Source organism: Falco peregrinus, chromosome 9 (assembly GCF_023634155.1).
Source record: "Falco peregrinus isolate bFalPer1 chromosome 9, bFalPer1.pri, whole genome shotgun sequence".
Classification (NCBI taxonomy): domain Eukaryota; kingdom Metazoa; phylum Chordata; class Aves; order Falconiformes; family Falconidae; genus Falco; species Falco peregrinus.
In genome coordinates, this window is record NC_073729.1 from 31,462,144 (window position 1) to 31,750,501 (window position 288,358).

The 288,358-nt window shown below is 44.6% G+C and overlaps 5 protein-coding genes, 2 long non-coding RNA genes and 3 other non-coding genes across 22 annotated transcripts in view; 1 reads left to right on the forward strand and 9 right to left on the reverse strand.

Annotated features, from left to right (window-relative positions):
- Window positions 1–3,019: 3,019 nt before the first annotated feature.
- KCNB1 (potassium voltage-gated channel subfamily B member 1) lies at window positions 3,020–136,108 on the forward strand. 2 transcript variants are annotated; one of them, XM_005235922.3, is made up of 3 exons: window positions 3,020–3,210; window positions 5,271–5,923; window positions 128,411–136,108. In XM_005235922.3, the coding sequence occupies exons 2-3, from the start codon at window positions 5,357–5,359 to the stop codon at window positions 130,430–130,432; spliced, it is 2,589 nt and encodes an 862-aa protein (XP_005235979.1). In that variant the 5' UTR covers window positions 3,020–3,210; window positions 5,271–5,356; the 3' UTR covers window positions 130,433–136,108. The 2 variants fall into 2 exon arrangements, with proteins under 2 accessions (XP_005235979.1, XP_055670453.1); XM_055814478.1 differs by lacking the exon at window positions 3,020–3,210 and adding an exon at window positions 3,754–4,154.
- Window positions 132,267–139,526, reverse strand: LOC129785182 (uncharacterized). Its single transcript, XR_008748821.1, has 2 exons — window positions 138,072–139,526; window positions 132,267–132,319 (listed from the first exon to the last, which is right to left on the reverse strand). It is a non-coding gene; the product is annotated as an uncharacterized LOC129785182 (long non-coding RNA).
- Window positions 139,527–161,064: 21,538 nt separating this feature from the next.
- On the reverse strand, window positions 161,065–174,728 carry LOC114011701 (somatomedin-B and thrombospondin type-1 domain-containing protein-like). 2 transcript variants are annotated; one of them, XM_055814432.1, is made up of 5 exons: window positions 173,855–174,728; window positions 169,721–169,915; window positions 168,702–168,780; window positions 166,719–166,895; window positions 161,065–162,011 (listed from the first exon to the last, which is right to left on the reverse strand). In XM_055814432.1, the coding sequence occupies exons 1-5, from the start codon at window positions 173,928–173,930 to the stop codon at window positions 161,894–161,896; spliced, it is 645 nt and encodes a 214-aa protein (XP_055670407.1). In that variant the 5' UTR covers window positions 173,931–174,728; the 3' UTR covers window positions 161,065–161,893. The 2 variants fall into 2 exon arrangements, with proteins under 2 accessions (XP_055670407.1, XP_055670406.1); XM_055814431.1 differs by lacking the exon at window positions 173,855–174,728 and adding an exon at window positions 173,225–173,729.
- Window positions 174,729–191,916: 17,188 nt separating this feature from the next.
- On the reverse strand, window positions 191,917–197,265 carry LOC106112420 (uncharacterized). 2 transcript variants are annotated; one of them, XR_008748817.1, is made up of 5 exons: window positions 197,247–197,265; window positions 195,705–195,840; window positions 194,703–194,838; window positions 193,866–193,992; window positions 191,917–192,511 (listed from the first exon to the last, which is right to left on the reverse strand). It is a non-coding gene; the product is annotated as an uncharacterized LOC106112420 (long non-coding RNA). The 2 variants fall into 2 exon arrangements; XR_008748816.1 differs by lacking the exon at window positions 197,247–197,265 and having other exon boundaries at window positions 195,705–197,194.
- On the reverse strand, window positions 194,068–194,160 carry LOC129785217 (small nucleolar SNORD12/SNORD106). Its single transcript, XR_008748899.1, has one exon. It is a non-coding gene; the product is annotated as a small nucleolar SNORD12/SNORD106 (small nucleolar RNA).
- Window positions 194,913–195,005, reverse strand: LOC114011737 (small nucleolar SNORD12/SNORD106). Its single transcript, XR_003553802.1, has one exon. It is a non-coding gene; the product is annotated as a small nucleolar SNORD12/SNORD106 (small nucleolar RNA).
- LOC114011736 (small nucleolar SNORD12/SNORD106) lies at window positions 195,915–196,006 on the reverse strand. The gene has a single exon (XR_003553801.2). It is a non-coding gene; the product is annotated as a small nucleolar SNORD12/SNORD106 (small nucleolar RNA).
- Window positions 197,266–207,864: 10,599 nt separating the features above from the next.
- STAU1 (staufen double-stranded RNA binding protein 1) lies at window positions 207,865–240,681 on the reverse strand. Of its 10 annotated transcripts, none has more exons than XM_055813793.1 (17): window positions 240,518–240,681; window positions 234,693–234,759; window positions 229,833–230,109; window positions 228,882–229,006; window positions 226,724–226,880; window positions 225,074–225,212; window positions 224,183–224,348; window positions 218,534–218,632; window positions 216,953–217,183; window positions 216,288–216,431; window positions 215,281–215,427; window positions 214,404–214,476; window positions 211,990–212,309; window positions 211,175–211,297; window positions 209,510–209,595; window positions 209,368–209,410; window positions 207,865–208,861 (listed from the first exon to the last, which is right to left on the reverse strand). In XM_055813793.1, exons 3-17 carry the CDS (start codon window positions 230,023–230,025, stop codon window positions 208,835–208,837), a joined length of 2,073 nt encoding a protein of 690 aa, XP_055669768.1. In that variant the 5' UTR covers window positions 230,026–230,109; window positions 234,693–234,759; window positions 240,518–240,681; the 3' UTR covers window positions 207,865–208,834. The 10 variants fall into 10 exon arrangements, with proteins under 10 accessions (XP_055669768.1, XP_055669765.1, XP_055669766.1 ...); XM_055813790.1 differs by lacking the exon at window positions 209,368–209,410 and adding an exon at window positions 235,646–235,746; XM_055813791.1 differs by lacking the exon at window positions 209,368–209,410 and having other exon boundaries at window positions 216,953–217,165.
- Window positions 240,682–247,470: 6,789 nt separating this feature from the next.
- CSE1L (chromosome segregation 1 like) lies at window positions 247,471–272,499 on the reverse strand. The gene is made up of 25 exons (XM_055813273.1): window positions 272,346–272,499; window positions 269,538–269,633; window positions 268,841–268,983; window positions 265,192–265,293; window positions 264,608–264,753; window positions 264,198–264,288; window positions 263,823–263,930; window positions 262,838–262,930; window positions 261,425–261,592; window positions 261,199–261,328; window positions 260,404–260,469; window positions 258,298–258,500; window positions 256,921–257,005; window positions 256,094–256,155; window positions 255,208–255,344; window positions 254,943–255,046; window positions 254,282–254,379; window positions 253,232–253,382; window positions 252,492–252,700; window positions 251,747–251,844; window positions 251,470–251,555; window positions 250,286–250,367; window positions 249,695–249,841; window positions 248,694–248,925; window positions 247,471–248,004 (listed from the first exon to the last, which is right to left on the reverse strand). The coding sequence occupies exons 2-25, from the start codon at window positions 269,620–269,622 to the stop codon at window positions 247,915–247,917; spliced, it is 2,916 nt and encodes a 971-aa protein (XP_055669248.1). The 5' UTR covers window positions 269,623–269,633; window positions 272,346–272,499; the 3' UTR covers window positions 247,471–247,914.
- Window positions 272,500–272,838: 339 nt separating this feature from the next.
- The window catches only part of ARFGEF2 (ADP ribosylation factor guanine nucleotide exchange factor 2), a 39,587-nt gene continuing 24,067 nt past the window's right edge, over window positions 272,839–288,358 (reverse strand). Inside the window, exons 24-39 of the mRNA XM_055813272.1 lie at window positions 287,123–287,163; window positions 286,867–287,036; window positions 285,233–285,384; window positions 284,882–285,054; window positions 284,578–284,738; window positions 283,620–283,750; window positions 283,386–283,515; window positions 282,813–282,948; window positions 281,906–282,044; window positions 281,762–281,816; window positions 281,378–281,492; window positions 280,987–281,117; window positions 279,765–279,933; window positions 279,230–279,368; window positions 278,037–278,154; window positions 272,839–276,490 (exon numbers count right to left, since the gene is read on the reverse strand). Of these exons, the coding sequence (XP_055669247.1) occupies window positions 276,314–276,490; window positions 278,037–278,154; window positions 279,230–279,368; window positions 279,765–279,933; window positions 280,987–281,117; window positions 281,378–281,492; window positions 281,762–281,816; window positions 281,906–282,044; window positions 282,813–282,948; window positions 283,386–283,515; window positions 283,620–283,750; window positions 284,578–284,738; window positions 284,882–285,054; window positions 285,233–285,384; window positions 286,867–287,036; window positions 287,123–287,163 (2,137 nt within the window). The 3' untranslated portion in view covers window positions 272,839–276,313. The remainder of the gene's footprint in view (window positions 276,491–278,036; window positions 278,155–279,229; window positions 279,369–279,764; window positions 279,934–280,986; window positions 281,118–281,377; window positions 281,493–281,761; window positions 281,817–281,905; window positions 282,045–282,812; window positions 282,949–283,385; window positions 283,516–283,619; window positions 283,751–284,577; window positions 284,739–284,881; window positions 285,055–285,232; window positions 285,385–286,866; window positions 287,037–287,122; window positions 287,164–288,358) is intronic.

Below are 288,358 nucleotides of genomic sequence, written 5' to 3' on the forward strand. Positions count from 1 at the left end.
CTTCAAAATGCATCTGAAAAGTTTACATAAGCTGGAAATTTCAACTCCTTACAGGACAGGGTCCCCCTGTGGCTTATTGTCCCCCCGAACATGAGAGAGGGCTGCCCTCACCTGTCTTTTCCATAGCTGAGACTGTTTTCAGAGACTGCCCTCTGCCAAGGGGCATTTGCTGTCTGGTCCTTGGTCCCTGCTGAGACCTCTCCACTCTTCCTCCGTCCATCTCCCACTTTTGCAGATATCCAGCCATGCAGCTCAGCCCTCTCCGATCCTTTGGTACTTCTCTGAGGACCCAGAGAGCCTGGCAGAGGTCAGACCCTGCTTTCTGCACCAAGAAGCTATTATGGACTTAAACAGTTGGGGAAAGGCTTTTACCGTGGTGAGAGGAGGAGCTGGTACAAGGCAAGAGTGGACGGTGGAGCATGCTGGGGGGCCAGGAAAGCCGTGGCTACCATGGCTTCCCCCCTGCATGCAGAGCCTGCTTTCCCACAGTAGTGCAGCTCAACTCCTCCAAAAGGGGCTTTCAGCAAGGGACAATGTGGTGGTGGAGCCCAGCTGCTGCTGCTGTTGTCATCCAAGCTCTGCCTAAGTTTTTCAAGGAGGACCTTGTCTCTTTAAGGTTCATTTTTGGATTGTATTTTGCTGTCTGCTTCCAGTATTCTTCCCTGGTATTCCAGTATTTCCATGCTCCTGGGCTCTCAGTAGCGCAAGTCACTCTGCATTATGTATCTCAGTTCTTTTTGCCCTTTTCAACACTTGCTACAGTTCTCTGCCAAGAAACCTGGTAATTTTTTTCCCGTTTAAGGGGAAGGATTTTGGACTACAAAAGAAAATCTCCATTGTACTTAAAGTGTTTCTATGCTGGAAAGAAAATCCCTGGAAACTAAGGGAATCCTTAAAGGGACATAACAGGAAACACTGTAACGGAGACAGCTTATTGTGTATAACTGTCCTTCCCACTCACCAGGATGAGTACAAGGCCCTTGGGCTGCAAGAACAATAGGTGTAATTGTTACATCTTATAGCTCATTTTAGAATGTGAAATCCAGTATCCTCCAGCATCAGGAACCAGCCAAAAATCATGGGCCACCAAAGCTGCTGTGCCCATCTCTGCTGGAAACCCATTGTTCCAAATACCATTGCTGTGTCGGGGCTGAGCGCTTGTTTACTGGTGAGGAGTATTTCTTTTCTCACAGCCTTTTGTTCTTCTTTGACCAGTAACATGACGTAAATTGCCCTCCCCTCTTGCTTCGCAGGATGGACAGGAAGATGCCAGACTGTTGTATAGGCGTGGGTGTTTGCGAAGATGTGACACTTTTCCTGATGCAGGCAGAGGAGTCACTGCAGATCAGCAGAGGGATATTTCCACATTTAGGCTGAGCCTATTTCCCTGTCACGTTGTAGCTCAACAAACACTGTCTTAAGGACCTTTCCTGCCTGGCAGGTGTAATCCAGATATGTGTATATTACTGACTGTGAGCCCAGGAGAACATGCATTTGTTGGGCTCTGCCTATTTCCTCTAAAGTACTTGAGGTTTAAGGTGTTTCCTTGTGAAGAACTGCTGTAGTACCTGGAAAGGAACAGGGGTTGCCACGGACTGCATTCAAGCATTTGGCTGGCTCCATAGGCTGTGGAAATAACAAACCATAAATTAAGTTTGCAGAAGCTCAGAGTACAAAAATCTCAATTGAAATGTATATCCAAACCAGGGGGTTAGATAACCTTGGAGAAGAGTGAGCAGGCTGCACAGCTCTGCATCCTCAGGCCTGCACTGCCCCTTGTTGACAAACTCTCCATCTTGGGACAAGAAATGCTGTAGGGAACAGATGTCCTGGGGGTGGAAACACCCTTTCCTCTCCCCAGACTCCTGGATCACCCCAGGCACAGCCAGTTGGAGGGTCTGTCCTGAGCAGGGCTCCCTCTCACAGCTTCTACCTGAGACTCTAGTATGGTTTTTCAGTACTGGCAAGAAGATGCGTGGAAGGGTGAGGAACAGCAGTGGAGGAGTCTGTGCTTCCATGCTACCCCTTCACGTGCCCCCCTTCACAGCTGGTTCACTGGCCTCTTGGCAGAACATGTGAATGACATTGGCATGGTAGCAAGAGTGATGCAAGAAGATACAAATGCCTTGCTAATAAACCCAAGTTGCCTCTCTCCCAGTGATTTAACTGCATTGAATCTGATGCATCTCCCTGCATTTGGCTACTTGTCATTTTCCCTCCCAGCACCCTCTTCCCACAGAAGAGCAGACTGCATTTTCACAAGGGGAGATGATGTGCCCTGGATGCCAGTGCTAACAAAAACCTAACTTGCTCTCCTATAGCATCTGCCAGCTGGAATTTTCAAAGCATTTTGTAATCATTAACAGGTTTGGTTTCCTAGCCCTGAGGAATGGTCGTCTTCTCTGCTATAAGAGGAGTAAAGCAGGGTCTGGAGGTGAAATGACGAGAAAGTCAGGGGAGATCTGTTCACCTCTGGATACTGCTTATAGGTTTTCATGGGGTAGGAGGAGCTACTTCAGTGGATGGGTATTGGTCTGGGATTACACTGGTCAACAGATTTTATTGCCAGTTCTTCCTTCCACTCCCTCTGGGTGATCTTGCTTTTCTATATCTTATTTTCCCCATCTGCAAAAGGAAGGTAGTGACCCACTTCTAAGAAATTCTGAAATTTACAGTTGATATACAGTTGTGGGAGGTACTGGAGAAAAACAAACACTGCCTGGGATTTCAGAAAGCTATCTCTAAGGAAGATGTGGACATTCAAAACCAAATATAAAAGCATAACATCAACATTGTGTATGCTGAGCAATGGGAGACTGGTGGGGGCTAGGGAGAGAAGCATAGAAAGAAGGGAAAAGCAGCACTGAGACTCTTTTTCCCCTAGTTAATCACATAAAATCAGACACTGGGCTCCTATTTTAGAAACCTGGTAGCAGGAATTGTCACTAGAGTCCAAAAGCCATGGTCAATCAATACAAGAGGACAAAGGGCTAACGAGCATTGCATTGCCGGATACCTCTGGTACACCAGCCTAAGCAGGTGAACTGCATTAAGTGCTAATGTACCCATTAAATGGTACTAATGGAGCTCCAGGCAAGGTCCATTTCCCTTGTTGGGGGTGAAGGCAGAAGGCAAGGACAGAGGGATACTTTAAATGCTGTGCTGTTGCCTGGAAAGTCGCCCTTTTTTCCACTTCTGCTGTATTTTCAGGTTAGTGAATGCTCCTTTTTATTATACTTACAATCCTAAGCAGCAGCACAGACCTGTATCCCCAATACATGTAACCACCCTGAGAAGAGGGTCTTTCCCCTGCCGAGGGGCTGCCGAGGGCCCGGGTTGCTCCCTGCTCAGTGATGTGCAGCCTGGCTGGGCTCAGCTGCTCCTGGCTCAGCCAGCAGGGCCTGGGAGCCGGGGGGGGGGGTGGCCCTGCTGGGCTCCCAGGCGCTCTCGGCTCAGCATTCATCTGCTGGCACCAATCCCTGCTCCTATTTGCACGGGTGATACCACCGGGAGCTGGAGGATGGTGGGAAGAGCCCCATCCCCCTAAGGAGGGATGCTGCGGCTCTTCCCTCCCCCCCCCCGGTGCTGGGTCTGCTCCAGGCGCCTCCCCCGCTGTAAATCAGCCCCGGGGCGGCGGGGCCCGGCCAGGAAAGCGTTAACCTTCCCTGCAATGCTGCATCCCAGCTCACGGTGGAGCTGCCTTCCTCTCTTCCACCCCCAACTTCCAATTCACTCCAAACAACTCCGGGACAGAATTGCAGGGAAAAGCCGGCGGTTCAGCCTAGACTTGTTGATCTCCGTTCCGAGGCAGCAGGAGGAAGTGCTGGAGCTTTCCTTTGTGTCCGCGCCGGCAGCGGGCTGGGGGGGGCGGGGGCAGATGCGGCTTCGGCGCTGACTGTAGGCAGGAGCGAGGAGCCGCAGCCGAGGGAAGGCCTGGGAAAGCTTCCTGCCGAGGGATCCGATTTACCTCGTTTCCCTTCCCCTCCCCCCGGGCTCCGTGGACAGCCGGGAGCGCCACCGCCATCCCTCCGCCTTGAGGCTGCCCGCGGGGGGATGCGAGCGGGGCCGCCCCTGCTGCCCGCCCCGCCGCACGATGTAGCCGCCCTCGGCCCCGCACAGCCCCGCACCGCCTCGCTGGGAGCCCGCAGGAGGAGGTAGGTGCGGGCCGGGCTCGGGCGAGGCGAGGGAGCCTTTCCCCGTGCGCGGCGGCGGCGGCGGGGAGCAGCCCCGGAGGCGGCCTGGGGGCAGCGGCGGTGTCTCGGTTTTGGGGCTGGGGGGGGACCTGGATCGGCGGGGAGGGGAGCAGAACCCCCGGGGCTGTGCCGGCTGGGCGCGGGGGAGCCGTTCCTTTCCGCGCCGGGGTTTCTCTTCGTGCCATCTTGTGTAAGCAACAGTGCTCAGGGCTGTCATAAGCCACCCGGCTTTGCAGGGAAGGCTCGGGGTTTTTCCTTGTTCCGATTTTCGTTGATTTCTTTGTTATGCGGAGGTTGGCGTGGGGGTGTGGGGGGGCATCCCTGGGTAGCCCGGAGAGGTAGAGTGCGTCGTTAGAGTGGCTGGAGATAGCCCCCCTCCCCCTTTTCCCTTCCCCAGCTCTTTCCTCGGGGAAATTTGCAAGCCTGGAGTTATAGAAAGCTTCCGCGCCTCCCTGTCGCCTGCAGGGCCGGGGGCATCGCCGGCTCCGAGGGCGGGGGGTGCCCCGGTGGGGTCGTAGGGGCACCCGGGGTCCGGCAGGGCCGCTCTGCGGGAGGGAGCGGCGGCGGGGCCGGGCGCTCGGGAGACGGCGGTGGCGGGGCCGGTGCGCTCCCAGCCGGTCGCTCCGGGATGGGTGACAACGCGCCAGCGCACCCCTGGCCAGCGGCCCGGCGCCTTCTGGGGCGCGTTGCTGAGCTCTGCTCTCCCCTCTCGCTCGGCAGCTCCCAGACCTTTGCTAGCAGAGGCTCCCGGGGCCGTGTCCAGCCTCCGCGCCTCTCCCGGACGGGGTGTGCGAGCGACCCTCCCGGGGCGCCGCGGGGAGGGGGGGGGACCGGGACCGGGCCGCCGCCCGGGGGAGCTCGGCGGCAGCGCCCGGGCCGACACGTGGGAGCGGGCGGCCGCCGGCACCGCGGGCGCGGACAGCGGCCGGCCGCCGGAGCGCGGTTCAGCACCGCCAGTGCGGACAGCGCCGCCGCCCCCCCGGCAGATTAGCGGCGCCCGGCGCTCCCCCGCGCGGGGATCAGGCGGCGGCGGCGGGGGGCGGCGGGCGGGGACCCACGGCTTGGCCTCTCTTGCAGCTCCGGGCATGGAGGGGAAGGAGAGGTGAGGAGAGCGTCCTGCCCCACGCCGCACCTTGGAGCGTCCAGCCTGAGGGGGACCAGCGATGCCTCTGGGGATGAATAAGCATGGATCTCGCTCTACTACCTCTTTGCCTCCGGACCCCACCGAGATCGTCAGGAGCAAGGCCTGCTCCCGAAGGGTCAAGCTCAACGTGGGGGGGCTGGCCCACGAGGTTCTCTGGCGGACCTTGGACAGGTTGCCACGGACCAGGCTGGGTAAGCTCAGAGACTGCAACACACATGACTCCCTCATGGAGATCTGTGATGACTACAACCTGGAGGAGAACGAGTACTTCTTCGACAGGCATCCCGGGGCATTCACCTCAATCTTGAACTTCTACCGTACTGGCAAGCTGCACATGATGGAGGAGATGTGCGCCTTGTCCTTCAGCCAGGAGCTGGACTACTGGGGGGTGGATGAGATCTACCTGGAGTCCTGCTGCCAGGCCCGCTACCACCAGAAGAAGGAGCAGATGAATGAGGAGCTGAAGAGAGAAGCTGAGACACTGAGGGAAAGGGAAGGGGAGGAATTTGATAACACTTGCTGTGCTGACAAAAGGAAAAAGCTCTGGGACCTCCTGGAGAAGCCCAACTCCTCCGTAGCGGCCAAGGTAAGAGCTTCACGTTTCTTCTCAAGCCTTGTCTATATTGGCTCATGACTGGTGATTCTTACAAGGTGTTGTCCTGCTAACGTTGCTTTCATGTCTGGAGGCTTGTGGATGCTCAGAGTGAAGGGGAGAAAGGCCTCTCGGATGCAAACAAGTTTTAATTTTTTTTTTTTTTGGGGGGGGGTGTGTGGCGGGTAGTTTGGAAGGGATCTGGTTTGAGGCAGCCCAGGCCGCTCAGTGTGGGAGCAGCTCCACTGCCCTGTGGGTCAGTGTACATGGATTGCTGTGGCTAGAGGTTGTAGGCTTGTTATCCAGTGGCCGCCTTGGTGCGTTTTGTAACAGAGATTTCTTTGGGCCTAAAATGTGTGTCTCCTACTGCTTAATCAAACTGGCCTTTAAGAAGAGGAAATGTATTTGAACTTTAAGACCCAGTTCTATTCAGGAAATAACGCCTCCCCTTCTAAGGCTTAACTTAAAATTTTGCAGCGAAACACATCTCCTAGTTGTTTGCATCATGTGCTCCAAGGCGGTGGATCTGCTAAAGCCAGTGTTTGAATTTCATCCTTTACCTGAATCCAGCCTATTTTAAGTCGCCCTGTGCAATACTGCTGCAGCTCTGTCTCTGTCAATAGTTGAAGTGTTGCTTACTCTGAAGTTGGTACCGGTGCAACAGATCTATTTGAAGGCGCTTGGAAGATAAGATCCATGTTAGGAGAAACCAATGTCAGAGTTGGTTCTGATAATTTAGCTGTCTCATGTTAGTCACGTTCTTTAGTGAGGAAAATCTCTCTGAACGCAGTGATTCAGTAACCATGGGGACAAAAGTGAAGGGGGAGAGGTTGAAAACTGTGTGATGAATAACTGAAAAGCACGACAGACAGAGCAGTAGGGACCAAAACTTGAATTTTTTATGGACCAGTGTCCTCACAGTCTGGCAAAGTAGTAGAAAGAGGCCCCAGCTATCTCTTTAACGTCACCTCCCTGTTGTATGTACATTTGCAAATGCAAACCTTGGCTCCATCTCATAGGGAGCCTGGCTTTGGTGGGCCACTTATGAAAACAGACTTCTTCTTTCCCTCTTTTCTCTTATCAAAATGTTGCGCATCATGAACCAAGAGCATGTGTGGAAGTTTGGGGAAGGGATTTTATGAAGTGTGGAGCTAAATGGCTCATTCTGGCAGGGGAAGGGAGAGGCATGGTCGGCTGCTGAACCGATTATCACTTCTTTAATGACAAACGGAGGCCCAGAATGTCTCTTTTTCTCCAATGGCACAGATGACACTGTGCTGAATGCATTAATCATTTATAAGTCTCCTTTGGCACAGTCCTGGAATCCTGAAACACAGGCCCCGGGCTTTGCTGTCTGTGGCACTGACTCAAAATCCATTAGAGACTGTTGATGTTCATGATTTATTGTATATGAGCAGGGGTCATTCTTGCCAAATAAGTGTCTTTTGTGATTTATAAATGAAATACTGTAGTATCATTTTCCGAGAAAATTCTCGGAGTAAGTGCATTCGGCATTGCAGGCTTTGGATTAATTGAGAGGGAATGGTAATGCATTATTACCCTTGATGTTTAAAGCGACCATTCTGTGACTTCATTACTGTAATGAAAATGGTGCTGTACGTTCTCAGACCTCAGATATTCCAGCAGTTCCCAAACACCAATTTCTACTCAATTCAAATGTAGCAAGGAAAATGTGCATGATGAACAATTAGCTTACCAGGCAGGGACAGAAGAGCTGCTAAGCCTATTCTTTATCCGATTTTCTCCCTGCTGCTGGATAGCTTTTCTCTCATGCCAGAGTATGCCCTTTGCTTTGATCACCTTCATGAGAATTCATTCCACACATTGAATAGGCTGGACCAAATCTCCTACTCCTGATGGAAGGATGTGGGGAGAGGGACTTGGCAGCCTGACCTGTTATCTGACCTAGCTAGCTGTGCCTAGGCTCTGTTTTCAGGCTGAATTTTTCTAAATCTGACAGCTCCTGGCCAGCTTTCCTCAGCTGTCTGCTCAGTGGAGCACTTTCGCTAAGGCCACGGGCCTCCAGGAACTTCTGTCACCTTTCCTAAAGCCAGGCTCCATCTGCTTGGCCAGGTCTGGGAGCTCAGACTGTTCCTATGGAAAGGGAACAAAGTAAACTATTCTGAGGTTTAATGACTGTCACTGAAAGACCTAAAATCACCATTGGGAAAATCTGTACTAATCTCACCTATTCTTTTTCTTCAGAGTGCCACTCAATGCAAAGTTTTTTTTTCCATTTAAATGTAACAAATCGAGGCTACCTTCATGTTTCCTTTAAGAAGTCTAGAAAATGGCTACAAATGCAGGTTCTCCCTGAAACCTAACACAAACCCCTCTGTAAGCCATGTCCCACCACCTAACTCCCGCTCCAGCATGGTGAGCTTTCTTGCCAGCTGTCAACGTTGTTTGTATTTTCACGTTTTCTGCACAACACTTGACCTGACTCCTCCATAACAGCTTGCTGCAGAGCTTCTTATGGTTATACTGGGACTGGTTGAATACTGAAAGTGTGAGTTGTGTTTTACTTTTTTTTTTTTTTTTTTCCCCAAGGAATTATGTGATAAACCTCAGGATGCAAAACAGCATTCAAATAGGAGAAGAATCCCCCAGACCTTAAATTTTGTTGCTTTTTTTACCCAGTGGGGATTTATCCATATCTTTTGGCTAATCTGTCTGGCTTTTAAACTAACCACCTCATGGCAAGCAGTGTCTTATTTATGTGCAATGCTTCACCCTGTACGTGACTGGAGAGAACACTGTTAGACTTTACAATACCCACTCTATGAGAGCCTCCCGATTTCTGCAATGAGGAATTGGACAGCTGGTGAAGCCCCGGGCTTGCCTTGTTACCCCCCAGCACTAGCAGAGCTGGGGTGTTTGCTCCTTTCCTATAACACTGCAGTCCCTTGCGGTTGTCACTGAAGCTGTGCTGTCCTTGTGTGAGATGCTCTAAAGCCATGGGGACAGCATTCCCAGCCCTTCCCCAGGCTCAGGCTGGGCAACCGGGGCCCAAACTATTTCACCCACCAGTCCATTTAACTGGGAGGCACTTGCTGTGCTGCACTCCCCTGAGCTAGTCTTGCCCAGTGGGAAAACCCCTATGCACAAAATCGACCAAATGAAAAAATACTTAACCAGAAGTTATTTAAAATACATTGTAAGACTAGAGGGAGAAATTAAAAGTTTTATTAAAGGACCAGTTTCTCCTGTTTCCAGTGACTTTGTCTGTGTACTTCTCAGAAATATTCATTGCAGTCTTCATTGGATGCTTCCTCCTCTTCCTGCAATTGCTGTTTTTGCATGTTCCTGCTTATTTTTATCATTCTCTCAGTCTGTGTGAATAGTCTGGTGGCTGATTTTTGTTTTTTAAACAGTGTTCTTCCTGTACTTTTGTGTACTCATAACATCCATTTTAAACCATAGAGGACACTCTGGTGTTTTCATCTGTCCAGATTTACCCTAGATGAAGATGAGGTGGAGATATTTTCTGGAGTAGCTGTTACATTTTTTGGTATGGTAGATTTCCTTTCCACAGGAAAGAAAAGCAGCTCTCCAGAAGCCAAGCAGAACTGCTGCTTTTTCTTGGGACTTAGTGTCCATGTCAGGGCAGTAGTGACTAGCAGTTCTCCAGCACTCTGGTTTGGGCTTTTAATCTTAATTACTCTTTCCCTTGCCAAGGCTAAGCCTGGGCAGCTTGTTTCTGGTACCCACAATGCAGCTAGCAGCCCTGGGTTTCCAAAGCAGAGGTCCCTCCTGTAGCTGTTGTTTTTACTAACCAAGCTAGTTAGGATCTGTGGGTGTCTTGCCTGCCTGGTGAGACATTCATGCCCCTTGAGAGAGCCAGCCTAGCTGTTATTTCAACTAGTCTTCATGGCATCCTGAAAAATCACAGGCTGCTGTTGTTCTGTGCCTTCCAGTATAAACGAGTAACAAATTAGAACAACTCAACATCTTAACTAACTTATATGGTCTTGGAAATCCTCTGGTCACCTGGACCTTTCCAGCAACTCTGCAAAAATATTGCCCTTTTTGCCCCTTAAGAGGAAAAGAAATCCTTTCTTCTTTTAGTCCTTAGAAATTATTTTCCCGATCAATATTTGAGCAATTAGTGTTGCACAGAGCGGAGGGGGGGAAGTCTGCTCGTCTTACAGACTCCTCTGCATGTGCTGGTTTCATCTATTTTTCTCTTGCTGTCCTGAAGGCTGAGAAAAACACGATGACATCACCCACTTTGCAAAAAGCTTCTCTGCATATCTGCATGTCAAGTAGGATGTGCACTTCCTCTCCTCCTCGCTGCCTCCACTTCCCACTTGTCCCTGTCCTGTTGGGAGCTCAGCTGCAGCAACCCCTCCATTCTGACAGGCTATTTCGCATCCTTTCCCCTGTTCCTACTACGTCTGCCAGTGCAATAATATCACGTTTATCCCTGAAAACATGCAACTCCAATTCAGTAATCTTATTATGCATGCCTCTACATTTGTTGAACAGCTTTTCTCAAGCTGCCCACTGCTCTCTGCTGCTAATCTCTGGATGCATTGCTTAGGGATTGGGGAGGTTGCTCTGTAAGCTCTTTTCTTATTATTGTTGATAGTAGTGACAAAATAAGAATGATAAAGCCTCTTGGAGATGCATTTGCTACATCTAGAGAGTTCTTCCCCCACATGGGCTTTCTATTCCTGGCCCTCCCTTATGGCATGCAGTTTTCATTCATCTCCAAACCTGCCTGAATTTAGCATTCAGCAGAGGAAACCCCTCTCTTTAATTGCAGGGGTCACATCTTAGCCCTGTCTCGTCTGCCTCTGAGGCTACCATCACAGGGCAGATGTTGACTTTGTCTGTTAAAGCCAGATTGCCCATATTTTGCTGGTATCTGTAGCTTTCATTTTTCTGATGCGGCTACTGCCTTGGTTTTCCTGCTATATATAAAAGACTTTTTTTTTTTTTTTTTTTTTTTCCCTTCATCCAAGGTAAACTCCTGTCTTCAGAGATCCTAAAAAAGCAGAACCTCGTTCCAAAGCCTTTCCCCTGGGTTCACTGATTTGCCACTTTGGTCTATAGTTTATTGCTGGGTTTCTAGCACAGTGCTGTCCTGTGGGTGCACAAATCATTGCTGTTCTGTATCAATCTCTTTTCAACCTGCAGCTCCTTTCTGGGGGCTTGTCCTTCCTGTGAACTTCTGAAATCTTTTGTCTGGGGAGCTCTAATTCCTACATCATTCCATGCAACGTGTCCTCTGCCTCACTAGTGACCTTCCCACAATGTATTGCTGTGCTGCCAGATCCCAGAACTCCTCTGCATTACAGCCTCCCTAAACTCCCAGTTTGAGGGGTAGAAGAGAACAGCCTAGTGACACTGCTGGCTTGGTAATAATGTCCTGTGACTGTTTCCTGGCTCTAAAGAATCTTGCTGGGAGTCCTTGTCCAGGGTCTCTCATATGTTACGTCACATAACATTACATTGGTAGTCTCCCACATTTCTAATGCAACATCCCATGTTATTTCCTTCATGGGATGCATCTGCCAACAACTTGTTCTAAGCTCTTCAAGTGGGAGCCTCACCCTTCCAAGGTGATCCTTTCTCTAGACCTGTTACTGCAGCCCTGAGCAGCCCTTGGATCCAGGCAGGCAGCTGCCTGGCAGTTCTGGCCTGGAAATGGTTTGGGTTCAGCAGTTTACAATCCAAGCCTGCAGGTCTGCAGTCTATAAAGAATTTTATAAAAGGGAAGTTAAAACAGTTACACCTGGTAGTTCTTTTGATGTACTTGCCGTACAGTCCATGAAGTATAGTATGCATGAACAGATATATGTACACATACTCCTGGATTGTTAATTTAACCTGTAACTTTCTGCTAGGAGAGCCTGGAGCAAGTCTTCCCTGAGCCTAAGCATCCACATCAGTGGGAGACTGCCTGCCTGCGTGTCACAGGAGGGAAGCAACAAGCTTATGTGCTAGGGCTGAATCCCTTACAGGACGTGCGCTATAGAAATATAGTCAAAGCTATTTTTAAAGCACCAGTTCTCATTTGTACCTTTGAAAAATGTCTCTGAGAAATTAATTCCCTTTGCTGCTCATCATTCTTCCATCCTGCTCAGCCTGTGAGCAGACGTGGTTTAAGGTGCCAACACCACCAGTCAGAAATGTAGGAAATCTTGCAAGAATAGAAAAATCCCTGTTTTGTTCAACTGTAACTGCAGAGGTTTAGTAATAATGGGATTCAGAAGAAAAAGTACTGGGCCTGATCCCCACCCTCCCCTCCCCCAGATATGCTGGTGTGGTGTAATGCACACAATGTGTGGGTGCAGCTTCAGCTTGTACCTGTACAAGGCGCTTGCATGTGCTGCTGAGCCAAGCATGCTGTGCCCCATGGGTGCGTGCTGCCTGCAGCCACAGTCAAGGCTAGCTGTGCAGGGGAGCTCCAGCGCTGTGTGAAAAAATCAATCCTTCTCACTTTTTAAAATACTTTCTTCACTTAACTCTTCTTACACAGTGGGATAAATATCCTTGCCATCACGTTCCTCCTTTTACCTCTTTCCCTTGATCCTGAAGATCACAGTTTTCTTCTGATTTCTTTCAACACAAATACCCCCATGGAAAGGAATAATCCAATGTTACTTTTGCAACGTGAGTGTTGCTATTTGTCATTGCTAATGGCAAAATATTTATGTCAAAGAAAGTTCACAGCTGATCACTTAGTTCTTATAATAAACACAGTCAATATGATTTACTCCATGGAGATATCTGGCAGCAACAGAAGAGGCACAAATGCGGCCAGTGAATGTGAGCAAGACATTAATATTAGCCTTCTCTCAAGAAGTTACACATAGAAGATACACATCGTCACTGCTGCTACCACGTTAAGGCAGACAAGGACCAGACCCTTACTGTTGGGAGAGTTGCCTGGTTTGTTTCCTGGATCTTGAGGCTTAGCTCCATCGTGGGCTGGGTTGGCTTCCCATGTGTTGCAGTAGTACTGGGAGCACTGGCACCATTGGTATGGCAATAGCTGAGCTCAGGCTTGGAGGTCTCTCATTATGGGGCAAAGCTGCTTTGAGGGCCGAGTGGGTATGTTGGCTCTGCATTGCTCTGTGCCATGGACCTATGAGCTAGCAACAGCTCAGGGATCCCTGCCCCACACCCCATCGCTTAACTGTCGCGTCTGAGCTGCTTTAGCTTTGGCACTCTTTATCCTTAAGATGACTTTGCTCTAAGTTTAGTCCCTGGGGCAATAACCACATGTTCACCTCCTGGTGCTCTCAATTAGTACAGCAAAAGTAAACCTTGTAGTAAGCTTCCCCGCTGAGTTTGGCTGGTCTCTGGTTTCTCTCTCCTGTCCTAACTCTTCCAGGCCTCTGTCTCTTTTACAACCTGGCACTAGCTGAACATGTTTACCAGGAGGATTCGGTGAGGTCTTACTCTGATTTTTAATTAAAAAGGTCTACTCTTTATTCTAGGCCAAGCCTGGAAGAGTGCTGAGCACCCCTAAGCAAACACTATGCCTTTGTACCTGCTATAGCCCCTTCCAAAATGCCAGCATTTAAACACACCCCAAGCACATCTATTTTCTAGGTCCCTCAACAGCCCCAGCCCTGCGGCTGTGGAGGAGGAGGTGCTGGCATTCAACTCCCATTGAATGTAATGGGAACAGATGAGTATTATAATGTCTGAACTCATCAAGCAAAGCTCTCAAAATGCTTTGAAAAGATGGATTAGTTAAGGCTAGGACAAACCTGTGATATATGTATTATCCTCATCTTAAAGTGAAGAGGTGATCATTGCCCCAAGGTCAGCAAGGAAGGCTAGGGCAGAGCTGGGGGGGGGTCCTAGCTACCCCCTATCTTGTCACCAGTACATTTTCACGGTATAGATGAACTTCCAGTGGCCTCTGCCTGCAGTGGGGTATTACAGAGGGAAAGGTGCTGGCAGCCCTCTGACAGTTTATTCAAGGGGAAGGCGTGAGAAAGCAAACCTGTCCTTGTTTCCGCACAGGTATTCCTACTTAAATGAGCCCAGTCTGCATGGGAAGGTCCTGGGAAATTTTGTCATGTTTGAGGAATGCGTGGTTACAGGAAAACTGGCAAGTCTTCTAGTAGATCTAAAAGCAGAAGGTCTGTGCTGAGGCATTTTCAGCACGCTGTGGTGCAGCTCTGACTCTAGTGTCAATGGTGTCAAGTGTGTTTGAATAGCAGGAGGGTACATATGTTAGACTATATATGTAAATAGCTGTATTGTGAAATGATAAATCATAATACATATCTAATGTAGTATATGTTGATATGTATGCACACATAGTACATTAAAATTCCTCTTCCATATGGGGAATTCCTTTGTACCAAAATTAACCTATATAAGCAAGGTATTTATTGTCAATTAAGAACTAATCCTAGCAATGAGTTCTGCTTTGAGCACAGAAAACATAATGAGCGACTCAAACATTACTCAACTCGAATAGTATCTAAGACAAAGCAATTGCTGTCTTTGATAGTAACAGTATCCGTGTGAACGTTATGGTCAGAGCCTGGGCTTTCTGGTAGTTTGGGACCTCCCTTCTAGCCTGGCCTCAAAGATGTATTGATGTTTTTAGGAATGTTCCTCCTTTCCCCGTTTGCAAGTCTCACCTAGGCTGTTGTGATTCCTTTGGGTGTTCTTGCTGAAGGTTGCAGCTATTCTGGTCCAATAATGTGGACCACCGATCCCATGGCTGTGGATGTTTTGTGACTGCACCCTGAGGTGCTGGCACTGCAGTGTGGGGAAGGTGGCGTTAACTCAGCACTCTGCCTTAGTTGTGTGCCTGAAGCCTGGGAGTGGGCAAGAGAAATCAGTATCAAAGCAAAAAATGAAGTACTTGTTGGTACCCGAATCTTGTATCGACAGCATTGGTCAGGCATCCATCTAATCTGATAAAAAAAATTGTTGCTAACAAAAGTTGGATTGAACAGTCAAAGCAAATGGAAGGAGCAATTTATTTTAAAGTTCATTTTTTTTCTGCAGTGCATAATCAGTTCCGGTTATTAGAAGTTGAACTTATTCAGTGCTATTTGGACTAGGATTCATGAAGAGTCTTCAGCCAAAAGCACATATTAGGTTTTTTTTATTTTATTTAAGTGCATTTGCTCTTGCTCACTTTTGAGCAAAATGGAGCTGTAAATCTCATTTGCAGTACATAAACACATAAACACCAGAAATGCTATCTTGTCGGTACTGATGGACAAAATGTTTCTAAAACTTAATTATACTTACCAATTTTGTTTTAGACTTAAGGTTCCTTGTGGGTATCTCTTAAAAAAAAATACTAATTTTGCTCAAAAAATAAACTGAAGATGTGAGCAAAGATATCTGTCCCAGTCTTGCTACTTTTTCTGTAGGGAGCAGGAACTGTAGTAAGCACACTTCCACAACACAACAAATCTCTTCCACTTGCCAGGTATGCTTGGCTTGGCTGGTTTCAATGGTATCTAGTGGTGGCATAAACTGGGAATGGAAACATGCTGTGGCACAAAGCACCAGGAGCAGCTCTTTGGTTCCTTGAGGACCCTTTTAAATGACAATGTCCAGTCTTCTCTTAACTTTTTCTGCAGTGATTCAGCATCTGCCCGTCCCTAGCTTTCTCTACCCTGGTATCTGAGTGCATTGTAATTTGTCCTCACGTTTGTCTTGTAAAGGAGAGCAGCGTGATTATCCCAATTTACTTGGAGAGGGTATAGAGGGACTAACTGGCTTATCAAGGTCTGTGATGGAGCAAGGAACAGAGTCATAATCCACCCCTAATCCCAGGACCACTTTTCTCCTCTGGTGCAGCTGGTTTCCAGCCATAAGCATTCAAGAGGCAGCTGCAATATATAAGCGTTTAATGCTTCCATGAAACTGCCTAGGGATCCATCCCAGATTGGGTTTCTTCATATTTCTGGGAATCTTGTTTGTATCTGGCACATTCCCAGCTCTGAAAAACTTCATTCGCACAGCTGTAATTTTTCTGTTTGTTTCAAAATGTCCATCTATTGCTCTGCAGAAATACTTTCTTTTGCATCACGTGCTCCTATCAACCGTAGCAATCACACATTAAACAAACTCTCTTTACTTCTCATAGCTGGTGCATTTGACCACTTCCACTATTAATAATTACCTTCACATCCTTATATTTCTCCAAATCTGTCCATTCCCAAGAACTATGGGTTCATCAAGTGTCTGGATAGAAAAGGAGTGTAACTCTCTTTCTGAAGCCATGTTTGCTGTCTGCTATCAGGAGTTGGAATAGGGAGATTTTTATTTATTTGTGAATTTTTAGTAAATCTGTCCTTCATAGCACTAAAGTTAAATCTTTTTAGAAAAGGGAAGAAAAAAAAAATGTTGTCTCCTCTCCTGTCAATGTGCCAGAAGTTTATTAATAAAACATCATAATTATACATTGCATTTCTTCTCTCCTTTCATCTGAGGATCTTAAAGTGCTTCACAAACATTAATTAAGTGATCCTCATGTCTATCTGGTGCAGTAACTATTATCATCAATCTACACTTAAATATGACAAAGCAGAAGAAATAGTAAATAAGAAAATTTCCCAGATACAGGCAAGAGTAAACCTGATTTAGGAAGGTTTGAGCAGATATTATAATTTTCTGATTGTGTTTTTTGTAAGTGAATCCACTAGTCTGCCTGTCAATGTGTCTGAGCCATTATATCTGAAGTTGATTGGTGTTGGACACAGGCTGAAGACAGCAGTTAGAAGATTTTCTAGACCAACACAGTATTATCTCTGCTGGCAAGAGGGAAGTTGCGACTGGCAGCAGAACTCGTGTCGCTGGTAGAAAGCAGCAGAGCTAGTGGCGGAGGGCTTTCTCCAAAGCCGCCTCTGTGATGGGATTTACTGATCCTTGCTCCAAGAGAGCCTTCATTTGTTATCCTTTGCAGGAGGTGGCCCTGCGGTGCAGCCCATCAAGTGCGTGTAGTGTCCCACAAAGGGTCTTTTTAACCCTCAGCAGACCCAGCTGGCCACCAAGGCTGTCACAGCGATGGGGTCTCTTCCAGTGCCCATACCACATGAGTGCAAGGACCCAAAGCTATAAGCCCAGTGCAGTTGGTCTCACCAAGGTGTCACTACGCAGAGTGGGGGGACATTCACCCTTGAGCCTTTCATTTCTGACTGCTCTCCTGCTCTCTTCCCTTCCACAGGGAGCCACTGCAGAGCTGCTGCTCCCAGGCTGAGTCTGCTTTTGCAGGGGAAGGAGTTTTTGTGGTGTCGCACCTAAGGTAGCGCTCTCCTTTCCATGCACAAAGCCTTAGGAAGTCCTGCACAGGGTCAACTGCAACAGTGGCCTTAGTTCTTTCCCCTCAGCCCATGGACTAAGAGTTGCATGAGCATCTATGTCTTATTATCTTGACCAACATCACTTAGGAATGGGTTTGTTCTCAGAAAGAATAGTTTTTCTTAAGGTAGAACAGAGATGATAAAAAAACCCAACCAAAACCCAACAATGTTCTGGCAGCAAATGCACTCTCATTTTATAGATGTATCTCATGCTTATTGCTAGTGAGCTGGATTAAGTTAGTCAACACATGGTTATTCTTAGCCTCTAGTCTTCCCCAGGTAAGCGTCTGATTGATCTCGGCAGGTTTTACAGCATATAGCTGAGAAAAGCCATGTCTTTTCAATGTGCTACCTGTTACTATGACGAAAGCAGGCTCACACAACAGCAGTTTTGGTTTGCAGTGTTAAGTACCTGCTGGTTTTTGCAAGGTATTAAGATAGATACTGCCTGTGTTGGGAAGGACTACGAGAATGTGGTCTGGCATGGTTTCCCAGGAGGGCTGAAGACCCTCTGGTACCACCAGAGCTCTTGGATACATCAACCCTGAGTTTTGCCTTCTGGAGGAGGTGACAAGCAGCACGAATGACACTTATTTTTAGTTTATTTTGACAAAGTTGTGGGATAGGTAGCTGACTCCAGGTACATTGGGTCCTACTTATTGTTATTTTGATCCTTCAAAGTAAATTTGAAGCAGGTGAGGTGCAGTGTGTGATGCCTGAGTCCTACTCATCCGGGCCTCCCAGCCCCATCTTGACTGAAGCAGATCTTGCCAAAGGGAGCTTTTCAGGAGTCAGAACCTCACACATCCTTCACGCCACCCAAGGTACCAACAGACTCAACACTTGCTGTATGTGTTTTGACCCCTTTCTGACTCCCAGGCTCCTGTATCTGGCTCGGTATGGCAGGACAGGGCACTTTTGGGCTGTCATGGTAAGGAGATACCTCCACCAAGTGTAAGATGTGCTGCATTCTAGATCACGTCAGGTATCAGAGTTCATTTTGCTAATTGACATGTTTGTGGTTTGCATCTGCGTTTACACACAATGTTATTCTATAGGAGTAACTTTAGACTTCTAGCAATCCCAGGGAATGGTCTCATTTAACACCTGTGGCCCTGGCCAAAGCCAGCTTTAGCATATGCAATCTGCCTACTGAAATATAAGACTCCCATCATGCTAGGCAAGTGCATCAGGTCCCACTGGAGTGATACCTGGCTTTTCTTTCCTCTCTTCTGAATGTTAGGGCAGGTATAATTCTGCTATTTTTGCATGTCTGTTAAGTTAAAGAACAAATTTGCTAAAGTTTCTGGCTAGGAATGAATGTCCATGAACAAAACCCACTTGACTTGGTACTTATTTTTAAGGATGCTCTTAAGAGCTTCTTGTAAGTTGGTGTGGAGTACTTCTTAGTTTGCACTGTCTTCTGGAAAACTTGCTTTGTGGTCTAGGTAACGTGGGCATGGCAATGCCACTTCCAGGAGTAATAATGTAATTTGTTGAGTTCATAAACTTCTTGCAGAAAGTTCCATCCCTTTGTTTGGTGTTTACATAGCACTAAGCGCAACACTGTCCTGACTTACAGCTCAGGTGCGCTACCCCAAAACAAGTAATAAATATGTTTTACAGAGAAAACACAAACTGCCGTAGAAAGGTATGGAATTCATTTCCATAATTGCTAATCCCATAACCAAACTGGCCGGTTCCTTGAGGAGAAGTGGCAGAAGGATGGCATGCCTCTGCCTGCTCTTTAACCATGCTGCTTACCTTACCACCCCTAGCTCCCCTAAACTGAGATCCCGGTTTTCAGTAGGACTCTGAGCTGTGCAAAGCAGCGAAGGATTACAGGACCTGTTTGGCTGTCCTCCTCTTGCGGAGACTTGCATGGAAGGCAGTGATCTCCAAAACAGGGAGCAGGGCAGATATGGAGAGAAAGTTATTGCTTTGGCTGTCCCTGCTTAATTCACCTAAGCTGGTTGCATCACAGGTTTTGTCAGTATAAACTAATCCCGCAGCAACTGGGTAGCGTTCCCCCAGGCACTCCATGCCAGCTCTGGTACATGAATGCGCTACTGATACTTTCCACACAAATGTAACCTGTGGTCCTGATTTGAGCAGACCTAGGGATGTGTGTGCAAAGGAAAGATGAACAGCTAGGTTGTACACGCAGTTGCTGTGATTTAGCATGCAAATCAGGTAGCTGGAATACGCAAATATGTCTTGCAGTTTATACAAGCAATTACTTAATCTGTGTGTGGAAAAACAGGATAATTGTGTGCAAATTAGACATATCATTGCATACAGTACAGTTGAGTGTTTAAATGGTCAGCAAATCAGATCCTTTCTATCAGTAATTAATGACTTTTTATCCTAAGGGAAGCTAAGTACTAAGTCTCTTCCTAATTTTATTCTTTTTTCCTTTTCCACCAGGTTCTTAAGCAGTTCACATCTCTGCTGTCATTTCGTCTCTTGTTCCCTACATGATCACCAGCCTGCTGGAATATTTCTTTTCCTTAGCACTTTTTTGGGGGGAGTAAGCCATAATTCTGGTAATAGACTCCCTTTTCCTGCTTGCAGAATGATCTTTTGCACCAAAAGTACATTGCAACCCCCCCTTAAAAGCCTGTTTCTTTCAGTAGAAGTCCTTCACCATTGACCTCCTTGCTGCAGTCTTTCCCAAAGTGTTTCCAGCAAGTCAAAATGTAGCTTGATGTTTTTGAATTCGGGCCTATGGCATTGTACTGTTCTGGTTTGTCTTCCTGCCGTGCAGGTGGGATGAAACCCCAAGCTGGGATGATGGTCTGTTGGGCACTGACATAGGTGATATTGTCAGATCTCAGGGGTCATGGCTTTGCTGTGAGTTCTCTGCACAAACTCCAAAAGGTGACTTTTCTCTTTTGCACCTCTGATGAACATCTGTAAAAGATGGCAAATCTCTCTTTGCTTTTCCCATGCTTGCCTTGTTAGAATGTAAATCCTTTGGGCACTTCTTTGCCCTGTACTGGTACATCAGAGCCTTAATTCAAGGGGCAAAACAAACACAGTCTGTCTTTTTGCTGCCCTGCTGGTGGAGCATCATTTCTCCTTGTGTTCTTCAGAAGGAATACAAATAAAGCTTAGTTTTGCCAGCTGTCGCCTTTTTGATTTAGTATCTTAGGTGGTCAACAGCTAATGATTAATCTTAAATGTCACCCCTTTTCCTTTCACACTGGCTTCTTAAACTGTTGGGATGTTTCAATACATTTTAAGTAAAGCAATGATGCCCTGTGCCAAAGAACAGAGAGCAAGTATGGCAAAGCTCCAGCCTTTGCACCTGTTCTGGTTTGCTTTTTGTGTGAAGTGCTGTATAATTGTCATCTTCATTAGCAGTCTGCTGAATTCTGGTGTGTCAGGAATTAAAAACTCTAATGAATATGGATTATTTCAAATATTTCCCTTTGGGACCCAGTACAGAACGGAGTTTTTTGAAGCTATATGTTCATATAATAACATGGAATGGAAGATGCCTTCCCCTACCCTTTTTCAAAGTTATCTCTTAAGAGTGAGTATCAAAACAGACAGCTGATCCTCCTGCTCTGCCTGGGGCATACATGATGCTCAGATCCAGCTGACCCTCTGGCTGGATCTGGCTAGAAGCAAAATGAAAACATTGCTAAGAGTTTTCTCTTGATACTCACATAACTTTCAGCATGTGAGTAGTCTCCTTGAAGTTGACAAGCCTTAAGCATCTGCTTAACATTAAGCATGTAGGAAAGAGGGAGCGAGTTATGGTGTAATTAAGGGACCCATCTCACTGAGGAGGCCAGGAGTATGTGCTGGTTAAGTTTCTGTGTAAATAAGTAAATTTTCCTCCTCTAATTAAAATTCTTCAGTGCTTAAGGTTAATGTGTCATCTGCAACATCCAAGAGGCCTGGAGAGATTGTTTCTGTGAAACAGACGTTTGGCAACCTGCATTCCCTTTTTTGTCAGTTTGGATACTTTTTTGCTACTGATTGCAGAAATTGGATTCTTCATATCTACAGGGAAGGCATGTCTCTGCGGCTTTCCTCCCAAGGGGATCACAGAGCGCTCTTCAGGAGTCTGCTTAATTATTTCCACTTTGCTGGCAGGGAAACTGAGGCACACTAGCAGCCTTTGCATCTCCCAAGTTGGGTCTAGTCCACAGGCCAGTGTTTCCCACAGCAAGTCAGCCATGCAGGCAGTGCCAAACCACCCAGCCGAGCTGGTGCCCATCAGATGTGTGCTGTGCCCCCCTGGCTGGGGCTCAGAGCAGGCACACCAGCAGTTCCCTCCCTCAGCTGGCATGCCTGGCTGGTAAGCTGCAGCGGAGCATCTCATGGACCCGAGCCCTGGCATCCTATGTGACCATTGAGGTCTCGTCTGCTGTTTGTGGCTACAGTTATGACAGTGCTGGGCCCAGGAGCTGTGAGGTATGGCTGAAATGGGGAAGGGAATCTGTATTTTTCTAGAATTCAGCCATCTGTCTCCCATTGCACATCCAGAGCAAGTCCTTTCCCCTCCCTGCTGAAGGGAACCTTGGATTCTCTCTCCTGTCAGCATTGCAGAGCCAGGCTTACTGCAATTGTGGGACAAAGGGGGGAGAACCTCTTTTTGACCTCATTTTGGAAATATCCTCCCAAACTGCATAGCAAAATCCCTCTCAAAGCAGCAATCCATGTAACAGGAGCTTTCTGATGGACGATGTTTCTCACCAGGGTGAAGGAGCAGGATGCCCTTGCAGCAGCTCAGTTAGATCAATAGGCTGGTAGAGGCAGGGCAGCTTAAAGCTATCTGTTACTCTGAAGCTCTTCTTGCTGGGGAAAACAAAGGGATAAAACTTTTACAGGAACTTTTAACCAGCTCGTAGGGGGGGTGTCTCACTGTAGGTGCAGCAGCTGAGCGGTTCCCCAGGGAAAGCCCCTGGCCCCGCTGCAGCCAGCCAGCACACACGGATGCTCTCCAGCCTGCGGAGAACATAGAGGTCTTTTTTTGTCAGACAATAAATCTCAGGCCTTAACTGGCTGTACAGGGATACTATTCCTCTCCAGGTGAAGAATCATACAGCCATAAAATTTTGTAATATAAACAAGGCAGACGTGGTCAGAATCCTATTTGGACAGATTTATAGCTTGACTATGGAGCAGCAACCTTGCCTGGGCTTTATGCCACCAGTAATTAATATGCATCCTGGGCTCTTTTCCTTCTGGACAGTGTACTCTTGCATGCTTGTGTTTTAGACTGTGAGCATGAAAGTCTGCCGTCTTCTGAGAAAGAGACTTTCCTGGGGAGGCTGTGCTGGAAAGCTACTGCCCTGCAGATTGTGTGGAAGTGAAAGATAGCAAATGGCCCAGTTTGGGAGAGCAGCACTTCCCCAGCACGTTTAAAGCCTCCAGGTAGCTGGCGCTCAGTCTTTGTGCGGTGATTGTCATAAACACAGTCAATGTTTGCCATGGTTTCTGCCTATACTGAGATGAAGAGGTTGTTGAAGAAACCACGTCTTGTCTGTGGACACTGGACAGTGATATCCAGCTCCCTGCCCTGCCTGTGGGATGTGTATGGTGAACAGCAGCTGTATCTAGGTGCAAATACCTTCACCAAATCTTTGAATATTGAATGAATTTCTCTGCTGCTAATTTATTCCAGTCTAATTCAGCAAAGCATGTACATGTAGGCTTCACTTTCAGTGTGTGCTTTCCTAATGCGTGTGCATCTCACCAAAGCTGACTAAAGGTGTGCTCGTGCCCTCCTGAAAAGGATCAGTGGCATGGAAGGGCTGGGTGTCTATTGAGCAACCTGGAGTGCTGTGATGGAGGGAGGCAAGGACATCAAAGAGAGATTGATCCCTGGCAAACCCTCCTGGCAGCAGGGTCCCACTTGGCCCATGAAGAGGCAGGAGACCAGATGAGGCTAGATCATGTTGCCTCAGTATTTACCTCCTGCGTTCAAATGTAAGCCACAATTTTATTTTCTCCTCTTGATGGATCTTCCTGGAGCGACATCGGTGCCCTTCATTGTTGTCCTCATCCATGTGTTCACACCCAGAGGGTGACCGCAGGAGTTACCACCCCTCTTAGCTGCCCAGACTTGCCATTTTTCATCATTCATCCTCGGGTCATCTCTTAGGTGTTCCTTTGCAACTTGTACTTCAAAAACTTTGAAAAATAATGAAGGAATTAAAGAAAAAGGCAGGGAAGTGAGAAAAACTTATCCTGTTATTCCAGGGGTCATGATCCCAGCACCGGATTTGGGCACAGATTTTCAACTTGAATAGTCCCCGCATATGAAATCCCTGCTCAGCATCATTGAGCTCTGTAACCAGAAACTACCCACAATAACACAATTCTCCTTCTCACAGAACAGCTGTTCCCTTTTTACCATCCTTCCCATTTTCTGTAGCCATTCTGTCACAGTGCCTGTGTACAGAGGAGTTTTGGCATTGTGAGCCCCCTCCCCCCATATCAGTAGGGGTATGGTGTAAAAGATGTATCTAATGACCAGTGACCCAGCGCCATTCAAAACTGTCATCAGGGAGGAGGCAAGATGCTGAGCGCAGTAAAACCTGTCACCTTTAGGATGTGAATTTGGAACAAGCACTGTTGGGTTGCTGGCTTATTTGTTTTATTGTTAATGAGATTTCTCTGCATTTTTTTTGTCTGTATGGTTGGGAAAACATGTCTTGGTAGGCCAGCAATCCTAGAAACGTAGGCTTTAACAACAAAATCAATGTAGTTTCATTAGACTTAGCACTTGGCGTGCAATTATGCTGTTTTCTCAACAGCAAGTGGATGTATCAGTTCGGGCAGGGAGAAGGGCTTAGCCTGGGAGCTTGCTGAAGCTTGCCTGGGTGTGGACATTGGGCTGCTGGAAGCCAGGGCTTGTGTTTACCAAACACCAGTTTTGCACTAACTCCCCACAGTGATGTTTTTGTACGTGCTGCGTGCAAGACAGTTTACTCCTTGATTGCGTATTTGAAGCCATGGAGACTGTGAAGAGCAAAGGCTATCTTGTGTTTGGGATTGAGTTAGTCACTGAGGGTTGAATAAAAGCATTCTGCAGCAAATGATTCCATCACAGGTGCTCTGTGACCCTACCACACATTATCCCAAAATAACTCTGTCACGTGGCAGCTTTACAGCATACATATGGGCCAAATTAATGCTTTTTAAGCAAGTAGATTGGGTAAAAGGACCTGGTTTTTCTGATGAATGACTTAAGCTGTGTTGATCAAATGACAACTAGTCTGAAAGGCTGGTTGCCATGGGATTGTCTGATAGCTCAAAAAACCCAAAAAAACCCCAAAAACAACAAAGTTTATTTGGGTTCAGAAGTTGATGGTATACCAGCATTAATGTGAAGGCATGTGGTTTGGTCTGTTTATACTTTCCCTGCTATTTACAGAGCACTCTGGTGGTTTATGAAATTTCATGTGAGACGGCAAGAGGCAAGTGTGCACTGGGATGCTCCAGTGCTGCGCAGATGAATAGCACTTTGTGCTGGCAAAGACCTGGGGAAACTCTGCGCTGTTGGCTGCCTTCATGTCTCCATCCCCACAGAGCCCCTTCCCAGCATTCCCAGCATTTCTGGCAGCGTTTGATTAAAGTCTTTAATCTGAGCTCTGCGTTGCAGGAAAAGCATCAAAAGCAAGCTCTCTCCTTTACCTCTGGCAGAAGGTAGGAGCTGCTTCTGCCCAAGCTGAGCCCACAACTAGGTCTCCTCACCAGGGTTTTCAAAGGAGTAAAGTTTTGTTGTATGATACCACGCATGGCACCAGAATGTATGTGTATTTCTAAGCCTTTGGGAAGGCGCACAAAATGCGAATGGAATGGCAGGTTAGTTGCTGAGGTGAGCAACACCTACTACATTCAAAATGACCTAACTGGTGTAATTATAGAGCTAACAGATGTGTTATAATTGAGTTTTACAAGTGAATGCTTCCCCCACTGCTGGGGGAAGGGTATAAAAGTGCATAAACTATCAAATTTGCTCCTTTAAAATTTATTTAATGATAGAAGGTTTGTATGGTACAAGGCATCTATATTAGCAGCACTAAGAATGGTGAAGGTCACAGGTAACCTGGAGATGTTACTTGTGGGATCCATCTTTACTGTAGACTAGCAAACTTCTAAATCCCTTTCCACTACCCTTGTGTCCCCTTCCTGTTATTGACATTTAGGGAAGCTCCAGAGAAAGGAGTATTCTGAACATTTCATACTCGTAAAGGTGCAAATCATTCCTGGGGCTCGCACCATTAAAGAGATATTTGCAGTCATCAAGATGATGGATGGTAAAGGCTCCTGAGCTTTTTGGGGGAGAGCTACTCATTGACTGCAGAATGAGAGGGTTTGTAGAAGGATTAGCACTCAATAAATCAATCACAGGAGTACCAATATATTATCACTTGGGTTTGGAATATCCCAAAATAACTCAACACCCTGGCAATTTTGCATCATTTATATACTCTCAGCTGGGTAATATGACTTTCTAGAAATGGAGAAGATAAACTGAGCTGTTTTAAGAGGGTCTGTCTCTATTATTCGCATATTACTTCACTTTGCATTCTAGCAGAAATAATAATTTTCTCCAGGGGCACCATTTGTTTGTATGTTCAAAACACAGCCCCAGATGCTAACACCGATAAAACTGAACGTTTTCTTAATTAACAGCCTCAGAAAGCACTGCATCAGGCAGGTAGATACCATCAGCACTTTAGAACAACATACACTTAGAATGAGATGCAGCTATTTATTAAAAGCTTCTAGAAAGCCAGCAGTAAAACTGTTTGTTTTTCCAGCACGTTGTGCACTCGCTGCTATTTCTCTAGGTGGAGGGAGCAATCTATGAGACGGTAAAAATACACAACATAGACCAAGAGAACTGTAAAATTATGCTGAATAAACAGTAACCCAAGGAAATCTTCCTAGCTTACAGCTTTATCTTCTGTGTGAGGCAGAATAGGTTATAGGGCAGGATTTGATTTGAGGGGGTGCATTGGGCAGCGTTGCATGGAAGCCTGGATGCATCTCTTAGCAGAGAGGACAGCAGCGTCCAAGCCAGGTGGGAACACACTGAGACAGGTGCCTTTGGAAGCAATTTGTTGCAGGATGGGAGCAATGAAATCTATCTTTTGAGATGAACTCAACATGCATAAAACCGGCGAGGAGATGCAATTTGTATTTTCCTTTCTGCAGTAACGTGCAGTGCAGATCAGAGCTGGAAATGGAGCAAGAGAGAGAGGTTTGAGCCCAGGAACAGCTGTTTACCTTGGGAAAGCGTTGGTGGCTGATGCCAACAAAAGGCAGGCAGGGGAAGCGCTCAGCTTGAGAGCAGGTGACTGGCAGAGGAGGATCAGGTGGGATGAGTTGTGTTGAGAGCAGGCTGCAGAGAGGCTGTGAAGCCTGAACCACGTTGACTGTGGGCCTGGGGAGCCATTTGGACTGGATGGGGAGGGTCTCATGGACTGTCACTTTCAGATTTTTAGATGCAATGTGGACGTAATCTGTCATTATGTGTAAAGCTGCGACTCCAAAGTGGCTTTGGAGTGGCATTTGCTGTTTCAGACCTAGAGACAATGGAGAGAAAGTAATTTTTCCTAAAATAACAAGCACGTCAAAACTTAATTTTATTTATTGGCCTTTCCAAAAACCCATAAAAATGCTTTTACAGAAATACCCACTGCCTTGCACCTGGCTCCAGAGGCCCGGGGAGCATGTGGGACCCAGCATGACTGCTGCTGGTGTCACTGGGAGCCAGACATGAGGTCTGGGCCCTTGACCATGCACTCGTACATAATTAATTGGCGTAGTTTTAAAAATGACATTTGCTCTGTCTCGTGTCAGCCACACACTTCTGGCTCCGTTGAACTGCTTATTCTTTTGCTCAAGCTTTGCCCTTGCTCTGACAAAGGATTTCTAGTAGTTTATTTTTGATTGCTAACAGCCTGGTAGAAAGTTATAGGCGCAGATGTTATTTTCCTGGTAATGCAGAATTCCACTGCGGTGGGGTACTTTTTAAGCCTGTCCGTCAGACAGATAAAACAGGCTCCTTTTTTCTCCACTGTCAGATTTTTCAAAGGCTCTTTCAGAGCAGGTGCATAAATTATAACAAAACTGAAGTTGGAGGAAAACTCTTAAATCTGCATCCTACTGAGAGGGATTATGGGGAGTGGAAAGTATGAGTCATGACATGGCTACTTCTTTTAGACAGAGTTAATGCGGCTTGGGGCAGAACAGGGGAGAGTCCTCTGGAGGGGCAGCCTGTTCTTGCCTCTTTAAAATACATTTCCACTCCTGCAAATCTGATCGGAGTTTCAAAAAAAACCCAACAAAACAAAACCTCCAAAACCCCAAAAAGGAAACAAGTCAGTGAGATGGACTTATCCTTTGTTCTTTCTCTAAAGTCCAGCTTCTTGGCTTGATTTCCAAGTATTTCGGTATTGAGAATGTGGCAGTGTTTAACTCCATGTTGGCAGCTCAGTGACTGCCTGGGGATTTATCCTGGCTGCCCTTTACCTCTGCAGACACACTGGTGCATGGAGCCTGAATGAAATGCCCGGGCCGAAAACTTTGCCCCTGATTCTCTCAACTTCTGGGTTACATCAGGTGCCCCACTGCAGCCAGGGAGGTGGCCGGTGCCTGGAGTAAGATCTGCTCTCCTGGACCTCCCACCCTGGACTTTCTGCCCTTGCAGAACACCCTATTCCTCCCCTTGCACAACACTACACACATAATGAGCTTTATAAATATTAACTGAGAGGCTGAAGGAGCCGTGAGCCTGGAAGTCAGCTCCCATAAAGCTCCCATCATACCAAAATGCTGTGTCTGGAGTTGAATTTTTCTCTCTCAGCCAAGGGAAGTGCAAGGGATGTCTGACGCACTGTGCATGGGCACACATCCCCACCCCGAACAGTGCGGCTACAACCGTGAAATTGGAAACATGGGCTGTGAAATTGGCCTCTCTCTGCTCTGCTCCCCTGCAATCCTGTTCTTCAGTCCTTGTCAGTCAATGGGCTGTTTTCCCACTGGGAACTTGTGGGATCCCAGCATGCAAAGCCTTGGATTTCATAGCTCCTTGTCAGTGGCAAAGGGACAACCTGACAATGTTCACTCAGAACCGAGGGCAGGGGGGTTTGCTTTCGCACCAGCTCAGGCTGTTTACATCTGGTTCCCCAGCAGAGAGCAGATTTGGTTTCCTGTGTGCACTGACCAGCAGGAACCAGCAGACCTGGGATGAATCTGTGTAAGCAATCAGCTGAAACGGACACTTGGGCAAAAGTGTTCACTTTGGTCTGTGTAATTTTTGGATGTTTTATTAGAAATGAGCATATTTATGGGCAGGACAACCTTGTTCAACAGTGGTCTTGCAAGCATGGAGTTTTGCTTTCAGAAAGAACGCCTATAGATTTTCACAGCATCTCAGGCTTCCTTATGTGCATTTTGGATTTCATCAGGCTTTTCCTTTAAGGCATAGATGGTGCCTTCACTTGATACAGGTACATGCAGCATCAGAAAGATGTCAGCAGACTTGCTGAGTCCCAAAAGTCCCTTTGAAGTTGGAATGCGGACCTTAACTCTCCATCCTTCAGCAAGAGTATCAGAGTTGAGGTTGACCTTGTATTCTCCTAATTAAAAAATTCCGTATCTGCAAACTAAGTGCATTGGTCACTGCATGGTAAGTGAACTTCAGGTGAGGGGGTACTTGTGGCATTACCATCTTGCTGCATCAGCCTGGACTTTCATCCCTCCCAAGAGAGCTCTTTGAAGAGGCAGAGGATAAAAAAAGCCATGGACAGTGTGTACTTACAAAAATTTCTAATGGAGCAAGGTTAACAAGGGCTGTCTTAGTCTCAACTTTCATAAAGGCAGGTTACGTGGAAATGAGAAAACAAGGGTTGTAGGGTTTATATTTTTTCCCCAGGCAAACACAGGAGATAGATTAAACTGAGGAATGCCTTGTTCTTCAGTTTATTCTCCAAATATAACACGCATCCAGAAGGATATAATTTTTCTGTTAAGCTTACGACACTATCTTTGTCAGATTCACTTCTGATGATTCACTTGTCACAATAAAAACCTCATCTGAGAAACAATCCGCCGCCGCTCCTCTGCCACTCGCCGGCGCTGGGCTGCCCGTGCGTGGCCACAGCACCCAGTGTAACCCTGGCAAACACTCCTGGGATGCCTGGTGAGTGTGTCCCCCTGCCACCCATGACCCCCAGGCACTCCTTGCTCTGAAGGAGATCCGCCCTGGATTGCTGTTGAGCACACTTGGATTCCAGCTCTGCAATGAAGGTGAGACCATTCAGCCTGATGCTGTTTTCTGTCCCCTTCGCCAGCTGACTGACTGTGCTACGGCTGATGGCAGCGAGGGGGTAATTACCCTCGGAGGAGAAACACTCTGTAAAGCAACAACTTCAGTGGCCTGACACAAGTAGGAGATTGAAGTGCCAGTTACCCAAACCCCGGGAAGGTTTAAGGTGTTAGATTATGCGGTAGCGTGTGATGACAGTTATGGTGTCTCCCTTGTATTTGTACTGACAACTCCTCTGTCCGTGCTCTCTCATGTTTATTTTCCCCTTGTTTCTTCTCTCCATCCTCCCACACCTGCATGTCCTTTATTTCAGTCTGGCTGAGCCCAGGCCACTTTCCCATCCCCACAGCAAGGGGGTTTGTGCCAGGCAAGGCTGCTCGCTCCCTGCTCACACCTTGGGTCCTCTCACTTGACCACATAAACCCCCGTCTGGTCCCTCCTCCTCTCAATACCACCCTCATGGGCCGTTCCAAATGGTGTTGCTAGATTGTGCTGTGTTTCCCCCAGTACATGCTCCTAGAACCCCGTGTTCCTTTCCTATGGATATATACATTTCCTGTTACTATATATGCATCTCTTTCTTTTCTTTGTTGCTATATAAAATGCAGGTAATGCAAATTTACATAGAGGTTCCCTTCCCTCTTCCAATTGTGACTCTTGGTGAGGGGAAGTCCTACTGCCATGTGCTGAGATGCTTGGGTTTTGGGGGGATATTCTTTTTGGGACATAAATATAGCTGGATTGTGTTCAAGGTTGAGGTGGAACAGTATAAGCTGAGAAATGTCTGAACAAAATCCTTTGCACTGTTCAGGCTGCAAAGCAAGAGTTGGTTCTTCCTGCTGTGAGTTGAGCTTTCTGCCCTGGTTTTAATTTCTCCCCATTTTTTGCTCCTTTCTTCTCAAAGCCTGAGATATCCCATCCCCAGTGGTGCTGACCCTGTCCCTGGGGTGCTGGAGGGGGGCCCTGAGGTGAAGGAGCCCCAGAGCTGCCTGACAGCCTCCAGGAATAACAAAACCCGAGCGTGCTTCATACAGGGGTGGTTTTCTCCGTGAGGGACTGTCATTAGCAATACATCTTCCTTCGGTTTTACTGAAGCAAAGAACCCAGTGAGATTTCAGTCCTTTTGACTCAAAGCAATGAGGATGTAAATTTTAAGGAATATATAGACTGTCATACCAAGACCAGGGGATATTTCTGACAGTGGCTGGGAGCAGATGTTTTGTGGAAAGCTGCCCTGCAGATGTTTACTCATAAAGTCATAGAATGTTTGGGTTGGAAGGGACCTTAAAGATCACCTAGTCCCACCCCCTGCCATGGGCAGGGATGCCTTCTGCTAGGCCAGGTTGCTCAAAGCTCCATCCATCCTGGCCTTGAGCACTTCCAGGGATGCATCCTAAGCCCTTGCTATCCAAGCATGGGAGCAGGAGGGAGGGATGGCAGGGTCCATGAAGACTCAAGGCCCTTATTTTTCAGATTGACGGCCCCTGAGCAACGCCCCTCGGACAGTGCTTCTCACCATATTTTCTGTAACTGAATTTTTCCATCTTTAACTGAGCTCAGGTAGCTGCGGAGGTCATGATGGCAGGGCCTAGGCTTCGATGGAGGAAGGGTTTTGGGGAGAGCTGTGCAGCCAGGCTGGCTGGGGGGGGTGTGGGTGCTGGTGTCAGCGGTTACAGCATGATGGGGCAGATGCTGCCCTGGGCCTGGCGTTACTGGGACAGGCAGACCCAGCCTGGCCAGAGGTGACGATATGGGAAAACATCTGCAGAAAGCAGAGCAGACACTGACGGAGAACGAGGGAGGCTGGTTTTTAAAATTTGAAGAGACCTAGCCCAAAATGCCTGGGCAAACCTTTCCCCAGGCCCTCACCTCCAGTTAGGCTTTAGTATAAAGATACAGCACAGACCTGCCCCAAGGTGATGGAGCAGGAAAAACTGGTGGGAGATGGAACTTTTGGAGTAGCAAGAGCTGCTCTCACATGGGCAGATGTGATGCCCTCTTGGGCTGTCACCCCATCCCCAGGGTGCTCCAGCCCCCACAGCACGCCTTGGGCTCTTGCAGCATCTTCTTTCTGTGCAGTGCCCAGGGACTGGCCCCAAGCGTGACAGCCCCCCAGCTGCCAGAAGGTCGAGAGGATGGCCACTCGTCAGCAGAGCAACTCTTTTTCCAGGTTTAATTTTCCCTTTCCATAGATTCTTGCCTTACAAATATTTTATGGTTTTCAACAGCCCTACTAACAGGCCTCACTGACAAGTTCACAAACATTGGCATGATGCACTTATAATTAATATTTCCATTGCCTTAGGGATAGCCTTGCAGTGGCTCGTTAGGCACGCAGCTGTATGAGCTGGTCCTTGTTACTCTGCACCCCTGGTGCTGCTGCTGAGATGGGCAGGGGGAGCAGGAGAGGAGACGTTGCTCTGTCTGGCTCGTTCACTGCATCTGCTGCTGCCCAGGAGTCCCTGCCTTACTGGACAGGTGGTGGAAGAGCCTCAGCTCCCTCGGTGCTTCCTCTGCCCAACTCACTGCCTGTTTCCCTGTGACGTGGCTCACACTTTCTGAACCGATGTTGTCACCCCGTTCAAACCCCTCCTGGAGAGAGCCATGGTGCCCATGCAGGAGCAGCTCAGTTGCCATCCCAAGCTGGTACAAACCGTCCCACCTCCCCTTGAGCCAGCCAGGCTGCACCAGCTGCCAGTAACTGATTACCTGGGGATCACTGTCTTTACATGCTTATATTATGGGCATTAACAGCAGTATGTAGCGCTCTCCCCATAATTTTAACCCCAAACTGTGGGATGTTATGAAAGAGGAACACTACCTTGTCACTTATTCTAATTCTGGCCTGCAGGGTGTTAGAGATGTTAACATTTAATCCCTCTTTCCTTTTCGTTATTTACGTGTTGTGCAGCTTCTCAGCTGGTGTTGGTGGCTCCAGCCTCGTTGCATGTGGTGGATTTATGCTGCTTGATGCCAGCTCAGGGTCTGGCACTGCACACCAACACTTAGGTAGCTGAGAAAAAAATATGTTCTTGGGTATCATGTGCAATTAGAAGGTCAAACAGTTCAAGCTTACGATGAAAATAATTTTCTGCCACCACTTAGGTCAGCTGTACCGAATTCACACGTCAGAGCGATTGAGATGATTTCTTTCATGCTGAGTAATACGATCATGAAGACTGTGGCTGGTTCCACCTCTTCAGGGCTTTACTCACCAGCTTTGTTCAGAGGATCAGTTGCCAGATTCCAAGTTAGACTTAATGAATCATATTTATTTATATTACGGTAGTGCCTGGGAGGTCTAGTCCGGGGCCAGGAGCCTGCTGTGCGAGGTGCTGTGCAGGCACCCTGGCCCAAGGGCTTTACTATTGTTTTTAAGGGAAAAGAGAAGGGAAGGCAGAGGTCACCCCATGAAGACTGGGGAACACCATTTATTGTCTTGTCAATTCTTTGTAGGGGATGCTGGGGATGAGAGAGATATTTTACTTTTCTAGATATGGGAGGGGACCATACCACTGTGCTGCAGAGAAAATATTTCCTCTCTAAGCTGCTGCTAAAACCAGTTATTGGCATAGGATGGGCACAGGAGTTTGTTTTTTATTGGCTTAGAGTGAGACTTTCATAGCAAAACTTCTTTTTGAGGAAAAGATAAATGGTCCCAGCATTGGCAAATTAGTGCATTATCCCTGAGATTAATTACTGTAAAGCGAAATAAGGTGTTCATTATTTATTCAAAGCTTCACTAGAAATCCTTGGTGGATACTGAGCTCAGAGGCCTGACTCGATACAGAGGAAAGGACAAAGCCATCGAGGTGGCATGTAAATAACCATGCTTGTCTCTGCACCAGTGAGTGCTGAGGGGAAAGGGAACCGAGCGACTTCCCCACACGGAGAGCAGGTCGGCTGTGGGATGGATCCACAACCGCAGCGTGGGAAGAGCCCGTTCTCGCAGGGAATCACCACACTTTGCTTCTACTGCTGACACTGTTTTTACACATGTCATTTCAGTGGCATCTCCCTAGAGCGCTCTGTGCTTGCAGGCAACTCCTTTTTTTCCCCTTTAGTAGCTGTGAGAACTCCTTGCTTTTCAACCAGTTAACTGGCCAGATCACCACTCACCTGGCAGCCGTGTTACCCCAAGGCACTTGGAGGCTGCCTGCTGGTGCCGTGCTGGATAACCAACCATGTCACATGAAAAAGAATGTAGAAAAGTCAAAACTTATCACGTGTGTAAAGCCACTGAGTTCAGCAGTGTCATGGCAGGGATGAACTTGGCCTCAGACGGTTATTTCTGCAGCTCTCCCGGCCTCGTGGATGATTGACAGGTTTAGGTGTCTGCTGCTGCCTTGTTTGCTTTTGCCTTCCATGCCTGATGGTAGCTTTGAAATGCTAATTGAAAACTTTATGTGGCCCGTCAAAGGGAGTATGAGTTATTTTGATGTATTTTTGATGTGCTCTGGAGCTTCACAATCAAACTTCGAGGTTTACTTAGGAAGGTAAGAACTGCTCACTGCCAAAGATGACAGCTGAAAGCAGAGCAGGAAAGGGGCTGAGCAAATTTGCAGTAACGGCTGAAAGATGAAGTGTCTGCACGTGGAGCTTCAGGGTTCACTAGGAGGTTCAGGCATCAGCATGTGGAGGCTGGGAAGGTGCCACACCAGCACACCTCTTCTCTGCTGGTGATTGCATAGGGGTACTTGGAGTTGGGGTCCTGTCATTGCACTGGGAGATACTGGTTTTTATTCCTTCCCCCAGTGCTGCTGCTGCATTAGGGCATCGCCCACCTTGCCTCCGTGCCCCACTGGATGCTGGTCTATTTAAACCTCAGGCTGCTGTGGGCAGCACTGGCCCGGTGTGCGGTGGGGAGCACAGAGCCAGCCCTTGGGCTCTGGGGAATATTTTAGGCACTGGTGTAAGACAAATGAGAAGCGCCGTTCCTTCAGTGGGCTACAGAAACTGGGTTGTATTGAAAAGAAATGTTATATAAGGGGCTAAAATTAGCAGGCTGGAAAAAGAAGTCTGCTAAATACTCCTGTCTCTCTGTTGACACAAGCAGACTTCCGCCAGGAGGGGAGGGCTCCTTAATTATACTTTTCTGACGTATTCCGGAAATCAGGGATTGAGAGGGTCCATGAGCTCGGGTTGCCCACCCCAGTGGGTTGCTGGTGGGGGGATGATCTGGACAGCCCTGGCCTGTAGCCTCCTCCCCACGTAGGGTCTGACTTGCCATGCTACAGCATGATGGGGTGGGAACAGACCCTGCCCTGTCCCCTGTGGGAAGGAAGCCCTGCCGCTGGGACAGGCAGCACTGACCGGGCAGATGGAGCTGGTGTTGCTGGAGGTGGATTTTTGGAGGTAGCAGGGTGGGAGCTATTAACTGCCCACCCCCACCCAGACAGGTTAATCATAGGTGAGCATCCCTGCGGGAGGACACGGTGGCCTGTTTCCCCCAGCTAGGCACCCAAGCAAACAAATTTATTATTTTTTTAGCACCTTCCTGTTGAATTGGAGCCTGTAGCGCAGCACGGCTGAGGTTCACTCCTCCTGCTTTTGGCTCTGCCCGCTCTGCCAACAGACTGGCTTATTTGCTTTTCATGATTTATCCCCTAAGCCGTAACCTTAGAGACCTTCCTTGCCCTGTAAATACCAGTTGTCTTTTGCTCTTTATCCAGAGAAATGGTACAGGGATATGGGATGGCCCCAGGTGGGTGCCGGGGAGACGTTGCTATTTGCACTGTGCTCCTGAGCTCCAGGGAGCTGCGGGCTGTGCACACATCTATTGCTCTGCCCCCACCGAACAGCCTTGCGGGGCACGGCGTGGATTCGGTCCTTTTGTTGAGCTGTGAACACAGCTTCAGCATCTCTAGGGGAAGAAAGGAGATCAGATCAGTGAAAGGACAGTGGAAAGCGAATCCTCTCCTAAGGGATGCTCCTGTCCACACAGCAGCAGGGGCAGCTGCGCCATCCGCGGCTCGTGCCTGCCTTCCCGGTGCTGCCATGCTGCGGAAGCAGACGCTCACCCCAGTACTGTCATCCCTGACAGAAAACATCCATTTCGCTGACACCCACACGCTCGGCATCACAGGAAATCAGAAGCTTTATATAGAGGTGGGAACCACACTCCCCAGCCGCCCCGGCGCAGAGGGGTTGCCTCGCACATGTGCTCACAGCACCTTCCGAGGGAGGAGGAGGAATGCCCGGCTCCTTGCTCCTGCTCACGGAGAGCCCGACCAAGTGGCCGCCTTGCAGGCTGCTTCCCTGAGCTTAAAGGAGAGCAGGACCTGTGTACAGGAGCTTTCCCGTATGGCAAAGGGGCCTTTCCCCTGCGGTTCCCTCCCGCTGGCAGCAGACCAGCTCATCAGCTATGCCAGCGCTGTCCTTTCCCAGGGCCCCTGGAAGCATTGCTGTTATAGCTACAGCTGCTGGAAAATTTTCCAGCAAAGCCATTTTCTAGCTGAAAACTATATTTCAGCAAAATGAAGGAGTTTTGGTTTTTTTTTTGCTGGGAGTGGGTTGGTTTGTGTTTGGTTTTTTTTCCCCCCTATAGACCGTTTGGATATTTTTGCCAAAAAAAAAAAAAAATTACTTGGAAATGCTTTTGTAGGGATTCATGGGAGTCGTAGTCCAGTGCCTTGCATCCCTATTCTTCCTTCTACTCTGAGCTCCCAGGAGAGAACATACTTTCTGTGGTGCACCACATAGGTTTATGAAGGGAGGAAACCATGTAGTAAGTGAAGTTTGTTCAGAAGCTGTGGTCCAGAAATGAAGATTAAGTAAGAGGTATCGGCACCAAACTCAGCAGTAGCTGAGGTTAGATGCCACAGCCTGAGAGGGTAACAATCCACGAGCTAAAGCTATAAATTAGTATAGCTCAAACAAAAGATTGTTCACATTTCTTGAGGGAGTCTATGGTAGAACCTTGCTTGTTGCATGGGGCATCCTTCAGTGTTTGCAGTGCCTTGGCAGAGCAGAGTTGGATGTGCTGTCAGGATGTCTGTATATTTACAAGTATAAGTGTTTACCAGTAGCCACTGACTTTGATTCCTCTTTCACCCACTGCTTTGCTGGGATACTGCTAAGAGCAAAATAGGAGATTAACTGATGAGAATGAGCTGAGCTATTTTTAGCAGAGGCTCATAAATCACCCAATATCTAAAGTTTTTGTTTTGAACTTTAAATTCAGACAATGGAAAATAGAGCTCCCAGATCAAATAAACATTCTCTTTCTATTGACAGAAAAATAAACATGAGCAGCTTAAATATCTGTAGAGCATAATTTATTAATCACATGAGAATGAAAAACACAAGCCCACTGTGATCTTGTGATAAGTATGAGTCTCAGGAGTGCATGAAAGGCTGGGAGAGGTCAAGGCTGTTAGGGCTGGAAAATGAAGCAGTTGTGGTTTCCAGGCTAGGATGTGGCACGTACAAGTTTTAATGTGTCCAGACAGCACTGGGTAGGACAGAGCAGGGATGCAAACCACACCTGTCGCCTGCAAGATTTCCAAATTCCCATTCATGCACCAAAGTGGAGAGTGGTTGTTGAGGCTCGGTTTATATATCATTGAGCTGTGCTAGTAGCCATGGAGGCAACGCTGGTCTGAAGCTGCCTGGAGGTGGCAGGGCAGGATCCTGGCACAGGCACACACGGTACAGCTGGCCCCAGCAATGACCCAGGTCCCCCGCCAGGAAAGCTCACACGGGGGTGAGCTGTGCTCTGGGGGCCGTGGGTAGCATGCGGTGTGTGCAGAGCATGTTGGGATGAGTAAGATGCTCTGGCTGAGAGTGGATGATCTTGCTTTCCAATGCCCTTGATGATATATCTCCTCTTAGCCATGTATGCGACAGCTAAGGGCCCTCTCCACTAGACCCTGGGACTCCAGGTTATGTTGCATCATGAATTCAGAAGAAAATGCTTGCACAGTCCCTTTTGCACAATTCTATCATCCTTAAATTTCAATTTATTTGAATTTGGGTCATCTTGGTCGTCTTCTAAGCATTTTACGAAGGGAGTTGTTTTGAGATTTTTTTTTAACATAGGAACAAAACAGTGCAGACATTTCTATTGAATGTGCATATATATGATACCTGTATTTATAGGCGTCACATACCTGCTGACCAACCCCTAGCACATGGGCTCTCTTCACCCACTAGATCTTCCTGGTAGTTATAGATTGTTCCTACAGTGCATGCATAGAACGGTATGGAGCTGCAAGTGCAGGTGTATATGTATATGGGTATTTGACCAGTCGTAGGTAAAAGCTAGGTCCAAAATTGCAAATGTTTTTTGGCAAGAGAATACAGCACTATTTCCAGTTCGGAGTCATTCAACTTACTTTTGAAAGCATATGCAACACCTCTGAGAGACTGCATTGCTTCACAATTTTTAATTATCACTCCCAATCACCATCAGATGGCTGGGAACCTGTCATGGGATGGTTCTTTTCTCCCTTTGACGGGTGTGTTTAGAGTAACAGCCCTGCGCTGGGAGGACTAATCATGTCCCTCCCAATGAAAATCAACACAGGCTGTGTGATAGGAACTGCACACTACAAAAAGCCAAGCTGGAAAGTCTTGGAGCCAATGCCATGCTCCCAGACATGTGTCCCTGGCTCGGTGGGCTGCCGTGGCACCGGCAGGCACCGCAGGCAGCACACGCTGACTGTGGATGGAGGTGTCCAAGGGGAGTGGGAAATCCCATCTCTTCACTGCATGAGGCTGCTTGGTTTATGCTTGTTTTCAAGACTTTTTCTTTCTGCATCATAGAAAGGCTGAGTTGAAACGGTATTTTATCTGCAGAGAAGATTCTAAGAACTAAGTCATGCATCTGTTTGGCACATGATCACAAGCATATAAAGCCATGAAGGAAAAATGTAACTTAACCCTTACAAACCTGACTTATCCATTTCCCATGGCACTGATTTCAGTCAATTTCTGTTGTATTGGACCATGTGAGAAAAAGTCATCATACAATCCCTGATAAAACAAAAGCAAAATCAAATTCCAAGTACCGTCTTTTTCTTCTTCAGCAAAATCTCTGCAGAGAGTGAGCTTTCTTTTGAATTCAGAGAGAACCGATTTAGAAAAGAGTTGGGACGTGGTTTCCAGTAGCCGTAAATCCAAAGAGTTTTGACAGTGTTTCTTTTCAGTTGTAACACGAGACTTTGCTTTGGTTGTGCTCACAATCAAGATCTGAATTTCAGAGCTTTCTCTAGGCACCTTCTCATTCCAACGCTTCAGGCAGAGTCTCTTCAAACAAAAAGGCTCAAACTCTCTTTCTGCCACGTGACTTCTCCAATCTTTCTCCCTCCTGCCGTGGAGAAGCCAGCCTTGTAGATGTGGGACTTTTACAGACCTTCAAAAGCTTCTTGCATCAAATGGCATCTGGGATCCAGTTTGGAGCTGTCAGCATAAGTGACCTGGCAGAGCAGCGATCGGTGCCAGCCAGGACGGGCAGGGACAGGGCTGCCCGCAAGGTCTCAGCAGGGATCAGGGAAAGGGTCTGCATCCTCAAAAAAGCATCAAATTGTGAAAGATTAGTGGAGCAGCTTGCACAAGGAGTGCACCTGGGCAGTCGTGTCCCAGATGTAAATGAGCACCGCCTTTTTGTTTCAGTCCTGGTCGTATTGAAATAGATTGAGGTTGGGGTGGTGGTGGTTTTCTTTTTATCCAGCACTCAGGTGCCAGTGACATGCCCATGGCCCAGCCAGCCAAGTCTTCTGCTAGCACAGCTCCTCAGAGACCCCACATTCAAGTGCGGCGGCTGGAGGACAACGCCCCATGCAGGGGCACGGTGGCCTTCCCTAGGTCTGGGTGAAACATGGGCTCGCAAGAACGATGTGTCCCTGCCTGCTTAGAAATTCTTCCAAGGACCATCCTGTGTCCCTGGCTCACCCTGGCTGTGCCACAGCCCTGATGGTGATGGCAGTGCCCAGCCACCTGCCACTGGAAGGAACCTGGAAAATATCCTGTGGTATTTAGGAAAACCCAGCGTTTAAATCCTTGCTACTCAAAAGGTAGAGAGTGATTTTTTTTTTTCCAAAACTAGAAGAAGAGACTGTGAAATCCTCTGGCTGCCTCTGAGGTTTGCTCTTGCTGGGAGGGAGGGCTGACCTTTCCACGCTGCCTAAATCTGTACTCTTTCACAGAAAGCTTCTGCTTTTCTTCAGACTGCAGCATCTTGTCCAGCCCTCCTTTGCCCTCCCACTACCAGCGGGAGCCACATTCACATACCGTCCTGCTTCATCTTCTGAGCAACTTCAGATGCAGAATTTCAAAGGGGTAAAAAAAAAAAAAATAAAAAAAATTAGTTCTCTCAAGCTGGACGTTTCTGTGACCTTGAGTTAGTTTAAATAAACAATTGTCTTTTACGGTCTTACCAACAGTGAAAACTTGTCTTTCTGTCTGTCAATGCAATTCTTATTACTGCTGGTTTCACTTCCAAAAGTTGTCGAGTAGAAAAACAAGCTCCCTCCTCCCCTTCCTCCTTCCCCTCGGTCAGTTCAGGCAGTTGCAGGGTGGCTGAACTGCCCCAGCAGCTCCTTCCAGGGCAAGACGGGCAAAGGCAACCCCGGGATGTTATTTAGAGACCCAGGTTTAGAGAGGAACACAGAGATCCTTAGAGGAGCTGGTAATGGTCCGTGTGTGTGCAAGGCAGTGGGTGATACCTGTGCTGGCACAGCTGCCCGCACATGCTAAGTGGGTTTTTATTTTACAGAGTCTGTGATTTCATCCAAACCGGACCAAAATTTTCTTGAAGGCTTTGTCATGCCTTTGTTTTTGAAATGAGAGAATGTAATTCAAAGGGAAGAAGTGATTTGCCCCAGACTGCACTAGTGGGAGCTGTGGGGTCAGCAGGAGTTGACCCCTTGGTTTTTCTGCCTCTAACAGGCGCTCCTTTCCTCCTGTACGCAGCTGCTCGCTGTACCTGGTATGGCTTGAGGAAAGGACCTCCAGGCAGCTGTTTGATGAATTTTCATCAATCTGGGCAACAGGAGAATAAAGGCTGGAGGAACAGAGTCAGGGAGGGGAAGAAATCAGGAGGGGCATCCTGGAGGGGTTATCCCAGAAGAGTTTAAAAGGGAGCAGTTAGAGGGGTGAAATCTTGGCTGACACATGCCTGGAGCTGTAAGAAAGGAAACTTCATTCCTGCTTCTTTTCAGGGAACCAAGGCTGTTCATTCTGCATAAATAAGTAGGATTTGATTGGAGAAATGCCTAAGTCCTTTGTCAATTTTTCCTATTAATTAGGTCATCTAGTGGGGTCCCAAATCAAGCAGGGATAAGCCTGGCTATCAGAAGAAGGAGTGTTTCAAAGGAACAAGCCGTGAGCTAGTGTGGCTGCTGAATCTGATGGAGCAAATAACCAAGTCATGCACAGAGCCCAGGACCTTAGGCCAAAAGACTTTAAGCGAAGGCTTAAAACAAGAGGTGGAGATCTTGCAAAAGGAATTAGAGTAGATCTAAGGCAGCTAGAGACTTTGCAAAAGGAATTAAAATAAGATTAGAGCAAATTCTAATAAAGAGCCATGGGTTTCAAAAAAAAAAAGAGGTAAAGGAGCATCTGGAAGATTCCCAGAGGGGCTGGACGATGTCTTGCAGGCAGGGATGAAGTTTGTGCTGGGGGTGGGAGCACAAAACATCCCGGCAGGCTGCCGAGCACAGCTGCAGTTGTGCCAGCCCTCCCTTGGGACTGGAGAGTCAAGAGACCTTTGGCCATCGTGGAGCTTGCTAACCAAGAGGAGCTACAGCAGGAAGTAAGTAGCTGAAAAGCACCTACAAAATAGAAAGAAAATAGGCAAGTTTTTGCTATTGGTCATCCTGTTCCAATAAGACCAGGACTGAAACAAAAAGGTGGTGCCCATTTACAGAAAGAAATCCATCACTGGCTGAAACCGAGCCCAGAAGAGATCTAACTCCAGGCCAGGAATTTGTTGCAATTTTCTTTACCACCAAACCACAGAGGCCTTGATAAGAGGTCAGACTATCTCTACTCAAGCTGTCCTTGAGAGAAAAAAATTCCTGAGGGGACTTATTTGCTCAGTTCAAGATCACTGAGCACACAGCTGGCTGGAAGGTGAACACCGAGGCTGTTGCCAGCCGCCAGTGATGGTGATCCAGCTCTGCTGGTCTGGAGAGACATTTGATTTAACACTAAGGTCTGAAAGTTAGAAAGAGGGAGAAAAGCAAGCCCACCTGAATTCCTGACATTTCCAGGTGCCCACAGGAGCTTCTGAAATGACCTGGCAGTCAGACAGCCTGGAGGGGGTTTGCTGGGTTTGGGCTGCACGTTGAGAGGCCAAGTGGGATCTGCAGCGGTGCGGGGGCATCCTGCTCCCAACAGAGAGAGGAGCTGAGCCCTGAGCCAGCTTCAATGCTTCAGCAGCCATGGGGCTGGGGAGGGAGGGTACTGCTGCCTGCCCTCCGCTTTGCTGTAGTCCCGCATGGATGGAAAGCTAAGGAAATGCATGAACGTGTTCTGCTCTGAGAGACAGTGGAGAGCTTTTGGGTTGAGTACCGGCTGCAGGAGGTGGGAGGGAAGATACTGCTAATTGCTTTTCTCAGGTACAGGATGGGAAATGTTTCCTTGTAGCTGAGCAGATTTCCAGGACATGCAAACTCAGGCTGTGCCGTGATAATTAGGTGAAATGCCAGGGAGCACTGGGACAGACCTGGGTGCTAAGCCTTTGTCATTCTGTATGTGAAACATATCATGCTGTATTTTGATAAAGATATTAGCAACTTCTTGGTTTTTGCTGGTAATTAGATGCCAATCTTATAAAAGGTCTCTGTACAGTGAAATTTCGTGTTGTTATCTTGCAACAAGGGACTGTCTCTGACTGACAGCACACGAGTTTTGCAACAACAAAAACTGGTAGGAGCTTGGCAATTAAAGCCTATAAATGGCATCTCCCTTGAATGCCAGATAACTTAAAGTGATTAAAGACAGATCAGCCAGGCACAACAAATGAACAAAGCAATGGGTGGCGAGGGTGTACCCCCAGCTGATGTGTTACTGCTGCAGGACCCTTTCTTTTGGTGGTCAGGGGTCAACCGGTGTTTGAGCACCAGACTCTTGGTGTGATGGAACGAAGGTAAATGGAGAAGGCTGAGAGGGTCTGTGGCCCCATGGTTAAAGGCTAAAATCCAGATTGATCATCTATCCTCAAACAAATGAAATCTGGCCCTCTCATCTCCCTTCTAGCCCTCTCAGCTTTGCCTGCAATGTACTCTGGCAACGCTCACGTGTTGTTTGGTCAAAACAATTTCTAGCTGGCTTGTGAAATGCTCCCTTCTCTCATCAGGGAAGCAGACAAGTCAAATGACCTGAATACCAAGCAGAAGAAACCTAAAGCTAAGCTGTGTGGTGAATGACTTGTACAGTGTTTTTGTAGCCATTACTCCTTCCCTACCTCTGTCCCTGTTTTTGCTGTCTGGGCATTTTTGGGATGGGGCACACTGTCTTCTGGGAGTGTCCTGCAGCTCTGGAGACCTTGTTCCCAGGGGCTGGTACTGTTCATTAATCTTTAAGCTGTCTGAGAACTCTTGTCACAAGAATCGCATTTAGTTGCTTATCAATCTGTCAAAATTTCCCTTGATGGCTGTTTCAGTTAACTTGCACAGATCTTATCTGCTGTTCTTCCTTCATGCCGCTGTGAAACCTATTAAAATAACAAATAAGCTGGGAAATTCAGTGTCCAAGTCAGGGTGGTTAGTGTGGCAGCAAGGCTCTGACAGCAGGGACTCCATCAGGAGGCCCTTCAAGGACTCAAGGGAAGGTTTGGGTGTTTGCATTTCTGGCTGCCTTTCCCAAAGTTCGAGGGAGTTTTTTTGTGTGCCTAGAGCAGAAGATGGGGGACCGGGATAGTGCCTTTGCTGCTGGCAGCTGCCTGTCAGCCCAAGCCTCTGACCCTGCACTGGCTTCTGAAAGGCTTTTGGGTACCAAAAGATGTGTACTTCATGGTGGCTTTACTTAGGACCTCAGATAGGTTAAGTATCTGCTGATTTTTCTTAAATAATCTTTGTGGGCCAGTAGATTTCAAGCTGCATCTTTAACACCTAAAATTTCAGCACGTTTGGGTAGCGTGTGGGGTTTCTGTTGCACTCAATGTTTTGGGATGCTCACCAAACTCTTTCAAGCCCACGCTGTCACCAGCACCAAAGAAGCTTTAGGCTTTGAGGGGCTCCTGCCTCCCACTGCCTTGCTATAGCTCAGCACTTTCTGAGCACAATCTCATGCCTCCATTTGCCTGTTGGCCTCATTCAGCTGAGCAATTTGTGCCTTATTGACAGCGCTTTTCAGTGCCCTAATGAGAGAGAGAAGTGGGTAGGAGATGATTTGAATCATGGTCTACCTGCAAGAGATGGAAATATTTCTTTTTTCCTTGCAAGCCTCACAGTGCCAGGAAATACCTTTGTGGCAGTGAATGTCATTGAAGAAAACTCGTTAGTCCAGGACAAGACTGAAACAGAGTTTTGTAGATCTGGATTTCTTTGAATTTCTGGCTTATGATCCTTTTGTGCCCAGCCTCATTTGAGGTGAATTTGCTCCACAACAGGTTTCCAAACCGTTTATCTTAACATTGCAGGAGCACAGAGGATCCCACAAGGGATAGCAGGGGTAATTTCAGAGTTGTGTGTCTTGGGGAGGGAATCCACTTCAGCTGTGCCTTAGACAGCTGCTGTTAGAAAAGGGCATTTGCAAGGTTTCCATGGCAGCTGATTCCCACTGCTGGAGATGCAAGCTGCGACTGGGGACACTTTAAAAGCACAAGAAGGAAAATCCAGACACCCCGCTCATTTGGAGCCTGCAAAGCCTGCAGGGCAGTTAGTGGACCCTATTTTGTTCCTGGCTATCTGCCAGCTTCAGCTTTTGGAGCTGCTGGCTGGCAGGCGGCAGGGAAGGGCTGATGCAGGAGGTGTGCTGGGTGATGCGGGGCTGTTGGGCTGGACCCCACGGACAGGAGAACCCCTGTCTGCATGGAGGTGGAAGGGGGATGGGGGGCTGTGAGCATCCCTTCCCTCTGGTATCTCTGAATTATGCTGTATTTATTGCATAGGCAACACACATCACGTGTGCTTTGCACGGAAGGCAAAGCAGTTTGTCAGTGCCGCCAGCATCCAGTGTGAGGGAAGATTACGATGAAAGAAAAGGAAGTGCCACACATGAAACAGATTTACTGGGGTTTTTGCAGCCTTTTTATCCCCTCACTCATTAAACTGGGCCCTCCAGCAAATATTTTTCCACCCACAGTGAGTAAACTTGAGATTTTTCCCTCTGCAGCTTGATGGGCCGGTGATGGCTGGTTCAGGGGCAGCTCAGTGCCTGGGCAGGCAGAGGGGACCTGCGGCTCCCTGTGCAGGTGGTAGAAAAACCCTCTCAAGTCTTTTTGCAGAGAATGGGCTGTGTTTTAATTATTGGAGCAACACTTCAGGAGCTCACACCTGTCAATACCCACGGTGCTGTTGGACCAAACAAAATGAATCCTGCTTGTCCAGCACATCCCTGTTCCCCCACAGCCAGCTGCAGCGCTGAGTGCTGTGCAGGCTCTGTGCTGTGCAGGGCCGGTGGCTGCACTGGGTTGTATTTACAAGCTGGTGCGAGTAGCAGCAAGGGAATGTATTTAGTAGCATTGCATAAGCATGGTATTTGCAGACACAGGCGAGTTCTTGTGCTGATGTCAAAGAGCAAAGCTCAGCTGGAGTCAATGCAAATCTCCACCTACTAAGGATCAGCCTGTGGTGCCAAAACTCTGGAGTGTTTTGTTTTCAGGGCACCAGGAGAATATTTCAGCTTTTTTTTTTTTTTTTTTTTTTTTTTCCTTTTGCAGTTGGAGAGCTGAAGTAAATACTGGCATAAAGCAGCTGTCTCAGTGCTAAGGACTCTTCTGGACAGGCTTTTTGTCAGCTAATGAAATCCCGGAGCATTTCAAGGGGGCAGGTTGTTTCTCAGTACAAGGCATGGTCACAGGCCAGTTTTAAAGATGCTCTTCAGATATTCAGGTTGAGACCTTTCTGATGCAAGACTAGCTCTAATACCACTGCAGGTTCCTGTAGGCTTTCTAACGGTAAGCAACAGCTGAGGAACCCCAGCAGTGGGGAGAGGACCTCCTGTCGAGGCTGCCAGGTCCCCCTGCCCTCCCAGCTGGGGAGGCGAGATGCCTTGTATGTTGTAAACATTTGCCTGAACCCTGTTCATACGTCAGCAGTTTTGCCCAGCCTGCAGTTTTCCTCACTTTTTATGGATTGCCTTGTGCATGGTTTGGCTTTGCAGGCACAGAGTCGATGTGGGGAACAAAGATACCTTGACTCGCCACAGGGATCTGTTTAATTGGGAAGGAAATTGCAACGGGCTTTGAGTTTTTCCATCCTTTTCCTCTACCATAGGAGGTGCTCGTTTGGGATGGACGTCTGGTCACAGACTGGATGTGGGGAGAAATAAGGTGGGGAGAAATTGCACAGGGCTGTCAGACTTGGTGAGATGACTCTGTAAGAATCTAGAGAAGTGGCTGAGCAGAGCGGGAGGATCTGACCAAATTTTAGTGTGGTCCTTAACTGACCAAGGACCAGCGCTGGTCCATGTCCTTATCTGGTGATAGCTCTTCACATCACCTCCTTCCTCACACTGGTGCCCTGATGCACCAAGTAGGACCATGTCCAGTGATGATGAGTACAGGCATCCCGACCTGAAAGCACATCTCCTGCTTGCTTTGTTCCTATATTTGTGTTTCCTCTGTTCAGCCTGGATGTGACAGGTCCCAGATTAAGAATCAGCATGATATCAGGTGCTGTTGCCTTCTGTCTACACGAGCAGCTGCTCTCATACCAATCTGGTCTAGCCGGTAAGAGCAGAGGTGTGACCATGGATTTTGATAGCAGACACACAAGGAGAATTTTTCAGAGCATGAATTGGTTTTGGATTCCCACTGTTGGACAAGGGCACATAGGTCCTGGTCAGAGTGAAGCCAGCCCTTCAGACAGAACTTCAGACAGCTTCTCAGAATCTGAGACTTGCTGAAGGAAGGCAGTCAGATGTATCACAATAAGCTGTCGCCCTGACACTGCTAAAAGTTACAAAATGCAGTGCCAGTGCCTCGTTACCCTCTTGTGCTGGTACTGTGCTGCTGAGTCAGGATGCTCTGGACTGAGAGCCCTGGGAGATGGGGGTCTTCATCACGTGTTGGCATTTTCTGATGGGCGTGGGGAGGTGTAAGGGTAGGTTTTGGAGCTGTTCTGGGGAAGGTGTCAGCAGCCTTGGAAAAGGAGAATGTGTCTTGCAGAAGGTCAGAGCCTGACAGTGCTTTTGAATGTCACTCTGAAACTCTGCCATGTCATAATGTGCATGAGGAATGGTTATTTCCCTAATGAGTGGGTCTCTGCCTGTAATCTTCAGCCTCTTGGCAGGCAGCAGCAGTGGAGAAGCCAAGGACCGAGTGGGTGGCAGCATCCAGGTACATAACACATGTTGGAGTGGGGCAGGAGGAATTCACTCTTCAGTGGCACTTTTCCAGCACACAACCCCTTTGAGCAGCCGTGGCAAGATGTGGCAGTCTCAGCAGAGCACAGGAGACAGGCAGGCTGGGCAGTATAGAGTCCTGCTCCAGGGGGTCCTGCTCTGCTCTGGTCCACCTAGTCCCTGCCTTCACCTGGCTTTCTGAAAGAAATTCACAGGTCAAATCATGCATTTTACCCAGGCTGTGGGCTGTCTGGAAGAGGCTGAGCAGCAGTGGGGACCTTGCTGCCCAGGTGCCCACAGCAGGGAAGCAGCTGCGGTGCTGCCAGCACATGGGGAGCCCTGGCAGGGCTGAGCCACCGCGGGGCACCCACTCGGTATTTCAGGCTCTGGCAGTAAAACCTTTCCCTGCGTGAGCTACCTCTGCCTTGCCTCTCCCCCAAAGGGCAGGGACATGTGAGACAAGGGCACGGTTACCCCAAAACGCTGGCTGGGAGCACTGCAAGGCAGGGACCATCCGCACTTGGTGCCCGCTGGATCAGCTTCTGCTGTGCTCCCCCAGTGCTCCTCGCAAGAATCAGTATTAAAACATGTCCTGTCTTAGGGCTGCCACCAGATCCCTGATTTCCTCTCCTTTCCTTCGTCCTTGAAAGGATGGATAGTTGACAGCTTAGGAGAACCCCCCCTGCACTGGGGGGTGAGAGCAGCGGGGTGCCCCACAGCCCAGGGATACCGGTCAGCCCCTGCCTGCATCCCAGCCCTCCCAGCACTGCGCCGCTGGCAGGAGCCAGCACTCTGTCCTCTTGACCAAATTCGAAAAAGGAATTATTTATGTCTTCTGCATATTTCTGGGCTTGACTGCCAAAAATGGCAAGCAGCACTGGGGCACCGTGATATTGCGGTGGCTGGAGGAGCAGCCCTGGCGGGGGACAGGCAGACAGACACCCACCAGCCATTCCCCCCGTCAAGTCCCTGCTAATTGTGGGAGGGGGCAGGCAGGGGGAAGGGGGTTGAGTATTTGGGTGGGTGCTGCTCAGAAATTACTGAAGGATTCAGTGCAGAGCCTCTTTTTCCCTGAAGTACTTCTTACAAAAAAAACCCCCACCCAAACCACCACGTCGTCTTTTTTTAGCTTTCTGTAATGGATAAAAATAGCTAATATGTTATAAGAGAGACAGAGGCGTGCCTGCCCAAAGAATCACTGTCCTGGTTTGTGTCCTGCGATGTTTGATTGCAGCAGCTCTGTCAGATGTCTGCTGAGGGGAGGAAGAGATGGCTTTTACAAGGAGGGTTTCAAAACACCGAAGTGATTAGCAGTACCAGTCCCTTGAGAAGGCAGCAGAAAAGATTCTGGGGAGAAATTGGATGATTGCTTAAAAACGGTGGTTTGCTACATGTTTTCAAATAAGCAGGAAGCTGTGGGGCAGCAAAACAGGAGCAGGGACTGTGCTTCCACCAGCTGGGAACAGCCCCAGGCTTCAGGGATGTTCCAGTCTTGTCCGGGGTTTTGTTAGGGTAGGACAATGCCCCAGGGAAAATGGATTTACTGTTGAAGCCACATAACATAGCTAGAAACTTCAGTTTTGTTCAGAAATCTGCCAGCAGAACCACAACATTTCAGTCATGCTTAAATTAAGATGCTTTGTGGGCCATGTTAATTTTGCCTGAATTCCCTACTGGAACAGCTCAAATGAACTGATGGTCTTGTTTTGTTTAATTTTGTGTTAAATACAGATATTATATTTAACTGTAATTTCCTTGGTATAGTTAATATTAATATCATGCATATCCATCTTGTTAAAGCACAGCATTTGAGTGAGTCAACTTTTTATTGAACTTCATTCCATAGGAGATTTCAAGATTCAGGGCTTTTTTTTTTTTTTTTTTTTTTTCTTCCTTCCAAGGCAGAAGGTTTTCATTATCTAAACCTATAATAACCAGGATTTCCTGCGGCTGGCAATTCTGGTTCCCGCCCACATGGCTCCATCCGTGCCCAGATGCAGCTGTGCTCCTGTTGCTTTGCCGGGGCTGTTTCGGTAGCCGCGATGCTGTACTGGTGCTGCTGGAGCTGTTAACTGGGGCAGAGCAGAGCGGGCAGGACTGGGTCCAGCCATGCTTAGGGAGACAGGCTCTGCCACACAGAGACACACACCTTTTTGTGTGGTCAGAGGTGTTGCTGCTTGTGGCTCGCTGGGTTTGCATCTAATCACACCGAGCTGTGTGCCAGCGTGCTGTGCAGGGGTGGCTGTTGCCAGCTATGGGTATACGTGTGGTTCAGTCCCTCACCTCTGTGTATCCACCCCCAAACTAGGGACATACCTGTTGATAAAGTCATGCTGTCAGATGCCCATGAAACCTTGATGCAAGGATCACATGAAAAATGCATGGGCAAACACCTCCCTGCCCAGACCACATGTTGCCATCATGATGGTGAACTTGATCTTTTCAATTTCCTATAAATGAGAGTAGAAAATGCCATCCCCTGAAATACTGCTGAACGTCAGGATGCAGCACGCAGTACAGCCCTACAAGTGGAATTACTAATAACCTCCTAATGAGGGAAAATTACATTAGGCAGTCTTTGGCTGGTGCTTCCTTTGGGTAATATAATCCGAGCGTGCGGGCTGTCTAACCCTACCGCCGCAAACAGGGAGATTCATTGGATATATTGGCATTTATCTCATAATGGAATTTGCCAACATCCAGAGTTTCTAAGGGCTCATACTGCAAAGTCTCCATGCTGAAACCTGCCGTGGCAGGAGCATTAAACCCGCAGCAAGGATGCAAGGCATGGTACCCATCCTGTACCTGCGCAGGGAGCAGTCCCGCTGGGGACACTTGCTGGTTTTGTTCTTTCTCTGTTCAAAGATAAAAATCCCATTAATTTCCACAGCCCCAGAGCGTGCACAAAAGCAAGCGCTTCTGTGATGCCATCTTTGCTGCTTGACAATAATAAGAAAGAAGAAGTTATTGGAGGGGGGTAAGAAATAAGTGCAGCCGTAGGAGACCTTCAGCAGCAGGAGAAGGCAGGGCGAGGGGCTGGCCCCTCCATCCCTGGTCATGATAGAATCTTTTTATCTGCAGAAATATCGTTATCTCACCTCTGGGGGGGATGACCGGGCACCCAGCAGCTGCTTTGCCAAGGCCACCCAAGGAGTCTGGCAATGCACGGAGGGGCCAGGGTGCCCTGGGCACTGCGTCCTCCCTGGTGCTTTCTCAGCGACAGTAAAGAAGTAATTTTTAAATGCAGAATAGTCTTCCATCTGAAAGCACAGCTTTGTTGGATTTGTTTTAGAGAGACACCAGTTAAACTTCCTTTTTGCACTTCTTTGCACAAGGATGAGCCGTTTCCACTGTGTTTTCAGAGGCGAGTGGTGTGAAGGTGTAGTGTGCTTATTCCCTTGGCTACTTCAACACGATGAAACCAACTGATTTGGCATTGCTCTAACAACACCTTTCTGCATTTCTGTTCTGTATAAACGTCAAAAATGTAGTTTCCTTCTTTCAGTTTGGATCAGAAGTTCTGTTTTTCCTAATCCACCTTGTTGCACTAATGGCTGACTGCACATCTAATTCCAGGGAGCCCATCAGCGTGGCATCTGGGACTGAATGACGGAGACCTCTCTTAGATAACAGTTCGCAACTGTAATTATTCTCCTTGACTGGCATGAATGACCAAAAGTACTTGCAGTGCTTTAGGACTATTAGAAGATCAAAATCTGAATATCAATAAACCCTTTCCCATCTGAAGGCAGCCCGGGGAGATCCGTGGGGCACAGCCGCGTTGCTCAGGCTGAGCCTTCCACGTGCATGATCTGAACAGCAGGTCTGGCCTCAAACCAGCCATCCATGTTCCCTGGGCTTTTTATATGTGGAACAGGTTGATTTTCATCTCGAGAAGCAAAGAGAACATCCTATGAGCAGTCTCGTGGCGTGGCAAAAATCTGGTCTGCTCTGAGCAGAGGAAAGAAAAGCAATCCCCATTGAATTTCCTATGTCCTCTCCGGGGAAACCAGGGCTTCCCCTAGCAGAGGGCAGCACTATTCCTACTTCTGGGGACACGGTGTGACACCTTTGGTCAGTCCAGACTGGGGCTGGGGCTTTCTTAGGGGCTCTTTGCTGCTGGAGGTGTGTGTGAGCATCCCTGGCAGGTCCCTGGGCATGCAGTTACTCTGAGAAAAGTGAAAGTTCTCTAATCCGTGAATACATGTATGCACACTTGTGCTCTTGCACATATGAAGAGGTCTGCACACAGGCTTTCGTGCATGTGTGAGTGTACATATTCATGCCTATGTATACAAACCCAGTCCTTTACTTAGCAACTCTTCTGTTAGTTTTGCAAGGCGATTTCTATGTTTATTTTTAAGTCTTATTTTGATAGTAGTGATTTATCTGGCGATCAATTTTTGCTTGCAGTCTGTTACTTTGTATTGTGGATTTCTGCCACTTTCATTTATTGGGATTATGTTTCCTGTTAACATGTTATTGCAAACCATCTTTCACTGTCAGGATTCAGTCCTGTAGCTGTTACCTTTAGAACAAAATTCTGCAGATTTATCCTTCTTCACTAGACTGACTCAAAGCAGCCCCATCTCTGTAAGTGACAGGGGAGTGGTAGAATTTACTTGGAAAGGGGATTTGTTTGCTTAATTCTGGGGATCACATATTTAACCATTACTTGAACCGTTCAGTCTGGAACCTCTCCATCTGTGGCTCCTCTTGGTCTGTTCCCGGAGATGCATGTAGTTACCTGGCCAGCATTTGGTGGAATGTGCTTGATTTCTTTCTTTCTCTGTTCAGAACTGCTTTGCTGGAAAAATGAGATGTGAATACACCAGTATTTGCTGCTCCCTGATGGGCAGGAATGCGCAGAATGGCTTTGATGGGATTCTGCTCTTGCAGCCAAGCCAGGAGTGCATGCCACATGCTCAGGATGGGACCTTTTGCTCTTTGCTGGGGATTTCTGCTCAGAACTGAGCAGCCCCCTAGAAGGACGGAAGGATCCTTCCGGCAGTGCAAGGGAAAGCATGGCCAAAGTCCCCTCATGTCCCTAGCATGAGCTGGGCATGACCCAATGGACTATTCAGTTCACCAGCCTTTTGCTGGGATACCAGGGAGACAGGACTGGCTGAGCTGGGGCACTGCTGGCTTTCAGGCTCTTTCCACATCAGCTGCAGCACATAGATACTATCAAATCAGCCTTATGGCTAACAGGCAAGAAATAATTCCATTTTTGTCACGTGGAAACCAAGGCATATCTCCGTGTCAGTAAGACATTTCCTCAGTTGCTCCTTGCTGTCCAAGACCAGCTTGGTTAGATATGTCTGGATGTGTCTGCTGCCTCTGTGGTGCCCAGATGTCCACAGGTACCTGGGTAAAACAGTTCAAGGGGGTTATTAGCATCCTTCTAGGAGATTCCCAAACTTGGCCATGTCCTGGAGTGCTTACTTCCCCATGCAGTTCTTTCGGCTCGGTCAACCCCTGCGCATTCTCTACCAGACCAGTGAAGACCAACATGGGGAAATGCTGGGCATCACCACACTCTTGGTGCTGCTCGTGGCCCAGTGGAAATCAGTCCTGGATCCCTGCTCAGATGGTTCCACATGTGCCTTGTGGTGTTGCTGCCTGAGGAGGCTCCATCCAACAGCTCCCAGAGACCTGAGCCCTTCCCTAATGCAGGCTCGGGAACTCGGCAAACAAGAAGCAGATGTAAATAGGAAAGGCAGACAGAAATCCCATCAAAACATAACCATGACAGACAAGCTAGGAGCAGCAATGAGGCTTTATTTACATGCTAATCAAATCAATCCTGCTTTGTCAGCCACATTATCTGGATTGAAAGAGGCTATAAATACACAGGAGCAGAAAGAAGCTCCAGAGAAGAACTCATCTAATTCTGGTGTATTTTTGCCATTAATGGAAGGATACACCCTGTGTACAAGACCCAACGAAGAGTTTTCACCCTTGCAATGCACGAACGGCTGTGCCTCCAAACCTCAGTCCAGACATCTGTAAAGTGTCTCTTGTTATTTCCTTTCCCTGGCTGTTTGATATAGCACTCTTGTGACAACCTGTGTCATCTTATGTCAGATACAACAGCTTGCATTGTGTGGCTGCTTCTTGTTGTGTGTTTATGGCTTGCGATAACATGGCGTGACTCTGTGCAGCAGGCCTGGTGCATGGGAGGACATGGCTATGTGGAAATGGAAATGCATTTCCCTGTTCTCCCTCCTTTCCCCTTTACAGATTCCCAGCGTCACTCAGAAAAAAATTTCAAAACTACAGTGCTTTAGTGAGAAAAGTGTTTTCTAGAAAACTTTCGCTACGAAAAAATGCAGATAGAACTGGGGGCATGGAAGGTAACCTACTGCAACCATTAACAGACAGGATTTTTTTTCAGTGGACAATGTTTGGATAAAATTTCAACTTCTCAGAAAATTTAAACATTTGAAAAAGGATATTTCCCATCAGCATATGTTTCTTGATGGAAAAATATCCCCCTTCCGCTCCTTTTGCATCTGCTCCTATTGCATTGGCAGGCTAAGTACAAAGGATGCAGTGGTAGTCTTTGAAATGGGAACTTTGCCTTGATTTAAATGGGATTAAGATTACAACTTTGATTTTGTGGAAACCCAAGCTAAAAGGCAGTGGTTTGTGCTGGTGCCATAACAGGGCAATTTTAAAGTACTTGACAAAAGTTCATTTAGATTCTGTATTAGTTTGAGTAACAGGAGAAAGGCAGAAAATTGCTGCTTTCTTTGAGAACATATACTGTGATTCACTGTTTAGATGTGCTTTAGGGACAGAACAGTATGTGGTTGTTTAAGATCATAAAACTTAAAAACATGCATGGATGTCCCTGGCAGATAACTCCAGAACCTATTTCAGCTCGCTTCTCTCTGCATAATTTCAGCAGCAAGTAGGTGGGTACTTTACAGCTCAGGAATAATCTATCAAACTATAGCAAAACAAACACATTACACTGTAGTGGCTGTGTGCAAATGGACTAAAGGACTTGGTGCAAATTGTCTGGTCTCTTGGTCATGTGTTTTTTTTAAAGCCTGCTGTGCCAAAACTGGGAGTACATAGTGGGCTCAGCTTCATTTAAAAAAAGAAAAGAAAGTCTCAGGTCCTCATGAGTGCAGAAAAAAGCTTTAAGATACAAAATCAAAGGTTAAAAAAGCAGAAGGCAGATACAGAGCCTGAAAAAAAATGTGTATTTGTACCAGTCTCATGATCTGAATGCTTAAAGTTAGCAATATGTCCCTGTGGCTCTGATTCACCTAGATCCTGGCATGCGTGTGGCTGTCTGTGACACCCAGCGCACCCCGTCCTGTCACCCACTGACCTCCTCCGTGTGTATGGAGGGCACAGGCATCGCTCATCCCCAGCCAGGGGAAACTGAGGCACAGGCTGGTGGAAGACCTGCCCGCAGGTATGAAGCAACCCTGAAGCTGGGCAATGAGTAGCTCCCAGGCTGGGTCGCTGCCCCAGGCATGCTCCTGCGCACGGGGGGCACACGCGTGTGAGCTGCCCCTGGGTTGTCTGGGGGCTGGCGCGGGTCAGAGGCATCACGCTGAATGTTTGCTCCAGCGACGGCTTCTTGCCTCGTTCAGCCAACGGTTTTCATGTGTCTCCTACCCAGGGACCAGGCCCTTTTGGAATTCTTGCATGCATGGTTTATAAGACTGACAGACCCATGAAACTGTCCTTTCCTTTATGGGTCCATGGAGCAGCAAGCTGGAAGCCATCCACTGAAATTTTACCCAATCAAAGCCATGGGTAGGAGGACAACCAAATTCATCCATGCAAATTTTAGTTTTCATACCCGTGTTTGTGAAATTAGACCCTCAGGTACCCATCATCTTCATTCTGAAAGTGAAGACCGTCTCCCTCCCTAAGACATCGGCTGACCATCCTTTTCCTTGTATCTCCTCTTCAACAGGCTCAGCTTCCCGTAGCTCTAGCAGACATCCTCCGAGCCCCTTCTCCTCCAGCTCATTTTGCAGAGGCTTTTTTCTCTGCTTGCTCTAAATAAAAATAGGTCAGTTGTAAGTAATTTATTATGTGATGATTTTACTATATTTTGCCAGACATAAAAATCATACAGTTGTAGCAAATTCTAATTTTGGTCAAGTCATGGTTCCACTCCAGCTGTTACAGCTCTTCACGTAAGTTGCTGTTGAACATTTTTCAGAGGTCTCAAACATTGTTCCTCCTGCAATGACTGAGCAAGTCAATGAAGTGTCTCTTTTTCTTTTGAAGAAATGAAAAGACTGAGTATGACAAAAATATTAAGTGGCAGTAGAGATTTACATACTAAAACTCTCTTCCAGCTAAAACCCAAACAAACCTCCAGTTTCCACTTGGGTTAGGTGAACATTAGGGCTGCCTTGAATCTTACATTTGAAAAGCAGCAGGTTTGAGATATATATGCCTTAAATATGAGATTTTCTGAGCACTTAGGGGTTCAGCAGGAGACTGAATTGTGTATTGGCTGTGGCCTGCATTTGGGCTCTCCCTCCTCACCCTCCCTAGCATCTCCAGCCAAGGACGGTGGTCCTGCAGTGACAGCCTTGGCTGTGGTGCTGGTTCAGGGATCAGACGCCACAGGGGGTAAAGCCTCCTCCCCCTCCACTGCATACAGACACCACAGCCCCTGGCTCTCCAGGACCCCCGATGCCCGAGTCAGGCTGAAGGGTGAAGGATTGCGATTACCCAGCCCATGAGAATTCTGACTAAGCCTAGCCTTTGAGTATGTGGGGAGCCTAAGCCACGTTCTTCTCCACCTTTTTCAAGTGTATAGAATACAAGTGGAAACAAAATACATTGCTGTCAGTTTTTTTTCTGTTTCCCGCTACTAGCCTCTAGATTTAAAAAATACAGTCAATGCAACTTGGAAAATCCCATAGGCTCCATTAGAATTAAGGATCTCAGTACAAGTGCCTGCTTTTTTATCTGATGGTGTGACATAGTAGGACACATTAGATGGTGTTCCTGCTGTATCCTTTTGCATGAATTTGAAGCACTGTCACTCCCAGGCTCCATTCTCTGAGTACAAGTCATGCACTCAGTGAATAGGATCAGAGTTTCCTTTCTGGACTGATTAATGAGCCTAGGCAGATGAGAGACACTCAAATCCAGCCCTGGGAACCAAAACGTGTCCATCTTTTCTCTCCTCATCTTTTGCTTCACTTCTATGAACCACCTCCGCACCAAGAAACATATTTGCAAAATCTATTTTCAGCCTCACAAGGCAACATGATACATACCGGCTCACATTTGTCAACTGAAAAGATGTCGATTGGTTAAAAATTACAGACCAAACCTTGCTGGAAGTAAACTGTGAGAGCTTTATAGCCATTCATTTATACCATCTATTTTTACCACTAAATATTAAGGTGTTCTTTAATGCGTAGACTATGCTAAAGTTCGCATGCAGTTACCGGGAACGCACAGGCAAAGGGTATTTTGTTCTCCAACTGCAGTAAATAAATGCACATAATTTAGGTACATTTTCTTGAAATAGGAGTGTTTGAAATGAAAGTTTTTCACCTTTTTATTAGTAAAAGTGCAGATGGCTTATTAGGACTGGATAATTGATGAGAGACAAATCTATCTTTACTGGGGGCCTTGTGGGGAAAATGGTTGGGTTTGGTTCTGCAAAATTCGGTTACCTTTCAGCATTGCTGGTCAATATTATCACTTAGGAACATGGTGAGGATCCCCTTACAGCTTTCTCCTTCACCCCACGGTCATTGCGTACATGCGAGATTGGTTTCCACCTTGCCCCACAAGACTTTTGTGGGAAACAGTGTGGAGATTGAGCCCTCCGGGGGGCCAAAGGATGCCCTGGATGGGAAGCGGGAGGGGGCAGAGGAGGGGAGCAGCACTTCTGGTGTGCCAGTGGCTTTCTCAGCTGTGTAAGGACAGCGAGTGTGACTGTCCACAGGTCTGCTGTCCTACATGGCAGCCAGCAGCGGTGCAGAGCTGGTGTTTTGCAGAAAGCACATCCCTTTTTACATGGAAAGTGGGTTTTCCAACCCCTCAGACACTCAGCGTTCCAGCAGCAGATTGCCAGATTGTTATAGCTCATTTTCAGACTGGAATATCTCATTTACACTGTTCAGTAAAGGTCACTGGCAAAATAGGTTATAGTCTGTGTTGGTCCAGCAGTAAATTCTTTATTCTGCCTTAAACATTTTGTTGCTGATGCCTCTCTCTGGAGGACTTGGGTGCCTTCTGGATAGCTGTTTGCTTGCTGGAAAACAGAATTGCGCTTTTCATACAGAGGCAATAATGCTTCAGGGTATAAATTATTGTCAATAAAAATAAGGCTGTAAAATATGCATCATCCAGAGTCTGTGGAGCACTGGTGTGTGATTTAATGTTATGGACAAGATTGCTAAAATTACAGCTGGGTTTTTAGCTCTTGCTTTTATCCTGTAACATACGCTTTTGTAGTATCATCTGATTTCTATGTAACATTTTACGGTCAGTTGTAGTAGACAGTCCCACCAAGTTAAAATCTTGGAGCACTAAAAATGAGCTCTGTTTTGTTTCAAATGTTATTTCTTACTTATTCTTAGTATGGAGCCCTAGGGACAATATAGCCAACACATCTGCCGTCATCAAGTAGGTCATGCAGTACAAACCAACAGCCCACCTGCTTCCACGTGGGAGAGGGGGGCAGCTGTCTGGGGGTGCAGGCAACCCATCTCTAGCAGATAGATGCATCAGACACTGCTTGGGTTTAATGGGAGGGTAATGGAGCAGGAGAAATTAAGGCTGCAGTGTCAAAGAGCTTTTACTTCGATGTGCTTCATGCCTGTTGGTTTGTGTATGGTATCAGGTCTGTCCCATCCCACACTGGCAGCTGTAAAGTCAGAGGGTGCTTGTGCCTCCCCCCAGGACCCCACTGCTCTCAGCTGTCTGCAGCTCTCGGTTCCCTTGCGCTCTTCTGGCATTGGCAGCAACAGAAATAACTCCTGTCTGCCCCTGGCTGTTGGATTCCCTGTCTGAATATATATATAAAATTCCCGATGCATCTCACTTGCTTGAATTAGTCTTTCGCCTTCCTCAAAGCTGAGTAAGCAAAGCTGGTGGAGATACTGTGTGAGGAACAGGAAAAGTCAGGGAAGAAGATGTTGTCAGCCAAGGTATTGATCTAAGAGACTCGAGAGCAAGGCTTGATTCAACAAACTTCCTATGTAGTTCTGCACAGAAGTGGAGATATATTTTTATTTTTTTATATATATATATATATTTGAAAAAATTGTTCTGTACATCAGTTCCCTCGTGTAAAACTCAGATACTGGCACTGTTGCTGCCTAACCAGAAAGATTCCCACTCACTAAATGGAGATCAGACCACATCTATAGATTATGCACAGCAAAAGGATGAGCAGAGAACTGGCCTTTCGTTCCTTCCAGACCAGACCAAGGTATTTAAAGAAAAACAACCTTAGAATATGCATGTTTAAAAAAGAAGAAATAGAACAGTAAAGGTATTCAGACACAGCAAAGTCTTCTCAGTACATGTTGTATTTTGGAAGGACAACTGAGCTGTGCTCAGGAATGCTGCTGAGCTAGAAGTCTTGTTCGGGAAACTTTGTGCTATGAAACACTTCAGTTGTTCTTCCCATTTAAAATCCTGATAGGTGTGAGTACTTTCTCCCAATTGTATAGGATTGAAAAGTACCACTACAACTTTCCAATGTGCCCTGCAAGAGCCTGAAGCTTGAAGAAGCTTCCCAACAGAAGGAAGTTGCCCATAGAAATTCCTATTTTTGTTTCCTCAAGGCGACATAGGCAAATGATAGGAGTAAATTTTTGGAGAGGCTCTTGGACAGCAGTTGCTGTTAGAGGACTTTAAAGAAGAAACGATTCTGGAGGAACGTAAATGTGACATTCACCTTCAAGAGATTTTGGGCTTCTGATCAGGTTCTCTCTGCCAGTCTCTGAATCATTATGGTAGTAATATAGTAATAATAGTAATAAACTGTGACCATCTTCAGGAGGACATTAACCATTTATGGATAATTCCACAAATTCTTCATTATGGCAAGGAAAGCAAAAAATATTCTCAGGTCGTTAATTTCATGTTGAGATCATCATTCATCACTGTGTTTTCTTTAAGGCCAGAGATTTTTGCCCGAAGCAGTCTTATGCGTGTGTTTTCCCATGAATTTTCAAAGCTGTTAATGCCCAAGGGGTAAGGCGCTGATGTGGAAAATAGGCAGCACCCATGTGATTTGTTCTCATGATGATGCCACAGGCTTTCTGGTTCATTAAGGAAAAACCAAAATTTAAGTCCAATTTCAAAAAGCTCTAAGGTTCCCAATTCCCATACAAACACCTAACAGCTCATATCTATTAGTCCAACTAGGAATTAAGTGTCTAAACATTTTGTTGTTTCTTGTCATATGCATTTGACCGTGGCTCCCTGCCGGGCAGAGCAAAGGATGGTGAGGAGGGACCAGGGCACCTTAATTCTGGGCAGAGACAAGAGCTCATGCATAACCTTTTCTTTCTATGGAAAGCTTCATAATCCTCTGAAAGACTAAAACATACCAGGAAGGATCTAGTGTCTGACCTCCAGTTATTTCAGCTGCTGCCTCTGAGGATTAACCCCTGTATTTCACTTTGTGCTGAAGCTGCAGTGAGAAGCTGGAGCCTGGCTGAAGTCAGGAGTTGTTAGGAAAGAGGATAGTGCTGCTGACACGGGGCATCTTGAACGCCCCTCACTCTCAGTGGTTTCCATCTCCTCTCCCCAGCCTTTATTCTTCCATAAGAAAAGAATGACATCAGAAGGACACTGGATATTCTCATTTTGTAGCTGGCCAAGAGGTCATTGCCCTTTCCATGCAAAGAAGGTTATGGGACTTGCTGGCACTGGGTTATTTTGTAAAGCTTTTGACTAGAAATAGAAAACTCGGACCTGTTCTGACCCTGATCTTAACATACACACAAAACCACGCCTCAGGCTTCCATTTATGGCCCAGAAGATGATGATGGGCCTTTTCTTTTCTCTGTAAAAATGCCTCTAGCTCAGAATTTATCTAAAAACTCTGCAAAACAGTCATTCTTCAGAGATCAAGGAATTTCTCTTTGAGTTTGGCTGGAGGATAGATTGAGGAACTGTGTGTGTCTTCTGAGCAGGCGTTTCTGAACTTAAGTGAGGGAACACGTAATTCCTTGGAATTAACTGATATTTTTTCCTTTGAGTGTCCCGTCATGGCCTAATTTTCAGTGTCATTGCTTGAAGAAGGCATAATGGTTCAGAGGAGACATTTTCGTAGCTGGGAAGACTTTGGAAAGGAATTTTAGGGATGAAGTCCCAATCTTGTTTTCCTTTGTGCAGACCTCACAGTGGCTGGCTCGCGGAGACCCTGTGCTTACACCACTTAGTGGCCATGATGCGGCTGTGGGTGGAGGGATGCAGCTCTCTCTGGTGCAGCCCAGAGAGCCTGAACCTTCCAGAATAGAGGGAAAGAAAAAAGGCTTTGTTTAATGCAAGACAGAAAAGGAAACTTCCAGTACATAATTGCTGCTCTATTTGTATTGTTTGCTTTAGACGTTTAAAGCTTGTGAAACTCCCGGGAGAGGAATGTGATCAGTGACTTTGCCATCTTGTAACATTTTGGCTGTCCCAAGAACCACAAAAGAACTGCAAGCTAACAATGAGATCCCACCACGCTTCCAAGTGAGTCAATGCTCCCTTCTGCCACCACGGCGGGGAGCATGCCGAGCTGTGGGAGCCGCACACCGGTATGTTGGTGGCTGCCTGGCTGCTCTGTGCTCCTCTGCCCATGGCCTGGGTCTGAGCACGAAAGCTTCTCCTCTAACTCCCAGGGATCATAACCATGTATGGTATAGATCTACTCTAATTGCATATTTCTGTGGCAGCTTGTATATATGGTTTGTGGCATCTCATGAGCAAAACCGATTGTAGCTAGTCATGAAAGTGGCAGAGGGAAGGAGGAATTTATCTTATCACTCCTCAGGGTGCCTTTTGTGTTGAGGGAGAAAAAATATGGGTCAATGGAAGAGGAAAATCTACTGCTTTCATTTTTAGAAGAGCAGGTTAGAAGGACTACGTAGTTCCTTGGCTCACAAGCATGGAAGATGGCAAGAGGTCTCCTCGGGGGACCAGGGGTTCCAGACACAGACACTGCCATGCCTGGAGAGGAAGCTCAACTCTGCCAAGATGCCACTTTCAAACAAGCAGAAATGGCAAAGAGCTTCCAGTTCTGGCTCTCCTGGTGTTGGGCACTGCCGTTTTCAGTTCCCACCCTGGAGAACCTCCTGCAGAGCAGACACGAAGTGGCAAATGGGGCCAGCTGGGAAGCAGCAGCTTGCCCAGCAGCACCCAGGCTGCTGCGCACTTGGTGGTCCTGCCTGTTGGTGAAGGTGGAGGCTTTCCAAGGGGGAAAGCATTTGCCTGGGGAGACTAGAAGCAGCTTTCCACAAAACCATGCTGGAGAGTCCTGCAGGTGCTGAGCTGCTGTAGCGACCTTATGCAGGGAGCAGCGCAGCTGCGTGGTGCCATGTCTGTCCTGGAGGTGGCTGGAACCTCTTGGCTGCATCATCTTGCTCTGTGGTGGCTGGTGGATCACAGAGGGTGATGTTTCCCAGGCTGCTTTTCTCTGTTCCCATGAAAAAGCCCAGTGCCAAAACTCCTGGAAAGGGAGAAGGATTCCCACTGCTGAATGTGAGCTTGGGGCTAGTTCACCACGGGAGGGAAGTGCTCGTGGCGTCACTGGGGCTGCAGGTCCTCATGGAAAGGCCAGTCTGCTTTTCCTTTAAGAAAAAAAGAGCTTATGACCAAGAAAGACTTTGGGCTTGATAACCCCAAGTCTCCTATTTTAAGATCTGGGAACAATCTGACACTGTAGAAATTCTGTTTGGGTCTCTGGTGCAATATTTTTATTAGAAGACGACTGTTGAAGCTGAAGCTGCATACAGGAAAGTGTCAGCTTTCAGGTCTCCCTTCTCTGAAACAAGTTTAAAACAAGAGTTTAAGAGAAGCTTTGAAATGGGATTTTTCTGATGTGTGATTCAAAACAGCTTTTATGATTAGACTTCATATATTTTATGTTTAAAATTAATATTAAAATGAACAATTTTTTAGATCACAAAAAAATATTGTGAAATCATAAATAATTTAGATTATCCTGCTTATATGAACTTAAAATTTTGTTTAAAATTTTATGTTCTGATTTGGACATAAATTGCCCATCACACCCCGGTGCAAATTTAGTCTAAGAACTGGGCAGGGGTGGAGGAGGAGGCACCTGCTTCCCACCAGTGCAGTTCCCTTGGTCTGTCATCTGCTAAGAAAAGAGGGTCTGAGTCCTCTAAAGCCCCTTCCTCACTGTGCTGCTTGTAATCTCTCACACATGCCTCATAACCCTTGGTATGTAACCAGTCTGGTACTGGGATTTGTGTTTGTTTTGCCCTGGGAGCATCGGTAATTGCTACAGCTGAGGCCTTGGGTATGACCACCCTGTGTGTCTGCCTGTCTGACGGGTGGACTTCAGAGATACTAAAAGACTGTCAAGGCCAAAGGCAGAACATTTTCTCCTCCTGAATGCATTGCAGCAAGTCTGAGGGTGTCCTTAGGGAAATGATTCACCCTGCTTGCAAACACTTTGTCATCCCAAATGCTAGCCCTGGAAATGCCACTGCTGGCCTTCAAGCACTGAGACCAAGGAGACAAGCATGACTTCATGTCTCTAAATGATCTCATGGCATATTGTGGGATAAAAAGGGTAGGGACTTGCTGGAGACTTGGGCAGATTTCCTCCTTTCCATCCCTTGTGGAAAAGCAAGTAAAATCCCATGCCAGCCCCAGGCTACACCCTCCCGGGTCTGTGTTCTGCTGCTGATCCATCTGCTCCAGGGGGTCCTAACAGGAGTCATTTCCTCAGGACCTTTGGAGGAGAAAGGGCGTTCATATGCTTTGATTAATAATCAGCCAAAGCTCTTTGGACCTGTTTCCATGGGGACCGCAGCGTGGCTTAGGATTGTCTTCAGTGTAGTTAATGTGGATAATAAAAGCAATGAAGATACTGCAGAGCAGGCTCCCAACCTGTGCTTCCGTGGGTGGGTGCACCGTGTCGGGGCTGGTTCCCTCCCTGCTGCCATTGCTTATGCGACGGGCAAGCCTGGAGCTGCAGAGGGATCCCTGGCAGCACGCGCTGAGGCTGTTTCCAGAACCACAGGAGAACCAGCGCAGTAATAACTGGTGGAAGGGTCATCGTTTGAAGGGTGCCATGAGTAGGCAGCAATGGCGAAAGGTCACTGGGTAGTGCAGTCATTCAGCTGCTGATGCTGTGCTGCAATTGCTTTCCCAGCTAATCTGAAGCAAGAGGCTCCAGGCTGTGCCTTAGTATTCCAGATGCTTCTGAGGTGCATCAGCCTAGGTGTTTCAGGGCTGCAATGGTTAGCCAGCTCATAAGAAAAAATCGGGAAAACGGGAAGATATTCAGGAAGTCTTGCTTAAAACCTCTGCTAAGACCCTACCTGATGCCTGAAATTGTGTTCTCAGATGAAGAGCTCTGATATGGTTGAAAAGCCATCAAATGAGCAGAAGTACTTTTTAATGCAGGTGGGAAGGAACGAGCACAAGTCATAACTGTTGCTACAGACACTTTTAGTTCTGGTGTTAGATCTGTGTATTCCAGTTGCAGTTTTGTATGCAGAATGAAATATTCTGTTTGTCTACCGTTAATATATAAACTTCCACTCATTTCTAGCAACAATATAGGGTGTTGCATCTGGTTTATGATCTTACAGTACCTCTTGAACATCCAACCAATGCAGCATGTGAACACTGTTGTGTATGTGCCCAGGGGACCACCTCCAGGCATTTTGAAGTGAGGCAAATAGTTGAGAAAGCAAAAAAACTTGGATTTCAGGCATATAAATGACAGTCTGTATGATTAACACACATGGAAAATGCATTAAGCAGCAGGTGTGAGACACTGCTCATGTTCTGCAAGAAAGCATCACTGCAGCAGAGAAAGAGGCAGGCAGACACAAAGGATGCCAGCAGTTCCTCTCCTTCCTTTGATAAATATAATCTCTCATCACTCCGTGCAAAAACTGCTGGAGCTCTGTAAACCCCCCAAACTAAACGTGCTTTGGACATAGCCGGGGGGACAGCGTTGCACGCTGAGCAGTACACACAACTGCCTGCCTAGCCGGGGTCTGGCACGCCTGGGCTGGTTTGCTGGGGCACCGCACGTGCCTCCCACTGCCGTCCCCCCTGCTTCAACAGCTCTGCTCTTCCAGCAGTCACAGCTGGTTGCCCTCACTGGTCATGTTGCCTGCGTGGCATGAAGACGTACCACGGTCACTTCTCCGAGAGTCAGGCAGCACCGTGCTGCTGTCAGTGGCAACCAGCCTGTGTCCTGTCACCCATGTCTGTGTCCATGTCACAGCAGCATGCTCAGTGACATCCCTCAATACAAATGAAAATGCCAACAAATACATACAGGGCCAGGCCATGCAATAGGTTTCCAAAGCCTGCAAGAAAGCAAGCCCTGTCTGATGTCTCCCCAGGGTGGAAGCACTGCAGGACTTCCCCTGCATTTCCCCAAAAGTTGTCTTTTCCCCCTACTCCAGCCTGTCATCTGCTGAGCTCAGAGGCTGTTTTCATGCAGCAAGGCTGGAGCTTAGCTCAGCTCAGGGCTCACAGTTTCTAATCCCGTTATCCAGGACCCCGTTGTTTTGTGAACAGTTGTCATGTGTGAAGAGCAGGCGAAGCTTAGCAGATGAAAAAAAAACTTTGTGGAAAGGGGTTTGCATTGTAGAAGTCACATGTTCTCCACATGTTCTTATTTCCGCATCTCTTTTGCAAGGTGCACAAAATATTTAGCTGTTGTATGCAACACATATTGCACCAAAGATCTTTGGATAAGACCCAAATCATCTTCTAAAGAGGTAAATCTCATTGTCGTACCTTTTGTCTTGAGGGTGACTTGATTGTGCCAGCAGCTAACAAAATAATAAAAATCATCCTATTTCAGACAGCATGGCTCTTCATCATCGTTTCCAAGATCAACTAATTCCTCGAGGTCTAAGTAGCATCACGCAATGTATTTATGCCCCTGGCTTCACAGGAGCTCCCACATAAGCAGAATAAACCACAGAGGAAACAAAACAGCCTTGTTTTGAGTCAGGATGCTGCAAGGATTACATGTCGTAGCACTCCCAGCACAACTGGAGCAGATATTTGGTTGAGGGGCTGGGGGAGTTATGGCAACAGAGGCAACATGACAGCAATAAATTCCTTCTCACATGCCCCAAGCTTACATCTCCACAACTCCACAGGCTTCAGAAAAGCTATTCATGCTTCCATCAGTGTATGAGAGGAGACCCAAAGCTGGTAGAAACAATGTGTTTCCTTTGAAAAGGGATGCTAAACAGCAAGAGCAGCTGGCTTTGGCAGTCAAGATAATAATAAGTTCAAGTGGTAGATTATTTTACAGCATTTTGGCTCTGAAACAGCCATGCATATAATATGAACACTCAGGCTAGGCTCTGCTGAAGGGCTGGCAATGACTGCTGCTTGTTAGGAGAGGAGCATATGATGTGCAACATGTAAACAAGGAAAATCGCTATACTGCATAGGATAAAATGTTCTCATCCTGCTCCAGGGATCCAAGCAGAATAATGTCTTTTTCTGCTTAGGATTAATGGTGTTATTTGGGCTAAAATTCTGGATATTTCCCTCCTTTTTTTAGCTTTCTCAAAGAAAGGAAAAGAATCCTTATCTGTGTAAAATGTTTTAATTTGAATCTTGGCTTTTTCAGATAATTCATTTTCTACTCCCACACCTCTATAGTTCATGTGTCATTAAATGAAATAATGAAGCCAGCATGGCTTGTTATCTAACGATGATTTAAGGGCTGACTCTGACCTCACTCTTACACCCATTTGCTCTGCTCTTTTTCTGTTGCCAGCAGGACAGTTGGTCCCGCTTGGTCTCATGGAAAGGATAAGAGAATCACTTCAGACCTGATCCCAAGCTGTGCAATGGATTTGCTTTCAGCTACCTTGAATGAGTCAAGCCCTTGGTCGGTTCCAGCATGTAACAGTTCCTTTTAGAAAGTTGTCCGATAGATCATCGCATTTTTTGGTAAACTTGTCCAAAATGATCTCTTCAAAATGGGAATATGATTTTTCCTACAAGGTTTCCAGTGTTCCTGTTTTTCAAACACGGTTCTGAAAAGCTTTGAGAACAACATGTATTAACCATGGTGATTCAGCTCAGATCAGCCAGTTCTACAGGACAAAGAGATTTAAGGTTGTCATCATTGTCCCACTCCCTTCCCCTTGAACTTTCTCCAAACATCAGCACACTTCTGATTTAGTAAGAAGGGACCGATGTATTGCTAAATTACTTGATCCATGGGCAAGGAATATGGGACAGTGCCAAAGGCCCTAGGATTCAAGCTGTGAAAACTGGGGTTTTTTTCCATGTCCTGATTACTGTGTAAATCCTGTGCTACAGGAGGATAAAAATCTCTTTCTGTCAAACCGGGATTTTGTTAGTTCCCTTTCCTTCTGCACTGTTTTGGGATTAGAAATGAGAAATGCTAAATAAGTCATTAGTCATTATAAATAGGAGCGCTACTGCTCATGCTTCGGGGAGAGGACTGGGGACCCCAAAGTGCTGCATGAGTCAGTGGCATTAGTCCTGCACATGCAGCCTCCAAGGAATCCCACCAGGCTCTCAGACATGATGGCTACCAACACATTGTATAGATATGTAAAAAGGAAGACTTGAAAAAAATGCGTACCGTAAGTTACTCTGGACCTGTGAATATATTCAAAAAGCAAGTCATGTCGAGAGCGGAGAAATCAGAAAAATCACCATTTAGTCAACTTCCTCGGCAGGAGAGCAAGTCTGATGGGAGAAGTCAATGTGTCACGAAGGCCCCGAGCATGCCGAACCCTGGCAGTCACACAAATCCCGCTGGGAAGTCAAGTCACAAATGTGTGAGTTCCCTTGAGCTGCTCAGCACAGGAGGGCAGGTCTGACCCAGGTGTGACTGCACTAAGGGGCACCCAAAGGAGGGTAGGGGAAAGGGTTGGAACCCTCTTCAGGTCCTTTCAAGGGCTGTCTCAGAGCCCAAAATAATACCCTAACGAAAGGATTAGCTCCAGATGTATTTCATGATTGTAGGCTCTTTCTGAGTGTTTCCAGTTGTATAACTCAACCCTTTGCTGTGAGTTTATCCTGCAAAATATTTGAAGTTAAAACTCAAATGAATCTGTCAGGCACAAAATGCTCTGCTTTCTTCAAAGCAGTAAATCTAGATAAAACGGAGTTGCAATCCATCGAGGTACTTACAAACCAAGTCAGACCCGAGGATCTCAGAGCTCAGATGCACCTCTTGTTATGACATTTGTGAGGAGGCTGCTAACATACAGGATTAGGCTTTGGTGGCAGTAAAAAGGAATAAAAAGCTATTGCTAAATAGTGAGATTTGGGATGCCCTGGCAAAAATTTGGCAGCGAGGAAGCAATCTGAACAAACATGATAAAAATGAGCACAAGGGGAAGTACTAAGTTGAACATTGTTCACTTGAGTCTGAACACTGAACAGATCTGTGTCATAAATATTCGGTACTCTTGGGTCAGGTCTCTTTCCCACAGTCTATCAAATGGTGTTATATGGTGATTGTTGATGTATTTTTGTCCCTCATTCAGCATCTGTGGTGAACTCAGATGAATGATGCTTCTCTGCAGAGAAGAGCCTGTCTGGCTCCTTACACTCCTTGAAATTTGCTCCTGGTGCATCTAGTTTAACGTGAGCGTGGCGGATGGGTTGTCTTTTCAAGAGGCTGATGGCACGTGGGAGAGGCCAATGAGGTGCAAAAGTTTCACTTGTTCTAAGGAACTCGGCGTGGGTGGTTTGTCCTGTACTGTTCCAGCAGCTGAGTCTTTCCTTGCACTTACTGTGCTTCTGTGGATAAACCACAATCCTACCTTTTAAAACTTTGCTTGTTTTCATAAAGGTCTTCTGTTTTATTTTAAGGCTTTGTTTTGTCATATGTTTTCATAGCTTCAGGTTAGCATCTATTACAAGCTACAGTTAGCTCCAGATAGCAGTTTCATGTGTATCGTCAAACAGCCTTGTAATATTGATGTGTTATTATTATGTCAAGGCAGTGCTCTGAAAACTCATTTTTTTAGTGAGCAGTGGGACAGGTACTTATTTAACCTTACTGTGGCAGCTTCTGAGTTGCCCAGGGTTTCATTAGAACTACCTGAAACTGCTGGAACAGGAGGAGAACTGGGGACCCTCCCCCCTGCCTCTTCTCACACATCTGCACCACGAAGCCCATGACACACGAGTGCAGGTCAGACCTATTTGCCTGTTCACATCAGGAATTTGTTATTGTATGGGACTTATCAAAATGTATACCTGTCCTGGTGCAAAACCCCACCTCAGCAGAGACGTGCAGTTCTGCTTCATGCAGGAGGAGGCTCCTCCAGCCACCTGGAGGGAGCCACCCAGCATCCCTGCCCTCCCTACATCAGACCTGACCACCTACATGGCGAAAGCACCCTCATCCTCCCTTCTCACACCGTCACCGCTTCACTTCTCGTGCCGCTAGAGCTGCTGTCCTTCACTGTGTAAACAAGTTCTCTGGTCTAATGGTTAAGGCCCTGTGGTTTTAGCCTCTGTAATCGCTATAAGGTCAGTGGGAATGGGAGTTCTGGTAAACCTGGAAGCTGCCGGCCAAGTTCGCAAAGGCTGCACACTCAGCTGGGTGATGTTTCTGGGTCTGTCTGCTTCTATGTATGGAACGAGATCCATTTTTAACGCTGAATCCTGTCCGGGAGAGGAGGGAGAACAGAGAGCTCCTGTCACTGCCAGGAGGAGAGCGGTGGCCTCCACCGCTCTCGGCCTGGCCGTGCAGCAAGCAGCTGGCAGCATCAGGAGGTGGACCTTGGATCCTGCTGTTTCCCACCAGGACACAGCAGCTGTCATGGGCTGGTGTTGCTGTGTGCTCCATCACTACTGTTGCCCCTCCAACACCCAAGCGTGGCCACAGCTGGATCCCAGGGTGGCTCCGGACAGATGTCTTAGGCTGTGTGAAAAGGCTGAACTTAAATTAACTTTCCTCTCCTCTCTTGTGGGTGAATTTGCTCGGATACAGCAAATTACTTCTGGCTAGGCTGTTTCTTTAGCAGCCAGATAGAGAAAGTGCCCCAGAACAAGAGGGAGATTGTTTCAGGTTGGAAAGGTAGAGAAACAGCTTAATTGAGTCACAGGTGATGTCTGTGTTTCGGTATTTAAATAATTGGCTGGCTGAGACACTGCTCTGTAAACAGGTGGTAGACACGTGTTCCCTTAAGTCAAAACACAAAAATCAAGGTTTAAGATTTCTCCTCTCTAGAATATTAAAGGGCAGACCTAGAAATATCATGTGTTTTGGAATGAAATCACATACTAACTGACTTTACAATTAATTCCTTTTTTTATTCCACCTGTACTGGGAAAGCCATGTACTTGAAAGGATATTAGTATTTTCCACTTTGGACTACCTTATCTTGTTTTCTAGTTTTATTAAGATACTGCTGGGGTACTGAAGAATCAGATGGAATATGCAGTTCTTGTTTCCTTTCTTAAATCTGTCATAAAAAACCCTGTAGGATTTTACAAAGAATAATGTTCTTTCTTGCACTAGAGTATAAGATGATAAAGATGAAGCATAATTCTCAGCTGAATCATATAAGTCATTGCATAAATTTCTCCATAAACTTTTTATTGATACCTGCAGGTTCTTAATGCTTGTAGCAGTGGAACTGATTTCTACCCACTTTGTCCCCACAAGCGTCTAAGAGACTTTTCTAGAGGGGGAGGTGGGGAAGAGCATCAAAGGAACTGATTTGCGTGAGATGGGAAGGCGCTGAGGCTCACACTCCTCTGGAGTTCTGCTCACGCCAACAGAAAGAGCACAGGCATGCACAGAGGCATCCTGCTCCTCCGCGGGGCTTGCAAGCCCAGCGCCAGGGCTGCATCGTCTCCAGCATCCCCAGCCCACGTGCTGACCCCCTGCTGCAACATTTCAGGTCTGTGGGATTCCCCACACAGTGCTGGTCAGCCACCCTCCTTCTTTTCAGGGTCTGGGGGCATGAGGGATGGCTTTGGGAGCTGAAGCCCCTTGGAGGAATGCCAAACAGCCCCACAGGACCTCCAGAATCAGTACTGGCTGGGAAACTTGAGCCCTTTTGCACCAGCATTGTGGTTTTCCAATGAGCCAGTGCAGAGCCAGCACTCGGGAAGGGAGCGAGAGGGACAGGGAGGCTCTGGCTGTGATGGTGTGGGGCCTCCCCAGATCCTCCTCAAATTAGAAATATGTCATGGAAATGTGTCAGTACCAACTAAGTCTTTCATGGGAAACGTCAAATCATTTTGACTTTCTTGTTTAGTTTCAATAACATCAAAGGTGTTTCATTTTGCTAAGGTAAAAATGTTTCCCTTTGATTTGATCATTTCAGTTTGTGTCATTTTGGCTTCTGAGTTAGATGAAAATACAAGCTTTAAAATGTGAATCAAAGAATAATAGAATCGTTTAGGCTGGAAAAGACCTTTAAGATCGTCGAGTCCAACCATACGACATGTCATCTTCTATAGTGGATTATGACTTTGCACTTTTAGCACAAAGAATCATAATTCATCAAACTGAAACGATTCATTATCAAAGCACATTATCCCATGTTCTCTTTTCTGTTGCTCCAAAGAAAATATAAAAATGACGGCTCTCCAGACCATCACAAGTTTCCACAAAACAGATTTTTCTGATTAGCTTTGCTAAAGTAAAGATAAATACAGCATCATAGCTGTTGAGTCTGGAGAGATGAAAGCTCTCTGTTGTGCATAAAATCAGGGGATGTCAGGGTGGGAAATGCGCCAGCCTTCTCCATTGCTGTTTGTCCCTCTTTCCCCCACCAAAGTGCCTGCGGGAGGAGTACTGGGAGGGCATAGCAGCATATACCTGGTATTACCTTTGCTGGACATAGAAAAATGGAATGATCTTGGAAATGTATTTTCAATGCTGCCGTTGGCTGGCTCTCGGTTCAAGTTGAACCGATATGTGCTATTAATTCCGTGTCACACACTCCACGGTTCTCTGCTGATAACTTCCCCCAGCTGCTCACTTCTCTGCACAGCTCCATTGGCATTGTGCACGCTCCCAGCTCCCAGCTGGGCTGCGTGGGGACAGCCCGGCTCATGAGACCGCGGGTTGCTCCCACGGTGGCTGCTCCATCCGACTTCTTATCTGCAGGGAAAAGAGAGGGTAACAAACCCAGTGCTGCTTCAAAGCAGTTCATATAATGCATTAAAAGGCTGAGCGTACAGTGACCTTCTAACCATCTTGGCTATTAAAGAAAGAAACAAGCCAGAAAGCGCTGCGATTTTGGTAGAAAAGGGAATATTTGATTCTGTGTCTGGTTTATTGCAGCTGGGAATAGCATAGCATCTGCAGTGCCAGGCTGACTTTGGTGGCTTTCTCCACCACCCTGCTGTCCTCACAGACTCAGTCACACGCATCTTGGGGAGGGAGTAGGGTCTTCTCCATGTTGCAAGTGTCATGCTGGAACGTGGCAGCTGCTCCATGCTGCTTTGTCCCTCTAGGAGCTTTCAAATTAAGATCACCAGAAGTAACAACACCAGTGGCCAATTTTTCTTTATGCTACCAAGGTGGGACTCCAACTATGGTGAGTTTCCACTGTTTTTTTCCTGTCTGAAAGAGACAGGAGATCCTCCAGGGTTTCACTCACAAACACTCACAAACAAAGGGGATTCCTGGAGGTTCCTGGCACATATAAACTCAAAGCTGGACCTGGGGGGAGTTTTCAAGCCAGAGTGTAAATGGCTCTGAGGGGCTGTAGATCTTCATCTCTCAAACACGCAGAGCATTGTTAGCGGAGGTGGAGTAAATTTACTTGTTCACATGATTAACAATTAATAATTAAATATCTCTCCCAGTTGCAGCTGTAATGTAATCATGATGTCTGTTTACTACTTGGTTTCAGCTCGTTGCAAACTGATGATTCTCAGGTTAATTCTCCTCTGTGCCAACCTTATCTTCCCTCTGAAGGAAATTATTAATAAATTTATGTCTGTCTTGGGGAAGCCATTCCAGATTTGCATTTTTTTGGAGTGTACATGTTCTTTCATTCTCCCCTGAAGGCCTTTCAGTCTTATCTAAACAAAACATCCCTGTTGTCATACCAACCATGTAAATTTGTGTGCACATATCTTTCTGGTTTTCTACTTACTTTGTTTGTAACTCCACTCGTATCGCTTCAAAACATAAATTCCTACAAAATAGGACAATGTTATCCTATCACCTATCAAAATGATGCATTTCAGAAACTGTCTTTCAAGGAAATAGATAATTCTCTAGCTGCCAGACCCTGAGCAGCAGAAGGGTTTAGAAGAGTTGTGAGAGTTTTGACTTCTGGTGACAGTGAGGACTAGGGAGAGACCCTCAGGTTGTTTTCATGGAGAACTTCCTCAGGCGCTTGTCAGCCATTCCCAACTGGTCCATAGGAGAAACTGGTTGCAAAGAATGATTACCAAAACCATACGTAAAACCACACAAGCACATGCTACTGCATCCACAGCCCAGGAAACAAACCCAGAGGGATAAAAAAATATGAGTATTGGACATTTAACCATGACTGCCTTTTGCAGCCATCAATGCAGACCACTAAGGCAACACAGTAAAAGGATATTGTTGAGTTTTTCTGTTGAATTACGTTACACCTTCTCTAATGGGAGGCTGGGAGGTCCTCAGAGTTTGATCCGGCAGCTGAGAACTGAGAACAGGAGGACTCCGCTCTCGAGGTAGAACTACAGATCTCAGGGTGCCTAGAAGGAAGCAAGCAATCGAGAGTAATGTATTCTTTATTAACAGGACATTGATAAAGTCATTTAACCTCTGGAAGACACAATGTCATCAATAGAATGGGGGCAATGGTCAATTTATCTCTGCCACAAATGCCACTTTGTGATGCAAAATGAAAGTTAAGACCTGGACATAGGGTATTAATAGAGTGGCAGCTTCCAGAGGAAAACTCACCTCTTGAAAACAGCGTTATCAGAATGGCATATTCAATTTTCTTATCTGAATAGGATGAAATTCAGGTTCCACTGTTTAGGGCTATGTATTCAGAAAAAGTATTTTTAACCTCCCCTCTGTGGCTTGCCTGCTTGCATGCTGCAGATTCACCAATGGCATGAGTATGAAAAGAACACAGTACTGAAAATAGCATCTCAGGTCCCAATCCTGCATGGCAATGTGCTTTGCTGAGTCTCCTTAAAATCAGTCAGATCTTATTTTATTGCTGATATCAGCTGTACTAGCCGACCTCATGGCAGGCCTCGGCCTCGGAAAATATACGTTTGCCTTTCTCTCTCAAAGAAGTCTCTGTTCATTCTACCATACATGGTAGAGATTCATTGATCTTATTCTTGTTATGCACATGTGTATTGTCAGTGGTGTGATACTACCTCTGCAGAAAAGGACTAATGCTCTGAGGGGAAGACAGTGAAGTTCTGTTGCTCCATGCGAATTTATGTGTCCAGGTCTGCTTTACCCACTGACATGTATTTTTGCTTCAAAGAAGTCTGTGAAATGGTTCTTGGCAGATGTGGGTAAGGAAAACATATCCTTTTGGTCATGACTAGCATTGCATGTTTGCAGGGTGCTAACTACAGGCAGCACTTTGCAGAGCCTGCTAATCAGAGCAATTTCAGTGTATCTGGTTGTCATTAGCATAACCAAGCCCAGCTGGCAGGCATAGACCAGCACAGGCTGCAATGGACTTGCATAGAGAGAATGTGGACAGAAACCTGGTAGAAATGAAACAGAGCAGGGTGAGATGCTTCTTTGTAAGCCAGACCTCTCAAGTCATCTGCCAAAGGGAGTGACCAAGTTTTTATCAATAAAACATGGGCAACAGCAGAGTGATGTTGGTACTCAAGTGCTACTGGGCAGGGGAACAGATGGGAACTGGCAGGCTGCAGCAGCTGGGAGGAAGAGGAGCACGCAGCCCTGCCCAGCATGAGACAGGCACCATGTGGGAGGGAGCCTCTCTGCAGCCTCTCTAGAGAGCTGCAGGTTTCTTGGCCAACATTCGTTACAGGAGGGTCCCGACATCTCAGCCTGGTCCCATTGCTGTCCTTGGACATCCAGGTATGGATGTGTCCCACATGAGGTGTGCACTGAGGCAGAGGCTAGGATGGACAGACAGTCTCAGCATGGTTTTCTAGACTGTCCCCTCTAGGTTCAATATGAAAGCACAAAGCTTTTACCTGCACACAAGCACAGACCGTGGGCCTTGGTCACTCTGCTCTATCACTACTTGTTTTTGGTAGAGGAGACCTCTGGAATGGATGATTTGGACCCGAATGGCTTTGTCTGAAGGTAGGATGTTGAGACCTGGCACACCTGGGCTCTGACCCTGGCACTGCCACGTCCATTTAACTACATTTAGACTATGTACATGGAAGGGGTACACACAGAAAAGCCAGAAATCCTGGTGCTGCCATTGTCCAAGCTGAAAGCATGGATGGAGCCCCCCGTAGCTCCCTTATGACCCGGGTGGTTGAGTTTCCATTCTTCCAAAACGAGAATATACCTGCATACATGTATAGAAATGCCTTTCAGCCTTCCTCAAATGTGAGCTTTTGCAACTACTTAAATAATACAGTAATATTAAATATTGCAGTCACCTGGCAGAGTCTGGCCCCAGATTTTACATATCAACGACCAAACAAGCATCACCCAGGTTAGCCTGAATATTCACATTATCTCCCCTCTCTAGACAGACCCTGCTTGTCCAGGTATTGCTGAATACTAACCAGGAGCCATTCAGCAGGTGAGCTACCATGGGCAGGCACGTAGTCGTGGGGATAGATGGATCTGCACCTCCCAGTACATCTCAGAATACCAGTTTCTGTCATTTCACCTACTCCAGTTATAACCAGCCTCTCTGTGGCACTGTGGGGTAATTAATCGCCTCTGTACTCGTGATGCAGCAGGAGTGTTAGTGACTGCCCATACAAAGTTTCCTGCCATTCAGGCTTCCTAACCCAGCAGGCTCCATCACCTGTGCCAGGCTCAGCACCGGCACTTGTACATAACTTTCGTCCTAGTCAGCGCCAAAGCACCCTGTGAAGCAGTAAAAACCTCAGCTATCGATTTACAATTAAGGTTGATCCAGCAGAAAATTAGATTTTGCTCACATTTGTTCCCCAAGGCTGTACTCTCTGGTCCTGGCCGAGACTGAGGTAGTGTTGCTGACAGTGTGGATGGGCTTGTAAGACCTGAGGCTGTGCCAGGACACAATTCTTATGGCTGGAAGTTAGTAGGAGGACTAATATGATAATGGATACCTCCTTAAATTTACTTCCCTGAGCTGGGTTTGGTGGTGTTTTGGGATATAGCCCAGCATCCTGGAAGTTCTCCACATGGCAGCAGAACTGGTTCTCCTGAGCAATCTTTGTTGCCAACTGACCTGTGACTGCTGGGTGGGAGAGGAGGCGGCCTCCAGGATAGGGCTGGGCATGGCAACTGGGCTGACCTAGTGGCATGTGGGATAGCAAAGTTTTGGAGAGGTGAAACATGGAGAAATGGATAAATATTTGGTTCTAATTATTTAGAAGACTGAAAAATCTTAGGTTGGCATAAGCCAAACTGTTTCTCTTTCTACCTCTCCCTTACCCAATTTTCTCCCTGTTTTTTCTTCTCTGCCATTTTTCATCCTTTTATCCTTTGCCCCTTTGTTTTTCTCCTTTTTAATGGGGAAATATAAGGGATATGTTCAGTGAAATTAGAAAACATATAAAAACCTGCATGTGCTTTATAGACATTACCATAAAGACACTACCATTGCGACAGAGTGCTGGAGAGACGAAAACGGGAGTGCCATTTCAGCATCTTCCATAGCATGAGTCAGAGAGATTGATAGTTATCCTCTTGCAATTAGAATTTTTATTAGCACTGCCAGTGGCCCTTGGCGTGCTGTGAATGGATGCCATTTTCTTGGAGTGTTTAGTCTTTCGTAACACTTTAGAGAAAATAAAGATGGGCTGGAGTCACTCACCACATAATACTGAGAGGAAAATCATGTTTTATGCTGCCTCAGGCTAGGTTTTCGAACTCCAAATACCAGGCATAAAACCCATTAGGTATCTGCACAGAGGAAATCTCAGCAGAGCTCACATGTCCCCAGGGCTCTGGAGCACCAGGAATGGGCTGAGGCTCAGAAGCTTGGCTGAGCGCTCCGGAGGGATGGTCCAGCTCTGCTGCTCTCACCGTTCCTGAGCATTCCTGGTCTGGTCACAGAGAGGCACCTCAAACACCGCCTGCTAATGCCCAGCAATCTGCATCAAAACAGCCATTTCATTCCTTAAAGGAACTTGTTCTCTACTTTTTCTGTCCTTGAGGCAGACACAGACCCCAAACTGAGCTGATGAGGGTTAAACAAGCCATGGCACTCTTTTTGCAGGGTGGTTTTTTTAAATAACTTGATGATAATCCTGCTATAATACAGAAGAATTACATTTTTTCCCTTTCTATAAGATTCATATTACTGAACCAGGGAGAGTCTAACACCTGTGCTAAAGCCAAAGAGCAAACTGGAATGGTTTTTTTTTCCCTTTGAGACTTTCCCCAATTCTTTATGGTCTTCAAAACTCAGCTTCTGAGTAATGCAAGATGCTGCTTGGTACAACTTCACAATCGCACAGGGAATTTCTGTCTCTTGCCCTGCCCTTTCTGGAAGGCAAGGGCAGCAGTTTTCCACAAACCGCCCTCCCGGAGCTCACAGCAGCCTGTCGAACACGATAGGGTGTTCTCCAAGCCTGCCGAAAAATACATCCTGAGGGATCAAGCCCCTGTGGAGATGCAGGTGCTTCCTGCTCTCTTCCCAAAGTACCACAGGTTCTGGAGCACCCACTGGAAACAGGGCTCTGAGCATATCACAAGTATTTTGGCTGCTTTAAAATTACCGACAGGCAGAAACGCTGCCCCTATGGTGGGATCTGCATTACTTTCATCAGTGCCCTCGGGGTGGGCTTAGAATCTGTTTGCCGGCTCAGCTGCCTGTAGCCTTATGACGATCTGCCCCGCAGTGCCTACGCCTCTTTTGAGAGTAGGAGGCAGGCTACTAAATCAAGCGCTCAGTTCTGAGCATCACAGCCGGCTTACACGCCTGTGCCTGTACCCGTGTGCCTCCACGGCCAGCCCCTGCTGCAGGTCCCTGGGTCCAGCCCGTGGCCACTTGGCTATGTCTGTGGTGAGCTGGGAGCCACCAGGGAAGGAGCCCTTGGGTGCCTGTGCCCGCCCAGTGGGGACGGATGCTGCACGGAGATGATGAATTACCTCCCTGGGTAGTGATACCCGCTGAAGGTCTTGCAATATGCCAACCAAACAAGCCTAAGCCAAGCATACAGACAAGCCACTTGTAATTCAAAACAGGCCTGATTTTTCCTTTAAAAACCCATAATATGCGGGTTTATTTTCTGCAACTCTTCCAGGCCGGTTACCCCAACTGTTGGCAAACTGAGAGGATGGGGTTGCCATGGATACGCTCTGCACTGATTCACATGAAATACATCATTGCATTATCCCCAGAGTGGTGAAAGCCTTTCACAGCTGATAATTTTTAAGGGAATGATTCATCGTTAAATATATCATGGCAGCTCTGCATTGTTTGCTCTTCCTTGGAAGCATAATCTGGAAATAAGCAGCTCTTGGGATGCTCCTGAAGTCGGGAGTGAGATCGTGAGCGAGATGCCTGCCGCAGAGCGCAGTGGCATTTGGATTTCATTCACCTTGTGCTGGGAGCAGGAGAGGGTCCTGTGCTGCACGGCTGCCTGCTCACTCAGGGCCAGGTTTTGAGGAAGAAACACCCCAGTCTGGGTCCTGTCCCACGGAAACCCATGGGAATTGCCTAGATGTTGGCTGGGATGGCTGGGGGGATCACGGTCCAGCCACCTGGCTGCGCGAGCCCTGGGCTGGAACATCTGTTAGGGTTGTTTGTATTCACCTCTTGAGATTATTCTGTACAGTCAGGGGAAAAGCAAAATCCATGTTAGAGCCAGGTGTTGAGAGGGGGCCACGTCTCTCCCCTGGGTGCTGTGCCACATTCAGATCCCCTTACCACTTGGTGCCGACTAGGAAACCAGAGTGCTGTCTGTCAGAAACAGAGCCAGGATGAGTCCACACCATGGGGAGCTTCCCCCATCCTCCACTGCCTCTCCCAGCTCCATATCCCCCATCCTCATCACGCCACCCTGCTCTCAGCCCTCCCTCCTGCCCTGCCAGGCTCTGCAGGCAGCAGAAGGGACCTCATCTCCTGCCACATTCCCCAAAGTACCGATGAATGCGATCATCCAGGCACGTTTTTGAGGTACCAGCTGTGCTTCAGGGTGCAAGCAGCTCCCTGTTCATGGCTGCAAGGGGAGGGAGGTTCAGAAGAGGCAAACTTTTTTCTCCTGGAAAAGCTAGTGTGAGCTGAGAGGTCACCCAGAGCCCCTTTTTATCACTGTGAGTAACGAGGAGGGAAACTTAGACATGGTACACAGGGATGGACCTGGCCTGAGTGATCTGGGGCAGAGGCAGAAGCGCTGAGCCCTTGGCTGTGTGTTATCCCAGCAAGAAGGGATCATGCCAGCTCTCTCCGAGGGATGGATGCGTCCCCTTGGTCCCCTGGGAACTGCTGTGGCAGGTCAGGCACTGGCCTGGCCGAGGTCCTGCTGCCCTCCACGCTGACCAGCACAAGGATGAGGATGGAGAGGGATTAGTGTGCAGTAGGAGGGGGAGGTGAGTGCCACAGAGGGAAAGGAAGAGGGAGGATGAGAGGAATGAGGATACATCCAAGCTGGGCTTCGTGTGGGTGACCCAGGGGAGAGCTGGAGCAGCCAGCATGGGGCTGGGAGAACAGGAATGGAGTTGGAGGGCTGGACATTGCCTAAGTGAAGGAGGAATCTGCAGCCATGTATTTAGTGTTTTTCCTGGTAACTTCTGTGTATCTGAGAGCAGAGGAAGAACTCCAGTGTCTCCTTGTTGGGTGGTGGGTATCTTAGAGGCAGCAGCTCAGAGGCATGTCTGATGCCCACTGCTGGGTGTGTGCAGAGGGAAGGAGGCAAGACAGCATCATCTGGATTTTATCTGTGATCACAGGAAACTGCCAGGTGCCCAGACACCCGGCTCAGCTGAGATCAAACGATGGTTTCTGCAAATACACCCAAGTGCCGTGGCAGACTGGCAGTCAGGGCTTGCAGGCTGGTGCAGGGAGCATGCATGCGAGCAGAAAATAAGCAGCAACATTTTTCTAAGACACTTACATGATTTGCAACCCTTTTTCTGGCCCACTGTTTAAAAACTAATTAGGTGCCTAGAAGTGTTGGAGGATTCATGGTTGGTTTTTCAGGTGTGGAGGGGTGGAACACAACTCAGAACAGGTTTACGTGTCCTCTGGAGTCACTGGAGATCTGCCAGGCAGCAGCCCCGGAGCTGGGAAGACAGGAGTTACACTGCCTGCTCTGGCTCTGCAATGGTGTGTTGAGAGAATTTGTGGAGAGCACAATAACTTTCTTTTCTGTAGGAAATGGGCCCTCGTCAAACAGCTGCCCGCACTTAGAAAGTAACCCAAAACCAAATGAAATGAACAAAAACTGGGCTGTGTGTTCTTGACTCCAGGCCAAAATAATTCTCAGTTATTCCCAAGACAAAACTGTTTCCTCTGTCCCTAAAAGCCAAAGACGTACATTTCATGCATAATTAAAGTGAGATTTTAGTATACATCAGAGCCTAGGGTTGTGTGAGGCACAAATGGGGCTTTCCAAACAAAGCTTTTGATTACCAGTCGTTTTAAGTGCAGGAAATAATAGCACTTCTGAGTTCTCCAAGCCCTCACAGAGGAATTTCTGCCACAACTGATGGTTCCCAGTATATCAGGGCTCCAGTCAGTATAGCAGTTCCCCCCAGGTGGACAGAAACACCAGGGGGGACTGAAATGGCTGTTAGACCCTGAGCCCAGGGGATGGAGACCCACACCGTGTTGTGGCATTGTCCTACAGCAGCTGCTGTCACCTCGCCTGCGGCAAACCGACACGCACCATGAGTATTTCTGTAGCTCCTAATACCCAGTGAGTTTTCAATCCTTTAATCCCTGTTTCTCTGTTTTTTTGAGAGCAGCCGCTAACAGGTGAGGGACGAGGGTAACAGTTCCCATTTGTGCTCTGCTGACTCTGCAGGGATGTATCTGGTCCAGTGTGGATGGTACCCTGCGGGGTGCCCTGCAGATCGCCCATATCCCCCCCGCTCCCGTTGTGCTGAGTCTGTAAGGAAAACACTGGCACTGGCTGTGTCTTCCAGGACTCCTGTATTTCATGGGCTCTCCTCCAGAGTAGAGTACACCATAGTGTCCTCTGGCTTTGCTTTCTTTAGAGAATGGAGGGAGGCCTTCTTTTCATCAAAAAAGACTGAATTTTCACCTTTTTCCCCAAAACCTTAGAGCCACGAGAACTCAAATATAAGAGGACCAGCAGTGATGAGAACTGAGAGTCCCGGTGAGGAGAGAAGGAAGGTGTCAGACAGGTGCTACTACACCATGTCCTTGTCTTGGGGGGTTTGGGTTCATTTGAACCCCTGACTCCTGTTGCCCAAGGTAATATTTGTCATTTTTAGCCAGGTAAGTTATCCAACATGTTCTACAAGGTTAAGAGACAGGGATTAGCGCTGCCTGTCCAGGCAGATGCTGGCTGGCAGTGGCAGCCTGCCACAGCAGTGTACACATGTATATGTTCCTCCAGACAGGAGGTCCATGGCCTACGTCAGCACTGCTGGGGGCCAGCTGAGCCCCCCACTCCATGCAGCTTGCCCCTTTCCCCAGCAGCCCACCGCCTGCCACCAGCTTTTCACGGTATCACAGGTAACCCTCCCTTCTATCTGGGCTCATCCCTATCCTTATTAAGGGTTTGCTTCAGATAAGAGCATTGAGAAAACATGATCTCCTTTCCCCTTTCTTGCTCCTTCTCAATGACACCGGCCCCTTCCCAGCAAGAATGGGCTGCCTGTAAATCTAAATCCACTGCCTGCACTGGGCTCTCTGTGCCCAAACCAGGCATGGTGCTGACCCCATGCTACCTCCCCCTTCTCCCTGCCTCATCCTCTCTGCTGTCCAGCTATGGCACAGACTGCTTGCCCCCCCCTCCAATGCCCCCAGCACCCTCGGGTGCAGTGAGGCTCTGTAACACCTCATGAAAGCAGACACGGGGGGGCTTTCACTGGGTGACGTGGAGGGGAGAAAGGGGAGCTGCTCCATAAATACATGGTTTTCTTCCAGGCCAGATGAAGCTGGGTATCCCTGATTTCATGTAGGGCTGGGGGCTGAGCGGGCACACCGGGAGCCAGCCTGGGAAGGGGAGGGAAAGCCGGTGGTGCCTGCCTGCAGCTGCAGGGCAAAGGCTGTCAGAGCTGTGGGTCCTGTCAGAGCTGCTTGTGGCAGAGGTGAACCTGGCCCCTGTTTTTCAGTCTGTGATGTCCAATGATCAATAGAAACAGGCCAGAAGAATTTGAGTCAAATGATGAGAGAGACAGATGTGCAGAAGGGAGATGTACAGTGAGGGTGAGCTGCAGCCCATTCACCTCCCTCGGTCTCTCTGATTAAGAATGGAAGCCATGTGATTTTAGGTGGATCTCCACTTGACATACGTTATTCATGCTCCTACCTCTCTCTGATCCCCATCTCAACTCAGTGAGGTTACAAAGAGCTGGGTATGTGCTAGGGCTAATCAGCCCTGTATTAATAGTTGATTTATGGAAGGAGATGTTGACATACACAAGGCTTAGAATAAAAGTCATCCCTGGGGCAGGGGAAGAGTGTAAGAAAGTAGAAAATAAGGGTTTTCTTCTTCTGCGTGGAGCAGCCATTTAGCAACCTGGATTTCAAAGGCCTTTCAAAATCTTCCATAAGCAGGTAATAAAAAAGTAGTTCACAATTAAGCTCTTGATTTCAAAATGAATCTGCTTGGAATGATACATGATGTGTGTAATTATACTGGGGATTGACTGAGTTGTAAAGCTGTTCATCGGGAAAGACACTGAAGGCGTTCTGTGCTTCGCCAAGGCTGAGCTGCGGTTCGCATGCGGCGCCCCATGGCAGGGGCCAGGCACCTTCCCTCGCTCCTCTTCCAGCAGCACTTCCCGATCCGGCTGGCAGGAGCCCCAGGGGTGAGCAGGGAGTTCAGACTGTCTGGTCTACTCAGACCTTGTTTTTTGGCAACGTCAACTCCCTGCAAAAACTGCAGGCTAATGGGAAATGGTTAGAGCAAGTGGTAATGAGGGTTTGTGTGAAATGGGTTGCGAAGAAATCAGATGGAGCCCTCCCCTGCACCTTGCAGAAAAAAACCATGTCATCTTCTTGCAGGAAAAATTCCTGTAGGCCACCATCACTTTGGAGGATCACCTAATCCATGTGCCAGAAGCAGGATCTGCTGGGGGACCCAGCTAAGGAGGGCTTTTCTCCATAGGAAGCTCAGCAGAAAAAGTCAATAGGAAATCAGTATCTTAATGGCCAAATAAGACTTAAAGTTGACCTGCAGCCCTCTTTCAGGACCGTAGTGAAGCTTTGGTCATCTGCAGCTCATGTCTCAAGGGGTGTTTTGTCTCCTGTTTGTCAGGAAAATGAAACAACTTTGGAAGGGCAGCACTGTATCAGGCTGTGCTTCTGGGGAGCTGGCCCTCCCCTAACAAACAGCAGAACCTCAATATCCCACCAGTTTGCCCAAAAGCATTTTCCCTGCCTGGCACTTTCTCTACCTTGCAAGCTCAGCTTGCAGGGGACAGAGGGTTTTCCAGAGCCACCAGCTCCACAGGATTGCATGAGTTCTTCCCAGGGGCAGGTCAGGTCAGGTCCACACCTTTGCCAAAGCCAGCAGGTCAGCATGGGCAGGAGGGGGAGTTTCTTTGTACAGTGACAGTGCTGAAGTGGCCGTCTCTGGCATCACTTTGTCTCTTAACCTGTCCCTGCATTTCTTTCTCTGGATTTTTGTCTCCTTTGGACGTAGCACTGCATGTCTAGTAGCTCGTTCACTGTCTGCTCAGAGCATGGCCAGTGACAAGCACAAACCCAGGGCCCTGAAATGCTCCATCATGCTCCACTCTGTAAAGGAGGGATTTCCAAGTGGGAGAGATTTGGGGTTCCTGAACGGTGGAAACTCCACATGTTGGCAGGGCATGGCTCTGGGCTCACCAGCCCAGCCTGACAGCACAGGGAAGGGCTCTTTTGGAGGCATCTCTGTAGGGCTCCTACCAGATGCTCCACAGGCTGCACTCCTCATAACCAAAGACCACCGGGTCTCAAGTGCTCGGTGCTTCTGCTGCAGCCTTCATGCACCCAGCAAGTGAGAAACGGAGAAGAAAATTCTACTCTGCTTCTGGAGATGCAGCTTTGCCCATAGGTGTCTGTTTACATGTGATTTAGGGTGCATTTTTAACTGCTTATATATTAAACTGGTATCACCTGGCTTGTAAATTAGGCTGTTCATTGAGTACCTGTATTGCTCTTTACACCTGCACTGGGCTGGATGTGGGTGAGCAGTGGATTTCAGGGCTCAGCATGGGTGTGCAGTGAGGAGCACAGTACTTACTTTCATTATAACCAAAACCATTCTGTGGTTCTTCTACCTCAGTTAAGGGACCTAAGGGAATCCCTCGATAAGGACAATTGCTGTTATAGTTATAATACCCCAGGTTCTCCTTTTGCAACCCCTAACCTGACATTTGCAGGTGTTCACAAAACCAGACTGTGGGTCAGTTAACTTTACTTGAGCCCTGGGCTGCATTATCTCTTGAATTCCTTAATGTGCTGGTTTTTTCGCTCAGCAAATGGCTGAGTAATACTGAGTATTCAGTAAATGGCATTTTGACCTGTTGGCTAATGCATCTTACCACAGACGGGAAATGTTTCTGGATGGTACAAGCACAGCTCTGAAGTGCTCTTAAACCTGCAGTATAACAGGACACTCGAGGAGCAGAGGTGAAATGCAGTTGTCAGTGGCTTCACCCGTTTTGGGTGAAAGAATTATACAACTCTGGAAACCAGGGAGCAGGAGAGTGCTTCCTGCCAGACCTGCTTCTGCTCCCATGAACAGCTAACGTCAGCCTCTGCCCAGCCCTGTGGAGCTGATGTTGAAAGCAGGGTTTGCACTGTTTTTACGAAGCCTTGTGGCTCCCTGCTTGGGGGTTAGTTTGGGCTGATGCAGCTGACAACCAGGTCTCAGGTCCATGCCAAGACCAAGCTGAGTTTGAGGCCAAGGAGATGCGGCTTTGCACCCACTGCCTTTCCGTACTGGGGCTGCTGTACATCACACCCAGCACGGCAACTCCCTGTGATCTCTTGAACTGGGATTACTGGGGGCAAGGTGGGTTTAGTCCTCCTGACCAACCCCCTCCAGGAAATCAGGAGTACCCTGTTGGCACCTAGACTCTCAGGGCTGCCCAGGGAGTTCCCCCTCAAGCACTTTGCCTCCAGAAGCTTGTCTTCTGTTAAAATTCTTTATTTCCATGGTATTTTGGCTCTTCAGCCACAGTACGCTGACTGCATGCTAGCCCAATTCCAGTTTGGCTGGCTCTGCTGGGAAACGGGGGCTTGCACAAGAGGCCAGCCAGCACCAGGGTCTGCTCCTGCATGAGCACTGAGGTACCCAGGCGGTGAGCTGCTTTACCTGCCTGCTCTGGAGTGTGGGTATCAGCAGAGATGGATGTTGTGGAAGAAAACAGTAAGGGAGATACTGCTTTTGATAAAATGGAGATGGTACAACTTTGGTTCAGTTTTGGAATGACTTTTCTTTCCAAGATTCATCTTATTTTCTATAGCTCATAGTGTTTCTTAAGGGCGTGACCTCATGGAACAAAATTTTTCAGTATTCTCAAAATGGTTTTATTTATCTGAAACATAGTATATTTTCAAAAATGTTGTTATACAGTAAATGTCAAAATGTCCTTATTTCCTATGGGAAACAAAAAAAAATCTGCTCTAGTCTTAGCACAGAGTCGCTTGGTTAATGGCAAAGACCTGAAGCCACACGTTGGAAACCTTCAGCTCACTTCATTGCACACCAGAAAATTATATATAATTACATAGAGCTATTGTATGGAGTGACCCTTAGTCATATTGTCTAAGCTGCTTATCGCAACAGAAATAAAATATATATAGTAATCTTCTTATACTTACTAAGAAACCTAAACAAGGCCAGTACTGTGGTGGGGTCACTTCTCTCTGGCTGTAATAAGGTTACTATACAAGGAGATATTAATGTTGGGAAAAGCATGCTGGAGATTTCACATTTAAGTCAGTGTAATTATTTCTGTCTTAAATAGATGAACATAGGTTTTCTTAGTGGTTCATGAGTGAGTATCCACCCTCCAGAAAGGAAAAGGAATGAGTAGGACATCCCCGTGCGATGCTGGGGTGACACTGTTCAGTCTTCTCTGAACAAGTCTTGCAGAACTGTCTGACAAAGAAGTGTGCAGGGAGTATGTCTCGGTGTTGCTGGAATAATGATAAGTACTGATTTTCTGTAAAATTAAACATGAAGATACAAGCTGGGAATTGTAGGTTGACGTTGCATCCATATCCCCCTTCCTTTCAAAAGTGGCCACCTCCCGAGGCGCGCAGTGGCAGCAATTCTGAATCCAGATGGTTTTTAGCCAAGGGGTAACTTTCTGTGTCTGGGTTTTTAAGAGACAGTTGAGAAGATAAGAAGAGCCAAGGAAGAGTTAATGGTTTAAAAGAAAGATTTACACATTGTATTTGAAACTTCAATAGCAAAGCATTTTCCTGTAAGGAGAAAAATGTTTTAGCAAAAAAGCCTCTGTTTTTTCCCTGGGGAAAATATATCCTAGTTACACTACTAATTCCCAAAGTGGGATCTACAGAGGGTCTGTGGAACATTTTTGGAGTTGTTCCTTGGAGGGCAGAAGCGGTCAGTGAGGGAAATTTTCTCTTACAGCACTCTGCATGGAAAAATTGGAGTCATTAGTTCGCGTAAGAGGGGTCACTTTCAGGGCTCAGCTTACGTGTAGCTCCCCTCCAGCAAAAGCTTTTTTGAGACACAGCAGAGCCAGCGAAGTGAGTGCAGGAAGGGGCTGGGGTAGATCTGGGGCAGGAATGACCTGTTGGCCTCTCTCCTCCATCTGGCACCAGCAGAGATTTGCATTGGCACCAGCGATCGTGCAGTGCAAAATGGTTTTTAAAAATAAATTTGGAAGCAGGCGCTGGCCCAGTTCACCAGTGCTGGACGTGATGGTCATGGGAACAGTCACGGGAACAGAGAGTGGGGCCGTGGGGAAGGCATGTCACAGAGATCCTGTTAATACAGAAATCATTTTCCAGAAGCAGAAACCTGAGATTAAGCAATACATTGCTGGGATAAAACCAATATCATTAATCTTAGCTGTACTGAATACTTGCAGCTCCTATTCAAAAATGCCTTGGAGAAAAAGCCCCTGAAACAATGTTTAAAAGATGGGGGGAGCCCCTGGTGAGCTGTTGTCCTTTCTTGGTTGCATATTATGTAAGAGAGAGATTTCTCCCAGGTTTTGGTTGATACCAGGCCTATTGCTGCTGGTGTGGAATAGCAGATCAGCTCTCCCAAAGTAATCACCTGGGACATTAAGCTTATCAGGCCTGTGTCTGGGACAGGGGCTGTGTAAGGGAGGCATGGAAAACCTGACCCAGAGGTGCTGGGGTGTCCGGGTGCTGAATTGCCACCTGTGCTGGCAGAGGACCTGCTGGAAATGCTTCATCCACAATCGTTGGCTATTAGACTTTAAAAAAAAATAGATCACCAAGGCAAAGGAAGCATCCAGTCCTCAGGAGTCAGCAAGGCTGTGCACCAGGCACATTGGTATTTCTGAGCTCTCCTGGTCTGGCTTAATTTATGGAGGTTTAGGGTTTGATAAAGCACACACATGTACATGGAAAACCTATCCACAGCATCCTCCTTGCAATTCCTTTATCTCTTAAAGATGAATATTCTACAAAAAGCCAGTTCTCCCACCACAAAATGTTGGTGAGCCCCTGTCTTCTCGCGGCACTCCCTTTCTCTCCTTCACAGGATCTTGAAAAGAACGAGGCAGCTAACTGCAAACAAAAGGGAGAGATTTAGAGGCCTCATCTGGGTTTGATTGCTCTAAGAGATGATGATGAATTAGACCACTGGGATGATCCACTGTGTAACCCATCTCTGCTGGCATGGGCCAAACCTGCCTCCCCCCATATCCCTGCTCGCAGCTTGGCTCTCCCTGCGGTGGGTGAGTCACTGTTCACTGTTCATTCATGAAAGTCCAAAATGGCACTTGGGAAATGTGCCAAATCTTTTAGGAATATTAGCTCCTCGATTACTGCCCAGTTTTACGGCAGATATGGGGACGTGACAGACAGATGACGCTGCAGTGAGCTGCAGACAGGCGAAGCGCTGTGACGGATGACACGGTGCTGCATCTGCTCTGTCACTGGCGTGTGCATCCTGCACACTCCACGGTGGAGCCTACGCCCCAGAGGCTGGTTTCTTTCCAAAGGCATAGTGATGAAATATCTGTTGTGCTCAGAAATCTCCTGAAAACCAAAACCACTTCTATCCAGCCCTTTGCCCTTTGGCAGATGACTTGAGCTCTTCTTCACCTGGTTAACCTGGGAGATTCATTTGGTGAGCAGGGTGTCGGTTCTCATTTACCTAAAAGCTCCTGATACTCTTCGTGCTTGCAGATACTGCTGCTGTCATGGCAACAAGGTTATTTATGCATAATAGATACCTACTTTTCTTTTTTTTTTTAATGTTGCTAAGTGGAGATAGGGTCAGAGAGGCCATAAAATGGAGTGGGAAACTCCCAGCCCCATACACATGTTATTAAGCCCTCCAGACCTCCTTCCTCTTCTCTGGCACCTGGCTGATCTGGTTCAGATCCCTGTAACCGCCCTCAGTCCAGCCCTTCCTCTGACAGGAACAAGTGACAGCAGAAGGGCATCTGGAGACACAGCCAGAAGGTGCTGACACCCCCTTCACCGCAGGCTGAGACGTGCTGATCTCCACACAGCGCAGACCCTGTCACGGCTCAAAGTGCCGTCTGCCAAGCTGCCTTCATTCACCTGACCCTTTACCTACCTTGATTTGTAACTTGTGCTCTGTCAGTACTGCTGTTCAATTGTTTAACAGCCAGGCCACCAAAGAAACAGGTTGATGAACAAGGTTCTAGGGCGACAATTTCAATTTCATTAAGTTCTCCTTTAAATTCTTCGTGGATTTCATCTGTCCATTTTCCATGGCAACCAGCAAGGACCAGAGGTCAGAAGGGAAAGCGAGGGAGTCATTTTAGTAATTTTGTTTAAATTAGATGAAGCTCTGTTAGTCACCGGAGCACTTTGCATGTGAAGGGGTTTCTACAAGAAGGACCACTTGCTCCAGGAGGGATATAGTGTGTGTCCTGGCAAACCTCTCTCTGCAGAGCTTTCTTGTTTTCCTTTGCCGAGGAGCTGCTTCTCAGGACCTAGATCAATTCTATTTACGTACAATATTGAGTCTAAAGAGTGGAAAAAGCCTCCACAGAAAGAGGAGAGTAAGTGGCTGCCCAGAATTCATTGTTGGATAATGATCCAATCCCCCGACAAATAAAAAGCTTCTCCTCGCAGCTCACGGACGCTGCCTCACTTGGCCTGGCAGATGCTTGCAGCCGCCTGCCTCCAACAAAGCCTCTGCTTCGCCGGGGATCAGACATCCCAGATGTTGTAAGAGTGATGCTGGGCAGTCATGACAGCAGTTGCACCATCACCTGCCACAAGTCTCCCTGAGCCCAGCATGCACATGCTTGCTGGGAACATTGATGCTGAGCATGTCTCTGGGGAACCCCTGAGTCCGCCCCCAGGTGCTGGGCTCCTTTGCTGGTGCAGCTCTGGGTGCTGTTTGCAGCCCATCCACAACGCCAGGTCCTTGGCACGTGGCTGGGCAACGCGACCCTTGGCTGCCACCGCTCCCAGAGGCTGCACAGCTCCTGTCCCTGCAAGGCACTGGGAGTCACACAACTCCACCAGCTCCAGTCGTTGCCATTTAAAACCAGTGCTCAGAGCGGCTCAGAATCTGTTGGGTTGAGGTGTTGCAGCTGGGAAGCACAGGGAATTTCCCTGTCCTGGGCATCCCAGTGAGAGGGGGCAAAGGCAGGGTGTAGTCTGGGGAGAGCAGCACTCTGAAACCAGGTGAATCCCCTTCCCCATCAGCATCAGGGGCTGCTCCAGCAGCGCACATGCCCTGCCAAGCCCCGCCAAGCAGAAGTTAGAAAAGCTGCCCACGCCTGCGGTGGCTGAGCAGGCGGGATCGAGGAGCACCGTCCCAGGGAAAAGGAGGGCACATGAAGGCATAACAATACTTTCCTCTTATGTAACTCTTGCCTAAAATACTTCGAAGTGGGCTCATAGATAAATAATTGAAGATAATACAGAAATAGCTATCATTTTGTATGTCAGAAAGTAAAATTCTCCGTTGCTTCTGTGCCGGTTAGATACCGAAACCACTGTTTGTGGGCTGAAATGAGGCCACGTGGCTTCAGAAGCTGACCAGGAGAGCATGATGTGTGCTCACACACTGCAGTAAACTCAGTGTTTAGAGCAAAAATTATTTACAAAAAAAAAAAAAATTGCAAGTAATTCTGAATAATGAATAATTGAGAAATTTCTAATTCACCCACAAGCAGTTTGCAAGGATGGGGAGGGGGGAGAGGGGAAACAACATTTGTCAGATAAATTATTTGTGAATTAATCACTCTGATGCTCTCTGAAGTCGAGGGGGGTACTTGCATAAATAGGACTATTCATGGAGGAGACCAAGTTTTTAATGGGACTGTGAGAATGGTAAATTCATTAGCTGAAAGCACTGATTATGAATCAAAGAGATAGGGAGGGGAGAAAATCAAGTCATAATTAGTCACTTAAATTGTATCAAGTAGCAAGCAAGTGATTTTAAACAGGTCCAAACAAAGGGGAAATGATTTGTTCTGATTAAGTCAGTCACTCTTGCCCTTTTAAAGATTTATGAAAGAATGTCAATAAATTATGGTTCTTGGGTCTCCACTTATAAAAACTGCATAGAAACACAATACAATAAAATGTCAGTCATGTGGGTCAGACACAGTGAAAGAGAAATTAAATGCTTATTTGTTAAGGAGATATATAATGAGTCTCATGTCAGCCAAGTATTGACCAACTGCCTCCAGCCTAAACTCTCCTCACTCCTGCTGCGAGCAATTCTCTCTCTGGCTCTTCTTCCGATGCTGAAGCCAGACCCAATTAGATCACCGATAAGCTTAATTACACTGCTGAAGAACTTCTGGTAGAACTAAGTGAGCTGGGTTAATCGTGGTGGTGGTGGATTTCGTAGCATGCACATACAGACCCATCTGGAGTTTTCCCTGTCCCAGCGCAGCCTGCAATCTGGATTTCCTAGAATACAGTTTCCAACTGCTGTCAAAACGATGCTGCAGGGACAGGGCAGGTCTGTGGTTTTAGGGGTCTCTTTCTCCAAGGCAATGCGTTGTAATAATGGTATAAAAGAAGCAAACAGTATTTGCTACGAAATAGTAAATTTAGGCATACCAGTTCTGGTGCCGGTGGTGGTGGTATTATTGTTACTGTCTTTATTACCATTATTGCTATTAAGAAAGCATCAGTAATGAACTCGGTGCTCTCTCTAACAGGCACTTTCATCCAAATTATATCACGGGCTCCTAGCTGGGACAGAAATAATGCACACTGGTGGACTTGGGGAAGGGCAGACTATATTTAAACTGGAAAGTACTGAACCTTTTCTGGGTTTGATCCAGAGCTAGCAGAGCTAATAGTGCCTCACAGTAAGACTGACTTATCCAGGATTTCCCGGCATTTTGCATTAAAGAAGAAGCGTTCTCATGTGTGTCTGGGTACTGGGAGCAGCTAAGCTCAGTTTAGCGAAGCACTTGAACAGATGCTTCAGCTTGGGTCCACACAAGTCCCACTGAAATCTTGGAGACTTAACCACATGCTTGAGCTATTTGTCAGAGACTGAGGGGTCTGTCCGACACGCAGCATGTGCACCAGGTTTTAATTCAGCTAGCCACCCCACCACTGGCAATGATACATTAAAACAAAACTAGGCGAGGTTTATGAGCAGTCAGCAGTGTTGTGGTGCTAGCAAACCGGGGAGCAGCCCTTCTGCAGAGATCTGCAGGTGGGTTGAACTTCTAATTGTGCATTAGGAACAGTGCCGATATTCCCCAGCTCATTTTTCCTCCACCCATCAGACACCACTGGAGAGGACCAGCAGGCTGCATGGGCACCTGCCTTCTGGATGCAGAAGGCTTTGCTACACCAAACTTCTCCAGTCGCCCAGTCCTGTCCTGCTCTATTTTTGGTACCAATAAATCTCCTGTAGACATCCCCTTTGTTACAGCCTTCTTCCCAGCCCCTAACTCTGTAGGCCTGTTCCAAATGTAATTGCTCTTCATCTTTTTTTTTTTTCCCTTTTTTTTCCTTGCTGCCTGGAACCATAGCTCATCATCCTACACTTCTCATTATCTTAATTAAACCAGGGCAAATCAAGTGCCTGTTTTATAACCTGACATTACCCTGTACAATTTTTTAGCTCAAAAGATGTGAATTAGTGCTGAGATATCTCCTTGGAGGGAACTGGCACCTCTGCTCTCTCGGCTTTCAGTACTGTGGTTGTCTGAGGAGAGCTGAAACTGAGCTGAGCACTCTGGTGTGCCCCATCACACCAGGTAAAACCAGTCTTTTCCATAGCAGCCCAGTTCCTTCGCACTGCCTCTGGTGCTCCTGTATGGTTGCTGTGGGTAATTGTGTTGCAAACCACTAGATCTACCTCCTCTATTCTATTCTATTCTATTCTATTCTATTCTATTCTATTCTATTCTATTCTATTCTATTCTATTCTATTCTATTCTATTCTATTCTATTCTATTCTATTCTATTCTATTCTATTCTATTCTATGCTATGCTATGCTATGCTATGCTATGCTATGCTATGCTATGCTATGCTATGCTATGCTAATGCTATGTTATGCTATGCTATGCTACGCTGCGCTACCCTACGCTACACTACCCTATCCTATCCTACCCTACCCTATCCTATCCTATCCTATCCTAAATTCACTTACTGCTCACTGTACTGGCTGATGGTTGCTCCGTTGGTTTTAGCTGCATTTGTACATCCCAAGCTGCTGTCTGCCAAGGCAACCGTGCAGCACCCCAGAGTAAGGCGAGAAAGCCGAGCCCTGTCTCCAGCAAGTGGTGGTAGATAGTGCAGGCTGCTGGGATGGTTCGTGGTGGCTTTTACTCCAGCCTTTGCACGAGCAGTGTTTGTAGGCAATGCTCAGGGCACAGCGCGTGTCCCGCTCCAAGCCACGGGGAGGGACAAGCTGCCGGACCACAGCACAGCGGGACTTCTTGGTCCTGCTGCAGGTCCCAAGCAATGTCCCTTGAACTGATTAATCCTCCTCCTGGCTCCCTTCTGAGCAAAATACTATTTTATGTGATGTGGCATCTAAGCGCCATTACAGGGAACAGGACTGGCCCGTTCCTGGTCCACACAATCTCATGTTTTCAGTACAGATTTGCTGCTGACCTGGTAATGTTATCTGGAGAAAGGTGGCTTTGCTTTTCGGTACTGGAGCTAGATGTTTTCTGACACCGGTTCTAACCAGAGTCTAGGTTCTGGGAGGATCAGAAGGAAAAAACGGGGAGAAGATAATTTAAACCAACAAATTTTTACGCTGTTTTGGGGCCATGGCCCTCCTGGTTTTTTATACCACGAAGAGTAAGAGCATTTGGGTCCCTTTACTCAGGTGTCTCATCTTGTCATGCTGGAAGTCCTTGGGTAATGCTTGCAATTTCAGAATGAGGAAAATAAAATGAAGAGGGTTTAGAGGTGCCTATGGCCAGGAGGGCGTGCTGGGAGCCAGGTACCATGCCCACCATCCCCAGGGATGGGCGCCCATATTGACACATGCAACCCAGTATGAATACGGGCCAGTCATTACATCTCAGTTCTGCGTGTGTAAATGTTGATGATAACAGTGCTATTCAGTCCTTTCCGGAGAATTATCTGCTCTTTAATTAAGCAATGTTTGTACAATATCTAGAATGGCTCTGTTGTAAACATATGGTGTGCAGCTCGGAGCGCATCGGTGGGGAAGCTGCCATTTACTTGTACAACAGCAACTGATCTTGCGCTGTGCTTTGTCCACGTATGTCTCGAGATGAGCTGTGGAGGAAGGGAGGCAACACCGCTGGCACATCTGCTTTTTAGAAGAATCTGCGGGTTTAACCTAGCCCCACAGAGCCCCTGCAGGCCACCCCAGGAAAGCGGCTTGTGTCCCCTGGGTCATTTCTCTGCATCATGAACAGTGACATTTTGTGGTATCAGGATGGCCAAGGGGTCTACCTGGACCTTGAGATAACAGACTCCAGAACAGATTACTTTGAGAGTTTATAGCTTTCCTTTCCTCTTGTTGGTGGGTTTTAATGCTCCACTTGTAGGTCTTACTATGGAGCTATGTGGCTGACCTGCCAGCACAGCTCTGGCTCAGGGCGATGCGGGTCTACCCGGTAACTCCAACCCAGAAGACGCATTGGGAATTGTACCCGAGGGCTTGGAGAAACATTAACGTGGTATTAGACATGAGTCACCAAACACCTTTCCCTAATGAGCTTCAAAAGTGGAGCACCATCTGGCCTCACCTTCAGCACCTCAATTAAACAAACATCCTGCAACTGCGTGTTCAGGTGCACCAGGGAGGCTGCCTCGGGTAAGAGGCTTAAACCTCGTGTGGTGCGGGGACCACACTGTCCTTGGGCTCTGCTGCTCCAGGGGGAGCACCCACAAGAGCATGAGCAGCAGTACCTGCTGGGAGAAATTTGGTGACTCAGTGGCAGCGACGAAAGTCCTTTCAGACAGGCTGTGGTTAAAAAGCCTGTACTTGTGTCAGAGCAAAGCCGGTGAGAAGCAGGCAGCGAACAAGTGCTGAATAAGGAGATTTTCTTGCAATGAAAATTACACCTTTAAAATCTCATGTAAATATTAGTTCCATAAGCAAACAACTGACTGCTCTGATTTTACAGGGAAACAAGAGATTCAGGTGGTATTAGACGTTATTTCCTTCCAAAATACTGCCAGAAAATTTTCCATTTGTATTCTGAAGTGAAAATACATTTTTAAAACATGCCTTCCCCCCTTGCTGTCTGACCACTGCAAAACTTTCAGCAGTATTAGCAAAGCTGATGGTTGCTAAATGGCCTTCTTTCCAACAGTAATGAGCTGCATTTCATAATGAATTAAACATCATTAACCGGGGAAGTTTTTGGTGAATGCTTCTTTAATATCATTGTGCAGCAATTATCACTGGAGTGAATAGCTCAGCCCTGTCCAGCTGCACCATTTGTCGTTATTTGGAGGAGCAGTAAAATCACTGTGGTCCATGAGGGCTAATAACGTTAAGTGACACTGAGTAAAGTTTAACAAGTGATTCTGTTCATCATGCTGACCAGAATAACTAAAATGCTTCATCCTGCTCCACCTTGCTTCTGTGTCTGGATGACCCGGCTAGCCTGGCTGTGTTTCTGCAGTCAATGAAAGCCCCTCTCAGTATGAGCTAATTCATAGGCACATGAAGTTTCTTTATTAAAAATTGATACACACAATTAAATGATGATAAAAGACAATAATGGGAGTAATGAAGCTATTTGGAATTTGCAGTCTTTATTATACAGTGCCATTGCGCAGTAATGAGACCTTCCAGGCATATTTATCATCTCTAGTTATAGGATCACATTCATGAAAACATGCTTGGTACTTTTCCAAAAATTATTCCCCTTAAAATAATGGATGCTGAAAAAAAATTAATATAACTATTTAACAGTGTTTCTTTGGCGTTTCCTTACTGCTATAGCTGAGTGATGTATTTTTTAGTAAATCTTGTAGTTGCCAAAATACTCCTTTTCAGGAAGAGAGGGGCATTGCACAGCTTGCAGCCCTGAGGAATACTTCAGTCTGCAGCAATGAGAACTGTAATTCAGGGATGGCTAAACATTTTATTTGAGCTGAAAGGAAGTGATCTGTTGTAATATTTTCTAAATGAAATGGTTCTTTTTTGAAATCGTGCTAAGATAACTTCTCTGGTTAAAAAAAAAATATCTTAATTTTGGTAACCCAGAGCAAATCAAACTTTTTTTTCTTTTGAACAGAAAAAAATATTTTGAGTCTAGTCAAATTTTTATTTTTCAGTTTTTCCGTGTGGTCTCCCAGCTAAGCAACCTGTTATTTGGCAGCACTGCTTGTTGTATCCCCACCTCCCTGCCAAAGCAAGGGCTTCTCTGCTTTACCTAAGGCTTGCTGGAGTTGTGCAACTCAGGCAGCAGGCAAAAGACACAGCGCTTACTCTGGCCTAAAAGAGTAGAAATAACTGCTTTGGGTTTTTTAAATTATGGAATGGTGGAAAAGCAGAGGCTGGAGTGAAGCAGCACCCCTGGGCCCTGTATGTGCCTATGATTTACGTCTCCTCGCTGCAGGAAAGCTTTCTGTCTCTATTTACCCTGTTGCTCAGAAGAAGAGCAGCACATTTGCAATGGGCAGGCTTGCCCCAGACAGTGGCTTGTGCTGCTGGTAACCGTGGAGTTGTTGCATCTGTGGCAGCTCAGGGGAGGCTACAGCCAGGGTGCCCGGACTGCTGTTTGGCACTGGCAGAGCCTGCAGCTCCATTTCCCTAATCCCTGAGCTGATGGGACTTCCTAAACCTGGTGCTGGATGCAGCAGAGGCAGAATGAGCAGCTCACTGCACTTCAGCAGAAGGAGCTGTGGGGTGTTTCTCATGCCAGCAACACCCAGCTTAGCTTCTCCAGCTGTCTTGTTGCTCTGGAAGGGTGAAATACAAGGAGGAAACTCCGATGTGGAGGTCTTTCACAAGGGCCTTTCTTCTCATAAGCTCTGCAGTGTTCATGGCCGTGGGACAAGTATAACCACAGAGTGACAACACATATTTCAAAAAACAGCAGCTTCTTGGTTTTGCACCTTTGTGTATCATTCAGCAGGGATCACGCTGCAACAGCCAGCTCCAATCATAAAGTAGCTATAGCAACAATATTGCATAGTAAACAGATGTAGGCACCAACATGTTTATGGATGGAAATCAATGTATTGGATTTAATTGATGTTTAGACATCCCAGACAACTGCAGCTCCAGGCTGGACACAGCCATGAGCAAACTGGATGTGTAAAACATCATGAGAGGGTCAAATTATTGCATGAATCACTTGCCAGGCTTCAGCTGGTCTCCAGGAGGGAAGGTGACGTGTCACTGATTCCATCCAAGAGACCTGCTGGAAACTGGATGCTGTGGTGGGCCAGGTGATCTTCCCCAGGGCACTGGGGCTCTTCCGTTCCCAAGAAGTGCCCGGTGCCCAGTTTAGTGCAAACATCTGCAGGACTGATTGAACTGCTGCTCCAGAGTATTGTCAGCTGCAGTGCAGTTAAAACCTCAGAGGAATTTCTCCATCTCTCCCCCATGTGCCCACTGGCACATTCAGCAGCAGCACAGTCTCCGCAGTGCAGGGTACCAGCCTGGGCAGAGGGTCACAGGCGTGTTACACATTGCCTTGGCTCCACCAGCCCAAAGATGTTCCTGCCAAGACTGCAATTGCTGAGCCACTTGGGGCTCTCTGCAAACACCCATTTACTCCCTGCTGGTATCAGGCGTGAGTGCAGGCTGATCAGCTCCTTCTCCTTCCTGCTCAATGATCAAAATATTTACAGCTCAGTGAGTGGGGCTGGCAGCATCCCCAAAACTTTGCTCTTGATAGTAAATGTCACATTTAATATTGATGATGTGGGCTACTCAAGTCACACTTGGATGAGTTATTAACCATTGGGAATGACATCCATAATAGGAAACTCCTAAAATGTGACTTGCCTTGTAAGTGCACATAGCTTCTTTTTTTACAAAAGGTACAGAAATCGAAGCAATTCACTAAAAATATAAGGATGCTGTTCATTGTTATATGGCCAGGAGAACCCATCTGCTGTCCAGGCTGGTTTATTATTCACTTTAGCAGTGCATGAAGCTACAGCCTTCAGGGTTACAGAGCAGTTATTTTATCATCCTGAGCAAACAGAGCACAGAGCAACACGGTGCTGTCACTGGAGATGGGTCAGACCCCACCAGCTCTGCTCCCTCGTGTGCGGTTCCCACTGCTCCATGTGGCAAGAGAGAGGATGCCAGAGGCTGATGCCTCCCTGCCGCAGTAGCATTAGGGCTCTTGCATTTTCTTTTATTGTGCACTGAAACTAAAATAAGTGACTTCACAGGGATTCAGGCCAGCGCTAATATACTATGAATGAGTTGGGCTCTGCATTTTCACACCACTAAGAAATAGTAGGGTAAGTAGTACAGCAGATTTGTCGTTAGTGTTCTACTGGGACTTACCATTAAAGAGACTCTGTACATTATCAATATTACGGGAGGCAAGAAGTGAATATAAAGTTACACAGAAGGTCAACATTTATAGCTTTTCATAAAGGGTTTCTTATCATTGGGAGATGAATTCTCTTCTCATGTATATTGGTGCAAACACTGAGTATCTATAGAAATTCAGTAATTTGGTTAAACCATACTATCAGCTTCATCAACTGCTGTGTTGATCAAGTCACTGAATACCAAGATGAGCAGTTACTCTGGGCTGGAGTGCAATAAGAATGGTTGCTCATGGATCCCATAAATCTATTCTAGGTACTGGTTCTCCAAGGCTCTAAAAGCCAGACAGGAAGACTCTGTAGGGAGCTTATTTCCTCGGACTGGGGAGAGGTGTTGCACGTTGGGAATGGCAGCTTCAACATAAAAGGGGTTGAAAACATGGTCAGACCCAAACTTCTGTATTTGATGGTGTCTTGCATCACCCTCAGCCAGCTAGCAAGTTTGCAAGGTGAATACATCTGCCGTGCATTATAGCTAGGTTGAAAAAGACCTAAAGAAAGTACAATATTGTGTTATTCTTCCTGCTTGGCTTCCAAAATAGCACTATGGATTTCAAGATGATGGGTGGAAATGCAGGTGGTCATAGGGTGAGCTGCAGCTTCTTACCCACAGTGCAAGATGTAGCTACTCCACTCCCTGTGCTACTAAAGCTGTCAGAACCCACTTTGCTCCACTTTACGCTGCTCCTCTGGTAAACAAAAATGCAAACCCACAGCAGAAGTGACCAAAGCAGATCCAGACTCACCCCCCATAAAAGCCAGAGCCCCCTGACAGCTCCTTCTGCTCCTGGTGCCGGCAGCCCCTCTGGTCAGCTTTGCATCATCGATACAGCTGTATCTGACACCTACCTCAAGTAAAATAAATAGTAATTATTTGCACTTTTAACCTCTACAGTGTCTCTTAGCACATCACAGACTTGCTGCGTGCCAAAGTCTGCCCTGACTCATACCTTCACCTAAGCCAAGAAAAGCCAACCTTTTTGAGCAGTAGCTATTAACCTTCTTTTACAGATGAGGAAACCGTGCACAAAGAGAATAAATTATTTACCCAAGGTCACAGAACAAATCCAAAATGCCATAATTAGGAAAAGGCCCCAGATTGCCTAATTCTCCTTCCTGGGTTTTAACAGCAAATGTTATTTTTCCTCCTCGCTGTGACTTACTGTCCCTGGGGCACCCTGTCATCCCCCCCCGCACCCGATCCCTTTCTCATTTGGTACCTATCCTACTTCTTCACTTCTGACTCAGCTGTACCACGGCACACACCGAAGCATTCAGTCTCAGTGTAGCATCGTGTCTGGCAAAGTAAGATTTGCATTTGTCTCTTTAGAGTCTAAATGCAAATTACACGGTTGTGTTGAAGCACCGATTTATACTAATTTGTGCTCTGTTTTGCTTTGGGAAGAGCTACCTGAGAGACTACAGCTTTTTTTAACCTTTAATAATGACAGGGTTTTTAAACCTGATTCTGTGAAGTAGTGGAACTGATTGTTTCATCAACCCAAATTGTGGCTGAGATCAGTTCAGTCTATGGACACACTAAAGTCTTCCAATCTCATGCTCTTCAGTCTCCCAGTCAATGTGGGCTAACTCTGATTATCCCGATGGCCTTGCAAAGGGCCCTTTTGCCTGTAATCATGTTTAAAAGTGTCAAGAGCAGGTACTGCATCAACATGATCATCAGAAGTATCTGAATTAAAATTAACTTCTTGGTGCATTGACTGGATGAGGCTTGTCGCAGGACAAAATGTATGGTGTATTGCCAGAGTTTGCAGCTAGATGTGTCACATTCTCTTGAAGCGTTATCAATCAAGAAAGAAAATACATTAACAAACCACAACAAACACTCTAGCTTTTTTTGCAGAAACAAATCAGAAGTGCATTTAATGTGCAGGAAAGGGAACACCCAAATCGCAACCTGGATGTACTGAAGGTCTTATGAGAATCATAAAGGTCCATCCCCCATCAGACGAAGGAGCAATCACCAAGCTTAGCAGTTAATTTCCTGCAGAATAAAGCAAATTTTGATAAAAATATCAGAAAGAGTAAGTGTAAGGGCAATCAGCATGAACCAGGTATGCTGTGAGATCTGGCAAGCCCGTGTCCAGGTTCAGCCTGAGGGCAAGGGGCTGTATTTCCAGCATCACAGTTAACACCTTTTTCTCAGCAATTCAAAAGCTCCTAGTGAGAAGCTTTAAAATTACTAAAATAGTATTTTTAAAAGTGTTCTTTCTCCCTGCCTTTGCATCTTGCATGCAATGAGAGGAGCTTCTTGACCTGCAGACCTCTCATGCTCCAAGGCACAGCTAAGTGGGGGATTTTCCTTTAGCAAACACGACGGAGCATGCAAGGCATGCTGAGCCTCCCGGGAGGGTGCCGAAGTGCCTGGCTGCCATTCCTTGGGCTTCTGAGAGCCATCTCGAGATATGTTGGGAATGACAATGACATCCAGAGCGCTGCCAAAAAATCACAAGGAACAGCTGGTAAAAATGCTCAAACCTCCCAGTGCCCTTAATATACCGTAAACAAATCTGCTTCATTTAAACCACACACAAGGTGGTTAGGAGACTCGCTCCTAGATTTATGGGCTTTAATCATTGTTATTGCCATTCCCAAACATAAGAAATGTAAAGCACTTTAGGAACAAAAAAACACCTGTGAGGGAAATAACTTTAAGTCTTCTGAGGTTGCTGCTAATGTTTCCAAAAGACCTAGAGCTTTTCTGGAATCCTGTAAAGAAAAATGTGTCACAAAATGGCTTTTTTTTCTGTTTCTGGCCAGTTGGAACAGCAAGACAGCATGTCATTAGAGCATTGCCACACACTGGAGCTGCTGCTCTGGTAGAGGAATGAGATATTCACACCTTTTGGCTGGGGTTTTTATTAAGGTTTCAGGTGCCTGCCTTCTGCCATCCACTCCATTTAAGTAATGATGACCAAAGCCCAGCTCAGTTCTCAAAGATTAACAGCTTGCTGGGAATATTTAATTGTCTGGAAACAGAACTGAAGGATCCTGCAGCAAGTCCCTCGCTCCCAGGGAAGCCCCTGAGGCCAGGACTAATGCTGTCATTTACAGGATTAAAATCCCAGTGTGTCCCAGTGCAGAGGTGGCTGGATTCTAGTGGGGAGAACATGGTTCAAAGCCAAGTGTCCATGTGTCCACAGCTTTGACAGCAGGATGGAAACTGTCTGGCTTAAAGTTGCTGTGAAATCATCTTGACTTGTTCTTATGGGATTGAAATCATCTTGACTTGTTCTTATGGGATCCTGACATCTGTCAGTGAAGCAGCACTAAATTATTTTGCACTGGTGGTTTTTGTAAGTTCCTAAGCACCTACTATTGCAGGACCACCAGGGACATGGGGGTCTCAGAGAAGGTCTAGCCCTTGGCTGGTGGCTTTTCTTGGGCATTGCAGCTCAGTGTGCAAGCCCGTGTGCGTGCAGATGTGTTATGGGAACACTTTACTGCGGATGGGGTAACATTTGCTTCTGTAACACGTGAAAGACCCTTACACACACTCTCCTGCTCGTTATCTTCACGCAAATTTGATCTTGTGTTCAGGGCATTAAGGTTACAGCAGAAAACTCTCATATCTGCATCTTTCTCCCTCTCGCCCTCACATTTCCATTCTCTAGTGCCTTAAGCAGTCACTTCAGAAAAAGCCTGTGTAACTTTTTTTAAGAGCCACCCTGCTCCTCACAGCCTCCCATGCCCCAGGACTAAAGCTCTCAGCAGTCGGATTGTTTCCCTTGCTGCAAGGCTTGCACCAGCCCAGCGGAGCAGGGATCGGAGCTTGGACTGACCCCCCTAGTCCCACACACCGTGCTCCAGCCCTCAGGGTATGCCACCACCTTCTCTTTCTCCCTTTTTTCCTGTGGGAAAAGACAGCCCTGGTGGAGGTGTCCATCTCCTGCAAGTTGCCGTCTGCCTTTTACGGTGATGTTTAGCTCTGCCCCAGCCCAAGATTTCTTTCACTCCTTTAGGCTGATCTCTGGTCAGGTCTGTGATCCCATTTCTCAGGCATTTAACTCTTTGCCTATACAATGCAGGAGATGTGCAACCCGGCACTGATTCTGGGAGGGCAGCCAGGTAGGACACTGCTGAGCTCAGGGTCCCTGGGGGGTGGATTGGGTTGGGGCTGCGAGCTGTTGGCTTCAGCGAGGGGTAAATGCCATGGCAGGCGCCAGACCCCCGAGTACCTTTGCAGAGCTGGCCCTCTGCCGCTTTGCTGCACCTCTTTAATTCAAGTGGTGACTCACAACCTGGAACTATTAGGTAGATGGCATATGCAGTTAGTGAGTGGTATTTTTCAGTGCTCATTTTACTTATTATATTATATTTTGATTTATAATTATATATACAGCGCATTCCTCTCCTGGGCTCCAGGCATCCTTGCCAAAATTAAAAAGTACAGTTAGCAAACTAAAGCCAACAGATGCTCAGAGCTCTCAGTCAAATATAACCAGCCAGAGTGACTGTTTCTTCCACCAGTTCTTCATGTATTTTGTGTCCTCCCTACACTTCTCTTCCTGTGGACCTCAGGAGGAGGAGAGCAGCCCCCAGACCACCTTCTTGGCCCCACAACAACAATGCAAAGAGCAACAAAACAGCTCCAACTCATTCCTCAAATCAGGAGCAGCACTTGCTGGTATTCCCAAGTCTTCCAAATAATTGACCATGTACTTCTGGGAGTTTTAATGCAGGGAGAAGTGTCTGTGTAATCATTAGGTGGGATGTGCAAGTGTCTGTGAGAGGGGATGCAGTGAAGCATCGCCTCTCAGTCTCTGGAAGCCTTTATTGTTCAAAGAAATTGTTTGCCGTGAAGAGGATCAGGGGGCCTAGGGTGGCATTTCTGGAAAGGTAGGGGGGGAGCAAGTCCTATGCAAGGTGTCTTACACTGAAGTATTTGTATAAACAGCACAAGTTATACTAACTCCAGAATCCCTGCTCTCTCCTTTCCCGGGGGCAATGGCTGGGGTCGGTACTACCGTGAGAGATGAAGGCAGTAACTCAAAAGCTGTCTTTAGAGTTATCTGTAAGAGTCAGCTCAAAGGGCTCTGCTGGCAGGGGCTGCGCAGCCAACACCAACAAATCATCCCCTAAAAAGTCCTCTGTGAGATTTTTAGACAAGGTGAGGTAATATTTATGGACTTGCCTCTACAAAGTATGACTGACAGCTGGCAGGACAGCGTCCAAAGAGCCGGTCAGAGGGTTGTTAAACCTGCCAGGAAAAAAATAAAAAAAAAAAAAAAGAAAGAAAAAAAAAAGGCACAAATCCATAATTATTTCAGGCTTCCCTTGGAGATCAAAGAGCAAAGCTGATACAGGCCTGGTAGGGAATTGTCTAGATTTAGTGCAAGGCAAGAAGAGGCTAACGCTGTGATTACTGCTGGAAACAACTGATGGGGGAACACCTATGGAGCCAGCAGTTGATTAAGGGGGGAAAAGCTTTGCCTTTTCCTGTTACTGAAGTAGAAAGGAGGCACAGGCTGGCGAGGACAGAGGGCTTTCATGGGAACGCTGCAGCAGGGATGAGTGCGAGCTCTAGCACGAACCCAGCAGGTCTGTCACAGTGCAGTGTCACAGCTGAGTGCAAGGCTGATGAGTCTGACAGGAGAGATGCTAATTTGGTTGAAACTTGAAAATTTAATTGAAATTCCTGCATAATCTTGAAGGCTGCTTGTAAAAATGTAAATTTTCATCAGCAAATACAGTAAAAAGAGCTGATAGTGATTGGGTGTCATCCCAGGAGCTGCATCTCTAGATACGTTTGTGACTGTGTCTTGTCTCTTTGAGAAGGACATCAAACCACCCAAAGGCCGAGGAGGTCCAAGCAGGGAATGCGCCAGATCTTCTTAAGGCACAGGTGGTAGACTGGGGAGGTGCAGGAAATAGTTTTCTTGTCTAAAATAATTTTTAATACTTTGAAAATTTTCCCTCCCCAAATTGTGCAACCATTTTTCTCCCCAGATCCTATATTTTGGGTCTGAGTATTCAAGATATTTTATTTAAGTAATTTCAGACCAGGACATTTCAAAAACATCTGTAATTTTAAAAAAATTAATTAACCAAACTAGGGAAAGAAGGCACTTTGAGCTCAAAAGAGAGGTTTTCTTTTAATGTTGTTGAAAGGGAACATTCTGAATATGCAAAAATACGCATCTATTTTTCACACAGACCATAGGAACCCAACTCTTGATCCCAGAATGTTTCTGGTTTGATAAATGATTGTATTGTCACAAATGTAACTGTAATATTTCTGACCTGGTCAAGTTCAGAGCAATCACACTGATTGATCAGGCAAAAGGAACTGAGTTTTGTATGGCAGAGAAGGATAGTAGGAATCGGAGTCTTAAAAATTAGAATGCAGCTAAAGGCTGAACTGAAAATATGCTATTGTGTAACTCTGGGTGAAAAATCACACCGGTTTGAGGGCATAATGTATTCTCAAGGTTAATTACACTTGATTGTATGCAAATAGCTATTTCTCTCTACCACATGTCTCGGTGCTCAGAGTCTCTAGGGATAAATTCCTGCCACTAGATGTACACATTGGGCTCCCCTGGATCTGGGTTTGGGGAATGCCTGAGCAGGGATGGGATGGAGGAGCAGGCACCAGCTGGTTGGGGTTGGGTGGTTTCCCAAGTGAAAAAAAGAGTGCACTGTGCTGTCCTTGTACTGCTGGGCAGACGCTGCTCCTAAAACCAAAATCACACATTGGGACAAGTAGAGGGAAGGATCTGACTGCTGCTGCCTCTTCTCTGCTCATTCTCAGCGTAAGGAGATCAGTGTAATCCCAAGGACTGGCAGCGCCTCACCATGTTAAAATGCAATCAGAGAAAGCCACTGTCTTTCCCTGTTTTTTTGTAGTCTGGGAATATTTATACCGAATAAGGTCAGTACATGGGCCAGAGAGCACCCAGCAAAGCAGAGTGCAGTAGGGCTTGTCCCTCTTGTTCCAAAGTTTATGCTTCAGCCAGAATTTTTCTTCTTACCAGTATGCTGGTGGTTACTGGGAGGTCAGATTTGCCATGGGTCCAGGGTGGCATTCCTGTGCTTGGTCCTAGGGAGAGTTTTGTTTTCTCTGGGACAGATTTAGACTCTTTTCAATAAGCACAATTGTAGCTGCTGTTCTGGTGTGTTGATAAAGCTTCCAGATGGCTACTTGTGTCTCTTGAAGGCAAAGAGAAACTCAGCAGCCAGTAGTAGCAAAATCCAACAGAGAAAAATATCTCTGGCTCTGGGACCACCTGATTCCTGGAGATTTGTTTTTACTAGCTCACTTTAAAAAATAGATGTTGCCTTTGTTGTGATATAATGGCTTAAGAATTTATCCAGATAACAACTGAAACAGTAATATAAGAGGATTATAGTAATTTCTTTGTCCCGTATGGGAGGATGCGGTTTCTGCTTTGGTTAGTTCACTGATAACTGGACTCTACGACAGTCAAGTGATTGCATTCCTGGTGCAGGTTGCTGGAACAGCTGGTGATCTATCTGATCCATGCGGTGACATGATAAGCCATCCAGCTGTAACTGGCTAAGGGAATCCAGGGAGATATTTGTTGCAATGTCACACACCCCTGGTAGCTCCAAAGCTCTTTCCATCCCTTGCCTGAACCGGAGGCAAAGGCAGCTGCTTGACGCAAGCTCCTGGCCTGTCTGCAATGTCTGTGCCCTGCAGACACTGAGTTTGTTCTGCTGGTTTATGCTGTTTCAAAACAAGTTTTAGGCACCCAGGGAATTAACAGTATTGTTGCCCAGTAAAGTTGGTCTGTGTAACCATTTTCTGGTTTTCTTTGTCCAAGGTTTTATTTGAGCAGACTGGAAAAATGTATTGATACAATTTCTACCGATAAGAAAAAGGAATTCTAAGAATTCTGCTGATAAAAGGCACCCTGCCAGCAGTTACTTAAATACCACCTTGCTGAGATTTCTATTAATCAGAAATTTGTGTTACCTTGGTTCCTATAAAATTGCAGCCCAGCATTGGCTTTGGCTACAGGATGGTTGGCTCTTGGTGTCAGGGCATCTTGGAAAGGGGGCAGAACACAGCAGGGACACAGTATCTGCTGGAGAAGGTAGTGGCCACCTACCAGGAATGAAACCACCATGAGATGCACTAGCTGGCAGTCCCAGTCTCCCACCACAGCAAGCTCTAAGGTGGAGACAAAGCCCTGGCTTTGAAATCCCTTCAGAGACGTGATTGAGCACCTGCATGTCGGAGAGCTGGCTGCAGGCTTCAGTGGAGAGAGGTGCAACTGGCCCTGCGCTTCATGGCACCTTCTGGGCTTTGACTAAGTGTTGTCCCCACACGCTGTGTGCTCAGGTTGATGCCAGTCTGACTTCACTCACACCAGCCCCCTCTGAGCACCGACCCCGCAGCTTGGCTCCCCCCACTCCAAACAGGACGTGCAGGGTGTTCTCAGGTACTCGCTGACCACTGTAAGAGCCACAGGGAAAGAGGGACTACCTCATATGGCTCAAGCTTCCATAATTACTGAGATGGAAAGTTAATTAATTCCTTAATTATACTGAAACAGCTATCAGAGGTTTTAAAAATTGACCTCTTCTACCCGATGCCTCAAACCCAGCCTCTGCCCTGACAGAGCCCTGCTGAAGCACAGTGAGATGCCATGGGAGGACCCAAGCTCACAGGGCAGGACATTGGTGGGGGGGGGTGCCCTGGGGGCTGCAGGGCAGTCTCCCCCTTCCCCACTGTGGGCACACACCTCAGCAGGAGCTGGGAATAACAGGGCCTGTGTCCCTTAGTCCTGATGTGACAGCAGCACCACGTGGGGAAGTTTGCAGCAGCAGAGCCAGGGATCAGCCGTCAAGAAAAGGTTCAACTTGAACCTTGATGAAAACCTGCCAGGTCCACATCTCGAAGCAACACAGATCCCCACCCAGAATACCTGGCATTAGCTTAGGACGCATGAGAGCTCCCTTTTTAACAATCAGTATCGATCTCTATCCCTGTTGCTAAGCCATGAGGACACACGCATTTCACGTGTTTGCATCCAGCAGCAGCCAGAATGGCGCTGACAGGACTCACCTGAAGCAGGGGGCTTGGGAAAATCAGGGTCCTTCCATCCTCCATTATTTCAACAACACTTACTCTGGTTTTGGGCAATACAGAAAACCAGTGGATGTTGTTAGGCTGTGTCGCTGGCCACGTCTTTTGCTGGTCCATTGGGACGAGCTGCCCTCCTCACCCTGCACTGGGCAGACCATTCACTGGGCATTTGCCTCCCTTGGCCCTGTGCTTGCCACAAGCCCAGCCTGGCCTCTTGGTCCTGAGGAGCCAGCCTTCCTTCATCTAGCTACTTTACTGCTGGTGTCAACATGAATAAACCATATTACTTTTAAGCTACCTACAACTTTTGACAGCTACAGTGCTGTAAATAAAGCAGCTAACGCAGATGCTAATATTAATTCACATGACCCAGTTGTGCTTCACTAATAGTATCTGGGTTACCAGCTGGGCAAGACAAGAGCACAAAATATTTAGCCTGTCTCAGTCTGTTACACCAAAAAAAGCAAGCATTTGAAGATACTAATTTCTAGAGCTAAACCTCAGATGTGCAAAAAGGCACAAGGAAGGTCTGAAAAGGTCACAGGAATAGGTATTTAGTGATGGTTAGCAGTTAAGCCATGCTGGCCACACACGGGGTGACACCAGCACCTCTTGCCATGCTTGCAAATGTGCTGTGACATCCTCGGGTCAGGTCTTGTCCCATCCAGGACATGCCTGGCACAGACAGACTGTTGCGGCAGTCAGAGATGGGCAATTTTCGGGATTGTGAGTTGCGTTGTGGTTTTTAAAGCAATATTTAAGATACTAGTTAGCAATATTAAGATTGCAGGATAATCACCAATATAGCCCTTTCCAGCTGCAGCTTGTACGCTCTTGCTCATCCCTTTGGTTTCTGCACAGGAGCTTCATTGATGTTCAGCTTTTTCTGGAGCAATTCAAAGACTGTCAAGTGTGAATAGTGTGAAAAAGTGTTAGGGGAGAAACATGCATGTTGTCGGCCAAGCTTACACAGCCGAACCGAAATGGCCAGGCCATTCAAATGTGCCCTGACACCCATGGCACAGCCTGACACAGCTGTTCAGCTCTCCAGTCTGCGTGGGTGCTGTGAAGGTTCATGCTGATGTTCAGCAAAAATTGTCCATAGGAGCACTGGGGATACTGCTACCCAGCTGTTTTTCACTAGCTGCAGGTGTAATCTTGCTTCCTTAGAGACTTGCAAAGCCCCTCCAGAAAGGCCAGGCTCAGGGCCTGGCTGGTCATTAGCAATTTTATTTATCCTCACAGCTGTGCAATGAAAATACTGACATGCATGAGCAACTAGTCTTCAGCCGCAGCAGAGCTGTTCGCAAGAGCAGAGTTATTGCCATATGCATGTGGTTGTGGATTTGGGCTCTCGGTCATAAAGGATTAGCAGGACAACTCTTCCTACAAAGAACTTGCTTTGAATTTGTGGAGAACAATCAGAATGAAGACAGGGAGGCAGCCTTTGGGGGGGCTGTGGTACAGGTGTGCTGTTTGTGTTTTCTATGATAACATGACCATGCGGCTGCAGAGGCAGAATTGTGCTGCTCACAGCAGGCTTGGAGGCTTAATTAAGCTTCTAGCATTCTGTAAAGTTCATTTCACTGTTCGGTGGAGGACAGTTTAGGATAAGCATAATAGGATTACTGCTGCTATATACAGCCACATAAGCCAGGAAGTCCTCATAATGGGCCTTTACCCAGTAGGAAAATCTTTTCAGAGGATGCTTTTTATAAACTGCACAGTTACGCACGCTATGAGCGTTTGGGGAAAGGTATCCTTCCTTACGCAGGTTTGCCAGAACCAGCCCAGGTAACCGCTGTGGGATAGCACATGTCTCACCGTGCCAGGGGCACTGAGGTTTGCCACTAACGGCGCAAGTCATGTATTTGCTATCCCGTGGAATGGTCTTTCCTTGTAAGTGCTTCCCCTGATACTAATCCTGGAGCTGAAGTCCAGGTGCCTCCAGCTGTGTAAGCCCTGGTGAATCTCGCCTGCCCAGGCTCACACAGAACCAGTAAGCGCAGCTGCCCGGTGGCTGTGGGAGGTGGGTGTCTGCCTTCCTCCGGGAATGATGAGATCCAGCAAACCACAAGGCGAGAGCAGGATGGTGTTCGTGTGTGAATGGCTAATTCATCAGCATGTCTTATTAGGAGCAGAGACAAGACTCCTGGGCTACTGCCTATGAGAGCCAGAGTCCTGCTGGTCCTCTGGGAGCGGGGCCAGGCTGAGCCTGACGCTTTGTCACTAACCAGGAACAGCTACAACCCCCCCGGTAGTTATCCATGCACACAGAGCAGCAAGCTGCACTGAAAACAAGATGGAATTTTAAAAGTGCCCAGTCCTCAGGCTGTCCCAATTGCTCTTAAAAGAGCTGCCACCTGGGAAACCCGCCCACTCAGCAGTGCAGGCTGGCAGCTGGCCGAGCCGTGGCACATGTGCAGGGTGGGCTTTGCACACCAAGACCCTCCTGTGGCTCTGCAGCCCCATGTCACAGTCCAGCCACCCATCCTGCTTTGGAGCTGCCATGCCCATGGAGCTGGTGCACACAGAGGGCATCAAAACACCCCTGCAGCGCCATGCTGAAGGCGAGGTGCCAGCAGACACCCTTGGCTCCCGCTGGAAGCAAGAGGTCTCTTCCTACTGGCCCCAGCCACTCCTGCATTGTAACGCTGTGGGGTTTTAATGCATTTTTTAATGTGCCACGGCCCCGGCATATCCCGTGAGCGCTGGCCTGAGAGGCACAGTAAGGAGAGATGCCAGCTGGTTTAGGGGTGGCAGGTAGCTGTCTGGCTCCCCTGGCTCTGGAGAGCAGCACCCCTCTGCGATACTGTCACATCACCCTGAGAAGCAGAAGCAGAGCTCAGCTGCGGGCAAATAATCCCACTAATGCTGTTCCCAACAAGGCCGATTCAGGCCGGTTCCCTTATCTTTGCCTTTTCTGCACAGCAGCAGGTAATTCATAGATAAAACAATCAGTGCTTATACACACACAGACGCTTAGGAGCTATTCTTAATCTTTCCAAATCCCTTAATATACCTTATGTATACAGTTTGGAACTTGTAGATTTAGCATGATAGATTGATTTCACACACTATCTCAATGGAAAATGACATTAATAACTAAATTCCTTTTTTTTTTTAGCCCTGGCTAAGCTACTTGCAGAACACTGAACTGTGGTAAATCTGTCCAGGGCACAGCAGCAATGCAGTCAGACCAAGTTCTCTGATTTGTGTCTGGTGTTATTGCCTGGGTTATATAAAACTCAAGTTGTGGTACAGCCATAGAAGAATTTGGCCAAATAACTGCAGTTTGAGCATGTTATAACCAATCAGCTGGAACGATTTTATTTATTTTTCACAGCTCCCCCAAAATGGAGAAAATGCATGAGAATTGAGTGGGTCATGCAGATTGACAGGGGAAGCTGCTATGACAGTTTGAAACAGATGACTCAGATTTTTTGCTTCGTGGTTTTCTGCATGTACCACCAGGAATTTCCAAGAGGCTTCTCCAGTAAAAACAGGCAGGCAAAACCACAGACTTTCCTCATTAGCCATCCCATAGCAAAACTGGGCACAAGTGCTCATGTCCCTGAGCTGTCCTCTCCTCCCCAGTCCTCCTGCTCTCACCTTGAGCAGCTGGTGTTTTTAAGAAGCATGTACAGAGCTCACGCGTGGAGCACACCATATGTTTGGCAGTCCCAGGAGCTGTGTCACTTGGCTCTCTCACCGAGCAGCGCCCAACCTGGCTCGGGAAGCAGATGTCTCATCCCAGCCTTGGGACTGGTGTGGTACCACCATGCCCATAAGCATTGCCGAGCGCTTGCTTCTTCGCGCTACCCAAACTCCACCATGGTGTGAACAGACAGCTTGCCTGCACATGGGTGTTACCCTGTGGCAGCCAGAGGTGTGAACTGGGGCACCCTCTGCTTTGCACAGACAGCACGGGGTGGGCTTCAGTTTGCAGAGCAGTTGAGTTTGCTTTCGGAGCTACCTTGCAAGTAGTGGCCAGCATGAGCAATGCAGGCTGGCTCCTGTGCACCAGCCTGCTGCTTCGGTGATGGCACTCGCGCTCTCACACTATGTCTAACAGATTATGTCTAACAGATTGTCTGGGCTCCCCTTTCCTTGTGGGGACAGTGATGTTGGCTCATCTCGCAGAGCCCTGGGAAACTTACTGCATGAGTGCTCATGAGACAGCCTCGCACTGCAGCCGCAGAGGCTGGGTGTGCTTGAGTACAGGTGTTTTGCATCTCCAGTCACGATGCTGTGACTGTACCACCAAGCATGGTGCCTTCTACGCTTCTCCCCTTCGCCTTTAGAGGAAAATGTTTCCACTGCGTAAATCAAGCTATGGCCAACCCCGGCTATCATTTTGTCTATGTTTTTATGTCCCTTTGAATACACATGTCAGCTCTGCCACGTCCCGTCTGTTAGAAAATGCCTGGGTTTACACATTACCTCATTAGTCTTACTGTCTATCCAGCATTTTTTCCATCCTACAGGCTCCTCACTCCTTTTACATCACTATGATTAAATCATTTGCTTAGGCCATTAGCAACAGGGCTTAGTGTTTTTATACTTCTGGCTCTGTAGGAGATGGTGTGGGAGAGGACTGAGGAGGGGGAATATGTTGACTTTTAAGTCGCAAGCTGGGGATGTCAGAACAGAGCAGCACAAGGAACGTATATTTTATGATGCCGCTGTCGCAAAGCAACACAGCAGAGCGGTGGCTTCGTGTCAAGAAACACTGTGCAGAGCAGTTTCTGTGTTTATTTTTTGGAGCAGCCTGAACTAGGAGAAGAAAAAACCCAGAAACCTCCCCCAGCAAGCGGACGGACACGCTTGGCTATTCTGAAGCTGTTTCCCTTGAAAACGTCGTTCAGGGCTCATGACTGGCGCCAGCGGCACAGCTCCAAAGCAGGACATGCGCAAGGCACGCAGGATTAACCGGCGGCCTTAAAGCACAGGTTTTCCAAGGCTTGATTGTACCGCTGCTGTATCGCCCACTGGGGCTGCCATAATTAACACTCTGTCAACTTCCAGCAGCTGCCTTTCCATGCTGTGATTTTCATGGGGGTATAATTTAACCCAAAGCTCTTGCTTGGCAGCACGTTATTTTACAAGGTTACTTAAAAATATGTTTAAACCGTTTCAAATTACAGATTGGCCCCCAAAAAATGCTTTCTTAAACTAGGGTCACCCTTTTAAATACAGGCATCAACGTTTGGCTGGTAAATTGCCTGGGTACTGAGGGGTGGTGGGGTTTTCAGGGGACAATTAAGGAGCGCTCGGAGACAAGAGCCTGTAACAGCACCAGTCTTTACTACAACAGCAGGCATCTAATAAACTCTTAAAAGAAAATGATTGGGAGGGAGGAGATCTGCCTGGCTCTCTGTCGGGCTATTACCAGGTAATCTTAAGAACAGCTTGTTGAAGACAGGTTGGTTCATAGCCTGTGCTCGGGAGAGTCACCTCTGCTGCTGGCATCTATTTACACCCAGCACTCCTGTGCACGGGGAGCAGCAGTGCCCTGTGTGTCTGGAGGCAGGCAAAGGCTCACTAGCACTGTGCACATGCACACAGTGACCCTTACAGAGAATTTTAACTTTGGCAGTATAACGAGGATTGGGTTTTTTTCCCGTGAAGTTCAGGTCTAGTGGCACAGACCCTCGTGATGGCAGGGATGGGGTAGACCAGGGCCAGGTGGGATGTGCACACAGGTGCCAGCTCATGTGCATCCCTTTCCCTGGCCCCCAGCATCACATCCAGGCTGCACAAGCCATTTGGCAGGATTTGGCCACAGGACTGGAGCACAGCTCAGGTGCTTAATGCTGCAAGGATACACCCTGAGAGCCCATAAAACCCCTGTGCCACAGGAGGGAAATCCCCGTGACATTGCGCCTTGCTGTAGCAGGAAGGACTCATGCATTGAGCCACTGTGCCACCTGGAGTCCGTCCACTTGGTGCTCACGCAGCCGTTCCTCTGCCAAAAAAAGAACACTAATAGACTTATTTTCTTCAGAATAATAAAACAGAGAAACAGCAACAAAGCCAAGAACGTTGAGATGGTGACAGCAAGAGTCTGGCTTGAATACCTCAAAATAACATCAACTAGAGCCTGATTTCAAAGCAGCAGACACCGAGCTGCAAATGCAGAGAGCTGGTGATTGTTACTGTTTTCTTCAACAGAATTTTCTTTAACAATAACACTTGACATTTTTCTTTGACTAACTGTATAGTTCCTTCCAAATTTCCCATTTCTTCTATGTTTTCTGCCGTCTTCGCATAGAGGGAGATCGGCCGCAATTAGTTTTGGCAAACAGCAACTTTGGAGGGGGATACAGGGTCCGACCTTGATTCCTCTGAGCATGCGAACCTGGAGGGAGAAGTCTTGGAAGAGATGGGTGAGCCCTGCAAAAGGCACTCCTGATTCCTCCTTCCAGGCAGACCCCTCCTTCCAGGCTGCCTTTCATAGGGGCTGAACATGGTCCCACACTAATTTCAAGCTCACTTATTTGGGAATTATTTTTTGGTGCAGAGAGGAGGTTTTGCAAAAGATGGAGCTGAGAGGCAGAGGTCCATTACTTCACACATTACAGCCTTTGAAAATCCTCTCTTTAAGTGAGTTCTCAGGCTGCAATAGTAGCACACTCAGTGTATGAGCAAGGCTGACCATCTCCCACCCACAGAAGTGCAACAGTGCAGGAACGGAGGGTCCCGCATCCTGCATCCAGGTGTGCATGAAGCAAATCCCTCCTGGTGTGGCTGTCAGACGCTACTGCTGGCAGCGTGGGGAGACGTGGCCTTTGCTGTCACTTTGACAAAGCAACCCTGCTGCTATGTTGCTGTTTGTGTTAATAATATTTTAGCAATTTTCAAGAGTTGCTTGATTTGATAGGTTTGAAAGGTAAACTGTCAGCATTTCAGTGCTTCCCCGTGGAGCAGTGAAATAAACCAGGAGCATGGCATTGCTGGCTAATTTTCTTGCTTTGTATCTTCATTATCTCTCCCTTCGGTAACTGCGATCGTTGTTAGCTTAGCGGTTTATGCATTTTGGAGCATAATGTAGAGGTGTAGAAGGGGCTGCATTTGATTAAGACACCTTTAAATAGGAACCATCCCTTCCCGTCCTGCCCTGCTGACAAAGTATTCGTGATTTTTTATTTGGTTTCCAATACTGTCATCTCTTACATGCAGCTTTAATAAGCCTGAGTAACTATTCATATTTCCAAGAGCAATGTTTCAGCCAGAATGCCCCATTTTTGTCCGATTTGGTATCCAGCTTGCCCAAAGCCAGGATTGAAATGGGAAGTTTTCAAGCCTCCCTTCATGGGGCTGGTGGCAAGAGCAGGGCAGCGGGGCATGGCTGGGCAGGCAGTGACCACCCTGCCAGCATGCTGAGTGCCAGACCCGGTGTTTGCATCCTTTTTGTTAAGAAAAAGACTTCATCCCTCCACCCTGAATTGTATTTTGGCAAATAACACGGGAAGGAAAGACCCCTGGTGAAACAGTGCCCTACTGAAGCAAGGGATTTCTGCTGCTGACCTCAGCCGGGTCAGGAGCAGGATCCTGTCACTGCATCTCTCCTCCAGACACGTCTCTGTACATCAAGATAAACAGATGGTGACTGAGGACTCACCACACGAACACTGCAATACACACAGAAGCTGCCTGTGCTATAGAAGGGTGTGAAACAAAGCTACTTTTTCATTATTTTCATGTTTCTGTTATATTTTCATCTTAAATTTTAATTATTTTACCAAAGCTTTTCCTTTTGACCTCTTTAACCCTGAACTATTATTCTTCTTGCCTTAAATCAAATGTTCAGAGAGTTTCAGAAGCAGGAAAAGTTCATAAATGAGAACGATCCTGAAGAAGTCAGCCCTTCCTGAAAACACCACCTCACGTGGGCTGTCCCCAGCTGTGTCCCACAGGTGAACAGCCTCTCTCCTTGCCTTAGGTCCTTCTCGGTGCTTTTCCTGAGTTGACACCTGTGATCTCTGGTCCTAAACTGGGGAGGTCGATGTTTAAGTCCAGCTGTCCACAGAGCGTGCATCTCACCTGTGTCTTCCATGGGGCCACAGATACAGTCAGCACAAGCCTGGCTTGTCTGGGGCTCCTGTTAACAGCCTCTGGCTGGGAGCCTGCGCTGGCACATTTGCAGCAAAACAAGATGAGACCATCCAGAACGGAACATTATTTATTCCTTCTGCAAAGGTACAAAGCCTTAGAGGAAATGAGTTAACGCATAGACAGCCCCAAGCCACACATCTTCAGTCAAGCTTAGCCGCAGTAGTAGCAGCTCCATGTCCAGTTTGCTCACCCCAGAAGGAAGGAGAGCTTGTGCCTGGCTCCCTGCCTGCCCAGGGAAAGCGTCTGCTCCTTGCCCTGCTTATCTTATGCTCTAAGTAACCATTCCCTAAACAAGTCCACTGTCTGCTCGATAACCTGACAAAGACATTCCCGCCCAGAAGGTAGCAGAAATCTCACGTCAAAGATTTGAATCTCATGAGACCTTGCTAGCAAAACTCTGCAGAGAACAAGCTAATCCTCTGCAATATTGCAGGGAGCAATGTATAAGGTGTTAAATTAAGAAAATAATTGTTCTCTGTAAGGCATTTTTACCACTGCACCTTCTTCTCCATAGTTACCCAGCTGGACAGGGTGGAGTTGAGCAGCAGAGCACAGAAGCTCAGGATTAGGATTCACCACTTCTTCTTTTCAGCTTGTGCTTTCAGTAGCCACTAACTGGAAGTTACAATTTGGGAATTTCCAGTCCAGGTGGAAAACCTTCAGGAACAGGCTATAGTTTTCATGCAGACTATAAACATCTTGCAACCCATGAATCCATCCACAGCAACAGTTGGCGCCAGAGAACAATTGAGTTGGTTTATAGGGTTGAAGCAAGTTTTTGGTGTGTGCAGGGGTGCTGCTGCAGCCCCCCAGCTCAGCAGTGAGCAGGAACACCCCCAGACACTGGGGTTCTTTAACCCTAGCTGGGGACATCTCGGTTCCAGCTTATTTCTACCTACCAGTGAAATAATGATCTCCTGCCATTGGAGTTTTCTTTAAAAATTGTGTGTCTGAAATGATCAAAGGGGCTTTTCGTGTGATGGGTAAGCAAGGGAAGCTCTCAAGGTCAAACCCAAAATGGCCTAATGACTCTGGGACTTGGATCTGACCTCCAGCAGCAGCAATGAGCCACGAGAAGATGAGCAGATCAGGAACCAGAAAACGAAGCTTTTGAAGTCAGCAATACCCTCTGGCAGTGAGCAATCAATTGACAGAGAAATGAGAGGAAAAAAATAAAAAGACAGCTCATTCAGCCAGGCTGCAGGAAGGGCAGCACCATAAAGCAGGACTATCACATAAATAGAGCGGCACCTTTTTTCCTTCCCCTCTTTCTTTCCCAGGGGAGAGTGGCCATGGGAACAGACACACTTTGTGCCCTCTGAAGGGGATGCAGGAGAAAGTAGACTGACCCTACCTGCAGCAGGTTAATTGGGACACACAGCTCCAGTATCACTACCCTTAGGATGCTTTTTCCTCTCTAAGAAATAAAGGAAAACAACAAGCCAGGATTAGCTCCTTTGATGAGCCTGGCCTTTCGGGACTGCCTTGGGAATTGCCAGCTCATTCCACGTAGCGCACAGAGAGCCCTCAGCTGCTGAGGACTCTCATTCACATCTGTGCCAGATTTCAACCATTGAAAGGTTATTCCTAGATTCCTTAGTAATTCCTATAAACTTATTTCCCTGCTACGCTGAGGGTTTTTTTCCCCGTTAGTGTTTTGCCTTCTTTAAACGACTCCCAGTTTAGACTGGATTTGGTTTTCCCACCTAGCAGTGGGTTTCTCTCCGTGCCAGGCTTCCTCTGTGTCTCGTTTCCAAATGTGCTGGGTGACTTCTCACCAGACCAGCTCGCACCAGGCAGCAGATAATTGCCACAAGTGTTGTCGATGAGAGATGCTGGGTATTGCATGCATTAAAAAGCCATATTTTAATACCTAGAGAGGAGCTGGGATCTTTTGCTAATCTCGCTCCATTGGGGGGGTTTGGCATTTGGTGTTGTACTCATGGTGAGGCCAAATGTATTTACAAATAGGTGCCCATTCCAGAAGAACCCAGGATCGCCTATTCCAGCAGGGAAGCTTTGGGGTAAATCCCCCAGTTCAGCAACCAGCTTTTTGCAGGACCGTGAGCAATTTATGTGCCTTGTTCAGGACCCAGTTCATAGCCGGGCTTCCCCGTGGGCACGCAAGCATGCATGGAAAAGGTGAAGTGCTGCCCTTGGGAAGGTGGGTCTTACCAGTTTGTCTTGATGGAAGAGCAGAGAGCTGAAGCATCTGCCAGAGCTCGTTAGGGATAATGCAACCTGATGGGAGACAGAGCTTTATCCAGCGGCTAAAGGAACCCACAGGGTGGCTTTTGTCTGACCTTGCACTGGATTGCGCGGTGTTGCCCCAGGGCACGGCCTCTGCAGACCCGCTCTCTCTTTCCGAAGAAAGTTATTGCAGATGGAAGGGATGGGCACCTCTGCCGCGGGGACGGTGGCACTCAGGATTTAGATGTGTGTGTTTAGAGGGACAGGTTATTTTCTGCTGGCTGAAACGCCCAGACATGGCTGGAGCTCGGGAGCCACAGCAGGGCAAGTCCAGCAGAGCCACGCTCCAAGGGGGAAAACGGCGGGGCCAGGCGAGGGCTGGGCAGCTGAACTGCAATGACATTTCAGAACAAAACCGCAAAAACCAAGTGACCTGGCCCCCATCCACACTTAGTATGTGTTTCGCAAACGCTGAAGCTGTCGTGCTTGCAGTCTGTTCAGTGTGCGAGATAATGGGACCGCGTGCCTGACAGAAAATCCCGAGTTTCCCAGGACGTCAAAACCGCACGTTTCCCTGGAATGACAAGTTCTATCTTTGGCAAACAAAACTCAGGCTCTTTAATATGCTTCTCCCCCAACACGCCATGTTAGCGTGTGTTTGTTTAGCAAACAGTTACTAGGAGGCCTCGGTAGGATTAAAAAAAAAAAAAAAAGTGATTCTGGCTATTATTATTCATGGATGGAGGTGGGGAGGAGAGAGAAAAACAGTGCTAATGTAGCCAGCAAGTTCAAGTAAGGTTCAACTTTGCTATTCTCAAATCTGCTGCTATGATAATGAGGCAGTCAAATCAGCTCAAATTAAGAGCTCAGGAAGGCTCAGCCTTTCAAAGAAGTACATTCGTGACAAGATTAATTTCTGCCAGCCAGTATATACCATGGTATCATCCTATATTAACACAGAAACCCCAAATAAAAAAAAAAAACAAAACAGGCAACTGAAAAACGCGCTAAAACCAGGGAAGTGTATCGTTCCCTTTAATCTTCTGGACTGGCTTTGCTATTCTGCACGTGGATTAAAATATGATATGCCACCTGGTCCCGTTCGGCTGCCATTTACAGGGAACCTTGTCTACTCCTCTCCCTCTCTTCAAAAACCATTCAATGAAAGGCAGCACACCTGCATTTTCCAGTTTCAGGTGACATTTATTAGGGTAAAGGGCAAAATATCAGTAAAACAGCCACTAAAAAAGCCAAACAACCAAAAAAACCCAAGAAACAGTACAAACCCCAGCTCTGCTCCCTATCAAAACAAAGTGGCTTTATTTTTCTTTTTCTCCTTTTTTTTTTCTCCTCCCCCCCACACTTTTTTTTATTTCTTTTCATTCAGCTCTGATTTTCTGTAGTCCCCTGACCATTGCAAAAGGTGTAGTAAAGAAAAGGTAAGTTCCTGTTGTAAAAGGACTTCTCAGGTACCACAGTAGCATAAATGAGTCTCTGCTGTTTGTGACCACCTAGGGAGGGTGACAGCAGCGGGGTGATCTCAGGGGTCTGGGTCAAGGAGAGGATGGGAGAGGGAAGCGACTGCGCTGTGCGATGCTGTGTGATGCCTGTCCCGCTGCTGGCCAGCCTGGGCTGTGTCTGTTGGGAGCCTGCTGGGAGGCAGTAACATAGGAAAGGCTATCAGAAGAGGTTTCAAAGCTATCAGAAAGCCAAGGGCTATCTGAGGTAGGCTTTTATTTCTTGTGGTTTGGAAAGGTTTATTGTTGTGTCAATGTCCAGAAGTCAGTAAGTACCCAAGTGAGCGTTCCCAGATTGCCAGCCAACACTTCAAAGAGTTTGAGCTTTTTCTGAGCTCAGTTTAAAAAAAAAAAAAGCAAAAAAAACCAACCAAAAAACCACAACCAAATCCCAATAAAGAACCAAGTGCGCATCTCCACACTTCAGTTTCATCCTCTATATTTATAGCTAGAATGCATCAAATTTGTCTTACTGAGCTGAGATGAAATTCTCTTGTTGAAATTCTGATGTACAGCTGCCTTTATTTTTGTGTTCAAACAGATTCGCTATCCACTGTCTCTGCTTACCACTTGCCTCGTACTGAGTGATTAATTGCCAAGGATTAGCTTTTAGCTGCTTTTCTACACAGTTTGTATACAGTTGTTGCTTTTTATTAAATATGTGATATCTAATCCAGCGCTTACAAAGGGAGGAACCATCCACGTTTGAGATTAAAACACTTGATTCACATTGTGCCAAAGCCCTCACCAAGGGCTCCGTGCTCTGCTGTATTAGAGCAAAACCTTGGGAAGCCGCCTTTGGGAAGGTTGGGCCATGTGTGGCCACGTCCCTGCACCAAAGCCCTTCAGTCTGATTGAGGGTCTGCCTGCCGAGCACGAAGGTGAGAGTGGGCATGATGGAAAGCAGAGAAGCTGATCAGGAAATAAAGAGGTTTTAGCAAAATAAAGGACTAAGAATTAAGAAGGTGCTGAGAGACTGGAGGGATCCTGCAGAGATGTTTCCTGCTCCCTATAGGTTTCCTATGTCTCTTTTGCAAAAAGAGGGGTGCTAGTACTCAATTTCCTTGCAGGCTACTTGCAAGGAAGAGACAATTAATAGCTGTAATGCCCTGTGTGAGCCCAAGGCTTCCTCATCAGTGCAAGCTTTGCCACCAAAGCCCCCCTTACAGTGTATGGGCAAAGTCTGGGGCGGTGCAGCCCAGGTGAAGGCTGTACCCAAGGTACAGAAGGATTTGTTTCCCTAAAGAAGTCTCTCTCTCCCAGCCTGTGAGGCAGTAGAAATGCTTCAGCCTGAATTTTGTGCCCTTGTTCCAAGCATGAATGGAAAAAAAACACCTCTAAAACCCCATGGAGACATCTCACATGACCGGCAGCAGGAGCCCAGGTGCAGCAGCCCCAGTAATTTAAAGCCAGCCCTTTGGAACAGCCTCCTGAAATGCTCAGGTGCTTCGGTAACAGGGCCATGCTAGCATCAAACATATTAAACAGGTAGAAGATATTGCCTTTGCCTTTCTATCTATAGGGATTTGCTGTTCCTGCAGGCTCCCCTGCCTCTTTGTAATGTCATTCGTGTGGCTGGTGCTGGTAACCGGATTTGCCACTTCTCCTAACACATTTCTGGGAGAAATATTAAACAGGTCACCATTTTTGCAGACAAAACGTCACTTCAGCTCTGTTCTAATTTCCTCTCTATGTGGCAACCCAGTATGGTATCAATGACTAGGTAAATCTCCCTGCAGCAACATTAATTATACCTTTTGGTGAGAAAGTGGCAGTGGAACCGCTTTACTCTTCCAAAAAATTCCACACTATAATATGCAGGACTAATGTGGCTCAGATTTGAAAAGAATTAATATCAATTATTCTCATGCATAGTCATGAGAGGAAGACTGGTTTAGCAATCAAGCTAATAGTTTTTACTTAATTACATTTAGTTGATTTCATGCTATCTTGGCACATTCCTGATTGAATTTAACCATTAAAAAAACCCCTTCCACAACTACTCCAGCAAACACCAACACTTTAAGCACAGCATCCCCTGTAAATAGTGTCTGAGGCTGAGCAGACTGTTTGGGACAGTGGGAGTTGATCATGAACATATTCTGTTCCTGTTGCAGAGTAAAATCACAAAAGCATCTTGAAGAGATGTTCCAAGGCGTTTACCAGTGCTGAGGGTTACAGCACTCTTTTCTGTAATTATTTTCTATTTTTCTGAATCCAAACCATCATCTACTTGAATGCAATATATATAGCAGGAGTGGGAGAGATACCTGAAAGCGAAGCACCAAGCTGGAGGGAAGGCTTTGCCTGGGCAGGTGGTCTGGAGCCTGACCCTGGTAACAGCTAATGATGTGCTGCAGTGCAAAGGGTTGAAGAGCCGCTGGAATGTTCTGTGCATGGGGGGGTGGGAGTGGTGAGGGTGTGGGGGTGTCTGTGTCTTTAGTTGTCTTCCAGGGAAAGACCAGGCTGTGCAATACCACACTGCCATTCCACCTTCTGTGCTGCAAGACCAGCGTTTTGCATGGCACAGAGGGTGGGAAGGTGTGAGCAAGCTGAAAGCATAGTGGGTCAGGCCAGAGGGCTGGGAAGGGTGGTGGCAGGAGGGCTGGGGAGGGAGACCCCCTGCTCCGGCTGGCGGGGAGCTGGGGACAGCAGGTACTGGCACGGCTGGAGCCCTCCTTGGAAGCGTGTGTCGCCTTCTGACATGCGAGGCCTGAGCAGAGCACGCTGCTGTGGCTTGAGCATGGCAGTAAGGTTCATCTGCATGGATGTGCAGGGAGGACACGCAGTTTGGGTCTGTCTGGTGCTGCTGGGGCTGAGTCTCTTGCAGCAGTGCCGCTTGCTGGGGTTGCAGTCTTTCTGGGCAGAAGGCAAGGCCAGGAGAAAAAAAATGGGAAACTTCAGTTTCCATGTGCCGTGCGTTTGTTTTCTTTTTTGATTTTCCCCAGGCTAACAGCAGCAGAAATAGGACAGATGCTCCCCTCTCATCCTCTCGAGCACTATCACTGCACAGATGTCTGAAGGCAGCATATGCCTTTGAAGTTTGCCTTTTCAGTATTTTCATTCATTTATCATTTTCTTCTCCAGCACACCATTTGCATCTGGGCTTTGCTCAGAAGGAAGACTGACACCATTTATCATTTAATGGGGCTTGATAGCTCTCTGACAACTAAACATGTTCTTAACAGCATTAAGGAATTTGCAGGCAGCCATGCCTGAAGGCTACTTTTCTGCCCACTTTAGCTTAGTCAGCAGCAGTTGTAGCAGCTCTCTGGGTGCCTGTAGGCAAACGAAGCACTGGCATATAATCAGCAGAAGTATTGTATCCCCTTTTAAACCAGACTAACCCCCTCAACAGGTAAAATCATTACAAGTGTAACCGAAATTAGGTAATTAACCGTTATTCAATCTGGACTTTTCCAGGCAATGTTACAATTAAGATCTCATGTATTTCCAAAGCAAAATATGAATGGTTTTACCTTGATTTTGGTTTTATGGTTTTTATACTATGCAGTGATGCTTACAGAAGAGCATAGTTTCCTTTCTCATAGACTGTGGACACAGTCACTGGGGACACCATAGGGATGTGAGTGAGCTGGTGTGTGCAGGGTCCTACCCCTCCAGAGCTCAGATCTCCTGGGGCAAATGGGTCTCAAGGACCCGCTTGGGGCAGGATGCAGAAGAGGCATGTAAAGTGCCACACCAGGGAAAGCTCTTCAGCATGGTTTATACTCCACAGGAATCAGTGGGCCTTAAGGGTTTTGGAGATTCAACAAAGAATATTGATTTTGCATCTTAACATCCTTCCACATGAAAAAGCAAAATAAAGGTTCTCTGCATTTCCCTTGCAACTCTATCCCCAAGTTTGACCTCAACTTCTTGCCATAATGCAAGAAGCAAATGTTACTTTTCGTTATGGCATCAGCATTTTCTAGAAAAAATGTCCTGCAAGCCCAGTGGTCAGAATCATGACATCAGAAGTGAGCATTTTCTGTGAGCTCTTCCAGTTAATGAATAGATAGGCATTTTCTAGTGAAGAACTATTTCCTAGAACAAGTCCCTGACAATAAATACCATAGGCATGTATAGCTGCCATGAGCAGGAGACGTTATTCCCATGCAGAATGAAGCAGGGGGAAGATTAAGGAACTCTCCATCTGTTTGTGCACTCTGCAGCATGTTGAATATCGCTCAAAATACACCCTGCACTCTGTTTCTCAGAGCCTGGGGAGACAGAGGCTGGCATAGGCATGGCAGGTTGGAGCTGGACAGTCTGACTCAAAAGTAGATTGTTTGCTTGAGGAAGTAAGGGGGCTGCAGGAAAAATCCCTTAGTAAATGGAGCATATGAATGAAACCTGTTCCTGATGCCAAGTTTATTCTGCAGGCCTTGATGGAGCTAAAAAAGCGCATTAGACAAAACCATTATTGAACTTCTTGATTACATAACAATTTCCTCATCGTATTTCCAAGAATATTGAATCTATATTCAAACACCCTCCTACTCTCTCCCACACACCACCCCTTCTCCTTGCTATATCAGCTTCATTACTGAGTATGAAGACAAAAAAAGTGTAGGGCATGTTGCCATGAGCAGATAGATCTCAGGGTGCTTACACACTGAGATTTTAGAGCCATCTATAGGATTGGGACAGCCAATTCTCACCAATTTCAATAGCCTTGAAAGTCTCTGGTCTTATGCCTTGACCTTAGTTATGGTCTTTAGCAGTCCAAAGAGCAGATAATCAAGTGATAAATATCAGTGACCTTGCCAACACAAAGGGTGAGTCTCTGGGGCCACTCTCACCCAGCAAGCACCAGGTGCAGAGCAGGGGAGTATCTCCTGACAGGTTTACCTGCCCAGTTTTTGGGGAGATGCTGGAGGAGATGGGGATTAGTGGCTTGCAAGCATGGCACATCCATCCTGCCTCAGGAAGCAGCAGTTGCACACAAACTGGTTACACTTACTCACATAATCAGCTTGCTTGTCTCATTTGCATGTGTAATAACCAGCATGTATGTACAATCATGCTAATCACTTTGAGGCAACTGCTTTAAATTCATTCAAAACCTTGCCCTGCCTGTCATTGGGTTATTTAGCTTTCACAGAGGAGCCATAAGAGCAATCCAGAGATTCACTCAACAAAAATCTTTCTGAAACAGTCAGTTTAGTGGAGATTTTTTTTCTCTGGAATCCTGCCCATACACACCGAGACTTGCACTACGAGCCAGTGCTGTCATTAGGAGCCCGTCCAACACCCTCTGCAAGTCACCTAGAAAAGTACGTGATGGGGTATTTCACAATTTATAGTATGTTGCTACAGGTGAAATGTAAGAGTAAATACAGAAGCAAAGAGGAAGCTACACAGCTTCTCTCTGGCAATCTGCTGCGGAAATTGTCTGAAAGTTGTGCGGGGAAAAACTAGTCTTAAACCCTGCCAGCTTCATGAGCTGCTTAAGGAGTGTCTGTGATGTTCTGTTGTGGATACTTGCCCAGCAAGACCTGGGCTGTCAGGGCTCCTGGCGTTAGCTCCAATGGAGCCCGTGTGAGGATGCTGGAGAGCAGCGCTCATGGAGGTGGCACCAGGAGTACATGGATTCTCTCATCTGCCTCTGCCATCAATGTAGCCTGTCCTCAGGCCAGTTCTTTCAGACTTTTGTGCCTCCAAATCTTTTTCCTATGCCTCCAAATTTTAGGCTGCAAGCTTTTTTGTGGTTTTAGCTACATGTTTTATAGGACCTACTGCAGACATGGGGCAGACAAGTCAGAAGCTTTGGATGTGCCTGCAGGGATACTGGAGGTACCTTCCCTAGCTCCCATAACAAGTCAGCATATGCCAGATAAGCCATCAGCAAGATACAGGAGGGGGTACAGCTAGCTCTATAAGGAGGAATATGCACATTTCAGCAGCACTCACAAACTCTTAACCGGCCCCTAATACTTAACTTTCCCCTCCTGGTTCTTTCTGCAAGTCTGAGCTGGCACTCAAGGGACTTTTCTGTGCTTAAGCCTGTTCAGCCTCAGCTCTTTGGTTGCCATCCCAAAAGTTTTCACCAGCACAAGGCTGTGCTGCATGGTTTTCAAGGAAACATGGAAACTAGTGCTACAGGAGGAGGCCCCTGGCCCATTCTTGCTTCCATTGCAAGCAGCTGCTGATGCGGCAGCCAGACTCTGGGTCAGCACTCTGGAGCAGGGACAACAGGCGCTTTTTCCTGGTGACCGCTTGCCTAAGCAGCCGGAGCCTCGTTCTCTGCACAGGGATCGTTCCTGCTCAAGTCCAGATTTGTCCCATTCTTGTTAAAATGAGCAAGTGGAAGAAGAAAGGACAGAGGAAAGGCCAGGAATCAAATGAAAAAGTTGCCTGCCACACAGAGCATGGCTAGAGGCATTCTCAGTGGTATAAATGTCTTCCCTTCAGCTTTCTGTCTCTTATTACTGACAATATGAAAATACGAAAGCTGCTAAGATAGAAAACCTTACCAGACAGATGGACGGTGATTTCTAGAATCTGAAATCCCAGACTGTAAATTCATTGGCATAGAGCCCTGTGCCACTGGATGCAGTGTTAATGCCTGGCAACAGCAGCTGGATCCAGTTTTCCATCGACAGCTGCTCCTTGGGTGTCTTTTGTTGGATGGTGGATGCTACCAGGACATGCTGATGGATGCTTTAGATGCTTTAGAGAAGTAGAAGGATCCTCTAATCCCCGCTGGAGATATTCCATCTCTCAGGTTTTTGTACTCTCAAAATGAAAAGTGCTTTGAATACCTGAGAACAGTCAACTCACATTTAGAAGTTTTTCTTAGCCTGACAAGATTCACAAAGATGTATGATTGCAGTAGATCAATAGGGAGAAAAATCTGTATCTTAGGAGCACAGGTGACATCTTGCTGCAACTTGCAGAAGAAATGATAAATGTCTCTCTCTTTTTATTGCTTAGCTCTGTGGCTAAATCTGCTAAACCAAAAACAAATTTTACCCTCAGATCTCCTAGTTTTCAAATTTATGTTCATCTGGCATTGCCTTGATCTTCAAAGAAGGAAGGTATATCAAAGGAAACAGAAGCTTTGACACCAATTACTGCTGCTGGATGCCATCCACTGAATAAAGATGGAGTGTTAATATTTACACCGAAAGTGAAAGAGATAAAACACACTAGGTACACCTAAGTCTACAAATAAGCCCTTCTGTGTATAGTGGGCAGAGATAAAACCAAGTGAAAAAAAAATTGAAATTGCCATTGAAAACATCCCAAACATCTTCAGAAATGCTGGGTTGTAAACAAAGAAATGACAGCAAAAACACTAGAAGAGCCTTCTAGGAAAGCAAATCAGGCAAGGCCCCTGCTTCTTGGGGGCATTACCTGGTCATCAGAAGATGGTCTTTTGAAACAAACAACTGTGCAGAAGTAGTTAGCATCTGCATTTCTCACCATGAGATACTTACATTTTATTCTCCTGAGCTTGAAGCCATCAGTTCAAGCACTTTCCCCTGTGTCTCTCTGTTTCTCTTCATCCCGTGGTTCTTCTCCCTTTTTTGCACCCCCCAAGCCTTTCCCACAGCTTCTTTGCCTCACTGACCTGCAAAGTCTCTCAACAAGGCAAATGCCCCATTGCACAAGTTGTTGTGGCGTTGTTCATATCTCAGCAGCAAATTTATGGGAGAGGAAGGTGGCAAGGAGGAGGCGAAAGGTTCACTGGCACTACGACGGTGCACAGCACAGCGAGCCACAAATATTATTTTATGCATCCTCTTTAAAAAGGAAAAGGAATCCTCCCAGCATTTTTCCTGGCAACAATTTAGCAACTGCAAGCGAGGCTATTCTAAAATTCCCAGCACTAGAGCATTGCACAGGAGGCTATTTACAGTGTTCACTTCTTCCATTTAATCCAATTTAGACAATGAAACCAGTGTTTAATGGAGTTAATTTTTGTTTCTAGTCAAATCTCATTCTTCAGATTAAATTACTAGGTCTGCAGTGTAACGTACAAATCAAAGTTATATAGTACATTTTAGTGAGTTAGAAGGTAAATGGTTTCATTACATTGATTTGGAAGGGGTTTTCTTAACAGCGAGTGGATTTCAAAATGCTTGTTGAAATAAAAATTTCAGAATTGAAACTCTTTGCCTTAGTTTTGGATTTTTTGAAGGTATATGGGCTTTTCTCCTAAAGTCATAGCTTAAGCTTACTATATGAATTTAATTCAAGTAAAGCTTACGGCCTTTGTTGAGCACTTCTGCCTTTCAGCTTTGAACACTTATCTCGAGAAGACCGCGGGGTTTCTGAACTGTACTGGGTCTGCATGTTTCTCCTGCAGCAGCAAGGCTTGTTCCTCTGTAGTGTCTGTCCATGGGGGGCTAAACATTCAGAAGTCTGATATTTCCTGACTGTTAGAATATCTGTGCCAGGCTTGGCTAAAGAGAAATCCTGCAAGAATTCCTTTCTCCGGTGCTCCAGGTGGTAACTGTGGATATTGTGGTAATCGCAAGGCTGGCTGAGAAAGGTCACTGTAAGGAAGTCTAAAATCTAGTTATATTGGCAAAGGAAGAGTGTGTCAGATTTGCAATTCATGATGCAGAACGGTGTATGTTTTACAATTCATTGCTTAATATTGTGTATCTAGTCATCACGCACATACGTTGCAATTGATTTCATGCTGCTTTTCTATCAAGCAGGAGAAAAGCAAGCATAAGGGACCAGCTTACACTGAAATGAATACATAAAACATGAGTCACATATACATGTGTTTTGAAATCATTGCGGTATTTTGGCAGTAACCTAAGAAACTAGATAAATCCCACCCAATTAACTAACTAAAGAAAGAATTCACTGATAGAAAAAAACACTCCTCAAATTGTCTGTCAGTTCTAAAACCTCCCTGAACTTATTTTAAAAGATGTAATTAGGGAAAACTAGAAAGTACAGCATTAACGTATATATAAAACAGGTATGGAAGGACAGCCTGCCTACACCACCTGAAAGCTACAGATGCACTAATCCAGCACTTCACACTTTCCAGCTCTGCACAGAGTCAGTGGCCCTGGACCCGAGCGGATTTACGTGGCTTTTTAGAGAGGCTGCTCACTGCAGACCCTTCTTCTCTCATTGCACTGTAGCCCAGGCGCTGGTTTCTGGCAATGGATGAGGTCCCCAGTGGCTGGACCTGCCCCACCTTGGCTGTCTCATGTTGTGCAGTTTGGTTTGCCGGGATGAGTTTGCTCCTTCCCCCGGCTGCAGTGAGGAACTAGGATGGCCAGTCAATCGCATGCAGAGTAGCTCAGAGTTCAAAATGTTTTAGAAAGCTTGATAAAGTTTTTGTGTATTTCACAACCATCAAGTTTCAGATTAGAGATGAGTCATTAAAAAAGAGTGTATTACTTGTACGCTTCTATCTAACAGAATTGTACACACATCTCGGGAATTAGCCATAGGCACCCAAAATCACAGATGTAACCATGCATTAAATGGAGGACATTGCTCTGATTGAATCTTCCATTCACAATCACATTCCTTCTTGCTTAGATTTCAGAGCCTGTTGTCCAGATGGGCTTTGTTGGGTACCTCATTAGTAGTTAATCAAAAGCTCCTGCTGTGAACTGCTTCACAGCCCTCCTGGCATCCTAGCTGCTTGGTACACATTCCTTGACTACACAGAGATGAAGGCGCAGGAGCTGAAGTAGATGCTTTATCTCCTTTATGAATCTGGCATAACTAAAGCAGCTTCCAAAACAAAACCACCTCAGGATGCATCAGTTATCTGACTTCCACGCGCTGAGAGCAAAATTGGTCTTGAAATGTAGAAGTGGAAATACAGCCATGTGTTAATGGCAATGGTAGACGGCATAATACATTCGGAGATGAACTCACTGTTTTCTCTTTCCTTTCCAGATTTTGGCAATCATTTCCATCATGTTTATTGTACTATCTACAATTGCCTTGTCCCTTAACACACTTCCTGAACTACAAGGCGTGGATGAATTTGGACAGACCACAGATAATCCCCAACTTGCCCACGTGGAAGCGGTGTGCATCGCATGGTTTACAATGGAATACCTCTTGCGGTTCCTATCCTCACCTAAGAAATGGAAGTTTTTCAAAGGCCCGCTGAATGCTATTGATTTGCTAGCTATCTTACCGTACTATGTCACTATCTTCCTCACAGAATCCAACAAAAGTGTACTTCAGTTCCAAAACGTACGACGAGTAGTCCAAATATTTCGGATTATGAGGATACTCCGGATTCTAAAGCTCGCCCGGCACTCAACGGGTTTACAGTCCTTGGGATTTACACTGAGGAGGAGTTACAATGAGCTTGGATTACTCATCTTGTTTTTGGCCATGGGCATTATGATCTTTTCCAGTCTAGTGTTTTTTGCAGAAAAGGACGAGGATGATACAAAATTCAAGAGCATCCCAGCTTCTTTCTGGTGGGCAACAATCACCATGACAACAGTAGGCTATGGAGACATCTACCCCAAAACACTTTTAGGTAAAATAGTAGGAGGACTGTGCTGCATTGCTGGAGTGCTGGTGATTGCTCTTCCCATCCCAATTATTGTCAATAACTTCTCTGAGTTCTACAAAGAGCAGAAGAGGCAGGAGAAAGCCATTAAGCGCAGGGAAGCTCTTGAAAGGGCAAAAAGGAATGGCAGTATTGTTTCCATGAACATGAAGGATGCATTTGCCCGCAGTATAGAACTCATGGACATTGTGGTTGAAAAGAATGGAGAAAGCATAGCCAAAAAGGATAAAGTTCAGGACAATCATTTATCTCCCAGCAAATGGAAATGGACGAAGAGAACGCTCTCGGAAACTAGCTCTAGTAAATCTTTTGAAACTAAGGAACAAGGTTCTCCAGAAAAAGCCAGGTCGTCTTCAAGTCCCCAGCACCTAAATGTCCAACAGCTAGAGGACATGTATAACAAAATGGCAAAGACTCAGTCCCAGCCAAACCTTAATACTAAAGAGTCGAGTCAACCTGGAAAGCAAAAGGAAGAGCTGGAAATGGAAACCCTTCCCGGCCCTATGGTGCCCTTGCTGACGACTCGCACTGACGGGATCATTGACATGAGGAGCATGTCCAGCATCGACAGCTTCATCAGTTGCGCGGCAGAGTTCCCTGACTCTGGGAGGTTTTCCCACAGCCCGCTCGCTACCCTTCCCTGCAAAGGTGGCATCAACGTGATTCAGGAGCAGAGCAGGCCGGAGGGGAGCGGGGCCAGATTTGTGGAAATGAACCCAAGCTCTGAAGGCAGCCACCGTTCTGCTTTTTTCATAGAAAGCCCCAAAAGCTCCATAAAGGCCACTAACCCTTTAAAGCTACGATCTCTGAAAGTCAACTTCATGGAAGAGGACACCAGCACATTAGTACCAGCATCAAATGTACTGAGAATATATTCAGGCCCTCTCAAGAGCCAGGGAGCTGCTGCTGCCGCCACAGATTCTTCCGTACTCTCCGACAGATCTCTCATGAGCCCAGAAACCTCCATCTACACAACCGCGAGTGCGAGAACACCCCCAAAGTCACCAGAGACGCAGACAGCCATAGCATTCAACTTCCACGATGCTGGTATACACAAATATATAGATGCTGACACAGATGATGAAGGTCAGTTGCTCTACGATTCAAGCCCACCTGGAAATATGAGTCCCAAGTACAATGTTACAAACAGTGGCTATCTAAAGCAAAAGGACAATGTTTATAGAACAGAGAAGAATCATCTAGAAGCTGCTGCTTTACCCACCTCCCCTAAGCTGATAGGGCAAAACTGCATTTACTCTATGGAAGGTATCACTGGAAGAACCCAGGGCAATCAGGAGACCGTCAGACTAGAAAATCACATTTCCCCAGAAGTCCATGTATTACCAGGCAGCGGAGGACATGCTAACACACATGAGCAAAGCATCTGAGATGGGCTCCAAAAGAACTTACTGAAAGTTTAAAGGAATGTCTTTACAGTCAACACAAAAAAAAAAAAAAAAAAAAAAAAAAAGAGCTTCTGCATGGCATGAACTTGGCTGAAACAAGCCACCTGTTTCTAAAAGTCTGGGGGAGGTCCAGTGTGGGTTTGTGAAAATGTCCTTCTCTGAAACAACTCTAAAGACGTTGCCCACATCAGTCAAAAATAAGGATTGCAAATCATGATCACACATTGATCTCCTTTCATGTTGTCCAGTGAAGCCAATGTGACCAAATATCCACCCATTCCCCCTGAACGCTAGAGCTCCTTTTGGAAATAGTAACATCAGATTTCCATTAGTTCCATAAAGGATGCCAAGGCAGCCAGATTTGAACTCTGGAATAAATTGTTGGGGTTGGTATAAAGCTATCAAAAACACAATGCTCACTGCTTCAGGGCAGCTGTTCCCCATCTACAGCTTTCTCTGATGGATATTATGTCTAAAGGTAACAGGGAACACTTACATTATTGGAAAAATCCAAGCAAAACCCATTTAAAACTAGTAACGGTCTAGAGAAACCAATTATTAAAATGCTCTGTGTGTGTTTAACAATATGATATCCTGTAGGACCTGATGTTTTCTTTTGAAATATCAGCAGGGTGAGTTGCACCACTTGTATCTAAGCCCAAACATCCCCTAGGACATAGTGAAACTTGCACTTACCCTCTGCTAAAAGCTGATCCCTGCCCCAGGGGCCAGCGCGTGGCCCTCAGGGGACCCACAGCCCACGCTGGGAAGGAGTGAAGGAGCCATGCAGAAGCAGGACTCTCCGGGGGCATCGCAGCCAGACCCTCTTCCCGGTGCTGGGGAGCGGAGGGCTGGAAGGAGAGCTCAGCTCTCACCCTACCCTTCCGTGGCCGGGGGGTGCTGGCTGCCCTGCCCCATGGGGATGGCCGAGCGCGGTGGCGGGGATGCTGCGGCTGGCCCTGCGGTGCGTGCTGGGGGTACTGGGATGGCTCCGGCCTCCCCTTCCCGCCCGCACGCCGACCCCAGGCCTCAGCCAAAGGCTCGCCCTTGGCGTAGGAGAGGAACCGGTCGGTCTGAAGCTTTTTGCGCCCGAGCGGCGCAGTGAAAGATATGCAAGTGTTAAATAAATATGCAAAAAGAGGGATTCGTTAGCGACCCGCCCCGGGCCTGGCTGTGCTCTCTCTCGTGAGGAGGTCAGGCAGGAGAGGCTCCTGCAAAGCTGTGGCGTCAAGCAGCTGCGAGAGACAGGAGAATCAGGCCTGATGTTTTAATAACATCCAGTCATTTTTAAAGGAAACAAGAAAAAAAAAAAAAAGGAAAAAAAAAAGAAAAAAAAAGAAAAAAAAAGATCTGACCATTTTAAATGAACAGAACTAGCAGCCACCAGCCTAGGTTTTTAAAATATTATTGTTTCAATAAAGTTATGTCAAATTGTGTAGGAAATAATTTGTCTTTGGTTTTTAATCTCGGGGGGGGAAAGCACTTTACGTTGACTTTTTGTTGTTGTTGTTGTGATGCTGGAGTAGGATAGCAGAGTGTAACAATCAAGCACTTTAACCAAGCACTATTTTAATTTGTGCCTCCTGTTGTGACCGTGATTTGTTACACGCCTGTAGCAAGTCACAACCTGTCCTGTGATAACTGTGATGGTAATCTTTTCTGTTGTTCTCTGTTTCTACTGTAAAAACTCAATTGTAAATAACTCTGTCAATGAGCGTTTCCTGACCTATTTCTGAGTACCTGCCGGGGTATGTGGCGATCTGCAGGCAGCAGGTCCGGGGACGTGCCGGGACATGGGACGTGGGAGCGGAGGTGCACAGGAGGGAGGAAGACCCCGAGCCACTCGAGCCTGCTGCGTTTTGTTCCTTCCTATTGTAAAAAACAAAAACAAAACAAACAAAAAACAAAAACCACGTTGGTTAGTCCTGAATGTAAATGTCTGTCCGTCCAAGCTGTACAGTACTTCTGTCTGTAATCCGTAATAGTGAATGCAGCATGTACGGACAAAAGCAATAAGCACATATATGTTTTAGGAACTATTATGGGTTACGACGATAGCTTTGTTAGGTCTCTCCTTGGCACAAAACTGTACACGCGTTGGAGTTAACTCTGCTCAGCCGACCCCATCCCCGGGTGGCGGGACGCAGCCCGAGGTCCCCACTCAGAACTCACCCTTGCGCCCCAGCAAGGCAAGACCCTGAGGAAGGCGTGAGTAAGACCTGAGCCACCACCTCACGAATTAGCCCGCCGGCAGCGAAGGAGACCTCGTGCCATGCAAAGAATGATGCGGGAGGTACTCGAAATAAGTTCAAGGCACCTACGTGTGCAAAAAATACTCTCCAGAGTATTTACACAGGGCCAATTCCTGAGGTTCGTTAGCTTTTACTCTGCCTCCACTCAGCCAAAACCACCGTTCCTCTGAGTGGGCTCTTTGCCTGGTGAAGGACTTTAGGATTTGGCCATAGTAAATACAAGTGTACTTAGAGGAACCAACGTATTGCTGAGATACTAGTTAAGATTGAGTCATCACAAAAAAGTAAAGTGACTTTCCAGCAGATAAGCTTTAAATACTGATTTATTCTGTGGCTTTCCGAGGCCATAGAGCGGCAACAAGAAATCTTAAAAAGAACAGTCTTAACATAATCTCTATGTTTCAGTGATCATTCATGTCTGCCATCAGCACAAATGTAAAAAGAAGAAAAATCAGGGAATTTTTTTTTGATAAAGTAAGTAATAGTGATTTCCAAGTTAAATATTTTTAGAGCTGATGCTTTCATGTGGAAAAAAAAGTCATATTTTACATATCACGAAAGTGAACGTATTTAAATATAGCCATATAGTGTAGTATTTACCACACTCTCATCCAAATTGATGTATTTGGTTTATAGATGGCACTGACAAAAATGTATAGATCAACAATTCTATCATTTTTTAACTGATAATCAACTGGTGCAACTCTCCTTGTAACCAAAGGCCCTCTGTCTGCCTTGTGTGATCACTCATGACACACACCTTATATCATCTATTTAGTCCTACCTTTAAAGTAGCATTTTATTGAGTCACTTTTGAAAGCCAAATTCAAAAGTATCATTAAAAATCTACCTTTTAAGTCTGAATAGCCAAAGTCCTATAGATTTCTTATAGAAAGCAAATAATTTAAAATTAAGCATATAATATGCTTGAAGAGCATTTCTTTCTTATTTGTGTATGAAGATGTAGCTCTCATTTTGTGCCCAGTTAAAAAGGAAGTATGTTTAATTTATTTTAATGAAATAAAGTCTGAATATGAAGTATGTATCTATATATGTGTGTGTGTGCATAATACACATATATATAATGTAAGCACTGGGAAATCTACTCTAACATAATGCTATGGTAGACTAAATCTGTACTCATTACAAAAGGAAAGGCAGTGCTTTGAAAACATAACGCTCATCAAATCCTATAGACACTAAAAAGACAATTTCATTTTATAGTTTGTTTGATACGTGTTTCCCAAAGCTCATAACAGTTGGGGAATATATGCAATATCTCTTGCATCGAGCTAAAGCGTGCAGTTTAATCACTGATATTTGGCATTCAGGTCTGCGAATTTACTGTGCATCATGTATCAAGCAAGCCGACAGAGTTTCACCTGCTGCTGCAGAAGACATCATATCTGAACGGACTATGTACGTGTGATGCCTGCACTTGCTTGTATCTTACGTCATCAACATCGTTTTTAATACATATATATAAAATATATATATATATAATATATATATATGCGCGGAAGGAATGGGTGCAGTTTTCTTAACCAGGAGGCAAAGCTCCTTTGAGTTTTAGCCCTGAATAGAGGAAAACAGCAGTCACATTGCAGTAGATTTCTCAGTGCCTTTTCTTAGAAACTTCACCTAAGCACACTTACGGGGGAAAAAAGAAAAACCAAACCACGAAACAAAAGAGTCTCCTGTGAAATCCATATTTTTCTGAAAGGTTCGAGAGTCAATAAAGGTAGAAGAAGGAAAAATAAAAAAGAGGAAAAGAAAACCCATGGAACGCACATTCCCTTCCTGAACATGCTGTGTGTCAAATGCCGGGGAATATCTGTCTGCGCAAGTCACACAGAAACACATCCGAGGCGGTCGGTTTCTTTGGCAACTATGGCTGTGATAAACTGTAGCCTTTTCTTCCCTTGCAGCTAATAAGATACACATTTCTAAGGAAAACAGTATTCTCTTCTGTAAAATTGTAATGTATTGTTAATATTTGTACCTATTGTATATTTATGTCTTGACAGAATTATGACTGGTACAGTTTATAGTAAATCACAAGGGTATTTAAAACTCATCGCAAAGACAAGGTTTCTAAAGCCAAGTTCTCTCTCTGTCGGTAAGCTCCACATTACCTGATCTCCAATAGTCTCTAACACCTCATTTTAAAGTGCATAGTAGAATTACTGAATAAAGTAGCCAAGCGATGGAGACCGTGTGGCACTGACGCCCTCCTGTGCAGCTCAGTCGGGAGCGGGATGGGGAGGGGAGCTTCCCTGGCGACCAAATTAGCTCCGATGTCTTCATGTTTGGTCTGTCACTTCTGCTTACGGTAATCAGACTGAACAAGTGTTACCTTAGGTTGCTTTAGGATCACCCACTTGGGGAGAATATGGCTTTAAATAGTTCTTGAATAAAGTACAGATGTTCTAGTTACCTCTGTACCTCCTGTTTGCCATTGTGTTGGCTTTATAAGTATCTGATGTATGGAAAAGTCATGTGACTTTCATGCATTCCAGAGTAGTCTATTTTTCTGTTCAGATTTAAAAAAAAAAATTATATATATATAAAAATATAAATATATATCTGTATTTTTAGCAAATTTATAATAGGGTAATCAAGTCAGATTTCTTCTTTTTGTATTACAGAATAATATATTAGATGCTTTCTTGGTGTTCATTTACATAGCTGATCCCTTAACCTTTTTGTTGTCATTTTTTTTCTTCTGTTCTGAAAAACACCTGCAACATCCCTCCTGGAAGTGCGTCTGCAAAAGGTCACTGAGTTTGTCTGATGTTGTCACATTTTTGTATTTTCCTGTTTGTGGTACTTAAAAATACCCAGGGACTGGCTATGGAAACCGAGGTGTTCCTTCTGAGAAACACAGCGTGGGCCAGGCTCTGCCCTCGGCTATGGCAGCGTAAATGTCAGCAAATGCCTCTGGCTTTAGTGTTAGCCACAGCCTGGACTTCAGTGGTTTTCCAGATTTACGTTGATTAAGCTCAGAGCATAAAGGAGAGAGAGAGGATTTGAATCTGATTGTCCTCATCATTATGGTGGAGTTGGGATAAGCATTGAAATTCAGGCTCTTATTTTAAGGCAGTGACCTGACAATGCTCAGGCAAAGCTCCCACCGTCGGGGGAGCTTTTCCTGGGTTAAAACAGAAGGGTCAAGACTTTCATTTCCCACTGGGTTTTGGAACTTCTATTTTCAGCCCCAGACAAAATCAGGAAACAAGAAAAAATTATGGGGGAATGAAAAACCTGAATGTATACATTCAGAAAGGGACCGGATTTGGATTTTGTTATGGTAAAGTCCATCCATACACCTGCTTACTTAATGATCTTCCTTGCTCCTTTATAGCTGTACCATCACATAAACTGAATAAAAAGTCCATGAGATAAACGTGTGTCCTGAAGCTATCTCATGGCTTGTTGAAGTCTAGCATGACAAAGAGCTTTGGACCAGCTCTGTAGCTCCGCACAAACATTTCCCTTTGAATCCACCCAGCAGTCTGGTCAGTGACCATGGGTTTTTCCAAAGATGGAGTTTCTGGTCCCATTTCCTTTTGTTTGCTTGTGTGGTTTTCTTATACGCCCACCACATGAGCAAATTAACTTGAAACAATTAATTTGGGAAACCGTGTGTTTCAGACAGTCCAGATACCACCCAAATGAACAGAATAACAACAAGATACAGTTCCGCATGTGGTGATGTGTCAGCAAGACCTATTCACACATGAAGGTATTAAAAGTGGGTGGGATATTTCTTTTTTTGAAAGCAGTTAATGCAATAGCCTGCCCTATCTGTCATTAACGATCACATAAATCCCTTCAAAAGGCACCTTCCATATCAGTAAGTTTGTTTGAGCATAATCAACAAAACCATAGAAAGCTTCTAGTCAGACTAGTCTTAAATTTGCCCCTGCAGGTAGCCCACCCACGACAGAAACGACCCAAATACCAACCAGCCCTTCAAAGAAGAGGCGGTTATTTTCCAGCATGTGTTTCACACCCCATGCTGATCAGATTTAGGCTCTTGCACTGAAACTTTGTCTTGGCCAGACAAGGGAAACCTTAGAAAAACTGAAAGTCTGCATTCAGGGTGTGTATCCCCTTCGTTGCTGGTGTTACCTAAGCCACAAATAAGTGTCCTTTGACACCAATGGTAGGGTGCCACAAGTGTTCCTATCTGTAAATACTACTCAGAATTTTGCTTTGCTTGATTCTGGCTTCATCGCACAAGAAGTTTTCAGTCTAGAGGCTTAGAAGAGAAAGCTTCACTTTATACCTAGAAATAATATTCTTGATATTCTGTAAGACTGAACAAGGACTAACCTTTGACATTTGTAAAGGGGTTTTTTTGCAAGGCTGTAGCAACACGACCTTCAAGAAAATAACGATTGGGCCAGGCTCAGTACAAAGACCCACCCAGACCAGAGCCTTGTGGAAGCCAGGGAGCCAAATTTGCATGAAATGCCAAATTCTTTACTGCTGTAAGTAAAAGTCCATTGAGGTCAATGGAGCTGTGCCCCGTTTAGCCCAGTAAAGAATTAGGACCCGTAGCTCTAAAAGCTAACGGCAAACAAAAGCTCTGAATGACCTCAGGGATGGAGGTGTCTCTCCACAGCACCTACAAGGAAACCAGTGGGGTGAGGGAATGGGAAATGGAGACAGGGAAAGGACAGAATACTTCAGGTATAAGGATGATAATCATGTCATCCCAATGTTGACTGAGCATCCCTCCATGTCAGCTCACTCTTTGTGGGCTTGATGCTGCAAGTGGCACCCCAGACTTGCAGATAACTTGTCCCTGCAGCAGGACCACAAGCTCAGCCACACGGTTCAACAGTCTCAGCCCTCGATCCAGGGATTTTACTGATGCTGGGAGGACACCACCAGCAGATGGGCCATTGGTCACCTTTGTGTCACAGCCTCTGGTCCTATTGGTAATCTACATTTAAGACCATTTTAAGATTCATCAGTTCTTCTCTATCTCCATATTTCATTTAGGAGCTCTGCCCTTTATGCCACTTCTCCCTGTTATGTTTCACTGCCTCTAAGTATCATTAGCCGCATGTCGGCTCATGTGACCACTGGTATCTGTTCTGTTTATATCAGTTTTGTTGGCTTGTGGCAAAGACAAAGAACATTTTTTTTTCCCATTCTTTCTGGCTTTTTGGTGGTGGGTGCAGAAAATTGCTTTTGCATTGAAACATTCCCCACTGGTGTTGGGGGGGAGCAGCATCTCCATGTTACTTTGATCTTTGAAGCCATGATACTGCAATCAGAAAGGCCAGCCACAGCTACCAACCAAACTCGCTTTCCAAATAGATTAGCATTAAAAAAAGATACCCCAACTTACTTACCGCAGCACAATCCTGCTTTCTAATCAGGCCAGTGAAGCAGTTCCTGAATGGGGAGAAAACACTCGATGAGAAGCTGTTGCAAGTGCTGTTGATGTCAGCGCCATGCCCGCGGAAAGACGCTGGGGCAGTCCGTTGCTGTGCTGCACACCACGGCTGCTCAGTGTTTCACAGGCCAGGGAACAGCTCAGGTCTCCCTTCTCCCAAAGCACAGGACAGCTGCTGCACCCGCAGAGCTCTGCCAGCTGCCGGACCTGCAGAGCAGCCCGCGAGCCCCGGGCGAGGGCTTCCCTGTTGCATCTCCAAAGCGGTGAGCATCCCTAGTCATTGAAGGATAAGCAAGCTGTGAGGTTCCCTTTAAAAGAAAAACGTCATGTTTAACAACAAATAAAAACTGGAAAAATGTAACTTTCCTGTGGCTCTTCTAGTACACGTAGATCAAATTGCTTTTGTAGCTGGAAATTGGAACTGACTGTGACCTGGCTTGAGAAAGGGCAGAACATGACAAGTTCCTCCATTGCCTTGCACCGCAGTTAGTCTTGAAGCTGCGCAATGGGGGAGCACTGGGGAACCCAGCCCAGCGTGTCTGTAGTGAAGGGCAGTGCCTCTTGCCCCAGCCCAGCAGATCCTGCACATCTTGCAGAATCTCTTCATTGGGTTATGTTGGATCGACCCAAGGGGCAATACATCAGCAGGTGTTCTCTCCCCTTTTAAGCAATGTTTCAATACCCTGGCACTTTGGGGTGATTACAGCAACATTAGCCATATACTAGTGTACTTAGAGTCTTACATTTTTTGTAACTTTGATTTAGTCATTCTCTGTTGAAGTTTATTGACCTCTCCAGTTGTTTCCGTAAACAAATTATTAAAAAAAAAAGAAAAAAATCAGTGTCTTTATATGCATGTAGTAGTATGAAACTGTGATCAATGTGTGACATTCAGAAACTGTACTGTCTTGTAAAATATGTCCAAATGTCTAAGGATTTTAAAGCAATGGTCCCTTACTACAGACTACAGAAATAAATAAAAAGGTATGGATAAAACCAAAGCCTTTATTTGCTCTGTTTCATGATCATATGTACTGGCCAAAAATATAACCACCATCAGCTGGCACCGAGTTTCTGCTTTAGCTCATTGCAGTTGACAGCAGGTTTAGGCAGATGCTATTTGCTCACGGGTACAGCCGTGATTCAGGAAAGCAGTGCTGGGCTGGACTCCTCCTGTTTTAAGCCTGACGGATTCAGTGCATGAACCTGTGGGCTTCAGTCCTCACCCTACACGGACAAAATCTACCCTCATCTGCCATAGCCACATCCGGGCTCGGGGACCGGGGCATCTCCCAGCTTCTCTCTGTGTGTGCGCGATGCACGGGCAGATCCCTGTCACACGCAGCACCTGGAAATCGGCATCTTCATCGTGCAGATGTGGAGAGAGATGCAGATGGGAGAACAGCCGAGGTTTGGAGACAAAGAGCTTTGGGTGTGACAACTATACAAACAAGCTGCTTTGGCTGCTACTTGAGGCAAAAACTTGGCCTTTCTACTAGAGCCACCGTGGTTTTCTTCCCCATTAACTGAAGCAGTGGGATGGTTAAATTATGCAAGTCATCCGAGCAAACGTAATTCAAACTGCTCAGGAATATTTTCTCTGAGTTGATTACATCAGAATTTTTTTATACCGGAATGCAATTTCTGTAAGAGCCCTCAAAGCTCTAATCTGAACCCCCTGATTTATGGAGTCGTTAATTGATGGCCATTTAGAAATGTAAAAAGAACAAATAAGCACAGGTTTCTACCCAGTCTGACAGCTTGCTTGTATGGTTCTGCACTCCATGCACCCTTACAGGTTCCTGCACATACAAATCAAATTAAAAACACGAAGTGCACAGTTCTACTTCTTATTTTATACAGCCTCCACATTTCCAAATGGAAACCAAAAAGTTAAATGCACAAGTGGACAAATCTTAGGAAGTCCATGCATAGCATTTTAATGGCACGTTTCTGTATTTGCTTGTGTTCATTTTCAGTTTAGTAAGGTCATTTTAAGGAAAATCTAAATGATCAGTTGGGTGTTTCTTAACAAGCAGTGGCAATGACATCTAATAAGATTAAGGCACTGAACCTGAAGGGAAGTTTACAAATGAAAAACTAGAAAGTGGAGAAATTCCTAAAACATATGTCTTCCTCTTCCACTTTCTGCTAATGACTTTTCTTGTTATTTGCCTGCCAGCCTCAGCATGCAAGCTCCTGATTTATAATCCAGTATCTGTAATTATACTGTCCGAGGAGGTTTTCTTTATAAATTGATTTACTTTATCAAGTCGATTAAAATAATGCCTGTCTCCTGAGGCGTTGTGGTTCATTATTGTGTGCCAAATCTATGGCTATGAAATATTTTTGCCCTAGTTAACATAATCTACAGAAACTTGGCTTTGCTTTGCCTAAATCCTCTACCCCACAGCCCTTTGCCCGTTACTCACATGTGCTTTACACCAAGCCAATGCAAAAGTAAACCCCAAGGCAGAAGCTCCGTGTGGGCAGCAGGCTCCCTCCCAGTCCTCAGCACCAGCGGCAGCTCAGCACCTGCTCAGCACCAGCCACAGCCTTACTTCAGGCACCAGCTGCCAAGTGTTACCAGGGCCAACATCAGTAGATTTACTTATCTACCAACAACATAAAGCATTTTCCAGACTTTATACAGATTAATGAAATGCAGCAGCTTTTTCACTTTTCTAGTCTCCTCTCCTTCACCTATTCCAGCCCATGTCCTCAGGCAATCTCTCCTCTGCCTCCATCAGCGATAACTTCACTAAATCTTCTTTCCCACCTGGATGCATTTTCCTGTGATTCTTCTTAATTAAGCCAAACTAGGCTCTTTTTGGTTGCTTTGTTACACACCCTCCTCTAAACCACCTACAAAACCCGTTTCTGTCTTCCAAACACCCAGACCAAGCTGATGTCTGCCTCGCACCAAGCTGGACAACAGCCAATAATCCCAAAGGTTAACGAAACAGAACCATCTGGCGAGGGCATGAACACCCCGAGCCAGGGCACAGGAGCCCCAGCGCTGCCCCCCCAGCGCTGGTGGGGCTCATCCAGCCCTCGCCATCCCCCCATAGAGCAGAGCAAGCCAAGGTGAGCGGCACAGCTGGGGGGGCACAGGCGGGGAGTGCAGGCAGGCAGCGCAGGCAGAGAGTGCAGGCAGGGAGAGCATAGGCAGGGAGCGCAGGCAGGGAGTGCAGGCAGCCCCCACGGGTGCCCAGGCGCCCACCGCTGGGCTGCACCGGCTGCCTCCACTGCCCGACACCACGGCACTGCGCTGTGCTCTGCGTCACGCCATCATACACGTGTTAAACACGTAGCAGGGAACCATCTGGCAAGGGCGTGCTGGGCTCCGTTTGGCCACGGGCACTTCATTGTGTTACTTTTAATTCTCTCTTTAGCAAAGCTGGTGGAGTTTTTCCAGAGTGTAACTTGGCGTGCAGTGCCGGGAGCTGGGCTGCTGCAAGTACAGATGGTGCCGCATGGCCCTCGCTCCTACAGATGTCACTGCCTTCTCCTGGGACATTTCTGCTCCCACACACTAGCGTATTGTGGCACTAAACCCAAGGAGGATGTTCAGGTATTTCAGCACAGATGAACATGAGGAAAGGTTCAGCTTTTCCATATATTCTGATCATTTCAAAAGAGTCAGTAACAATTTAAATAATTTACAAGGGGGTTTTTGGTAGGAAAATCTCTGCTTATAAAATATAAATTAGATTTTGCCATACTGTCTCTTTGTACATACCTTCCTTCCTACTTTCCACAAGGAAATTTAGCTACTGAGATGTGACATCATTATTATTCAGCAAGCAAGAGCATTTAGAGGTAACTTTGCCCCAGAGTATCATCTGCAACCATCCAGGCAGAAGCTGAGACCGATGTGTTACAGCAATGAAAGTTTGCGGTTTCTGCTTAGAAACACAAGCACTAAGCATTAACCTTAGCTTTGGAAAATAAGAGCAAATTTGTGCAACGTGACATGATAGAATTTAATCCCTATATAATTAAACAATGAACCCACATCTCTAATCTAAAGGTAGGTTTATATTTAGATACTCCCAATGCCATTTTTATAATGTTAGCTGACACGGTTAACAATAATTGAAGGTAAAATGAATTGGTCGATGTGCTGAACATAAGAAATACATAATGTAAAATGCTGTTTTCATGTCTTGATGATAATTAGTCTTAAAATGAACTGCACGGTGATGCAGCTTCTAGCACTCTCCTGAACGGTGGAGAGGCAAACACTAGGGGACAGTGAGATGAAGACTGATCCCGGCATGAGAAAGTGTAAACTTAAATTATTTAGCAAAAATTAATTCCCATAGACATTCATGGTCTAGTTTTACTCTTTTTTACAGGCAGATTTAATGGGCAGATGATAAAATAAATTTGAGACATTATTTTCTGAACCAGACATGAGACATAGGGAGACGGGTTAGTGGTGGACTTGGCAGTGCTTGGTTAATGATTGGACTTGATCTTAAAGGTCTTTTCCAACCTAAACAATTCTATGGTTCTATAAGAGACTGACAAAGCCAAAAAAAGCCTTAAAAATTTAAGTCCCCCAAGTGCAGGAGCCTGAGACAGAGCTTATCAAATACCTACAACGCTACACAAGTGTGTGCTTACCTTCCGAGCCTGTGGTAACACCTAGTGCTTGTGTGGCTGTGCAGAACTGCCACCTTTCGTTGCTGTGACCCTGTCACAGCCAGCATGGTGTGCATGACACCAGGCGTCTGGCTGACCCGTAGAGGAAAGTCACTGCAGCCATGCCAAGGAGGCCAGCAGACCACAGGGTTTACCACCCTACCTGGGAGCCCCGGGCTCCTGCAACCCCAGCATGGCCCCTCAGGCAACACGATGCAGGAAATTGCAGGAAACAAATCCCAAGAGAGTGGCTGGATCTCTCTCGGCTTTGTTAAAGCAGGGGAAAATGATCTCTTCTCTAGCCTTGATGGCTAATGTCCAACTTTGTACGATGGAAACAAGGGTCTGGGAAGGACATGCCACTCCTGCTGTGGCCAGGTCACTCATTCGCATCATTATGTAAATGTGCAATCTGCTTGTCATTAGGACCCGAGCACTACCCTGGGCCATCCACAGGGCCCCGTTCCACCTTCCAGATGAGAGTGGCTCACCAGCCTCAGATCAGCTGAGTGCTGCCCACCCCGCTAGTGGGGACGTCTGGATGTCCCAGGAGCTCCAAAGGTTTTAAACACTCTATATGGCAACTAAATGGAATAGAAAATCGCAGTACAAAAGAAAGAACAAGTTAGAAGGTATATCAACCCTTTGGCTAATGGTATAAAGCAAAAATGATTCATTCTCCTCCACAAATATAGCCCATAAGTTGTCCTGTGTGGCTTTTCTTATGCATCTTCCCCAAACAGCCAGTGCTGACCAGCTGGGCTAGGTAAGGGGAAGAAGTCTGAGTCTGATGTGTTACAGCAACTACACCCAAACACCTAAATACAAGCTCCTAGCAAATAATGAGGGCGTAACTTTAACTCTGTTTTGTTCTCTTTGTTTGTTTGGGTTTTTTTATGATTAGTCATTAAAAGCCATCCGGCTGTTGGAAGACAGCTATTGAGTGCTATCTCATAGTAAACAAAAAATATGACCACTTTCTGAAGGTCTAATTGACCAGAAGGATCTGTGGTTTTCTCTATTGATTCACTTTTCACATCAGCAGCATTGGTTTCCACTAACAATTTCTAGCAAACAAATATTTTTGAGGCATTTCAGTATGGAGTAGGATGGCTGCGTGGAAAAAGCAGACCACCAGCTGCTCCACTGGGAATCCAGCAAAAAAGGAACAGTTGATTTCCTTTTAATATAAATGAGCTTGTTAGCTGGGTTGACTTCAGACTGAGTTCAGCAGTTCAGAGCCTCTATTCCAGGAAATATAGAAATTATATAACAAAAATTGAGAGAAAGTGGAGGACTGAATTTGCAAGTGCCTGTTTCCCCACTAAATGCTTTTGACATTCTGGTGTCAGGGTGGATGAATGGAAGCTGAGGTGGGATACTCTGCGGACTGGACCACCCCCAGAGCTGTAGGAAGATATTATAGACATACTGGGGTACTTAAAGAGGATTTCCAGGACACCAAGCGCCCCATACTGTGTTGCAGTTTTCTTAATATATATGCCCACATCATGAATAGTTTGTGCAATTGATGCCCTCACAGAGTTCCAGAATAAACTCGCTTGTACAGCACTTCTTGGACTTTTTTATGTAAAGCCGAAAGCTTTAAGGATAGGCAATTTCCATCGGTGCTGCTATTATGAGCTTCTAGGATGACTTGATGGCTCTGGCATAATGCTGAGGCCTGAGAATGCCTGAGCGCTGGTCCTATATTTAACTCTGACCCTCTGTTCCTGAGCATCCTTCCATGGGGAGAAAACACATACCTATTTCATAAGAGTAATTTATGTGATCTGAGAACTACATAGTGTGTTTGGCAAGATAATTAAAAGTGCAGTACCAGGTAGGAATATGGTTTCATGGGAAAAAAAATACAGTGAGGAACAATAAATAAAAATATGTTAATTTTGCCATCTCTTATGTTATTCAGGAATTATTTTTCTGATTTTATTCCCTAGCCGTTTTGTCAGGGAATAAAATCAGACAGCTCTCTCTCGTTCTTGCTCAATTGCTCTTTTCCATCCTGCTCCCAGAACATGTACCCCGGTTCTTAAACAGACACCTTGCCCTCCTATAAATAGTATGCTTCAGTACACACTGTGCAGCTCACCTGCAAAGCGACTCCACTGCCGACTGCGGAGCTGTATGGGAAGAAGAGACGGCTTTGACAGCAAATCAAGCATGTGAAAGTTAGAGAGCACCAGCACAGCAGTTGTGCCTTCGCCTGCTCTTGCAGCTGCTGGGCATGGCTGGGGGCAGGCTGCGGCGGCCGCGCTCCAGCATAAAGCATGAGCAAATCCATGACAGTGCAGGAATCACACAGATCGGATATGTTCTGAAACTCAAGATTTGTATTTTGCAAGTTCGGTAACAGCCAGGTCCCCAAATGGGTAGGGGGGTGGGATTTTTTTCTCCCCTCTGGACACACAGAGCTGCCTGTGAGCCTCTGTTCAGAACAGTTTCCCTTCCACAGCCACTGTCCCAGCTAGTTTTGTGTCCAGCATCCCCCAAGCACTCACCGAGAACATGAAATGTGTTTTCTTTAGCCTTTTCACAGTCTCTGGACTCTGAGAGATTATGTGTTTGGTTTGCCACCTCACAGGGACGAGCGTTACGCTGCGTGCTAGCAACACCCTGTGGCCTCCCCATGGCGGGGAGCGAGTGGAGCCCTGCCACACTGTCACCCCACGCCTGGCTCACATCACCCCAGCCCACGTCAGAGGCTGTGGATCACACCACAACAACCTCCTGGCATACATCCCCCCCCCAGCTGGTGCCCGGTCCCTGCGCGCACTGCGAAGTCACAAACTGCTTCACAGAGGAGAATTCTGAATGGCCAAAACAGGACCCCAGAGACACTGGGTGTCTATGCCAGGAGGGACTGGGGGGATTTCCAGGGGCAGGATTACAGACCTCCAGCTCTCAGGCTGCTGTCTTAAATATTAAGCATTCTTCCAGGAGGGGGAACCTAAAAAACCCTATATTGGAATAACGAGCCCACGTTCTGGGCATATTAAGTCCATCTCCCCTATTGAATCTCCCTTACTCTGTCTCCCTTCTGAAAATAATCTCTCCAAAGCCTTGCAAAATCTTTTTTCAATATCATTCTCTGCCTGAAACAAGCATTTTCTCCATCACGGGTGAAAAAGCTGGGTGCCTCTCTTTTCCTGGCTGTTACTTAAGGTATAAGATCCATATCCCTACCACAAACCATGCTGGGACATCTAATTGGGTTTTCCTCCCACTGTAACTCCCTCTACCATCTGTTTCTCTTTTTCTCTCGGATGACACATCCCTCAGTCACCGAGCAGTGCCACTGGGATGGCAACCCAACCCTGGAACCTCACCAGAGCAGCACCGTCCCTCCTCCCCGTGTCCCCGGCAGCCACCAGCCTCAGCTCCAGCCGCCAGGTGGGACTTCAGATCACCACCTCACCCTCTGGGGACAGGCAGTATTCCAGTCCAGTTCCTGGCTGGATTTTAACTCCAGCTTGGCCACAGGGTTTCTTTGGGAAGGAGGCAGAAACCCTGGTGTCCCTGAAGCCCAGAGCAAAACCTGCATCGCTCTCAGCAGGGCTGGGGTCCCATCCCGCGTTTGCAGATAGCAGTAGAGCTGTTTGACCTCTGACACAACAATATTTTCTGCTTAGCTTGAAAGCACCACTGGGCTTACAGCAACCAGAAACACCCCGGCACTAACGAAGGGCTCTGGAGTCTCTCTGTTGAGCTAATTGGTTGCCCCAGGCTTCAGTAGGATCTGGCCACTGTTCTCCGCTGCTGCATCTGAGGAGATCACTAAACTGTCAGAAACATGGCTACTTCTTCTGGCCTCTTTCCAGACCCCCAGTCACGTTAGAGTTGAGCTACTGCAAATGAAAATACATTAGAATTTTAAATCAGTACATAAGTGATGCTTGCTCATTGGGAACTTGAAGTTAATGTTGCCTGCAGCTATTACTAGTTTTCAGAAATAGTTCATTAGCTGAAAAAGAACCTTGTTTCATGTCTCAGGAGATGAAACAAAAAATTAGCTACTTTACCTTTATTGTTAATTCCTTCCTTCCCATCTCCTTCAGCATCCTCCCCTTTCCAGGCTGCAAAGCAGAGACATGGAGCCGTAAGGCCAGAGACCACAAAGACACCTTTCAGACGAGCTCTTGGCTGGGTACCATAAGATGGTACCTTCCCCTGGTGATGCTATACTCATGCACAGGGTTTTCTGAGCGGGGTTTCTGCCAGTCCCTACCTAAGAGAAGAGCAGTTGGTCACTCTCGGTGGTGGCCTCTGGCTGCCCCGGGCACGCTCAGCATAGCTCCATGGCTGAATACAAAAAGGCTCCTGTTCTGCTAAGCCAGACTCCCCCTGACACACAGCTTAGCACTGGGGACCAAGGTAGAGGGACTTTTTTTACCTGCAGCAACTCTAACAACTCAGTTTTTCATAGGGTAAAAAAGGCTCCAGGAAGATGATTTTTTTCTCTGCACTTCAGCTCCTCTGCTTTTGATCCCAGAAGAAAAGCAACACACGTAAATGAACGATAGAGGGAGAGAGTTTTGTAGATTTTCTTTCAAAGAAAATACACCAGCAGCTGAAGTCAAATCCTGTTGGTTACTCCATCCAAAATGTTTTGTTCAACCTCATAATGGCCTGAGGAATGTGAAACCTGATTTCTTGCAATTTCAGGGCTCCGAAAAATTTAAGGTCTTTCTGAAAGCCACGAAGAGCAGCAAAGAGCTTTCTGCTGGGCTATCCCTGCACCTACCCAGGGTGCTCCCTGCAAGCCCGGGCGAACCTCCCTCTTTCTGCACAGGAGGGACACAGCTGTCTGAAGCCATCCCTGCCCAAGCAAGGGAAGGAAACAGCCACCCTGGGTCCAACAGAGGACGCATGTTTTCACCCAGGTGTCTCTCTCACACACATCTCAGCTTTGCTGACAAATTCAAGGAGCATCCTTTTTCCCAGGACACGGAGTCGCTTTAACATGTAAGCGAAACAAGACAAAGATGTGAGTGGTTTGCTTATTGTCCTGGAGAACACTTGGCTGAAGTGATCATCTCTAGAAAACCTAATACACTTAATGCCATCTGCAGACGGCACCATCGCGTGCTGCTTTCTGGACCCATCATACCTCCATCTCAGGGAGAGGCAGCACCGGGGGGAAACAGATCTGACAAAGACACCTCTGCTCTTTTTTGGTGGGTGCCCACCCACATGCCCAGGTGCTCCCGCATTCAGGCTGCCTGTCCCGAGCTCTGTGTGCTGCTTCATGCTCCCGTTTCTCCCTCCAGATGCAGCAGCTGTGTCAGGTGGCATCTAGAAGGGAACTCATTTTTTCTCCTTAGCGGTTTGATACCAAAATTAGATTGGGTTCAATTGCTGGGACATTACCACCTGTGCTAATAGCCAAAATTGCTTTCAAAGATAGACTGCAGTGGTTTGAATCTGAAGAAAGATTGCTGTCCCTTTTAATTACATTTTCTGTCCATAATGAGACAATTATAAGCATTTCAATAGCTCCCAGTCACAGGAGAAAAAGGCAGCCCCACCTCCCCCCTTCTCCTTCCCCTCCCACCCACTAATTTCTTTGAGCAATTCACAAGTGTGTCATGTATATTCATCTCCATTCTGGCAGGGATCCTAGCAGCACTCAGCTCACCCAGAGCATCCTCATGTAGCCACTGCACTACTCCAGCTGTTGTGCTTGAGGACCAAACTCCCGTTTCAGTGACCCTCAGTGGGCAGCATGTGTGTAAAGAACAGCTGCACCCCACCTACTCACCCCTCTTTTTCACTTTAGGTATTTTTTTTTACCAATCCAGAGTGTTGAAATCAAAGATTTCATTCATATAGGGAGAGAGAAAGAGAGAATATTGTCTCAAAAATAAAACCCATCAGGAATACAGAAGCGGGCACACCGGACCCGCGCCGGGCTATCCGCTCCAGTGATCTTCTCACAAAGGTCAGCAGCTTCAGTGCTGGAAATGTTGCTGGAAAATAAGTTGTTAGCTCAGGTTTGTGCTACATTGAATCTGAGCACTGGAGGTCTGATTCCTTCCAGCTAGAAATCCTTTCACCTCTTGAAACCTCAGCCTTTTAATCTGAAGTAGCATCAAATGTTACTGTACAATTGCATAGCACTGCAAATAAATACTGCATTTAACATACCGATGTAATGAAGTACAAACCTCTGGTCAAGAATAAGAGTTTATTTAAGGCAATATAAAGATACTGCCATTCATCCAGGGTTCTTGTACCCTACAAATCAGGCTGCTGCAGAAGCAGGTTAAATTTAAAGGCTTCCCCGTATGCAGGCTGCCATGATACTGCTTTGCAGAGTCACAGGGCATCTTAAATGAACAATGAATATGCTCCTGCTTCCCATGGGTCTACCTCAAAGGTCTCAGTTAATCAGGCCCAGCTGAACACATGAGGTGGGGGGTGTTTTCCACACGTATTCACGAAGCCTTTGCAAAAAGTTGGAGAAATTCAAAGGAGGAGGAGAGTTTCAGGTGAAATCTGTAATAAGAAGCTTTATTAACCCAGAGAGACAAAAGAACCTTAAAAAGCAAGAGCTGATCAGGGTCTTCCCTGTGTGCTGAGTCCCTTTCCTCAGCCCCAGGGTTTCCAAAGGCCAAACAAGCCCTTAATCTTCACATACCCTGATACATCCCCAGCCATCCCCAAGATCTTGCATTACCTCCCTGACAGTGGGGTCAGCAGCCTAACTGTACAAAAGGGAAAACAAGTATAATACACTTGTTGGCTGGGTGCTACCAGCTATTTCGGAACTGGAATATATTGAAATATTAGGGACTTCAGCTGTCTGGTTACAGCAGATTGCATGGCCCTGCATTGGGTGCACAGAGAAAAAAGAAACCCTTCTGGGAAAGCAGCTACACCTAGCAGTGGGACCTTCAAAGGAATGCAAGAGTTATTTATTTGTGGTGTACATCTACACATATACCATGGTATCTACAGCCACATGGGCTGATGCCAGGGGAGCAGACAGCAGGGAAAGCAGGAGGAAGAGTGAAAACAAGACCAAACATTAAGCCTGGAGTGGGAGCAAAGAGTGAGTCAGAAGCTCCCGGGATGCCCGTGCAGCCCTGTGCCACTCTGCCCTGGAGCCCCTCGTGCCCCGCACACCACAGGCAAGATGCACAGTTCATGTGGCTGCAAACATTACCTGCACTTGGGACTTCTCCACTGAGATACCCTCAGGATTAGTGTTGCTGACTTTGTGATGCTGAGAGACCAGGGAACAAAGAGCTGGGACTCCTGGAAACGATGAATTTCCAACCAAGCTGGAGGGCTCAGCTGATCTTCAAACCGAAACCATCTCCTTTACTTTTTTTTTTTTTTTTTTTTTGTACAGCTTCTAGAAAATAAGTCTGAAAAGATTTGCTAGGGTTCAGAGCTCTCCAGCTACAGCTCTGATGCGACAGAAACTGCATATTAAACAGTTCCCATCAAAAACCCCAAGCGGTGGGGACTACGCAGTTGTGTAAAACTCTTAACAACAGCCTGTCCATGGGGAAACCCCTGTGAGCCAGCGAGAGCGAGGTCTTACCATCCACCCAGTTAAACATGAATCATTGCTTCTGATTAAAGACGATCTTCCCAGTACTTTTCTACCTCAACCATGCTGTTTTGACATACTAGTTCAAGAGCTGTCACTTTAATTGTAAGAATGGGTGGTGATGCAGAAAACCAGCAGTAGCAGCAACAACAACAACAAAAAAATATTACAAATTCCCAACTCATAAAAGCAGAGCTTTAATGAGATTAGTGGAGATGGCTGGAGGGGGTTGCACGCTGTATATATATGCAGGACGAAATGAGCATGCCGCCTGCATCCAGAGCATCTCGCTGAGGGACTCAGCCCTTCACAAAAATGGTGAAGTTTACAACCCCCCCTTTGACAGCTGAGAAGATGAAATGGAGAAGAGAAGAGCTGCAGTCTCAGAGGCATGCAGGAGACCAGAGGCTGAACAGGAATCAGGGTCCATGTCTCTGTGCTGTGCTGCAGCTGGCAGCACTTGTGAGACATCGAATTGCGGAGGCTGATGTCAAATTATTGACGTTTCCAGCTAAGGCAGCAGGTAGCAATAATCAAGATTTGCTACTCAAACTTTTCTGGGGAGTTGTTCTCTTCAAAGGAAATGGCTTCTTACTAGAAATAAACTTTCAATCTCCATTTGCCCTTCAGATTTCCTTCAAGTTGTTCATGTTTTTATTTAAGAAAGTCTTCACAGGCACCAAAACTACCCAGTTTGTTTAACACCTTTCAAGTTGACCGAAGATTGCGGTTTGGGGAGGGGAAAAAAAAAAAAAAAAGCCTTGATTTTGAGACTTGCATTTAGCAAGAAATGAAAAACATTCATTCTCACCAACCTTTCTCACTTAGAAAAACCTCCTCAACAACTTCTATCCAATCCTGCTTCCTAAAAAAAAAAAAAAAAAGAGATGAGAAATAGAAGTGCTCTGTGTCCCCCAGCAAAGCTCTGGGGTTTCACAGCTTACCCATTGGCCACCATGACCCACCACTTGTTTTACAATCGAGTGACCCCCATGACTTTGGGCAGAGAGCACCCAACAAGATCAGCGACCCCGGGACTCTAAAGCCAGACCTGTTACCTGCATGAATGAGCTGGGGGAGGAAAAAAAAACACCCAGGGGCACTCACAGCAATGAGTTTGTGATGCCAGGGCTCAGTGACAGGGCTGTGAAACCCTCTACAACGTTGGGATAAATTCCAAGACAGTTTATAATCCAGAGCTCATATTCTCTCAATCCTATTTATTAAAGCAATAAGAAATTGCACTTCCCATAGCACCCTGGGCATATTATTATACTATGTAATTTCCTTCTGCAAAAACCCAATTAACTGTACATGTCTGTACCCATTCTGCCAACTATATCATTTTGTAATTTTGGAACAGCAGCACAAACTGCCAGGGAGTTATCAGTAAGAACTGTTCTGCAATAATTAATAGATGCAAAGATTAAAAAGAGGAGCAAAATAGGCACACAAATTAACACAGTCAATTATAACATAGCTAACTACAGGCCTAGGATCTTGCGTAAAATGAATTTCCTTATTAAGTTTTACCATTGCCCCCCCTCCATGACAGGTCAAGAAGGAGACTGAACATGAGCCGACTTGAGAACTGGTTTGATTTCCCTCCATGCTCAAAGGACAGAGACCTGAGAGCCAGCAGGCAGGATCGCCGCTGGGGATCATGATCATCTCTGTCCCCCTTTCCCCCTCATCTCTGATCAATAGGTGACAGTCATGCTGATAAAAACCTTCCATCATGGACATTGCTCTCTTATCTTAGGCACCTAAAGCCTTCTGTGGATCTGGCCATTTTACACCCTTCCAGACCCTTTGAGAGGCCAGGGTGGGCACTGCTGGCCCCACCATGCAGCTGTCTGCGGCCCCCTTGGAGACCACCAACGTCCATTGGGTTCCTGCACAATGTTGGCTGCTCCAAGCATGGAAGGCAGCTTTACCTTGTCCCAGAGCCTTTAGAAAGCCCACTCCCACCCAGTTTTGTGGAAAGCCTCTGCTCCAAGCAATTGAGATTCTTCTGAGATTTGGTGGGGTTTAGTGTAAGGCGGGAACACAAAGCACAATCCAGACTATGAAAGAAGAAATTCTGCCCCACACTAGAAACCTCCGCTACTAATGAGGAGTTTGAACATCTACTTCTCACACTGATTCTACATAACACCTTTTCACTCCTGATTTCAAGCAAAGGGCTGCTTCTGCTGATCACCTCAAGCTCTTCTCCAAGACCCCAATGCACTGAAGTGATCAGTTTTTTAATCAAATCCTGCACGCAGCAGTGAGAAGACAGCCTGTGAGAGGGAGAAGGATGGACCTTATCACCCGCATTGCCTTTTGGTTTGGCCCAAGGCTGTGCATTTCTGGAGAGGGTTAAAGGATTTGGCTGGTTTTAAAGACACTCCGGCCTGCCGTGTACTCTTCCATGAAAGTGAGGTCACTTCCCAGATGGAAGAGAGAAAATGGCTTTTTGCATATCCACGAGCTAGAAGAACAACTCTATTTATGCTACATCTACCCACTTCTTACCAAAGGTGCACAACAGGACAGAACAGATCCATTGCAGGCATACAGGATATATAAAAAAATGGATGATCATAATCCTGGAAAATGTATTTGCCTAATTGCATGGCTTCCACATTTCCCAATAAACAACTTCAATACAGTCATTAAGCCATTTTTACTGAAATGTACTACCATAAAGCTAACGTATTGGCCATTGCATTTGCACATTTTGTTTAATAACCCATTCCCACTAGGTTAAAGTAGCAACCATTCCAGTGTTCTTGCTTTGGAAGCCACTTCTAGGCGCTTGAAATGCTGGTCAGAAGCGCATTTGGAGATATGGAACATCACAGGGCGCTTCTCTTGCTACCTATTAGCAGCGCAGCGCCTCTCCCTGCTCCTGCCCTTCCCTGCCTGCCTGTTCCAGCCAGGCATCCTTCCTCCCCCTCACCCAGCGGACACCGGGCAGAGGACACTGCCCATCACTCCTGTGACACTTATGACTTATTGAATGGGTTTATTCCCATGACTGCTTATGACTCAGTGCTGCTCGGGGCTCGTACAGCTGCTGTGTGGTGAGGAACTCTTAAAAAAAGACTTGTTTCAGGCAGCGCCAGGCAGCGGGCAGGCAGCAGATGTGCCATCCTGCCTCACCGCCAGCTCTGCTCCCTTCTCCTTCAAGGACACAGGTGACACACCGTGACTGCATGGCTTGCTTCAAACTCCAGCTGAGGGCAGCTGTAACACACCCTGACACGTCAATGCCTTTACATTAGTAACACCAATTACTGATGCCAGCTACGGTAAACGCTCCCCTCTCTCTGACAACCCCAATCACATCAATTTAATTGTACGTTGGTTTTTACATGTAATTTTCATTTCTAGGAAACCTCTGTTAATGACTATTGATAGTGCAATTCTAAATGTTACCAAAAAAAACCCCAAAACAAAACCAGAAAAAACCACTTTAGTGGAGCTGAATGATTTCTCACATCCAAAGGTCCCATTTGCCATCAGGTTGTTTTGCATTTTGACACAGAAATTAAGCCACACAGCTGATGTGCTAGAGAAGTCCCCATACTTGCCCTGTGAGCCTGCACCCAAGATGTGGTGGTCAGCTGTCCATGATTTCACACAGGCAGGGCCATCCTTCGGAGAAACAGCATTAACCTTGGAGACTATTTGCATTTGAAGGAAAAAAGAAAGAAAAGCCCATCCACATTACAAACAAAACCACAGCTATTCCCGAAACGCTGCGGTTGCGACTGGAGCCGCGAGAGATACAACTGCAACTGCTGAGCCAGGCGCTGGAGATGCCCTGCACCATCAGCCCATCGCCCAGGTGCGCATACAGCCTCTCCTCTGCACGCTCAGCATCTCCGACAGCACAGCTACCTGCCGGATCCTTCTGCTTTGGGGTTTACTACTGACTTGCAGGCCAGCTGCCCTATACACGGTACGAGAAGTACACAGTAAATTCTGCCCACTGCTTCATATATTAATTCTATATTTATATATAAATATTTAATATATATTTATATATTAAATACATATCTATTAATAACAACATTTGAACTATCACTGGCAAATAGAGACCATTTAAATTCAAAATTTAACTAGCTCAGAGTGAATTACCTCTGGCCCCTTGGGAAGGGCATCTACCTGGTCCCCTGAGCTGCCACCAGCTGGGGCTCTGTGCACGGGAGATGCTGTTGAAGGTGGACCTGTCCTTCTGTTGGTACCTGACATGTAGTTAACATTACCAGTGTGGGCAGTCCTGCTCCAGTCAAGAAACTGCTCTTAAAAACTGGTTTAGAAATTCGCATTAGGTCTAAGCCTTTAATCATTAAAACTGAGACCTTCAAAACTTAAAACTAGGTAAAGATCTATTGGATTATTGAGACAATGAGACTGGAGTAACAAAGCAGGCGTGAACATTGCTATATAGGATACAAAACTGATCTGCCTCTGTGTTCTCCACGTATATAATATTTTCAAAGAAAATGCTCATATAAGGAAGCAGTGTAAGTGGGGAACAAAGCTGCAGTGACGCACAGAGGGGCACTGCTAGGGCTGGCTGGGCTACCATATATACTTACTTCTCTGTTTTGACATTTGCTGTTTGATGGCAAAAGCTTAACCAGTTTTTGGAAGCTGAGATGTTTATGTTCACCAGGTCCTGCAGTTCGTACTCCACTATTCTGTGGAAGAAGGTCTTGCAGATTCTTCTCCGTGGCTGTCTTTTTTGTCCTACCTTTTTGTTACCAAATCACGTCTGGGGTGCCCCCCGGCGTGCCAACAACACCCCGTCCCCATCAGGGCGGAGGGGCAGTTTCACAAGTCTCTCCCCGCAGCCAGGCAGCTCTGAGGACAAACAACAAGAAGAAATAGCATCTTACAGCAGAAGTCTTAATATTTCATAGCCCTGTGCCGGTAGCAAGCTTATGGCTCTAAAGGGTCATTTTGTGCAGAGAAGACTGCAACTCATTTTGGCAACCTCCCAGCTGATGATGATTTCATTTTTAGGGGAACCTATTCCTGCATAAAGCCTTGATATTCCCCCCGGTGCCCAGAGCGCGCTCAGTCTCTCACAGCACAGCTCCTTTCCCATTTGTTTAGATGTCAGAGGTAAAACAAGGCAGCCTCACGCTGCATTTGTCTCCCCTACACACAAGCATGCCACCCTGGGAGGTGCTGTGCTCCGGGGGCTCGTGTATTATGTCTTTTGGAGCTGGCTGTCAGTCCTCAGAACACACTGTAACTAAGGCTTTCCAGCTTAGCCAGCATAATAAACAGTGGTGGGTTTCTTGGAAATATTTAAGCTTTATTTCTGCCATAGAAAGATGAATGGCTTAGGACTTTATTCCTAAATTGGGCAGATGACATTAATATTCAGAGTGCAGCACGCAGAGGAGCTCAGCACGCAAAAGCATGTACCTGTCAGGATTCACCCTAACCAGGCAAACCGAGGGGGAAAAGCCCGGCAGAACACAAGCTCCGTGGCTGTGGGCTTGCGTAACCACATGCAATCGGCTCTTTCCACTGGTGATCACAGGCTGCATTTTCACACTGCTGTGCCCAAACCAGCACAGCCGATGCCCCCAGCGGGGAGCTGAGAGGGAGAGGTGGGTGAGGTGACTCACTTTGTGCCTGAGCATCATTTGTGAAACAGCTCGCTCATTTATCCCCTTGAACCAAATTCGAGCTTTAAGCCACACTCCTTCTTAAAGAATTTCAGGGATCTGCTTCTGTATTGCATCCAGCTGCTAGACACAGTTAAAACAGAGAAAGGAAAAATAACAGCATCCTGTTGTCATGTTGGAGAAACCCCGTTTCTCCACCTAGTATCCTTCTAACACAATTGAGAACTGTTTCCTGGAGATGCTCTCCTATATCCCACCATTTCTCCCAGCAGCCAGGATGCTGAATCAGGTCACAGGTGCTGCCCCAGGGGAGCCCCCCACAGACACAAGCACACTTGCACTCGGATGGGGATGGTGTCCAGTCGCACTACGTGCTCTCAGACAGGAGCTCCAAGCACTCACAGATCAGCCTCAGCTTGTGGGTGAGCAGGAAGGCACAGGATCCAGCAAGCCAGGCAGCGTCGGCTCGCCCCCGCCAGCAGAAGGAGCTGAGGAACTCCCATTTTTCCCATTTTGCAGACAGCTTCTGCTCCACCTGTTAACAGCTGAAAAATGGTGCAAGGGATACATCAAGAATCGGTTAATTGGTCTGAGGATCGTTACGGAAGAGGAGGAAGGTGAAAGCCCAATAGTGCTGGCATCATCCTGCACCACCATTCCAGGAATCCAAAAGCCGTTAGCAGCACGGAAAGGGCACAACAGAGCTCAAGTACAACGAGCACAGAGCACAGCAGGTAACAGCAATGGAACAGGGAACAGAAAGAGCGATGCCGACCTCTGCCCAGGTCCCAGCACAGGATCTTCAACCCTGAGGATTAGGGAATGGTGGTAAAAAGAAACATTGCACCTCCTTTGTGGCATGGACCAGGGTGTGGAACTCCTGGCTTTGGGGGAGTATGGGGTCACACACTGTGCCTGAACTCAGGAAAAAAGGTGATATTGTGATATTGGTCAGCAGACACGGACAAACTGCACCATGGTTCCACTTTTCTCCCTTTCCAATATCAATTTGTTTACAAGATGCAGCCGAGCACGTCCTGTCCCGAATGCACATCCAGGTCGCACAGTGTCACAGCGAGCTGTGCACATGTGTCACAGGACAAGCCCAGCTGGGGGTACAACAGCCCAGCAGCCTGGAGACCCTGCATAGCCCTGGGGATTTAAAAAGCTGGTGATTTGACGGATGCATAGAACAGTCTTTACAAGTGAATGTATTTCACCCAGCTTGAGAATGAGAGAACCAGGGTATTTAAAAAAGAAAAAAAAATATCTTGCTAATATTTGGGGTTGTAGTTTTAAGCTGCAGGAGACATGTTTACAGAACAGAATAATCTCTGCTGGTTCAGACTCTCCTCTCCTTTCTCACCTCTACTCCTCCACTTGCAGTGTCACGACTATCACCAAGCAACTAATGTTATAACTGGAAAGGACTTAAAAAAACCTTCTTCACAGAAAAAAAAAAAAAGAAAGAAAGAAAAAAAAAAGGCAGTGATCTTAATATTTAAGGACTCAAAATACACAAAATGAAGGGTAAAAAAAATCAGGTTTGGAAAGCTAAAGATAACAGAGTAGTCTCATTTATGGAGTATTGCTGACTCCTACCATTCATGCAGAATGTGCTCAACTTCTCTGGCCACTGAGCAAAAGAAAAAAAATAGTTTGTCCTGAAAGCAACAAGGCTATTTAAGAAAATCACATTTTTTTACTGTTCTTTACCTTTACCTTTGGCTCCTGAGCTTTCTGGGCATATCTTATCTCTTTTTTCCAAATGCACAAGGGCTTTCTCCCTAAGAAAGGAAGCAGATCCTCATACATTCATTGTTGAATGGTCTTTTACCACCTTATGTTTCAAATGCAGAAGAAAACTGTTGAATCACAGGCTGGGTGCTACAGGGTTAAGGTGAAGAAAAGCAGAATTCTCCCAGGGTCTCCCTCTATCTCCATCATGACTGGAAAGATTTCTCTACAACTGAGAAAATCACATGGCTTCTACAGCAGTTTGTAAAATGGCCTGGATTTCTTGCTTGGCTTTTCATCATTAAAAATTGAGATCCTCAGCTGGAGAGCAGAGGGAAGTTAGGAACATCAATCAAGCTTAATTTTCCTTTTGCATAAATCAGGCTCACTGGTTCTTTGGCTTTATTTGCTCTTCTTTCATCTGGAGCCAAGCTGGTGCCTGGAAGATGGAGCTGCATGTGCACAGCTGGCAGCGCCTCATTCTCCATGCCCAACAGGATGATTTGTGGAAGATGAGGACTACGCTCCTGGCTTCATGTACTTGCCTTGGGAGACGTTCTCCTGGTGATACCCACTGGTGAAAGGTTTTTAGCATTGTCATGGGAACGGCTGTCATATTTGGTGAACAGCCTCTCCTCAACGTCTGGCTGCCTTGCATGTTTACTGTACAAAGCCATTTTTTCAGGAGTATTTTGCTTTGGATTTCCAAGTCTTTCCCAAAACTCAGGCAGCAGAAATGATGGAGGTTATGATGATGATGATGGTGATAAAGCCCCTATAAGGAAACAAGCAGGACTCAATATGTGTCTACACCATGAGTGGATCTTCATTTGCAGGGAAAGTGATCTGACAGCTTCATTATCTTCGTCAAAGTAAAAGGCTCACTGTTGCTCTCTCTCACACACACACACTTGTATCTCCTTCCTTCCTCCAGGAATTTACCAACAGGATTTGTCTGTACAGTCACCCAAAGCGTGGAGGTGAAGCCAGCACACTGCACAGCCCTTTTTAGGATGTGCTGATGCAATGAGACATTTGCAATGTCTTGTTTCATTAAGAGACATAGCCAGTGTAGAACCACAGCTGCTGTGAGGGTCCCTCAGGGACTAATTCTTTCATACTCCTGCATCCCCAGGGTTTTGGTGACAGAAGCAAAGACTGGAAGTCCTACCAAGCCAGCACCAGCAGCTCTTGTTAGGAACTTCTGTTATCAGCTCTCAGGGCCAATGCAGCAGCAAAAAAAAAATGCTGACCAACAAGTCATTGGCCATAGGAACAGACTATTTTGTGCTTACTAATTTAGTATCACGGCTGTCTCACAAGCAGGACCCAAAAGAGAGCACTATTGATAAATAACTCATTTCGGTCAATTCAAAATGAGGGCTTTTTTTCTCTGACATTTTCCTCAAAACAGAAGCTTGGAAACAATGAGCAGGCTCAATGAAATACTTTGTTTGACTCATGTTGTTTCCATTCTTGAAATAAAACTCCAAAATCAAAGATCAAAGCACTTCTTAGGAGGTATAATAACATTCCACCACTTCTAAATCCCCCTTTTTCTTCTGTCTCCATTTACGAGGACTAATCATCAAATGTGACATGAATCCACAAGCAGTTTCAGTCAACCTAAAGTGCATTTTAGCAAACTTACCATGAAACTCCAAAACATATAATGAAGCCCGGGTTCTGTAGTGATCTGACCCAGATTATTATATCTAAGCAGCCTATTCTCAAACTTCTCAACTCTCCACAGCTACCTTCGCTCACTTAAAAAACTGATTCTGCAAACTTCCTAGACATCAAATTTACACCAAACCTGGCTAGAGTTTCCTACAGTTTCTGCCAGAATAGGACAAAGTATTATCAAAAGAATGTCTCTTAGGGTTCACTTATTCCCAAGACACTGAATCAGGAGGGCAGTCTGGTACCCTGAAAGGTTCACAACCAAACAGACTAGTGTCAGGACTAAATCTGTGACAGAAAGTACTATGACAGTTTAATAAAAGTCATACACATAAACATAGCGCAGATAACAAGTATACTCAGTAAATAATAGGTACTGCAATTAATGTGCTTTTAGTTGCCACATCCTTTCACTGATGACAATAAGGCTTTTCCCACTTGACACTATCATTTATAACCTTGCAATACAGCCTTTTTCTACTTGACTGGTTCTGATGTTATAGGAGAAGGGCACTGGAGTGAACGTAACTTCTGGAAGACTAAGGTTTTTTAAGCATTATTAAGCAAAAATTCTGTCCTTTATATCTTAAGTACTCAATTCTGAAAGCATCTGATAAAAGCAGGGTTTCGTGTTGTCAAAAGTTTGGATAGATTTTGAAAATGAAAAATGTTTCCAATAGGAGGCTCCACTCTGCTCCTGAAATGACCAGCTGCCTCTTTACAGTCCTGTGACCCAATATGGGGCTTCTGCAGGACAAAGAACAACTTCCAATGACTAAATGCTACCGTGATTATGTCTCCACCAAGAAAATGAAACTGGCTTCCAGCTCAACAGGAATTCCTCACTGCAAAAACTGAAATGCTGTACTCCCGTTATTTATTCCCAAGCCATCTCTCAGAGGTTCGCATCCCTCTGCTCACAAACCAGCAAGTACTCCTGAGCAGGCCACAAGTTAGTTACACATTATGTCAGACAGTGAAGCACAAGCCCTTTTTTTTTTTATTTTTTTCCTTAAAATCTTGCTACTCTGGGATGTGATCAACCCACTGTGAATCATTAATCCACAGAGACAGCTTGTAACATATAATGAAAAGCAGAGCCTTGCTCTCAAATCCCTACTGTACTGGCCAAGAGGCATCAGGCACTTTCAGACCTCTCATTGCCATACTACACATGCCTCTAAGCATCTCAAGCACGTATCCACAGAGCCCTTTAATGTTTCCACAAAAGAGCCTCAACATGGACATTACACAGGTTTCAGAATCCAAATCTAGAGTCAGACTTGAGCATTTAAACTCTCTTCTGGAGCCACCCCCAGCCACTCACCTGGGTTTTGACAAATGTCATTACACAGACGCTCACCACTGCAGCACCCTGCCGCAAAGCGCAAGTCCTTTCTGTAATTTTCTTTAAGCAGATCCAGAAGCATGTGTATATTAAAAGAAACATCACATCCACTTCTGCATAGTGGCAGGTCGTGGTGCTGGACTTACACCTGTAAATCCTGACTAATTCTGGAACTGGATAGCAGCGACTTTTCCTCCAGTCTTACCTGCTAGAGCAGAGGAGTCAACAGCGGGATCGGCTGGAACAAATTAGGCAGGTTCACGCACTAAAGAGACGGCACTACACAGGTTAATCAAATAGATACACACTGGAAGAATGTCTCCAGTCTCCTTTATTTTCATTTATAGAAAAATATGAATATAAATCAGAAGAATTTAAAGAAAATATTTCAAATATTTTCCAGTCAAAAATACAAAGCTATAAGATAGCCCTCCTGGTACAGCTGGGATGACTTCCTATTTAGAGCCCCAGGAGAGCACTGCATTTTGGAGCAACTCAGAGATGCTCCTTGAAACCTGAAGTCCAAGAGCTAATTTATCCCTGGTACCTTCTATTCTCACAGATTTGAACAGGCTCATTTCTATGTTTTGCTGTTGTCTCAGCAGCACAAAATCAACCCTCTGTAAGACTGAGGATCAATATGAAATGGTGAGACCAGGGAGATTGAAAACAAGGGGAAGATATATAAGCATAAGCAGGAAGCATCCATGAAGAAGTGCCATTGCTATGAAAAGCAGGCACTTGAGTTAATTTATTTTGTGTTGTTGATTCTTCATTGAGACTTTAGAAAAATAACAATTAAACCTGGGTTCATATGGCCTTTTTTGTCCAATTCCTTATCTGGTGAATTCTTGTTCCTCTCAAGAAAGGGGGAATTTGCAAGAAGTCATCAGGGTCAGACAGGCCCCTCTCAGGGATAGAAGGGCAGAAAGAGACTGGCACTTGACAGCCACCCTGATTTCTTTGGAAATCGAGGAGTACACACAGACAGAGAGGATTCAGGATGCCCCAGTACAGAGAGCAACCTCTTGAAAGTAAGTGGCACAGCCTCTGACATAAGTCATTGCTTTGGTTGTGGTTCCGACTGCTGCCACACGCTGGTGCCAGCCATCACAGCACTCGCTCGCTGGGACTGTCAGAAGTTAGATGAACAAGAAGCTGTGAACAGAAGGGCAGGAGCAAGTGTCTAGCTGGCGAATTCTCTTCCAGGTTCCCCTGCATCGAGGGTTCCCTACCGCCTGCCAGTGCAACAGCTGATTCCTGAAACATAATCATAAGAGGAAGAAAGTTAATGTGCTGCACCGCCGCTGCAGGGCAACGAGGGCTTAAATCATCCCGTAAATCCCATTTAGTTTGCTAACATCCATTTTCACTCCATGGATCCAATTCTGCCTTTCTACTGCTGTAAGGAAGCAGCAACCACAGTGACCCCCATAGGATTACAATAGTGCCAAGTAAAGCCCCAGTCAGGCCGGCACACTGGACTAGAAGAACCCAGAGTAGCACATACTGTAGATGTTAAGTCCAAAAGGATTCACAGGAATATTCCCTCGAGGTGCCCAGCACTGCATGCAACAATTCACAAAGCACACCCACATCCCCATAACTCCTCTAGTGAAAAACCTGACAGGTTACAAAGTTACCCGACAGGTTACACCCCTTTCTCCATTTTTCTTTATAACACCATGCTCCCCCTCAGCAGGCAGAGCTCTATTGCCACCCATAGCCACCAAGGTGCTGGATAAGTACCTAGCACGCAACACACAGCACGTGTCTGTGTGAGCAGGTGCAGAGACAGGAGCATCTCCGGGTAACCACAGTAGTGGAACGCTTGCCTAAGCTTTTCTGCCTTGCTAAGAGCTACACGCCAACACAGCTTCTGGCTGGCAAATAGCTGGAGGTACCAGACCCACAAGTGTTGGGACAAGGTTACTCACAGGCCTCTTAAGTAGAGGACAAAAACCACTTTTTCTCCCAGGTCCATCAATACGTTGACCAGAACTGAACAGAGAAATATCCTGTTAAAACAACCAAGCAGGTCCGCGGGCCATTTTTCCCAAGCAGTGCTGGCCTAACGGTCACAGAAACTTAAGTTTTGCTATAGCGCCGTGCTCCTTCCCACATTTTAGCATTTGTTGGTCTAAGGGAACTTCTCACGTCAGTATGTCCCAGCCCTGACCTTCAGAGAAGCACAACTGGATCAACTCTTGCCCTGTGCAGACAGCTGCCCACAGAATAGCCCAACAGACCTCTAAGTTCTGCTTGTTTTATAGTTTTCTGGAAACTGGATTGCTCCAGCTCCACAAACATAACCCTGACCTTGGTTTAATGAGATATCATGCTCCAGAGCACAGTTTTATGCATCACGCATGGTTGGAAAAGGCTCATTGTATTTTTCTTTTGGCTTGGGGTCATTTCAAAATTCCAGAATCTGCACAGGGGGCATTCAGATCCCAGATCAGGCCGGCTGTGCACAGAGCAGTCCCATACCCTTCAGAACTCTGGGCTGCAGCTTTACCTTTAAAAGGCTTTACTCCTTAAACATATACGCTAAACCTGCTTACTCTCATCTTGCTGATGAGGAAGGCAAATACTGACTTTGCCATAAATCAAGTCCACCCTTCCTCTCTCCCTCCATCCCACGAGCATGGCCCCAGACTGTTGCAGTCTGGACATTCATGTGCCACATCTTGCTCCAGATGATGAAAAACAGCTGATCCTCCTAGACACAGGCTGAGCAACAATTTCACAGATGTCAAGTCTGTGCTTTATTTGTAGATCTTTCAGAAGATGACCCAAAATTAACAGATCAATTTCCTGGCTCAATGCTTTGCCTTGTTTATCTCATAACCTTCCAGAAGAAAGAAGCCAATGCAAGCTAGATTATCCTAGCTATCCTCACCTGATGGCCACAGGTCTGGCCGAAAATCAAGGACTTTGGAAAACCTCCTCAGCTTGCATAACAGAGGTTAAAATGAACCAGCATCTTCTACAGAGTGGGAGACAGGTGGAAGGCACAGATAACCAGCATCTCTCTTCAACCTGAAGCATTTATAAGCCAGACCCCACTTAGACAGAAGAAGATAATTAGGAAATACTCATCAAAATATACCAGCACTGCTGAGTTTATTTTAAACTCTGTCAGATGTTTTCCTTCCTGAGAGTCACTCTTGGAACAATATCTCAGGGAACTAATGTTGGCACAAGCTGCCGAGCTGACAGGGTGAGAAGCACAGTGCAGGCACGCGTGGGTGCGACGGCAGCAGCTGTGCATGCTTCCCCGCACAGCCTCAGCCAGCAGCCCCAGAGCCCCGGGCCAGCCCACCACGGCACAGGTCAGCCGGCACAACCAGCGCTCTGTGGTTACCGCAAACTGTCCCCATGTCCTGGCAGAGTTACACCAGCAAGAAGTCAAAATGAGCGTGAACCGAGCATACAGCCAAGAGACTTCTGAACAGATCTAGGCAAACAACACTCGCCGCATCCTAGGCTCTGGCATCAGCTTTGGCCTCCCACCATCCTCCCTCTCAGGGAAACAGTTGCTTTCCCATCTCCTTCCACCTTTCTTTACAAGCATCGCATTTACGCCTTCCACATCTAGCCAGCGACTCCCAGCCTGAGGAGCTCACCACGCGATCCCCTCAGAGCACTGCTCCCCTGCAAAGTGCACACTCAGATATGGCCACTTTAACAGAAGGCAGAAGCCTTTTCACAGACATTTCCCTCATCCCACTCAATGGCTGTCCCCACCAACAACCCAGTATCTTCTCAGAGATCAGAGGTCAGTTTTTTCCTCCATGCAACCTCGTAAAAAAAGTATATTCTTTCTTGAAACAAATTAGAGGATAGCTCTGTTCGTATAAAGAATACCTATAGCAAATAGTTGCGCTTGAGATGTTGATATCAAGAAAATCAAGCAAAATACCCAGCCCTGGCCAACAATCTCCTTGACTCACCACTGTAAGGACATACAGTGATAAAGATCACCAGACCATGTTCTGGAGGTGTCCTATCTGGGGGATACATGAGAGTTACCTAAAAGATCCATGCGAAATATAAGGGAGGCTTCATACACACACACACACACAGAGGATGAGGAAGCTGCAGACCAGAGACATCATTCATGTTCCACCTGCCAGTCACACATCCTGCTGCCCAGCGCTGACACAGCTGCCCAGCGCTGCTGGTTCAAGGAGGCTTAAAGTGCATCTCCATTGCCTTTTGTAGAGGGCAGCTTTGTCCACTGCTCAGGCCACCTCTGCCACTCCTTCAAGTCTATGTTACCACCCTGGCAATGAAACCAAGTGAACACACACAGTACCTCAGCCTGGCACACACAGAGAGCTCATACCTGCCTAGAAAACGCCACAGACATGACCTCATTTGACATTACAGGCAGCAACGCCGGAGGGGTAAAAGCTGGCGGTGTTAGAAGTTGGCTTTCCTGCTGGCTCTCACATGCCTGCAGTGCAAGGGTCCCACCAGTTCAGCTTACAGACCCCCAGCAAGACTCTGGGAACAATTTCTAGGCTCTGCTCAATTGGGATGGATTTAAACCATCTGCTGAGGTGAGGGCTGAGTGCTGACTTCAGTGAACCAGTCACCGTTCACCCCAGCTCCATTATCGTTACCCCTCTCCAGCCTTCAGCCTACCAGCTACCTGACAACCAGATCACCAATCCTAAAGGACACAGTGCCATTTTCTGTGCTTCCACTCAGTGCTGTTCACCAGGTCAAGCAAATGAAAATGCTCGCCTCTTTTCGCAGCCCAATGAGGAAATGAATTCCTGAACATATTTTTATTTTGCTTAATCTGATGTTCCTGTCTGGCTCCAGGGTTTTAGTAAAATAACATTATTGTAAGCTTTTATAATCAGTTACATCTTGAACACAGGCAAGAGCTACTCCTGGCCAAACCAACTGTGATTTTTTTCTTCTTTATCTAAAAGCTTTTGGAACCTTTGTACATAACAAGCCCAGGCAGGGAAGGAAGAGGCATGAGAAGATGACTTCCTCTTACAAAAAAGCCTGAGAAAAACCCTGCCTAAAAAAGGCCGTTATTGGCAGTCTTGGTAGTGCAACACATTGTGTGCTTCAGGTCTGACAATGCTAATTTAGAGTTTCTAATTCAAATGAACATGCTTATTTCAACATTTATATAAGATTTTAAAATATCCCTGCCCAGCACTGATGGACAGGCAGGGCTGCCAACCGGTTTCAGAGGATGCCTTTAACAAACTAACAATGGGGCTAAGAGTATGAGCATAAAAGCAGTGCAGAAGCTGTCCCTCCAGTGACCACAGCAGAGCTCGGGAGCCAGGATTCCTCTGTTTCTGGCTCTGCCACAGATGTGTTCTGCAGCTTCAAGCCATTCCCTTCCTCTTTGCTGGAGTCTGCTCAATTTGTACAACCTGGGTGGTCCCCATCAGTCACCCCAAAGCTTCTTCAGCTTTCCAGGGAAAGGATGCTGAAAGTGCAAAGATTTAACAGTACTTCCATCCAACCTCAAGTGCCAGCACACTTACACACACCAAGTCCCTAAGCCAGCTGCCACTCACCAGAAACACTCACAAAGGGTCACTTGTAGAAACATAATCCCCAGTGCTTAAAAATCAGAAACAGATTTGGTTTTGTTTGACATCAGACAGGACCATTAACCTTAGAAGCATTGCTAGAGTGTCTTTAAAACAAAAAACCTCCACAACTGTGCCACTTAAAAGTCAATGAGATTTAGCAGGCTAACTGCAGGTACTGCCACACTTCAGTCCTGGCTCTGTCACTGGTTTAATACATGAGCTTCCCCAGGTTATTTTGTATCTGCAAGAAACTCATGGTATGCAACAAAGACCAGTTAATATATGTAGAGTGCTCCAGAGAGCTGCACGCAGTGCATTATGAAACTGGGACAAGCAGATCAAGGGAGAAAAATGAAAAATTCAACAGGAAAACAAAAGCTAAAACTCTTACTTTTTGCTTCCACTGCCATCCCCATAACAATGTAGGCTTCTGGAGTCTAAAGCTGGGTGCTGACATTCCACACAGACAGTGTGGCCCTCCCTGAGATACTGCATCCAGTGAGTGTATGAGTGGTGGCTGTGCAAGCAGCCCGGCGTGATGGCCACAAGCTGGAATTCAACACAGTACCTGCAATCAAAACAACCAAGCAGGTTAGCTCAGTAACGAGATTAGAGCCCTCCATGGGACTAGAAGAGACAGACTAAACTGAATGACCACAGGACACTAATTCAGAAAACAAACAAACAAAAAAATCCCACACCCAAGGTCATAAAAACCAGAACATGGGGTGTACCTGCACTTCAACAAGGTTAAATAGGGAAGAAAACTACTCTGCTGGTGTTTTCAACTGACATATCAAAAAATATCAGGTATTACTGGCATCTTTTTTTACAAATAGAGATGCAGATTGGTCAAGCATTTGACTAAAGCAAAAAAAAACCCCACCAACAGACAGGTCTTCTGAGTGCAAGTCTGGTATCCATTTGCTGAACCACACTTTATCATCTACTCTCACTTACTTATAACGGGTTTTGCAGAGCAGCTTGCAACAGGAACTAAGAATCAGTCTGTACACGATGATGTGATGATCCCCCTCCTAAGTGACACAGTGGGGTTGTCATATCTCAGTGGGATGACCACCAGATTGACACAGCACTTCTGCCCTGCTCAGACTTTGCTTTGCTTCTGATTTTAACCAGACCCGAGAGGAAAGCCCAAAGGAACTGGCCTTGTTTGGAGGGGAAAACCAAGGAAGTTCAGTAACCATCTAGAAACACAGCAGAGGATTGGGTTCTAGCCTAGACTGGTCTGTATCCGTCATTACGGGGATTTCCAAACACCTTCAAGCAGCACACTGAACCATGTGAGCTATTTGCTTCCTTGTCTTACCTGAGGGAAAGAGCAAGGATAAATATGTGTGCAATAGAGCTGCGTTCACATTTTTGAATTTTACAGGGAGAAGGCTCAACTAATGAGGAGTCCAAGGAAGGCTCAGGGTGAACAGATGCTCTTTCCTTCAGACACAAAAGTGAGGGGGACGGATGCACTCACACACTATGGAAATACTTACATGTGCAACAGCATTTGGGGAAATAAATCAACAAGTGCATGGCTGCATCACACTGGAAGAGCAGCTTTGGGAAACTCCACACAGTGTTTACAGGAACAGCAGATCTCAACAAGAAACAGGCAAAACACTAGGGACTGCAGCAAGAACCCCTGGGGAATAACGAGCTTGCAAAGCTGTGTATGAGGGGTTACAGAGTGGAAGGTAACCTTTCCCATCAGCACTGTGTCACTGCTAGCCATGGTCCCAGCTGGGAAAGAAGGGGAGTGGGAAGGCTGATACCAGCTCCCCTGTGTCTGAGGCACCAGCCCGAAGGCAGAGCAGCACACACACAGAGATGGCTGTGTCTCAGAAGACAACATGCAACAGAGCTTTCTGCACAACCCTGCCTGTACCTGTGCGGTGCAACAGTGCTGCAGAGGAAAACAGGCAGCGTTACAGCCAAGAAAGGGCTGAAAAGGGGGAAAGATGTTCTTCCCATGCAGCAAGATAGCAAACCCTGTCCCCTGGGAATTTACCCCATTTATGTAAAAAAAGTCCAGACTGCACCAGATTCTACACTGGGAAGTGCTGAATGAATGGTCTTCGGATTTTTGATCACACAACCTTAAACAGCAGCGATGCCATCAACAAAGAGCTGAATTTCAGTCTTGTACTGGCCTTATATCAAGGCAGACCCACAGCTTTCAGATGCACTGCAGTTACTGCTGTCGCTGATGGGAGAGCAGCACCCTGCTCTAGAAAAGAGCCACCCTTCTGCTGGGAAACGCTGATTCTGATGGGCAAAAAGCTGGGCCCAAAACTGCAACCAGTGAGACACTGAAGGTGGAGTGTGACTGAGCGCCTGTGCTGAGCCTCCAACTTACCCTGCTCTTTCATTGCCATCAGCTGCAGCTCTTCTTTTCCTCGCTTTTCCAAACCCTCCTGTTGTTATTAATGCTGGGACTGCGTATACCAAAGGGAAAGAGTACACATAGCATAAGTGGCAATAATGCACTAAGGCTGTTAACATCTGCAAAACAGTAAAGATAGGCCTTTAATGTCATATGCTTTTATCTTCAGGAGGAGACAAAAACAATTCTAACTTTGTATTTTCACATTATCTGTGACCATCAACCATTTCACTAAAAAGAGAAACTGTCCTGTTGCCAGTTTTCCACCTAAGCAGAGTAAGCCTACTTACCAGGCAGACCCAAAAGACAGAGTGGGGAGGCAATATTCACTTAACAACTCTCAACAGGTTTGAAAAAGTCAGTTGTAGCCAACATCCAGACTGGACCGATTTTGACCCCAAAATACCAGTAAAAATGACAAGCAGCTCTTCTAAAAATCATTTAAGGTACATCATGAAAAGTTGACTTGAACAAACTGAAATCAGGCTCTTTCTCCAGAAATAGATGGAGGTCTCCTCTGCATGCACTCTGCTCCAGTGTAGAGAAGGCATACCTTGCCTTTGATGGGTATTGCTCCTTCATGACTTTTTGCAGATGACTCATAAAATAAAAAATATTAAAAAGAAAAAAATCCTGCTTAACACTCACTTACAGAAGTTTTAAACAGGCATAAATCTACCAACTCTATCAAAATTGCCAGACATTTACACTTGTATAAGCGAGATCACAACTGGCCTGTAGTATTTCACTTTTGAAATACAGCAGATCTCAGCCCACAGCAGGCATTGCTTTCAAATACTGTCCAGGAAAGGATATCTCTAAGCCCCTGCGTGAAGAGCACAGTTCTCAGTTACACCAGACAGGTCCACAGCAAACATGCTGGTGTCTGAAAGCAACTCTTTTCAAGTACAGTAAAGAAAGATCAGCTCTGCTGCCTCAAACACGGGTCCTCTCCTCGCGTATCCAGCCACTTACATTTTCAGTGGACTTACTCAGGGACTGTTTGCACTCTGTTCCTTGCTGAGACCAGTACTCCACACAGCCAGCCCTCTCCTCCAGAGGAGGGCATGCCTCTCCTCCGTTCCTGGGCTCCTGGATGATGTGCCTCCTCCGAACACGATACGTGGTCTTGCAAGGCTCCACGCAGCCACTCCAGACGCTCCACTGAGACACGACACAGGGGATAACTGGAGGTAGGGTAACAAACAGGGACATAGAAGGTTACAGAAGTTATGTCAGTGATGTGCCTTCTCTAGAAAAGACATTTTCTGACAAAGCTCAGTACAACCTTCCTTATTTCACACTTGTCCCACAGTTCTGTTCAGCAGTTCCCAGTAGCTCTGCTCCCAGGAAATTACCTGCTCCAGCCATCCAGAGCAGTCTACATGGGGCCAGTCACCTATTTCTGTTTTTTTTCTATTATTTCTATCTCCTGTACTGCTGCAACCCTCCCCTGCAAACTGGGACCTGCACTGGATGAACTGAGAAAAGTTTTAAAATTAGACAAGGTCAAATTGCATGGTAGGGGAAGAGCAGGATAAAGAGCAGGAGAAAAGGGAGGGTGTTGTAGACCCTTCATGCAGATAAGGCCTGAAATCTTACCAACTTCTCTTGTGAGATGTCACACAGCACATGATGACCAGCCACGGAGTCTGGACCACAGCATGGCAGGCTGGAGTTAAGTTCAAGAACTAAAATGAAATACAATGGCTTCCACTTTCTACGTGTTGGAACCAGTCCCAAAATAGTCTGAGGATGTGACTCATGACTTTAAATTTTGGAAACCTGCACTATGTAGTGCTTCAAAAATCTTCTCAGCATTGAGCATCCCTACTTGCTCTCACATAGTAGCCACGGTGCTAAACTCCTAAGCTTTGACCTCCAATGCAGCTAAAGAAATGCCTGCCTTCAGCATTCAACATCCCATTCGCTCAGTCTGGAACACACTGGCACCACTCCCTGTGTCACATATCCCCTTTGTGATCTCTTCTCCATGAGCATGCCCATAGTTGAGTTTCATAGGATTGAACCTTTGGGGAGAGCTATCAGGAATAACACAGGAATCACTCAAGCACAAGAGCATTCACCTGCTGGTCTCTCCCAAAGGCAACTGGAGCCATAGCCCATGACATATTTGATCAGTTGTACTTAACCAACACAACCTCACCATCAAGAACAATACCTTCGGAGAAAAACACTTGCAGGTCAGCCTAAACTCATATATTATCATATATTATTTTTTGCCTTACATATTCTCAGTTGGCTACAGTCCCTCTCCTTGCATTTCTGTATCTTGTGACTGAGCTGAGCCACTGTGTGACAATACACCACACCAGCCTTTCTAAGGACATCAATTTAAAGATGCACATATGGTTGAATGACGGACTTGGAAGTGCTCGGTTAAACCAGGGCAAGGTTTTGTTTAGACAATGGTCTTGATGACCTTAAAGGTCTTTTCCAACCTAAACGATTCTATGAGCCCATTCAAATCCGCGAAGAGCCACTATGCTCAGCACCTTACAGTAACAGGCATTTGCACCCCAATTTGAAAGGTATTCAAAAGCCTGAGTCCCAGTGATTTCACTGGGATATGAACTGCTAAATGCTGCTGCGAATCCCAGCCTTTCTGAGCATTGATACTTCAGTTTATTCTCCCACCAAACACAGATAAGCCCTCGTCCTGGTTTAACCAAAATCAGGACACCCCGATCACTGCATTAACCTCATTTGAAACTGCCCTTATCTTTCAAAACTTCAGGAAGATCTTTTAAATGCTATTGCTTTTCTTCTTTGTCTAAAGTCACCACAAACAGCTTTTTAAACCTATTCAAAGATCAGGCGTTAAATCAATTATCTAAGTGATTGAGACTTTTCATCTATGCAGCAATGGCACCATAAAAAAGTCTGTGCATTGGATCGTAGGCTTCCCAACGTTATTATCATTTTGTGCATCTGATTTACTCAGAATATTCTGCTCTCTTCAGTTTTGTCTGCTGTCAGATGTTAATGCCTTTGCCTTAATATTTTGCTTTACAATTCAGTTTGATAAAGCAGCTCTTCAGCGGTGGGAGGAAGAAAAAAAGGCCAGGCTGCCAAGGCAATACTAGTCAAAGTAGAACTGGGTCCCTTGCATCCACCGCAAATGAATCACAGGAAATAATGCAGAAATACCTCATCCTCCACAAAACCAGCTTTCTCGCCGATGCTGTTATTCCTCTAGCGAGCCACAGGATGGCACCGGGCTGGGAGAGGCAGCCCAGTGCCCCGGGCTGGCAGCGAGGGCAGCCCTGGGACACCTGCACGGCTGCAAAGGTGCCCAGCGCAGCGAGGGGCAGTCACCGCTCCCTTCCACCCCCTCACAATGCCTAACAAGGGCTGCAAACACTCTCCTTATTACTCTTCTGTCATGTGAGGAATAGACACAAGGCGTTCCCATCCATCCCAGTTATCCCTGACTGCTGAGGGCAGCGGGACGCAGACTCAGCGGGACTGCAGGAGCACCCAACAGCCCAGCCGTGTGCAGAACAGGCACCAAAGGCACGGGGGCATCCAGCCCCAACGGCAGGACAGCCGAGCTGCACCCTCCCCACAGACCTGGGGTGCCCTGCCCCAGGCCAGAGGTGAGCCAGGTTTACGGGATCCCACGGGCAACACTTTGATGCTTGCTGCTCTCCGCTGCACTTAGGAGTTGCTGGTCTGCAGACCCACCAGCCTGTCCTCATTCACTGACGTGGCTTGTTTAAATCACTTTGGAATTAATTTATTTCCCCCCTTTTTTCCAGCTCTTACTTGAAAGGAAAAGGGCAATTGAATCACGGGAATGCAGGCCCATCTGCCTAGAGCAAAACTCTGCTGCGAAGGCACAGCCATGCAGGTTTCAAAAAAATGACATGATGCGAGCGGGTAAGACTTTTTGAAGGTGCTGTTTGTGGGAAAGGAATCCGAGATTGCACCACTCACTAAAATCACTTACCTCCTCAATTCACATCCGCACTTTAGCAGAAGACATTTATGGATGGATGGAGGGATGGATGGATGGAGGGAGGAAGGGAGTGCTGCTGTGCCCCTGGGAGGGCAGCGCTGCCTGGGACCCGGCACACGGCCACACAGGCACTGTGGTCGAGGCTGCCACCAGATCCAATGCTGGAGCTGTCGGTGCCTTCTGCCGGGAAGCACGGACTAACAGGTGCCGCAGAACTGATCCCATCCATACTCATTCAACCCACAAGAGGGAAAGGGATCGGGGGATTCTGACTCAGTCCCACTTCGCTTTCCTGTCCTGTCCAAGCACGCAGCATCCCGACGCGTCCCGCCAGCGATCTGCTCCAGGGGACCCCAGCACCCCCGGGAGCCACAGCCTCGGCGGGGACCACCGTGCCCGCAGCATCCCTCCGGCCGGCCGCCCCCTCCCGCGTCCCCAGGCGCCCAGCGGCGCCTCCCGCCCGGGCAGCTGCCTGCGCGGGGGGCAGCGGGGCCGAGCCCCGCCGGCCGCTCACCTGGGCAGGCCCGGGCGTAGTCGTGGCAGCAGTCGAGGGTGCGGGCGCACGCCTGGTCGCAGAAGCAGGGCCCGCGGGAGCCGTCGGGCCGCCAGCCGGCGCTGCGGCAGGCCTGGTCGCGGCCCGGGCAGCACAGCCCGCGGGCGGCACAGCCGGCGGCGGCGCGGCGGGGCAGGACCGGCAGCACCAGCAGCGCCAGCAGCGCGGCCCAGGGGGGGCGGCCCGCCATGGCGGCGCGGCGCCCTCAGCCAGCGGCGCTGCCCGCGGCCCGGCCCGGCCGCCAAGGCGCGGAGGGGGCAGGAGCCGACCCGCCTCCCCGCGCCCGGCAGGGGGGAAGGCGGCGGGGCGGGCCGGGCGGAGCCCCGGTGCCGCCAACCCGGGCGGCCGCCTCGGCCCGGAGCCCTTCGGTGCCACCGGCGGCCCCGCAGCGGGCGGGCCCCCCCCGCCTCGCCTCGCCCGGGGGGACCGCGGCCCCGGGGGGCGCCGTGCAGCCGCCCCGCACCAGCCCCCGTGTTCTCCGGGCGGTCCCGTGCGGTGCCTCTGCCCTGACCCTCTGGGCAGAGTTCGGACACGCAAGGCTGTCATGTCTGACGGCCAGCGCTTACCAGCCAGATCATCATCGAAACGTACTGATCAAAGCGCCCATCTGGGGCCGGACTGCACTCAGCACACCCCAGGAGCCACCACAAACCTGAAGGTACTCCATTCCCAGCAGAGCAGCCTGCAAGAAACACGCTCCAGCGGGCTATGCTGCCTCCCTGCAGAATTACCCTGAATTTGCTGCTTACTTCCAAATGCAAGAAGCTTAAAGCGATTAGAGCCACTGGCGTGAATTATTTAGCTATTCAGGAGGAAGCTAAAGGCTTTACTGTAAGTTTTTATCAAACAGGCTTGCTCTAAAATATTGATCGCAACAGATGTTATACTTTGCTGAATACTGAGCTGGGATTTACAGGACCCACCCACTGGTTCTTTTGCAACCGATTACTGTTGTACTAACAGTGGGTATGGGCAGAGCGTTCCCACTTCAGGGAGACTGCAGCAAAGATGCTTCTAGAAAAACAGAAAATAATGTTAGAGGACAGGCTAACACCTTTGTCATGTTCAGTGCTGGAGGCATGGGAGCAGAGGCGACCGGTGCCAGCGCATCAGCTCAGGGATAACATGGTAAAACACTCCCAAAAGATCAGAAATAAAAGGAACTTTAGCTTCTTTGTATGTCAAAACCATAGCAAAATGTCTCATTTTCTTGGCAGTGGTCAGATACTGTCACCTTGGAAGTCACACGTGTAACAAACCCTGTAGTGGGCAAGAGGCAAAAAGGCCAGGAGAGGAAAGAGAAGAGCACTACATACAAGAGGCCATGGGGGCTAGGAAGCAGGAATTTAATGATACCAGGTGTTAATTCCTGCCTCTGCCAATGAGTCACTCGCTATGTGACCACGGGTAGGTAACTTAATCAATGTATGTCTCATTCTTGATCTAGAACAGGAAGAACATTCAAAAGGAGATTGCATTACTCAGCTAATTAGTCAACACAAACCAGAGGCTCTTGCGCAATTAACTGAGGGGCAGTAACAGAGAGCGCTTCCCAGGTGTTTGTTTCCAGCACTGATGCTGCCATGCTCCGAGTCGTGCCCCCCCCCCCCCCCCCCCGCCAACAATAGTGGAGGTAGGAGGAACACCTTCACATTAATGAGGCATAGAGAACTGACTGAATGAAAATTAGCCTCAGAAAGCAACGCATCCACATAACGACTGCAAATTTGACTGACCCTGCGCTTTTAGGAAAATTGGATCTGGGTTCAGACATCTCAGGAGGTTTATATTCAATCCACCCCCACACAAGTTCTTGGGAGCAAACTTTGTTGCTCATCTCACATTCCCAGTCTGAAAGCAGAAATTCTCCCTCATTCTGGTTTGACATAAGCCCCGGGGCGGCTGGGGGGTGGGTGGGGGGGTGTTAGGGTTTGTTTCTATTTGTTCCCTGACAGGCTCTGAAGATGGTAATGTTAAAGAAGCCAAGGAAAACGTGGCTTAAGCCATGCTGGACCACATCAGCCCAGCAACAGATTTCTTGCAAGAGAGTTGTCAAGACCGTTAGCCCTCTAAGGGATATTGGAGCCAAGGGAGTGTGCTTTACAGAAAGGAAATGTGGCTAGTCCATCTTACAAGGAGAGGTTCAGGAGGAGAACAGCTTGCAGCGCTGACCTTGCCAGTGGAAACTCTGTCTTCCAACCTATGGGGAACATCAAGAGGCAGCTCACCAGGGCAGGTGGAAATGCAGCTTTTATCTGCTTGTTCAAACTCAACCGCTTTCCTGGCTGACCACATGGGGTTCCTGCCCTCTCACTCATTTTCCTTTGCTTAATTAAGCTGCACTGTGCTGGAGCTGCCACTGACCCAGTTCCCAGACGCCCTCCTGCTCCCTTCATTAACTCTGAGGGGCAGGAGGATGTTGCAGATGGAAAGTCCCTTCCAAAGGACAAAGGGAAGCTTACTCTTACTTTCACTCTGGGTAGTTAATCAGTGTCCATGCCTGCACCACAGGCTGATCCACCCATCTGTGGAATGCTGTCCAATACCGACCCCTTCTTAAACTTTATTTTGCCATAACTTCACCACCACCACCCCAAAAAAAAAAAAAAAAAGATAATCTAGCCTGGATAGGATTTACCAGGTTTTTAAATAGGATTTACCCTATTTCCAAGCATTCAGCCATTTGCCTTTACGTCCCTATCACCTGATAATTTAGACATACATTACAAACACATTAGGACAGCAGTATTTTCTTTGTTCTGTGTTTATACAGCCCCTTACATTTTATGTCCTTTGTGCAGGATTTGGGATTCCTGTGCATTCCAGCAATAAGGAAACTAGCAGAGCTATCAGTCTGCAGGACCAAAAAAAAAAAAAAAAAAGGTTCTGGTTTAGAGTGTTTGATTTTACTTTCCATTGTCACAGCCAAGTATGTAAAAGCATAGAAGGAAAGTAGCCAACCACATGATCTGATTTCTTGGAGCTGATTTCTACAGATATGTGAAGGCCACAGGAGAGCTGGCTGCCACCTCATACAAACCATTCTCCAAGGCTATCACAGGGATGCTCTGCTTCTTCCTTATATTTCAGCAAGAATCACCACCAGTTCACACAAGCTTTCCAGAACATGACGCAAATCAACAGCAATTGCAACAATACTCATCCAAAAGGAGGCAAAGGTCAGTGTTTCCACCTACACTTTTGCTGCTGTGAACAGGTACTAACTTGAAAATCAATTTCTGTAGCAGTCTCTGTTGTGATCTGCTGCTTTTCCTATCTCACACCCAAAGCGTGCAAGGGCATACTTTTCCAGGCTTTGCTGGTGAGTTTTAGCACATGTGGTCCTAAACAGACTATGTCCTGCAGGGCATAGAGAAGCACAGGAGGAATTTCAGTTCCACACAGCAACTTTGTTCTCAGCTTTTAAATAGCAGCAGGGAAGCAGAGAAACCCTCAGAAACTTAAATGTTTTCAAAGAAAAGCTGGGGCAAATGATCAAGCTTCCTACAACTAACTAATCCGATAGAAGCAGCAAAACTCCATAACCAAGAAACCCAGCAAGAGGCTGAGACCTTCTGGGATAGTTGATAATCAGGGACTTTGCTCTAAGCACAGACAGCACTTGTACAAATCAACACCGAATGCCAGCTCTTGTCACCCCTCCACCCTTTGGAAGCTGAGCTCCTTTATTTACCTAAAGTTAGGTAAAAACCTTCTATCCCTTTCCTCCTAATTCCATCATCCTGTTTTGGGGGATAACCCCCTTCATGAAATGGTTCCTCAGCATCCTCTGAAACAAGCTGTTTCATTTTCAGCAGTATTTATATTCAAACACAAGCCCTACATTTCCTCTTGCTCCTCTAAGGCTGCTGCTCTGGCTGAGCAGCAGCATTTGCTCTTATGCCACACCATGCCTGCTTGAACTGGAGACAAAATGCAGCAGGAGAGGACCATCAACATCAATCCAAAGAGAGACTGAACTGCCCCACGTTATTCTTAACAACTCTCCCTTCCAAACGGTCCCTTACTCTTGTGCCTGATTAATCAGGCAGAACAGGGGTAAACTGGCCTCACTCCAAGGCCAAAGCAAATGCTGTGGTTTTGTGTTCATGGCACCTACCTGTTGCTGTAGTTGGCTGAATGTTTTCCCATCCTAGATCCTTCCCTCTGTGTGGCAGGAAAAAAAAAAAAAAAATGTCCACAGCTCAGGAAAAGGAGGGAACACATGCAAGACACACCTGGCTGTCTCCCACAATTTACCCTGCCTGGCTATTCCATTGAAGTCATTCACCTGAGGTTTCACTGTTTGTTTCAAGCACTTAACTCCCTTCCCCACGCGCTGGCAGTAGGAAATCTTTGAAGCAACTCAGCCCTTCATTCCATCCTAGACCCTGAGGATGCTGCTGTCCCCAGCCTGCCAGCCCCAGCTCCCAGCACACAAGCTCAGTGCACCCAGCTCTTGCCCAAGGCAGGCCAAAGATGCCCTTTGCACAAGCTACTGTGGTGTCCTCTGACTCCTCAGAGCAGATCCAACCATACCAGAGCAAGGAGCAGAAACTGGGATTTGAGCTCAGAGTGCTGCTGATAAAAAGCTGTGATTATTCATCCACTAGAAAAGCTGCACTGGGTCAAAACAAAGACCCATCACCCCCACTATCTGTCTTCAATAGAGGCTAATAGCAGACGCCCGGGAGGGAATATAAGATAGGTTGAATGTATAGCAGTATTTCCCCAGAATGCTCTCACGCTTTTGGTCATTTCACCTCCAGGATTTCCTAATAGATGGTGCCTATGCCTCAGTCCATGTCTTATGCCAATTCTCTCCCATCTCGTTTTGAGCCCACGTAAACTTTCAGCACCCACAGTCTCTTGTAGCAAAATGCTACGCTACACAGGGCACAAAGATGTTTTGAACCTACTGTCAGCTAATTTAATTTGAAACTCTAGTTCTTGTATTGGAAGAGACAGGGAACAATCAATTTTCATTTACTTTCTCAAGGCCACTCGGGATTTTATAGATCTCCATTGAATTGTCCCTTAATCATCGCTCCTGTAGGTTGAAAAACTGCCCTGCCAGGAGGGGCTGCCGGGCCAGCAGTTTGAGCTGGGGGGGTGTCACCGTCCCAGACTCTGCCACAGCAGCTCCTCCGTTGTGATCTCTGCTACAGCTGTGTTTCTAACATCCAGTTCCTCACCGGTCCTGCTTCTCTCGAGTCCTTCTTTAGGTGAGCTAACCTTTCACAATGAAAGAAATGGCTGCTGTGGATGTGGTCTTGCTTTCCCACGCAACCCGCTCACACTATGAATTCATGCACTTAAGGCCAAGATAAACACAAATTCACACAGGCAGATAACAAGCTCTTTGCACTGAGAAAGAGAGAAGAGTCTCATGTTGCGAATATCCTAATGCAAGAATTAAATTTTCTTCTTTCTTTTGACAAACTCAAAATAATAATAGTAAGAACTAGAGGAGCTGGCTGATCTACTTCTACTACTGCTTTTTTTAAATGCCTGTCTGCCTGCTTTCCTCAGGCACCCTGTACAGAAAGCCATAATTAAAAGTGTTGGAGGGGTCAGGAAAGGGAGGAAGACTAAGCACTGAGCGTTAAAAAGGCTTATTTGATAAAGGATTCAGATAGAATTTTCTTTTATCGAGACCAGTAGGCAAAGAATACAACTGCAGGTATCCTAATGCCAATTTACTTGGAGGAGTTTCAAACTCTGCGCTGTGATTCTCTCCTTTGCAGTATCCTTTGAGACCTTAGAATAGAAGTGAAAAGACTTGTAAACATCATTCCCCTTCTGTACACATCTGCTAGTTTTTAGCACACAGAGACACGGGAGGAGAATTAATACCAAGAAGGAGTCAAGAGATTTTCCTGAAGAAAAATCAGATTGTAAGTCCATATATTTCAGATTCTTCTGTCTTTTGTCAGAGAAGGACACCGAACAAAATAGTCCTAAACAAAGCCACCCAGGAGCAGTCCTATACTCTGACAAAGGGATGGGATCTCAGTAGGACTGAAGGGAGTTTTGGCCAGCACACCTGAACTGGGCTGCTGACCCAGGGACCAAAAAGCATCTCATCCAGAAAAAAAACCCAAAAAACCTTCTTGTTAGACCTGGACTTTTCTGCATGTGCTCAGGAGGCCAGCAACTGCTTCACACCTCTTCAGATGTGCCTTTGTTACCCTTGTAAAACTCAGCCTCAACTGGCTGCAAAATAACCGCATAAGCTTCCCAGACAGCACACAGAGGGCATGTGCAGAGGGCAGCAGTCTGCTCCAGAGCCCTACTCTATGGCCAGCTAGGTCCAAAGCATCTGCTGTTTTTCAGCTCACCAGTTTTGTCCTCAAGATACAGACTCTTGAGGTACTGCTGAGAGAATCCGCACCACAGCAGAGCAGTTATGGCTGAGCAAACACCTTCTTGGATTTAAACCCCAAAAGCATTCACCCTTGATAAAGGCTTCATCTCAATGTGGAAAACCTACTGTCTTCAGCAGACTCCCAACACATGGGAAGCATGATCTGCTTATTCTGCCTTCTCCTCTCTCATATATAATGCTGCATTATAAGACCATGGGGGGAAGTCAGGCTAGAAGCAGGGAATTCCCACCCCTCTCATTCAAACATGGCCATAGGCACGGAGAACACAGGTGTTAGCCTTCTCTCTTCTGCCAAAAGCCACTACACAACCCCATCACATACTGCCTCTCCATAGAGAGCAGGGCTGTGACTCATCCCAGGCCATAAATGAAACAAACTTGTTTCATTAAAGATAATAGCTTTTTAATGACAAGTTGGAGAAGGTTCAAAGTGGCCAGAAGTCTTGTTTAGAAAATAAGACGATGAATACTTTAATAAAAAGCTTTTAGTGGTTTTCTTTCTAGGCCTTTTGCTTTCCCAAAGGAAAGGAAAGGAAACCAGCCAACTTTTCTGGACCTGGTACTCTCAGTTTTCTTTTCCTAAGAGAAAATAAAGGAACAATTTCTAAGAGTCTGAGCCACAAGAGGGGATCCTATGAATAAGGTAAGCCATACTGTATCCCCTAAGCAGAAGACAAACCTTGACCAGGTTTGCATTCAAATCAAACCTGGAATATTCCCCTAGTCTCTGAAGGCCCAGGTTGACACCTGACTCCACAAAGCATTTCTGGGTATCTTTCAAATCCAGAATAACTGCCACAAGGCACGCTCTCTAGCAGAAGGAACACAATGCCTAAAATCCTTTTATCAATTTCACAAGCTACATGACCCTCTCCCACATTAAGTCAAAAGCAGTGCCTGACTTTTCAGATTCCTCCCAAACAAGCTCCATTCTCACGCTTTCACCAGCTGCCTCCACAGACAAGTGCCTCCTCATTCAGCCCTTGCACCTTTGCATCCTCCTCCAGCAATGCTTCTCCTGCAGCCCACGCCACGCTACGAGATGGCTCCAGGAGCAGCAGGCAGCAGCAGCCTTCCCTCCCTTCACTGACTCCGGCTGCAGCTCATTGCTTCCCGTTCTATAGCCCACGGGATTTTACTGCTGCCGTTTAAGGATAGAAGAGGTCAACAGGGACATGTATAACGCAGCAAGGGGCTTCTCCCAGCAGGTCTTTCCTCACTCCAAAGAACTTGTGGCTCAACTAGAAGATGGAACTTTTTGTCTTCTTTAACATGGACCATTTATTCCCTTCCTATGAGGAATCTCCCAAGTGTGCATGAGATGCTACAGAAGAAACAAGAAATGCACTCATACCCAAGAAACAGCCGCCCAGTTCACACCCCACAAGATCAGCCTTCCCAGTCACCATCAGATCATCCTGCCTCATGTAAGCTGATCACTTTGGCTAACGTGTTCTCGACATAAGAGCCTGGGACTCCAGGTCACCAATTCTCCTTCTCTTTAGTCACAAGGCAACAGTTGCAACTTGGCACAGGCCAGAATCCAGGCCCCTTTATTTTCACAAGCAGCTATTTATAAGATTAAGATGGAATAGCTAAAACATCTTCATTTTCTATAACTGATAAATCCAAGAGAAACATCAAAGTTTTTTTTTTTACAATGGTTTTCCTAAAACAGACAATAAAAAATTGGTATTGTTCTTCCAAGCAGCATAAGACTTGGGATACATGAATCCACCCACAAATAAAGAAAACCCCACTGATTTATTTACTGAATTGTCAAGTCAGTTGAGCTGTTTTATGAGTCAGCAATTGCAAATGAGTCATATGCAAGTTGCAGCAGCAAGCTCCAGGGTGTCACAGCACCACTTGTCCCCTGGGACACTGTACAACATAGGAACAGTTGGGAATAGTCTTCAGTACAATTTCTTCAATGCAGCTGTCATCCAGGTCACATTTTTCACTCTGCTAAGTCTCTCCCCAGACGTTAGGAAAAAAGTAAAGTAAATGAAAGCAAATCCTAAAGTGGTACAGACGCTGCTTACACAGGACACTGATGTGTCTTCTCCAAATTCAAGAGCACACTTAAATATGGTACTTGGAATATTACACTGCACACAAACATAACTGTTCTGACTAACCAGGCTCCGTAACAAGCTATACAAGCTGCAGAAGAAAGCAGATATGCTTACTATAACTGGTCCCATTTCTAAGTTGCCAGTTAATTGCACAGCCTAAGAGACCACGGCTTTAAATAAAGGTCTCCAATAAACTGATCATACATTAGTATTTGACTGAGATAGGTGAAATTTGAAAGACAATTGGTTTAGTGCCAATGTACGTTTCAGAATTTTAAATTGGCCAGTTGGAAAACAGGTTGAGTATGGCCAACATTAGCCAAGCTTTTAGCTGACACTGGTAACTACAGTAACAGAAAAAGCTGATTCCCGATTACACTGTCTTGGATCTCTGCGGTCCAGGTGCTGCCTGTATCACACAGTCACACTGGCTTTGTTTTATACATGTCAAATTGTAAAGAAGCCAAAGAGGTCAGAGCACAGACCCCAGTTTAATCTCTGCTGTGCAGAGTTCCTGGAGTCCACAAAGGGGAGGACTCCTGGTCTGATCCACACCTCTGCCTGCCAGAGATAATCGCAGCACAATGCATGTCACGGATGCAATGAGTCAGACACATCTGGTGCAATCTGCCTACCAAGTGGCATGGAAATTACTGTTTCAATCTTGTAAGCAAAGCTTGATCCTACTGGGTCCCATCTACCAACAAGCCCTTGTTTGTGCCAGCAGTTCCCCGTCGTCACTGGGTCTTTTTCCTTGACCAAGCATTTGTAGGACTAGAACTGGAACAACTGAGTCCTAGTTTCTGGGCTCCCCCTCAGTTTTGGAGCCATATTGCCTCTTGAAATGTACCCACCTTACCTTGTTTTACCAGGGAAAAGGTAGTAAACTCACCCCTGTAAATTAATAGTTACAGCTAATCTACAAAGAAGCAGATATTTATTTACAATAGGGTACCACTTAAGTGATGAAGCCAGAGGCCTTATCTACAATGAATATAATTCCACAAGAGATTCAAGGCCACCCATCTGCACAAATCCTGTCTCTGCAGATGACAGCTAAACACTTGGCAGAACATTAAGCAGCAGCATAGAAATATGATGCATAATAGAGCCAAAACCTAAAGCATTGACCCAAACTCACAGAAGTCAACTTTTCAGCACAGTCCTTTTGTGCCTGGCATTTCTGAGTGCAACTAGGAAGCAGCATGCAGTAACAGCTGGGATGAAAATAAACAGAACCTGTAACACCACCTCACCTATTTAACAGCTTTACTCAAATGATACAATTTACATGACAGAAACTATTGCATTTATTTTCCTAAAGGAGAGCAGAAGCTGGCAGGGGAAGGCATTGACCAGTCAAGCATTTATGTTCCACGGGCAAAACGAAGTCACCAAGGCACAGGTCACTTTGTAATTTAGTAAATGCAAAGAGAAAAAAATTTTGCTTTATTTTATTTGGAATAAGGTGCACTGATCCCCCCCCCCCAAAAAAAAAAATACCTTTTTTACTATTTCAACTATACCCAGGTGTGAATTATAGAATTCTGGGAGGAATAATCTGATCTGCTCCTCAAAAGCACATTCCTCTTTTGAATACCCAGGCTCCTGCACAGACCCATGAAAAATGATGCCATAAATTACATGAAGAAAAATCTTGTAAACAAGATAAAAAAATTAAGTGTGTGAGGAAAACATTTTTCTTCCCCTTGATATTAAAGTGTGTTTTACATTAACAACCTGTAAAACTCCACTAAGCTATTTCTGATCGATTTTAGTTTTCATTGCTAAGAAACTTGCTATATTTTTCTTACTGTAACTGTAGGAAGTAGCATATTAAAGACCTCCTAGTGGCTTGTGGAAAGATATGGGATAGAAGAAATTCGATCTAAAACAATTCAGCAGATGGAGATGCTTCTAGACAGCATGTTCAGAAGACTGTAGTGTGGGAGTCCTTTATTTCTTATCATTTCTTATCATTTCTTATCAGTAATATTTGCCCAGTAAAACATGTCATCAACATTCAGCATGAAACCAACTCCCCCTACCTACAACCACTGCCTTCACTTAGGTACAAAAAGCTCAGCTTTGGGAAAATTGTGTAACTGCTGTTTATTTAACCACCAACTTGAAGGCAAAAACAAAGCAAAAGAAGTTCACCCCATGAGATCTTTCCACCTCCACATGCTTAGTGCTCCGATAACAGGTCCCTGAATAAGATGACATGAAGATTATAAGGGTATTGCTAAGGGGCCAGAGTCACTATTTTAATAAAGATTTTTTTTTCTTAGCTCTCCTCTAATCCAGAGGTTTACACAGCTGCTAAGCTTCCTGGAGAGATTCCCTCTTACACAGTTTCCACTTAGATTCTTAATCATCATTGTACCAGCATAAATTGGGTCCGTGTTAGCATAAAAACAGAGGAGCTAAGCCACGTAACATCTCTTACCAGGACTACACAGTCCAGTTGTACACAGTCCTTTGCAACATGGCCCAAGGGGCCAAAACCAATTTTTGCTTCTGCAAGAAAAGTTAAGACTGCCAACTGATCTGCTTTAGACAACTCACAACTAACTCTGACAGCAACTTGGATGAGTTACAGCTGCAGAAGCCAAGAGCCAGAGCACCATGCGTACTCATACAGATCTCACAGGACATGAGGACTGTTCCAGCTCCTGAGGTTTCTGCTCCCAGTATGAGGGAAATGAATAAACCCTGTGAGATCCTCCTAACACTTCCATCACTACAATTCTCGCTACAGGACTACTAGCCCCCTCCTCTCTCAGGGATCCTATAGGGGTTTAAGGATCAGGCAAACCTACAGGAAACCACAACTCTCTTACACGTGGCTGAACCCAGTGGTGCATTCCTGAAGGCCTGAGAGATCCTGTCTTCTGTTAGCCTTGCAGACCAGACCCCCTGTGCAGCTTTGCATCTTCCTCCTCTCAGCTCCCGAGCCACGGAGCGGGGGGAAACAATGCTGTGATGGACAGACAGACGCCCACCATCAGAGGGAATATCTGACAACACCCAGATAAGGGTGACCCTTCCTCTTCCATATGAGGGAAAATCATTAGGCTCAGCCATGGATAGATACCCGTGTTAGATTCCCTGTCACAATTCAGACAGGGAGAAGGCATCTCATGGGAAACTGTGACCTTTCTGTTTTGTTTAAAGAAAAAAATAACAAAAAGAGCACAGGGGAGAACCCAGCAATGCCATTTCCAGCAGCCAGCAACAGAGTAAGAGAGGCACCCACTTGCCACTTGGAAGGAAAAAGCTGCATCACATCTCTCAGGCAACAGCTGTGACATCCTTTGAGCCTGTTGCATCCAGTCCACATAGCATTGTGAACCCTGCACCCAGCAGCTGTGCCACGAGTCTGACAGTCACACCCAGCCCTGATTCTGCTTGCTGTCACTGAAGAAACCCACCTGTGCTTCCCCCCTTCTCTGCTCTATTCCTGCAAGTACTTTTCTCCAAGGCTGGGGGGGTGGGCAGGAAAAGAACTGCAAGAAGCAGATTTATATCTGCTTTATATACTAACAAGACAAATCAGAAGTTGACCCCTTCTCACGAAGCCTTCCACTTGCCAAAGGCCTACATAACAGCAGATCTACCTGGTCATCTCTGCTAGAAAAGAAGCCAGGTTTGCATGCAAATATATTCACGAAGTCACTGAAACTCATTTTGAAACAGGAGACCTCATCAGCATCCCTCTCACCCCCACTGATGTTGCTACTTACCTTTACAGCCAGCAACCTCACTTACAAGGACTTCCAATGCCACTCTGGCACCCAGCATACCATCCAGGATCAGAAGACAGACTGGCAGGGAGTATGTGTCACAGTTTAGGGGAGTGACCGAGAGGGTTTACAGAAGGAAATCATGACCAGCAGCACAAAATATGTGTCACTGTCACGACACAACTCTTGTGAAGCATGTGCCTGATAGATAAGTTTAGGTAAGCTAAAAACCAACAGGAGATACGCATCGCTGTTAGCATCTTTGGCAACCACCTTTTTCTCCAGGCAGTTTTCCCAAGCCCTGCTAAGGTGTTTCCACAGCAATATAAATTGCTGACTAACAAAACTTCTCAGACACTTCCAGTCCTCCTCTGTAGATTTCCAAGAAAATTGCACCTATAAATATCCTGCTGTAAAAAAAGCAACAGTGAATACTCAAAGGAGAAGTCTGCTTGGAACTGCTGGTATCAAAGGTCTCATCCACATCTGTTTAAAAACTGCTTCACTCTCATGGTAGACCTTTTCCCATGAGTGCTATATCTCAGGGAAAAAAGTTTTTACCTCCTCATGGTAGACAAAATTCTTGCAAACATGAATGGAGACTAAGCCAGTGTAACATGTGACAATTACAGCAACAATCTCATGGGCCTGCAGATGGTTTGCAACCACTTGCCTGAGATAGCAATCGTCTTTCTTCATCAGCCGGCCATTAAGTTCTCCAGCTGGATTTGGGAAAATTGGTGGGTGTAAGGCAGTTGTGCAGCACAAAGAAAATGCACATACTCCAAGCTACTAAACAAGGGCAGAAGTAGAGCTTAGTATTTCTTCTCACTGAGAAATGGTATCCAGAAGTTAGCTGCTGCTTACAGGCCAGGCTCTATCCTGGCCTGATGTGCAAGCATTCCAGTATCTGTGGGAGGATCAAAAGCACAAGCCTCACCCTTTCAATTGAAGAGCAGCCCAGATCCAGAAGCAATAGGCTGTTGAAGACATTACGGCCACCCACAGCGGGAAATGCAATCATGTGTGGAATGGAGAGCGTGTGCACTACTCCCAGCACACTGACATACTGCCCCACCTTCAGAGGGCAGCTTTCAGGAATGGGCTTCAGGGAATCCATCTGGGCAAGTGGCTGCATCTGCTCACCTCCCACCCTCGTGCACCAGCTGAGCCTCCTCAGCCCACTGGAAGGACACCTGCACCCGGTCAGGGATGGCAAGCATGCCTTGCTTCTTCATGCAGTCAATGCTGAGACCATATCTCCAAGAGTCTTTCTGGCCCTGGCCATCCTCGCTGAGGAAAGTTACGTGAACTCAAGGGACTCTGCACAAAGTACAGAAATTAGGACAGCCCCTGGCTTTAGTATTTGCTTTGAAAAAGAGACTAAGGAAGTCAAGTTTATTCTCAGCACCAGAAGGCAAGCTTCAAGGTGACCCACCCACAGCATTCAAAACCAAACAGAGCAAGCGACAGGCACAGTGAAGTGCAGACTATCCAGCGGACAATTTTTCTAAATATAACACTAAAAAAATCAGGCAGATTCTCAGGTAACAGATAGAAATGGCCCTGAACCCGTTTCTGCGAACCCAAATAAATCTTAGGGAATATAATGGAATTGTTTCAATTTATACCATGAATATGGTCTTGCACAAAGAATATTTTTACCTATTACCAAGGCAACTCTGTTACTACCTGCAAGCTGCCAGGTGCTTCCCATTCACATTATTAAAGACTTGAGCCCATTTCAGTCACTGAAAGTCTTGTGGCAGGGGCCACATCCAGCCCTTGCTAGCCTCATGCTGGCACTGAGCAGAGAAAACAGGTGAAAATAATTTTTTCAGACCCCAGAGTACCTGTTTCTGTAAACACAAAGAGAACCTACTCCAGCACTTTTCTCCAGAGTAATTTACTGTGAACAGCCTAGAAGGCTTTAGCACCAGTCTTTGGTAGGTATCACAAGGCAAAGGGGAGATTTTGGCAGTATGTACTGGGAACCTCTGAGGTCACTCTCTCACTGTCCCCTGTCCATTCACCCCACTGAAAGAGCACCAGTCCTCCCCTCTGCAGCATGAGCTCACCTGAGGATCAGCCAGGTGGCCTGAGCAAGAAAAGTCTCAGCAAGAGGGACATAAACTGCAGTTTTCTGCAAGATGAAGGCTGCCAGAAGACAGCCAGTGCCAAAGGGTCTCAGCCCTAACTGCACCTTACACCCAACACTTAGATGGGAAAGTGCCTGGGAACCCTAGGTGCTATAACAAACCAGCAGTCTCCACAGTGCCAAAACAGAGACTCAGGCTGAACCAAGACACTTGGCTTCACCCCACCACTGCAAGGGATCTGGCAAAAAGGGGTGGAAGAGGAACTGCAGAACAGCTCTTTAAAACCCTGGATGCTGTAGAAGAAACCCTTTGCTTCAAAAAGCCTTCCCCTTACTGCCTGTGGGGCAGTCTGAGTGTCCTGAAACCTGGATCTTCCTAGGGCAACCACAAAACCAAGTTTTGCTTCATTGCTGTCCAGGGTAACATCTAACCTGTCAACGCAGCTGATGTGTCAGATAACTTAAGTCTATCACTAAGCAGAGATGGAAGCAGAAAAAATAATGCAAAGAGTAGAAGCAGAAAAAATAACGCAAAGAGTAGAAGCAGCAATGAGTAAAAGGATTGTGCTATCCCATAAGCTAATGCAGCTACTTAATAGGTGGGTCTCAAAAATATAATAATCACCATGCAGTCAAAAAGATGCCTGTATTTTGGGGAATACAAATGTTAAGTGTGTCTCTGTGTATGAAAACATGTCTATTAAAAGCAACATCAGACAGAGAAATAATCTGTGGTATTTTCCTCTCAAATCTCATGGCACCAAGAAACAGAGCTGTTTGAGAAAAGTAAACATTTACTTAAACATACCAGCCTAGTGAGTGACTCCAGATTTCAGTTTTAGAAAATTACAGAAGTACATGCAGTATTGTCTCCTCCTGCTATAACTGACAGAACTGACAATTCTGCCTTAATCCTCACTGCCCTGTTCAGCCACTTCACAGCAGCAGAATATGACCTCTGGACATGCTGTGATTATCCTTTGCCAGCCTCTGAGAGCTAGTAGGGAGCTCTCTGCAGAGGAAAAGCTGTAAGCCAGCCTTCATCCAAAACATACCTCCTGGCCTTCATCTTCACATGCAAAACAACCAGCAGACACTCCAGATCACGCAGAAGTCAGGCAGGCAATGGGACAACAAATGCTAAGGACAGCTTTGAGGAGGAAACCTTTAAATTGCTTTAAATTCAGTGTTAAACCTCTCCCCCCGTATCTTTTATCAAAGGGCTATATTAAGAGATTTTCAAATGGGGTCATCTTCCCTCCATGCATGGGAATTTATGTAGAATAGTTTGTTTGATGGTTTCTTTATTAACCGGGAGGCCTACTTCATTACTCAGCTGTAACAGTTGTACTAGGAAGTCCACTGTAGCTGAAAAGTATTTGAATAACTTGTGGTTACACACCTGAAAGTTATCTGAGCCTATAGCACACAATGCTGCCGAGAGCCCACAGCTGGCCACAGCCAAGTTCAGCCAGCTCTCCGTTACCCAGGGTGTTTGGAGCAGCAGCTGTAGGTAGGATATTCCATACAGCAGAAAAAAAGACATTACGGCACTAAAGAATACGACTCCCCACAGCCTGTTTTTGCCAGTCTGTGCTCACCATATATCCTCATTTTCCTGAAACTCTGTCCAGACAGACTTTTGGTAAAGGCAGTCACAATCACATTTTTGAGCGCTGTATGTGGGAATTTGGAGCAAAGGTGTGGAAGGAGTGCTAGGGGATGCTCTCCAGACCCAAACTGGCTCCAGAAGAAAGACACAGATGTAAATTCAAGTCACAGCAAGGTACCCAGCTGTTTGCAGGCACACCAGAAACTCCAGCAGATGAGAGCTTTGAAGCAAAAGCCTTTCAGCACAGAAGACTTCCTCCACCTCTAACTCCTCTAAATAAGCGCCTCTGAAAGTTCAGATTTTACTTTCAGGGTTTGTCTCCACTTTGTCAAACTTCTTGTTCTTTCAGATAAGCTAATGACCACTGGTCCAGAGGGATATTACAGCACATTGCTATAGGGGTAAGGTGAAAGAATCCTGACTACATACACACAGAACAACCCAAATGGATGGTTTGGTGCAGAAATTCCATCTGGCCCTTACTAAGCTTTGGGCAACGCATGCTCACAGCACCCTCTACAGATGCCAGGTCAGAGAGCTCCACGCTGAAGTTCATATGCCATATGGTTCCTCCACCTAGCCTGTGCATCCAGGCTAGAGACCATTCACAGGTTGCCCACAGTGGATCCGTTATCCTCAGGCAGTTTTGTCCTCCATCCCTATGCATACATGCAAGAGCAGCAGTGCTTGAATCTCAACCCAAGCAACTTGCCTTGGAGAAGTAATAAAAACTGTAAAGAACATTTTCCAACTACATCTGTCCTTACAGCTCCCACTGGGCAACCAGCACTTTCCACGCCCTAGAGCATGCTTGCTGGTATGTATGCTCATTAGATTATGAAAGTAATTACATTAGCAGCAGTTCTGATCCCTCATCAATATGTTGTTTCAAGAGATCATGCTGCTTATACTAACGAGAAAAATCTCTACCCAGTTTTTAATGGAAGACTGCTTTGAATGCCAATTAATAGCTAATTCTCCATTGTTGCAGTTTGCTTCTAAACATACATGCTAAAGGCCACCATTAGCTCAGATACCAAATCCCCCCCAAAACCACAGTTTTTTAAGCTTGTAAGTAGCAGAAATAGCCTCTAAACTTGTGGCTGATTAACTTCCAGTCCAATATTAGAATATTAATTACACTGTTGCTACCAGGCAGTAAAAGTGACAGAGCAATACTTCAAATGCTGCAGGAAATCATTGCTTAAGCATTTCCTCAGCCTGTTTGCCATGCCTCACTTATGCCCTTGAGCTGCTTTAAGCCAAAGGTCACCACTGGACTACCCAGCTCACCAGCCCAGCTCACTGCATGTGCACCCAGCTGTACAGGCAGCAACCCCTCAAGCTGGCATCTAGCATGTATGACCCATCAGTTACAAGCTTCCTCAGGCCCAGAACGAGCAACCCAGGAAGCTTCAACAGCTGCCAGGGGAGCCCTGCTCCTCAGGAACCTAATGAGGCTGCTGGGGGGATTGGTCTTTAACCCCATCCAAAAGGCATGTACCTGCTGCGCTGCTTCCCAACAGCGGCATATGGGGAACAGCTACTTCATTAGGCCAGGGATTTGAATCCGATCCTGCTGAGACACTGCATTAATATATATCCCAATTCTTCCCACCAGCTTGATCTGAAGGGGCTATTTACTTCATTTGCATTGCCAGTGGGGTGTACAAATGGTACCAGATGAGGACCTGCATGAAGCATCTGCCACGGCCTGTTTGTGCATCATGCAGACACCACCAACTTCCAGGCTAATGGGCACAGCAGATGGAAAATGCCTTCTCCCTCCCTGCAGAGCAGACACTCCATTCAATCCTTTTCCGTGTGCAGACACCACACAGCACAGGTGCATTGACAGATTTTTCACCTCTACTGCTGCCAGATGTGTAGTCAATTGATCTGAAAGTCAGAGGTATAGGAAGCAATATGTTAGGGCTCCTGACCGCCTCTCTGGTATTAGGAAATTAGGTATTGGAAAAGCCTTTAGCTTCCTCTTTAGTGGTTCCCTACTTCAGCACTTGAGCACAATTCTCATTTCATTCTCCTGCTCTGCAAACCTGGAAGTTTGCCAAACAGCATCCAGGGGAAGGCTGCACGATCTGAATGAACATCTGCCATTAAGTCTCTCTCACCAGAAGCACAGTCACCCCCTACTAGCTGAACACACTGCACCAGGGAAACGTTCAAATCCTCACATAAGCTGACATCAGCTTCCCTACCTTCCCAGACTGCTGTCACCTTTCTGCAATTCATGTATGGAAGAATTTGCAAAGCCAGTGACTTACCTATAAACATGCTAATCTACACCTTTTAGCAGGCCAGCTAAAATCCCCCCACTGAATCATTTACACCAGCTGCTCTCAGCAACAGGATCTAAGGGAGAAGCTATGGGAGAGTCCTTGTCCAAACAGAGCCAAAGTACATACTACACCTCTCCCCTCAGTCCAGCACAGACCCGTTGTGGACCTTTAGCACCCAGCCGTTGTGTACAGAGCCATGCCTGTGACACTTCCTGCAGCACAGCAGCAGCCACAAGTCTCAGTGAAGCACTTTTACTTCAGGGTATGTGAAGCTACATTGCCATGAGATCATGCCCTTCTCCTAGCTGGAGGCAGCAGGTATGTAAAGCAACCACTACACAGAAGCACTGTTGCCACTCAACTCCCAAAAACTATTAGGAGATCCAGAAATTGGCTGTTAAAGGTGTGTAAAGAGAATTTCAGTCACCAGCCAAGTTCTACCCAGTACTCTTATTTTATTAAAAATAGGCTCTAAACAGTACAGAAATGTACACTGCGCTGCAGCATCAAAGACACCCCTTCCCCACTTCACAGGCTGCCAATAATATATTTCCAAACCTTTCCAGGTAACAGGGGAGAGCCAAGACTTGAATCCCACCCCCTCCTTACACAGAAGGCCATCCTCCCATACTTGACAATTGCTCTTCAAAGAGAGCATTCCTTGTTTTTAATAATCCTGGTAGGATAACAACAGCTGTTGTGATGAATGCAGCCCTTGCAGACAAAAACATCCAATTACATTAAACATGCGGCAAGTTCCAGAATCCATTGCAGTTAAACGCCTCATACCAAGGGAAAGAAAAATTTAACACCCTTCGCCCTTAAGCTGGCAGGACACATTTATCACTCCTGCTAGCTCTGAGGATAGACCAGAGCTGTTGCAGGGTGATGTGAATGCTGTAGCTTGGACAAGGGATCACGATCACAGGCAGCAGCATGGAGAGGGACATCATTAGCAGAAGACAGCTTTCTGCTAGTACACTGAAATCACAGCAGGTCCCAGGACAACTTCTGACAAATCTCAACCTGTCAAGAAAACAGCCAACATTTTGTCAGTCCACTCTGCCACAAACAGCAAATACATAGCTTTCAAATCCCCCCAAAAGAAACAAGACAGCTAGGGCTGCTCTGCAAACATCAAAAACTTCTTCACTGCTAGGCACTGCAGACAGGGTGTGCTCTTCAAACTGCATTGTTTGCAGTTTTGGAGCTTTTGGAGTAGTCCTTGATAAAAGCCTGGGGGAGCTGACTGAGAAGAGAATACTGGAATAAGGTAACATCTTTGGTCAGCTCTACCAGCTTCACCGTCTGACACAGACCATACTCCTTCTGAATTCAGGAGTACCATACAGAAGGGTTACATTTACACTCTTCACAGATACAGGCTACCAAGGAGACCTCATCCTCCTTGGAGAGATGATAGCTGCACAACAGGCACCTGAACAGTAACACAAGGCTGTAACCGAGTGAAGCCAGCAACAACAGCAGTTTATCCAATGGAAGAGCTCTGTTAAGCACATTTTCTACAGCATTATTGAAATCCTAATTGGACAGCCAAATTTTCAGACTGCACATTGTTCACCTTTTAAAAAAAAAAAAGTAACAGCAAAAGCAATCCCTCTCTTGCAAGTAGACACACTGCTGGAAGCTAACTTTGATCCACATTTGTCCAAGGCATTGAGAGAACCTCCCATTGGGGGGTGGGCAGGAAAAAAAGAAAAACCAAAAAAAAACCCCAAAAAAACCCAAAGCTCCCCGACTTCAAGCACCACATTTTAACACTGCTTACGTGGGGCAAAACAAAAAAGCTATGCTAATGCCCTCAAAGTTAAATTGAAACCTGTCAAGAGCTCTCTACCATTTACTCAAGATCTTCTGAAAGCAGGAATTATTTCACTTTTCATCCTCACGTCTTTTACACATCAGATAGTGTTATACAATCACTGTCACTGTGGTATGGGCAGACAGCACCCTCCAGTGCTGCCCACCCCTCAAAGCAGGGAAACTACATGTATGCTACACACAGTTACAAGAGTGTGTAGCCTCAACATACAGCCACATGAGGAACAGAAGCATCTTGCATCTGTGTAATCAATCAGTTTGGCTAAAACAGAACTCTGCATAAGCATTGCCAATGCAATTGGGGGAAAAAAAAGTCTAAAGCTCTTCAGCTGAACATTAAAAAGGTAATCAATGACTTTGACAAATCTCACATACAGAACCACGAACAAAGTATTAATCCTTTCAGGAAAGATGGTAAAAGGAAACTTAACCTCCAGGGACACTTAACTGGTCAAGCACTACAGAAGCAACTGCCCTGCAGAAAGGTGATTTTCCCTTTAAATTTAAACCAACGAACACAAGTGGACCAAAGACTTACCATTACAGCCTTGTCCAAGGAACACATATAGTGGAGCAAACCAGGCACCTCAGAGTTATCTCTGCCAGCTACAGCCATCACATCAGGCCTCCCAGGGGCTCAACACCCCCACTGCCTCTGCAGAATGCTGTGAGTAAAACCAAAGGGAACAACAGTTAGCACCAGGCCCTGCTGGGGTGTGGGACACAGCAGCACTTCCCCTGCTGGTGCATCAGATGTGACCTGGCTTGAACAGTTAAGAAATCAACACTGTCGCTCTGATGGGGAAAAAAGTTCAGTCATCACTTACACCAGCGAAGCCCAGGGCTTTGGTGGCTGCACACTCACAGCAGCTGCACCACATTCCCACCCTGCCTGGCAGATCCACAGGGACCGAGTGAACTAATGGCAGAAGAAGTAGAAAAGCCATGCACACTTGGTGTATATGGCCACCACTGCCCATCTGCAAATCCCCTCACACTCCCTTAAGTTGGCCAGCAAGGGGTGAGGCAGAAAAAACACCACCTCTCTTCCAAAGGGACTCTGCAGTCAGGCTGGCTCCTGTCCCTTGCTGGGGAAGCTGCTCTGAGCCACACCTACCTGCATGTCCCCATGCAGGGTGTCCTTAACATAAGCTCTGAACAGAATGAATGCATCAGGGAAACAAACAGGACAGAGCTTGTAAACCACCATCCTGCACCAATAAGGAAAACTTCTGTACTTCACCTCTACATTACCTTAGGATAATGCTCAAATTTTACACATCAGTAAAGTATCCAGGAACAACTTCTTACAGAAAGGTGCTTGCTCACCATCTTTAATTTAAACCAGTGATCAACAGCTACATTAAGGACTTACCATTTTTACTTGCTGAAGGTTCAGGCATGGTGGAGCAAACCAGGCAAATGCCCTCATCACATACTTATTTCCATCAGCTACAGCCATCACATCAGGCCTCCCAGGGGCTCAACACCCCCACTGCCTCTGCAGAATGCTGTGAGTAAAACCAAAGGGAACAACAGTTAGCACCAGGCCCTGCTGGGGTGTGGGACACAGCAGCACTCCCCTGCTGGTGCATCAGATGTGACCTGGCTTGAACAGTTAAGAAATCAACACTGTCGCTCTGATGGGGAAAAAAGTTCAGTCATCACTTACACCAGCGAGGCCCAGGGCTTTGGTGGCTGCACACTCACAGCAGCTGCACCACATTCCCACCCTGCCTGGCAGATCCACAGGGACTGAGTGAACTAATGGCAGAAGAAGTAGAAAAGCCATGCACACTTGGTGTATATGGCCACCACTGCACATCTGCAAATCCCCTCACACTCCCTTAAGTTGGCCAGCAAGGGGTGAGGCAGAAAAAACACCACCTCTCTTCCAAAGGGACTCTGCAGTCAGGCTGGCTCCTGTCCCTTGCTGGGGAAGCTGCTCTGAGCCACACCTACCTGCATGTCCCCATGCAGGGTGTCCTTAACATAAGCTCTGAACAGAATGAATGCATCAGGGAAACAAACGGGACAGAGCTTGTAAACCACCATCCTGCTCCCACTCAGCCTGCACTGATGCAGCTTGCAGATTCCTTGCCCTGCTGGTTCCTGTTCACTAGCCACACCTGCTACCTTGGACATGCTGGAACAGCAGCAACAGGAGGCACAAAGGACCTTGTTGCAATGCTTCTGCACGAGGAAAACTGTACTTTCACCTCTACATCACCTTTGACTAATGCTCAAATTTTACACATCAGTCTCCAGGAACAAATTAGAAGCAACTTCAATACAGAAAGGTACTTGCCCACCATCTTTTTTTTTTTTTTTTAATTTAATTAAAACACGTGATCAACAGCTACTTTTAAGGACTTACCATTTTTACTTGCTGAAGGCTCAAGCATGGTGGAGCAAACCAGGCAAATGCCCTCATCACATACTTATTTCCATCAGCTACAGCCATCACATCAGGCCTCCCAGGGGCTCAACACCCCCACTGCCTCTGCAGAACGCTGTGAGTAAAACCAAAGGGAACAACAGTTAGCACCAGGCCCTGCTGGAGTGTGGGACACAGCAGCACTCCCCTGCTGGTGCATCAGATGTGACCTGGCTTGAACAGTAAGAAATCAACACTGTCGCTCTGATGGGGAAAAAAGTTCAGTCATCACTTACACCAGCGAGGCCCAGGGCTTTGGTGGCTGCACACTCACAGCAGCTGCACCACATTCCCACCTCCCCCATTACACCCATGGGCAGCAATTCATGCAAATCCTTCCCTTGAAAGAGCTGGATGGTTGGCATGCTCAGTGGGCTCATGGGACAGGGGAAACTGCAGAAGTCCAGAGAACCACCACTGACATACGGGTAGAGCACAAGTAGCTCCACAGTAGAGCACAAGGCAGCAAGACAGATAGAAATTAAAGGGCGGCAGGCAGAAATAACAGGTTATGCACCCTTACAGGCTTAGGCTTTATGGCCATGTGAGACTTCCACCTTGCCAACACAAAAGCAGGTCACATATGGGGCAGTAAATGCTGCGGTCAGATCTCAGGTAGAGGGAACAGCTCGGCTGAACATGGCATCGCCCATGCGGTGACCACCAACGCACACCTACCAGCAAGGGGCAGGGCTGGAAAGTACAGAACCAGCGTCCCCTCCAAGGGTGGCCAGGCCAGGCCAGCCCTGCCCCACGCAGGGCCGCAGCAAAACGCCGTGTGCCTCCAGCGAGGCCTGGTCCCAGCCCTGCGGCCACGGGGCACCCGCCAGGGGCTGAGGCCATCAACCCATACCGTGCCCAGGCCGCAGGCTTCTCGCCCAGCTGGATGTGCCACCTGGCACAGGGAGCGAGAGGAGGCACAAAGGGCCCGGCCGCATGGCTCCGGCGGGAGGCAGCGCTCTGCGGCCCTCCCTGCGCTGCTGCCAAGCCTCACGGGACACCGACCCGGCAAGGCCTTGCAGGAGCAACGCTGTAACTCTTTAAAAAAAAAAAAATACATAGTTGTATATATATGCACTTTCAAACAGTGAGAAGCGGTTTCTTTAAGGGCCTAGCATGGCTCACCTGCCAGAGGCCGGGGCCCCGCCCGCACGGCACGCAGGACCCCGCTGCGCCTCAGGCGCGACCTGGCCTGAGCAGCGAGCGATCCCCACCGCCGCCCGGCCGGGGAGGGAGCTGCCCCCAGCCCCGCCAGCGCGGCCGCCCACCGGGAAACACCACCGGGCCCGTGTGGGACCGGGCCGGAGGCCCCGCGGCCGAGCGGAGAGGTGGCCGTGCCGCCAGCCCACGCGGCCGCTCCTTCAGCGGGACCGACAGGGAAGCGCCGCCGGCGGCCGCCTAAAGCCAGCTCAGGCGGGCAGGCCCGGCGGGAGAGGACACCCGCACCCCCCAGCCCCGCCACCCGCCCCAGCCCACACCCACCTCAGCCTCACCGGAGCAAGAGGGCGACGAGCCCCGAGCGAGGCAATTTATAGGGCCCCCGGGCCCGCCCCGGCCCCGCCCGCGCTGAGGCGGGAGGCCGGGCTCCGGCGCCATGTTGGGCGGGACCGCGGGGGCGGCCCGTGCCCCCGCTCCGCTGTGCTCTCGCCGCCGGGGGTCTCTCCCGGGGGCGGCGGGGGGCAGCGTCGTTAGCTCGGTGCTGCGGCGGGCGGGGGGCCGGTGGCGGGGCGGCGCGGTGCGCCTGGCAGCGTGGGCGGCCGGGGCCGCCATTTCGCGGCGAAGGGCTGGGCGGACCGCGGCCGCGCCGCCGCGTGCTGGCCGCCTTCCCCTCATGGCGGTGCGCGCTCGGAGCCCGCAGCCCGCCCCAGCGCCGCGGCGGGGCCCGGGCTGCCTCTGAGGCGGCGGGGCGGCCGGTTCGCCCGGCGGCTGCGGGGCTGGGCCCCGGCCCCAGCCATGGCCCCGCGGGGCGGCCTTGGCTCCCGCCGCGCTGCCTGGAGCTGCGGGGCTCGGAGCTGGGCGAGTGCTGCGTGGTCCCGGCCTTGGGGCGTCGGTGCAGCCAACGGGCTTTGCCGGCATGGGCCGGTGTGCTTTTGGAAATTAAAAAAAAAAAAAAAAAAAAGGGTTTGAAGATGTTTAGTGGTTTGTCCACAGGCATGCGCAACATAAAGCCTGTGATCAAACCTTAATCCGGAGCAGGAGCCCCCAGACAGTTTAATTCCAGGACTGCCTCCTTACACGGCTCCTTTCCCTCCAGTTTAATTCCAGGACTGCCGCCTTGCACCGCTCCTTTCCCTCCAGTGTAATTCCGGGACTGCCTCCCTACACCGCTCCTTTCCCCCAGCTCAGGCTCCTGCTGATGCGCACCTGGGTTCCAGCTCGGGCCTGTCGCTGGGGCAATGCCTATGGCGGGCGGACCAGCCCAGCAGCCGTCATCTTGTTTTTAGGTGGCCACAGACAGGCATGTGATGTTGCATTAAAGAGCTTGCCTCGGAGTAACCTGAGGAATGAGGCAGCAAAGGATGTGTCTGCAATGAGAACGGCCTGGCATCTCGCTTGAGCATTGCTGCGTGCAGTGATTTTAAGCTAGAAGTTCACTTTGAACATGGGGTATGAATCCAGTCACGCGCATCCAGTGGACTCCTGCCGCATGACGTTCTTGAATACCCGCTGACGGTCTCACTGACCTACACTCACACAGATTGTGTGCATCTGTTCATGTTCTGAAAGATCAGCCAGACACAGCGTTTCATCCCTCACCAGTGGTCACTGTATAGCAGGGATGCCACCGTATGATTCGGAAATGTTCTGCAGCCGTGACCCTCTTGCACAGCACCTCCTGGGGAAGGGAGGAACTATTGTCGCTAGAGTAAGACCAGCTAAAGAGATTGGGTTGAAATGGAGTCAAAGTTTAAGAGGCAGGGGGACAGGCAGAGGAAGGCACAAAGCCATATGCTAGTTTTACATCAGCAGGGTGGTCTTTTGGACTAAACACAGGAGCTGAAGAAACCTGAGTTAGTTCTGCAATAAGCAGCTGTGGTCTAGTCTAGTTCAGAATCGTGTAATTGCTCCATGCATTGGGGTTTTCCATTTGCAAAACGCACACTGGTTATGTCAAGGCACCAGCCATAGCTGTTCAGTTGCTCACTCTCAGTTGTATGAAGTGTTAGCATTGGGTGACTTGTCACATCAGTGCTTCAGCAAACCAGCTGTTACTTCGGTATCAAGGTTTTACTAACTAAACAGGGATTCAGTGACAAGGGGACCAGATCAAGCTGCTTGACAGGCGAATATAACCTGTGGGACCAATGGAAGGGGTGGTTCAAGGGTGGTGCTTGAAATGTGATGAGAACAAGAAAAGGCACGTGGTCAATTTGTCAGCTAGTTTGCAAACACACGGCCAAGGCTCTGCAACTTTGCCTAGAGAAGCCATGTGAGATATTTTAGACACTCCAAAACAAGCCTGTCTTAGTCACCTCCTTGTCTAGTAGTATCTACAGACATACATACTGCAAGTACATATATAGGCCTTACAGTATGTTTGGCATAACACTGCATAATTCAGCTACCATTAAAATGCTTTTTCCAAATTAAATGTGTTTGTAGGCAACTAATTCTTGAAAGCAGCTTATCAAACAGGACTTGTGGAATAAATCTCAATCCCATTAATCCAAGTTCCAGAACACCAAAAGATGAAAAGACAATCAAAGGAAGGACATTTTAAGAGGATTACAGGGAAAACTAATCTTGTTACACTGCAAACCCATGTCACATGTGCAACGCAGAAGAAACCTTAAATGTGATTTGTGTTGCCTACCTTGCCAAGGAAAGAAAAATGGGAAGGTCTGGGACGTTGAACAGCTGCAGCAGAACTTAATGTCAAATTTGTTTGATTTCACTGGGCTTTATTCTCCTTGGCAGAAACGTGTTGAAAATCTCTTCAGCTAGATGAGTTCTTCAGCTCAGTCAGGGCTCATTGTAGCAAGACTCGAACTCAGGAAGTTCCTCAAGAGGCAGCAAAAGTCAGAACATCCTCAGGTTCCAGTTCTCCTTGTTATTTACTTATGGAGGAACCTCTTCTGTGGGGCATTGCTGGCCAGAGCAGCCAGCCTGTGAAAGCTTTGCCTCACAGCTGATCAGCAGGACTTTTGGCTGCAGGACAATTGCACCCTTTTCTTGCACAGGGTGGATATTCACTGCAGCTGCAGGCAAGAACCATGTGCTGGGGCTGGACCTCTCCAGTGTTGTGTCCCTGTGTTTGCTCTTGTAGGAGTCATGCAGGAGCAGTTCCTCCGTCTAACCTTGCAAGAACGGCCAAAGTGAAGGTAAAAGGTTAAAAGGCACTTGGTCGCATGTGTTTTTTTAAAAGCACCACGATTTCTAAAGAATGCTTTCGTATTGTATGCCAGGCTTCACAGGGACATGTTTTCAGCCTCTTCCAAATGCCAACACGGAGTGCTAGCACAGAATCAGTCTTTTTCTCTAGGAAGGGAAAACCTGATGAAAGAAGAAATGCTTCTGAATTGCTAAACAAGACCTTGTTAATCTCATGGGATGATTAAATATTTCACATGCCAGCATCCAACTGCTACATTGTTACGTTTGGGGTTCTTTTTAAATCAGAACTGAATATGAAGAAATTCAAACTTCAACTGGGATGCAGCCTCTGACTTCCCCACATAATAACCTCAACTAAAAACCCAGCACCAGATGCCTCCAATATTCAGGCAAATTCTAATACAGATTGTAGTTTTCCAGCATAAAATTTTGTAATAGATTTTTTTTTTAAAAAAAGTATGCATCAAGAAAGCCCTGAAGAGATCTCTCTGAACTGTTGGGTCAGCAATTTCATTGTAGAGCACTGCAATAATAAAATAAAATGGCGCACTGACAAGGTATTGAAAAAAAGTCTTAACGAGCATCTGCCAAATAATACACACTGGTCATTTGGAATATGAAAAATTCCAAACACAAAATTCACAGAATGGATTAAAGGGCAGTAAGAAAGAAACTGCTGTAGTTTAGTTGTGGAGCCAGAATTTTTCTAGCCTGGAGCTAAAACTAGACAGAAATTAAGACTGTGAATGACCCAGCTGAGTTTCAGCAAGAGACCCAACAGGGAGATGTATTCAGATTCACTAGTTTAATGGGCCTATTTGCACATAAATGAGCGCCTCTTTTATGGTTTCCTACAGACTGTCAAGGGTTTCCTTCCAGAAATGATAGAAACAGATCATGGCTACAGTGTGACTGTAGCAGGAACTTCAGGGCTCTTTGCAGCAGCAGAGAGGTCGGATCACCAGGATCACCAAAGCACTCCTACAGAGAGATCCCAACATTCATTTTCTGATGAATGCAAACTTTCCACAGGGATGCTGTGTTTTTTTAGGGTATGGGCATTGCAGCGAGTCGTGGGGTGAGCCAGAGAACTCCACCTTGCAGGACTAAGTCCTCTGCTGATTATATGCATCTGTCCAGGTTTACCCTTAAAATTGATCAAAACGTTTCAACAGTATTTCCAAGCTCAGATAAACCACTTAAAACACGGAAACAATAAATGCCTGTTAGACGAGCAACTGCCTTGTTAACAGCTTTGTACTGAGGATACAGCAATTTCAGATGCTGCATGACACGAGTAAAATTTTGCAAATTTATGGGCTAGACTCTACAGAAAACGTTTTTGGAGGGAGAAGGGAGCTTTGATGGCTTACAGATTTCTCTTTGATTATTAGCAAATGTTTTTTACATAGGCGTTGATGAAAGACACTGTTCTGACAGAAAGAGATGGAGCAAAAAGACAGAGGAAATTGAAGACCAATATGGTGTTAACTTAAAAGTCACTTTAGAATTTACATCCTTCTTTATCTTGCAAAAATATCCAAGTGTTTTTAGTCCATTTACATGAGACAAGCTTTTCAGCTGCAGTGTTGAAAGAACACATGCAAGAGGTCCAATACCTTACAAGACTTTTCCTTTTCAGTTTAACTCATATGGAAATGCTTTGGTTCAACAGATAAACAGTTTAGTTAATCTGCAGTGTATTATTAGCTACAATCAGGAGGCACCACAAGCCTTGCTAGTGGCTTCTTGGGATCAGGAGGTGTTATGGTAGGCAGACAGGACCAAGAGAAAATGCATCTTGTAGGAGCTGACCTGTTTTCAGAGCAGTGCCTGGAGTGATCTTTCAACAGCACCATTTTTTGCACTGGGGTGATCTTTCAACAGCACTCCAGGGCAGTCAGGTGAAGAGCACAGGACCCCACACAACCCTGAACGTGAGTACAGCATGTGCTCTGACTTCCACCCGAGTTTGGAAGAACACCTCATGGAACGTTTCGTTGACACGTGTTTCCCCCTAAGGAAAGGAAAGATACTTCATATACCTCACAGATGTAGGAATCTGTCCATCATGAGCCAGATAACCTTCAAGCCTGCTTTAAGAGATGTTAACTGTTCTAGGAGTAGGATCCTGTTCATGGACAGAAGGGGAGGAAGACAGTAGGCATCTTTATGAAGTAGGAAGGGAGGGGTGAGTATGCCACATAACTACAGGCCAAACCAGCTTCCCAAAAGAAAGTGCCAACAAAAAATACTGATAGACAAGAAAATGGGAAGGAATGGCAGCATCCACAGGGTATCTGGAAACATCATTCCCTCCCTGGGTAGCCCAGAAGACCATGGGCTCAAGTGCTTGGGGATGCAATATGTGCAAGCTTGTGCACATTGGTGGTTTGAACACTTGCCACGTGCTTGTTGAAGTGGGACTAGCTCTGTTTAATGTCCAGTGTAAACAAAAATGCACCACATTCAGCATGTGGCAAAAAGCCATTAAAATCAGTGAAGTTATATCCAGCTGCCTGACGAATGATGAGAGGTCTGCATTTGACCCTGTTTAAGTATCACTTTAATCTAGGTACATCTTCCCTATCTGCGTACAATTATGGAACAGCAGAATGGGGAGGTGTTAGTGAAAAACTACTCTTAAAAATCATTTTTTCTTTTAAATAGAAATCAGCGTTGGGTTTCTACATCAGCCCTTTACCACACGGAAAAACAAGGAGTTAAAACACTCACTGAAAACACCAGTTATCTTTGAGGTTACACAGTACAAGAGAAAGCACAACAGTTATTGCTAAGATTGCTTAAAGAGAGAATTATTTAAATGTTTAGCCTTTGTGAGTTTGAAGTAGCCCATTTTCTTCAAGTTTTTATCCACTTTAGTAATTAAAATAACTTGGTGGCTTAACATTTTAATACATAATCTTCTCTGTATCTACTTAACAAGCTTTAACGGGAATTTACAAACTTTTTATGCAAATGTAGTGGCAGTTTGTAGGACAGTTATACTGAATCTTATGTACAACAAACTACCAATGGATTCATTTTCCCAGAGATGCTTTCTTTTCCCAGTTGTTTTTTCTAGGCAAGAGCTATATGGCCCATCTCTGTTAAAACCAAGCTACTGTGTGAAAACAGAATGAAAGCAATACCTAGCAATCACACCACAATATGTATCTGTACTGTGATGTACTTGGTTGTGGCTTTAAAATGTTAAAATTGGCAATTTGGGAGATTGTACCCATGATAAAAAGGAGAATAGGAAATAGGAAATTATCTGTAGAGATACCCAGTTGTCCCCAAACAGATTTTGCATTTGGACTTTGACATGAAAAATATCAGAGCCTTTGTCCCTTAACACGGGGTTGGGATTCCCTAAAAAAAAAAAAAAAAAAAAAAGGGTATTGAAACATAAAGTACTATCTTCTGGTTGGAAATAGAGAAAAATAAGAGAATGGTAGTAGAGAATGAAAGTATTGAAAACATGCTCTGTGAAGAGTATTTTCTGCATCGTTAACATGGGACGATGTTTTAAAATCTAAAACATTCTCTATTAGCAGCTGGCTAAAAGTGTGAAATTGGAAGTGTTAGAATGAGTAAAGTTTAAAAAAACGATAATATTTTCATTTCTGATCAAATACAATTTTGTTGCATTAGGATACTGCTAGTGGTATACAAAATAATTTGAGGGTTTTTTGAGAACAAAATACACTCTTGGGTAAGTATGATTTGCCATCTGTATGCTTTTATTCAGTTCTAATCCAGAGATTAAATGAATACCCTAGAAATTTGCTCTAACAACTTGATTTTTTTTCCCCAGCCTCCTTCCATGGGATATTCAGGTTCATGCTCAGAAGTTCCTGGGTATTAAAGTATTAAATACTATTAAAGTACATATCCAATCAGCAGGTAAAGGGAAGACACAGCAAGTCACAGCCACAGAGATGAAGTTGAGTATTCTCAGGTTTGTAATCACCTCTGGAGCAACAGTTCTTTGTCTCAGCTTAAACAGAGTCATCATCTAAATAAAATCACTTAAACATAGAAGCCCTTGAGGAAGACCTAACATGGAATCACACTTACTCTGTTGGTTTCTATCTGCAGACTTTCACAATAAAAGCAGCAAACTGTTATGTGGTTGCTTCACAAATGCAGACTAGTGAAGTGGTATACACATACCCTATCCCTTCCTGCAGTTAGGCACTTTTTGAACCTCCACCATTTGTCTTTATATATACTAGGACAGAATAAAACTATTTTTAACTTTGATCAGTGGGTTAGAAAAGAATTTTGGTTTGATCCTTAGGTAACACAGTAATTGCAGTGGAACTCCAAGTACTGCCACATTTAACCCTGATCTATGTTACTAATACTTGGCTGGAGAATTGAGAACCAAGAATAACTCCCCTGCTGACTCCAGACTCACCAACTGAGTCCCTTAGGATAAATCTTTTCTGAAAGAAATATCAGCTGTCTATATCCAAAACCAAACCAAACCAAAGCAACAACCACAACATTATGGGAATGTATTTTACTATTATTGAATAACAGGTATCGCAGTGAATCCAGGCTGCTTCTCATTCTGTAGGCACATTTTAGCTATCCTACAGGTCAGCATTCCCAAAAATAAATTTTGCACAAATCCTTTTCTTTAAGCTCTCCATCCTGAAACCAAGAATTAAGGATCATGAAATGTCATGTTTCTTCCTTTGGGGAGTCAAGAGTTCCTACTAACAAAATATTCTGCTTTAAGAAAAAAATACCCTGACCAATTTTCATTATTCCCTTTTAACTTTTTTGTGATGCAGTCTCACAAAAAAGCTTTGTCTCAAGGACAGCAAACTGACCCATTCAAGAAAGCAGATAATACTCCACAATCCCTGGTTGAACATGGACTCCCTTCCTGTGTGTACCCCAACTTCAGAGCGCAACTTCTTACTTAACATAGGAGACTTGAGCAGCAGTTGTACAGCTTGACAACACAGTGCTGGAAAGGTTTCATATGCAGCACATCTACAAAGCCACTCTTCAGGTTCTTAGATGAGACATTCGACTGCATCTCTTCAAAGAACAGTGGCACAGTGCAATTCTTTTGACAAGAGCCACTACAAAGTGCAGCTGTATACTTGTACGACTAAGAAAAGGCTTGACGGAAAGCAATGCAAAAAGAAAGCGGTACGAGTGCTTTCTTTCCAATACCAGAAAATAACATTGAGGCTGGAGTCTGTCAAAGTCTAGGCGCGTGAGGGAGTACAGACAGGACGTTTTCTTTGGTGAAAGAAAATGTGTTACTTACACTGTCTGGTCTCTGCTGATCTTATTTACAAGCTGAACTGTTGGAAAATGAACATAAATATTTCCAGGATCTGTTTTCCAAACTCCAGCTACCTCTCTTAAGCCTGTGTGCTCTGCATTTGGAAGCAGGATGGGCAGGTGCTAAAAAAGGTCCAAATGAACAAGACTGAAACGCACTGATACTCAGTGACTCGTTCTGCCACATTACTTCTCCCGTCCCCCAGTGACCTACCTCCTCAGGAATTGCCCTCACAAGTTACTAAATCAGGAGTGGAAGCCCCGCAGGATCAGACCTCCTTCCTCTGCACCTTGCAGCAGTGACCCAAGGGCAACCTGACTTGCAGAACACTGGCTGGAGGATTTAAGAGGCTGGGTAGTAACGTCGTAAATACTGAAAATAAACAAGATCATTGTAGCAGGTGTTGTTAGTTGTTAGCACAATAGTTACGAGCCCGATAGATCGGATTAAATACCGTTTTCCTGACTCCCAATTGAAACTCATTAAAGGGAAGTTTTCTGTAGCTGAACTAAACATTCTGAGTGCAAAATCTGACAATTTACTAAATGTGCAGCAGGTTCTGGAACACTCAGATTAGTAGTGCCATATTATTATTAATTATTATATTATTATTAGCGCTCAAAAATACTTTCTGAGAAACATAGGAAAAATGCATTAATTTACTAAAAATGTGGTAATTTAAGCAGAGTCAAAATAATGGGGAGAAAAAATGCCTGGTAAAATCCACTTGTGGAAGAACAACCCCAAGCAATAAAGATCTGAATATGAGAAAGTAATTTTGGAATGGACTCTATACTTAAATTTTCTATAATGGCATCATTACTGAAACACATGGCATGAAGCCCAAGCTAACGTAAACTAATATTCATATTTAAAGCTCCAGCTCATTCACTTGCAGTCAAAAGGTTTCCTAAGATCAAAACCAAAAGTTCAAAGAATGAATCCAAGAAGGTGAGGTGTCTTGCGGACGGCACTTTGCTAGTGCTGAGAAATGTAAGCTTTGTACCAGTACTAGTCTGCTAGACTGCTGTGGTCAGAGAATTTCACCTTCACCTCTGTTTTCTCATATTTTTATTTTTTGTAGAACATTTTAGTATCTGTTGAACAGAAGTGTCATATAAAGCCTTCAGGTGATCACATATAATATGTAGCCATTCTTTCTAGCCTTCGCTCCGTCAAGCACAGGGGAGACAACCAGAAAAGCAAGCGACGGCAGTGCTCCAGAAAAAACACTTTTATCTCGAACTCACTTTGGCTTACCTAGAATCCACACAGTGACCTGAAGGCTTCCATCATGAGGCTGTGACTACAAGGTTTTTGACAAGAGAACCTTCTCTTACATAGCACCTCTAAGATGACAGATGCATTTAAGAGTACTGAAACAGAGGTATCCACGGCAAAGTACCTTACATCAGGTAATACGGAACACAGCACTATCAACAAATGAATGCCGCAAAACAGTCAGAATAGGCTGTAGTCCCACCTAAAGAGAAGACTCCTAAGTAGCAGCGGATAAAGGCAGGGAGACCATTTACACCCACTCTCAATGTGTTTTCCAACATAAATTCGTAAGTAGTTTCTAAGTTGTAAGAATTTGCAATACAAAGCCTCAGCCTAGCAAGTTTCTTTTAATTTTTAAATGTACAGCATTTTAGTTCTACAAATGTAAAAAAAAAAAACAAAAAAACCCAAAACAAAACCAAACAAAACCCAAACCCCAAAAAACCTTTACAATGTTTTTTTTTTTTTGCTTATAATGATCAAAACCAACTTGATTCAATGAAGTCTGGTATGCAGTTAACGTGGCCCAACTGCTTTCAATAATGCAAATGAAGTGGCCGAGACATTTAGCTTTGAGACACAGCATATGCAGTAACGGCTCTCTGTGACAAGAGTTACTACACACACTGCAAACAGGTGTTTAGGAAGTGCTGCTACAGATTACTAGTTAAGTACACACTGAACGTAGTCCACATCCAAATGATACACTGTCATGTGTCAGTCTACGGTGCCAGCTTTTGTTGCCAGAGGGAAAGTTTTGTTTTGAAAGTACTACTCCCCAAAAATTACTAAGTGCAAGGCAAGGTTATGATTCAAATTACAAGCAAACAAGGAAACTTAAAAGTAGAGACTTAAACTTTGAAATCATACCAACCTGTGTGCCAGGTTTCTTGTCATAATCGTAACTTTAAGCTCCCATTAATACACTTGCACTAACACACTGTGGCACAAATACCAAAATGTACCCACGTTACTTTTGAATTTCCTTGACCTTGCCAGGCTTTCACATCCTCCACATTACTAAATAGTAGTTATTTATATGTAATTGATAACCATTGTACAGTTACTCCATAGCTTTACAATACTGCCCGTACTATATCACAAGCATTACAAATCCTATAAAAAAGCAGCCCCTGTAGTGGCATACAAGAATAAATTAACCAAAAAAAATTTAGTATTACCATTTATTGGTGACAAACACTACGTTTTACTTACATTCCATGGGGAGAAAAAATTCCAGCGTAAACAATGAACTGAAGCAGTACTTAACTTGCAAGGCTATCGTGCTTTACCTGGACCATATGCAAAAAACTTTATTGCACACAGTTCAGTGCGCAATAACACAACATCAAAAGCAACACAGTTTATATATAAACATAGGTAATTTTTTTCAGCCCTACATGGAGATGTAATTAAACAGTATAAAGCACTCAAGGAAAATCAATCTGCAGTTTTATATGCACTACACTGAGATCATATCCTGTAATGTAGTGAGCCGTGTGCCATCTATACACGCAATCCTTAAAACATAGATGACAGATCATTTAAAGTCATGTTGCATTCGAGTTCCCCTACCCCCCCAACTCAAGAAAACTAGAAGTTAACCAAAAATGATCAAACAAAGTTTAAAATTCCTAAAGTGTTTTAATTCATTCAACCGTTGGATAATTAAGCTAGGTTTGCGAAAATATTGGACTTTTTAAAATGGTGGGCACACAATTTGTTTCCAGTGAAACGGTGCTATTTCAATAAAAACAAAATAACCACATACACGGATATGATCTTCCCAAGTTAGTTCACAGATAACATGTCAGTCTCAGAAGACAAAGTTTCTAAACTGTGCTATTGTTCTAGATACAATTAAGAAACTTTTAAATGAAAAATTTATAGTGTCATTTCAATCAAAACAACATAATGAAACTAAAAATTTATCACTGTTTGAAGAAAAAGCAACGGTTATGATTTAGACACTACAGTAGGTTGTAAAGACTGTAGCACTCTAAAACAGTTAGGTTACATTAATAGGAAGCATTTGATTTTCTCTGGTGCTTTCGGTTTGGGTCCAGTCAAAAGCCTTTTTTAGGCAGTGCTGTCCAGTGTTTGTCCCAAAGTGTTTGAGTTAGCTGGTTTGAGAAGAGGATCACTTTCCATTTCTTGTTTCACACATCTACAAATGAGAAAACACCTGTTACTTAGGAGATAAAATACAATTTCCATGAGTAAGATGCTTCTAAATCTGATACAAAATATTTGAGGTGCATATATATAACAAGGTGTTTCCATATAAACGGCCTCCGTTTTCAATCAATTAGCACTTTGTTAATTCCGCCATTTCGACAGCTTATTATCTAAGTGAGAGGCTACACTTATTTTTTTTTCCTGGTCAAAGGGAGTAATTTTCAGTCCCTCCAGTTTCTGCTGAAAGCAAGCTGTTGATACCTATAAATCGTTTACATTTTACATACAGAAGATTTCTAGAAAGAGAGGAGCAGCTGTAACACTTCAACACACTGCAAAGTCACACTATTTACAAATATACACGAACAAATCGTTTAAGCAGAGGGATCACAGTCCGAACTCCTCTGTATCACAGCTATTACAATTTATCCCCTTGTTCCTGCTCAGTATTTGCATTTGGCACATGAAAATTACAGGCTTGATCACAAAACCTACCCTCTTCTCCTCCTGAAGAAGGTAACAGCCCATTTTAACTTTTCTGGCAAAGAGAAACACCGTCACATTTTATTTGTTTATAGAACATCATAGGGTTAGAGGTTTTCATTAATGCAAGGAAAAGTCAATGGGTCACACTCACACAGACATTGGTCCATTTCCTGTTCTTGGCATCTCTGTGGTTTGTTGGTCCAACTCAGACAGCAACTTTAAGATATTCAATGCAGCCTACAGAAAAGAGAGCAGTCAGCAATTCAGCTCGAGTCCGTTTCATTCATTTAGTGAAAGCAGGACCAGGACTCATTTAAAATAAAGTAAACGTTCTAATTTTGGTAGGGTTTTTTTGTTTTTTTTGGTTTGGTTTGGTTTGGTTTGGTGTTTTTTTTTGGTTTTTTTTTTTTTTAAGATGCATCATTATGGTGGAAAAAATGCAATGGTGTAGAATTTCATCTTGCTACATCTAAACAACAGAATGGTGCTGTGGCTGGGGGATTCGCACTGCATTTGTTTTGCAATGGGATAAAATTCAGCAGTGCTATTAATACCATGGAAAAAGACACTAAATTAGTAATGGCTTAAAACTGTACAGAGCTTAAAACAAAGGACATCAAAATACACAGAACAAAAAATGTCCTTTGCAGAAAAAGAAAACAAGTTACATAAGAATAAAAAAGACAACACAGATAGGGCACATGTGAGTGTTTAAAAGACGACTCGATGTGGCATGGGTAATGCAAAAGTAAGTCACCTCCTTTGAGAACTGAGAATTGCCTTCAACTGTATTCAGACCAGGTTCAGGCACACCTTTTCAGAATACCCCTGATTAATTACGGCACATGCATTAGTGAAAGCTGAGCATCTGAACAGAGCAAGGTTCTCACGCTGGCCCAGTCACAATATTTAAGCTCTGAACTGGCTGTCCTTTTCCCTTCTACCTCCTGCGCCGACTCGTGCCTTACAGGAGGCTCTTTACAGCAGGATGTAGAGGTGGGTATTAAAATGTCAAAATTAAGTGACAGAGTTCAAAGACATCTGTACTGAATTACAGCCATTAGAAAATTACTGCAAAATTTTTTTAGTACACAAATCAGTAAAACCAGGTTTTTCCACATGGCAAACTATTACTGTAGCCTGCAGGCAGTACTCAGGTCACCACTGGATACCAAAAGAATGAAACTCCTTTCAAATTACAACTGCGTCCATATCGTTAGCAATATGTAATGTCTATTGTAGACAAAGTCCCTTACAGTTTACAGTCTTAAGACTCATTCTTTCACAAAGAAGTATTTCAGCTACCGTTTATAAAAGATCTTGTTTACAAAGCGAACTTAACAGATTTAGCGTGTCTCCTGCTATCTAATGGTGAATTGCATTTCTTCCATGTTGGATTCTGTTCCACCAGGAAGTCTGGTAACATGAACCCAAGTATTACAGTTCACAATGAAACATCAGCCCATTCCATTACAGAAAATAACCTGATATGCTCTTATGTTTTGAAAGTTTCCTTCTCATACATTTTCTTTCTTAGGTGCTCATGCAAATAATACCAAGATAAAGCCAACACAGTTTTTGTGGACCCAAACTGTGAGCATATATTAAATCTTTTCAAGGTTATTTACATTAGATTCTGATATTATTAATCAATTATTTCAGCAACCTGTGAAATATCAGACAAAAATTAGCCAGGGAATTGTACAGCATTGAATTCACTGCTATCCAGCAGTAACGTGAAACCCTGGGTCTATCTGCTGCATCCCCCAGTTCACTGAAGGGCAAAGAGAAAGCAGCGCAGCAATATTTGTCATACCATATCGTGGCAAGATTCTACATCCTTTCCAATTCCATGGCTGATCAGTGGTGGCTGAGAGGAACAGTTTATAAGAGATACAAACTCATTCTTGTTATTTTTTGGAAAGTCTTTATATTCAACCTGAAGAAAAGAGAAGGATTTAGTTCTTTTCAGTTAACCAAGTACAGGAAATATCACAAGTGCAACAGATTATTTACACATATATGTGAAGTGGAGCCTTACTTTTAATCATTCTGTCAGCCAGTAGAACCATTTAGTTTGAAGTGTGACTTTACTTGCAATGTTTTTTAGTAATCATGAGAGCTCTGCAAGCCTTCTGAATAAAAGTGGCTACTCAATGATTGTTGCTGGGACTCTTATTGTGATCATAACTATCTGTATTTAAAGTTTTCCCTATTACTCTTCTTAATCTGCTGAGCTCCTTTAACATATTAATATAGGAACTTGCATGCAATTCTGATTAAAGGGATGAAACACAAGAAAATGTACAGCTTACAGCAAATGGTAATATACGAACGATTACTCAAAAAACTGACTTCAGATCAGCTAAGTTCAAATTCATACAAGGTTTGGGAGTAGCCCTGAATTAAGGCTGAGGATGCAGTACAGACATGCACATTTGAAAACTAAATTAAAAAGCTGTAAAATTCAGTACATTTCATAGGTAAAATAAAATATTTAGACAAATTTCAGCTTAACAAGCAGCCTCAGAATACGTCAGTCACCAGCAGAACTACAAAGCTTTAGAACAAACAACAGGCTGGACCAGTTTGGATAGCTTTGGAAGAAATCTTGCAAAGCTGAGCATTTACCTGGATTCCTTGAACATTGGAAAGATAGTCCAGCTGCTCAGAGGGCCTAGTGAGTGGTCCGTGGGGTACGTGGCCTGATGAGTTGTTATTCTTTAATATGGTCTCAGCAGTAGGAGAAGTACCACCATACAATAGCTCTCTAGCAATCATTGCTGTTACTGTAGCCTTGGCAGGATTTGGGGCTGCCCTACTGAACTCTTTGGTGTGGTGTCCTTGATTGGCTCCTACAGCTTGTGCAACCTCAGGGACCATAGGAAGAATTCCAGCAGGAAGCTGCTGATGGCTGAGATAAGGCATCCTAAACTCATCTTCTTTATTACCTGAGAAGAGAGAGGTACATACGAAACAGACGCTAGCTATTTCTGAGGCCTTCTGCAGGCACGTGAAGGCATATACAGGCATCAAAGGCCAGTTTTGAAAAAAGATTGTTTCAAATTACTTTTGAAATGCTAACGAACTTAGCAAGCTTGATTTGCCTTTGGTGGGTCAGAGATTCAGCATCATCAAAACGAGACTGCTTACTGAATAAATCATTCAGGGCAACACCTGCATCTGTCAAAAGAGCACCTTTACCTCTGGGAGCAGCTTCTCCAGGTTAGTCAAGCTTACAGACACCTCAGACAGTTGCAACCACATTCTAGATGCATCTTTTGGTTTCAGAATTTTTTATGTCATTATTTAAACTGTAGGAGCAAATAATGAAACCACAGAATGGCCAGAGCCACTGTTGAATATTGTAAAGACAGTGCCAGATAGTCCACAAAGTTTAAACTGCGTATTGTGAAAATGTCAACAGGTAGATAAGGTTAAATGTAACACTAGCACGGTATGAGGAAGCAAGAAATACTATTTACAGCAAATATGCCACCACAGTCAATTGATAGCAATTTATTGACGTTATGGTGTAAGTTATATTTAAGAGGGATAAGAACAGCTTTTTACAGGGGAGACATATACACAGAACTGTGGAGGAAAACTACAGAGGTGTGCTAAAGAAAGGCGGCAAAGACAGTGCCACTGAAAGGAGGAGTCACTGTTATGGCAGAACAGATTGAAGTTCAGCAGGACTGAGCTGTTTCAAGTCTAAGGCTGAAAATCGTAACTTGTAGATGGGAGAAAGCAGGAATGGCAAAGTTTGAATAAGAAGTCAGGAAGTTTACCTAAGATCTTACAGATGCAGTAAAATGTTACTCAAGTCCAAGTCAATCCCAACTATTTATCATTTAAACCACAAAACTGTACTTCAACACATAAAGCACCTGAAATGTACTATTCAGAACAGAAATACATTGCAAGAGACAAACCTTCCCTAACGGCTCCTCCCCACAGTTTACATTAGAGAAAGCCAACCCTGCATACTGGGTGGGCAGGTCTGGGGGTTTGTTGTTCCAGACAGGCATCTGTGGATCTGACCACTACAACCACCAACTGTCTGAAATAAATGCAGGCACAGCTCCTTGCTCTCTCAGTCATGAGAGACCAAGCGCAGGTGAAGAGGTTGCTGTGTACTACAAAGCCATTCTTTCCTTCTCCAACTCTGCTTTAGGAAGACCAGTTTCAGTTAGTACTGACACCCTTCCTCGTCTTCGTCCCAGGAAAAGCCTTCAACATACTGCAGTTATTCCTCAACATCTGTAAGGCGACAGGGCCAAACAACACAGCTAACTCTGCCCCAACAAATTCAGCACCAGCCTCCCATCGCAGCTCTGCCTCAGGCTTAAGAGTGACATTTCTGGGGCATCTTCTAACCTGCAACTGTTCTTCCAAATCCAGAAGGCTATTCCCAGCTGGCAGAAACCCCAACCCTTTTCCCAGGGAATCTGCTCCCATCCTCATTTGAACCCTACACCAGAGAAGTGTTCTGAGCCCTACACCAGAGAAGTGTTCTGCTGAGCCGAAGAGGCTGATCTCTCCTCCTCCCCTTACCTTTTCCCCCCCAGAAATTACCCCCACTTCACTCCTGCTGTTGGTAGGAGGAGCCTGGTCCCTGGATCAGAACCAAGCTCAGTTCTGAACTGAGCCCCCCGAAAGCTCCAGACACAGATTAAATCCTGCCCCAAGACCCCTCAGATCGAGGTAAGACAAGCTCAGACACTGCAGGCGGCAGCAACTGCACCTCCACAAACTGCTTGACCGACCTGCTAGCACACACATGCTTGTGGCTCAGCTACCTACCCCCTCCCCTGAGCAGGAGGCCAAGCAGGCCAAATACTGTATGACTTGGGAGGAATAAACTCTTAGAGATTTGAACAAAAACTTCCCAAGGGGTAGATTTAGTTTGCAAGCCAGCAGCGGCACACCTCTGCTCATTCCTGCAGTGTGTTAAATGACACTGTTGAAGTGACAGAGAAACATCTTACATACACACACACACGGGCCAACCGGGCCAGGCTTCTTTCAGTAAAGTCACTTACTAGTTGAAGTCTCTTCAGAGCCCGGCTCAAAGAAGGTTACTTTTCTTCCATCGCCTGGTTTCTTCACTGGTGTCTTAAAAATAAAAGGAAAAAAGCCACACACACAATAAGCCTCTAAAACTTCTTTTCCTCCCCCAAGATTTAAAGTTTTCAAGATGAAGGTGATCTGTATAGTCAAAATTTTACTGAAAATTTTATTATTCAGAGACCTCAATTATTACATAGCTACCAAGAAGTGACAAGTTCAGTGATTCTTATTCACTGAATGACTAAAACTCTCTACAGACCTCTGAAGTGGTATTAAGAACAGAGATACTGAGAACTAGATACCATAATAAAGCCAGTTAAACCAACGTTAGTTATTGGTCTTGCTGAGAACGACATACTGGACACAAATGAGCACATGCATGAAAAGGAGGAAACTAGAACCAGACTCACTATTTTAACTCCCTGGCAACATCTGCTACAGCAGGAGGAGAATGCAAGGCTCAGGCACCCACCAAAGAAAGAGACCTGTAACAAGCTTCCAGCTGCAACTGGCGATAAGGCTGTGTAAAACCAGTGCTACCACATCTCAACACCTACATGTCTGCAAGATTCTAATACCAATACATCCATTATCACAAGTGTTGAGCCATTCCATAAAGAAGAAATACACTGTTAGCCTTCTAATGAGACTTTGATTTACTTGCGAAACTGAACCCCTGATCTATCTAAACGACACTATTTTTTAGAGCAGTCACCTTGATACAACTGCTTCCTGGCTAGGGCTGAAAGTATGAACTTACCACACTGTCACTGCCTTGCAAAACTGCTACCGTTTCAACTCAGCTGCTGCTGTAGTGCTAAACAGCAGTTGATTCTTAAAGACTCTTACCTTCTCTTCTGTCTTTAATGCTGGCTTTGGAGGTTGAGGTTGAGGGACTTTGAAACCTAGAAGTTCCAACATATTTTCAGCTGCGTTGCGTTTAGCAACTTTCTTGTTTGTGCCCATTCCTTCAGCTGTGTGTACACCAACTTTCACCTGTGCAAAAGAAGAAGAAAATACCAAATCAATTCTTAAACAGCAGTATGAAGATTCACTTATTAGGGATGTGTGTCTTGAGCACACCGTAAGTCACAAAAAAGTTCAAGTGATCATTATTCTAAGCAAGCTGTCATTCATTATCAACGATCCTTGGCCTCCAAGCACAAAAAACCCGAACAGAAGTGACACAAACAACTGTATTTCATCATCTCACCTTGGCAACAGCCTAAATACTCAAAACTGGTATCACAGCAGATACAGGCTAAGTTACAGGTTTAGCAGATTTACCAATGCAAAGAAAGCAATTAATTTTCCTGTTTTGGCCAGGATAGGAGAGGGGTGTGGAGAATGCACTTAATTATTAGAGGCAAGCAGATATTCAGTATTAAAAATATTACTATGCTACTGGGATTTGCAATGCAGATTACAAAAACTGCTGCACAGTAAAGCAACACACCAAAACTCAGGGGAAGGAGGAAATGAAGGAGACCCAGGTTCATGTTAATAGATTCTACATTACAAAATATAAGCATCTCAGTATCTCTTAATGGAATATTAATATTCTTGTTAATTAAAACATTAGGTGGTTACAACATAGACTTCTGGTGCCCTATGCAATTTTTTTAAAACATGATTCAGATCACTTTTCTTGAACCTTTTCCTTTCTAGAATATAGCCCACTACATATTTTCTTAATAAACTTCATGGAGATTTGGCCATAATCCCATTAACTTTGCATATCATCATGACCACCTGATTACCATGAGCCAAAAACAAAACAAAAAACCAACCAACCAACAACAACAGAAAAAGACACCACAGCCACGCAACTAGATTTCTCAAATTAACATACAAACCTGCATAACAAACTCCCTGCGCCTTGGAAGACCACGTTCTGTGATGAGCATGTACTCTGGCTCCTTCTCTTTCTTGGCCTGTTGTATCTGGGCAAGTCTGCTAATGGGGTTCATTCCTTGACCATATTCTGGACTTGTTTGCAGCTATGCAGAACAGTGTTTAGGAAATAAGCCAAAATTTGTGAATATTTGGTTTAATAGACAAAATGCAGCATGCCATTGAAATCACTCATCTCTAAAATTTAAAAAAAACTGAAATAAAAGTTGTTTAATGAAACTGTCACAGGCAAAGAGAAACACTCAAATTATTTGGCTCTGCTGTCACAGTTGACCACATATAACCTACCACTGGTAATAGTTTTACAAGTTCTAATCCTGCTATATTAGAAGGGACAGGCTTGCAGGAGAACTTGCACAAGCAAAATCATGCAAAACCCAAAGCTGTAAAGTCTAAGGCTTGAAAGTCAGAGCTTCATTTTTATGTGCCACTTATTTTTTATAAGGTTTCTCTTTTATCCTGAATTTACTGTGGAAGCAAAATATAATTTCATTTGTAGTACCAAACTGCTGATAAATGTTGAGCAGTTGAAGAGTGTTTACTATTACCTCAGAAATGCCTTCTCATCTGATGATTATTATTAACAGGCAGATTTCCAGTCTCTTACCTTCACTATTGACTTTGTTTTCTTTTTGATTCGTGGCTTCATTTTCTCAACCGTAGGAAGGGGTGGCAATTTTTTCAGTTCTTCTAGGACTGCTATTGCAGCATTTTTCTTTGAGATCTTCTTGCTCTTTCCTTCACCTTCACCCATGAATTCTCCAACTGACACCTTGGTTACAAAGCTCTTCATATGGGGAGGCCCACTTTCCTTGGTCACCTGTTTCAGAGGGAAAAACTGAGTGAAAGCGTGATAAACACATATTAAAAATGGTAGGGCACATTGTTTACAGCAAACTTCTCTCAAGAACTATGGATAAAGAGTTTTTACATTCTCATACAATCCAGAAAGTAGAGATGTAAATCATACTCTAATAACATAATCCCACCCAAACCAAATATACGCGTACTTTAAGAACATCAGATGCAGCAAGCAGTAAACAGTATTTAAATGTAAGTCATTAACCCATCTTACTTAATTTACTGATGCACCCTTTCAATATTAAAATATGACTGTTCTATTTCATCAGTGTGTACTGCCACACAATTAACATCACCTCATTAAATACATCACGTTACGGTAATAGAACATTGCAGAGAAAGCAATTCTTTAGGATCCAGCATTTTAGTTCAGAAATCAAGAATTCTGGAGACATCCAAGAGATAGCTGCCTACTACAGATTTAATCTTCTAACTCCATTGATAACACGTCATACTTCAAAATATCCATAAAGTCAAAAAGTAAGAACGAATTAAGAACTTCCACCACAACTGGCTTTGTGTGACTATATTTTTACCAGTGATGCTCAGGCTAATCTGCAATAATTGAAAGCTTCATGGCAAATTTCATAGAATGGTTTTAGAAGCAATTTAGCTATACACCATTGCATTTTCTTACTATAAGAATTCAGATAGTTGACTTAAATGTTACTCTGCCAGCTCAGGAAAGCAGCATGATAAATTAATATTTTAGTGAAACAGAGATGCTCCTATGGAAGCTATTGATTTAAGATAAGTAAAATGATCAAGGAGGGGCAAAGAGGCAGCAAGCAGCCAGGCCAAAGGGAAAGGAAAGTAAGATGCACATGAGGTCACCTCATGGCAAGAAAAGAAACCTATTTGTGAGATTCTGCAACTTGCGGGTAGTCCATATCAGTGTTTAATTAAGCAAATACTTCCATAAATGTCTTTCAGAGTGAGCTATGCTCTTTTGCCTCGACTCTGCACTTCAATGTTCTAACCGTTATGTGGAGTTGTGTTTTATTTGTTCGCTGTAATACTGATTTTTCAAAAAGCTTGGAAAAAAGATTGCACAGACAACCACAGCATAGCTGTTCACTCATGTTATGATTTTAGTGCATGAATATGTGAACAGGTGGATTTTTCTTTTTACCATAAAGTAAATGGTACTTCACTTTACCATATAAACGCCAAGACAATCAGGGTGACTGTCAAAAGTAAAAGTGTATCCACAACTAACAAGACATGTTAAAAGTCAGTTGTTCGGGTTATCTAGAAGAAACTCAACTTAATGTGTACCCTTAATATTCTAATAAAAACAAATCTAAAGCTTGTAAAATAAACATACCTCAAAATTCACAGGCAAGTTCCTTTTAAGTGCAATCTCAAAAACTTGGCTTATTTCAGATTTATTGAGATTTTCATCATCTGGTTCTTTTCCGTTAACCTAAAAGAAGCATACTCTATTTAAAATAAAGATCCTATTAAATTGAATTTTATCCATCCAACCAGTTTACTGAACTTTCAAAATTTTAAGTAGTCTAACCTTGACTGCCATTTTACGTGAATGTGTAGAAATGCAGCACACATACTACAGAATTGAAACTTAAAAAGCTTATTTAAGGTGTATGTGTAAAAGCTAGCAAACCTTCATATTTTCACGTGCTCGTTACAGGAAAGAACAAATGGAATAAGGGCCAATAGGTTTAAAAATCTATTTATATAAAAACAAACTGAAGTGTTAAATGAACCGATTTCCAAATGGAAGTACCTTTATGAAATACAATTTTCATATACTGATTGGACATTTGTACCAAAAGCACTAAAGACAGTATCAGATAAGAGAAAGGGCAGGAAAAATAAAGATTCTGAGAATGGGACCAATGTGAATAAAGGATGGCTAATTAGATCCTGGCACAGCCCTGTCTTTTAACATGCTCCCTTGTAAGTGCTTTGTCTACAGATATTTTTTTTTTTCTCATCTGAAGAACATACTATCAGGAACTTGCCTTATATCAAATGGTGTACATCTCTGAGAACTTACACCTGCTAGGAGGACAGCAGTGCCAGGTGAAGCTTACCTACAGGCACTTCTACGTATCTCCAGGTAAAATTTTGATTGTGATTCCAAAAATGTCTTCACTGATGTTGGGATCAACATGAACTAAGAGGCATGGTAACAGCAACAGAGAAATTTTAAGACTAAGTGTCCAGCAGTGATATTGGAAAGATTATGATAAAGATGAACAGCAACAATTTCACCAATTATATCATGCCACAATACTAGTTATGCAACCAGGTAACAAAAATGATTTAAAGATTTTATTGGAGCAGCAGAAATATGCTAGAGAGCTCTCATTGATTAAAGCTAGTTTTGATGGTAGCAAGCATCCCCAATGTCTGTTACTAACAAGCCAGATTAAAACACGAGGAAATTTTTTTCCCACCACCTTAAGCAGGCTCTTCCCATCTCAGAAAAAAAAAAAAAAATTAGTAAAATTCATCTGTGGTTTTCACTCCTCCCACTGTCCCATCAAATTTCACAATGTTCTTATGGGTTGACCTTGTATTTCAGGTTTGGGCTGCGAACAGTTCAAAGAGCACATACAGCCCAACACCCTTTCACAACCGGTAACATCCGCGACTTCTGATGCCACTACTCTATCCAGTCTCCACAGCCTCTACGCAGAGGTGTACATAAAGCAAACTTCAGGTCTGTGAAAACTGAGACCACATGATGGCACCAATCCCACAGGAGCGAGGCAGATGCACTGTGCATTACACTGCATGAGAAACGTGGAGGCAACACCTACGCTAGAGGAACCATACTATACCTCAGCAGAAGGCACAACGCAGGTAAAAATTGTCAAAACCAAGATTGAATACAGGAGTCAAAAGTCTTGATCATCATATTCTAAAACCTATTTCAAATGCAATTGGTAAGTTCAAAAGGAATAGCATCATACACCCAGAAAAATATTTGAACTACTAAGGTCTTATTTTATTACAGTCTATGTGTTATAGCAAGTTTACTACCAGCATCTATAGGAATGATCTGTCACTACCCTTACTGTCAAAAAATTAGCACAATCATTTTATTTACAAGTATTTTTCCCCTCCTTGTAACTTCAGATATATTCTAGTTTTTCAGATTCCACCATTTTTCCTTACGAAGGTGACCAGGACTTCTCTTTATTGAGTTAGATTTTTCCCATTTAATACCCTTCCAATACAATACAAATAAATAGTATGAAATTATTTGCTCTGTTACGGTATATATTCTTGACATATTCCAAGTGTGTTCACACGGTGTAAAATACAGGTACTTTTCTTCAATACCTTTATCTAAAAAGAGTAAATTAATAGCAAAATAACAATTAACAGCTATTCTATTGATTCCTTTGCCTCTACTTGAGTTCTGGATCAGTTTATTTTATAAATAAAAAATAATCATATACACACACTCTCTTTACTCTTTCCCTGCACCCATCAAGGCAGATCATCTATAAAGTCTGCTTGTAAAGTAGTTTGCACATATGCATAGACTAAATTCTCCAAGGAATCTACGCTACTAAATCAGAATGAGACCACAAATATAAGCATTTAATGCTCTTAGCTCTCATCAAATTCTTAAAATCCATCCCTAACAAGTGAAAAAAAAAGTCACAGAAGGAAACAAAAGCAATAGATTAAAAAACTCCCAAGCAAACTGCAAAAGTAATATACTCCTTTAAAAGGGATTCACCCTTTTCTAGGAACTCTTTCAACATGCACTTCTTCAAAGACTGCTTATAAGCAAAATTACGAAAACCAGTGGAGCTGCTGATAAGAACGACGTTGATTTCAACATAGCTATCAGTCTGACTATATTCTTCCACGTTAAGGGTATAAAGAGCAACTGCTATTTACCAAACAAGTGGGCAAAAAACATAGAAGAAATTCTGGTTTTCGTGTCTTCAGGTAAAAGTTAGAATTCCTGTCTGAGAACTGTGCTAGAAAGCATAGCCGCCTATGTTTTCAAAGCTTTAAAATCAATGCTTTATTATCTCTGTCTTTGAATATGCAAAGTAACACCATCCTGTGACTTGTCAGTGTGTCTCAACTCCAGCAGTCGGACCAATTTAGGCTGGTCCTTTGGAGGTCTCCTACTACAGCCTCCCACTCAAAGCAGAGCAGACTGAAATTAAATTGGGTTGTTCAGGCAGGACTTTGTCCAGTTGAGAGCTATGGTCATTCTTACCCTTAAAGCCCAAGAATTTTATTCAGCAATTTCTTCTTAGAATCACACAGTCATTTAGCTTGGAAAGGACCTTTAAGATCACCGAGTCCAACCATTATTAAGCACTGAATATTTTCTAATTTAAAAATACAAGACTAAAATCCTGTAAATACAACAATCTTAAAAAAAAACTTACAAAATTACACCCTCCCCCCCAAAATACAAAAGTTCAAGTTTAAGTACATTCTGTTTACACAGACACACACAAATGGGATATATAAAATTACATACATTTAAAAGGAAAATTACTGGCAACATCAAATGACAGGTAGGAAGTATCAGGATTATGTCTGCTTGTGAAATCAATTTGTCTCCACTGTATCCATGCATTATAAAACATCCCTTACGCTACCGTATCCTTCAAGGACCTTGCCTCACTGAATGCAAGAGCGAACAGTGCTCACTTAGCAGTAAAATCTTCCTTATTTTATCTTCCTCTAGCCTAGTGCAAAATGCTGTTACAAAAACAGCAGTTCCCTCAGACATTCCTAAAACTACAGTATTTGAAAGCCACAAATATTCACAAACTTAGCATTTAAATACCAAACGTTAAATTAAGATCTGATTTATCCGAGTACTTATTATAAAACAGTACTCTCTGTTCAAAGGATTGCTCTCCTTAGGCATAGCTGCATTTCTTACTGTTCATTCTGTAGAGAAGTCAAATATAAATAGAAAAATAACATGAGAAATGCATGTTTCTTGTGAAACGTATAGCAGGGTCAAGGCAGCACTCAGCTCCCAGCAAGCCTGCAACTATTTTATTAATAAAATAATTATCCCTTCGTGCAATCTCTTGCATCATTCACAACAGTATTTCCCTTATCACGTCACTAAAAAATAAAATTAAAAAAAAAAAAAGGAGCGATTCTGTAGGTTTACTTCCTTCACCTCTCAATTTACACCCCTTACATGAGATATCCTATAGAAAAGGATACGTGGTCATGTAAAGACAATTGCAGCGCGTGTTCTTAAGACCTCATATTACTCAACATTAAACAAAACTCCACAAATATTCAGAAAGCCACTTGTACAGAAGCATTTCTAAAAAAGTGAACAGAAAATAATTCACTTGCATGTGATCCTATTATTTTCTGCAGAGTTTGACTCCTTGGATCCAGTACACAGAACTTTGCTACCTGAGGCAGAAAAGTGGCTGATGACAGTAGTTACCTTTTACAAGGGAGAGTGCAAAAAGAGGTTACACACCACTGAAACAGAATGACAATACTCAGGAATTTGGGGTTCCCCCGCACCGACTGGGAACATTCCCCGCAGGCTTGCCCTCTCCTGCATGAAGACCTCCAGCTTGTCCCTGACCACACTCTGCCTATCACCAGTTCCAGATTTCAGTACAGAACTCATCTCCACTCTTTCAGCCTCTATTCCCAGTATCACTCTCTTCTCCCCAACAACATGTGTACTCCCTTGACCCTTAGTAGCCTCCATCACCCAATAATCTACATTCCTCCAGGAGAGCCTTCTGTCACCTGAACCACCACCATGGCCTCCTAGGCCTCCTATCTGAACCACCAGGTCCAGTGGTTTTGCCCAATTATCTGGGCAATGTTCTCTCCTGCAAACACACTTAAAGTTGTAACTCAGTGTTCCTTAGTTTCACAACACATTTCCTCAGTCCTCTTGCTCTGCCATTCCTGGTAGTTCCCAGTTATTTTTTTTTTTCTCCTAGCCTGAGAACCCTTGTTACCTTCTTGCCCAATTCTTCATTTTCGACCTTTCTCAGCACATAGCCAGACTCCGTATCCAGCAAGTTCTCACGCTCCCCAGATTGTAAGTTATCCATCTAACCTTCACTCCCCGTTCCTCACCTCTCCAGCAATGCCGTAGTCTCTCTTGCTTCTAGGTTTGTATTGCATGGCCTTCTCCTCAACACGATCTAGATGCCAGCAAGGAGTACATCAACAGATCTCTTGCTCTTAGTTCTAACGTCAAGCCTTCGGAACTCAAACAGGTGTAATATGCCCGTAAGGGAAAGACTAAATACACTCTCTGTAGTAGTCACTGGCCAGTCAGCCAGCACATACCGAGGGGGTGCCCGCATCCAGCCAGCCCCGGAAGCTGTAATGCGTGTGCACGCAATGAGACGTTCTGTCTAAAGCAACTTAACAAAACAGCATGAAAAAATACCAGTAAGAGGGTCTTGGAATGGAAAATGCTGGGCAGTCACAAATATACGGAGAGATAAGAATTTGCTTTTTACATTCACACCAAGATGTGCACATGAGTTCATGACTTCCACAAACTTCCTGCTCTTCTAGAGCTTCCATGGCTTCTCCAAAAGCACACAGGAATTTTGCCCAGGAAGCAAACCTATGTCTGATTTCTGATGTCTGATTTCTGTGTTGCCCATACTGGAATGCAAGTACCCCATTTACACACTTCTACAGAACTTTGTATATGATCTGTACCTGGTAAGTTCCTATCTATGCTTCCAGTGCTCATATCTGACAGAGGTCTATAGCATTGCTGTGGAAAAATATGACAGCAAAAGAATTAACAACTTCATTTGGGAAAACTCTAGTTCCATAGAAATTTATGTTTTTAAATCAAACTGTGTCTATTAACACAAGTAGGTCAACACTACTACACAGAATTAAATTTCACAACTGTCACCTTCCTCTCAATAAGGAAAAAAATCTGCAATATTATCTCAGTTTCTTAGCAATTTATGCTTACAATACTAAGATTAATTCCCACCTCAGGTTTCTCAGGCAAGGGCTCATTCTGCAGAACTTTCAGTGCTTTAGCAGCTGCATCGTGCTTAGCAGCTTGTCTTGTTCTTCCTTTCCCATGGAATTGCTGCCCTCCAATTGAAAGCTCAACTTGATAAAGTAAGGGCCCAACAGGAAATGGGTAAAAGTACCTGCCCAGAAAGAGAAAGAAATAAGCAAACAGTTTGGCCTACAAAGGACACAGAAGTGTAAGTTATACACGGATGAGTCTCTTGGATATTAGTAACCACGACTCAGCACCGAAGCAGTAGTATTAAAAAGCCAAATTTTGTTTTAAAGTCTACAAGATTTTAGGGAGACACTTTTGAAACAGAGTATCAACATTTCTTATTTTACAATACCAACACATTTCTAAGGAACTAAAATAAAGACAATGTAACTAGGCTTTTACAGACTTGGCAGGTCAGTAAGTTTTGAATTCTCAATTCCTATGCCCATATAAAATTCTTTCAACTGAAGCTTTAATTTAAATAGCTTTAGAAAAAGAATCAAACTGTTTTATTCACTTCTGCTTTTACACAGAAAGGAAATGCAAGAAATATTTAGCTATTTACTTCATGACGCTTGCTATATCTGAATGTCCTCAAAACCACTTAATCATTTGGTTCAGTTCCCTTTTTCCAATCCTTCCTCTCCCCCCAAAGAAAAAACCCATAAATAAGACAAATTACAGATATTAATGGGGTGTACTTATCAAAACCTTTTGCCTCATAAGCTGGCTACGTGTCAAGCTGAATACCCCTTTAAGGGATGTCATACCTGCAGCTAGTTTTCAGAATATAGCATCAAAGCAGTCGGACAAAGTGAAAGGTCAAAGATAGGAGACTGCAAAAACAAAAAATTAAACAATACATACCGTGGAGGATAAGTACCACCTCTCATAGTGTAGTTGTAAGTGGATCTCATCCCTGTATAAGGATCGATAGGTTTGTACATAGGTTTCTTTCCCAGCTTCATGCAAAGTGCATTTAACTCCACTGTGGGGGTTACACTGTCTAAATAAAAAGGAATATAAAAAGAGTTGTCCAACTGTCACAAGGAACTGAAAAAATCTAAACTCTTACGCTGCCCCAAAGCAGACAAAAACGAGCTCAAGATTTGCCACATGCAGTATCTTAAAATGAATGAATTCCGAACAGAAATGGTAATGAACACAAAGAAAGTCAGTCTATATGATGCATATTAAATTAACAGCTTAGCAGAGCTGTGACAAATCCTGTTAGAAAAAAGTGATTTTTTAAATTTTGCTTTAAACTTGTGAAGCTTTCAATTTGTTTATTTTTACATTTAATTTTTTGTTTTCTCTTGACCTAAGAAGTGTTTTTATGACTCTTCACTTTCAAATTGCAGCCGGACTTTCCAAAGGAAGGTATATTACTAACTCAGGCTATAAACATTTCTCTCAATGCAGATACCGTGTGGATGAAGAACTGACTCCCTGACTACTCTTATTTAAAAAAAAACACACTCATGTAAAGGGTCATTTTTTTCTATCACAGGCCTCACTGGCTCAAAAACCAGTGTGTACTGTAGTTAAAAGGCAATTGCCAAAAGAAAATTAAATGATGGCACAGATTCACAGACAAAATAAGTAATTACTAGCTTCTACTCTTTTCATATTGACTGTACAAAGTGTTTCTAAAGAAAGAATTTAGGTGATACCAGAATACAACTGGCACAAAAGGTAAGTTTTCACCTTTGCTGAACATACCAATGCTATCCCAATAGCTTTGAATTCAAGTGACTGAGAGTAAATGCGAAACAAGCACCCACGTAGCTGAGATATGAAGCTAGTTCATACTTAATTTTACATTGTAAATGTATCTTAAAAGCAATCTTATTACTAAGTTCCCTAAACACAGTGAACTACAACTTAAATGCTTTTATACAAATCAACATGTATTATTATTTGAAGTACAAATGATGCAAATTCCAAAGTTCTGATCAAATTCCTCAACACAAATTTAAAAGTTTCAGGTTTTAGGTTTGGGGTTTTTTTTAATTTGCCTTTTTTTTAAGCAAATATTTCCAAAGAAATCTTTATTGTGAAACTTCTGAATTATCCTATCAGAATTGCCAAACACATTCATCTGCCCATGCAGAAGATTATTCTTTGCTGTGACCAAATTCCTCATGGTTTTTTGTTTCTTGGGTTTTTTTATGTTTGGAATTTTTTTTAACTTAGTTTTCCTCTTTTTAAGATTAGGATAAACATCTTTTCCAGGATTTCACCAAGTGTTACCAGACAGTAAGTTAAGCAGCCTGAATGACTTGATGGGAAAACCCTACACTTCTAACTTGTTAATGTGACGATTTTTATCATGTTGCCTACAACAATCAAAGATTAAATCAAGGTTTGTTCTCACAAAACCTGACAAATGCCATTGTTAAATACACAGAATCACAGTTTTTATTCATCCTTATGCAACTGTAAAATACATACCAAAACTAGAAAGGTGTAAACTATATTTTTATTTTTTTAAAATCGGTTTGTTGTGGCATATACCTGGATTCTTGCCTTCACTACGAGATGGACGAGCCGTAGGCTTAGGGAATTTTGTCCCTTCCAAAGCTTTGGCAGCTGCCGCATGTTGCGCTTTTTTAATACTAGTTCCTTCAGCTTCCCAGTGCTGGTCCCCAAGAGTCAGTTGCACTGTAAACACCTCAAAAATAGAAAACATGAATTTTATTATGAGCTGCTTCAGAATTCACATAATCTATTAGTCCCTCTTATACAAAACAATGAGTTTTTTAGGATGCAAAAGTTGAGAATATGGTAATCAAAGCTTTCCACAACTACCATGTCATCTCCAGATTTTAAACACTTTGGACATTGATAGGAGTTCCCCGATTACCAAATTAAGAATTTCACAGTAATTGTAGCTAGCAAGTATCCTGTGCACTGCACGACGTCGTATAGGCTAAAAAAAAAAAAAAAAAAAAGACACGATGTGTACAGAGGTGGCAGCTACATGGACAGCTGGGGTGCCAACATTACTCGGAATGGCAGCCTTGAAATTCAGACTTTACATAACTCAATTCTTGCTTTAATACTGTTGGGTTTTTTTAATGGTGTTTTTCAGAAGTTTGAAGAAAAGTAAGTTCACACTGCACCATAAAAGCTTCTACATGTCCACAGGTGAGCACAAGCCTATGTGATTATAGAGCAAAGTTCTGTGGCACTTCTTTTTAAGTATGTGGGATAAGGAAGGATATATATTGCCCTAAATTTTCACAAATTAATCAGACATCAGCAAGCCAAGGTCTCTCTAGTAATTAAATTAAGTTTAATTTCAATCAGAATGAAAACACAACTGAACAGATGCTCTGAACGTTATTCCAATACTTCTTGTAAGTTCAAAGCTTGCCTCCTTTGCACACTGAAGCTGACATTATACTTATTTTGGACAAAAGATTTTTAGTTCTTGACATTATTCAATTCCAAGGCAATTCCTCTAACACAACAAACACTGCTCCAGGAAACACCTTACGGAGACAAAGTCAGATTAGACGCATCCCAGGCTGATCTTCCTTGTATGCCCTGACCTCAGTTCTCCTACAATAAGAGATCTTCAGTGAGGATTAAGAAGTTCAGTAATGCCAAGTCCCTTCTTCAGTGTTCTTTGAAGTAATACAAACTGCCTGTATATTTGTTGTATTCCCGAGAAACCACCTCTCTGCATATGAACAGAACACCAAAGGAATTGTATATTACCGAGATTTTGACACATTGTAAAAAATATGCCACGATACGGGATGCATCCACATGCCGGTCTACCCTAGGCATTCATATATTCCCACTGTGAAGAACTAAAGACCATTTTGCTAAAATAACTGTTCCAGAACAGATGAATGTTCAGTGCTGTTCAATCATACTGTACTTCAGGCATCAAAGAACATATCTCAAGACCTTTGTTTTCCAAATAATGGCCAATTAGGATAGAAAGGTTCACTTTATTTACAACCAAAACAGAGCAACAGCCAAGCAATGTTCAATTATGATGTGCATAAGAGAGAACAACTCTTAATTTTAAGTAGTAAAACTTATCCCAGCATGTCAACAAATACAGATTTGTACCTTGCCAAGTACATAGACACAAAAGCACTACAACTCCTTATAGAGCATTCTTCCTAAAGAAATGTAATTGCCATAAATCTTCCAGCATCTCATGAGCCAATGTGGACTAAGGAACTATTTTAATCATTTAAAGTTGGTGGGATTCATCTCAAAACATTAATATGCACCACAGGAAGAACACAGAAAATTTGCAGAACAGGCAAGACATAGGACAAAAGCTTAACATCATACTAGAAGGTAACTGTATAAAGATCATCCATACTTAATACAAAATTTTCTAGCAAAGGATGCAACGGACAAACCTTGCTTTATTAAAGTCAAAGTATCTCGCAATGGAGCTAACATAAATCACTCTTGAAAAAAGGTAAGTAGTAGGTAAGTTCAACCTCTATGTATGTTGGAAAATCAACTTTTTAGTACATATGTAACAGCTTCACACTTCCCTACCATTGGTACTGAGGTGAGCTTCCCATTCCTCTCTATTAATTCTGTATGACCTTGCACCAAAAGCATATACTTTGCCTTTCCACTTAAGAAAATGAAAGAGCATGAACAGCAGCAATAAGACACTTATATTCATATTTACCTTAGAATGAGCTGGACCTTGCTCACTCAAAAGCTTATACTCAGGCTGAATCTTGTTGAAACGGGCTAACTCATTCACAAGACACATCGGGGTTTTCTCTTTGGGGTTTGCCATGTTTGAAGGAGCTGAAAGATTACAGAAAATCAGATAAATGAACAGGTAGCTATGAACGGCACTACAATTCTTAATAATAATAATAAAAAAAGTATCTAATTGTCTTAGCATTTTGTTGTCTGTAATACACCACTTCTCAGAAAAGATTTGCTGGAATAGACAGCTCTGCTTATTAGCCAAACTGGCAACAATCTTCTGAACATTGGGATTTCCAAGCAATGTGCATGCCTAAAAGAGCATCATTAAATGTAATGTTTTAATGCAAACCAGAAGCATTAAGTTAGCAGACTTCTGTGTTTAGCTTGCATATTATGTAGCACATTTCAAGAAGCAAATCTTCGAAGTATTCATCACGGTCACTTGCTTTAAATAATTTCAAAAGACAGTTAATTTCTTCTTCCTTCTCCTATTTTCCCCTATTACCTATTTTTTATTCATTACCTTTTATTTGCTCTATTATATTTTATTAGCACAATACAGTTATCACTAAACCAGTCATGAAAGAACTAAAGATAATAGAAATAAACAAACTATTTCAAACCACACTGTTTTTATAATTAAAAAAAGCTACTTGTAGAAAAGATGGATAGCAATGTTTTAAAAATTCAATGCTATACAATTTAAAATAATTCTTTACTATTACAAACACTTCAATTAATTATCAGGACTTCATGGAAAAGTATGCCTCAAGACAGATTTCATTCAATAGGGAGAAAGCATTACAAGCTGCTGTAAGTTGGATAAATACTGTTTGTAAAGTATTTGTAGGTGCAAGACATCAGGATATCAAGCCAAACTGTAAGAATATATACACTTATTGAGAGACATTCATCTCACCTGCAGCTGCGTTGGTGGATGTAACTGATGCAGAGGGTAAAGCAGAGTTTTGGATAGGTCTACCTGCATTTTCAGAGGGCAAAGAACTAGTAGTAGAGGGAATACTCAGAGGCTGTGAAAGAGATGGGGTTTTATTCAATATTTGGCTCCCTGCAAGGGCAGCAGAAGGATTCTGAATTTGGACTTGAGACATGTTCACTTCCAGCCAGAGCAAATTACTGTAGGTAAACAGCTTTGAATGCAGGCAAACTCAGTGTGATGAAGCCAAATTGCTGACCTAAAATGTAAAGACGAAAAAAAGTTTATACTAAATATTTAGCATCCTCTAACCAACAATCTATTGAAATTATTTCTCCATCAGCAAAAAGGGAAAAGGGGAAAAAGTGTTCAACTGAGGATCCATTGTTTCCATTAGCAGCATATTTCAATCTATATGCTAGACATTTAAATTTCATATTTCTTTCATTTATAGAGAAGCTTTATTTGTGCTTGTTCATTTAAGATAACTATCCATCTGTTTTCCCCATCACTGAATCCACTTACAAGGCAAACCCAGTTACTTGAACTGATAGCCACTGCTTACACACTAAACAAAGAGCTGCTTTCATGCACAGATTACACTTCATGCATTCTACCATTTGAAGCTAAAGTTTTTAACTCTGAAGGGCAAGCAATAAATGCAGTCTTTACCAAAAACTATTTAAAGCATGCACCCTTTATTATAATCATATACTTTTCCCCCAGGATCATCAAGAAGAATGCCCAGCCATTTCTAAGGGGGACACAACCCATGTCCAGCAGAAAATGCTGAAGTAGCTACGACTGGAAAAAGCGAAGGTGTAGAGTTCAAAAACTTTACAAGCTACATGTGTTTTGAAGGTTATTTCTATTTAAGTCAGAACGTGTCTCAGTCGCAGTTCAAGTACCAATTTAGAGTTATTTGGCCTTGGAACACTGCAAACAAGTGTTGAAAGTGCTCATAGGCATCTATGGTCATTTAAGAAAAAGCACTTCCAAGCGATGAAGTCAATGTGAAGTACTGTGATAGGTCGTTCCTCCCCTGACAAATTAGTACTAGATTTCTCTTACACATGGATGCAACATTAGCTTCGTGCTCAGACAGTTAAGCCTAAATATACACTAACAGATTGCAGTTTGAAGGCTATCATTTCTGCCAGAGCTCAGCTGCCCATATCTGCTTACGATCCACATATCTATTTATTAAAAATAAATTTTACAGCCAAGTAAATAATTTTCTCACACAAAGGTGCACACACACTGGCCACCTACAGATTTTATTACAGCAGCAAACAAAGGTTTATTCTTTCATAATTTAGAGAAGGAGAAGAGAAATCACTGCTCCAGATACCACCAGGGAGCTATTTGTAGCAACACAACTCCACTAGTGCTCTGTAAGCTTCAAATTCTGAACCTGTGAATGGACTTCCAAATGTAAGAGGAGCAGCAATGAGTCAGAGTGAAGTTTTTAGTCATTTACTGACAAAACAAACCTAAGAGGAGAACCCAGGTTCATACATACATGGATACAAAGACTGATTTATTTATTAAGTAAGAGGAAAGAAGCTACTGGGAAACAAGAGATACAGCAACACATCTACCATCTGGAATATTTTTACTTTGAAAAAACATCACAAACACGTCAGGCTCACCACAATGCCAGCTGGATAACTTTGTTTTTTATTACAGAGCAAAACGAGTTCAGAAGACCTTTATGTAGATTATACTCAAACCAAAGCTTGTATTTGACTACTAAATTTGCAGGAGTTCCACGCATAGGGTGCACTGTTACTGTGAAAATGGTATTAGAAAGCCTACCTAAAGGAACTCAAAGAAGTTGTAAGACAAAGATGAAAAGTATGTAGAGTAACACTCCAGGGCAATAATTTTATAATCACTAAGTTTCATTCCCAGGAGCATCACTACAAACACTGAAAATTTTCAAACATAATACAACAATAATAATAATTGCCTGGAAAAGACTCAGAGTCTTGCAGTACAATAAAAAAAGCTAATTCTCCTTTCCTGCTGAAGTGCAATGCCCTTCAAAGTAATTGAAGTTAAACAGTTCCTAATCCGCACATTTTGAGAAGACGACACCAAAAGTCTTTAATTTCAAGTCAGGATCTTTCATATCATGCTGGAAAGGAAGTCTGAAATGTTTTCCAGAACGCTCTGCCTACAAGTACTTCTTTTAAAGCAAAGCACTATCCTTCATTTATTTGCCTTCCCCTGGTTTTAGGGAACATGGAATTTCAGCTCCAAAATCCAGAGGTTCAGGTGGTTTTCTAGTCATACAATGCAGAGAAGAACAGTACACCAATCCCTAGTAATTTTTTTTTCCCAAGATGGGAAGTCCCTGACAAGGATATTATTAGTTCACTTTCTATATTTACGGCAGAGTACTAGAGAACCTCACCGCCGTACAGCTCAGGCTGCTCTCTGCCCAGCTCCCTCTCCATTAAGAGTTCCAGCCATCAGTTCTCAGCCTGAAAAAGCTTTTCTTCAAACACCTCTGGTTAGAGTAATACTCAGGACAGACAATTCAGCCGTTATTCACAAGAATCTACGCAGACTTTGAGGTCACATCCTAGTGCTTGAAACAATAAGGTTTTGGAAACTGATCCAACTTTGAATAGGCTTCAGCTGTGCACATTTGATGACCAGACAAAAAAAATTGCTGTAGACACATCTACAGCTCGTAACCTGCTGCTTCTCAGCAGAGACCAACTGCCCAGCTTCTTCAGCAGGCTGGCTGCCCAGTCACATCAAAACAGACTAGTATGGGCCTAGGGAAGTATCTGATACACGCCTTGCTGGAATACGCTACATGCCCTCCCCCAACCTTTCAACAAACTGGAAGAGTTCAGCCTTTGTGTACCTTCTGGGAATCCAGAAGACTTCCAACCTCGCAAGAAACCAAATATCGAGAGTTTAAGCACAACTCCCTTCATGTAGGTGTAAGATGGTAACAATCCACCCACCTTTCTTTGCAAAACGCTTTGCAATTACAAATGTAGCCACGATTTGATGACCAAAATCACCATACAAATACATGGCTGCTGGAGCCATTAATTCAGCAAGAGAAAGGATGTACTCAACTGGATCATGTCAGTGCTCCCTTCCATGAACGTTTCTAAAGACGGTGGAAAGAAAAGCTGCAATACCTAACTGAAAATTCATTGTAAGGAATCCATAAGCTATATCTTTATTTGAAATAGAAATCTGAAACCTGTAGAACACAATGCTGTTCAAGGTTTATCCCCAAGACATTCAAGTAGCTGACTACTTTGTCACAGCTGAACAGAACTTTTTTACCAGGAAGAGAACTGATTTGCAATGACAATAAAGCGTTTCCAACAAATGCATCATTTTTAACCAAAGTTAATATAATGTTTGTTTCTACATAAATTCCTACATAATTTCTACACAAATTGCTACGGCATCATGTTTTTCTCTCCTTCACTAATACATCAATCTCACGTTTTTATATTCAGATCAAAAGCTGAATCCGTATCCTGTAAGTTATCACCAATTCAGAACTATTTCAGAGTTCATGAGATTGAATTGAGGCAGAACCAAAGCAACGTAGGCATTAAAAACATCTTGTGAATTGCTGAAATTGCACTTTACAAATTTCTGACAGTTTAAGACACTAGTAACTTACAAGATTGTACCTTACAAGTTTATATATATAGAATATTTAGTTTGCTTTTTAAAAGCATTCAGCTTACACTATGACAAGCAACTTCAAAGAACAGTCTGACAAAATAAAGTGGAATTTTGTTTGTATTTTTTCAGCCACCTGTGAAGTTTATGATACTGTAGTTCATTTGTGTGATGTATTTCACTAGGGTATAAGAACCCACTGTCCATCACTGCACATTTAATTATAGGTTATTTGGGGATTATAAAAGGGTTTACAGTGCTTTTACAAAGTAATATAAACTCTACCCTGTAACAGGCTTACAAAATTCTAACTATCCAAGAAAAAGCACCACAATCTTGAAAGTTGAGGCTAACAGCTTACAAAAGGCTGTTTCAGTGGATAAACAAAGAGATGTCAGAATTTTGGGTGATTTTTCTATGTAATCTGGGTTTCTTTTAAGACAAATACTAGTACAAACAACTGACCCCTGCACAACACTTGAGGCATTGCTAGAACTTAAAACCACTCACAAACATGGAACGGTAAGTGAATGAACAAATGTATTATTCACACCACCTTAGCTAGCAGCTAACCATATAACTTGCTCCTTTCCCACCCTTCCACACTTACTTCTTGCTAACTCAGGCATTAGTATTTTAAATTTTATTGAGACAGTGTTGTGCTAGAATATTACCCTTATGATGGTAATGGCTGCCATAAAACAATTAATTCAATGACCTATGGACAACAACAAACTTAGAGATGGATTTTCAAATAACAGAGCACTGTTCCCCACTCCAGTTTTTAGACTTGTATTTTCTTTTGGCACATCAATGGCTGGAATAGTCCCAGAAATTTTGAATACATTAAAATGCTAAGTTCAGTAGTCACTAAGGTAACCAAAGGGCAAGCAAAGAAACGCACAAAGACACGAACATAGTCTCAGTACACTCAGCCAAAAATAAATTAAATTCTTCCTATATAAAAGAAAGAATGTAGTATTTTCAGATAAAAGTTCTCTTGGGCCTTTTTTGTGTTATAAATCTCAAAGGTGTTGCAGATAGAAGCCAGAGGATCAAACAAAACCCAGACCCTTCCTGTGGATAATCATGTTCTACCACAGCTCGTGGTTTCTTTAATATGATGCAAATAAAAGGTAAGAAACTTTAATGTTTTAAGTAAGTTTCCTGTACCTTTAGGAGATCCAGAGAGTGAAGATTTGGATTTAGTTCTGAATAGGATATTTATGATGGAGAATGCCTAAAAGGAAAAATAGAGAGTTAGCATTTTGCTTCCTAAAGCTACAAAAAGATCTTCTGTAGTAAATGTGTCACCACTACATTGAGTTGCCTCAGCTGTTTAGATGACAAGAATTTGTATGACCGTTAAATTCCCACTGACAGACTGCTCAACACAGCTATGTTTTTCCAAGCAGAAATTTTAACATGATCCAAGAACCTTCTTCCCTTGCTCCTTCCCCAAATGCAAGTAACTTTTCTTACACAAACTGTGGAATCTCACAATAGTGCTCTTTTCAGGATTCTAAGAGTCATTTGCAAATCTTCTTTCTGTAGTAAGGCTTCTAGTTCTGTAGAAGTTAACCTTCTTCGTAACAGCCCTAGAGATCAGCTACTGAAATTAGAGCCAGACCTTATTTCACAAAGCCAAACCAAAAGCAAGCCACTAACCTGAGAAACTCTGGCAGCTATTAACTGTACATATCTGATATAAATTTTACCTTTTGGCTACATTTCCACTCTAACAATTGCACTTATAAATAGGGATATAAAAAATAAACCTAATTAAAACCATTTTAAAATAAAATTGTTTCAGTACTGCATATGAAACCTGTCACTGCATGGACTGCTTTAAATGGAAATCAAAACGTATTTTATTCTGCTTACAAATATAGCACGAAGTGTTTAATCCTTCTTTTCCATGACTAAAGCCAACTGCACGCAGATGCAAGCAACATTACTACCAGCAACAAAATGGGTAAGAACTCAAGCTTGATTAGGGTTAGAAGAGGACGTAGATAAGCTCTTGAATTTACTTCAGCCAGCCATTTCAAAATCCTATAACAAATCTTGGAGAAGTCCTACAGAACAGATGAGGATACTGAGCCTGAAAAAGGTAGACACTGCACCTGCTTTTTTAACTGGAGACTGAAGAAGGAAGACAAGAGGATTACACTACTGTCAGTTCAGCTTTTCTTCTAGAAGTTTTTCTGGAGGCTTAATTAAGCACCTGGAAAACAAGGAAATGGATAATACTTCCAGGTGGGATCAAACCCAAGTTGTATAAAGATGACTAAATTTTCTCCAGCCATCTCTGGTGGTCTAACCAGGCTCAAAAATGAATCACTTGATCCCAGCAGGAACAAATGCAAGGTTCTGACCAGGCACTGTCTGCCGATCAAATGCAGGACAGAAAACCCATCAACTGACACCAGCAGCGTGGAAGAAGTTACAACCAACATAACATCATTAACTAACACAAGGCAATGCTGACAGGGTCTTTTAGAAAAAATAATCATCGCACTGAGATACAGAAATGGAAAAATAGCCTGAGAGATATCCGCAGTAGTCATTCTGCTCTGTACTCAGTGTAACTGAACCCTCGGCCGGAGCACTGCATCCTCACATGGGTACCATGCTTCAAGACAGATGTGCACCCAGTTAGCAAAAAAAAAGCAGGAAAAGCAGAAAACACTCAACTTTAGAAAAATATAACCTGTAAGAAAACCACTAAAGGAGCTGGGCTTGTATATGCTGAAGAGGAGAGGGCTGGCTGGGGCCTGACAACCAGCAGTCTTCAAGCACATATAAGGTTTTTTGAGTGGAAAAGAATAATCTGTTCTTCACGCTTAAAGTGACAGAACTAGAAGCAAGAGGCTTAAAAGTGCATCAAAAAAATGCTTTCCGATAGTAATAGTTGCAATAAACTATACTGCCTTGGGCGAGAGAGGTGACTTCACTGTTAGTAAACTTCATGGAATTGATAAACATCCATTTAGAACGAAGCTGGCACACCTGACACCTCAGAGGGATGGACCACTTCATTCCCTGGAGTCCCTCCCAGCCCAGATTCCCACGACTGTGAACGCGCTTTCGTGTACCCGACTCTAACAGCACATTTCCACCCCCTACCCAGGGAAGACAACTGCCTTGTTAAACAACAGGTTTGGCAAGAAGGGGGATCTCACATGGGTCCCACCACAGACTTGCTCTGAACAATGATAAACTACTTGAAAATACAAGAGAGACTAATTCCTCAAAGAAACAGGTTTTATTCATTGTCAGGACCAGAATATGGAAAGATATCCTATTCCTTAGGATGCACACGTTTGGAAGGCTGGAAGTTAGGACTTTCTCATTATGCTACTTGTTACAAACTTGCACGTGTAGCCCATTGAAACCTTCTTTGCATTCATTCACAATGTACCAGCTCCGGGCAGGGAGGGCTTTTTATGGAATGGGAACAGAGTAGAATGAGGAACAGAATAGATGCCAGATAAAACCATCAAGACTCAAATTACAAGGACTTTTTGACATCACCAAACTAAAAAACATTTCATAAAAAATATCCAAGAAAAAGTTTTAGCTATAGGAAATGAGGTTTTAAATTAAGCATTAATTTCTTCCCGAAAAGCGGATGCTACACAACATGGTGCATCTGAACAGTTACTGACCCTTCAGTCAGACAGCATGGAAGATTAATTGTTCCTTATCAAGAACAAACGCTCTTCTCTAAGCAGGAAAGTTCGTTTATCCCTATTTCACAGACAGGCAACTAGAACACAAACCTCAAGTCCCATCCCTGCAAAAGGATGTAGGTATCCGAGGCGGGGGCTAGGCAGAACTGAAACTACTAAACCAACCCTGGAACACACAACATTTACTCACTAAGCCCTGTGTCACCTGGATTTTTACATGCATGTACTCTATTGCCACTCAATGTCAACCAACCCTCATCTGGGCAAAAGCGCAGCACTGCAGTAGCGCTTATCTGCCACGCAGGAACAATCTGCTGAGCTGGTCTGACAGAGGCGGCCAATCCCCCACCGCTCAAATCAGAATTTACAGGCACATCAAAGACAGACCCACTATCCAACAACATCATTTTCACCTGTTGTTTGCAGACTGGGGAATATTACATTATTGTGCATTCATTACCTAGAGAAAATATTGGTTGGAAAGATTCCCTCTCTCCTCCCTTTTTAAAAATGGGGTTTAAGTAACTCAAATGTGGTGGCTGAGGCTCTTTTGTCCCAGACCCAACCATTTCAGAGCATGAAGAATAAATTTCCACAAATTCTAGGAGTTTTGTTCAGATGGTTCATTTCCTAATATACATTTGAAAAACCTACATCAGTGGTAACTTTGCAATATACAGCATAAAATTTTAAAGCATCTGACTGCTGCAACAGTGTTTAAGAACATCTAGCTATTTACAACTGGAAACTCTAAATAAATATACTTGTTACCAATCAAGATAAAAAAAGACCACAAATTTTACAGACTTCAGGCTGTTTACATGAAATGTAAACCACTAGCTAAACAATGTTTTTTTCTTAGATAAATCTTCTTCTACAATATTTGGGCAAGGCAAAGTGCATCTCAAAGGCAATGTTCACTGTAGAAAAAGATGATGCTCTTTTTGAGTACTGGTAAGATGAATTTTCAAGGGTAGAAATGGTAAATATTAAGCAAATCTGTTTGGGAGCCAAACCATGGATTATTAATAAGAGAACAGGTGATGAAAAGCTAAAATTTGAAAGTAAAATCTGAAGGAAAAGAGGGAACTAGCAGATGTACACATAAACAAGACAGTTCGAAACATAATGCAAAATAATAAACCAGAGAGTGATAAGTCAATCATGAATAAAGATAAATGCTTAAAGGCTTACTTATAGCTGAATCAGTTAGTACTGTGACAAAATATTTAATGATTCTTTTTCCTGCTGTAGGACAGGTCAAAAAAAGCCCACTGACACTGATTACAGTTGACATGGCAATCAGTGCACAGATCTCTATTGTTCCAGCTGCAGCTTCAAGAACTTGTAACAAAATAATCAACTCCTCAGCAAGGATCCCAGCAAAGGAATTAAAAAAAATTTTTTTGAAAGTTCCTATGTCTTCAGAATAACGTTGCTGTTCTTCAGTAAGACCTGAAAGGCACAGAGCAGTTTTCAGTTTTGCTCTGACTTTGTATGGCTACATCACCTCAAATTTATTTCAATCTATGAGTACTTTAATTTTGCCACAAAATAAGCAATACTTTGACTGACTGGTACTGACAGCGGAAAAATTACTTGTAAGCATTATGAAAAATTTCAAAGAAAGAAAGAGTGGCTGTTTAAAATAATAATAGTAATTGTGTCTTGCATGCATCCTTTAAGAAGAGTTTTGAAACAAGATTTGGACCCAACATCAGAATACAGAAAATACAGTAAATAAATCAATCTATTGGCTCTTTAAATTTTCAACAAGATGTGACAGACAACCAGGGAAGATCTCTGTAAAAGTCTGAACATACAAATTTGTTGCACATGTGAGATGATCAACAGACAAATCAGAGATCACTGTATTACATCATAGCTATAGCCGCATCATTAAAACTCAAGTTTTGATGTTCACTGGTATTTGAAAAAAATACATTTTTGCCAGTTTGAGCAAGGGAACTCTGTTGTACGCTTGCATGTCCCAATTGGAAGAAAGAAGATTTTATAAATATACTATTCCAAAAGCAGACAAAGGACTTCATTCAGATATTTTATTTCACTGCTATATATACACCTAGCCTCCATTTAGATTCCAAATTATGTTCCGCCAAGGTCTGCCTTAAACCTGCCAGAAAAGCAATGACAAAAATACCCCAACAGATGAATTAAATCAGAAAAATGGCTGTCAACACTACTAGCTACAGTATCACCTAGACAGACAACCCAAAGGAATCAAACCCAGGATAACCTCTACGACAGATAAAGGCAGCGTAAAGATTTAAAAGGAACTTGTTGCTGCTACCATCTCCTGAAAACCCGGCATCGTGATCAAAAAACAGTGAAAAGAAAAGTGAGACTGGTGCAGTGATGGCTGCCAAACCCAGTGGGCAAGGAGGAGAAAGTGTGATGATGCCAGTGTTCAGAAAGCAAGCTAATGCTGCTAATACCAGCTGTCTCCGTGTTTACACTGTCATCTGTACCGGGAGAAGGCTGGGGGTGTCTCCTGCTGCTGTCACCGTATCGATGCCTTTTATCAGAACAATCAGACAAGTCTAGTTCAGTCTCAGGAGTTTTGCCACCGAGATCGTGTGCCCCTGGGACCCCGCAGCCCGCCCGCTGTCACCCGCCCGGGCCGCCTGCAGCAGGATGGCTGCGACCACCTTCTCCGAGGGGCTCAGAGCCGGCCGCGCTGCGCCCCCCCGCCCTGTTCCTGGGGGGGCCCGAGGCACCACTGTCACCCTCCAAGGCGATACGGGGATCCTGGCCACAGAAGGACCGCCAGCCCCGCCGCCAGCCCGGTCCGGCAGCCCTCCGGGAGCGCAGCCCTGCCGCTCTCACCCCCCCGACCACCGGCCGCCCCCCGCTCTCGCCCCTGGGGCCCGGGGCGCTGCGGCCCTCGGGCGGGCAGGGGCCCCGCGCTGCCCCCCGCCACGGCCCCATCGAGGCTCGGGGGGGCGGCCCCGCGGCTCACCCGCCGCGTCCTGCCCCGCTCCCCCGCGGCGGGCCCCGCCAGGCGGTGGGGAAGGGGCTGGGGGCTGCCCGCCCGGCCCGCCGCCGCCCCCGGGAGCCGGGCAAAGCCCCGGACGGGGGGGGGGGGGGGGGGGGGGAAGCGGGGGGGTGAGGAGGGAGCAGCGGCGGGGCGGGCCCGCCCGCCGCGGGGGCTGTCCCCTCCCCCACAGCCCCGCCGGCACGGCTCGGCGCGGCCCCCGCTAGGCCCCGCCGCCGCCGCCGTCGCCACCCCCCCGCCCCGCCGCCTCGGCGCCGGGGGGAGCCCGGGCCGCCTCCCCCCCTCACCTGGCTGCCTGGGCTGCGGCTCCCGGGCCGGCTGGTGGTGCGGGCCAGCGGGCGGCTCAGTCCATGGGCCGGGTCCCGGGGGGGGGGCCGGGGGGCGACCGCGGCAGCGGAGGGAGGCGGCGGGCACAGGGCAAACACTAAAGAGAATGAGCGGGGCCAGCTCCGGCCGGGAGGAAGTGACGGCACCGCGCCCGTAGCCAATCGAAGGCGGCCGAGCCCCCGCGGGCACCGCCCCTCTCCGCGCCCTCAGCCAATGGGCGCGGGCACCGGCTGGGAGCACCGCCCCCTTCCCGGCGACTACAAGTCCCGGCGTGCCCTGCGGAGGAGCCGCAGCCCTCCTCGGGGCGGGGGGGACTACAGCTCCCGGCGTGCCCCGCGCGGCAGCAGCGTCGTGCCCAGCCAAGATGGAGGTGCCGGAGGGCGACAGCAGACCGGGCCGCTTCGCCGCCGCGCTCCTGCGGGGCCGGTCCCGCCACCGTCCCCGGGGGCTGGCCCCATCCCCGCCCGTCTCCACCCGCTCCGGGCCCCGGCAGCCCCTCTCCCGCAGCGGGCGAGGGCTCTGGTGCGGCGGGGCGTCGTGAGGGCCCGCGGCCTGCGAGGCCCTGCGGGAGCGGCCCTGGGGTCGGGCTGTGCCGCCGTCCGCCGCTGCGGAACCGGCCACGTACGAGGCTCCTGCGGCGGGCGGCTCTGTGCGCTCCGGCCGCCCGCCTTGTGCCCGGCCCTCGCCTCCCCTCAGGGCGCAGCGGCACGCGCAGCAGAGCCCCTTCTTCACTTACATCGCTGCGTTCTGGGAAGAGAGGAATCTGAACCGAGAGAAATGCAGAACTTGGCAGCTTCCCCCGGGAAGCCTGGGCTGTCTGTAAAGAAAAACGAAACGAGGCCCAAGGCACATCCATGTCCAGCACGGGCGCACGTTCACGTCAAAATTTATTTTCAAATAAGGAGTCAATAGCAAGTGTCAGCCAACACACCTAGGGAAGAGTATTTAAACAAAAAAACCTTCCAACTTTCAAAACCTGGGTGGGTGGGAAGGAAAAGCCGTGCTGTTACAAGCAAAACTAGTAACAACATACATGCAAAATCCCTCAAACCCATACTGCCCAGGAAAAAAATTCCCTAACTGGTGTGTACAGCTGTGCAGAACCGCAGCTAACGGGGGGTACACTTAAATTCATGCTCTACATTTGAATCAAAAGAGTATACATAAAAGGCATGTAAGCTAAATCTGATATAGTTCTTCCACACAGCTTTAACCTGCCCTCTTGCATCCATACCCGCATTTCCCAAAGGCCTCCCCCCCCCCCCCCCCCCCCCGCTGCCAATAACTAAGTGCCACTGCCTTAACCAGGGATGGCTCCCTGTGACTTTGTCACTGTTTCTGCAGGACCCTTGAAATTAGCACATCAAAGCCAAGACACGAAACTACCTCTTTTGCATTATGAATGCAAAAATTCCAGCATGCCACTACTGAAGTCTATAATTTCTAGTAATTTCAGATTTGTCATACAGCCTGAGTCTTTCAATACCATTACATTGCTTCAGATACCCTAGCTCTTGAAAGAGCAGCAAAAATGATAACAGTAGTGTGCAGCTGTACAGTTAACTTCTGACATAGCAGAAGTTTCCCTTCCTGGGTCACTGTAGCAATCAAAATGCCAGACAAGATTTAAATAAATGCCATCGCTAGTTTTTTTCAAGTAAAGTATCCTTAAGCATTTTAAAGACAACAGTTTCCCTTAACTTGTATGATTTCTTAAAGCAATATAGCTGCTTTTTGTAACAAATTAGCACAGCAGCTAGCAAAAAATAGAGTACAGTATTAAAGTCCCCAGTAGTGCTAGAATAGGTCCATCCATTCTGTCAGAAAAAGATACTATGAGAACTTTTTGGTTTAGAAATATTTTATCTTTCTTAATAGGTAAAAATACAGTTTAAGTCACAAGGTTGCATTTAAACCCTATGGCATCATTAAATCGCAAGTCAGTAATTTCTGCCATTGTTCAGCAAAAAAAATGTGGCACCCAGCCCACAACATTTACTAACCAAACACATAACTTAATTCTACAGTAAATGCAAAAGCTTTCATATTTAGTGGGGAGAATCACAACTATAACATTTCAGCAAAAATGAATTAGAAATAAAAACCAATATACCTAAAGCTCCATATCCATTTCTGTATTTAATACTGGTATGGATTCCAAAGATACTATAAAGAAAATACATCATACACTTAAAATCAATCAACAATATAGCATTTAAAAGACATTCTCCAGTATATAAGTATATAGATATATATCCCATATCACATTTAAACACCTATTCATATGTTCTTGTGGTCTGTTGCATAATAATATGTGCTGTTAGATGCTTTAATTATTCCAAGCCAGCAACTGTTATACTTCAGAAGGAAATGAAATTTCAACTGTTGTGTAATCATTACTGCAAGGTTTAATAACAGAAACATTTATGCAGGTTTTTTTGTAGAAAGTTAGGTGGAGACAGGGAATTACAAAGCTGGGTTTTTTTCTTCCAGATTGAATTACATTACAAATTTAGTTTTATGTTCTCTTTTCCCAGAAAACTGTCTATGTCTGGGTAGGCGTAAAATCTGCACAACTGGGACAGTAAGTATCTGCAGCAGTTGAACATAATTTAAGCAAATATATATGTAACTCAAAAGTCCAAGGAACACTTGGCACACCACCTCAGATATCCAACCCATCTGTCCTTTCATTTGAAGGATATTCACTCCTCTATTACGTGTATGATTATTAATTATTCAAAAATGTTACAAAAGACTTTGTCTCATTTATGCAGCAGCTTAAACAAGGACAGAGACTAATTTCTAGCTAATAATTTGTAAAATATTTGAAACTTTTTCTTTTATGAAGCAGTACTGCAATTGCAGTATTTTCAGATGTTCATGTAGAAATCTGGTATTTGTTATCAATATATTTTCTTACTTCAAAATACCTCTTATTGGCACAAAAACAGAGTGTGAATTCCCCTTCACAGCTTTTGAAAATGAAAACATTTTACTAGGAAGCTCAATTTATGAGCTAGCTGTGCTAAAACCCCTTTATTCTGCTTTTCTGACACATTACTCATTTGTAACAAAATATCTTTTACTTTCTAGTAAGATTTATTACTTTATTATTAAAGCATTTTCTTTTCATCTTGAATACAACACAGTAAGTCCAGCACACGCTTTGAGCTCACGTGAATTAGATTACTATTTTGAGAGAAAATTTTTAAGCCTATAGTCACTTTGCAACTAGCTGTCAACAGAAGTCACTGAGCTTTTCATGTACTAGCTGGTACCTATTATTATAGCCCATATTCCCCAGGAACACTTCCAATTTCCTCTAAATTATATTAAAGGCAATAATGGCTTCATTTAAATAAGTAAGGGTAGAAAGCTAACGGAAAATAAAGCAGTTATCCTACTTTCTGAAAGCTGGGAAGATTTATAGATAGATTTAAATGTTCACAGAGGAGTCGTGCCTGGAGCATACCTTTGTCAGTTAACAGCTGCACAATTTTAACAGCAAATGCCTGAAACAGCAGAAAATAATACTCCAGCTGAGGGCTAAAAGAACATGCATGCCTCTTCTCTCAGCTTTTTTTGGTTGATGAAATCTGCAAAACAGGTAACAGGTATTAAGAAATACTATTGTTTCTATGATGAAAAGACAAAAATCAAGGTTTAACAGTGGGGAGCTTTGGTACCAGGAAACTGCCCAGCCATTTATTTTGGTGGATGGGGTACAGCTATATCCAAACCAGGTTTCCATGAACTACCGTGTGCAGTGGGGCAGAGACAGCTCTGTTAGTCAGGTGAGACAACTTACTCCAAAGGTAGCTGGAAGCCTGCATCTCCCTGCTGCTACAGCCAGGCTGCTTTTATTATCCAGAGTACAGGTGTGCAGACGCTGCACCGCTCGCTTCTTCCAAAGTTTGTCAAAATGTTTTCAAAGTGATTCACCAGCATTTTAGCAGAGCTTTTGACAGCTTGAAGCATGCAGTCCTGGGACAAAGCTCACTGAATGACAAACCTCTTCTGTACAAGAATGAGTGAACTTCAAGGAAGGGTGAAGAGCTGCAAACACGAGATTGCTGTGACCAGCTTAGATCTGCAATCTCACACAATGCCTTACGGTTAACTCGTGCTGGTGACAGGACAAAGACATGCTCTGACAGCTTTAATCTGGCCTCCCCTTTCCTGACAATATTGCATCTCTCAGGAAGGCTGTTCTGGAAAGGTCATGGAGCAAGCACAAAACTGCACACAACAATCAAAGTGCAGCCTGATGGAAGAGCCTAAAGAAAAAATCAACTATTCTGAAAGCAGGAGTCAACTGAGAGAAAGGATGTGCTCTGGCCTCATGGGAGGATTTTTTAAATGAGATGTCTGTCTTACTGAGAGGATGACTCGACTCTTAGCACATATTTACATGAAGAAACAAGAGAAATAGAACTTGGCTTTAGTACATGCTGCCAGCGTTGTAGGAATGCCGGTAGTATCGTGGTCCATTCACAAACTAAGAAAACAAGAATACGTACTGGTCTTGAGGGTGGTAGTTTTTCAGGGTTTTCCAGAAGATGATCTCATGTGATGGGTGGGAGTTAACCACCTAATACTGAATTACATGCTTTCAAGTCCTCAGAAGATCCACTGACACAAGGCATTTTCAGCCTGAGCTTTCCAAAGAAATCGCTGTTTGCCTAACGGTTCAACAAGGCATACAAAGGGTGGCCCAGAGAAGTTCAACAATCTTGCGAAAAAACTGTTATGACATTGCTTGCGTCAGGTTCCACTAAAATTATCAGATAAATACAGTTGGAACACTGCATTGCTTTCTGAATCTTGAGAACGGGAGGTGTCAGAAGTAGCAATAAGGTCTCCACCTAAACGAAGGTGAGGGCACTGCCAATAATGTTTGCCTGTAGTCTGAAGCAGAGACGCATCTGCTTGCCTGCACTACACTTGAAAAGTTCATTTCCCTGAAAGGGTAAGTGCACCACAGAAACACTTGCATGCCTTAAGAAATTTGCAGAGTATGTCAGGACTAGTAACATGTCACGAACAGTGCCACATCTACAAAGTCTGAGTTACTCGGCTCTGGAGTGAACTAAAGGACAAAGACGCCACTAGTATTTGTTGATCTGAAATCACTTAGGCACTTACACAGAATGTCTGTCCAACCACAAGAAGTCGCATGTTGCAGGAAGTGCAAGAAAGTGAACATCAAGATGCACCGATAATTCTCCATTCAGAAGCACCCATTTTTCTTTGGCTACCTCTCAAAAAGGTTCTGGCTTGTTGCTGTAAATCCTGTCCAGTTCCATCTACAGTGGTACTGGTAAAATAAGAAACACCTGTTCACTGACGTACATATCCCAGCAACCTATCCCCTAAAGGAATCTTGCTTAGAACTGCAGAACTAAGATGGTCTAATACGAGCCCCTTAATATTGCACAGTGCTGAAGAACCCCATTTCAGCACAGGGTTATCTAGCATACATGCAGAACAGGTTGTCTACTTGAATAGATGCAAAGATATCATGTCAAATTACTGTTACATGACCACCAGTACAGATTTAATTTTGGTTCTTTGAGGCTGACGAGAAAAAAAAGACTGCAAGTTCTCTGTAGAATTGTTCTCCCTATTATCCAAGGAAAAAGACCAAGCTGCAGACCAGCGTTCCAAGTATCCTTTTGGCTGGCAGGTTTTGAATGACCACAGCTCAATTAACATTGACATTCGAGGTAGGCATTCAGTTCCTTGCAAATGTCACACAACTCCCATGTGGTTTCAGCCTGTCTATTGAAATTCGTTCTGCAAGGCGCTTCGGCAAACTTGTAACACGCATCACAGTCTCTCTCATCAGCATTAAGGCAGATGCTTTTCATGATCGCCACTGTATTATTTCACTCTTGAGAACTACTTTCACTTCATACCTACGAACAAAGAGGGTCTGAGACTGCATGACAGACCAGATTCAAGAAAACCGTTAATGCCAACTCATTTTACACATTTTTAGGCACTTAGTAGTTTAAATCCATTGTCTAACAAGCAACTCATTTCTTTATATATTAAGAGATATGGCCAGCACGCATCCTCACATGGCAGCCACACATACTAAGGAGGAACTGAAAGACTGCCCTGTGTTTCACCCTCAGTAAATTCAGTAACTTCCTTCGTACGAGGCCCAGCTTCAACAAGCATTCTAACTACAAAAACCCAGTCCTGATTCAAGTCATCTGGAGAGTTTCTATGGACAACTAAAAAAATCTATCACATATGTCACTGCTTAGTATCATGTAAGTCTGAGACCTCACCCTTTATACAGGAGTTTTTCCAGTCTCTATAATTAGATTTATTTATATCCCTGCAGTACCAGTGCTCTAAAAGCCTATGGTTTAGTAGTTTGGTGCCCAGGCCATCTGAGAACACAGTAAGGCTCAGGCATTTAGTCACGTAAACAGCCATAACTACAAGGTAAACGGATGCATTTAGAACTCAAGGCTACCAGAACTCAAGGCTACCAGACCTAATCAGCATATTTACGAGGAGACAGGGAGAACATCCGAGTTAAACTTAACTTTAAGATCACTGCTTCAGTTTTAACACATCACTAAAAATCCACTTGGAGACTGACACCCTCTCTAAGAGGGTGTATTACTTGCTTGTACTGCGCTACACTGACATGTCTCGTTCGAAGAGAAGGGGTGCACCTGTGGATGAGTATCAAGAGTGATAATAGCTTTGGATCTTCTGCCAAAGTTTTAGAATTGCTCTATATGCTCTTACAATGTACTTAAACTATTATTTAAGATAAAAGAAAAATCCTCACAGCCCCACTATTTTATTTTCTACCCTAAATTTAAAACATTATCTTTTTTTAAACCAACTACATTCTTCTAAAACAGTAAGCGCACAGTGACAGGCATTTTAAACAAGTACTTCTTATTTATTCACAATTTAGATAAAGTTTAAGGAAAGACAAAAGAAATACAAAGGACAACATCAAAATGAAAAGGAATTTTAGTGACCAAAGTGAGTTTCTACAGCCAGTGCTCTCCATACATTTCAAAATGTTATCCAAACACTGCAGATGCTGATTTCAAATAAATCCAATAACAAACCGCTATGACTATTCCCTTTGAAATTAAACTGGGAATGGAAGTTAGCCACCTTTTATCTATGAGTACACAAACCACCAAATTCTTTCAGTTTCGGCTTAAAGCCACATCTATCTTTTACAAGATGGATTCTGCAATACATTTTCAAGTAGCATTTTTCATTTTGTCTGAGCTTTGCTATAAAAAAAGTCAGTGTCAACCTTCTGTTATAACAAAACAGCTTTTGATCTTGCTTGTGGAATATATGCAATTCAGAGCAGTGTCACACTTGCAGCTTGGAGGTATCCTTGGAGATACTGCAACGCTTCTGCATTCAGACTAGTACTCAGCATTGATGGAACCTTAAAACATACGATAGAGCAGAAGTGTCATTGTGTGTATACATTAAACTACTGCTATTATCCTGTTAATCACTGTGTCAACATATGGTACAAAGTCAAACGACATCCTGAGAGCAGCAGTTTTTCATTGTGAAAGCAGTTGCTGGAATTACAATTCCTGATGCTGACAGTTTTATGCACTTATCTGAATCAAATATGAAAGAAGAGTAAAGAAACCCTTCAGTTATTAAAGCAGATATTTGGATGCAGCAAACACCCGATCTCTCAGACAGTCTTTACTTACCAAAATCTTGAACAAAAAAAAGACACTATGGGTTAAAATAGTTACCTGTAAACTGAACTTGTTTAATTTAACACGAATTGCCTGAAATTTCCTGAGTACATACAGTTGAACTGGAGTCAAGTATTAGTTATATATGGACAATTGGATAAATTTTCATTTAAGAAATGGCTATTTAAGCTTATTGCTAAATTAATTAATGTGAAAATATGGCCCTTCTAAGGTCATTAGGGAAAAAAACCTTGCAAAAGGTATATTCCGTTAAAGAATAAAAGAGAACATTACCTTGCATTCTGTTTATGACATCATTTTGCTGATTATCAAACAGTAGCAAAAGGGACCCATTAACAAAAAAGCATTTATTCTCTGTAGAATTTAGCATTAGCCTGCCATTGTAAAAGTCACCTACCCTGCCTGGGCATGCCGTAGACAGTTTGTGCAGAGACTGTGCCAGATGGATTCTAGGATTGTTCACCATTTGACCTACAGGATCGTGTTCTTTTTTTCCAGCAAAGGCTAGCTGAGAGAATGCAGTCTGATATCCTGGAGTATCTTCTATGTCAATGAAGTGCTCTTCATCAGGGATAGTGTCATCCTCAGGCAATTCAAAGAGGCCAATGAGGGCCTGCAGCAAAGGAGTCCTATATGTAAAGGGGGGAGGATAAATTTTGAGTGCTTAAAATATGTTAGGACAGGGTGTATTTTACAAGAATGTTCAAATTACTTGGAACCCTTTACAATTTAGCCCCTGCAGGTACTCGCTTAGCTACTGAAATGTTAAGTGTCTAGTCTAAGCTGGACTAGAAGAGTTGTGGATCTGTGCATTGTACAGGCATAACGCAGATGCTCATATTAAAAGCATGATCAACGTATTTATTTTTTATCAGGTCATACTGTCATGACATATACCTAAGAATAGCAATTCTTTTCCAGATTATACCTTTTCTCCCAGTACTTCTTTTAAAAGAAATTCTAGTTCGGGGATCCAGTCATTGTCATTAAATTTAGGCTACCTGACATCCTAGACTGCTAAACTGGCTTACAATCTTCCCAGAGAGCTTTTCCCAAAATTCTACTGTCAAGCTAACATCTTACAGCCTCTCTGTCAGGTTGTAAGCATGCTCAGGCCTCCCGACTAGCTTTTCAGAAAGTATACGAGCTAAAAAAGAGCAGCCTATTTTCTTAAATGCAGTCCTAGCTAGCCCAATTAGTGCTACCTCCACCACAAAAATCTCAAACCAGTTCTGGCATCTGCTTTGAAAAGCCTAAAACTCAGCCTCATAACAATAGCAGGCCTGAAGAAATCACAACAGAGTTTATTTGAAGAATATACTTTGATGATAGCTCACATTTTTTAAAAAAATAATCAAATAGCCTCACTAACAGAACATGAAGAAGTGTCCTACGTACCACAGCTTGGTGTACTCCGTGTCCATCATGGGAGGACATTCTGTTAATATTTTTGTAATTCCAACAGCACAGATTTTCTTTTCAACTTGTCCAGACACTTTCTGGATTTCAGGAATTATAATTTTCTCCAAAACCATTCCAAACATCCTATTATGACATTAAAAGAAAAAGTATTAGAAAGCTTTCTTAGCCTTACTGTGACAAACCCCCCCCCCCCCCACACTATGAATCAATAGGAAAAAGAGAAGAGCAGGTAATTTGTTAGGATGCTGCCCTGTTGCAACGGATGCCTAGCAGAAATTTGAGCACACAAATTTTTCACAAAGGAAAAAAAAATAAAAACATCACTTTTTCCTTTTTATGACCTGCTTAGGAGGTTAGTATCTTGATGAGGAACTGTGGGTAGCAAATCAGAAAAAGAAAAATTGCCAGAAAAATAAATCAATCACATTAGAACAAACATCTGGCTAGTCAAATTTGTGACAAATAGAGTTCTCAATTTAGCTAGAGACAACTATTTCCTACTTTAAAAGATAAAAACTACACAGTAGTTTTAAATTAAAAAAAAAGTCAAAACCAAAACATACTAACTTTGGCTGTATGCTGTCAAATATTTCCTGCAGAGCTAATGCCCCGTATTTTATGCAGTACAAGTTAATGAAGACTAGGAAACCTGTAAAAAGAAAAGGGTCAAATTAAAACTCAACATGAAAGTCAATACAAGCAAAATACATTCTAACAAGTTTTTCAAGGGGATAGAAACAGCAATCTTTATAAATGTTCAGTTCTAATGAAATATATTAACTCGCTACTTTGGAAGTTTGCTTAACTTCTGATCTTTTCATGTACTGCAACACACTAAAACATGGCAGTAAGACAACTAAGACAGGATCCAGTCCTTTCCCCCCTTACAGCAGTTATAAAGCATTAGAAAAGCCATTAACAACTGTTTCAGATCAAGTATCAAAGGAACTCTTCAATACTTTTAGCAGAGAACTTCATGCAATGCAGTTTTTCAGATCAGTTGCGAATCCCTTTGCTGGGCCTTTGTACCAGAGCACAGATACAGTGCATTAAGAGCACCACTTCAATTTTGTTTGTGGAAGACCACTATAAGCAATCCTATCACTCTTGCTCCTATTAGGTGGCATTAACCAGACTTCAGAGGATTAAGTAACAGACATTGCATAATTTGTTGTAGTGATAGTATTAAAATCACTTAATCAGCACGACAATCTCCCTGTTTGAGCAGGAATAACCGGAATATCTGTTTCAATAATTTATCACAGCTTTGCTAGTTTAACATAAAACCTTATCAATAACTTAAGTCACATTAAGGCAGAATGACTCAAAAGTATAGGATATTTAACAGTAAAAACACACAACTATATGTAACAAAAGGAAGTATGGTCAGTATTACTTTGTTGTGTGCAAGTCTGCTGGCATTAGTGGAAGATTAAATGGAGACACTTTCATAAAATCAATGATATCACACAGAGTAAGACAGCAAGGGGAATACACAAGTCTTTTCCCTTATTTTAGTTCCATTTCCCATTCCTTGAAATTTCATGAAATAAGTGTCACCTCCTGTGGCAGCTGCCCTATAGGCCACCCTTGATTACACAAATAATTTGAAGCAAGTCACTGATGTTAAGTCACCAGTATCCCTTCATCCGCATAATCACAGGACAACAGGATGCTTATCCAGTACAGCTGCATGTTCTAAACTGTTGGCATCACCGGTGCTGAAGCTTTTCCTGTAGCAAGAAACTTACTTTTAATAAATTTTGTTGTTTTGGAATTTTGAAGTCTTTGGAATAGTAGAATGAAGATCTGTTTCCTGTACTGGTCAACTGATTCACTGGAAATTAAAAGAGTAAGTTATTCAATTCATACTAGAAATTTACTAATCTCATTTCACATAAAACACACATAGAATTGTTCAAATGTGACATTTTTCAGTTGTTAAATATTAACTATGAAGTGTACAAACATACCAAATATTAAAGTCTGCCGAAGTTAGTTTGGAATGTAATTTCAACTCATACTCACGGAGGCATATGTTCTATAATACTGTTTAGAAGATAGAATCCTTGATGGTCATTAGCTTTAGAGGCAATCAACTTCTGGAACACACCTAACAATCCAGGCTGTAAGCAAAGCAAATACAAAACTCGATACAACAGTTCTTCATACGTGACCTACCAGAAAGCTGGCTCTTACCATCCAGACATACACCAAGGCAAAAGCTTTCCCAACCTAAACTAGGATTCTGTTTCTGTAGTTAAGGACAAGGAAGACAGATTTCTATCAGGACCAAGTGACATTCCTTTGAGCATTAAGATTAACCTTGATCAAATGAACACCAAAGCCAATTTGAACATGCATGTCTGCTTCGTCAATGGCACTGTCTAATCAAGTCTGACTATAGCAGATCATGCAGCAGAAATAACACAAGTTAAGTATGCAGAATAAATCTCCCACTGAATTCACTAATCCTCAGATCTCCCAATATTTTGGCTATTTACTCCTAAAATAACTACGTGCAGCAATTTTACATCTTAATTGACAAAAGCATGCCAGTCTAGGATTTATTTTATCCACAAAATGGAAAAGCATCCAAAAAGCCTGCATCATAATATTTTCCGTCTTTCTACATAAGCACCATTAATTTAAAGAACAAGTACATATTCTGCACAAGTCTAGGTATTCACTAAAGGAAAAAGTTCCTCATAGTTTTTGATCTTAAATTAGCATGTCTAGAGGCATACACTGTGACTAAATCAATCCAACTTACAATTTTGTCAGCAGCAGCACTTGCTATTGTATTGGCGCCCCGCTCTAAATAAGCCTGCAGGAGTCGGACCAAAGGAGGAATGTTTCCTGTCCTTTCCCATAATACTGGCTGAAGTAGATGAGGAAACAATGCCATATAGGATGATGGGATTTCATTTTTATGCATTTCTAGAAGTAGGGACATCACTTGAAACACATATGGAATGAACTCTGGAAAAAAAAAAAGGTGACATTTACAAATGCAGCAATTTGGTCACTGTCAATTCCTAGGAACCACATAACTGTTGACTGAACCTACAATTTTATGATATTGATTCCACCAATTGTATTTTATGAATCAAGATTCCAACAAATAAAACCTTGGTGACATGTACCACTTCCCAAATTTAACTATTCCAAAAATTCACAAGTATTGGACATCTACATTTCCTCTATCTATTAATGTTTCAGAAGACGGAAAACAAACTACTAGAAAAAAAGGCAATTTAACAAATAATAAGCAGCTGCTTTAGAGTTGTGATTGCTAGATATTTAAAAAATATGGCTTGTTTTAAAAGTAAGTTAATACAGTCAACGTACTCTATGGAACAACCCAGACGCATTCTAAAAGTGTTATTAGGACTGTGGATATGCTGTGTTCTCACTTCAATTTCCTGTGTTACAGGAAAACTGCCATGAGGTAAATCATAGCAACCAGCTGTAGCAGAGAGAGAGCACAAGCACTTACAGATTGTAATTTACCTTGCACATCGTTCTGTAGTATCTCAGTGAACACCATAAACAAAGCCTCTTCGAAGCTTCCAACTGCATCAGGGTTTGCTTTGCATGTTATCCTTATCGACAGGCATATGGATTCAAACATGTAATGGTTAAAGTGAGGTTTGCTTGGATTCTAAAAACAAGTTAGAAACAGATAAATCAACCCAAATTTGCAGCCAAGTCACTTATTTAGCAAAATATATCTCTTATTTCAAATGAAGTGTAAAGTAGCAATTAGGAATAAAGAAACTTATTTATGACTTACTTAATACGTTAATGAATTTAATTCTATATATAAAAGCAAACATTAAAACCTTTAAAGCACAAAGAAGAGGTGCTTTTTATAAATACTATAAAGACAAATGTTTTTCAGAAGCTCTGCACAAACTAGCAAGCAGTTAAAGTATCACAAAACAAAAAATGGAGAAAAATCCTTTTCACACCTTGCCTCTAAACATCTAGTCCATTCTTTATTGAACACTTATATGCTACAGCTAAGTTTAAAACTATACATAGCATAAGGTTTTTGGATCGTTGATGAAGGTATTCTAAAGCACTGCCTAATGTCAGTGTTCAAGAGTATTAGCCCACCCTGACAAAATACCAAGAGAATTTTACACACCAAAAGCAAGAGGGTAATTTATTTAACTTAATTCCACATTTCAGTGCCTAAATTTAACATTAGCCTCAGAAGCGTTGCAGACAAAGAATAAAAGAGTTGTGAGAAAAAACAAATTATTGTAACGGTGGCCTCTGCACAAGAAACCATTTATACTACAACACACTAGTATTACGGAAAGATTTCATATGCTGTTTCCAAATTTCAGATGAGGGCAGAGGCAAATGATTTAAAAGTACATCTAAAAGAAAGACAGTACTTCACTAGGAGCATGTTTTAACTTATTTTCGTCAGAAAATACTGAACAATTTAGAGTGTCCTAACAGAACACGAACAATGAGGTATACATAAATCTTTAGAAAGACTGCTCCGAAAGGCAGAAAGTGAACATTTTGCTCAGCCTGTTTCCTTACCTTACTGACAGCCAGCAGTTTCTGTGTAAGCTGTGTGATGACAGAAGGGATGTATGGAATTATGGATTCCTGTAGCAGAGAAAAACTCCTCATGATGGCTGCAAATAAATTGAAAGTATTATCTCCTGAAGACAAACATACACTTCTGTCATCCATCATATGCCTAAATCCTTTACCTTTTGCTATTAAATTGGATTCCAAGAAATTAGGTACAATAAGAGCACCTGCTGCAAGAGCCATCAATGTATAATCATGACAAAAGAAAAAGCAAAGCCTCATTATCTCTATTCTATAGACGGAGCAAGATTAAGCAACTTTGCTAAGACCACCATTTATCTTGGGCAAGTCTCAAATCTTGGCATACTATTAGCCATAACCCACTCACATCGCCTACTCACGCTGCTCAGGTAGCTGTCTTGACTACCATTTCAGAAATCATTTGTCACAATACCAGTATGTTTAGTGTTTCTCTTCGGTACCATAGGTTTAGTCAAAAATAACTTAATACAGCTCGGTACATAACTGCAGGCTGCACATACCTCTTTAGCATGTTTGCATAAATTCGCTTTTTCAAATAAAGGTATCAGTAGTCTGTAACTAGAAGCCTTTACCACAAGTTAATAAAGTGACTCTTGTACTGCAGAACTCCTAAAGCATTTACCTTTCATAATGTATTCATTTTCAGATGAGCCAGGAAGTGTCAGCGCTTTGAAGAGGTTCGTTAATAGCACTTCCACAAATGGTGCCATTTCTGCAGCTGTAATGCTGTTAAGTAAAACACAGCTCTTTAACGATGAGATACACTCACAAACTACAAGCATTTTACAATATTATTAACACTAAGAAAAGATCCCTTACAGATATTTCTCATCCTTAATGGACAAAACCTACGTAAGCAATGAATTTATTTCTGCTTGAAAACTTACAGCGTAGTATTATTTGTTCCCCTCATAGTAAACAGCCTTTCAAGAGCATGTGCTGCGTAAGTATGGACAACAATACTTTCTGCTTGAAGATGATTGATTAAGAGAGGAATAGATACCAACAGCTGTTCTTTAGGTACCTACAAAAAATACAGCAACAAATTATACATATGTTACACAAAAATACAGATGGTTCAACACTAGAGCATAACCACTCTGAGCTCATCAGCTACAAACTGAAAGCTTGGCAGAGGAAGAAATCTTAGAAGGCTACTCCAGTTGCTAAATCACACCTTGACAAACCAAGAGGTACCCATTTCTGTCACTGTCCATATACCTCCCCCAAACATTAATATTCCATTTGATGGACAATAAGTGCATATATTCCTAATGTATATTTCTTTTTCCATTTTACTTTGCCTTAGTGGGGAATTAAAAAAAATAAATCAAAAAAAACCAGAGCTATTTCATAAGAGATGAATAAAGAATCTAAAATTTAGAAGTAATAATATATTTTCTTACTGCATCTCAGAGATCAGGAAAGTTAAAGGACAAAGTTGCTGTACTCTTTAGCAGCAACTGCAATGATATGAGCAATCAAGTATATTTAGACTAACGTTCACTTGAAAAAGTCTGAGTGTGTCACAGAACTAAGCATGCTATGTTCAGTGCTCCCATAGCATATGGATAGCATACAGACTACATGTTAATTGGATATTTATAACAATATCATTTACTTTCAAATCTAAAAATTCAGCATGAAGTGTTATATATGACTGTCAAACACCTGTTGAGTTAACATATGGCCAAGCAAGATAAATTAGGCCTGGCAAGTATAAAGTAAGAAACTACAATATGTTTTTACCATAAGAGTAGAAGAAAAACTTACTTGGTTTCTAAAAATCATGATATATTTGATACCATCCGCTTTTAGCACAGGGAATTCATTCACTGCAATAGAAAAATATGCAAATTGTGTTGATACTTTTCACATAAATATGATTACTGAATATATACTTTACACAGAGGTCACACTAAGTCACAATTTTTCTCCTGAAAAACAATACATCCAATATTTTTCTGTGTTGCTTAGATTCTCAAGTTCTGTATGGGCACTGTTAGAATATCAGTTTTAGGTACAAATCACACCCCAGTACCACTGAGTGTACAGTCCAGCTCTTTCTGATGAAGTTTCCCCTTCTGGCTCTGATTTTAACAGCCTCCAGTTACACATTCCAAGACAACAAACTACATTCCAAATATTTTATGACGAAGCATAAAATTAGGATAAGTTATGTGGCTTAAATCTAGACATCCATAATCTCATCAATATGGGCTGATACAGGCTACAACCCAGCCTTCAGTATTGGAACTTTTCAGAGTTCTGTACAGCACAGAAGTTTGCCACATGGTCTCAAGTACAGAAATCAAATTACTTCGATTCAACAAGCTTAAGCATGTAGCGGATAGCAACCATGTGTGTACACCCCCTGATCTTGGAGATAGCATGTAGTAATCCACCTTTGTTTAAAAGCTCATTTGTTGCTGGTCAAACAAATTTTAATTACTTCCCCCCCCCATGTTAACTTAACCCCCAGGTGTTAAGAGTCTTCTGTCTCAGAGATTAGACTGATATATGAGTGCTTGAGCCTTAAGAAACAATGGTCAATGTCAAGGCTGCAGATAAATCACATATCAAAATTAACATTAACTTACCACTAGCAGACTTTAAGTCAGGCTGAATGTGATTCACAAAGAATTCTGTCAGATTAACAAGTTCATTGGCTTGTGTTATTCCATGCTAGAAAAACAAAAAAACAATCAACTCTGGTTTTAGATGTTGTCATTCAGCTAGTTTTCTTACTCATTTTTATGTGCTTTTATTAAAAGGAACCTGAGGCACGCATGCATGTGATTAGATTGTTGAAACTGCATCTTTAGCAAAGCGCCAACCATTTTATGTTTTCAGTGCCTTGGTTTCAGCTGTAGCCCTACTGAGGTTCAAAGTTACCGGCTCTGAGTGGAGGAATACAGCACATAACAGGTAATAATCAACCAAACTTTTAGAGAGAAAATATCAGCATCTTGCTACCTTGATACTTTTTTTGTGATGGGCCTTTTAAAAAAGGAAACATTTAGGATTCGAATCCCAGTTCTGAATTAGGGCAGCAAAATAATGACTACTTAGTTTTCACTTGAAAATGCAACTAATTTTTAAAACTGGATTTGCATATGGATATTTATCAGTCAAGTATTCTAAGTGATGTTATCACATATTTGCCGCTACATAGCGCTATCATTAGCAATTACTGCGCAGTAGTGTGTAGCTAGAGTTTCAGGAGAAGACCAAGAACCTCCAGCAGAATTTCATAAAGGTACTGTACAACATGTTTTACTATGTTTGCCTCAAATAAGTCTTGTAAAGCCACATAGATTTTAACTATAATAACACTTTAAATACTAGTATATTAAAATCTGTTCTGTAGGATAGTTGATACAATGCAACTGTTTCCAAATACAGTTTAGTTCAGGTGTGACTTTTCAATGTATCCAGCCTATTAGTTGCTTTCTCCCAAACAAGACCCATTTCCAGCCATCATGAGCATTCCCATGACACTTCATAATCAAATCATAAACACTCAAACCACAGGCAACACTGGGAAATATAATGACAAGAACTGTAAAAGTCACTTAAATTCCTTCTAGTCTGCTTAACATTTCTGATCTACTTCTGCAAAGCTAAATTTGGCCTTCCATGGCTTACAAGCTCTAGCTCAGCACCATTTAAAAGCTCAGAGGTTCTAGTCCTAAGCTAATTTTGTTTCTTTCTCTGGCTGCTGTGCACTTGCTAGTAAGACCTGCCAAATGGTCACACATGGTTGCTGACTTTGCCCAATCTATCGGAAGTTCAGATACCACCAAATTACCAACTGTGATAGGATTAAATAACGGACAACTTTTAAACTCAACAACATTAAACTACTACAAATATAGTTAATCCCATCCTGAAAAGCATAAAATGGACTGCAGGCCTTCAGGTACACTATACTACTTGAATACATATGGATCAAAATGAATAGAATGTAAGAGTACCTTCTGTGTTTGAGCTTTGGATGCCAAAGACGTAACAAGGTAAATAGCTGCATCTTTGTGCTTCCAGTTAACAGATGGATTCTTTGCATATTCTTGCAGCATAGAATTAACATAGCCAGAAAAAATCCCTGTCACAGGTCCTTCAAAAAATTTGCACAAGCCTCTGACTAGATCACAAGCTGCTCTGCGCCTGGTGTCAATATCTGCATGAGAACCAAAGACACTTTAGATATGAGAAAGTATACATTTTTCATATTAATAAATGTAATAATAATAAATTAGTAATAATGTACAGCTTCTCAAGTTACAGTCACGCTTTATGTTAATCATTGCAATCCTCCGCTCCGAAGTGTAGGAAAACATTTAAGTCTTTTACTCACTGCCATAACAGGGATTATTTGTACAACAAAGAGAGGAGAGGAACAGACACCTACCACCACTGCATGCGTATTCACAGTTCAGCAAGCGTGCAGGGGGAAGCTTTTTACTACCTTTACAATTACACCCCCAATTGTACTGGGTCTGGTTGGGATGGAGTTAATTTTCTTCATAGCAGCCCATATGGTGCTGTGTTTTGTATGGGTGACTAGAACTGTTGGTAACACCCCAGTGTTTTGGCTGTTGCTGAACAGTGCTTGCACAGTGTCGAGGCTTTCTCTTTTTCCTGCTCTGCCTTCCCAGAAAGTAGGTTGGGAAGTGGGTAAGAACTTGGGAGGGGACAACTCCTGAACAGTTGATCCAAACTGACCAAAGGAATATTCCATGACACATAATATCATGCTCAGCAATAAAAACTGAGGGGAGAGGGGTTCTGCGGAGGCTGTCATTGCTCAGGGACAGGCTGGCCATCAGTCTACCCATGGGAGGTGGTAAATCATTGACTTGCACACCCCCGTTCTCTTTTCTTCCTCTTTCTTTCACAAGCTCTATCCGAGAGTCTTCTTTCTTTTACTCTTCCTATTCACTCCCCCATCCCATTGCAGCAGGGTGGGGAGCCAGCAAGCTACTGGATGGCACTTAGCCCATCACACCAAATCTGTACATTTTTGTAAAAAAACAAACAAACAAAACCAACACAATAAAAAAACCCAACCTATACACATTCCTAGTTTCAAGAAAGGAAAAAAGTCATCAGCTGGCCTTTATGGCCTTTAATACAATATACTAACGCAAGAGACAGAAGGAAAATGAAAGCAAGTGAATTTAAATGCAACAGAAGACTTCTTTAAAAGTAATCTCTGACGAGCACAAATACTTCTTGCCTCAGTTCTCTTAAAAGCAAAAGTAGCTAACAAATAAAAGCTTCACAAATACCTAAAATGCAGCCAATCCTGGATAAGAATGATAGAACATTTGCTTAAAAATAGTTGAAAAACATTTTCCTCCAATTTTGTCCTCCACTGCAAGCACACAGTAATTTCTTAAATCTATTATCAAGTGCCATTAATCTAAAAGTGTCAGTCAATAAACGGTTAGTAGTGCAGAAGAGCATGTCCAGAATTGTCACACAGATCTAGTTTTGGTTCATCTGTGCTCTGACCTGGCTGCAGACCAGACCAGACAACTACAATCAGAAGATCAAGTAGCTCTGTTAGCACGGCACCGTGTTTTGAGGACAGTTACTCTACTGGTTTGAACACTGTGCTGGTGTACAAGGGTTGGCTGGCGTCCAGCTGGCTCGATCACAGATTTGTATGCAACACCAGTCAGAATTTCAGTTTAAACATGATAGACTACTAAATACAGGCACAGCCCCTCTATGTTATTTAAAACCCTACACATAAGAACTAAATACACAACTGTGGCTACTATTCACCACTGACTTACAGGCTGTATTTGCTGAAATGAGAACGTGTGCAGTGCAGGAGACTACCAATCCAATTAAGGAAAAAAAAAAACCATATAAAAACATTGTTCAAAACCAAGACACTGTGATGGGCGTATTGTGACGGTGGACTTGATCAAAAACTGGATAAAATCTCTTGGGGGAGGGAGGAACCTTTCTAATTTCAAAAATACGTTGTTATAAAAGCTTCAGTAAATTCCTTCAGCTCTTAAGAGCTATATTTAAAGAGCAAGTATTCTTAGTATAAATCTGTGGATTACCAGATCCTTCCAAATCCCTTCTGATATATTCTTCAGAATTATCTTCAAATGCTTCTTCATCAGCCGCTGAAAATATAAAATAGATAGAAGTTTAAATACTGAGGTCTCTGTTTTTTCTCGTAAAAAGGTGTATTGTTATCTATTTGCTATTTTTTCCCAAGCACTTTCTATAATATTAATAGAAATTAATCAGAAATATCCAGCCAAACTAGCCTGTTTGGCTTGCTTCTGGCCCACAAATTAGTCTTTCACACTCATGAGCTGATGTAGTCTGATTTAAAAAAAAAAAAAAAAAAAAAAAAAAAAAAAAAAAGACATATTCAGCACTAAGTATATTTAAAGAGGCTTCCAGAATCATAGACTTAAGAGACAGAAGCTCCTTATCACTGCAATCCATCTTCACTGCATCTTAGTTACTACAATCAATATGAGGCCATGAAAACTTGGAAAAATAGACATTACAATTTAGTAGGCCTGATATCCACGCCTATTTAGACTCCTTGAATTACTCTGATAGTCACTTTAAGCATGTGAAGTTATTGGTGGCACATGACCTAGACTTCATATACTGGGATCTCAAATGGAAAAGACGACAAATTAGTAAGTAATAAAAATATATTCACACAATTCTACAAAGCCGCCATAGGACAGCAATCTGTTGTAGAAACTTGGGTTTGAATCTAGTACTGAAGTACACACTAGGCAATCCCCAATTCTTAGTCCTGCAAAGCAACGTGTCATTATAATTAGGTAGATTTTATTGTGTCTTTGAAAACCTAAGTCTCAAAAAGTTACCTCTAAATTCCATATTGGGAACAATAACTTTTTCACAGATACTTGTCAATGTATTCTGGTCTTCAAACAGATGTTTGTAATGTGGTCTCTCACAAACCGAGGCCAGAAACTGGATTGCATTACTAACCAGCTAGAAAAACACAAACGGAATACACACAGTGTTAGCATGACTGGCCGATTTGTAATTCATTATCAAACTTGACAAGATCAGTTTATAACAACTTACCAAGTCGTATTTCACTTCCTGGCCTGTCGTGACTAACAGATTCCAGATTGCCGTTACAAAACGTGGCAGGTAGGGTTGAAATTCTTCATCATATTTTTGAGCATATAAAGCAGCATTATCACAAATTTGTGATTTCAAGAGCTCCAGTAATCCAGCTTCCTCTTCATCCTCACATAAAACAAAATCAAGAACTTAAACATCCAAACTTCAACACTACTTAAAAATATCAACATAGTTGAATGAAATATTTATACTATTGTTGTACCATGTTTTAAACAGAGATGAAAGAAATCCCTCTCACACCCCGAGAATTACTTAATTTTGCTGATTTGTACTCGAACTCCACTGCAAGTTATAAATCATACCTACATTTCAAATGGAAGTACTATGCACTTTAAATCATTTAGACCTGACAAAGTTTGACGTGAAATTAATTTACAAATATAATAGGAAAAAGAAAACACAAGGCACTGAAAACATATGCTTAGAACACATTGTATCTTCCTACTTCAGACTGGAGTAGTTGTGAAAGTAGTTCCTGCCCCTTCCCCATACCAGCACAGATGCTTGTAACCACAAAGCAAAGTCAATTGGGAAACAGAGCTGGAATGAAAAAAAAACCCAACCAAACACCAACCCAGTTCTGTCTCCCCACTTCCCCCAGTCCCCACCTTTCAGTTTTAATGCATATCACTTCCTGACCTCAGTTCAGCACACAGCTGCATGAATGTCTGTGTCTGTGCTGCGCAATTGCCCACAGACACGAGAGAAAAGAGCAGCAAAGCTTCTTTATCAGCAGCGTCCAGCACAGGACACAAGCAACACGCCTCCCTATGTACTGCAAAGTATTACAGAGTTGCTTTGGCTCCATCATGTGGCAAACTACTGTACCGTATCTGGAAGACAGCATTTGAAATGCAGAAAGCACGCACAAAATTAATTTGAGATTTGATGACTTGGTATCAACTTTTACCTGCAACACTACTAATTCTTAGACAAAGCAAATGCTGAAATACTCATGGATGCCATGTCTTCTATGTTCAACTCTTTCCAGTTCTTTAAGATATCCTGTTTTCTAAAACATAATGCATGAATCAGCTGAAAGGTACAGAAAACTTGAGCACTGTGACTCTAATCATCAGATGTCTTTGAAAGAATCTACTCATTGGTGAGTATCTGTAATTTGATTCTGTGCACAGCTGGGTATACCTGTAACTGAGACACATCTTCAAGAATTGCACCTCATATTTCTTAGACAACGGGGCAACTTCTCTTAAACTCCACCTCCTTATAGCCATTCTATTCCTTTGTTTATCCAGTAAAGAAAACATTACATTCTTCAGAGTTAGAACCAAGCTCTCAGTCAACTCTCTCCACTACACAGGCAAACCAGGAGGTTTATGCAGTACTTACATCCGTCTGCAAAAGCTTATTATCTAAAGTTAAAAGACTATGAAAATTTGTCATCCATGTTTCCATGTTATCTTCAAAAAACTCCGGAAGATCCTGTGAAGGAAAAGCATAAATCTACATTTTAATTCCTGATTGCACTGCTGCGATAACATACCTGCATTGTAAGTAGTATGTACCTACCTTACAGTCTACTGAGGGACAATAACGCATGGAAAACAATCTTCAAAACTAAACGCTATCCCCTCCTGCTCCCAAATGAAACCCCTCCAGAGGCTTTGGAATACAGTATTTCCAAATAAACTACTTGCTTACATGCTATACAGCTTACACTTTTGTAAAGGAAGAACCTTATTGCCTCTTCTCTCAGAACAAGAAAGTACAAGCCTCCCTTTTACTCCAGCTTGCTCTTTTGCCTGATATGGAAGAACAGCACAAGCAATCAAGGCATGACCACCACACTTCACACTTAACATTTGTGTTGAGACATTAAATATGTCACCTCAGCAAAGTAGCTTTTTACCATTTTTCATACAGTGCATTTGATAATGTTAGAATTTCAGATCTGATTTCAAAACAAAAAACCTCACGCTGCTTCCAGAATCACTTGCTTCTATAGTACCACAGAGCTACTAGTTTTAACTGACTTTCACCTGCATGACTGAGTTCATGGTCAGTACAGCCATAGTTATAAAGAAGCACAGTGAGTACAAACTGGGCGTTTGACTTCTGCCTTTCACAGCTCATACTCTGCGAGCTACTCACACAACACCTCCTTTGTGCCAACATCTCCTTAGATAGGGCCAAGCTAACATGTTAATTAACCCCATCCTTACTGTGCCTTTACTCCAGCATTGATGCAGACTGTCAACTTTTGTTTTTGTGATAAAGCATGGCCTTAAAATATGCCTCAAATGAATCCTATAAATAAAAGTATAACAGCTTCGTGAGATCAAAGCAGAACTATTAGAAAAACAAAGAGATTCACCTGAAAATTTAAACTGTAGAACAGCTTCGCAATCAGAATGAGAGAAGAAAAGAGAACCTTCAAAGCACTAGCATCATTTGCATGTGTGCTGCAAAGTTCAATAGTTGCCTAGAAAAAGACATAAGATTCAGTCAAGTAACACACATGAAAACCACTTTGACAAGAGGTATCAAAAATGTCATCTTTTAAAAACTAGAAAATACAGTTCCTTTTCCTCCCCTTATTGATCCTGACAGGTCTCACTTCATGACTTTATAGTCTGAACTTCATTAACGGTTTCAGAGCAACTACTCTTAAGTTTCCATTTCCATTACATGCATTCACAAGCAATTCAGAACATTAAACTTGTTTTACAAATGTTTTAACAAGAAATACCTTAAAGAGGTTTGTCAAGGGCAAAGCAAAGGCATCAAGGACAAGCTTGATCTCTGTCCATAATTCGTTGGACTTAAATTCATGGCGGTACCTGACAAGTGAAAGAGAAAAACAGGAAAAATAGAATAGTTTTCACATTTAATACCAAATTAATTTGCATACATTTAATTTTTTGTACTGAACCTTGTAACAAATATTTGTCCAGTAAACAAGAACTAAACAACACAGTTCAAGACCACGCAAGGTGTACAATTTGACAACCACTTAAAAGTCTTACTAAAAAGCCAGTAAGCCTAAGTAGAAGCCACAACTGTAGACTTAGTAAATCTGTAGAATTAAGTATAAAGGTAAGAATTTAGAGTTGAACAAAAATTTTACAATCCATACAGCAACTCCCTTATTTCCAATACCTTTTAAATAAAGAGTGAGCAGTGCGAAGGACCCCATTGATGACGTGGAAATCTCCGCTTTGAAAGCGATTCACCATTTCTGTCAGTAAGTCTGGCCACTTCTGAGGAAAGTCTTCCCGACCAATAATACTAATTGCATCACTTAACTGGAAAGGAAACATAACCATTACATGTTATAATAACAGGCTCCTCTTTACGAAAAATGCAGCAGTCATGTCAGATGTTGCAAACATTGAGAAAATGCCTGTTGTTCTTGTCAGATTCAAAAATCATTGGGCTAAGTATCTACTATTTTTCACCACAAATGAATCAATTCCACTCTAAATTAAATGTGTACACAAAGTCTCACTTTCTAGAATTACTGTATTTAACTGCCTAATGCTAGAACTTAGCTGTAAGATTATACAGTAATAGTCTTTAAAAAAAAAGACAAGTAGAAGTAGCATTAACAATATATTCAGAGTTATTTGGATTGGGATGATCTCATTGGTAAGGGAACTGAGCTCTGCCAATAACCAGAGCCTCTAGACACGCTTAAAATATTCCAAAAGTCTCATGGACACAACCAGGAATTGACATACTACCTGCTTTTGAATTTGTTCCGGGCTGCTAAGCATCAAGGGCACTATATTAGCTTTAATAGCTATCCTGTCTGATTCACATATCTTGTTTGGTTCATCTTCAACCTAAAATTAAAACAATAATTAAGTCACGGGCATATCAGTATACTCCAGGCAAGAAGCAAATATTAGCATTTCAGAAACCAATTGCTTATACCAATTTATGTAACTATTACATTGTTAAAGAAACTAAGTAGATCTGTTAAAGATACTGCCTATAATGAACCTGTAACAGCAGTACCTGAGAACAGCTGAAAGAAATTACAACTTTCTGTGAAACCCTGAACTGTTTTTTTCTCCTTCTCTAACAGTCACTTTTCAAATCGGCGATTCAGTAGCACTAAGGGTGGGTGCGTATGCCAGTAACATATAGAAGTTTCACCAACAGTCTCCTCTACCACCACACCTAATCACGTCTCTGTCCTCACTTCTGCCAATCTCAAAGATTTATTTTGTGCAAGCTGCCTTAAGCCATACTTTCTAGAAATTGTACATGAAAATGCGGGTTACACAATCAAACCTGTAACATTAACTTTAAGAGTTATCCAATCAGTTCAAAACATCCATCACTTCAACATCCAGTCAGTCAGTCAGTAGTGCCAAGTGGTAGTAAATTACAAAGCTTCTGCTAAAGAAATGAAGAAAGAAAAGGAGGCTTGTCACCAAGCAGTGACAGCAGTGATAGTCACGTTATCTGTAACGACAGCACCCAAGTTCAGTAACCTAGAAATGATACAGCAATTAGAAGAGGGAAGCGCCTCCAGAGAGCAATTCAGTGATCGGACAATGCCTTAAATCAGACAGCACTACCACCCTCCTTCTCACCTCCCTTCCGCCATCTTCCCATGAGATTAAAACCCCCAAAAGTAACAATTTCAGAATTTCAGTTTATGCTTAGTGGTAACACCGGTCACCAGCGGTGTTCCCCAGGGCTCAGCGCTGGGGCCAGCCCTGTTCAATGTCTTTATGGATGATCTGGACGAGGGGATCGAGTGCACCCCCAGTCAGTTTGCAGACACCACCAAGCTGGGGGGGAGCGCTGGCCTGCTGGGGGGCGGGGGGCTCTGTGGGGGGGCTGGGCAGCCGGGCCGAGGGGCCGAGGCCACCGGTGTGAGGTTCAGCGGGGTCAGTGCTGGGCCCTGCCCGGGGGTCACACCAGCCCCCGGCAGCTGCGGGCTGGGGCAGGGGGCTGGGAACTGCCCGGCGGGAAAGGGCCGGGGGGGCTGGGTGGCAGCGGCTGGGCAGGAGCCCCCAGTGTGCCCAGGTGGCCAAGAGGCCAACAGCAGCCTGGCTGGTGTCCCCAGCAGTGTGGCCAGCAGGACCAGGGCGGCGATCGTCCCGCTGTGCTCGGCACTGGTGAGGCTGCACTGCGAGTCCCGTGTCCGGCTCTGGGCCCCTCGCTGCGGGAGGGACGTGGAGGGGCTGGAGCGTGTCCAGAGATGGGAACGGGGCTGGGGAAGGGGCCGGGGCACCAGTCTGATGGGGGGCGGCTGGGGGAACTGGGGGTGGAGAAAAGGAGGCTGAGGGGAGACCTTCTCACTCTCTACAACTACCTGAAAGGAGGCTGTAGGGAGGTGGGGGTCAGTCTCTTCTCCCAGGTAACAAGCGATGGGACAAGAGGAAACAGCCTCAAGTTGCACCAGGGGGGGTTAGGTTGGATATTGGGAAAGAGTTCTTCACCTAAAGGGCTGGCCAGGATTGGAACAGGCTGCCACGGGGGTGGTGGGGTCACCATCCCTGGAGGTGTTTAAAAGACATGTAGATGTGGCACTTAGGGACATGGGTTAGTGGTGGACTTGCCAGTCCTGGGTTAATGGCTGGACCTGATGATCTTAAAAGGTCCTTTCTAACCTAAATGATTCTATAAAAAAGCAGTTATAAAAATAAGACACAGAGAACTTGCTTTTCCTTTCTATCACATTGCACTAAATCAGAAGAATGTACAGAATCATTATATATACATTAAAAAACACAAAAAGATGATGATCTTTAAAACCTAAGCTTTACAAGTTTATATGATGCGAAAGGCAGCAGTAACTGTACTCAGCAAGCTCTAAGTAGGGAGGCAGGACTGACTGACTGCTACGCGTTTAGACAGATGAGGACAGAGGTAGTGGAGAGATCAGCAACAACAAATCCTACTATGGAGTTATTGATGAGACTTTTCAAAAAAATAAGACCTTTTTACAAGACATAAGAGGCAGCACATATATCAGTATTCTGTACATACTTGAAACTAAAAAAAGCAAACTCCTCCCTCGCTCCAGACATGCCCTGTACATCTGGCTCTCCAGGCTCTACCAGACTGAAATCCTTGAACAGGCAAAACACTTCTACTTCCACCGAGCTTTGTATCAGCCAAGTTCAAGGCTGCTAAATTAAACCATGTGATGTAGGTAAGCTAGCTGTATGGCTGTGCTTTATGTTCACACAGCTGCTCTTGAAATAAAAGCTTCTGTTTTGGACAAAACAATGTGCCTGAAGCCACATAGCAATCATAACAGCCCTCTGGATGCACTTACCGCATAGCATCTCCACCTACTCCAAAACAAAATCTCATCCCGAATTACATCAGCAATCCACAAAAAGGAAGCTACTTACCAATTTTTCCATAACAGAACATTATTTCTACTCACAATATAGTACAGATATACAGATAAAGATGCAGTTTGGGAGAAATGATTGAGAGTGCGGTATTACAAAAACAAAGTTCTAGAAATATCATGCCAGACAATGTGCTGATCTGGTTATGTTTGATATAGCTTCTTAGTATTAGTATGAGGGGGAGGGGACAAATCACATGCAAATTTTTAAATAGGTACCAGCTAAGATGCAATGATGACACACTTATCAATTTCCCCATAGTAAAGCAACATTATACATGTGATACTTTTCAGATACAAACAGGACTTTCAGTGAGACAAAGTAGAAACAGTATCCATTAAAATCTCTCATCACTAAAGGAGTTGAGCTCTCAAATGTAATACTTTCTACCATAAATTAAATTCCGTCAATGTTGAAAGTTCTATATCAAAACCTTTTCTGACCTCTTTGAAACAAAGGATAAAATGGGATTAAATGGCAATACTTCCATTTAATTCTACAAATACTTCTAAGTGTTAAACTGGCAAGGCCACCAAAATAAACTGCCCCACACTATTCTGCATCCCAGGATTTACATGAAAGAGAAGATAGTATCATCACTTTCAGCTGCAGTGCTGGCTTGAAATGTTTGTAACACCATGACAATAGAAACAGGCCAAATTGGCCAGCTCATGTGTATAGACACAATAATTTTAGTTTAAATAATATTACTGTTAGTTAAATGAGCTTTAAGTATTGTGCTTCTGCAAAATCTGCATGTAATATTAGAGAAAATTATTTGTTCATCATTTTATCACCTAGCTCTAGTTCTTTTTAATAGAATGGACTCCAACAGTCCACGTTTTAGTCCCTCTTCAGTAAATTACACCTTGTGTTTGTTCTCCAAATGATCTACCTTCTTTCACAGAGTACAGATGTACACACATTCTTCAAAGTTACTGTATAATATCTTATCGTACCTTAAAAAGGATTATTAAATCTTAGCACAACTACTCACTAGGATACCTACAATTCTCCAGTTCCTTTTGATATAATTCTTGAACGTTACAGATGCACAAACTTTGATGACATTTTCCTGTGATTTCTCCAGTAGCGTTAAGAGTAACAATGGATAATTCTGGCTTCCTTCAACGGACTCAAGAAACTTTTCCGCTGTAAGAGAATATACTAAGGTTAGCAAAAGCTGAACTGATTTTTTCTAATGGGATCTTAGGATTCCTCAAGTGCCTATTTAAAATAACCAACACATGAACATTTGCCCAGTTTCACAAGAACAGAAACACAAAACAAGCCTGACAAATAGTGCTGTAGCTTCTTTACTCCTAAGCTCTTTAACACTTCTGCTATTAACAAAAGCTCTAAATTCAAAGCAGGATGTGGAAATATTGCCTCCTCACCATTTTTAAAAGCTGTAACCTGCTAGAAGTAAATCCTGTGAACAGCAGCACTGTTCTAAGTAAGTGTTTAAATAGAACAGTAAAAAAAAATAATTCAGGCATATAGGAAAATAAAATTACAAAAAGCAAACAAAATAAATTCATATTTGTAACCATCCCTCATTAGTTTTTTGGGGTTTTTGTTTTAAAAGGATACTGAGAACTTCACCAAAGAGGATATTGCATAAAGATCCACTGAAGTTTGCTATCCACAGACAGAGGAGCCAAAAAGAAACTAAACTTTATTGGTCACCCATGAGAATCACTTACCAGGACGCCTTATAGCAGGATCTGGATCTAGTGTTTTCTTTAGATACTCAGTTAAAGTCTGTAAATTGGCATCACTCAGCTCCATTTTGGCAGAACCTAAAATCCACAAGTAGTTCTGTTATAAATACATATAAATCTATCCTCTAAGCTACACACAAGCAAAATGAGATTCCACAGAAGACACACATCAGCTCTTTTTGACTATACCTCATAAAACATGGTCCTACCTTCTACGTTTCATCCAATAAAACATCAGCTAGTGTGCACCAAGCACAAAACAAAAAAACATTCAATTTCTCCAGCTAGGTGTAACTATTATTGTCTAGTTTATTGAAACCAAACTCTCAGAACAGGATCATACATCCAGCAAACCACAAACCTGGTTCAGCCAAAAGATGATCTCTTGCTCTTTCAGGACAATAGGAATTTGGTTTTGCTTTTAAAGAACTACTATCAGCCGCAGAAACCTGCTCCTGGTTGAAAAAGCTGAATAGTCCTGCCCTACATAATTGTAAACAGAACTATTCAAAGGGTACTGGAGAGTCAAAGCTTGTTTAAAATTAAATACTCATTGTCAAAGAAAACTCTCAACAGAAAATTAATTTTTTATAAAGATACAAAAGACTGTGCAAAGCCAGAGGGTTTGTCCACCCTGTAAAATTAACTTAGATTAGGGTGGGAGTTAATTTAAAATGCAATACAGAATAACTCTGGTGCAGTAAGTCTAAATTACTCCTCTCCAGTAATCCTCCTACACACATTCTCATACTTACCACAGTGATATATTAACTTCACAACTTTAATTGGAATAATTAAAATTACAGTAACACTACAACTGCAGCAAAACATGCTTTAATGGACATGTTGGTCAGGATATCATCATCAATTCTGCCCACCTCTCTTACCACCACCAGCACAATTCACTCAATTCAGATGTAACGACGAAGCAAAGATTTCCATTTTTTCTCTGAAGTTTCTAATTAGTAAGATAGACCGAAATCTCTCTGTCCCACTTTGGATATGTTTTATGTTGCTTATCAGTGCAATAAACAGTTTCTATTTAAGCATGCTTGCAAAGGCAGGGAGTTTCAACCACACGGTTTTTACTTTAACTATGGCATCTATATCATTAAAAAACAGCAACAGTACCCTCCTGAAATAGAAGAATGTTAATGAGTACTTGAGATCCCAACATGTTTTGCAAAAAGTAAAAACCCGCCTGAAGAGTCCTGCTTCGCATGTAGCACTCCCTCTCCCTTTTGGGGATTTTCTTATCTGTAGCCTTGTTCAGCAATTCCCATCCGCCAAGAAAATCCCAATAAAGTACAGCACAAGCAACCAGCGCCAAGAACGGCTGGCTCACCCGCTGCACAAAATGGCCTTGTGCATCACCACTATGATGTTGAAAGTAGTACTTAAACCTTTCATAATTAACAAAAATACAAATTACTTGCTCCAGGTAATTTTGTAAGGCTGAGGTGCAAACCCATAAAGAAATCATTGACCAAGACTAAACCTGACTCAAATGCGAAGCCAAACTGAGAGGCCATGTCAACCCCGAAGGGCCTTTCACCCACACCCCACCTACTCGTGCAATACAGGGGCCCACGCCAGAACCACTCCCCTCACGCTGACTGGGGGTTTACTCTGAAGGCCAAACCCAAGGATTTGAATCCATTACTCAATCCCTCATGCAAGAGAATGAATATTTTCACCTGCTACCTGCTCACTCGTATTTCTCCCTCTTCCCCTAGCTATTTTTTTATTTTGTTTTCCACTCCAGAAAAGCGGTGGTACCTGCTCAAGGCTTTCTGCTCTTTGTACCTCCTGAAAAGGCCACCGAAAGTGTTTTGGGACCAGCTCCTGAGGACCCCGCGGTACCGGCTTCAGCCAGACCCACCGCCCGGCAGGGGACAGGCAGGGCCGCCCTCCCCCGCCCCTCGGGCCCTGAGGAACCGCTCCCGCCCCCCCCCCCCACCGCCCCGGGATGTTCATGGCCCGGGCCGCACAGGAAAAGCGACCCGCACACTCCCCTGAGGGCCTTCGCCCTCGCCTCCCGCCACGGGGCAGCCGGAGCGCGGCCCGGCCCCGCCACGCCGCTCCCTGCGGGCCCCCCGGGCCGGCCGGCGTGAGGCAGGGCGGCCGCCCCGGAGCCCTTCAGCGGGGACGGGGAGCGGAGCCGTCCAGCTCCGGCCGCCCCCGCTACCCCCCCCCGGTGGCGGCGCGGACCCCGCAGCCCAGCACCTCCCAGCGCTCCCCTGCCGCCTGCCCGGGCCGGGGTCGCCGGGCGGTTTATCCGGGTGACGGGGCCGCTCCATTCCGCCCGCTGCCGCCGCCAAACTGCGCCGCCGCCGCGACGGCGGCGCTCCCGCTGCCTCATGCGGCGGCGGCCCGGCTGGACCGCGGCCCCCGCAAGGCGGGCCCAGGGCCAGCCCCGCCTGCCCGGCCCCCTCGGGCCCCACCCGGGACAACGCGGGCTGCCGGCCGCGGCGGAGGAGCCCCGCACGGCACCGACCACTCTCAGACTAACTTGCTCCCCTCCCCCTCCCCGCCACCTCCAGACTGGCAGCGGCGGGAGCCAATGAGTGGAGCACACTGCGCAAACCCAGAGGCCGCCGGCCAATCGCGAGCCGCGCGAGGCGGGCCGAAGCGCCCCAGCATGGTGAGCTGCGCCTCTCGCTGCGCCGCGGGCCCAGCGCCCGAGCCCAGCGCGGAGCGGAGCGGCCGTCGGCTGCGGGCCAGTGCGGGCCGCCGGGCTGCGGGGCCGCCCCACCGCCAGCATCGCCGGGCGGCGCGGCCCAGCCTCACCTGGCGACTCCCCGCGGCGGCGGCTCCGAGAGCTCCGGCTGCGCTTCACATTCAAACCGCGGTGAGAGGGCGCGGCGGCGGCACCGTGACCGCATCACGCTGGGCGGCGACACCGTGCGGCGGCCGGGCCAATCGGCGGCCTCTCTTTCCCCGACGCGCTCCGCCGCCAGCCAATCCCTGCCGCGCTCCTCACGGCGGCGGCCGACCAATGGCCGGGCTCTTCCCACAAGGTCCCGGGGCGCCTGTCGGGGCCGCTTAGCCCAGGCGGGCTGGGGCCTGCGGGCGCCCGGGGGCTGCCGGGGCCGGGCCGCGGGCTGTAGTCCCTGGCCCGGGGCAGGGGAGGCGGTTGGGGGCCCTGGGCCCGCTCGGCCGGGTGTTAAAAAAAAACCCCAAAACTCCCCAAAAAAAGCTCAGATCCCCGCTCCGGCTGGGGTAACAGCAGAGGAGGCTGGAAGTTCACCAGCCTTATGCTCAACTACATGAAAAAACAAGCAACACTTCTTAAAACTTTATTGATTTACCACTTGATTAAAGCATGGAATATTATAACAGTATTATACATAGTATTTTCATGTAGAAAACTTTACATAGTTTTTTTCATATTATATAATTTTGGTATTCTCTCAAAAATGTATACATCCATTGGCAAGGAATGCTCTTTTAAATTATTGATAGTAAATGCACTTAATATGGAGATCTTCAAAAAACTTCGGCATTTTAAATACGTGAAAACATACATTTTACACGGAAATAACATTAAAGGTGCTGAATAAACTGAATTTACATACTAAAGGGAACTGCACTTCAGACAGAAAACAGCTTAGTTCTACTTCAGATTAACAGTTAACTATTTTTAATCTTCCTCATTCTTAATAGACTGAGCTAAAATTTGGGGGGTATTCATATGTATTAGTGGATATTGTTTTAGATTGTTCTGTTCACAGTTCAAAGAGCAAGATGAGACTCAGATAAACTGCTGTAAAAATATTTTCTTGTACTGTAAGACACAGAATTAACGTGAAAGGGAGTTTTTAGGGTTTTCCTCATCAGCATCCTCCCCTTGCCTACCTTATTGCCTAGAGGGCTCCAGAATGAGTAGCAATAACAAATATCATGCAGTCTCCGTATTTATACCGTTACAGGTAAATCAGTTTATAGTTTAATTTGTTGCATAACACTACTTGAAAAGTCTAAGAGGTTACTTTTATTACTTCACGTATTGCACAGGCGTCTCGATCTCCACCAGGACGTGATGACATAGAACCTTGTTCTCATTCATAGTTCCACTGAAGGCAGTAAAACCACTAGAGGCAGATAAAGTCTATGTCAGCAGAGTCGGGACAGGATCGGAACCAGCAGTGACTACTGCACGGTTTCGGCTCAGTGTTTTTAGCTTCATTAAGATGTCTATGGGTTATCATCTTTCTGACTGTATATGCGAAAGCAAGCAACTGACATGAATACAACCATTTCAGGTATTACACTTCACATACCATTCCTCTTGCTTCTACAGGTACAATCAATTTCAGAAAAATCGACAGGATTAAGGCTGTGATAATCCAATTGCATTCCAGTCCTCCTCTTCCTCCTTCATGCACTACAGTCTAGGATGTTCTTGTGTCACATACCTATTCCAGCAGTTTATAAAAGGTATAAATACAATAAAAGCTTTACTTAAATAAAAGAACGGTCTCAGAACTAAGGCTGACTGATTGATTAAACACCCTTATTCTATATGCACAGATCGTGCAAGTGTTGCACATTACAGTAAAGAAAGCCCACAATGCAACTATAAAGTAATTTAAGATCTGAAACAAGTCTCTTAATTTTCAAGACATGAGTTGTAAGGCTTTCAAAACTGTAAAATACAGAAGCATGCAACTTGAAGTTTGTGTTTTGGTAACAGGTAAGGATATACATTCAATGAGGCAGTGACACATTCAAAATCTGAAAAATAAAAGTTTCAAATATTTTCTTTATAACTCTCTAGGACTGGAAGAAAAGGAATAGCCTACTTTTACAAATTTATATAGAATTAAAATAAATACTTCACTTCTACTGTAATTGATGAAGTGACATTAGCAGGGAACGAGCAACTATACTAAATGCAACACAAAAGGACATTTCAAGTGCAGCAAGTTAAATAACAGGATTGATTATTTTTCCGCCTTTTCCTACTGTAAGACATAGCCATATATTCCTTTCTACTTAATATTAGAGTATGGATTTAATCTAATGGGTGTTTAAAAGTTAAAGAGCCACAACCAACATTTCTTTTTCTTTGGTTAAAAATAAAAAGTAAAAATAAAAATATGAAATCCTTATCACTACTACTCACTGCAAAACCATTCCCAAACAACGCTTATGTTGAACAAGCCAATTTACTGAAGAGCACCATATGACCCCTTTGGAAATAGCTCAGAAAGCGGGAAAGAAAGCATCCCAACAGCTCAGAGTGAAATATCCCAAGACAACCTCAACTAAGGCCACCCTACCAGGAAACTCCAAAAGTAAAATAACTGGTTAAACACTTAATACCATTCAAGTTGGTTGGTTGGTTGTTTTTTAAATACTGTCATATTTCAGGTTTGCTACTATTTTAGGATAGCACAGCAGTTACTCTAACATCTTTGTTTACATTATTTTAGGAAGTGGAACCTTCTCCCATCCTGCCACACTCCTCCAGTTTAGAGAAGTCTTAAAACTTGAAATTAAAATTATTTCAAAGGACAGACCTCAGGCCCGCAGTACTTCAACTGTAAACTGGTATTCTATCATGGAAACAGTTGTCAGAAAACTGATGGGGATTTTGAAGAAAAAGAAAAATCTCTAGGGCAAGCAAAGCTACAGTGTTAAATCAGGCTTGCTTCACAGATACCTTCAAAGCATAGAGATGTATTGGTAACTCTTATAGTACATGAACAAACTTGAGCAGTTTTGTAGCAATTCCTTTTTTTTTTTTTTTTAATCACAATAGGAACTAATAGTTGAGAATAAAAATCACTTGCACAAAAAAGACAAATCAGAAGTTACGGATCTGTGGCAAAAAGACAGAACCTCATATGTATTAAGGACAGGACTTCCTGCTCAACAGACACAATTACTACTTAATACATTGTACTCAATAGTAAAAAAGGTGGTTTTATTTGTTCTGAACCTTCTTTTCAATATTACTGTATATGCTCTGTCCATGATCTGGCAATGTATGAAAGTAAGGGAAAGAGTTTTGGGTTTGTTTTTTTTAAAGTGTCTTTAAAGGAAGACTAATAAGCTAAATAGAGTAGATGCTATTGTCTGGTCCTGATGTAAAACCTTCCATAAAAAACAAAAATAAGTCTCAGAAGATGAAGCACTGGTATTATTTTAAGAAGTTTTAAAAGAGACTTGCTAAACAGGAGGAAAATCCTTTCCCCAAATATGCTACAGGCTGTCCACTTCAAAAGCCATAACATGCTCCCTGGCCTGGTCATGTACACGCAAAGAAAAACCCAGAATGATCTTAGGTGGTCATTAGCCACTGCAGTATAGTTTATTATGAACACATGTGCTAACATCACAAGGCTATACAACTATATTCATTCTCTCCAAGGGGCGTAATTTCTATTGAGGAATCCAGCTGATTTCTCAGATTTAGCTGGGATGCAAGACTGAACAGTTGATAGAAGACCAGAAGAGACAGACTTGATCATAAGGATGACAAGCACTGAAACAAAGAGACTTTACATCTACTGTATTAACTCTGTAAGCAATAATTTAAATAAAACTGCTGATAATTCTGTAGGATGGACAGAACAGGGTTTTGTTTTTGTTTTTTTTTTTTCTTTTTCCTCCTCCCCAAATGTCACTGTGGTAAGAGTAACTTGCTGCTGTGTTGATACACCAAAGTCCAATTTTTTCCCCCATCCACTTTACTCCTTCTCTGGAACACAGCTTTATGTACAAGCCAAAGTAACCAATGCTACTTAGGGCTACCATGAAGGTAAGCTCATCCCAGTTGTCCGTATCTGCTCCTCTGTTAGGCAGATTTTGAACACAACACCTATACGCAGGAAGAACTTCCGTAGCACAGCTCGAAGCTCGGGAATCAGGTCAAATTGCATGATTTCACACAAGTATGGATAGTATGTTGAAGCATGTGCCCTAAACTATCAAAGACATGAAAAAAAGAACGTTATTCTTTATCACTACTGGAACGTGCAGAAATTTTTCCACATTCATGCCTACAACAACTTGTTAAAACACAAGGTCTGACCCAGTTAAAGCTCCTTCTGGATGGCCAGAGGGCCATCAAGCCCTGTGCCTGCTTTCTGCAGATGTCTACAGGAAACCATGCACAAAGCACCCATTTGGCATTACTTCCCTAAAACAGAACCTGACTGTTTTGTGGCCCACGGGTTTCTCAGTATAGAGATGGCATCAGAGACTACCCCTAAAAACACTGCACTCTGGTGTGAATTTGTCCAGTTGCTTGTCCAGCCTCTTTACAATATCATCCACAATACATAACGAAGCCTTCCACAGCTGAACCAGTGTGTGAAGATCTCCGTTATGTGTGTCTGGGATTTTGCCCCCCCCTCCAGAGACTCTGAAACTCTAATGGGCCAACTCTTAATAGCATAACAATTATCAGTCCTTGCCCTCCTCATGGTAATAACAACTTTATGCACCTCTGATTTTTATTTCCTTTCTAGGTAGAAGGTAACTGAGAAAGTCTAACCTACATACAGTTCCATGTATGGGAAGCAGCCTATATCCCTTATTCCTGTTACAATCTTTCAGCTCTTTTCCAGCTCCATGACACTTTTGATATGGGGGATCAGAACTGAACACTGTATTCAAGATGCACATCTGTCATGAATTTACACAACAAGAAATATGTTTTGTCCTCTATTCCTTTCCTAACAGTGCTCAGTATTAGTTACAGGGAAAGTTAACAGAACACTTCCACCACAGAACTTCTATAATAAAAAAAGATACTAGGATTGTGTACTAAGAAATGGCCAAGTTGCAATATTACCTAAAAGATAAAGAAGCCAAGCCACCACTACTCCCAATTTCTTAAAATATTGGTAAATTGCAATAAAACATTCCAAATTACACAAGAGTGAAATGAAACTACACGCTTTGCAAAACAGAAAAAAAGATACCCCAGGAAAAATATACTTTAAAAAACAAGAAGTTCAACACTACTGGAAAGTTTAAAAAAACCAAAGTAAGCAACTTCCAGAAATTTCTCTGCACGTCCTAATGTAGCAACTATTTGCAATGTTGTGAATATTTTCCTCAAAAGGGCCAAGATACTGAAAATTATTTTTTGCCATTACTGTCCAGAACCAGAATTCCAATTTTATAGTAGTGAAATTTACTGCTACCATTCTTGTGCAGCTGTAATACAGCACAAGCCCATCCTTTATTGCACACTCATTAAGCTTCTCTATGGAAATTCTGCAGTAATTCTATCAATATTTATATACATCTGTGAATTTCATGGATGCTGTCCAATTTTGTTATAATGTAGAATGCTTTCAAAAAAATGGAGATGTAACAGCTGCTGTATTTCAAGGAGAATACATGCTATGCAAGTGAACTAGCCACCTTACAATAGGAATGATAACAAAGACTGAATTCAACAGAAACAGAAATGAAAAAATACCTAAATGCAAACAGCCATGACTTCCAGTCTGTTCTTACCTTTTCATCACTGATTTTTAGTGTTTTTGTTAAAAGCAATAGCAGGAGGTTGGTCCAAGCTTCTCTGTGGCTTTCTGAGTTCACGGTAATAAAATACGCCAGGGCTTCACTGCATACACTATGATGACAGTTCAGACAAACCATAAAGAAAACCCATTAAAAGCTTCTATAACATGTACTGTTTGTCTCGTCATAGGGTATTTTGTTTTCAATCACGATGCATTTCCATGGGAGATTTTTCAATCACATGCAACAACTTTAATTACACAAATTTTTCTTGATTTTTCTTTTACAGTAGTTGTCACAGGTAACTGAACTGAAATAGTTTTCATGGGATCAACAAAGAACCACAGAGTCAGAGGTGGAAGAGTCTGATTTTCCTCATAAACATTCTGTAACTGTGTCATCACCTTCAACCAGCAAACATTATTTCCTGATCCTTACACTGGGACAGCTTAGGCATACACTGGGACAGCTCTCCCTCCATAACTAGATGGCTTTAATAAAAATCTGCAGAGCTCAGCACCTCGGATTAAAGAGGGATTACTACTGTATTAATACATTTTTGGTTCTTGCTGTAGGCTGTCAACACAAGGTACAAACTGTACCACTTACTATGGCTTTTTTGGGGCACCGATTTAATTAAAGAAATAGAACCTCCCCTTTTTACACACTAAAAAGATTAATATGTCTACAGATGCCAATAAATCAGAAAGCTAGTGAAATCCACTGCACTACAGACAACGGCAAGTTTAAGAGTCTTTCACATTTGATTAGAGATTAGTACTCTGAACTTTCATGTATGACAACTCGCTTTTCAAATAAAGGTGACCCCAATACCAGATACATTTAGCATAATTTAACATTTATCTAAGTTCCAGGTATACAGCAGCTTATACTGCACTCTGTTTAGACTATGATACCTCTGAATATCATTATATACTCAGATGTGATAAGTATTCATACACCACCATTTTTGTAAAGAAAACCTTAGGTCAAGCAAGAAGGTGCTTCATTTACTCCAAATAGATTGCTTCCTCATTGCTAAATTAGCTTTTAATGAACAGTGGTCATATCTGTCTGTATCTCCATATAGTTTGCACACTCTGCTCACAAACTTAGAACATTTGTGTCCAGGGATGCACTGTACCGGCTGAAAACAGAACACATCAGAACCAAGCTGATGCTCTTACCTCAGCAGTCGTCGTTGTATAGCATCCCAGGAGTCTCGGCGGTTTTCATCCACATACATTCGAAACAGTATTCTCAAGCAACAAGCCAAGCTGCTGGTCTCTTGTTTTAAGAGATTGGGTTTTGACTTACCCTTGAACCCTAGAAATCAGTTTATACATAGGGAGAAAGAGATAATTCATGTTTGTCGTTACTAGCCAAGAGGTAATGACTATCAACAACACTTTCACTAGTGAGCAGTAACGATTTATTATCCCACTATTACTTCCTCCTCCCCGATTTTTGATCGAGACCTAATCTATTTATAAATAGATATTTAACTACAGTAGTACCAACTGCGTAGCTCTACTTTAATCAAAAAAGCAGACAATTTAGCAAACAATTATTCAAGTCATCAGGAAGGAGACAAGCAGTAAAAGCATGCAACGGTGTCAGATTAACTGTAGAGATTATTGCAATGGTATACTTCTGTATCTCAATAGCTACAACTGCAAGTGGAACTCAGTATTTTTCTTAAACTAAAAATAGAAGCCTCACCTGCTCTCCATAACACAGTTCGCTGTTCATAATTTGAATTAAAGGCTTTTGAAAATGAATGAGACTCTTGTAGACAATCTAGTAACTTAAAGAGGTGATGTGATGACATATATTTATACATTCCTTGGTCTTCTGTGTCAATGTGGATGTCTGCATCCAATGCATCTCGCTAAAGGGGGGTGTGGGGGCAGGGAGGCGGAGAGAGAGTGTGAGAGAGACTTCGATACTTCACAGACCATACATACACCGCTAACTCCAGATTCCTTTTTTAGGTACACGTGAACAATACAACAACACAGCAGAACAATCCTGTCAAATCTCAGAGTTGTACTCTTCAGTAGGACATTTTAAGAGAGAAGTTATGTTCTATCCTAGTAATTGATAAGAAAAAGAAATAATCAAGAACAAGGGAAGAGCCTCCTTTATCAAGGCTGAAACAGCCATAGTAATACAACAGAATATTTCTTCTCCTACAAGAGCTGACAGAGTAGAGGTCTGCCAAGTTCTGAAAAACATCGAAATGAACCACAAAAATAGTGCAAGTTGTTGCACAGTGTAGAAATCCCCCATCTTTGGCTAAAGTTCGGTTTCTTAAAATTGGTCATTATTTTTATCTACTTTCACTAGGAATTTAACTGTAACATCCCCAAAACACTGCCTGAAGGCACTAGCCCAGACTTCTGGCTTTGGGCTTTATTAACATAGGCAAGCAAGAGCTACCTTGCACTATTCCCTGGAATCAGAATTTTCAGAAACAGGGACCTCTCAGAGGCAGGTAATGAGTTAAATCTTGAACATTAACTTTGCTAAAGTTCAACTTCTGCATCTTCTCCTGTGTAAACACCTAGAGGCTGAGCAAAGCCTCAACATGGCTACATAAAGAATTTTGAAGACGTTCAGGCTAACGACAGGAAAGAATGCTCTCCCCAAAGCAAACAAAATATGTTCTTGACGAGTATGTATTCATGACAATACATTATATTGGTAGTAAAAATAATGGTAATATAATTATAATAACCCAGCAGGCAGACTATCAGGAAACACTGGAGGCAATCAAAAAAAAAAAAAAGTACAGCTTAATGAGAAATGACACACATATTCAGGGTAGCGCTGAGAGTTAGGAAAAGAAACTATATACTCTATTTTGTAAACACATTTCAGAGCATTTGATAGTCTTTGTATTTTACTGCCACAGCAAGGTCATAAATAAGTTCGATGGTACCTGAGCTGCAGCCATGTGCTCAGCATCTTCCTTCTTGCTTGTTGCTGGATAGAACACTATATTATCAATGGTTTGTATCAATTCCAGCTGTACCACACACTTTATCAGGAGGCCAGCAAATAGTTTCTGATCTAATGAAATGAAGTAAACGCAAGTTTCAGAAGCTATTTATGACAATTCACTTAAAACAGGCTAGCAAAACACTACATCACCATTAGCATTTTGCTATTTAGTGATACTGCAAATTATCTCACCAAGAGAGAATTTCTCTGCAAGGCATAAACAAGTTGTAAAGATGTACCCCAAGTTTAGAGTGCCCAAAAACTCTCTACAGAAGTGGACTAAGAGTGGCTATAAAAGTTTATTAAACAAACTTGTATGTTTTCCTTACTTGTATAAGGACCACCTTTCCAGCTCTCATCTGTTGGATTTGAAAATTGACTTTGTCCTCTTTCTGAAGCATTTTTATCCATGCTGCTTAAAGACTGGTGATCTAGGTCTAAATCCTAGAAGAGAATGCAGAACAATTCTAGCAATCCAAAACACTACTAACCAGCTATCAGTTTTCAGATGAGTACACTAATCTTAGATTCAGAAGTTTCCTGCATCCATTTTTTATCTCTTATTTTACGATGACACCAAGTACAAACTAATGTCAATGCCTAGTATTTGCTGAGTGTTCGCTGTCAAGCATATTCACTACAGTAAAATATTTTGAAAGCTAGCCTAACAGAAAACCCTTCAAGTTAGTTTGTTGCACTGAATTAACTCTTACCCAATGTTTTTCCACCGAATCTTCCTCCATTCCCACAGGCCTCCACGTCAGCAAGCTTCACAAAGTTGGAGGGGGAGGAAAAAAAAGTAAATATTGTTGCTCTGGAATCAAGTATTAGTATGAGAATTAAGTTTATGAACTTACACATGAGGAATAGTAGTTTTGAAGATTTCTAGCATACAATTGCATGTCTGGCCCCAGACTTCAGGGCTGAATTTCTGTCCATTTAGTATTACCAGATTTTCCAGGCAGTTTGTACCTGACCGAGCCAACTGCTCATTATCTGCAAAATAAGCGTTCCATATTTATCAACTTACACGTCAATGAAAAACTAAAGCATTTTCTGTTACTGCCCCGTTAAACATTTTTACTACTGTTAAATGCATAGTATATTAGCTCAAAGCCTACTTATAAAGTATATTACAATAATATCAAGCTTAGAACCTACTGAAAAAAATAGGGTTTAAAAATAGATATCATAAGACTAAAATCCAAAACGGTGAAGACAAAGGACAAGAAAGAAGCAGAAAGGAAGCACACAGTGAGACAAAGGAAGGAAAAGCACCAATTAGAAACTTAAGATTTCCTTCAAGGGAGTCCCCTCATGTTCCACGCCAGCAATATGCAAGATTTCAAGCATAAGAGTTGGAGCCCCCAACACTCCACAGCCTTTAGAAAAGTCATATTTAAAAGTACTTGGGGGGGGGAAGCAGGGATCCGAATGTATACATGCACATATGTGTAAATAAATAAGACATTTTATCCATGCAGCCAAATGAAGAAGGGTTAATGGCCGAAGATTAACACAACTCTTCAAAAGCTTTCACTCTGCCACAATAGCACCATAAATGCATTATAAACACACTAACACAAGAGCTGCCTAACTGATTAAACAGAATGATGCTCTAGTATTTAAGATACTGCAGCCACCTATTACACAACATTGTCCTAATAGTAGTTTTAATTCTGCCAAAATTCAGTTAACTTTCCCCTTCTTGAGAAATGAGCATTTCTGAAAAATACATTAAAAGATAACAAGTAAATGAGCTACCTTGTTTTACACACCAGTGTAACTGTGCAAGTATGTCAGGAAGAAGGATCTCATTTAAAGCTTCATAAAATTGTGTAAATACATCACAGATTGCATAAAGTGCATGGTTGCATGTAGTGGTCATCCATTCAGATTTCTATGAGAAAAAAAAAAAAAAAGTCTTTGGTTTTATATGGGTTCTTCTATGATGACAGCACTTGGCTTACGCATGGCTATTCAACAAAGGACATAGCCTCTGAGGAGACGAGTAGAATTTAAATAAAACTAAAAAGCCTCACTACTGCAGATGTCTTGTCAGAAGCATTTAGCTGGCCACATGAAGACTCTTCAGAAAATTACACATTTTGAAACATTCAAGGAGAATATTCTCCTTGAAAATATTCACACAGAACAGACAGATAGGTCACTGGATACTGTGACAAGTTTTGTATGTGCCACAGAATACAACAATGTATCATTACATCTGGGGCAGCGTGGAGTAGAAATACACAGACAAGATAAACAATACAAATAAGCTGCCTCCATTGTCCGAGTTCTTAAAAAAACTAATAGTTGCTTGCTTTTTGGTTTTACCTCTGTTTGTTGCTCAGGGAGTTTCATATTATCAAAAATCCGAAATACAATTCTGAACAGATCTTGCCACCAGTGCTTTTCAAAGGTATGTCCATAACTCTTCATTATTTCAAACATCACTGTTAAGCCCCTATAAACAACCCAAACAAATAAAGATGATGTTAAAATGTAGACCTGTGATCTCTTTACTAACTGAATTAAAAAAAAAAAAAAAAAAAGCACAAGCTTTATTACCTTGTTCGAACATCTAATTTGCAACGATTGATGATACAAGAAAGTTCAAATAAAATGGGAAACCATCCTCTAACCCATACTCTGTCCCCAGGAGCAACATTCATGTCATCACTTGTGTATTCTCTTAATACCTTGGAGACAGGCAGGAAGAAGAGAGATTTTTAAAAAAAAAAAAAAGGAAAAACCCTCAAAACTATCTTTCAATCTGACAAATTTAGATACTCCTAGTGGCACAGGCAAAATAGAAAAGTTACTTAGTTTCTACCGTAACACTCAAATCCTGTAAAATAGTTGTTTCAGATTTGTGAAAATAATAGAAAAAGGTTCATGGAAAATAAATACTTAAATCTGTTTTACTTAAGTCCTGCTAAAGGCTTTACAAGTACAAAGATTTAAACTTTGGGAAGCAAGTTTAACAGTGACAGGCAACAATTTTATAAATATAGGTAGTAAGGAAATCAAGTTCGGCATAAACCAGTTCTACACTTTTCTGGCACACTGAATACAGCATGCACATCCTGCAGTGGTAACGTGCAACAGCAATCTAACGCCAGGCTCTTTTCAGCAAAGTCATTATTGTATTAAGTATTCACACAACAGACTGATGTAGAACAATATGCATGCTTGTAACCAATTTCACTAAACTTCATTAGGGTGACAGAACACAAAAGTATTGTTTTCCAAGTCACCCTAACACTATAAAAAAAAAAGTACCATTTAATGCAGTTAATTCCAATTTAGACTGATAAGACTTAAAATTTTTTAATTAGCTCTAGTTTACTGCTTACATAATACCAAAGAAACTCCTAATTCGGAATAAAATTTTAATACAAACAGTTGCTGCTGGGAGACTGAAGTTTTGAGTCTAAAATGCTCTTTCTTTGTTACAAGATTAGTCTCAATGTAACAGCAGAAGATAGTGTAAGAATACACAAGGGTAAAAATTAAGAGAAGATACCTGTGGTCTTTCTGAAACATATTTTGCACAATACCGAATAAGTCTAATAGCTTCCATGCTGGTGTCCGGAAATGCAACATTACAGGCAAACTCAGAAAGACATTTTACTGCATCCTGAAATGAGTCAATTGCAGCTGGAAAGTGCTGTTGAAAAATATTTGCTGTGAAGAACAAACAAAAATGCTTATTAAATTCTACTGATACCGAAATCCATAGACAAACTGGCATTGATCTAGATATGTCAGCACCAGAATCACAGCAGCTAAGTTCATTTGGGTACTTTTATCTGTCAAGTATTACTTACTAACTATGTGTGCTGTAGTTTGAAAGGCCAGCTCCACAATATTTCCATCGTGGTCTGACGCTGCTTGATGAAAGACTGCAAAGATATTTTTCCAGCCTGAACGAATATTGCCAGCTTGAGAGTTCACCATCTGAGCAATACAGCGTATTACCATGTCCCGAATAGTTGGAGATCTTAAAAAAAAAAATAAAAAAATAAAAAGGAAAGTAAAACATTCACTAGTGGCACAATTTCATGCTGGCACAAAGCAATCATGCCACTTCGGTGTACATGACCATCTAACCCACATCAAGTAACACCTTTTTAAATAGGACTCAAGCAAGCTAACACAGAAATTGCAGTGCATCACACCTGTTTTTCTTCATAATATGCTCAAAAGGCCTTAGGAAGTCCTTCTGGAAGCGGAAGTTGGCTAATTCTCCCTTCTCAAGAAATTTCATTGACAGCTGCCTTAATGAGTCTACTGCAAAGATGGCAACATCTTCATTAGGGTTACATCCAACCTAGAAGAAGATCATATTTTCAAACACTTTCCAGCTAATATATTACTTATAAGAGTAATAAATTTATCACTCAAGTTTCACGTCAGCCCACTAAAAATTACTAGCACATTCTAGTTTTCAGATATTTAGAAAATCGGGGGTTACTTTCAGAGAGGGCTTTCACTGTCATTTGATCCAACTAAACAGACCTATGGATTTTGTATGCCAAAAGCGCAGAACTATTATAGCCAGCTAGACACTAAAAAACAAATCAAGTTAAAAAAACCCACCCAAACAAGGTTCAGTTTCCTACGGAAAATAAGTGTTGTTCCAGGATCATACATACATATTTTAGAGGAAAACTCACTTAGCATTTGATCAGAAGGGTAAAACAATGACAAAGAAAAGTTACAAATACAAAATTGTAACAAAGTGATTAAAGATCATTCCCATAAACATTTCCATTTCTTTTTATACACTTTAGATTTTTAAATACGTGCTTTTTGTTGGGGTCTGCAGCAGGTCTGCAGATAAGTTAGTTGACTTCAAAGACTTAGCCGTGTACCTTTAAGATGGCTACAAATTGTCAGGTATGTAAACAGGATGTGAAGAATCGGAACTTAGAACCGCAGCGTACGGGCACCTACAGCAACAGCAAATAGCAAGCAAGGAAAGGGACACAAACCTATCAGGGTCTAACACCTGCTACCACCTTCCCAAGGAAACTGCCAACCGGATTGTTTCTTATTTAAAGAACTAATCAACCATGCTGATAAAATCCAGCAAGACAAGGAATTCTTTGGTCTTGAAGGTTTTACAAATGGGTTTGGTTTGTCAGGATGGATAAAGAGCCTTTTGCAAAGCACTATGCTTATCATGATTGTAATCATAGTAGTATTATTATTATTTTCTTGCTTATTGTCATGTATGCGTAAAAGCTTAGATCGTGTTGTGAATCAGGCCCTGCTTGTACAAAAGGAAGAAGGGGGAATTGTTGGAGAATGGCTGGATGAGAAGGGTCACAGATCATTAGAGCATTTGTACGAGCAAAGCCAAATCTAACTGGTGTGCTATCAAGACTAGGCCTCAGCTGAGGTTGCCAGCTGTGCTGATGGCTGCGGAGTTGCAGGGACACCGTGGCCTTAACAGGCTTCACAAACAATTCTGAGGAGGTATGTGCAGTAATGATAAAGAAGTTATGTAAGCTAGCTAACCGCAAGTAGGAGGACCACGTAAATGACTAGGTAGTGATTCTAGCCAACCATAGACTGCTGAGTATGCATAATTAGATACACTGTATAAATAAGAGCGATTCATGCTAATGAAGGGAATCATGCTTTATCACTCATACTGAGTCTGCTGCATGTTATTCCCCACCGCTTGCAGCTTTCAATGCTTTTTTTTTTTTGAAGTCACAACCTGTACTAAGAACATAAAAGGAAAAAGTTCATTAAAGAAGTCATGCCATTCATGTATGTTCTGTAACTTGATTTTAAAATATACCTTATTGAAGTGATCTCCAATCACATGCCAAATCCTTGACCACTGCAGCCTAATACGATTCATGTTGTAATACGATATCTCCACTATCTTCTGCAGGCTGAACATGCGCGGATGGTGCGGGGAAGCCAGCTCATCCATGGAAACAGCACACAGCCACCGGACAAAGTCAACTGAACGTTAAAAATATGCTACTGTTAACTTCAGGATGTTACATTGCAAGAGTTTCTGTAACCCACCAAATGGTCAGCATACATACCTATTGCATTTCCATCCAGCCTAGTTGATCCTGTAAATATCCTATGGAACAAATAAATGAGTTGCAGTTTTAGCTGCACATGCATAAGAGTCAAACACATCTTAGTGCTGTAGGCAAGTGTCAGCACAGCTCCTGGAGGTACTTTACAAATCCTCCATGCCACGAGCTCTGCAACTGTTTTATTCTTACTCCTTGGCAGCAGTTCATGCCCTTCTCCTAGTTTAAGCATTCTCTTCCCTGCAGAGAGTCACAGTCTACTATGCTGTTGCCCCACTGCAGGAAACAGGCACAGGCTCACAGTTTTATCCAGGGCAAGTAGTGCTGGAACACTAACTTGGGTCAGAGTATGTTAAATTTCACAGGGAGAATAAAGAGACATTAAAACAACCCAAACTTTGCTGCAAGACCTTCCTGGATGCCAGCCACCTGCTTGATCTGTACATGGTTCAAGAATACTGGAAGTTGTGGCTGTCAAAATAGCAGAAATATTATGGATGCACCATTGTCCCTTCTTCCCCTTCAGCTCTCCAGAGCCTTGAGAGGAGTTCAGACCACTGATAGTGGTTCATACTGAACACTGACAAGTGGCCAACATTCCCAAATCTTTTAGACTTTGATACGGTAACAGATACATTTATGTTACAATAAATACTACAAGTCTGAGCATGTGATTCTACAGACTTGCCCAACAGTTTCAATAAATATAAAAAAGTCCCCTTCCTATGAAGGTTTATGATAGAAGCATCTCTTTAGACAACATTTTAGAAGGCCAGATGAGAAAGACAACAATTTAGACAAGAATGCAGTGACTAATGAATAATGAGCTGAAGAACAGCAAGTAAAGAAACGCTGAAATGCTGAAGTTCACGAGACCAAAGAAAACTGCATGATGTAATAGGATAAGGGCATTTATTAGTTGCAGATACCTGTCCTGTTCAGGCTAAAAAAAAAAACCCAACAAAACAGACCCCAAATAAACAGAACCAAGAAAACCCACCCAAATACACATACGTGTAAGTCACTGACAATTATCAGACAGATCTGTAAAGCAAGACTAGCTAAATACTGTAATACCAACCTAATTCTGGTCTTCATTGCCTTATTCAAAGAAAAGGCGTAAGGACACATGCATACACACAGTGCCCCTTCTCACAATACACTACATTAGTTGTATTGCCAGTCTTTCTTTTGTGACTATTACTTGCCTAAAGACACATACTTATTGGGTCCAGAGAA

Excerpts from the sequence above, each read along its gene's own strand:
- KCNB1 (XM_005235922.3), top strand. The coding sequence starts at position 5,357 with ATGCCTCTGGGGATGAATAAGCATGGATCTCGCTCTACTACCTCTTTG. Across the intron at positions 5,924-128,410 it reads ACTCCTCCGTAGCGGCCAAG|ATTTTGGCAATCATTTCCAT; the intron begins GTAAGAGCTTCA and ends TTTCCTTTCCAG.
- LOC114011701 (XM_055814431.1), bottom strand. The coding sequence starts at position 173,453 with ATGGCGGGCCGCCCCCCCTGGGCCGCGCTGCTGGCGCTGCTGGTGCTG. Across the intron at positions 168,781-169,720 it reads AGAGTGCAAACAGTCCCTGA|TCCCAGCATTAATAACAACA; the intron begins GTAAGTCCACTG and ends TGGTATACGCAG. Across the intron at positions 166,896-168,701 it reads GATGGCAATGAAAGAGCAGG|GTACTGTGTTGAATTCCAGC; the intron begins GTAAGTTGGAGG and ends TTTTGATTGCAG.
- STAU1 (XM_055813789.1), bottom strand. The coding sequence starts at position 230,025 with ATGTCTCAAGTCCAAATTCAGAATCCTTCTGCTGCCCTTGCAGGGAGC. Across the intron at positions 224,349-225,073 it reads GGTGGTACTTATCCTCCACG|GTACTTTTACCCATTTCCTG; the intron begins GTATGTATTGTT and ends CTTTCTGGGCAG. Across the intron at positions 212,310-214,403 it reads CTCTGAAGAGACTTCAACTA|GTAATAAAGAAGATGAGTTT; the intron begins GTAAGTGACTTT and ends CTCTCTTCTCAG.
- CSE1L (XM_055813273.1), bottom strand. The coding sequence starts at position 269,622 with ATGGAGCTGAGTGATGCCAATTTACAGACTTTAACTGAGTATCTAAAG. Across the intron at positions 256,156-256,920 it reads TGACTTAAAGTCTGCTAGTG|TGAATGAATTCCCTGTGCTA; the intron begins GTAAGTTAATGT and ends TTTCTATTGCAG. Across the intron at positions 254,380-254,942 it reads AAATGAATACATTATGAAAG|CCATCATGAGGAGTTTTTCT; the intron begins GTAAATGCTTTA and ends ATTTATTTGCAG.